Source organism: Passer montanus, unplaced genomic scaffold (assembly GCF_014805655.1).
Source record: "Passer montanus isolate IOZ18808 unplaced genomic scaffold, ASM1480565v1 scaffold1, whole genome shotgun sequence".
NCBI classification, from domain to species: Eukaryota; Metazoa; Chordata; class Aves; order Passeriformes; family Passeridae; genus Passer; species Passer montanus.
The window spans coordinates 1,340,547-1,610,629 of NW_024356504.1; the positions used below are offsets into that span (position 1 = coordinate 1,340,547).

The 270,083-nt window shown below is 42.1% G+C and overlaps 2 protein-coding genes across 3 annotated transcripts; one reads left to right on the forward strand and one right to left on the reverse strand.

Moving 5' to 3' along the window:
* Window positions 1-59,019: 59,019 nt before the first annotated feature.
* On the reverse strand, window positions 59,020-189,961 carry SATB2 (SATB homeobox 2). 2 transcript variants are annotated; one of them, XM_039698411.1, is made up of 11 exons: window positions 186,072-186,202; window positions 185,374-185,592; window positions 165,705-165,881; window positions 130,300-130,426; window positions 128,129-128,252; window positions 123,298-123,400; window positions 110,453-110,925; window positions 98,551-98,763; window positions 93,873-94,028; window positions 82,021-82,218; window positions 59,020-60,111 (listed from the first exon to the last, which is right to left on the reverse strand). In XM_039698411.1, the coding sequence occupies exons 2-11, from the start codon at window positions 185,540-185,542 to the stop codon at window positions 59,656-59,658; spliced, it is 2,196 nt and encodes a 731-aa protein (XP_039554345.1). In that variant the 5' UTR covers window positions 185,543-185,592; window positions 186,072-186,202; the 3' UTR covers window positions 59,020-59,655. The 2 variants fall into 2 exon arrangements, with proteins under 2 accessions (XP_039554345.1, XP_039554353.1); XM_039698419.1 differs by lacking the exon at window positions 186,072-186,202 and adding an exon at window positions 189,115-189,961 and having other exon boundaries at window positions 59,656-60,111.
* Window positions 187,868-189,973, forward strand: LOC120497218 (RNA-binding protein MEX3D-like). The gene is made up of 2 exons (XM_039698425.1): window positions 187,868-188,538; window positions 188,656-189,973. Exon 1 carries the CDS (start codon window positions 187,900-187,902, stop codon window positions 188,482-188,484), a length of 585 nt encoding a protein of 194 aa, XP_039554359.1. The 5' UTR covers window positions 187,868-187,899; the 3' UTR covers window positions 188,485-188,538; window positions 188,656-189,973.
* The last annotated feature ends 80,110 nt before the right edge of the window (window positions 189,974-270,083 follow it).

The window sequence follows — 270,083 nt, forward strand, 5'->3', positions numbered from 1 at the left end:
GACTGGCTCAAACATTTTATTTTACACCTACACCCCAATTCCAGCTGATATCTTATGTTTGCCCCCACCTTGACTTGTTTATACCTTTCCAAACATGTATCTTCCTCTTGGGATGTGGCGACCCTATGAAGCCAGAACTGTTGCCAATTTCATCCACTCCACATTCAAAGACTTTTCCAGGTTCAAGTCTATCTATTACCGCTATATTTGGTGCTGAATATCCTTCTTCCAGAGTCCCCATCACTTACATTCTAGAGTCTGGGAAGAGCATCACAGGCACTTGGCCAAGAGCAGCAAGCCAGCCTTGCCTCTACCAGGTCTTCCCATATTTAAAGGGCAAATAAATTTTAATATTAAAGCATCCAGGTTTTGTTGAGCCATTTCTTGGTTCTGATAGGGACTTGCAAAAAATAAGCTCATCTACAGTAGTTTGTGGAGGAATTTAAATTACAACTGGCTCTTAGCCAAGTTCTGCCATTAGAGAGCACTACACTTCCTTGTCCTTGTCTGTATGTGTCCAGCAGAGGAAAGCCAGAGGACAGGCACTGCATAGGAACTCCCCGAAGTTGTGTTCTCCTGGTGAGCCTCAAAAGGGTTCCCTCATCCCAGCAGAGCACCTGTCCCAGGCAAATTAGTGCTAGATAGCTTAAAAATAAACAGAATAACACATCCACTTGTCCTATCCAGCACACAAAAAAAGCTTTTTTCTGCTTCACTTGCCTAGAGCACCACGACATAAGAAGCAGGTGTGACCCTCGCAGGGATCAACCAAGATGTCTCATGCACAGCTCCATCTCTTCTGCAGACACACAGAATAATGGCTGTAAGAAGGCAGCAAAAAACCCAGCTTGCATCTACTCTATGCAAAACTCAACCTCCTACTACATTAACCACTTCTATGTACAAATAACTACCTCTGTTTTTTCCTGCAAAAGGACTCCTTTTCACACCACACGTGTAAAGCTGTTATCCTACAGTTTCTCCTCAAATACAGTACAGACTTCCAGGTTATTCTACCTCCTCCAGAGCATAAAGACCCACTACTTCTCCTCTTTTTCCCAAAGAGACACTACCGGCATCCAGGTTATACAATAAATACACAAAAGTACACAAACCAACCGAAATAAAAGACATTTCCAGATTAAGGCAAAAGGTCTTACCTCAGGAAGATAAACATGCATCGCCAGGCCGAGCTCCAAACGTGCCTAACTCCTATCAGGCTCCAGCCAGCTCGTTAGCAGTTAATTTAAAAATTCACAGGTGTTAACAGGATAAGTATCAGAGTATTCTGCCTATTTTGGTGTGTCAAAACCCTACCGCGGGGATATGGTTCACTCCACGCAGAAGTAAAATATTAGTACAACTTAGCACAATTCCTTTCTTATCAAGTTGATTTTTTTTTCTCTAACCCCCTCCCCCCCAAATACATATAGCTCCAGAGCTGCTTATGCAGAGGGCCAGAAAACATTTGCTTTTGCTTCAGGTTGAAACTTATCTTCTGTACTGATTCTAGATGCTGGGAGTAAGAGACAAAAAGCTAATAAAAACATTATTTTCTGTCTTGATTATCTTTGATTGGACAACTTCAACAAAAGAGGAATTTGCTTAAAAAGTTATTCTACCTGCTTTGGTTTCCCAGGCTATTGCCAGGAGTTTGAACTGAAAAGATGTGGGAAGAATATGCTGTATAAAACAAGGCATGATAATGAGGAAAATACACTGCTGAGTTACAAATGCAAGTGGTTTTGACAGTTGATGCTAATAAAGCCTTTCTCAAATCTTCTATTGCCTTGCTCAGGCTGTGTGGGCAGGACAAATGAAGGAAGCACAAAGAGGCTTTTGGCCTTTGACTTCCACCCAGGAGGTGTTGGATTGTGCTACTGAAGGCTTCAGGGTAAGCTGTGTCCCACGGCTTCTCCACAGGATAGGCTGAGAGGAAAAATTATTCAGCAGGACCAATTTTACATGTGGTTTGCATTGTCATTTCCAGGCCAAATCCCTCACCTTTCCTGAGCTCATATTCAGGTTGATAATATCTCTTGTACCTATGACAAGAACACCTAGCAGCCTGTTTTCTGGCCTCTACCTAACTCTCAGAGAGAAGGGGCCGGGTGACAGCCCCCAGCACATCCTCCCCAGCGTCCTGGGAGCATCTCAGAGGTGGAAGGAGAGTCATAACACTGTGCAGTTCACTGAGCAACAGCCAGATTTTATATGGGTTATTACGTCCTCTGCCTGCTCCATCTACCCATAGCGTGAACTCTGGTTTAGTGGCTACATAAGCCCAGACCCGAATGTTTTAGATCACTCATATGGAAATTAGTAATAATGCTAAAAACAAAATAAAAACTAAAAACAAAAACTACTTTGTACTTTTGCACTTACGCAACCATTTTTCACCAGAAGCTCTCAAAATTCAGTGGGTCCCTTTATATGTATTCCATAGAAACAGCCCTTTTGTTATTACCCCAGAAACCATATACATGTGTTTCTTGTGTAGTACAGAATAGTTTCAGCTACACAGTTCACAGCCTAAATACACAGATTAAACAACACAAGCTATGGGAATAGAAAAGAAAGGTAAAACCTCTTGCCCAAGACCAGCGATGCTACAAAACCAGTTCCACTCCACCCACCACCCTTTGCTGGATCACTCTCTCTTGCACTGCTTTAATTGCTCTTGATCTTTTCAATGAAGCCACAATCAACTGGAAAATGATGATTCTTTTAGGCCATTCACATTATCTTAGCAGACCTAGTGGCCTCTTGAAATAGTTTTGTTTGGTTTTTTTTTTTGCTTCTACTACTAGGAGGATAAGTGCTGGAGACTTGGTCCCGCACACTGTTCTACACCTGGGGTGCTAACACATGAATACTTCAGTAGTGGGATAACACCAGTTCCTGCAGAGAGAATGTGGGCAGGGATCCCATAAGTTATGCTTGAAGAAGAGCTGACAAGGAATGCCAAGTTTTGTCCGTGTGTAAATTTACAGTTGGTGGCATTTCCACTGTAAGTGCCATTGTCAAGATTTTAGGATTGGATCGCAAAAAAAAAAAAAAAAAAAGCATTTGACTGAAACTTGCCATTCAACTTCTCATCATCAGAGTAAAATACCATACTGTACCAAGAATGAAAAGAGAGAGAGAGAGAAAACAACAACATTTAGCAGGTTTTAAAATTATGCAGATATTTTTAATGGCTTTGGAGTATTCAGACACTCACTCATATGTCAGAAAACAGATTTGATTTATAGGAATGACATTTGGCAGAGCAATTAATCCATACTATGTTCTAATCATGTTTGGTATAGGGAGAGGAAAAAAAAAGTCAAACTTAGGTTTAAAGCTGATTGTGCCAGGAATTATTTTCAAAGAAGGCTCATAAGGGTTTTCAGTAAGCTCAAGGACAAAATCTGGTCTTTTATTCCTTCCCCACTCCATCACCCAACAGAAGAATGAAGACTACATCCCACTTGCTAGTTGAAACTCAGCAATTAAATCTTCTTGCCTTCACTAGAGGTGAAACAGGAGTACAAACCTCTTTGGCTTTTAAACATAGCCTTTTTTCTCCATGTTATTCTTCAGCCCTAATAAGACTGCCTAACAGAAATCTTGAGAGGGAAACTATGGGTTGTTCATCAAAAAATGATGAGGTTCTATCCAGCAGAAGAGAAAATTGCCTTTGCATGAGCACTCTTTGGTCTACTTTGTCTTTCCCAGAATGAAACTTCAATTGGTTTCCATAAGGTCCATTTGGGAAACACAATTTGAGAGAGGAATTTGCAGCTCCCCACTTGGCACTGCTTAGATCTCCACTGCCAGAGCATTTACACTTGGCTACGGGGGCTCCTGTGCTACAGACAGCAGAGCTGCTGCTCAGGCACCCGCAGCAATTTCCACTGCAGCACAGCACAGGCCAGGGGCAGAGGGGCACCTCCCCATCTGAGGCCCTGGGACCCTGTGTCCCCAAAAAAGGGTGCTCTGCTGAGACCCAACCATGCCTGAGAGGGCACAGCTCCTTTGCCCAGCACCTGTCCTCGCTCCTTGAAGTGTGGCTGCTGACACCTTCTTGTGCTGTGCTGGGTTTGTGTAACCATGAACCTGTGTTTCTTCTGCTCTGTTTGAACCCCTGGTGTTTCACTTCCAGTGTCACAGACCACTAAGGAAAACTTCTCTGACAAATCCATTATGTAATACGAGAGCAAGCACTACATGGTAGTTTCCACTCATCGACTTTGCAAAAGCCGTGAGTTATCTCACACAGTAACTTTATCATGTCTGACACAGTACTCATGCCAGTTTGTTGGAAGAAATCTTTCTTAAAGGCTATTTCTTCTCAAATCTATCAGATTTAAATCTAACAGCTGCTCCACAACATACCAGAGGTTTATCTGTGCCTGAGCATGTACCTCGGACTGCTCTCCACTGGTGGTTGGACATTTACCAACAAACAAACAAACAAAAAACAACGCAACACGTAATTTGATTTTTCTGTTGCTGTTTTTTTAATTATAATTTTTAAAACCAGACCTCCTCCCTTTACTAACCCTACTAACTCTCCTTCACGCCCTATCCCCAGAAACTCCTGCTCAATTTATTCACAGATGAAAATATATTCCTCTATACTTCTTCCAGGCTAGCTTTAAAAATCTGAGGTTACACTTTCAAGACAAATAAATAATTATTTTAGCATAATGGTTTTAACACCTGCTATGAAGATTGCAAAACCATTCACATTCTACCTATAACTCAGTTTTCTGACACCCATAACTCAGAAAATATTTGCCTCTGGGTTTAACAGCTTCCATACTCTTTTCTGTCTGAAGTTGTATTGTTACATATTATTACTACTGGATATATGTTTGGGCAATATCTTCCAGACATATTTGAATTAAAGGGAAAAAGAAGAAACATTCTGACCAGATACACTATTTTTGGAAGATGACTACAGAAAACAGCTGGCCTGAGCTAGCTTCTACTGAAAATTACACCTCTAGGAAAGAGTAAGATAGGAGAGAAAAGTTCAAAAGACCTTCAGGAGTAACTTTTGTGCCTCCTGTAAGAGTTACTGCCTCCTTTTGCAGACAAGCAAGGATTCACCCCTTTGCAGGTTTGTGTCAGCACACACATAAGAGCTTCCTTCCTGCCATGCCTGGGCAACTCATACCTTTTGTCTTGACTAATCTGCCCTCAAAACCCTCCTATGCAGCCTGGGAGAAGGGAAGGCAGCCCTGGGGCAGCTGCTGAGATTTGCTCCTCAGGCTCTCAGGCCACACCAGCTGGGGGCAAGAGCACACACACAAATGCCCCAGGGATGCCATCCTTGGGCCACCAGCCAGCCTGGAGTGGAGCTGCTGCTGTCTCGACAGAGTAGAGACTCATGGTTCTGTCCTGTCTTTCTACTGCCTTTCTGTTGGAAAAGCTCCTACCTGTTCAGATGTTGGTCTCTGTGTGTCAAGGACAGTCCATTCTCTCTTTGCCCCATTCCAGCAGCCAGCTTTGTTCAAGCCCTGGCTTTGATCTCAGCATGATGCCATGAGCTGCTTTCAGTGTAAAGTCAGCTGGAGGATGGGTTACCCAAGGCACGAATTCACAGATGACTTTTAGCGCAAATAGTCTGACACAAAAAACCCCCACAACATAAAATTAAGAAATAATAACCAAATGTGGCATTTCAAGTTCCCTGCCTTTTCCAGAGGAGCATCTCAGGCTGTTATATTCCCACACAAATTACTCAGATAAAATTCAAACAGATAAAGATCTCAAATCAAGCAATATTTCATGTGCAAGCAGGAGGTCTGGTCCAGTGCTCAGCTGAGTCAAAAGACACCTATTTGCCTCTCCAGGCCATAGTAACATGGTGTCTGATTTACATATTTTCATATATAACTTGATATTTTACCATGAAAACTTTCCATTGTACCTGTCTGAAGCTTTATCTCTTAGATTTACTGCTGATCAGTGCTTTTTTCCTGCACTGACAGACAAGCACTGTCTGAGGAGTCATTATTTCTCATACAAGTATACAAAACTGGTGTTTTAGGTTTGATGTTACAACTGCTCACTGTCACCTTGGTATCTGCTGCTGACAGTTATTCCCTCCACAAAAATCTTTGTCAGAATGCTTACGTTTTTGCTGGAAAGCTTTCAAGTTCTCTTTGAGAGCTGAAATCCACATCACACGCAGGCACACAGGCACGCACACACACTGCTTTAAATATCATAACAAATGATGCCATAAGCATTTCCAAAGCATCTAAAAGAGCTCTTCTCTTTCACAGGATAATGTATAGATTTTTCTGAGGATGATTTACACATTGTTTTTTAGTCAGCTCGTTTGGTTGATTTCTCGTCGGTTTGGGGGCGGGAGGTGATTGTTTTGTGCTTGGGTTTTTTGTTGGGTTTTTTGGTGTTTTGGTGGGGGTCTTTTTGTTTTTTGTTGGTTTTTTTAATACTAGGAAATAAGTGTTTCCTCAATGCCTGGATTTTGAAATCTGGAGTGTGGGTTCTTCAGTAGATGTGGCAGCATGTGGGTATTCTCTCCTGTTTTTAGAACTCAAGTTGCTATAACAACCTACGGCATCTGCTCAGCCCACTACCTAAGTGGCCTTTTTTCTTTCTTTCTCTTTTTTTTCTTTTTTTTTTTCCTTTTGGGTCTCCTATTCTTCTGAAGTCAAGTGCTTTGCTTTGATTTTTATTTAAGGAGCTAGCTTATGCTTCAATGTGTATATGCAGAATGAGCTGAAAGAAGCCAAAATCTGTGCTGAAAAGATCACAACTTTTGGAGAGTATCTGGCTGAGTGGGACGAGCTCAGGGCTGGGCCCTGTTCCCACTGAAGTGAAGACACACCAGTTCCTGCTGTGAGCCTGAAATTCACTGCCACGTCTCATGAAAGTGGGGGTTACTCTGTTGAATGACAGACAAATGATGGACACTACCAGGGAGCCATTGACGGAACAAGAGCCAACAGATGGACAATCTTGTATAACTGGCTCCGTATAATTATTATGTTTCCTCCTTATCAACTGCTTTCTTCTCTTCTGGAGAATATTTTGATTTTTTTTTCTTGAAATGGATTTTTTCCAGATTGGTGGAGGGTGGGCAAGGAAGAAAAAATAAGGAAGATTTTTTTTTTTATTCATACCAGAGCAGCAGCACCATATCAGTACTGGGATTTGGAGGATATCCCACCTCCTCCGTGGGTTATCTGCCCATATTTCATGCTTCATCATAGAACTCTGCCTGTGAAAAAGAGGAGCTTATCACTGCTAGAATCCCTGGCTGCAGTTCGTCAGAGACGGTACAGGACAATTACAGTGTCCTAAGCATGTAAAACAATGGGAATGTAGCTACAATTCCCATAAAGAAAACAGACACTGACTCCAATGGGAATATTTCTGGTTTAGGATGAAACATTTTGGCTGTGAATTTTTAAAAATACTTAGGATTTTCTATCCATCTAAAACGCTTTCATTAAAATTTTTCCACAAGAAATAAAAAAGCTTTTCACAAAAGCATTTGCATTTCCTCATCAGTCCAGCTCCAGAATTCCCCGATTGTCAATCAGCAGGTAAGCATACACAGGTCTGCCCAACCCCATAGCCATGGCTTGTCAGGAACCAGGAAAGGAGATGGCATTCTTTAGGGGCTTTAGGGCAAGCCTGTCAAATGTCTTAGGAGCAATGGAGAGTGTTCAGAGCAACCTGCTGAGCAGCCAATTCTCCCATGTATAATTCTGCACACAAGTAACTTGTCAATAAACTGAGGTACAAGTTGCCCTGTCCTGACCCAAATGCACCTTTGGCTTTGTCCCCAAACTAAGGCACTGCCAAGGCATATGCTCAGAGCTGTAGAGAAGGAGACAAGGCTCCTTGTGTGTAGGCTTTGCAGGCTCTTGGCTGCCACAGGAGCTCTGCAGGGAAGCAGCACTAGAAAGACAAGCTCCTCGTCATCTCATGCAGCTGTCCCTGCCTGCAAGGAAACTCTGCAGCAAAAAGAGATCACACAGCTAGTGAAAGGCCAGGTGTGCTAGAGTGATGTATTGTGCCGCTCCAGCCCTGGTCATTCCATGCCACTCTTGCATCACGTATTGAAGGCAAGAGTTCACGGGGACTAGGAGGCTCAGCAGCCAGCAGGGCTGAGCCACACAGGCAGGAGATGGTGGCTCTTGGATCAGAAGAAGCACTTCTGCAGGGCAGGAACTGGCTCAGAGCTATCCCAGGGACTGGGAGCACAGCAAGTTCTCTCAAGACAGTCTTGCCTTTCTCCTGTGCTACCACTAAACCTAATCTCCACTTGTACCTAGATACAGTGCAATATGCACATCTACTAAGGGAAGACATAATCAAGGTATCCTTCACCTCACATAAGGACTTCTAGAGCTAACTGTTAAGTAATTCAGTACCATTGAAACTCCCATGAGGGGCAATGAACCTGGTTTCCCATTTTTCTCAGGAATCATGAAATAATATTCTCTGAAATCACACCTTTCTCCTCCAAAGCTTCTGTGTATATTTGGTAACTTGTACATATGTCATTTCTGTATGACAGCCACAGCTCCCACCTGGAGTTTTGCAACATTGTCCACATGTTACCTTTCCTGGAGGATATAAATGTGTTACTGATACTATTTTTGCACTACAGAGAGAAAATGAGAATAAAGAAAAAAAAGCATAAGGTATGAAGTTGCATTCCAGCTACCAAACTGGGACTCATCTTGCCCAGTAGAAGAAAGACAAAGAGGAGCCACCTCTCCCCTTTACCTTTCAAAGACACAAGATGGTCTCTCTCTGAGCACAGGGATGAACACCACTGATCTTCCAGCAATGCTGTTGCTTGTCAGGGTCCCGATGAGACACATCTGAGCTGCCACACCTCACCCCAGCAGGTAGCACTGGCCTCTGAGAAGCTGCAAGCTGAGGGCACTGCCAAGATGGGAGAATGAAACCCATCAGGGCAGGAGCAGGCAGTGAGAGAGGACCTTCATTCATCAACAGCCAGCAGCAGCCTTGGCCCTAGCAGTGCCTGCTGCTTCTTTCCCATAGCTTGAGGGCAAAAGACCTGTGGGCATCCTCACTGTGATTCCAGCAGGATTTTTGTGGAACTGCTTGGAAAGAAGTGGAAAAGCAAGAAACAATTTTAGATACAGAGATCACATAACTCAAAGTGAAAGTAGGAAGTGTATCCCCAAGAAAGATTTCAGTGTTAGGGCAGGAGCCACATTTAAGAATCTAAACAGTGTGCCAGCTCCAGATCAAGAGCCAAAGAGTGAGTGCAGATGGATTTATCCTGCAAATGCTTCCTAGTGACAGCAAGTTTCACAGTGCAGCACATGGATCCTCACCTTTGGAGACACCCATGCACACAGACTCCAGAGTAGAACAACAAAACTGGGCTAAAAATTGAAGCCATTTCCAATGTGCATATGTTTGGTTCTACTCTATAGGACAATGACTTCCTCTTAATCTTCTTCAGTCTTGCCCAGGGTTGCAGTAAATGAGCATAAATTGGCTTTGCTGTGCTAGTTTACATTAGCTGAGGATGTGGCATTCAGTATAAAGGATGTGTGACAAACCTTTACAATGTTCCCAAAAACTGATTATTGGAAAGGCAGAAATCTCAACATTAGTCTAGTGGAGAACACAATCACACATAAATTTGACTTTCACTCTGAGAAAAGACCAAAAGATAACATCTGAATATTTTAAATTTATTAATTTATTTATATTCTACTTTACCAAGTGTTTGTCTCACTAATTTGGGCAGGAAAGAGAACATGTAGGAATATGTTCATTCATCAACTTTCTCTAAATCCCAGCATTAATAGACTACTACTACTGTGAAGCCTGAGCAGGAGATAATATTGCTAGAGTCTGGCTTTAGTGTAACTTAATGCCCCAGTCACAGAAGCATGACCTGACCAGAGCTTTTACTCCTGGGTGTAGATTATAAACAAATGAAGTAAATATTTCTTTCATTGTAGACATAACAGTTTTGATCACAAATGACTAGAGCTCCTTATGAAAGGTTAAGTAAACAATATTATGGAATCTACCTTTTAAAGCTTTTTTTCAAAATTTAATATTTAATTTTCATCCTTATTCTGCCAGAGTTTGAATCCAGATAAATCAACCAATCTTCTGGTCATATCTCTGCATTGATATTAGAAATCTCAGATATAAAATAATAGATCTCCTTTTTTTTAATATGCTGCACTAAAGTTCTGATGAGAAACATCCTGATCAGTATGGCTGTCCTCTAAATTAGGATCCAGACCTGGGTCTCAATTCCACTGGGTGTCTTTGGAGGTCACACTGGCTGCAGGGGAATGTGATCCACCCTGACGATCAGGCAGAATTACAAATCTCTCTGAATATTTTGAGTATTTGGTTCTTTGGTACCATTTTGATTTCCTTGCAGTTCACTTCAGTGGCATTAAAATGTGGACTCTTCCCTATGTGCTTCCCACTTCAGCACTGACCACTTGTTAAATAATTCTTTTCAACCTAGCAAGATGAACATAAGAGATTGCCTGTGTTCCTTGGGCAAGTTGTGACCAAACACAGACCAAGAGATGTTTAAAAGTATTTTCATTAGGCAGCACTTCCAGCTGCACTACTAACACTGCTCAAAACAGAAAGCAATTCTCTTCCTGGCACTGTTTCAGAAGATTTAAAATGCATCATTCTAATTACTGCCTGACAAATAATCCCTGAATGCTAGCTGGGAAGTTTTCAGAGCAGACAACAGATAAATTATCATCACACTGGTATATTGAACTTTTTATGATGTCTAATATCTCCAGATTATAAATGAGGGAAAGCATCCTTTGCCACTGGCGGAGTACAGCCCTCACACACAAACTGAAGGCTCAAACATTATCGTGACACAGCTAAAAACCCAAGGTCATTTTGTGGTAAAACAGTCTAGAAGAGTTGCCAAATCTGTCTTTGGACCACTCTTGATCATTTTGGACAGTGATTTCATTCAGTCATTCTAGGAATCCATAGAATTCCTTCACATTACCCAAGCTCTTTGCAGTTCTGCTGTTGTTACAGAGTGACTGCCTAATCTCAGGAAGATCAGCGCTTCCTTTATCAAGTCCACAGAGAGACCTGTAGCTCTTTCTAGAAGCAGAGCTCAGTTCAGACCTCATTGAAGGTCTGAATAAGTCATTCTTTTCCCCTCCCCAGGTTTCACTCAGCAACTGGGACTTAGAGGTTTCAAAATACCAACAGGAACTTTGTTCTCCTCTTATGTACAGCATTGCTGTGGCAGTTCAGGAGGTGCAGAAACTTCACTGGGCTGTGCATATGCCTGCTTTGGCTACGTGTTGAGGAAGCTTCCATGCCAACTTTTCTAAGCACTGCCTGTCACCCACGTGAGGTGCACTCAGCACGCAGAGCTGATTTAAAGTGTAAGTGAATCCAAGTGAACAAGTGTGATTCACATGTCAAGAGATCAAAACAAATTTCAAGTGGGAAAAGCAGCCATTAGGAGAGGTAAGAAAGTGAAGAGAGGTTAAAGTCCCCCACGCCCCTGCAATGCCTATACAGTCATGAACCAAACTGAATAATGTAACTGAAAATTTTGCTAGCTGCCATCTGTAAACACCTCTGGCAGTAACTGCTTATCACTCAGGCTAGCAATGTGGACTCATTTAATGACATTCAATTAATTTAAGCTCCCCTTTCTCTCTGCCTTTTTTTTTTCCTTCTCAGAAATAGCTATTTGACATAAACATCTTTGTTTGGCATATCACTAGATCTGCTGCTAATTATAATGCTGAACCCAGATGCTTGGTGGAGGAAATTAATCTACGTCCTGCATAGTTTGTTGGGCTTGTTTTAGTAGGTTTGCCAAATATTTAGTGAAACCCTCATATGACTTTTATTATCTGGAGATAGATATTAAAGGGCCAAGTACTGTTCTTATTCTCACTGGTATAAACCTGGACAGCTCCATGGAGGGAAATAAATAGAGTTACATTACTATGGATTTACATGATGTTAGTCTAGATTTGCAGTACTGTAAATCCTCAGCAGTGGAAGCAGGAAGCTAAACCACAAATACTCCATCATGTAAACCTGGGCTCTTCCCTTAACTGAAAAGCACAGTCTTAATCCTAAGAAAAATGACAGTGCTCATAATGTGTGTTGCTAAATTGGCATACAGAAATCACTCTTTTTTTTTGCAAGTTGGCCTACAGAAAACACCTGTGGAATAATTGGCATCAAAATTCCTCTATTCAGAAAAGCAAAACTGTTCCATTACAAAACAGTTAAAACAGTTCAAGCCATGAGCTGCTTCAGGAGCCAAAGAACTCATTTGCCTGCTTGGCTTACCTGAGTTTCCCATAAAACCCTGTAGCACATCACTAGTGGAGGAAAGCTGCTGGTGGTAGAAGCTGTTTGTGAAGGGACAAGGAACCCAGGGTTTTGGATACATGGACTGAAGACCTGAAGTCCCAAGGGACACCAAGAGATCACTTGGGCCCAAGAAAACGTCATGTTCCCCCAAAGGAAGGTCCAGCAGAAAAAATAGTCCAGCCATAGAGAATACACATTTCAGCTACAGAAAAATTGACTATATCTCTGCAGAAAACACTGAGGTTTGCTAATCTCCCTTTTCCCCATGCATTTTTACTATATAATATATTCCTGGTGAAAAAATGTGAGGCAGGAAACCTACAAAATAACTATTATTTCCCACACAGAAAACAAATATAAACTTTTGGCTCTAAGCTTTAAGGTAACTAAAAATAAACAAAAAATGCCAACAAGCTTTAAACCAAAAACCCCTGAAGTCAACATTTCCCAGACAGAGGCCAGCATATGTAGTGAAAAGTGTATTTTCTATGAGAAACAAAACTAACAGAAAGCTTCCCAGTCTGCTTGCAGAAAATACTGAGTAAGCCAGAGGAGCACTCCTGTATGCTAACTGACATTTGAGGATCAGTATCATTTAGGCAACACAGACCTAAAGACAGGAAATTTCTGAGAGAAAAAAAAATTAAAAACCCTGCTGAGAAATTATAACCTCTGGTACAATGAATGGCTATTAACCCCAGCTGGTCATCGTTTGCAGAAATGCCATAGACCTTAGCTGGGGTGATGATTTTAGAAAGAAAATGCTTGTTTTTAAAGTAATAATATATTTTCTTTAAATTTAAATAGATAATTTGTCTTTGTCTATGGCATTTACAGTGCACAGTTAATTGTAGTTGCACTGTTGGAAAGCCACTTTTCAGAGAAGTACCAGGAGCTATGATTATGAGTGTGAACCAGACTGCTGCTGTCAGAAGGGGCAGCCAGACCCCTGTCAGTAAGGCACGATTGCCCATCTCATGGAACAGGCTGAGGAGCCCAACTCACAAGCTAAGAGATCCTCAGGGATCCATGTAGATCAAAGTGATTTACAGGAGCCTGAGGCTAGAGCTGTACAAACTGAGCAAAGCCCAGTTTTCAGCCCAACAGTAATTGAGTGGGACAGATTTTAGGCAAAACAAATTCCTGCTTTCTGCAGTACTTAGAAGGCCTCCTCACTTTGCTCCTTCACAGGTACAGTAAGCAGCAGCAGAGAAAGTTCCCTCTTGAGCTGGTCCTCTTTCATTGCAGATTTGAAGATAGTAACTTCAAAACATTTATTTTCTCTCTTACATCCTTTTGCTCTGATATTCTCCATTAAGCTGTTTGCCACTCAGGTTTGTTCTGCATTTTGCCCAGACCACACAGGTTTAATTTTCAAATGTCTTCTCCAAGCAAGAAGGGGAAAAGTAATTTGCTACATTAGCAAGAAGTATCTCTCCATGCAGTGGCAAATGCTTACCCTTTTTGATAGATGTGATGGGAGCAATGGAGAGTAAGTTCATCTTTGATGTGGGTTTGGAGAGCTCCACTGCTTTGTGTACTCTTTTGGGCTAAAGCAAACAAGACAATTTGCCTTTCTGCAGCATGGTTTCAACTCAAGCTAGAATTTGGCACAGAAAAACAATGCTAATAAAGCAAGTGTGAAGGAAATCCAGATATTCATGATTTGCATGGCAATAACGTCTACACTCCTTTGAACGTTAGAATAGAAGTGGGACCTTAGAATTGCAATATTCTGCTAGAAGCCCAGCTACACATCACAGCTTCCCCTCAGTACCATCCAGAAACCAGAGTTCAACCTTGCCTTCTAGAGGCAGGCCTACAACTAACACCTCATGCTGCAGCTGCTGACAAGACAAAGCCTTCTCCCTGCTCGGGGATCTGAGGGACAGAGTGTTCCACCAGAACACCTCTGAGGACAGTAGTAAGAGTACAGAAGCCCCAGACTGTTCTGAAGTACGCCCCATATATTCATGAATGGAGTCACAGTATAGAGGGGGCAGTTCACAAACCTGTCCAATAACCAGCCTAAAGGGAAAAAATGAGTTCAAAAAGCAGTCTAGTTATGAGTCTAAAGAGCTGGAAACAGTACTATTTCTCCTTTTTAAACTACAGCAAGGTTTCCAGAAATCCCAGCAGAAATGCGGTTGCCGTACATTTAAGAAACTGACTTCAGGTGGGCAACCTGCTCCAACAGATTTTGCATAGCACACCAAACTGTACTTGCTAACACTTCACATCGAAAAGCAGGTGCACGCGTACATGCGCAAGCAGCAAACCAGGACTCCAAGCCATGATCCAGTTGGAGCTCAATCCAAGGAAGCATGGGACACTGCCAGGGTTCGAACATGAGGCTTGGCTCCAGAAAGGATGGGAACCACTAGACGACACACTCTTTGGCACAGGTGGAGCACAACCCCAGAGATCTGGAAGACAATCAAGCACAGACAAGCCACTGCAGCCAGCACTCAATACAGCTCCACACAAGCGTCCTTCTGTAACCCTCCAGCTTTACAATCATTTGCACGGTGAAATGGCAGCAGCAAACTGCAATATAAAGAGCAGCCATGCTTTCAGAAATCAGTGTGACGTATGGCTCTGTAGAATAATTCTTCATACAGGTAAATGTTGTCCAGTTATTCTTGTAGCAGGCTTTTGACTGTCATTCAATCCATGGTGAATGCTATCAGTGTAGTAAGGTAATAGAATTGAAACCTTAACTAAGATTATTGATAGTGCCCTGTATTTAGTCCTTTATAATCTCTGCATAGAGATTGTGGAGTTCATAATAGCTAGCAATAAAATATTTTTGTTCATAAAGAAGGAAGATAAACAATGCACAGATACACAATGCACTTTGCTTAGAAGTACTCAATGATTTAAAATGTAAAAATATACAGTACTTGTTCCATCTAAAATGGCATTATTGTTTCATAAAAAGTTCACTGTCCTTTTAGTTAGAAATTTTGCTTTTTCAAGGACAATCTAATACAGAGTCATTTAAATTGCTGGCACTTATATCTCTAATAAACTGTAACCTGATAATCAAGGACCATAAAGGATTACTTTCTCCTCTTAAATTATTCTAGAGCAGCTGTAAAAGTACAAAATCCATGGAACCATGTGTACCTAGTCCTAATGATAAACACAAGGTTTCATCCTTCTGGCCTCAGCAAAACCCAATAGACTGGGCCCCTGAAAAGAGTAAAACAGTTGTTCCCCTCAAGTATTTACTCATACTTCCTCCTTTCTCAAAACAGATGCCAAGCCCCTGCTGCCTCTTCATTTTCAAGCATGTTTGCCTCTTTGTTTTACCTCTCCTGGTGCTCTGCAGGAGCAGAAAGGCCTGGTGCAGATTGCACCCACTGTCACATTCGCACCAGGAAGGGACTGGGAGAAGAGTTGCCGCTTCTGTTTTACAAGGGTGCTCTGGGCGTTGGCATGTACATACACAAAGGGGCTGTTTTACTTCCTCACAAAGACAGATTTTATTGACCTATTTATTACGCCTTCATTTTACTCAAGGTGAACAGAAACACCCAGTTTAGATTCACTTTTAAATCCAGTAACAGCAGAACTGTGGCTCCTGGTGCTAATACAATGAGAACCTAAAGACAGCCTCAATGAGTTTACCCTGTGCCCAACCTGGGATCCTTCTCCAAACATTAAATTAAATGCCCTAAATTCTGCATCAGCCAGATACTGATGATTTACTTTGTTCACCTAGTTTCCATTCACTCTGAGTGCTAGCCATCAACACCATGTTCCCCACACCTTTCTCCTCTCTTTCTTGAATGCCCTTTCCCCATTCACCTTTTGTTGCCTGAATTCAAGCTATAGGGTAAATTTATGGTGAGAAGAAAATAATTTGCGGGCTAAAATAAGCCAAGACAGGTCTGACAGTAAACAAGGCCAATCCTTGCCTTGGGCCAGTCACACATGCTTGCTAATATGGGGGGAATGGCATTGCTGGCAGGATATCTGTGGGGAGCACAGGCTGCCCCATGTGCTGCAGAGACAGAGACAGCCTCACTGCTACCAGATTCTCCTGGCCTTTCCTGTTTTAAAAGGACAGGAAAGAGATGCCTGTGTACAAGCAATATAAGTCCAAATAGAGACATAATTAGACTGCTTTTGCAACAATACCAAGAACAGCAAAATCACAAGCCTTTAGTAACAAATGACATTTTTGGTCTTGAACACATTATAAGTGCTATGGAATTGAAAGTCAACATGTTCCTTCCATTCACTAGCTCACATTTCCCTCACAATGGAGCCCCTTTATTAGCTAATCACAGCCACCACATCCAAGGAAAGGAAGAAGCAAACTGGCCTACAAGTCTTCAGCTCTGTGAGGTAGCAGCTGCATGAAAGATTTCAGGGAGGGGTGAACTCAGCAAAGGCACACTGGGGACACCAGGGACAGCTGCAGCCCTGGGTGCTTCTGCTACTAAACACTCACCAGAGTAAAGGGCTCTGAGAGCCACAGCTGTCTATGAAGCCAATAGCTAAATCCTCTCTCACTGCAGTTTTTGTTACTAATGATTTATTTGTTTCCCCACAGCAATGCCAACAAGCATTCATTCTTCCTCCTCTTTGTTTCCTCGGTGCTGGTATCTCTCTTCTCAGTTGCAATTTTCTCTGCCACCCAGAAAAGTGTGCACAGGCTACGTGCAGTCACTCACACCAGTGCACCGCAGATGAAAATTGCTTCAGGATCAGGATGGCATTTGGCACCTTGCTGCACTGCAGGCATCCACCCCCCCTCAGCCAGATGTGGTGCAATGGTGATTCCAGCCTCAGGCCTTTAAAGGCTGCAGCTCTGCTCTGTCCCATTCCCTTGCCAAAGAGCCTGTCTATAAAGTTTTCAGCAAGACACGTTTATTGAAACTCTGAGTAAACCAAAGATTCATTAAATGCCCTATCAGATGTAAAATACATTTTTCATGGTCCTGCAAAGGAAATTTCAGCATTAAGATTAAAAGTAGTCACAGCCAAATATTTCAGAGAACTAATGTTTATAGATTGAGACTGATTCTGTCCTCCCTGCTGGAGCTACAGGCACACAGTCAGTGTCAACCCAAGGAAAACCAGGTTCTGGCTAATTTTAAAGTGCTGCATTGCTGAACCTCTAACTAGGTGGGGCAGGGGGGGTGGAAAAGCTATTGCTAGCAAACAGATAATTTTGGCTACCTGGGAACTAAGAACTCAAGGAAGAGAAGTGGAAGGAAAAAATACATCAGGAACAACCAATCACCTTAAATGGGTCAGCATTTAGGAATGCAGAAGTCTGTCATACCCTTTTAATTATAAGGGTAAGTTTAAGAATAAAAGACACAATTACAGCTGAAAAAACACCTCACTTAAAGACCAAGGGAATAGTTATGCTTCCTGCAACCTTCCAAAAGAAACATTTCAATACATATATACATAAAATACCATCAGAAACTCAGTAACAATTCTTTTATAATTCTGACCCATGCAGGAATCCCTTCCTAGGAATGTATTCTAGGTTTGAAAAGTGACATTGTAAACACATCATGATTTTACAAAGGCTGGGTGTTGGAGTAGAAGTGTTCTCCAGTCAATCAACAGAACACGACCAATCTGTAGAGCTCCCCAGGGACAGTTATCCTGTCCCCAGTCACAGCATCTCTCCATAGACCTTCAGAGATGGACTAAACAACATGGCACAACATTCATCCTCCACTAGTATTAGGCCCATTATTTAGCCTTCACCTTTTCAAGTTCTGGATCCCAGTTCTGCTCACTCTGGTATCAACAGGTACTAATGCAAAACTCCTTCTCCACTACTTTACTCCCTCGTTTTCTAGGTTGCCCAGATGGCCATAATGCACTCAGCTAACATGGGAGTCACAAGCCTGTACAAGCAACTGCAGCTTTGGGTCTTCAGTGAGGTTCTGGAGTTTCCTTTGATTCTCAGAATTTTGTAATTTTAAAGTCCGACCTCAAGGGGGAGATGCCAGAGTTAAGGATCTTCATTGATCAGCATGTGCATATTGCAATAATCCTAAAATTTGGGAAGGCCCAAATTGCATTGCCAAGATAATCCTTCTCCTACAATTTCCCTTAGCCCATGAGCTGTGCATTCAGTGACAACTCATACTGACCTTCTGCCAGCTGGAAGCTGACCACTGCTCCTGAAATACAAATTCACATCAGTGAGTCGATTCCACAAGCCAGTCCTGAAACCCATCCTTGTCAATGGGAGCCCAGAACTGACCCCATTGGCTGGAGCAGATTTATGCATCAAGCATGCACTGATTATAGGAATGCCAAATGTGTTGCAGGATTACACCCTTAGTTTCCATTAATTTGCAGTGCATCTTTCCAGACAGCTAAAGTAGTAATCTTCTGCTAAATTTTCCACAGTTTGAATAAAAACACAGCTATTCAGTATCCTGCTCTCAGCAGCATGGACATCAATCCAAGCCTGGCTCAGTTAAACTGATCTAAACTCTCAGCTTCATCTGATTCCCCATGGCATATTTGGCTTTCTGATCAGGATAAACTTCATGCCATGAACTTCATGTCATCTATGGCACAGGGCAGCATATTTACAGTATTTGCAAACCAGAAAATATTTACCTTATTAATTTGATCGGGGTGCCCACAGACCCCACATCTCTAATGACAGATCATGCACCACCAGGCTGCTTTAAGGAGTCTGAGATAATAGGGAAGAGCCTTGGCTTAAACTGAGGTCAAAAACCTATAATGGTTTTCAGATAGATTCACTAAAGGGGAATACATTAGGTCAGCAATAAATGGAGAATACTACTGCAGGGGATTTTGTTACTGAGTGTGAGAGGGAGTACAGATACTTGCAGTTTCTGGGCTTGCAGGAAGGCAGGCATGTAGGTGATGAGCCAAGGTGGATCAGTGGATTACAAACAAAGGCTTAAATGTATTCAGAAGCTCTGGTCTAAGACACTGTCCCTACATCACAAGAGTACACTCAAAAAACAAGGCAGATACTTGTGGGTGGGTCAGCATCCTGTCTCAAAACTCACAGCACTTAGATAAGATTCAGGGACAGAAAATTCTAACAGTTGAAGCTGAGTTTGGTTCAAGTCTGATCTCATCCTTTATTAGAAGCTGGACTTCATCCTGTTCATTCAGTATGGCAAAAACATGCACCTTGCTTTCAAACTGTGGCCACACAGGAAGACCAGATTTCAAATGTCTTTTGCAAAAGAAAAAAGGGCTCTTCTCAACCATCATAAAGTTATGGGCAAATATACTGTGTCCTCTACATTTCTCTGACATTCCTTTCCCTTAAATGTAAATCTGTGCTGTAACCATGACTCACTCTTACTCAGCTTTTCTCAGATTTCCATAAGCAAACACTTGAATCATTTGCATATTTGTGCACTGAAGATAACCTGACTTGCCTAGGTCTAACATAATATGAAAAGCTCAGTATTTGTATCTAGCTCTGGCATAACACTCAGATTTGCTGAGGAGGAGATTGGCAGGTAAATCAGGGGGTTAATATTCTGGTGCTTTTCCAGCAGTCCCCTGCAGAACAGGCAGGCTTTCTCTAAACAAAACCAGAAGGGAAGCCATCCATGCTGCTGGCAGCAGCACACACTGCTTGAGGTGTCCCCTTCTGCAGACAGAGCTGGTGGGGAGCTGTGTGGGGAGAAGGGAAAGGCCAGCACTGGCAGGAATGTGGCCTCTGCCCAGCTGGTCACACTCTCCTAGGCAGCCCATGCAGTCACACTCTGCATCCATGGCAAACTCTCAGCATCCAGTGCACACAGTGAGGGCTGAGAAAGCAGCCAAGCTAAGGGCAGTCTCAATACTGTATCATTTGTCCATTCAAGTTCTCCACAAATATTAATGGGACAGATGGAAGAAGTGATTGGTCTCTAAGTGATCCAGCTTCTACTGGCTCAAACTAGAGCTTGAAGTTAACGAGTACAGACAATAAACTCTCTAAAGAAGATTTACAAAGCAACAGATAATTTGGTTGAACAAAGCTAAGTTGTAAGACATTTGCAAAGCCCCAAGCTCACCTAAAGGCACAAAGAACTCAAGAAAGTATCAAAAAAGTTATACTAGGAAAGAGAGAGAATAAAATAAATTCCCCTAATGTACCACAAATATCAACCACCACACACTACCTACAAACCATATGTTTTGCCCATCTGTTCTGTTATCTTCAACTAAATTTATAGTATTTGGGCTATCGGAAGAATTGTCAAGCCTGAGCTGGGCAGGATTATAAAACCTAGGTGTTATTACACTTTAAAAGACATTTTCCCCTCCCCCTACCACACCAGGCACAAGATTATACATTTCTCTTGCTGCCTCCTGGCTCTGGTACTACAGAGGATGCTATGTTTGTTCTCAGCTACAGTAAGTAGTAGGGCATCCCAGCCCCCAACAAAAGAATAGTTCCTCTGCCTTTCTGATTTTGCTGTCTTCCCCATCCTTCACTCTAGGCAGGTCTAAGAAAGAGGTGCCAAGGCTGAGGGTGCAAGGTCACTTCCTGTGGTGCTGCAAACCACTGAAGTTCACGTTAAGTCAGGAGCTCCTAGTTCTGCCTCAGCAAGGGTCAGCTCTCTGGGGCAGGGCTCCAGGAACAGCACTTAAATTATCCTGCTGCTGAGCCAGAGTTTCAAATTTGAACCATCAGGGGTTGTAGATCAGGGCTATGATCATAAAATGGCAGTGCAGGCAAAGGATTAGGGCAGGAGAGCAGCCATTTACTACAAAAGCATATGTGCAGTGGATGTCCCTTGGGAAGAAAACAATAAGGCCCCCCAGGTGAACCCTTCCCACCAGTCCAGATGCATCATAAGCTAGATAACACAGTGCTCCTAACACAGAGCCTACTTCCACAGACTGCAAGTTACTGCCACTGAGGAAGCCAGCAGCTTTTAAGCTGGTCTAGGAAAAAGCACTTCTAAACACAGCCTGGAATGGCTCAGTCTACTTCTTAACTGCTAATCCTATACCCAGTCTTTTGGGTAGAGCTCAGCATGCCCGATATTTAAGATTCTTCAAAATAGAGCCCAAATCTTGGGAGCCTGCATTTCTAAGTGCTGTTCTCCACTGCATGCTTCCATCCGTGGTTAGCTCTCTTCTGCATATACAGCAACAGTGCTTTTCAGAGTGTGCACACACAGAGGAAAACTGCTTGGAAAAACTCAACTCTGACTGTCAAGTCAAATAACAGACCTTAATGCTGAACCCTCCCCACCTTGTGCACCAGACTCTGCAGAGAGTGGATTGCTTGCAGCAGCTGTCTACCTCTCAGCACCTCCTTCCAGAACACAAAGTGACTTGCACAGCTCCAAAAGCTTCCTAGGAAGTCCACAAATAAGTACAGCGGGGAAGATTCCAGTTTGCTTTTTCACTTGCAAAGGATTAGGGTAAACGTAACGATTTTCCGCACAGAAGGTCTTTAAAGAGTGTGCAGAATTCCAATAGGTGTCTCATTAATGCCAAGCCGTGGAGCACATGGTGCTGCACTCCCGCTGTCTGCTCCACCTGCCCGGTGCCAAGTGGTTCTCTCCAGTGCTGCCTCAACCTGCCCACTGCCAGGTGATGCTGTCCTGCTGCCCTGGGCCCTGCTGGGCAACCAGTGCTGCCTTCACCACCTTCCCTCGTTTGCTTCAAGAGCTGATTTCTGAAAGGTGCTAAAGCTCAGCATCGACGCCTGGGAGAGTCCAGCTCCCCTTTTGCCCTCAAACAGCATGTACAGAGGACATGCTCGTACAGCATCATCTCCCCTCTGCTTTCCAGGATGGATGGCAGATTGCAATGCAATTTTCCTCCCAGTCCCTCTGTATTCATTATTTCCACCTATTGTAATCAGCAGTCATTTCTGAGCCTGTCACTGTCACAGAAGAGGCAGATGAGTTCAGAAATGAGTGAGAAGTGCTGTTCCATTTTTACAAATATTGCTGCACACAACAGAGTTGTGGATATCCATTCAAACTGCACAAATGTGAGGAGGGGGTTTTATTTTGAATTGGGGGTTTTTGGGTTTTTTTACCGACCTTTTCAGTAAGGGGAAAGACTTGCATTATAGACACCCATGTACTAGAAAGGAAGGCCAGGCTACAGAGTGAGTCCTTACCTTTCTTTTTTATGATGTTCAATCCAGTCCAGGCAGGTAGAGCATCAGACATCTAGAATGCCTTGGAAAGTGGTAATCAGAGCATGGAGGCAATGTGGAACAAATCCCACTTCTAGGCAGTAATTTCCCTATCTTTTACTACAAATAGAGCTGCTTTCAGTGGCTCAGCAGCAATACTAAAAAAACCAAATTTTACGATGAATAGGAAGACTCTTAAGAAGATCTGCTTCTGATGCAACGTTTTCATTTTCAACCCTCTGAGAAAAATCACCTAGGTTTAAGAGAAAAAAAAATCAAAATATTCTATCCTTTTTCTTTAGACAGCAGGAAAAGATACATCCATTTATGAGTTTTTAAGCTTGAATTGCCAGTATAGAAAAAACCTCCATCTCTACTTTGCCCCAAACTGAAATGCTTTGAGAAGTACAGAGCATGTTTTTTTTCATACAGATATAGCTATGGATATAATACAAAATATTTCAACACTTCTAGCCAAAACTATTAATTGAATTTGATCCAAATATCTGTCTTTCATTGCTTCAAAATTGCATTTGTTGAAAATAAAACTGATTAGGTAAAAAGAATCAATTTTTTTAGCCAAGTTGTTTGTCTTTTCATAGGTTTAAATTCAATGTTGTATTACAAATATCCTAAGTTCATAAAAGCTGTTCCATTCTTCAAATCTTCCTAAAATCTTGTTAGCACATCCCCATTAATAGCTCCAAATGGGAGTCCAAACTCCATCCCTCGTAATATCTGTGCAGGGCTGATAAAAGTCAACACCACAGGCAAGAGAAGAGATTTCTCAGAAAGGAATAGATCTGTTCATCTTTATCCAAGGAAGTGGGCAGAGGGTTATGAAACATCTTCACTTTTGTAAAGCTAAGAAATCTGTCCTGGAACTGACAAATGTGAGTCCAGGAGTCCTGCAATGCCATTTGGACAGAATCACTTTGAGAGTGGGGCAGGGCATGGAAACCAGCCACGTTTGAAAGAATCCAAAATTTTATTCCAAAGTTAATCCAGGAGTTCAGAAGTCCTTTTGTATATATGACATGAAAGAGATACTGTACAGGATAAGCAAAGATAAAATCTTGCACAAGGGCAGGAAAGCAGGCCTTGGCACACCAGGATTTAGGAGCAGGGCTGTGCTGCTTTCATTCCCCTACGTGTGCTGCACACCTACAGCTCTGCTCACTCACTCTGTCCACCTGAAACCCTCTTCTTCTCCCAAGAAGTGCTCCAGACTAGCACCCTGTGCCGCCGATGTCGCAAGGCGGGACAGTCAGTCTGTGATCAACCAGCCAGCCAGAAAGAACAACACCACTGGGGATGTACAGCTTTGCCTTTTCCCACATTGAATGGGGCATTAACTTCAAAGTCTATGATCCTTTAAATCTTTAACAATAATTAATAGGAGAAAGATGACTAATATTTGTGTTTGCCCTTAAACCTGCTCTTGGGAGAGAAAATAAAAGCTCAAAGAAAGTGACATTTTGTGCAAGCAAAGTCAACAGTATTAGTTATTCCTGAATTAGTTTGTCTTAACTCTGGTGTTAATGCTTTACTTGGCCTTGTGCTCCCAAGTGGAGTGAAGTGCATTTAGCACTTTAGTTCCTACAGCATGAAATATTTCACTGCATGGATCTCCCAGTGCTAACTAGAGCAACCTCAGGGCTGCAGCAGTGTCTGCCAGTTACCGTGGGCTACTGCAGCCCTAAGAAACTGTCACAGTCCAAGAAAAACCAGCTCACTCTGGCCAGTCCTGGATTCCAAGCCTGGAGTACTGGACCCTTGCTCCAACACACCAAGTGGGCTGATGCTTTCCTAGCCCAGAGGAAGACTCACATTATCATCTCTAGGCATTGGCTTCAACACTGCTCACAGCAAGTCAATATTTCACTTCAGAAGGTTTGTTTTCTTAAGACATAAATAGTCTGATGAGGTTTGGGTTTTTTCATCCATCAAGACCAATGTATCCTAGTGTAGACTGTAAATTTACCAAATGATTTTAAGAGGACTCTGTGTTCATACCATCTCCAAAGTGCCACCTCAGGTAAAACTAAAAAAATCGGAAAGCTGTTCTTCCACAGCAACCAGAGGCCTGATAGGCAAAGCCAGGTTTCTCCCACCCTGTAACAGCCCTACCAAGAGACACATGTGCACATGTAAAGAGTTCAGAGTCCAAACCAATAAAAAAGACAAACTCTCCAGTTTTTCTTGTGCCAGCTTTAAACAGCCCATGGAAAGAGAAGTAGTAAAGTTGTATTTTTTTTCCTAAGCTTTCACTGCAGATGCATACAGGGCCATTTTAAGATGCTGCCATGCTGACCAGATCCTGGCATTGCTTTTTGCATACCAGTATGTTAAGCCAGGTCAGCAAATTCCCTCCACTGCTCACTCCTGAGCCAGGGACAGCAGGCAGTGAGAATTTGTTCAAGTCTCCAGCAAAGATCACGGGGAAGTTGGGATATATAGGAATGTCCTGTGGTAAGGAGATTTTAATACCCAGCTCTGCTGAGTGCTCTGAAAGCACAATCTAAAGACATGCCAAAACAAGTGGAGCCTGGGCCAGAAAGCATGGAGCTAGCAATTGCATTCCATGCTCCCTCTGTCCCCTGCTCAGGAAAGCTTGCTACCACATTCAAGATTAGGATGAGCCCCAGGATCCAGAAAATAACTGGATGAGTAAACTAGCACTGCAATCCAGCCTATGTTTAAAAGATGTCAACTTTCTCTGGAATTTTCAAGCTCACAATCTTTTTGTTGTTGTTATTTTTGTCCTATTTTAGGAATCTCTTTATGCCAGGCTGCCATTTAAAGGCTATGTAAATTACTGTAGGAAAAGAAAATTTATTTTAAATTTTGTCCCATTTCATATTCCTACCAATCAATAATGGAGAAAAACTGAGATGGAAAATGAATGTCCCTTATTTGAGGAGAGCCCACTGCGAGAGCCTGATCCAAAAGTCACTAGGGAGTTAATGGATTACATTCTTAACAAGTTTCAGATGATCAGTCATTTCCATCAGTCATTTGCAGAGATGGGAATGAACTTCAAAGGGTTTGATGTAGAACTGAACTTCCAAGGCTTTCTATCTGAACATCCTGGGACTTATAGGTATGTTTCCAATCATCTGCAGATGCAGCCTGCAATGAAAGGAAACAGAACTCTAAAGGCTCTGTATTTTGCAGACGGAGAGGTCAAAAAATGTTTTGTTTGCAGGAGATGGTCAGTTCATTCTCCCACTGATTCTTATCAGGCACTCACACAAGCCGGCAGTGAACCACAAACAGGAGCCAAACTACTGGAATTTAATGGCTCATTCTCCAAAAACGTATTGGCTTATAAAGATACACTGTGTTCTCATTCAGTGCTAATTTACTTTAACAATAAACTTATTGTGACTTTATTCCCACTTCAAAGAGAGTTTTTATGTGGCAGCTGGGAGGGGCATAAGTGGGAGTTTTCCTCTGTGAATAAAACAAAGATACAGTAAGGTAAAGGAAAAAAAGCTCAGTAATTATCCTCCATAGGGTGTAAGGCTATATTATAGCAATACCTCAAATGATTTGCAGACATGTCCATGTATTTGAGAGAAATAAAAGCTTTCAGAGGATAACACACCTGTGCCATGGGTAATTGCCTTCACTTGCAAACTAGAACTGCCCAACAGATGTTTATTCCACCACACACAGACAGCAGGAGCAGTAGGAAAACCTTGCCTCTTTGAGAAGTGGAAAATTATTAAGCCCACCCAAAACTGGTACAAAGCAACTTTGCCTATACCTCCTCCTCTGGTAGCTGCTTCAGCCAGAGAGCTGCTCATCCCTTGGCAGGATAAACCTGGATACGAGCTATCCCAGAGGCTGCCCGTGGGGTGGGCAGACTCTGAGGGGACAAGAGAGGTTCACCTGCACCTACAGGAAGGTGCCACCAGGCAGGGACGTGCAGGGAGAGCAGCCCTGAAGTGCACAAGGAAGAGGCAGGTGCAGGAGGGCTCCAGCATTCCTACAAGACTCCATCAAGCCCATCACAGAGCCCTGGCAGGAAAGGTGCTCAGTGATTGCTGAGGTATGACCAGCCCACCCCATCAGAACAACTTGGATCCAGCAGCCTGAGCTTAAGGCAAACTGACACTTCAGCATTTTTGAGCCGCTGTCCAGGATTTTCCAGCATGTTTGCAACCTTACTCCAGCATGTCTGGCTGGGCTAGTCCTTCACAGCCATGCAACACATTGAGGGATGGATTTCTAAAGGCACCTGGGGCCTAGTTCCATTGATTTAGCTCCAAAAACACAGTATGAATATCTGTGAATAGTGGGGTCTAGCATCTCCCCTTTCTGTTATTAATATGCGCATAGCAAAAACATTTTGCTCTCCTCTCTCCTCCTGAGCAGTCCCAGACTCCTTTCACAGTATTTGATTCAATTCAAGCACCCCTGGAGCATGCCTCCCCAACCTTATCAAAAACTCTACTCTGGAAGAACAACCCAACAGAAAAGCTCTTTGCAGGATGCTGGAAGGGACAAGGTCAGCCTGACTTCTACCCCATGGTCCACAGCTGCCTGGAAAAACACTGACTAAAACAGTTTTTCTTGAAAAAGATCAATAACATTTTGTTCAAACCAAAATGTTTGGGGAAACATGTCGATTATGATAAAACTGTAATGGGGAAAAGAGTCCAAACATTCCACTGCAATCGTATCATATTGTTAATGCTACAGTAAATATTTACATTGACCCTTTGTAGCCATGCATTCAATATTTAAAATGACTATTATATTTAACATTAAAACGAATAGAACAATTTCTGGGGAAATAATCAACATTTCCCTGAATTTGCTTAACACAAGATGCTGAGGTTCAAAATTTTCACTTCAATTACAAGTGAATTTTAATTTTTAAACACTTAGACTTCCTGCCAGATAGGAACTTTGGCTCCTCACCACCAACAGTCAAGGTCAGAGTAGTTCACTAGAATTGCTGATACACCTCCAGCCTCTTGCTCCTGCAGGAGCCACTGGGAGGTGGTGCACCAAACAGATTGTCCCAGGGCAAAGATGCTGCAGTACAGAGCTGACATGATCAGCACAAGTGAAGAGGCAAAGACACACAACTGGCCAGAGCCTGCTCCTAGAACACTCTCCCCAAGGGTCTGCCAAATGGCCTCTCATCATGAAGAGGCAACTGGAGACACGTATTTGACCACCACAATTTTTTCTTCTCTTGCCCCAGCTTGTCAGTCTGTCCCTGAAGATATTAGTTTTTCCTTCTAACTGCTGAACAGCCAGTGATCTCCATGTTGCATGTGTCACACGCTTTATTAAAAACAGTCTCATTTCACCCAAGTGCACTGGGAGATGCATCGTTCAAAGCACCATGTTAGGTCCCAGCCTCAGCAGCACAGGCCAGGAGCCTGCTGGCAGCCACCACCTCTGAGTGTGTTACACCCACCATGTGTGACAGGCTTCATCTGCTGCTCATTTGTTGTGATTGCTCTGCAGCTGAAGTTCTTGCAAATGGAGCTCCCCAGGTAGGGAGCTTGTTGCTCAGTTGCACAGTTGTACCCATGTGTCATTTGAGAAGTTTGCCTGAAGAAAAGGTCTCAAAGTGTTTTGCTGAGTTCCCACCTACCTTTGTTAAGTACAGGATTCAATTAAGCTTATCTCTAGCTATATAAAGTCTATACAACTGTGTATACCTTTGTCTCCATTGTCATCACTTAACCTAACAAAATATAAAAACCCAGAAGTATGTTTCCTCCCTTAATGGTGGGCATGGAAAGGTGCTTAATCAAAGGCATTTAAAGCATATTTAGAGTAGTCTTTGAAGCCAGCCATATTTTTTTTCCTCCAACCCCATCACCCTTTCTTTCTCTTCCTTGCCTTCTGACAATTTTCTGAAATGCTAAGTGCACTGCCTGGTATAACCAGCCTCATTTTTCATCAGAAATGTTCTAACTGATCCTGCTTTTCACATGGAGCTTGTACCAGATGGTCTCAAGAGGGTCCTTCCAGCATTACCTGCTTTCCTTCACAACAAAAACAAACCAGTGTGGGAGAAGAATCTGAACAATAAAACACTGTAACTTCCAAAGGAAAAAAACTCTGCTCTTCCTGCTTCATTCACAACCTGCTGCTGCTGCAGCCTTTTCCAAAATACCTCCCAATACTTCATACAGTTGAAACCTGATGCATTATCTACCAGCTGGATGCAACTGGGAATCTTGCCAAAATATTTAACAGGTGTCTTGCAATATTTGTCAAGCATCTTACCGCATCAACTGTGAGTCAGGTGAATCTGGGAGAATTTTCACTTGCATTTGTTTAAACCACGCGTTGGAAAGCTGTCCCGCTTACTGGATTGGGTTGTGCATGCTTAAAGCAGAAGGCAAGTGCACCTGAAAAAAAAAAAAAAACCAACAAGAAACTGGGAAGCAGTTGAGGGTCTTTCACTCTAAACTCTCATAAATTTACTATTAGAATAGTAAACTATTCTATTTGGTGTGCCTGAGTTTACCAATAGCTTGAGAATATTGATATTACCAATTGAGAATGGTTTTGAACATTATAATATAAAATAAATAGCTTTGCCTTATAACTGTCATTTTTGTGAATTGCAGGCAGTACACATTATAAAATCTTTCAACTGGATTAGGAAACCTAAGACTCAAAGGAGGCCAAATAAGATGCTGATAATTTCCTGGTATTTGCAGGGTAATTTGAGCAGCTTCTTTTCTCTCTTCTCTTGCTTCACCAAAGGACTGTGACTATGCTGAGATGCCACAAATCTAGTACCCTAGAGGGGATTTCTGACCAAATTGTATATGTATAATTCTAATTCTGCTTTGTCCATCGTGAAGGTTAACAAAATTCAGGTTTTTCTAAATGCTGCTTTGTTTGTCTCTACTGATATTTTATTCAGGGGAGGAATGAAAAGGATACCTTTTGGCTTACCTTTTTTACTCTGCAAATACCTCCATGCCACCTTAGACACTTTTGAAAATGACAATTCTCTTACAGGCATAGATGCCCTCCTTGGCGTCCCTGCTGCTTGTGGGTGCAGTCAGGTTGTCAGTTTATCAAGAGAATTTGTCTGCAACACCCTACACTGCCCATGAAATCATATTGCACATTATTTTCCTTTCCCTCTGCACTTCCCATGAACCACAACAATCTACAAGGAAGCAGGCCTTAATAATTCCAATGCATCTTTGTCTGACAGCTCTGTTACTTGAATACAGTCTGTACTTCCCACCTGGTGCCCTCCAGTCCACTCTCCCTGCTGGCACAGAGCTGCCCACTCTGGTCTGCTCCCTGCCAGCATCCATGGGCAGTCATGGGATGCCAATGGCAGGGATTTGAGGTGCTGGGTTGCCACAGGCAGCAGAAGGAGCACCTCAGACACTGACATGGCTTCACCCAGCACTCATTTGGTGAGTTGAGCTGCACTGTGCTTGGGCTTTTCTTGCTCCTGCTCACCCTGTGAAGCAATGCTTATGTTTTGTTTTCCCTCAGGAAGAGGCATGCCGCTGTATGTGTGGGATGGAGAAAAGCTTTTGCTCCCTGTTCAGGCAGCTCACCCTGGCTGGCCTGACATGGTTATGAACTCCACACTTCTGCTGTTGCTAGTTCTCCACGACCTTGACCTTCCAGTTACTCCTGTGTCATTGGGGTAGCTTGGCCTGAGCAGAGAAACAGAAAGAATTCCTTAACCTGGCAAATGAAAAAGGGAAGACTTAAATGAGGTGCTACTGATTCTTCTGCCAGCTGTGGACTGAAGACAGCAGAGCATGCAATCAAGGGACTCTGCATGGACTTCCTGCTGGGAGCTCCAGTCCAGGGGCACAACTTTCCACAAGGGAGAAGAGACAATTGCTGTATTCAGGTTAACCTGCTCTCTTCTGTGCTCCCATGTGCTACCCCTATGTTAAGGGTCCTAAGAAGCTGCTGATAATGAGAATATTGAGAATAATGAGGATATACAGTACACTCATGCTCCTCCTTCAGCTGCAGCATAGAAATACCCTGAGATGCCCTGTGCCTCAGTTTACCTGTAAACATAGCCTATCTAATAATATTTCCCTATACCTTATTTACAGCTGAAAGGTGCTGAGATAGCAGAACATGGGGGGTGTAGGAGTACAGCAGTGGTGTGTTCTACAGCTTACTCAGGTTCTCCAGGTAAAGGTGTGAACCACCACTGATTGAAAGAAGTACCTTATATCAGACCTATTGCTTTAGACTAAAAAAAAAAAACAAACAAACAAAAAAAACCAAAAACAAACAAAACAAAAAAAAAACAAAAACAAAAAAACAGGAAGAAAAAATAGAAAGGTGTTAATGCTTATAGAACAACACCATCTTCTAAGACATTTTTCACTTCCACAGAAAGTTTTATCCAGCATTAATGTCAGTGATACAGGAAACAGGTGTTCTTTCTAGGAGAGGTCCAGCAGCAAAGGCAATTCGTGTCTCTGCCATTCAAAATGACATGCTGCCTGCAGGAGACGAGATGAGAGCTTTTAGATGAACTTTTATTTGCTGCATTTTTAAACTCTGGCACACTGTATCAGAAGACACCTTAGCCTACCTGGGATTCTGGTGTCAAGTAAGCAGCCTGCCAGTTAATGAGTTACTTAATAGCTCATAAAGTATCCCCTAGACTCCCCTCAAACTACAACAATTCCCATGCAGCAAACCAAGCACTGATCACACACTTACAAGCATTTTCCATATCAAATGTCAGAAAGCAGAAGAAAGTGCTAAGATCCATTAAATCCTTGATATTTTTTGCTGCGGGGTGGGAAGACTGGCATCCTGTCCGCATGCTGAGGGACAGACCCTTCCAGGCTGCCATTTCATTTGGTCACTAAAACGTGGAGAGACAACTATACTGTGTAATCATTCCACTCAACACCAGCATTATACCAGGATTCTAACACTGAGCTAAATCAAGACACGGTTTTTGTTTTCCTGGACCATAGGCGCAGCCCTTGGTGGCTCACACAGACTGCAGCAGAAGCAGAGTGTGGCAGAAGCTAAGCCTGGCTTCCTCTGGATCAAAGGGCACTATCCATTGGCACAATAACCCCAGCTAAAGTGTCTGGATGGACTTTGAAATATGGCAGAAAACGTGAAAGTTTGCAAATTAACTTTTATGTTCCACCCCATTCGGCTGGTGTGAAGTGCATTAAATGCTACCATGGAGTGTGCCAGAGAGGGTACTGGATGGAGAACATTTAATATGAACATCTGCACTTACAGGGTCACTGGCAATAGCAGTGGTTATCTAAGTGACTGACAAACCAAGCCTCCAGCTCAAAGGTTGCTATTTAATTTGTATCTGTGCTTACGTCCTACTACAAACACGTGTTTCTTTCCTCATACACAAATCCTCAGTAAGAAACCTATTTAAACTAGAGAATCTGATCAATAGTAGAATATAGTGCAGTCATAAACTATAAAAATATTAATGAGAATTTGAAACTATCCAGCATGTACTCAGAGAGCTATCATGCTGTCCTAAAGGGTTTTATTCCAGGAGAGGCCTGGGCTAAATGAGTATTCCACATGTAGTGGCTTATGGATATGCAATGTATGCCTAAGCTAGTATAGCAAATAATGAATGAAGTCTTAGCAGGAAACATAGGCCATTTAGGGAAGAAGGTTTTTCCAGACAACTGTGATTTCAACATTAGAATTATAAAATACTTCAAAAGTCAACATTTCTTTATAGTCCATGCTTGCTATACTTCACAGATTCAGCACTGCACGCAAAGCACGCATCACAAATGATGCCTGCTCACAAGCAAGTAGCTTATCTGTAAACATACATCTTCTGAACACATGCTCTGTACCTGTGCTGACAGGCACAGTTTGCAGCATTCAATGTTCCTTAACTTCCAGAGAATCTGTGGGCTGTTTTAACAAGAGAATTAAATACCCTTTTCAGTAATAAGCTCTCCTTCCCCAGAGCCTTCTTGAGAATTTTATTGTTGTTTTTTGATTATTTTTGCTGCCAAATGCACACAGAGCTGTATAAGGCAGCTTTTGTCTTCCACAAGAACAAGCTTCATTGACCCAAGAACCTCCAAGGCACTGTCACTTCACTCATGTTAGTATGCATGGCTGTGCTGCTGGAGCTGCAGAAAAGGCCTCCAGAGCTTGGCATTTCAGCATGATGCCAGCAATGACATCATCTCTCAGTGAACCCTTGGAAGAACCTCCTAAGTTTGGACTGGGCTGAGCAGATCTGGACAGGTGCTGGTGTGTGGTCAGGCAGAGCTTTCCAGGAGCAAGGCAGCATATTGTTCCACAGCAGGCTCACGGAGCACAGCGTGGCCCTGGAGCCTCAGTGCACCCACTTGGGCGAGCTCATTCCTCTGCTGCAGCTCCCAGGAGCCCCTTCTTGCTGCCTCTGCCTTGGGCAGAGTGAAAGGGGTAACTGAGCTGGAGGAGGCCTGCAGAACCTCTCTGTGCAGGGGGACATGTGCCAAGGAAAGAAGCAGGTTGACTTTAAAAGTGTGACGATGCATTTAACCAAGCTGACAGAACAGGAAGAAATAACAAAGAAACAAACTCAAGGCAAACTGCATTTGATCTGGAAATTATTAATATTTGAGACAATAAAGGCAGACCCCCTGAATACTGTTTGCATAGAATCCCTCCTCAGAGCCAAACCACACTTTAAAGCACTTCATCTCAAAAGAGCTCTGCCGAATTGAAACTGAACTACTACCATGACTAGAGGGTTTTGGTGCCAAAAGATGTCAGATTGAACACAAAACAGAATTTTCATTCTTTTGTGTTCTCCATAAATATTAACAACTTGACACCCCATAATGAAAGCAAAATGCACTTAAGCACGGGCAGAAAAACAAAACTAGCCAACCATTCTTCTTTTAGGATTACAATTGGAAATTAGCTGTAGAGGTCAGAGTTTTCCAGCATCACTGTAGTTTGGGATTAACTCCACAGCCATTGAGCGCCCAAGACGAGAGTTTGGCCTTGCATGGTGCAAGAGGATTGCAATTCCATTAAATAACCACCCCATCCTTCCAGCCCTTAGCTGGATGGAAGCAGCTGCAAAATCCTTGTCTATGAACTGGCCTCAGCCCACGCTCATGGCCAACAGGCAGAGAGGATGGAAGTGCAGCACAGGGGGACCACAGCACCTCGCTGGCCTGCTCAGGACCCCTCCTGAAGGGACCCAACACTCCCTGTGTCCAAGAGGCAAGAAGTGACAGCAAAAGCACAGCAGCCAGGATTTGCTGCGACACATTGCTTTGAATCACTTTGCTCATCCATTTGACAAAAGCATCTGAGTGTTTTTAGAGGCAAATAAAAATTACCTCAATTTAAAGCAGAAAATAATATTTCTGTATTGGTCTCCATGCCCATCAAAGAAAAGGACACTTCCTCTAGGCAAGAACTTCCACTCTAAGACAGGAAAAAAAATACTAACTGCATTGGGAAAAATAAACACACAGTTCCCTCCTCCCCACCCCCTCCAAAAAAAATGGCAAGAAGGTAAAAGCAAATCAGTCTGGGATAGCTACAAAGCACAGGATGCTCTGAATTCTGTGTTTCTCTTCAAGTATCTCTCAATAAAATTTTTCTAAATAGCCCTTGGAGAGAACAGAGGAAGGCAGGAAACTCCCTCTGTGTAGGAAAAGTATTGGGGAATAAAAATAGGGAAATATTTATTCCAATTATTCCCCCTGCACAGGTAGACAAAAGCTTTTGCACACACTATAAGGGAAGAAACATTTAAAACACTAAGATTCTTTACCAGAGCAGCACAATCCACTAAATATATCTCTGTAGTACCTTGATGTTACTCTTAAAATAATTTAGAAAGCAGAACATTGCTACCACCATATTTACTGGTACCTTCAGATATTTTCTTCCACCAGTTTTAGAGTCATCTTCAGAAAACAAAAAGAGAATTAAAGGGGCACTGGTGCATCAGGTACTAGGAGTACCCCCCAGCCAATCACAAATATTTGAACTGTTTACTCTTCAATCTTTGCAAGTGCCCAGAGAGTCTTTTGAATGCCTGTCCTGTTTACCACAGAGTTTCACTTGCTGTGTCTGCAACAGGAGCAAATGGACCTCACTGAAGGCTCTGAACACCAAGACAAGGAGCAGATTTGCTCAAGGAAAGCTCCTTCTCAATAGAGAGGGCATGCATGAATGCTTTTCCTGCAATGTCCTGCTGCAGGAATCAGGGTCTTCCTGAGCTCCAAGTTATGTTTCCACATTCTCCAGCACCGAAGGAAGGCACTGAGAAGTCTGTTACCTAAACAGTTTCTTTGTGATTAATTACTGCATGGGAAAAGAGTGGCCTTAGGTAAATTTCTGATCCTCAAACTACATGCTAGAAAGATGGTCCCAACATCGAAGAAACACAGAAGACAAGAATCCTGTTGTTTCTAGCATGAAATTAAGTCAGTTTAAAGTCTAGGGAACCCAGCAAACAGCTCTGCAAGGGAGATATTTCTGCAGCAAGTCCCTAAAATTATCTGTGGTACCAGTTACTGCCATTGTCCTGGCTCCTTCTTTAGCACAACCTTGGAAATGCTGACTTCGCCCATGAAACACCTTCCGTAGAAATCCAGACCCTCCTGAAGGGAAGCCAGCCCTGCCTGGAAAGTCCTGCTGTCTCCTACTGAAATAAATTTTATTTTCATGCTCCAGTAAATACAAACTGTGGGTATACCCCCTTCAAGGAAGGGTTAGAGCTCTTCAATGTTCCTAATCTCGAAATTGTTTAGGTAATTTAATTTGACTTTGCTAATAGATCAGGAATGTATTTTGCAGAATCATTTACTGATTGCCCATTTAATTCCTTTTGAAGTTTCTGGAAAGGACAGGGACATTTTTTAATATTGTCTTTCCTCCACTTGCACAATTATGACATTTGTTCTTAGGTGTTGGAATATCCTCTCCAAGTGAAAGACAATGTTCACTCTCTGGCTCTTCCTGCCACCACTGCCTTTACTGCTCCCTGGCAGCTGCTTTGGGAGGATGTGCAGGAGCAGCCACTGTAGAAGTGTCAGGGGAGCCATGACCTCTGGCAGAGGTAGCTCACACCAATGCTTCTACAAGGGGCCACAAGCCACCTCTTACACCATCACCCATTTAAAACTCCTGCCACAAACTGCTCTGAGTTCCCCTAATTGCCTGTACAACACAGCCTCCAGTGTTCGACCAATCCCAAAAAATGTTTCACCAGGTCAACCTACATTTATTTAAGAGCATTTTGACGAGGTTGTGCAGGTACTTTAGTGCACAGTCAGCAACTGTTCAGGTGAGGAGCTTTTACTCTAACCCCAGCGACCGGATCCCTGTCCTATCCAGCAGATGCTACTACCCTTCCCAGGTTTATTTGATCCAGGCTCAGGTTTATTTGATCCAGCTTTTATGCAAAAGCACATAAAAACAATATAAACACATTTATATAAGAGACAAATGTGTGTGTTTAAATTAGCTCATTCCACAAACACAGGCTATTGAACAGCCCCATCTGCACACGGGGAAGGCAGCAACGGCCAGGTGCACGCGTAGGAGAAAGGAAGGATGAAGCAAGCAGGAAAAAAACAGGAACAAGAGCTAAGTGCACCATGAGGATGTACAGAGAAGGAAAGAAGATAGACCCTCTTGTGTCTTAGCCACAGATGGGGCTGACCTGTGTCACTACTGCTAAAGCTGAAGTGGAAAGGCAATTCCAGGGCTGTGGGTGGGGATCCTGCAATCCCACCACCATAAGGCTTCACTCCTCAAGGGCTTTCTGCAAGATTCTGGGCCTTGGCAAACCCGACATTCACCTGAGTGCATCTGGCAGCCCGGTGGGCTTCCTATGCTGTGATGGCCATAGCATTTCACTGGGAATGAAGAGGGGTCTGAAAGAGTGGAAAAAGAAGGAAACTATCAAAAAAACCTATCCAAAAATCCTGGTGCACCTCCCTGCCATCTGCTGACATGGAAGTGGCCTGTCCCGAGAAAGATTTATAGTAGCCCTGAGAGTGGCCAGACGCCCAACTTCTCTGGGAACACCAGCTGGGGCAGAGTGCCCGGCATTACTTCCCGAGTTTGACTTAGATATGTCATTTCAGTTTGAAAGAGGTTTTTTGAAACATGCTAAAACTGAAGTTGAAAGTTAGAACTTCCAAGGTGGCACCTTCAGCTCTGACCAGGAGCCAAGATTATAGGTGCTCAAGGGCAGCAGGGCTACGCCCTGCTGAAAAAAACCCTTCTCTTGAAAAGAAAAGCTGCACTGAGACAGAATCCATAAATACTCGATGCCTGGAGTCTGCTCTGGATGAAAACCACAGCAAATGCCCCCAGGACTTAGTGTAACACTCCATACTTTAATGATACATATCTGTGCGTTGTTAAATCTGCTCTTTGCTTAGGTACAGACCCTAAGGTGCGGACCAGCTGAGCACTCCCTTGGAAAACCTGTGGCATTACATACCCAAATATTTGAAATTTAATGGACATTGGTCCCTTAAGTCCCACAGGACTTGGCTCAAGAGCTTATTCTCAATTTCTATGCATCTCCACCTTTATTTGTATAGTTAAAATTCTCCCAGTGAATATCGCTGGATCATATTATGAGTATCACTGAAACTGACATATTAACCATGCTTGTCCTGAACTGGCCTTAGACAATCCTAGCTATTTACCAGAGAAAATTTCAGTAAGTCACTTTTTTTTTTTAAAGAAAAGCCTTTAAAATATACATATATAATTTATTCTGTTAAACCTTTTGATATGAATTAAAGCCACCATATTTAAAAAAAAAATCACAATGTTGCTAATTTAATTTAAACCAGCCGTGAAAACAAAGGATTTAACTACAGTGCAGTTAATGATTCCAATAAAAAACCCCCAAAAAACTAGCTGTTTACATGTTTTACACAAAGACTTTTCCTGGCCCCTTTTAGCTGTCCATACAATACATTGTTAAGTTAACACTTAATAACATCAGCTTAATATATAACAGAGGGAAAGTGCACTGCAGCCTCATTTGCTCTATTTAGCAAGTCCTATTAAATTCTGGTTTTCTCCCTCAGAAGATTGTAAATATACCAATGTTCACCTTTGAGAATGAAAGTCCAAAGTGCAACATAATATGGGCAAATTGCTTGACAAGTAATTTGTGACCCTCAATTTGAAACCACATTAAAAGTACCCATTCTGCTAAATAGGAGATCCAAGGCCAACTGGAGCATGAAGCAGAAGAAGGAATAAGTTGCCATTTCCCCTCTCTCCCGAAGCCTGAGAGCCAGGCTGACTGACACTGAGTGCAAGCCTTGGCTTCCAGAGGAATATCACTGTGCAGGCTGGCACAAGCCAAATCCCCAAAGTGTAGGAGGAAAAAACACATTCTGGCTAGGACTTCAGCAGAGACACTGTTCTCTTGTCAATGGTTGGTGAAACACCTTCAAATATATGAAAGAACTATAAACAAAGCTACAAATACGTCTGCGTTTGAGCAGCAACAAAAACCAGAGCTCCTGCTAGTGCATTCCTGACAGCACTGACTGACACTCAATGTGGGTTTTGGGTGGTTTTGAGAGTTGGTGGTGTGTATTAGCTCCTTTGCTGGAGTCCAAATTCTTTAAAAGGATATTTTACTGCAAAACACTTAGTGCCTCAAAGCCTTGCCTGAATTGCCAGACAACACAAGCACCATCAGACAGGAAGTTCCAGGTCCAGCTCTAACATGCATACATTTCTTCCAGTTGTTCAAGGTATAATGCAATTAATTATAACAATTCAGCAGCAATTGAGCATGCATTTTACACAATATTATAATATACACAAATGAAGAGATAATTTCTCGACACATCTTTTCTTCCTAAACCCCAAACTTTTTTTTGTGATTTGTTCTAAATGAGGCATATTGATGCAGCTGCAACATTACCAGGGCCCTCCTGCCTCATACTGAGGTTTGGCTGGCAGAACCTGCAAATTCCCTTTGTTAGGAGAGCAGAGAAAGCCTCTATGCTCTTTACTTCCAGGTGGCTATATTGTAAATGCAAAGCAGAATATACAGCTACCCCAAACAGAGAAATTTTGAGCTTTGATTCTCCATGCCAAGCTGCACTTGGCACAGGTGGTGAATGTCTGAATCATGCAATTCAGTTCAGGACAGACACCCAAGATCACTGGGGACCTCAAGTCCAGCAGGGTGCTCTGCCCAGGCTAATTATTTGGTCTGCAAAGGACTAAGGCAGCTCAGCTGCTGTCCCACTCCTACCTTGCTCCCACAAGCTGCTCTGTGCATCTGTTCAAACCCCAGCCAGCCTGCAGGTCAGCTGGACTGTAACTACAGCATGCACAAAGCAAAACACAGAGGCAACAACTGCAAGTTCTCCCTTCAGAAAGCTGTACTGGGTTTGGCTGGGATAGGGTTAATTTCCTCCATCACAGCTTTATCATGCTATGTTTTTGATTTGTGTTGAAAATGGTGTTTCCATTCCACCCCTGACATCCCTGGTTATTCACTCTTACTAAACACGGGCCTGCTGCACAAGAGCTGTTCCAGCTAGAGCATCTCAAAAGGACTTCTTTGCCTGAGAGATTCCCTGGTGTCCCCTTGTGAGGATTAACCCCTTTTGTAGATGGTACCAGTAAAAGTCACCTGCACTTACACTGTGATCCAGCTCTCTAGAAACTGTTACACACAGCTTGTAGGGATGCTGTGGATCTCATAAGATGCTGATTATACACAGCTGCAGAAGACATACAACTATAATATTGATACAGGGTGGATCACAGGGCTGAAAACTTGCAGAGACATTCCATAATCAATTGTCATCCAACACTACAACTTGCTGGCCTTTAGAATCTCTGTCAAATGCATAATTGGGTGTTTTAATTAAAAGACTACCCACAGCTTTGTAAAGAGCTAAAGATAAAGAGCCTGCAAAAACTGAAGAGAGATTAGGTTTGTTGTGGTCTTTTTACCCTCAGATATGCTACGAGTGGCAGTCCTGCACTAATTACAGGTCTCTTACAATGGCACACTAGGCAGTTTTCCAGACTGCTATCTCCACTGCAAACAGAGCTGAACTGCGCTTATCAGACTCTGTTCACTTTGTCCCAGCTGGAGATGTTTTGACACCTCAGCTTTAGTTCTGGAGAACTATAATATTTTAAACTTCAGGCATTTAAGTTCTATAATGGATAAACTGATGAATTTATTGCTCCTTCTGGATGCTCACCAGAGCAAAACTTATCTTGAAGAGGCTAAATGAGCAACAGAGCCCACATCAGTAATGCCAATACAGCAGAGGTGATCATGCAGTTCAGAGTGCCTGCATTTAGGGCAAGGGGGGCTGAAACCCTGGTGAGCCATCACCCAGCTGCAGGGGCATCCAGACAATTTGCAGCTGCCCACTTTTGGTATGGAAAAGATTTGTGGAGAAGCATTGATAAGGCAAAAGAAGCCAGAACAGCTGCAGAGACTGGTGAATGGATCATTCCCTCATATAGGTGGAAAACATAAGAGTTGCTTCTTTAGGCCTGAGCTCTGTCCCCTTCCTGCTTGGTAGTCCCATGAAAGAACTCACTGCCAACTGCAGCATGAGCTGCTTGAAACACACACCTTGCATGCATGTTATTTCACCAAACTAGTTTGCTCTTCTGCAACTATTTACAGCACCATTACCTAGGCATCCAGTAGAAAAGGAAGGTAGAGATTTTCCCTATAAGACTTCAGTGGATTTTTCCCTTTCTCTCTCCTGTTTTCCCTATAAGACTTCAGTGGAATTTTCCCTTTCTCTCTCCTGATTCTTCTCCCTACATTTTCCCAAGACTGGAAATATGGTGTTATGCCTAAGCTCTGTTCCTGAGCTGCTGTTCAGTCAGCTTTCCTGTACAATCCCTGCCAATTAATTACCAGTCAGTCACACTGCAGGATGGATGACAAGGGATTCTCATGGCTGGGCTGGAGAAAGCACGGGCTGCAGTAGAGCACTTACTGGTAGGCAGCACAAAAAATACCTGAGAGCAGCACAAGTACATTGGACAAGGCACACTATCTGAGCTGAGTCCAGTTTGGTAAAAAACAAAACATGTTTCATGCCATGACATCTTCAGCTTGGTGGACAGCTGCAACAGCCCTGATTGTGTTTGCCTTTCCTCAGTTCTATGGTGGCAGCACCAGAGAAAAGGTCTTTCTGTGAGAATAGAAATCTTGCTGCATTTTGTAAGCTAGCCTGATGTCACACAAGGGAATGCACAGGAGTCTTTTCTAATGGCTGTTGAGCCTCCAGAATTTACACAAAGTGTGGTTTTCTCTCTACACCCTAAAACATGTTCACCTTTTGGTAACAGTGATGCTTAGAGAGGTGTTGACAGCTGATTGTATCATTTCATATAAACTTCAGGTGCTATTTGCAGTGGACTCCCAAGGTGTCTCTGAAAACAATTTTGTCCAGTTGCCTTTCCAGATAGCAGAAATTCTGAATTCTCTGCATTTTGCACTGCATAATCTGTCAGAAACTGAATCCTAACACACCAAAAAATGACTATACATTCATTTACATATGAAAATTACATATTAACAGCCATTAATGTACAAATATAACTAAATTGCTAATTCTAAAGCTTATCTCTGTTTTCTTGGTTCACTTTGGTCCACTAAACCCTATGCATTTGTGAGCTGCTCAGTAAGGATTCACAAAATGTTCTCTCAGAAAAGCAGTGTCAAATTTCAGTCAGGATTCAGAGCTCTCCAGAGAAAGGAGAAAAGCCACTGCTTGACATTAATAAAGAGGAGAGCTGAATCTGTGTAATCAGGCTCATATCACATACTGCCATGTATGCTTAACCTACTGTCTATAGATGTATCAAGAGCCCATAGTTCTGGCCACTGCATGTTTGGCAATATATAGGTTTAGATTTTAAGCATTTATAGAACAAAACTAATTCCACTTTGGAGCTAAAAAACTATTATAGGCAAGAGTCTTTCATATCAGAAATCCTTCACATTTTTGTTATTACGTGATTCCTCCAGAATATATTCTAGCAGAAATACTTGGCACTGTTAGAAAGCTCCAGTGTACTTGCTCAGTTTAAAAAAAACCCAACTAGTTAAGATTGCAAGGCTAGAGATGCAGTCATATCCCTGAATATAACCTGAGATGCAGACAAACCAGTAGTGGGAGGACCATTTATACTTAGTTACTAGGTTGTCAGCGTGAAAACCACAAGTGGGTTGTAAGTGTAGGGTTGGCTGTATTTAGCTTTTTTGTATTTGCTGATTCAGCTCTGACAATCAAGGGATGCTGTTGCTCAATCTGACTAAGCAGACAATTTTGTTTGCCTTATCTCAACCTATTTGGCTGATAACTAGGCCTGACAAGAAGCACCAGCATTTTCTTTAAAGACCACCTTCTTCAAACCTGATCTTGCTTGTCTTCACCACCCTTGAAACCAGACACATGCAAAAAAGATTCCAACTGTATCCTCTTTATACAAAACCAGAACTAAAGACACTTGGTCCACAGGAAGGATTTGTATGCTAGTGTCAGTTGTGAAATGCACTCCCAAACAGATCAATAATTTGGGTTTTTTTCTGTTTCAGAAGTGTTTTTTAAAGTGTTCATTAAATGCCAAAACACTTCACACCATGTTTTGCTTCAAGCCTGTCTGTATGACACATGTTGACCTTGCCCACAGTTACTGGTCACTATTAATCAGAAACAGCTCCTCCTTTTCCCCTTCATTCAGGAAACCTTGCTCTCAAGCAGTTTTGGTGCCATTTTCAGAGAGGCAGTTCAAAAAACTAAGGACTAGAATTTTTTTTTTTTGAGGTCTAGTGCTATTTTGAAAGTTTATAAACAGTCAGAAGTGACATCACTTTTCTAACATATGTTCTTAAGCATAAGTGGTGGGAATTTCAAAGCCCATTCAGCACTGTTTTGTTGGTTTTTTTTCCAACTGAATCAACAGCCAAAGTTCTACTGACCCTAATGGGCAGCAAATACTGTAATATTTGCTGCCCATTAGGGTCAGTAAAATAATAAAATAAAATAATGCAGGGTCAGTAAAATAATAAATAAAATAATCTTCTACTGACCCTAATGGCAACTAAATGCAGCAAATACTGTAAAAGCCTCACTCAAAGTAAAGCAGTTGAGGAGTTTGATAAAACCTGCAGCCCTGGGTTTCGGGATTAAAGGCAGCATAGGACTCTTCGTGTTGTTCCTGTTGCCCATTCACGGCCAGCACCACCTGGGCTCCTCAGACAGCGTGTGCCTCCGCGCAGCCAAGGAACACGCGCGGTCAGGGGCTGCTGAAGTTGGGGAGCCTGCCTGAGCCCTCCTGCCTTCACAAGGCTCTCTCACCTTCCTACACAGGATGAAAAAAATAATAAGGCACTGTTTTGATAGAGACAAAATGGTTGTTCAAATACTTCTGCTAATTTCACAAAGATGCATGATAATGTTTCACATATGGCTCTGCGCCTTTTAATAACAGAAATTGAACACACATTTCAAGACACAAGTTTTGTTGATATGCTGCTGATAGTCCAGAGTAACTGTTTGCCTTGTGGTTTTAATTATTCTAAAGACAGCCCAGGGATCATTTACCCAGAGCTAATGGGTTTACGGGCTCTTTAAGAAGCATGATAAGCCCACAGATGTGGCAGGGAATGGCACGGGGGTCAGAGCCACCGTGGGGGCCTACACTCTGGAGGATGAGGAGGTCACAGGGAAGGGTTTATCCAGCAGCCTCCAGCCTCTAATTATCACATGGCCGTTAGGATAGCTGTGTTCTGTGTAAACATCCCTGTTTTCTCTGGAGGGGACTCTGATCTGCAGAGCACAGTCCACAGCCTCCAGAGGCGCTTCCCGGCTTTGCGGCAGCGCACCCAGGGATAGCGCGGGAGCGGGGAGAGCCCTGAGGGCCCGGAGCCCCGATCCCTCCCGGAGCCCCGATCCTGCCCGGAGCCCCGATCCTGCCCGGAGCCCCGGCATTTATCCCGGCATTTACCCCCACCTGTGCCGGCCGGTCCCCCACACCGCCCCAGTGCCTCAGGAGGCCGCGGTGCTCTGCTCTCCTCACACGAGTGCCCGCCTTGCCCGTGCCCCATGCCAGCCCTGGCCCGTTTGGGCCGGGATGGAAGCTGGGCAGCTAGGACAGGACCGGCTGCAGCTGCTTGTGCCAGCTGAAATGACAACACTTTGGCTACATAAAGAGCTTTGGAGTGTCCTCACGAGGAACTAGGCAGTGTTGTCACTTATCCTGATCATCAGCTGCACAGCTCACAGGGAACATACCTGGGCATCTCCAGAGCCAGGACAACCTCTCCCACGGCTGCAGCTTCCTAGCTGCAGTGCTTTTATCTGCATACAAGCTTGAGGGTTTGAAACTGCATCAGGATGTTTTAGGCCCAACCCTCAGTACACAGATCTAGCACAAAGTCATGTCTGCGATTCCTAGATCACACCAGAAAAAGGTGGGTAGGAATCTGGCTTCTTCCATAGACTGTGTTACACCATGTTAAGCACAGCTTCTTTTAGAACACTACTTGTTAATTGTTCTAGATAATTACTTGCATTTTAGGGATTAAACATAATGAATTTGTTGTATAAACTCTGGAAACATTTTGCAGGCAAAAGATTATTTAGAACATGAAAAGTACAGGTATAGAATGGATGAAACCCTAGCAGGTAGGCACCAACAATATTTAGGATTCAAGTTAAAAACAGATTTAAATCACCTGAAAATGCAACAGGTCAATTCCCCTGGCACTGGGAGTAAGTAGGAGGTCAGCAGCTTCACAGACAGCAACATGGTCATCCTCTTGTCAGGAGCAGAAGAGCAATCAGAGTTGCCAGCTGCAAAGAAATCTTTGCAGTTCATGTGGATCTTAAGAAAGGGATCAGGCCTGCCACATTATAAGTTTCTCCTTCTTTGCGAGAGACCCTATCAATTTTGCAGAGGTTTTCAGCCCATTATCACATTACAGGTAGACAGTTGTCATAAAGCATTAGATCTAAGCAAGGCTGACAGCATAACTGCAGGCTAGCTCCAGGCTTGGCAGTCTGTGCAGCACCTGCAGGCGCAGGACAGAGTGTGCTCCATCAAGAGACAGGCTGGTGTAATCTGCTGTGAATCACTTTGAATCGCTGCCCTTAATTGACAGTGCACTCAAGACCTGGCCCGCTGTGTAGACAAAACTCTAAGTAGGAGTACACACACACACTCTTGCCAGAAACCTGCTTGCCCTTGTGAGAGCAATGGCTACAGAGCCACCTTTTTCACTAGAGAAAGAGCTCTGTATTTTGCTCTGCTCCTTCATTATTGCAGGCTCTTCAGCACCACAAGAATAAGCAAGAACAATGTCTCTCCTAAAAATTGTCAGAGGTTTATGCAGGAAGAGGAGGGTAGGGATTGAGCAGTCAATGTGCTACTGTACTGGGGAAAAGGAGGCACAAACACACTTCAAACAGGATCAGAAAGCCCAGACCCTGGAGAAGTGCACAGCCAGTATCAAAGTGCTGTAGGACAAGACCCTTGGAGTGAGATGACAACCCCCTCTCTCTCTGGGGGTATCAGCATCCCAATTCAGGTTTCTCAGCATCTTCTCTTATGGAGTACACAGGGAAACACACATCCAGGTGATACAGACAGCAGAGGACAGAAGGCATAATTGTCATGCTTGCACTCCACCATGAGCCTAATATTGCTCCCTCCAGATCATCAAGCATTTGCTAGAGATTTAAATAGTCAGGTGCTGAAACTTCCTTAGCCAGGTGAAGAGGATTCCTCTTATTACTGCTGCCTCAAAAGCAGTAAAAACAAACTCTCACCTGCTTATGTCCCAGCCTAGATTGTAAGCAGGATGCTTCCTTTGGCTTCAGAATTTGTTGTCATCATTGATATCAGAATTTTTATGGTCTTTTAGATCCAAATTCTTACTTGTGCTCTCCTGGAAGCATCAAAAAATTGAAACTGAAAGTGCTTAAACGCCTGCCTCCCTGCTTCCAATAGCTTAAGAGTCTCAGTTCTTAAAGTGAAGTTCCAAAAATGTTTGCTGAAAAGATTAGGAGGAAACACAGAGCATGCTGGGTGGGACATTCTGGTTGTTGAGCCAAGTCCCTTCTCTGCCACAGATGCAGTTTCTGGCTTCCTGGGGAGAAGCCAGCTGAAAGAAAAGCCATAAAGAGATTGCATGGCTGAAGGAGCAGTTTCCATGACCAACCAAACCCTTCTCCTTATTCTCTCAAAGTCTGCAGGGCCCAGACTACCGTACCTGACCAGTCTGGCAGCAGCTTGCTCAGAGCCACATGATCTACCCAGGGCTGCCTGCTGCATCCTGCATAGGCTCTGCCTCCCCCAGCACCACAGGGATCCCTCAGCATCCAGTCCCATCTCCTTGGCATTTGTTTAACCCCACATGTTCATTTCAAGGGCCAATTTGTATGAGGGACCACCAGCAACAAATGTCAGATCTGGGTTAAGACTTGGTTTGAAGGCATTTAGATAGAAGAAAAATCACACAGGGATGTGGTTTACTCTGGAGAAATAGAGGCTGTGTTTAAATGTCTGAAATTCCTGGTGACTCTAATAATTGTAACCTCCACCTCAATAAAATGCACAAATGATGTTATTGAAACATTTCCAATCAAAAGGTATTATTTTTGGTTTAAAACATATGCAGTAGCCAGTATTTAAAAGCAAGACGTCTGGGCGGGCTTACCTCTTTCAGGGGAAGAGAAAACTTCTGGAACGCTGCTCTAGTCTCTCTTTCTCTGTTTTTATAGCCTTCTTATTACAACATTATAACCTTCCTACAGTTCCTCTGCTGCTTTTTCTTACCAACCAGAAAGTAGCTCTACAGTCATCTACTGGAGATGTTTTTACATTAAGGTGTGTTTCAGAGCTTGACCTGAGAAGACATCACATCCCCAGAGAAACACTGTCCCTGCCATAGCTGAGCATCCTCAGTACCACAAAACCCAGTGGGCACCAGCAGTGCTCCAAGCCTGGTTATCGTGCCAGTCTAGCAGGCACCAAACAAATTCAGAAACCTGAGATCCCCTTGCCAATTTTGACTTGGCAGATCACAGGGCTAAGTAACAGTGGCTTGTAGGATGAGGATTTTATTTTCAGTGGCATCTTGAAGCTTTATGACATCTACAAGGAAGTCTCAGAAGGTATAAGATGGTAAAGTGGCCACCTGCAGCTTTAAGTGCTTAAATATCAAGTGCATGTATTTCTTCTGAAAAGAGACCTCAGGATCCCCAGCACTCTTGGAATTTTGCCTTGAGCTCTCTGCTGACCTGCATTGCTCACATGAACAAAGTCAGATGCATCTCACAGAAGCTGGCAGAAGTTGGGCTGGTGTTTCATGATTCACATGCCTATAGGATTAGTTATAATTAGTGTCTCCAAGTAAGACAATAACCATATCATGCTATTGCACTCTGTGGATGCAGTATCAGCACATATGGAAGACATTTATTGCTATAAATATTAGGGCACTTGATAGTTATCCAAAAATATAAAATCAGGTTAATCATTCTATCCTACAATCCATGGCAAGAGATTTGAACTCAGGTTTTTCTGGCTCAGCCTAAAGTTTCACATATATGATCACTTCTGCCAGCTGGCAGCACTAAAGTCTCAGGCTAAAGTTGTTCTCCAGGAGCCAAACCTCTCTGCACAGTAACATTACAGAGCTTAGCTTTTTCTGTGCCATATACTACCTAAAGGTATCTTGCTGTTGCACGGAACTGTGAAAGTTTATGTAGGCCAGATAGAAGAATTACTTTTCTTTTCAGAGTTAATCATTAACATCTCTCAGGGAAATAAACAACTGAGGTTATTGTCTTATTTCCAAAGGTTGCCCTGGGGCTAATGAAATAATTAATTTACCACATAATACATGGGTAGCTATGCTGTTTCCACATTCACACATGTAAAATTGTTTCCAAAAACAGAAAAAGAATAGATAAAATGGAAGACAAAATTTCTGAAAATGTATAGCTACCCATTGGAGCAAAGGCATGGGAGAATAAACTAACAAACTTCCCTTTTAAAAAGTCACCCAGCAACAGGAGCATCAGTGGTTATTTGACTTCCAGTAACACAGCACGCCATCCTTGGACTCATCAAGTCTCCCATAAATGCAATAAAATTCAATGGCCATTTTACAATCTATTAGGTGTCATAAAAGCTACAAGACCCATGTATTCCTCTCCGGTGCTGCTCTTCAAGGGAAGCTGCTGGGGTTTCAGTGCACTCAGCTCATGATTTGTGAAGTTACAGCAAATGCAGGTCCACCCTCAGCTCCTGGACCTGCCTCAGCCCACCTGCAGCATCGCCCACTTGTATGAAATAAAATCACTTCTCAGATACCAAATATTCAGAGGCCGGGCCGTAGCTCATGAGCCCAGTCCCAGCACTACAGAACACACAGGTCTGGGGCCAGGACAGCCACTTTCACAGGACACAGAGCCAAAAACAAAAAAAAAAAGGCACTGAAGGATGAGTGCCAGCCCAGCATGGAGGCGCCCCTGCAGGGAGCTTCTTGAAGTGGGAGGCGGGCGCAGAACCAGCAGGACCCACACACAGCTAAAGCCTCCAGCAGGAGCCAAGCTGGCTCTTTACAGAGGGTCTGGGACACATCTGTGCCCCATCCTTCCGTGCATCCCAGAGTGGATGTACTACCTAGGTTACTGCATCAGCCATCAGCTTATGGACAGTGGACAGAAACCAGAAAAGGTGGTGGAACCTCATTGCAGATAAAAATAAAAAGGGAACAGCAACTGACAGCTGGACACAGTGATGCTGGTGTTTCTCTGGGTGGGGATTCCCCCCAGTCACAGATAGCTGCTCAAGTGTTTGCTTTTGAAACTTTTTTTTTTAATGACTTGTGTCAACCTGACATCCCTGAATACCAAAACTTTCCTGTATCATCAGAATAACAAGGTGCTAAGTAGATAAACACCCCCCTTTAGCCACATGCAAACAGGCTGAAGCAAGTGAACACATACAAAGTCTTGCACTACATAACATAGCACCTCATGTTCTCTCCATTCATTGAGAAACCTCAAGTAACTCAAATAACCTGTCCAAGGAGGTTTAAGTTTCCCTCTTCCAGCCTTCATCTATTTTACAGCTTAGAGACTCATCCCCACCATCTCACACCCGTGCTCAGAAGGCATCCAGGCTCCTCCTCTTTATCCTGTTTGCTTTCAGGATGAACCCGCCAGCATTCTCACCTTGGGTAGTCCTTCCTGCTCCTCCATCAAAGTGCTGTAGGTAGCCCAGTGTCCCCTGCTTGGGGTGGCAGGTCAGCACATAGCCACAGGCTGCAGAGATCCCAGGAGACCACCTCTTTCTCCTGCCTGCCACTCTCTGAGCCCTTCACCACCTGCTAAGTAAAAGAGCTGCCTGGAGCCCCGGCAGCAGGCAGTGGGCTGAGCTAGCCAAGCCTCCTCACAAACACACCTTGAGGCATTTGAGTGGCCCCATCCCACACACCCACCTGGGTCTGGTCCTGGGGCTGAGTGAAGCCCTCCCTGGGCTGGGCTGCTGCTTTGAAACACCTCACAGTTCAAGCAAGGGACCTCTCCCTGCACACTGCTGTTCTTTGGGATGGGGACAAAATAGCTGGGGCACCACACTGCAAATTCTGTAGCTGAGTTGGGAAGGCTGGGTCAGCAGCTGAATATTGTAGTGGTTGATGTGTTCCTTTACATGCAGTATATGCTGCATTTTACCACATACATGTATTTGCAAGACAGTATGTTCTTTTTATCCATAGAGCCTTAACTAACATTGATCATGGATCATAAAAAAAGAATGATTTGCAGAGGGTAAATGCCTGTTAATCATAAGCTAAAGGGGAAAGGAAAAATTTTAAGTGATATATAAAGGGAGGAAGTGACTCAGTGGGTGGGAGGGAGGGGACAAGCATTCCAGACAGATGGGACATGAATAACTTTTCCCTCTCCCTCTCTTCTCTTTGCAGGAGCTGCTGTGTTGAAATAGTCAGTCATTAACTATTTGATGAGGTTTTAAAATCTGAACTGAATTCTCTGGATGTAACCAACTATTATTACAGGGTCTGCATCATAGCAATGCAAGTGCTGGAGCCCTTTGGCAAGCCATAGCACTGAGGGCAGGATGGAGCACTCGGGAGGAAAAGCCACTAAATGGCCTCAGCTGTAGCTCTGCACAGCCCTGGAAATGCTGAAGGAGTCAGAGCAGCAGTGATTGGTGAGTTGCAGACCCACTGTGTCCAAGCAACAGGGCATCCACCCGCACAGCCGGGACAGCGCTGACCCGCTGGCACTGCTCATCCCGCGGGAGAGACACCCTGGGCAAAGGTCACCCTGGAGGAAACTGCTGTGCTCCTCCCAAAGCCCTCTGCCTTTTGCTGTCCTCCTGCAGGGCACTCCCTCGGGCAGTGTCTCCCATGTAACAGCATCCACCTTTTCAGAGGGCTGGGGTACAGCAAAAATACCCTTTTGGTGCCAGTTCAAGAGCAGGATTCAGACCGCGGGGAACCTGTCCTGCTCAGTCCACCTTATGCTACACAAACAGTGTCTGAGAAAACCTGAACGAAGCCTTTCCCTTTGTGGATGCCAAAGGCTAATTGACCAGCACGAGACCTGCTGAACTTGGTGGAACCAGGGTGGATATAATCACTCAAGAGAGCCAATAACCAATTAACTGAATGGCTCCAGCAGTTTTGAGGTCTGCCTTTTTATTCAAGAGCAAATCAAAGATCAATTTCCTAATAAGCTTTGTAATATCTGCTATTCCTTCTCATTATTATTATTAGCTTTGCAGCAGTGTTTTGTGCATATAATGAAAGAGTGAGATGAGTTGGAGTGACCTCAGTGGTAGGAAAGGAGTGGGTGAAGTCTCAAGCCAAAAAAACATATACACATCTACACACACATATATAAACCAGGAATGCTGTACAAGCCCTTCATAGCACAGGCCAGGTCATGAGGGAATTCCAACCACAAAATAAGAATCTACCCCTGCTGATAACTTTTGCCAGTTCATCAGGTTTTGCACAAGGAAAAGCAAAAACCTTGATTACATTAATCAAGTGTTGCAGTGTCATGGTTTAGCCTGGCCCTCCCAGCGCTGCTGCATTGTCCCATGGGCTTGGTCCGTTGCTGCCAGCAGGCAGAAATCAGTGGGAGCCAGTTGGGAATTGCATGGCAGCCCCAGAGTCCAGCTGCTCCTGGCCCTGTGGCACTGACAGAGCACAGCAGGCAGGGCACAGGGACATGTTCCCTTCTGCCACAGGCCTCTGACAGAGGGCTGGGGCAGGTAATACCTTCCTCTGTTTCCATGACATCCACCAGAGCCCCAAGAAATGTGCTCCTCAAATCCCATCATTGCATTGCCCTGTAGTTCCCCTATGTGTTTTGCTTTTGAAACTGCAGGTTCCGGTTCTCTCTGCAGCTCTCACCAGCTCAAATCATGCTCCCTTTGTCAGAAAGTCTCCAGCACTCAATATAGTCTTCTCTCTTGCAGTAAGGCAAGAAAAAGTAGCCCAATGTACAAATTCCTCCCCTGTCTCCCATTCCTTCCTACTTTCCTCCAGTGAAATCAGGGATTCTTGGAGATAATTATCTCACCTACAAAGATACAAACAGCATCATTACATTTTTCAGCATCTCCAACATATGCCATTGTGTGTTTTCAGGCAGCCTTCTAGTGACAATGCAGGTTTCCCTTTTGGATAAAGGGCTTTGCATGGCCCTGGGAAAGTCCCCTCTACAACAGCAGAGCAAGACTGCTTTCATTTCTCTCACATGCATTTTAGCTGAGAGTGTTTTACTAGACTGCACAAGAAGAAAAACATTGCAAAATAAGTCTCTGAAGGAGAAACTGAGAACTTGGGAGGAAGGGAATGAGGCTGGAGCCCATTTTTAGAGGAGCTGTAGCTGGATAATTGTCCAAGATAGACTGGCTTGTTGACTTTCTCACAGCAAAAGGCACAAGGCTGTTTAATTGATTTTAGCCTGTAACTAAACATATACTTCTTTCAATATAATGAACAACAATGCTACAATACTGCTCTCCTAATGTAAATTGATCCATTACAGATGAGTGTTTAGATCAATGTGTGATGTCCTGATTGAAAATAAAACTGTTTGCTCAAGATCGCTATAAAGACAATGGGCACTGATAGATGATATTTATGTGACAAGGAATGGCTCTGCAAAAGGAGATTGCCAAGACCATGTCCATCAATTATGAAACCAGCATTCACCCGGCTGCCATGCAAGTATTTTGAAAGATGAGAAGAAAGAGGAAAAGATCCCAATTATTTCTCTCAGCCCCACAGTCCTGCTCACTCTCCAGCATGGAAACTCCTTAGCTCCAGGCTCACTGGTGTGGGAGCCACAACCGCCTGGGCAGGGCACCCAGCAGCCGAGGCCATGTAGGGCTGAGTGATGCTGTTCATCTGCCTGCATTACTCTGGGGCTCATTTCCTCCCAGAGCAGCTGGCTTCCACTGGGGAACCGTGCCCTGCTCTGTGTCCTGAATGCTCATAGCCCGTGTTTTGTCATCTCCCTGCATTTAGAGAGAAGCTCATGGCTCCCAGTCCGTAGTGACCAATCCATGTGCCTCTCTTGGTGGTAGCTACTCACTGTGGTCTTTCATTACCTCCCTTGCACGGGGCACTTCTGGTTTTTCCCTTGTGTACTGAGGGGTTTGCTGGAATACGGGCTTGCCTGGACCGTGTCCCAGCCATTCATTACCGGGGCAGCTGCAAGCACTTCTCTTTCTCCCGGGGCTGAGCATCTCCTCGTCAGGGCTCTCGTCTCGGTGGGACGGGGCAGCCTCCTGCCCGCGGGCAGCCCCGGGGCAGCGCTGGGACGGCAGCCGTGCCTGTCACTGCGGACCCGGGCAGCCACAGAGGGCCGTGCTGGGACAGGGCTGGGCTGGCTGGAGCAGGGACACCCAGCTTGCAGGGGGTGCAGTTGCTGTCTATGAATATATTGGGTGGTGGGTGGCCAGAGGTCAGGAAGGGACGCTGGGTGGGGGAAATTAAATGAAAGGACAATGTTGACACAGAACAAATGATGCTAAATGGCTTGTGAAAATAGATCCATTAAGGGAATGATATTCTGCAACAGCCTTTAAATACAAATAGGAGAGACAAATGGCCTTTAAATACAAACAGAGGAGACTTGGTGGGTTTGAGAAACCAAAGGCTGAACCCTGTGGTGAAGGACTGCATTTGCTGGTCATGTCCTGCTCCACTTCCCTTGCAAGAGTCTCCTTCATGTCAATGAGACCAATCTGCTGCATGTTTTCCTCTCAACGGCTAACACATTCCAAGCACTTCTCTGGTCATCTCTGATCATAAATAGCTGAGTCTGTGATGAGTGTAGCATGAGTGCATCATATGGTAAAGGGGGACCAAGGCTGGACAAGCAGGGAACAGTCTGCTAAGGCATGGAAGAGTGCTCTCTCTCTCCTCTGAAAGCCAAGGGAATGTGGTCCCACTGACCTGGTCAAATTTGAGCCATGGAGGGGTCACCTCCTAAGTGTACTTGTTAGGAAGCTGTTAGGGGACATCATGGTGGTTGTTGGTGCTCAGGCACCACGGGTGATGCTGAGGCTACTCGATTATTTCATCCCAGGAGCAGATGTCCCGAGGCCATGACAGAGGAGCTCTGTTGCTCTCAGCATGCTTCCAGCTCATGCAAGCTTCTCGTGGGTCCTTCCACTTTTCCCACTGCCATCCTTGTAAAGAAGAGCACAGCATCAAAGTAGGACAGAGGGACTGCCATCTCCCTGTGACTGTGGACAAAATGACTCAGCTGACTTTTGGGTGTCTGAGGAAGGTGCAGCATCACCTTCCTCTGTGTCCTGCTACCTCAACAGCTCTGCAGTGCACAGAAGTGTGACAGGAAACAAGTGAACACTGCAACAGAAAACAGCTTTTGTGTGAGTGGTTGTGCTTTGGGGCAATGCCAGCAGTTCACTTTGTACTTGCAGTCCTATCATGGCATGGAGCACATCCATTAAACACGAGGTCACAGAGCTGCAGCACAAGGGTTAAGAAACAGGCAGGCACTGGCCTGCTGACAGCACCTCAAACAGGGCTCAGACTGGTGTCAGCCTCTGCAGGGTCCACAGAGGGGACATTAACTTCGTGTCTCAGAAGGATTGTGGTCCATGCACGTGCACTTAGTTTCTATTTGGCTGGCCCTTCCCACCCTGAAGGAAGTCAGCTCCCCAGAAAGTCCCAGGCTGAAAGTTGTGCCCAGAGTCACTCAGTGAGGAGACATTGGCTGGTGGCACGTTTAGTCTGGTGCTGAAACAGGAGTGAACACCAACTGCATTTCTGCTCTTGCAAATCCAAACTGTTAAGATTGGTCATAAAAATAAAGTCTCTTTTCTGAGAACATTTCGTTGGAGATCTTCACCCCATGCCAAGGAATGTCATTCCTCATGGCTATAAGATGAAAATCTACAATTATGTAGCATTTATGCAGAATAGAACTATGGATAGCTTAGATGTGACAGATACTATCTGTGTGCATTCCAGGCTCACTAGCAGCAAATAGCCTTTTTTTTTCCTAAAGCTTTTCTTTCTGTCATTATCTGGATGGACTCTCAAAAGGAGTACAAGGGGGAATTCCCTCGCTAGCCAAAGCAAATTTTTCCTTGAAACAGACTAGCTGAACAATAAGGCCTCAGTTCAGGAAAATTCATTTGATCAGCACAGCTACTTCTGAGGGGAAAAAAAATCCTTCATTACCAGGAACTTTGACCCAGAAGAGAAAAGCCTGACAAAAGACAAAACCAGGAAGGGAAAGCCAAATTCCCCTTAGAATATGGTAAAGATTTAGTAGGGAGAGAAACCACCATTCAAACAAACTACTGAGGGCAACAGTGATTTTCCAGCTCCTGAGGTCTTCAAATCAAGACCAGATCCCTTCTGAAGGGTAAATTACACCACTCCTCTTGGGAGGAACCAGCTGCAGCTCCTGAAGCTGTACCAGGGACACAGGGATGACTCTGTCCTTGAGCGCGCAGGGCTGGAGCCTTGCAGGGCTGGAGCGTGGTGTGCCTGCTGTGTGTCCCTGACCCTGAGAGGGGAGTGCTCAGGGAGCCTTCCCAAGACACACCGGCCAGGGAGCAGCAGCCACAGCTCACAGCTCAGCAGGTGAGCTTCACTTGGCCTCCCACCACCTTCCTTCCCCCTGGCTCCAGTGAGCCACCCTCCCAGTCAAGCAGGACCAGCGTTCCCCAAAAACAACCAAAAATTTTGGAAGGAGGGGAAAGCCTGCAGAAATGTGCACTTGCACTGCTGCGGTCTTTCCCTCACCCGAATCCTCTCTTTGCCTGAGGTAGGGCTGACTCACCCGAGCATGCTCTGCTGTTGGCAAGCTCCCCACCGCCTGCACTGCCACCAAGGGGGGAGCACACGGGTTCCTGCCATCCCAGACATGGGGCTCTCACACTCCTGCACTGTCTGTATGCGAGCAACGAGGGGGTCTTGGCAGGGATGCCAGAGCCATCTCTTTCCATCCTTGTTTCTGTGAACTTTCCCAAAGGTTTCAAGGGTGTGGCCTGCATTTGCTGTTCCCTGTTGGCTTTGTCACGTTGCCCGCTCCCCAAGTCTCAGGCTGCCAGTGTCTCTCCCCTGGATGACTTGGCTTCTGTTATTTTGTGTTAAAACCAGTATGTTTTTTTAATGGCTATAAATAAGTTAAAACTGCATCTTTAATTAATCACTGCACTTTATATTGTAAGTGGAGATTTTTTGTAATGATTCGTTTATGATTTTAAGATGCCATTTGCTCACTGTCAGATGTATCCAGCTTTTATCCCTCTGTGTTTAACAGGTTCAGGATAGAAACAAAATTTCATCATTGAGGGATTTTAATCCATTTAGTCCAGAGCAAATAATTGGTAATTAAGTAAGTGGAGATTGAGTGGATATTTTTATCTAAGCAACAATGAACTTGAGACACTAGTCAGTATGTTCATCATCTTAAAACATTTTAAACTAATCTTAATATGTTTATTTTTCACTGACACAGGTTTGAAATTGGAAATACATATGTCTGGATGACTAAAACACGAACAACAAATAGGAGCAGCAGCATGTAAAGTATAGAGAAGTAGAAGCATTAATAGAAATATTTCTGCTATAGCAGCTATTAAATGTTATTTTTTTTTACGGTTTGGAAGAAGAACCCATATGTTTATAAGAATTTTCCCCCCAATTAAAATATTTGTGTATGAGTGTGTCTTTCTCTAAATATTATTTAGCTACACATACACACAGGGCTGATGTATAAAATTCTCTCCCAGTGAAGTGAGAGCTGCTTCTCCTTTAGTTTCTTGTCCTAACGCCAGGCAGAAAGGACAGACACCCAGTCCAACACCACCAGCACCTCCACAGCACCTGCAGGAGCAGTTTTCAAGGCCAGTTTGTGCCCTCTGTCACCTCCCATGCCCATAAGGGCCAGCGGAGCCCCAGCCCTGTGCCACCTTCCAGGCAAAGACTGCCCAGAGCTCAGAGCAGAGGCAGCAGAGCGGGGCACCAGTGTGGCTGTGCCAGCCCAGCGCTCCCGTGGGAAGGGCACAGGCAGCCCAGGAGCCCTCAGAGTCTCCTCCTCCCTCAGAGTGCAGGGACAGCAGCTGTGCACCCCGGCGAACAGCACTCCACAAAGGCTGCTGTGCACAGCTTCAGGTGCCTGGACACTCCCCCAGCACACAGAAAGATGCTGGGTTTTACCTGGCCTCAGATTAAATACAAGTGGCACGCAGGTGGCTGGGTACACAAAGATGTGGTTATTCTCAAACTCCCCCTTATTTTTTCCTCAAGAGAGCACATAGATATTTTATATAGAATAGAAATAAGGCACCAAAAAGGGAAGAACTATTGTATTGGAACTATAGAAAAAATAAAAAATGCCTTTAAAAATTGCTCTACCTCAATTCCTAGACAACTCAAGTCTGACGTGCAGTATATGATTTGTCTGCTAGGATTGAATCCAGATACTTACCACTTTGTTAGCTTAAGAATTTTGAGCAATTTTTTCCATTTATCTGTATTCTTCCCAAAAACATTTCACACATTTCTCAGATACATCAATCCTTCCGGCATTCCTCTACGCACTCAGTAGGATGCCCTGCTATAAATATAATAAAGCCTTTTATTATGTCCATTAACCATGGACATGTGTGCTCCAAAAGTTTCCTGACACGCAGTCATTTGTGGCTTTTTAATTATAAACAGAAAAAAAATCTACCAGTGAAAGAAGACAGCAGACTGGAATGGATCTTTATGCGTGTGTTTTGAGTATGTTCTCTGACAGGCTGAAGGCACCCCCACCCTCCTTCTGACCCCACCAGGAACACCCTGGGCAGGCACCTACGAGTACTCAGAACTACCACAACAGGTTAGTCCTGGTCGTACACATTTGTCACCTGTGCCAGCTCCAGGGGACTTCTGCAGGTTTTCAAGACCCAATAATGCTGATCAAACCTTTTTTCAACAGGCAAAAATACGCCCCCTCCATCTTGCAGACCTTGTTCCACTTTAACTCAGGAGAAAAGAAAAAAGGCCCAGTAAATTACTTGACAAATTAAGTCATATTTATTGAATGCGTTTTATTTCAACAACCAAAAAATTCTAACAGCCTAACAATGCACATAAGTTAAAAATTAATTATCACTTAGTGATAACGAAGATAAAGTTGATTTACATGGAAAAATGAACATTTACAATATGTTAATCCTTATTCACATTGTTGATACCGCAATAAAACACAATTTGTTTTTTTTATTTTTTATTTCACAAAAAAGGCGGAAAATTGTGCTTTGTTAAGAGGCACTACAAGAAAAGTTTCTTTCTCCAAATAGATATTATATGATGGATATTGAATAAATAGACATATATGCATTGTAATTCGCAAAGTTCTGGCAAGACCACAGGCTAAAATGCCCACAGATTCACTTAGAACCACTGCAAAATTGGCAGTGAAATTAAAAATAAAAAGGCAAGACTCAGCATTGAAAAAATACCTAATAAAATTTTTGGTTGAATTGTAAAAGATACCAAATGTCGATGCCATCATCAGATGAACAACTTACATAGCTTGGCAAAATTCAGTTTCCTTTCAAATGTATGGAATGATTTCAGCTACAGGATAAGAAGACAGTTTTGAAAGCATAGCTCTGAGAGAAACATAAAGCAGCAACCATCGAAATTCTGATTAAAGCTGCAGCATACTACAGAACTAAAGGATGAAGAGCAAAAGGGGCATAAGTAAGCAACCCACCATAATTTTGCAAAGGTATATGAAATTTATGCAGAGATACTCGTGTTTCAAACATTAGCTCTGAAAAAATCTCATAAAAACTCCAGAGGTTACTGAGCAGCTAGAATTAGCTTGTATTGCAACGTCTTCTCCCTGTATATTGTCTGTTCTGAGTAAATATCTACACGTAGAGGTTTGTTTTTCGTTTTTAACTCCTACCTTTTATACCTTTCAAATATATAAATAGTATTAACAGTTATATTACATTGCCTGGTGTAGTAAACAGAAAGTAACTTTCAAAGTGATATTGCATGAGGTCTTTGTCAAGATTACATGAAAAGCCCATGTGAAAAAAGGAAGAAAAAAGCCAGAAGCCTTGTTGGTACCGTTATGGCTGCAGTTTACAGGCGTCTGAAATCAATCCAGCTGCAAGGTGAGGTCTTTGTCTCGGAAATCATTGCACGGAAGTGGAAAGTAAATGCTACTTGGCGTCTCTCTCGACAGGGTGCCTCAGAGCGGGTGGATGCTATGGCAGATCGCAGCTCTGCGCTCAGGCCATCCAAGAGTCACTGGGGACGGGCTCTGCTCTGGAGCTGCTACCTGGTGCTGCGGAGCCCGGGCGGGCTGCGAGTGCAGGGCCTGGCAGGGCGAGCAGGGACGGGGCCCTGCGGCTGAAAACACTTCATGGCACTGGCACGGAACCGGGCACGCTGCGGGGAGGGCGAGCGCACGGCAGCAACGCGAACCCTCGGCTGTCAGCAAGTTACCTGGCCAGGATTCTCGGGATTGTGGCATTCTGTGTCGCAATGTAACTTTACACGTGTGTGTGTGTGTGTGTGTGTGTGTGTTTCACTTCAGTATAAACAAAAAGCAACAACAAGAAGGAAGCTTACAAATTTTAAGATCTGAAACAGAGAACAGGTAAATAAAATCCACAGTAAAATGTGGTTGATAGTATGAATTCCATACATCAAATCTCAACACATTTATCTTTTTTTCTCTTTCTATAAAGACCTCGTTTATGGACAAGTCTTCTATGCACTGCATTTCAGCTTTAGTCATTCTGAATCCCAAGAAAACTCATCTGTTCACTACAGAAAGGACTATCTGGAGAGTGGAACATGCTGTATCCTTTTTAGTGTGCACTGTGTTCAAAGTACTTTTAACTTACTAGTTTTCTTTTTAAGGTGCCCTGATTTGTTTTTCTATTTTCTCTCTTTTTTTCCTCTTTTCTTTTTTTGGCAGTGTTGATTTACGTCTTTAAATACCTCAAAAATTACCCATCAAGATGCCAGATAGGAAGCCATATAATAATGAAAAAAAAAAAAATCAGGGATAAACATAGAAAATAAATAGGAATTCAAAAATAGTCACCACACCCTGAGAGCAGGCGGCAGTTTATCAAAAAGCCAAAGCAACTCATTGTGAAGTGGTTTTAAAACATAAACAAGTTTCATCTTTAAAGAACTCATTTCACAGTCTATACTTTCAGGTTGTAAAGTTCCGTCCCATGCAATTTAATATATATATATATATATTATGTAAATATATATATACACACACAAAGTTGTAAATTTCCCTTCACTGATTTCATAGGACTTTTTCTTCCCATTTACTTGCTAGCTGTCCCTTTCATAAGTGCAAGATTGATGAAGGCATAATCCTATGTGACTACAACGATTGCTTCAGTCAGATGTAGAAAGTGTAACACTCGAGTGTCTGATCGGGCAATGCTGAATTCATTCGGTCTGCACATGGATCATGCGCAACGGAAACAAACAAACAAAAAGTAAAACGAGGAAAAAAAATCAAAAATAAAACCAGAAAATCCTTGGATCAATGTATTGCTTTCTGCACTCCTATCTCACATTATCTCTGGTCGATGTCTGCTGGAGCCGCCTTGCTTTTGTCGGGATTCTCCTCCTCAGCCTCCACTTTGTACATTTCCTCAGAGCCTTCCTCACTGTCGTTCTCCTCCGACTCCGTCAGCAGCTCCTCATCCTTGTACTCTGCCACGTCAACCACCGTTCCCAGGTGCTCTTTTAGCTTCCCGTGGTGCTTTACGTGGTAACGCTGGTTCTGGAAGAATTTGATGATGGTGTGCTTGGGGAGATCCAGCTGAGCAGAGAGGGTGTGGATGGCTTCCTGATCGGGATAGAGACCCACGTCGTGAATAAAGCTTTGAAGGATACCTAGAGCTTCCAAGGAGATCTTGGTACGGGATCTTGGCTTTTTGGCACAACTGTCCTCAGCAGGTGGAGGAGGAGCCTCTTCTCTAGGTGGGGAATTCTCCTTGGCAGGCTGGGACTGCTGTCTGTGCAGCACCTATAAGATCAAACAGACACACACTTCACATGCTGACCCCCTCGGTGCTCGACATAAGGGCACTGGTACAGGTCTGTACACAGGACCTACTTTGTATTGGTCAAGAAAAGTACAATTAATATGCATTTCCACTGCCCTTCTCACCTGTAAGACAGCTACACCTGTCTGTACAACTACAGACTGAAAGGAGGAAGTGATATAAAAGGCAAACAATATAAAATAAGAACCCAGAAAATGAGTAAGAAATACAAAATGTAAGTAATAAAAAGAAATCTAAAATAGCCAAAATAAAAATTAGGTCAAAAGGTCTCATTGTCATGATGTCCCATCTCAGAAAAGTCATTCTGCTTGGTTCCTCTTCTCCCCATCCTTATTTCCTCTCATCTTTTCAGGCTAGACATTTTGACCATTTCTTCAAGATTTCAAGTACCACAAACGCCTAAACACATGTGGGATTATCAGGTGCTACTTTATGAATAATGATTTTTGCATTAAAATCCATCACAGCTACTTTATGCTTCAAGTACCACAAAGGCCTAAACACATGTGGGATTATCAGATGCTACTTTATGAATAATGATTTTGCATTAAAATCCATCACAGCTACTTTATGGAAGCAAAAAAAAAAGTAGAAGTGCAGAGATTTGTTAAGATTTCCCTTCTCGCAAGAGAGGCAGCACAGTCAGTTCAGTTGCTTGACACAGGTGGCTTTAATGTGTCTCCTGAACAGATTTCTCTGTATTACCTTCTCTATAGTAATTTCACTAGTTGAGGAGTTCTGAGTTCAAATAATAATAGCCCTCCATTCTGAAACACCCCCTGGGCAAACACACTTTGCAGTCTTGTAACAGATTTTCACCCACAGTATCTCCTTTTCGGCAAGTTTAAAGAAAGCATATGCAGCTCTTAATCTTCCTAACAGCCACTTAAAATCACTAAGAAAGGGCCTCGTGCAGCCCTTATTCCAGGGGAAAAAATACCTGCTCTGAATTGTTCAAAACACAGAGGAGCTCCATACGCTTTCTTTAAAACCAAATCTATACAAGGGAGATTAACAGAAAAAATCCCCTACAGGATTGAGGGCTGTATTTGCCCAGAGGTTTCTTCAGATGCAGGGAAATAATTATTAGAGCTTAACACACAAAGCTAACAAAATCAATATGGATAACTGTTTTCTTCCACAGGTAAGAGGGAATTCTGGCTCTTTATCCAAGAAGAAAATGTCTTTGTTGCAAACTGCAACATCCAGAGAATCAACCCTCCATTAAAGCTCTCTAAACAAAAAATAAAACAAAACCAAAGATAAATAGTGGAAATGTGCTGAGAACTTGCACTAAAATTTTACACACATACTGAGCCCCCAGTAAAACACTACACTAGTCAAGTTATTACCGCAAGAGGGAAGTCCACTGTGGAATATCCGCCTGTTATGCAAATAAATGAAAAGGCTCTGTGCCGAAGAGCCCTTTACTCCCTTCCTCCATCAGACGTTCCTGCCATAACCATTTGTAACATCAGCCATCTCCAGTCACAGCTTTTGGGGAGCGGATGGCAGTGCCCAGGCGCAGAGCTGAGCCTGCCAGGGATGCTGTGCCGGGCCCGGGCTCTGCTCCCCGGGCACGGAGCGGGACCGGCGTGGCAGTGCCCAGGTGCAGAGCTGAGCCTGGGGGATGCTGTGCCGGGCCCGGGCTCTGCTCCCCGGGCACGGAGCGGGACCGGCACCACATCCCGGTGCCCGGCGAGCAGCGGGCGTGAGCAGGGCTGGCGGAGCAGGGACACAGCTGCACATCCTGCCCGCTGTCCCCATGGGCACAGCCGTGCCAGGACAGTGGCAGCACACCCCAGCAACGAGCAGCTCCACACGGACAGCCAAGAGCAGGTGCCAGCACAGGACTTGCCATCCCCGGGCGAGAGCTGAGGCGGGGCAGAAACACCACAAACTTGTTTCCGTGCCAGCATGTACATTCTCCTCCCAAGCACGTAAATACTGAGGGTGCCATAGAAATGGCTAACCAAGGAGCGGGGGAAAAGGGGGAGCTCAAATGGAAATGACAGATAATCTGGTTTATGTTTTATTACATCTCTTGCAATAAAAGAGCATAATGTTCCAATGAATGGAATCGCTCAGCTGCTCTTTGAGGATTTCTTTTTTGTCCATGGATTGCTTTCAAAGAGAAAGGCTGACGTTTCCAAACAGAGGGTTGCAGATGAGGGTGGGATCCGTACCTACGTCAGCAGGGAGCACTGAAAGCAGCAGAGCCAGGATCGCTGGCTCTAGCCAGGGACCAAGGCCCATAATTTTGTCACACAGACCCTACCTAGTCTCCCCTGTTGTGGCTTCTGGTCCTGTCCCCTGACAAAGTAAGGCCCAGAGCAGCCAAAATCCAAAGGATTTAACACCACAAACAAACTGCCAGGGAACTTACAGACAGCGTCACACAGAAAGCTGCAAGTAGCACTGCTAATCAGAAGCTGGATTCAAGTAGCATCTAACAGAGATAGAAACACATCCAGAAAGGGTGCGAATTACTCAGTTCATTCTTGTTGGAGTTGGAAGGGGGCTTTTTTTTCCCTTTTCAGTTGACAAATAGCATGAGAAATGATCCAGCTTGAAAAATGTTACAAGACTTCCAATCAAATATAATGATGAAAAAAATCCAACTATACGGGATCAGCAGCAGTAAAATGTTTAATTTGAAGGAGATGAAGAGATGCCTACAGCATCTATAAAGCAATCAACCAAAGAGAGGGTTGAGTGCGGGAAGGAAGAATAATTTCAATTAACCCTTCCTTTTCCAGAGTGACCTCTCCACCTTCTCCAAAAGGGAAAATGCAAAACCTGGGGGTTATCAGTGTAAAATACTAGAAAAAGGCTGTATTTTATTTCACCTCTGGTTATCTTAGGTAATGAAAAAAAAACTAAATCTGCTCTTATAACAGATAAATTTCATTATTTTACTAACTTCTGGGGGTCTCCTCTGGATTGCCAGTAGCATTAACAAAGGATTTCAGCCACACTATATGTTTTAGCAATAGAACTTTAGCCATATACAGAGAGATGGATAAATGCACAGGATGTCCTTCAGATCTGGGCTGTGGTCAGTTTTGCAATTCCTTCTGACAGGACAGGCTGTTTAGCACAAAAGAGAACACTCTTCTATGCAAACCAGATCAACTGCTGAGCACACTGAGAATGAGAATATGAAGTCTAAATTACCTTTATGTTAAATATTTGCTTTAAACTACACTTGATTGATGAGCATGCTGGCCAGTTTGAGTGACTGGCTTACTTCATGTCTGGCTCTGCATGCCACAGCCTCACAGAGGAAACGAAATGGGCCATTCCGGGAGTTCCACATTTTCACATCTTGGGGTCGTTATTAGGCTCCTACATCTGCAGGTAAAATTTCCAGCAGCTTCACACACTGCTGTGCACACCCTGCCACATCTCTTTGGGTTTCGGGTCAGTGCTGCTCTGCCTCTGCAGAAGAAGGAAACATCCCTGATCCTCCGTGTACAGGGTGCATTTCCCAGTGCAGGTGACCCCTCAGTGGTGGCTGGACCTACACAAAGCACCATGCACATGATGGGCTTCTGAGATAAGGGATAACAACAATGGCCCCAGGAAAGCTGCTGTTGTGCTCAGAGGGGTGCACTTTGTGGCATAGATGTCCCACACCCCCCTTCCCCACTCCCATTTCCATCCCACATGCCCTTCCCCGCTGCTCCCAGCCACAGGTGGGGCAGCCTCCTCCTCCTCCACAGCCAGCACCATCTGGAGCTGACTTCCCTTCCCCTTCCTGATTTCTCATCTACTTTCAAATCAAATGTGAAGATACAGATTTCCTTCCATGCCCAGAGGACTTATTCTTTTCATTCCTTCAGGACATTTAATTCTTAAACTCTATAGATAGGCATGGCTGCCTTTCAACATTTCAGAACAAAGTATCTCTGGCAGATGCTGCTTCATAAAGGTTCATTCAGGTAGACTTCCTCCTCACAGAGAAACTTATCTTTCTGAAACAAATTCACCAGTCAAGAAAATGACTCTGATGGAAGTTGACTTTAAATGATAAAGTGACTGGTCTTAGATCGCACTGTACTGAAATATGATTTGAAGGCCACAATGAAAAGCAGCTGGAAGCCATGTGTAAAATATAATAGTACATGCCTACAGGGAAGGAAGTGAGATATTGAATGATTAAATTTAGGAGAGTATATAATGTAGTGTATCATTACGGGAGTGATCAGGATTATTTGTAATAAGCTAAGGGTTTGTGGTCTATCTAAAATCCAAAGCCAAGAATTATTGGGGGGAAGGGACTGTTGCACTATTTCACATGTATCCACTCCCCATGTCTCCACATGCTCCCACAGGAGAAACCTGACTTTGGCATTCCCATAGAAAAGAGAGGTGAGCAAACCCAACTGTAAGATGAACGTCAAGTAACTGCAGTCTATGTCTGTACTGTATTTAATTTTGGCTGGATTCACTATGCCACTGATGTTTGTTTCCATTTCCACCCACTTTCTAGCTGGAGCTACACATGTGACATTGGTGAGAGGCTAAGGGAGCCAAGCAGGAACACACACACACCCGGGCACCACCAGCAGTGAGGCACCAGCTGAAAACACTGGGACATGTTTCTGGGACATGTCACCCTCCATTGCCTGGACAGCCTTTTGAGCACACTGGAATCAAGAACTGCATTTCTATGTGAAAACCCCAAGCTCTTTTGTTTCCTAGTGCTGTTCTGTCCTTCCCTTTGCAGAGAGGATTAGTCATGTGAGCTCCCTTCCACTGGGATTTGCTGAGACGAAGAAGGTGCCCCTTGCTAAGAGAAACACCAAAAATGTTACACGCTTGAAAGATTGTGCATTTGCAACAGAACTGCCCTTGCTGAACAGACACCACCTGCCTCTGTGCACACCCAGCGTGAGCACTGACAGGTACCTCGATGGCAGGTGGTAGTCAGTGTCAATTTTGATAACCCGAGCCCACAAGGAGCAAAGTTGAACGGACTGGCCTCTTTACCAGAGAAGGTTTAGACTGGATATTACTGAAAGGGTTGTAAAGTACTGGAACAAGCTACCCAGGGAAGTGGTGGAGGCACCATCCCTAGAGGTACTTAAAATATGTGTAGATGTGGCACTTGGAGACATGGCTTAATGGTGGACTTGGCATTGGTGGATTAATGTTTGGACTCAATAATCTTACAGGTCTTTTTCCAAACCAAATAATTCTACCCATCTATTCTCAGTAGGGGGTAGGGGCCTCACCTTTCAGCTTTTCTTCACCTTGACATTGTTCCCATAGCCAGCCATAACACTGTATCACATCAAGGACTTCTATGCCAAAGACAGCAAGATTTTAGCCTGCTTAAGGACTCCAAAATAAAGGCAGAGAGAACACACACATACTACAAAACCTAGGTCCAGAACCTTCATTCCGTGCACCTAACACCAGTGATCTATTACTGCCCTTGCAAGCGTTCACGGCTCATCAGCACGAGTTGGCACCAGCCTGACTCCATGCAAAAACAATTCACCACACCCCTCCTGTCAGCAAGCCACTGGAAAAGCTCCTTCCCCACGGCCAGCTGAACTCAAAGGCAGGGCGGAAGACAGACCTAAACAAGGTCTTCGGCTGCATTTTACTGAGCAATACCTCACCTCTGTAAGCTGAGAGCCCCCGGGCAGTGCCCAGCTAGCCTGGTAAGAGTTTACTGAAGAGACAAACTCCTTTTTGTTGCAACAAAATCTCACACCGAGAAGGAGATGCTGTTCCTCCTACCAGAGTTCACAGGAATAATCTCCAGGATATTATCTATTCAAATAAACAGCCTTACACTCCCTAGCCCTGGTCTCCCTTCACACGCAGAAATGTGCAAGAAGAGAAGAGAGGCAGCAGCTGCCATAGCCAGGCCTCCACCCTGACAGCCTCCCAGGCTGGGCTCGCAGGGGTAAGAACATTAATTACACAGCCAAGACTCTTTACAGGTTTCTAGGAATGTCTGTACAAGAAACTGTAGCAGAAGTACAATTTGCACCTGTGTTCATTTCTTTCCTATTAAAAATGTGGTTCTTAAGACTACTCTTTTTTCTTCCCTTGCAAAAATACATTCATTTGGGTAAACACTGCAGCACTAGTCGCAGCACCAAAGGAAGTATTTTCTTTGGGCTCATTCACAGAGTGATTTCACACCTTGACACCATAAAGCTGTGTTAAAGACTGTGGTTTAGTTTCCTTGCTTTTCTTGGATTATACGGTATCCTAAGGTCAAAACTCAGGGAAATCCAAAACTGTTATTAAAAAAGAAAAAGTATCTATGAAGTGATGACAAATTGCAGACTACAGGTGTTAGATTACATTTTGACTCCAGGCAGGTTTAATATACTTTAGTTTCCTTTTACAATTGCCCTTAGCAGGTACTGTTATCGGTAAGGGATTTAAAAAAATATATGGTACTCAATAAAAGAAGACCGTGTCAAAAGAAATCAATATGAGCGTGCAAAATGGTAGGAAGTCTGACATGGATAAATATGTTCACTTTCATCTAACTTCAGTCTGAGCTTCTTTTAATTTTGTAGCTCAAATGCTGGCTGCACATCCTGTGCATTTTCCAGTGCAGCTTAGTAATTGCTTCACGAGAGTAAACACCCTTATTAGAGATAATTATAACACTTGTCTGCGATGTGATGTGCCCCATCTCATGAACACCAGACCAAATCAGCCCACGGGAACTGGTGGCTGCACACCACCTTGTAAGCCAGCAGCCCTGGGTGTCATTCATTTTGTCTGCAAAGACAAAGCAGTCACACACTAAAAAAACCCCAAATATTCAAGCCTTTTCTATCACTCTTCATCTGTTCCTGACCACCAGTGGAGCCAGAATATTGGATCAGACAAACTGTATCCTGAAACTATCGGCTCCGAGGTACAAGTCACGCCGAGCTACACAAAAAGGGACTTGGAGAGGACTCCTGAGGAGAGAAATGAGTTCCACAGGGAACCCAAAGTCAAAGGCAAGTTTGGTTTCCAGGCTGGAATGTAAGCTGGTTGAAGTGATTCATTCCAACATCTTTGGAGCACACTCACCACATGCTTCCCTTTGCTTTATGGCGGCTGCCTTGCTCAAGGGCAGGAAATAGGCAGGGATTTGAAAGCATGGCAAGACACTGAACACTCAGCTCTGAAACAGCAGCCCCATTCTGCAATTCTCCAGGACCAAACTATCCAAAATGGTCAAAAAGCTGACAAAAAAGGCAACAGGAATTGAAAAAAGAAAAAAAAACCAAGAAATTTTTAATTGCACATTGCTTTCGGCATCCCACACAGTGATAAGCATAAGCAAAACATAATTAATCTTGACTTGAAGGCACAGGGAAGGTGTCTCTCCCCCTCCCCAGCACACACTGCTCCCATTAATGCTAACAGGAGCTTACCATGCATCAAAGAGCAAATCCACCACAAAACATTTTTAAGTGCTATCATCACTGAAGATAAAATATAAATTACAGCCTGATTACACTGAGCTGCTAAGAGGCCACATGTGCATCATAGCTTTCAATAACAACTTCAGATGACCAGATAACTTGGGACAGGTCTAAGGGGTTACTGTAAAACATCTGTGCAGAGGAATCTTTCCTTGTCTTTGCTTTCCTTTCAAGAAGCTGTGGCACTGCTGTCTGCACAGTTGTTTGAAGAATGTTTACAAATCAGCTTGACAAAGAGAAAAAAAACTTCTGCCACCACTTGACCACAATCATGATCTTATTCTTCAGTAATGCGTGGTTTATTTCCCTTTCCTGATCTCTGTTAATAGACAGCACGTGCCTACACAATAGCCACTATTTTGTCTGTATAATGTTAAAAAAATAAATCAGAAAACTCTGACAATGCAGAACAGTGTCCCGGTGTTTCCTGGGGTAACTGCTCTCCCTCGAATGCTAACTCAACTCTTCCCACAAAAGCACAGGCACAACTTTCATTGCTGTGCAAGTGCCTGAGAACTGGCTGATTTTATGGGGCAGCATAAATGAGCTCATGCTGATGAACATTCATGCGTTAGCTCTGAATTTCCCATCTTGGGCTGGTTCAAGCCAGATCCTTAGGTTCACTGCAGAGGAACTGCAACTAGCACTGGATACCTCTTTGTCTAATACCTGGCTGCAGCCTGGGAGAGCTGCCAGCAGCTCCTGCCCAGCCCTCAGGTGGAGCTGGCACGTCCCTCCTGTGCCCATATGACCGGCCAGCTCCGTTCCGGCTGCTGCTGGCACAAACCAGGGCGCTGGTGACAGAGCGGCCGATGCGGTCAGGAAGTGTTGCACAACCTCGCTGCAGACTCTCTCCTGAAGGCATCGGTGATGGATGGCTCCATTGTCTGGGGATGGGGCACAGCCAGCACAGCTGGCACAGGGGCCAGTTTGCTGCACCCCTGGCAGGCAGGCAGGACTCTGCCGGCCCTGGAGAAGCCACGCCAGTCTCTCTTGCCTGTAACCTGTGGTAGCGAGGCAACCTCATCCACAAGGGAAAAAGCAACAGCAAGAGCCCCAGAAACACTGCCCTTCATCATGGTGATGCTAAGGGGAGTCTCCTCAAGTGGGACTTTTCACATCTGTGTGCACCTTGAAGGCACAAACCTTCCAGTCAACACTCACCTTCTCCAAAACAAGGCCATAAGCTTTGTGGGCCTCTGACTTGCCTCTTCTGTGCTTTCTCTCACAGCCCTAGCAAGGCTCTCTGGGTGCTACGCTGTGCAGAGATCTGCTTAGAACTTTCCACATAGAGCCTGAGCTTAGTTATGGCTAAAGGGAGGGTCTGCCAAAGATTTCAATTCTACATTTCCCCATCCCAGCCCTGATAAACCTAATGAGGAGCTGGCAGAATGCCACAGGAGCTAAGGAGGCAACAAAAGGGTTTTCGGTTTGGTTTTCTGCAGACAAAACACTTCGGGTGTCCTCTATGCTTTCTTGTTTAATTAACACTACACATGTTCTTCTTTTCTTCTGAAAATCAGAAGAGTATTTGTGGGCAGTGTGAGCAAGATCTTCCCTGACAAGCCCCAACCTGGAGCCATGCTTAAGGTCAAGCCCTAAACCCCTAACTATGGTGGCATGAATGGCGCCACTATAATCATGTTGTTTTCCAGTTACTCAGACCAGGAGTAGGCACTGCATTATTTCAGGAAGGATATGTTTGGATTAGACACTGGATTCTGGTGGGGGGGTAATTATTTGTCCCATCAAACTGTTTTAGGTCCTTACAGATGGCTATTTGGGGTTTCAAGAATACCCAACTGTACTGCTAATTTTTACAATGGGAGCAGTTAGAAGTCAGGAGAACCTGACTGTTATGGTTAGTGAAAATAGCAGATTTGTGCTGATAAAACACTACTCAGCATGTTTTTTGGCTTTTGAGATGTAACCACCAATGCACTTAATAACAGGACTTGTGCAAACTATACTGTGTGAATCAAACACATAAAAGTATAAATATTCCTTTTTTTAGAAAGCAAGTCTTAAAAAGTGCATTATAATCAACTACCATGGTAAAAGCAAAATATCCAGTACTACCACACATGCAACTGGCATAATGTGCTTTATTATACCCTTAGCTTGAAACTGGATAAATAAAAATCAAATGACCAAAGTACAGTCTCCTGCACAGATTAGGTCATTGAAGACAGGATGCCTAGAGAATTAGATCTGAAATCCTTTGTCTTCCTGGTTAAGCTCTAGAAAAGGTGGGCATGTGCAGAAAATAGAGGAAGCTACCCTGGCATCTCACTCCCATGCTGTTGAGCTCCATGTCTCACTACTCTGACCTGTACCTATGTCACAGACTCTGGATGCTGGTAGAAAATGATTATATAAAGTCAACAGCACAGGCAGTTTATATTCACAGTTTTTTAGTTAGTTTTAATGTAAGGCCAGAGGGGCAGTATTAGGACAAAGCAGAAGATGACATTGTTATGGCCCTGGGATCCAACCAGCTTTGCTGCTGGCTGCTGTGGGGAACTCCATGGACTGCTCTGTCCGTGGCTGGCTGCACACACATAATCACAGGGGTAAAGCTCACACTTAACACAAGCCTGCAGCTACTGCAGGTCTGTGTGCAAGGAGCCACAGGCTTTTGCTAAAAATGCAAAACACTATTCTTTGCTTCAATAAGGTTGGGATTGTGTGGCATTTTTCAGTCAAAATTTTTTTGGTCAAAAACGTTGACTGAGTGACATCAAAGTATGGACTAAGTAAAGTCTACTTTGCCAAACTGTTTGCCTGGGGCAGCAGAGGGGTGAATATTCCAACAAAGTTCAAGCAGTTGTTTAGGCATTTTTCACAAAACAGCATATTCTGGTTGCTTTTATTCAGAACAACTTCTGCTCTTCAAATTCTTCCTATTTTCCTTCAAAGCATTATGTTGCTTGTTGCTCTAAACTGCCACAAACCTTTTTTTTTTATTTGAACTGAAAATAATAATTTAGAAAGGACCAACATATTTTTTTCTTCCAGCATTTCAGAAATGTCAGCAACCTCTTTAACTCAGCTCAAGCAGTTCTATAGCTCTAGGCTGTACCACCCAAGAAAGAGCAGCTCAGCCATCTATCTACCCACCTACCTCCTTCACCATTGTATTTACTAAGGCTTGTACTGATGGGAGCTCTGAAAGAACACAATGTAATGCAGTTTATAAAAGGAGATGGATGTGAATCTTTTCTATCTCAAAATCCAATAAAGCTTACGATTTTTATTGCATGTGGGAGTCCTTTGGTCAATGTAACACTGATTAGCAGCTTGGCCAGTAAGACTGATAAAACCAGAAAGTACTTCCGAATATATTCTGGCCAGAGACACCTGGGAGCAAAGTGTGAGTGTTGCAGCTGATGGCCCCAGGGTCACACATGTACCTTGGGATTTCTTCACTTGTTCTGTTCTGTCTGGCCATAGTTTTGTTCCATTCTCTCCAGAAATAACTATTCCAAACCTCTCATATCCTTTAATCTTCCTAAAAAGGGAGCATCATCTCAAAACTATTCCCCTCACCTTTCCAACATACATGAATGAAGACAAAAGATTTACAGCCTGCTTCAGGCAGGGGTCCAGACTGGACTTTAATGGATCCCAAACATAGCAATGCAGCATTCTTACTCCTCATCTCATTTAAACAAGGGAACACCAGGAATAACATTACTGCAAGTCAGCAGTGCTTCCCTGGTGCTAATCAGGCCATTAAAAAGGCATAAGCAGTTTGTGTGACACAGAGGGACAAAGAGAACCACAGAAATGAATCAAAACCAGGGAAAAATTAGAGATTAGAAGTAATAATACTCCTTCCAGCAAACCACAGTCTGAATGCATGATAAGTGGCTAAAAGATACAATCACTGCAGATCTAGAGACAAAAACATGTCTCCTGACTGCACAAAGTGTAAATTAAAGTTGCTCTGATGCAGAAGCATTTCTTTCACATGGCAGCTACTCACTGCCATCGGAAATCCAGACCCCCTCGCTGCAAACAGAGCTGCCACAGCTGACCCTCCCTGATCTTGCCTGCGGAAAACACACGCTCCAAGTCAACAGTTGGAGGGAAAGGAAGAAAAACCCAAATGCGGCAGACTTGCTAGAAGAGATTTCCATGGAGGTTTCCTCCCCAAATAAGCAGATGGTTTCCAGTTAGTCAGGGTCAGGGACTGCCCGTGTGGTTTCCTGCCTGCTTGCCTTTGTAGCTTATCTGGGCCTCATCAAGATATACAGTCCGAAAAAATTAGAATGGCTAAGTACAGGAATTAGGGAAACTAAATACAAACGAGCTCTGGTCTGCACTTGTGCAGAAGAGCGGGGCAATCCGTGCTCGCGGGTGGGATGGGGGCAGCGGGGCCGATCCCTGTGCCGGGGCAGCCAGGCCGGGCTGCAGCACCGCACATCTGCCGGGCCGGGCGGGTCTCGTCAGCGCCGCCGTGCCTCCCAGGCACCGGAGCGGGCCTGACTCCATCCCAAACACCCTCGGCAGCAGCCCAGCTGCTTTCAAAGCACCCCTGACGTCAGTTTACAGCCCTGCCTGCTTTCACCGCCGTGCCGCTGCCCGGCGGCAGCCCCGCTCCACGGCGAGCTCCCGGCCCCGCTCCACGGCGCGTTCCCGGCCCCGCTCCACGGCGCATTTCCCCAGCCCCGCTCCACGGCGCGTTGCCAGCCCCGCTCTATGGTGTATCCCCAGCCCCGCTCCACGGTGCATTCCCAGCCCCGCTCCACGGCGCATTCCCAACCCTGCTCCACGGTGCATTCCCAGCCCCGCTCCACGCTGCATTCCCAGCCCAGCGCACGGCCAGGAGATTTGCAAAGCTCCGGACGCACTCTGGCTCTCGTAACGCTGTGCATGGGAGCAAAGCAAAACTCCACCAGGAATGTATGCACAAGCTGCCATATGGAAAGGGCATTCTCAAATTAAACCCTGAAACCCAGATGAGATCTGAGCGAAGGACAGTTTCACTTAAAGGAAATGTCTGAGGTCAACCAGCAATTAACTGAAAGGTTCTGATTGAATACGCTATTGACTGCGCTCACATCAGACAGCTTCCTGTTTATTATACCTTATGGGCTGTCTAGGTGCCAAGACATTAAGCTGTCAATAATCTATTAATACTAAACAGCTCCTCCCTCCTTACTCCCCCCCTGCAAATCCTCTTAGGCTAAGAAACTGCACTAAAAAGATGGAAATTTTTGAAGTGAGATGGAAATTAGCTTTTTAGGGTATTTCTTTGCTTGGTTCCAGCTGAAAGTACAGCAACATTCATAAACAATATAACATGCAGTCTATAACTACATGGAAAAAACTGTGTTAAAAAAAATCAGCCATGATTGAGACCATATCCTGAAATCTGGCTTTCTTTTCCAAGCCATCTTTAAACAGTCTAAGTTAAATTTAATTAACAATTTACAACAAGGAGAGAGAAGTTATTTAAAGACAGGCCTACAGGTCCTTAACATTCAGTGTCTGGGAAACAGTTGTATATAAAAAAAAAGTTTTAATGAATTTAATAGAGAAAAGCACTTTAATTAAATGCTGTCAAAGAGGATTGTATTAATGACTGCACACAAAGGAATTTAAAGCAAGCCAAGTATATTTAGCAAATAGGAAGTAGGCTTTCAGAGGCTGCAACTATTTATGTTTCTGCCATTGCAATGCATCTAGGAGATCGTGTTGCCAATTGAAAGCAGTTATGTTATTAGATATGATTTTATTTATTATGGATTATTAAAATTTCAAATGCTGCAGGGAATACATTTATTTCACTTCTCAAATGAAAGAACAAAGATATTTCCTCCTTGTTCAGTAAGAGGAAAAATAGGAGAGGAAATAAATAATAAATAATAATAATAACTTAGCACTCAACTAGTAATGTGCTGTCCAGACAGATCTTTTTATGGGGCTTGTTGAGTCCTGAAATTTTAGTGTGTCTCTTTCTTTCTGCTACAACTGGATGGATTCGCAGTTGCTACCACAGCTTCCCTCAACACAGCACAGAAAGAGGAGACAGCTCTTCCCTCTTGTGGGTACGAGGGCCTTCTGTGATACCCTGCTTGGTTCAACTCTAAGAACTACCAAAACCCCGACCAAAGAAATCCTGGCTGTGAAGCTTTTGCAAGCAAGACTGAGAACGCCAAGGTTTTCCAGATCTAACCATGCGACTTAGCCACACAGTACTCATAAAAAGCCAGAACAATTATGGCTCTGCATTAAGACTTTGTGCACAATGTGCTCACCTTCCTCAACATCCACGTGATGGAACTTGTAGCAGGAAAGAAGGGGCTCTTCACAGCTCTCTGCGCCCAAGTGCCTTGGATTCAAGTGTGGCACATCAAATGGGCATGGCCTAATAATCTGAGGAAAAGCAGCTACAAAATTCAAGGGTGTCAACACTATTTTGGACTATAATGGCACCATAGTGTAAAACTAAATTTAGCCTCAACTGGAAACAGAAGAATGTTTTAAACACAAATTTAATGGATGGCTGGGTCTGCAATATCCAGGATGTGTTCTGTGATTTACCACATCCTTTTTGCCATATGTAATGGTAAAAGGTTAATAATGATTTTAGATGATCCAAACTTCCAAATGTTCTGCCAGAGCCACCTTATACATGCTTGTATTCCTTTGTTTCTGAACACCAAATCCTTTTTAAGTTAGGCACCACAATGGGAGTTAGTCCTAAATTACTGGTTTTTAAATGTACTTATTTGTAGTTAAGATTTTCATATTCTCATTTGCAACGTGAAGAAGTGAGTAGAACTGGGAGAGAAGTCACTGGAAAGGAGACACAAGGGGATACCAACTTCCTTTCACAATGTGAGTAGCATCATAAATGGTGAAGTTTAATTTTCTAAATACATTATCTGATTTTTGTTTAAGACTTTAATAAAAGTCATGTGTGATGTGTGTTGAGAATGTAGCCTTTGTTGTTCCACAGCTAGGGATCTTGCAAACAGCTTCACTTTGTCTGTGCCAAGATATTTTGGAATATTCTTTGAAACACTGTAAGCATAGATGACTGTGAGAAAAAATATGTGCTACTGTACTTCTGGATACTTCATGCGTGAGAATAAGGCATGCACACAAAAACACTTCTCCTTTCAATCTGCAATTCCTATAGAAGTCCATACAAACATGGAACAACATACACAATATACTGACCCTGAAAAAAACTCTTATCTCTGCACACATTACAGTCTCTGGGTATTTCCAACCATTCAGAGGCCAAAAAAAAAAAAAAAAACCACCAAAGAATTTCCAGAAAAAGACTAGCCCTGGGCATGGAGACTGACCATCTATGTCCTGCTCTGTCACAGCCTAACTCCCAGACTCCCAGCACTGCCCAGAAGCTGCACCATTTCCCTGGAGGATGCTGTGCAACACGGAAGGAAGAGTAGCTCCTTGCTCTTTGAGGGTCAAGCAGTGCTAAGTGCTCTGTAGCGCTATTGTCAATAGTTTCCCTCCCCATGTAATTTTTATAATTGCCTATCTGCAGAAAAAGATCAGCTGCAATGATCCAGGCCTCTAACTTTATCCTAAGATTTCTGTAGAGAGCCTGAGAATAAAATGTTGTATACAGCCAATAACCTATAAACATTCACACATCTCTGAAGCCTGACAGTATAATTTATGAACAAGTGTGGGGGACACAGAGTAATTAGGAAGCATTAAAATTAAGTTAAAAAGAGCAATATTTTTAACTGCAAAAATTTTCAAATGTAAATGGAACAGAGGCTCATCTAGTGGCTTTTCAGCCTTCAAGGTTTGCCTGCTGGCAAGCTTCAAAGATCACGTGAATTTCAAGAGCTTTATTTAGTGATCTTGCTCTACATGTTTGCTCATCCTCAACCTACTACGGCTCCTTACAACACTAGCAGCTTAGCATTTACAACGGGGCCAGGACTGTAAGAAATGAGGACTAAATCTGGTCAAATTGTGTGTGAAAGGCAAAAGGGTGAGACAACAGGGGCCAGAGCTACAGTGATGTCATTTGCTAAAACGACAACTTGTCAGAGCAACACCAACACAAACCACCACCCTGCTGCTCACTGCCAAGTCTCAGCAGCGCTAAATCTGCACATTCAGATTTTAGGGGAAGCTTCTGCCTGGAGCATTTTGCCATGGGAGCCAGGGCAACACAAGCAGAGCTGCTCTGGGACAGCCTCACAGAAGACATACCCTCAGAGTCATCTTTATTGGAAGATGCTGCTGAAGAAAAGCACTAGTCATATTCTCAGGGCTCCTTCATGTAGGAGCCCCACCTCATTCCTGCCTTGGACTCAGCTGATCCTGGGCTAATTGAAAGCCATCCAGGAACAGGTGTCACTGAAGTGGCCTCATGGTTTCAGGTTCTGTACAAATGTGAAAAGGATTTACTATTCTGACAAGACTAAACTTGCCACCACAGGAAAACTTGAAACTCTGCAGTTTACTTCATCTCCCATTTCTAGGGTTAAATGGAGCAGTACTAAACCTAAACTAATTTCAGAACAGAGGCAGTTTGGCTTTAATTGCAAATACAGTCCCAGCCATCATTCAAGGGGAATAACAGGCCTAACGTTAATAAAAATCAGCAGCATTTTCAGCCACATTAGATGGCCACACTAAACAGAAACAGCTGACATGGTGCAGTAGGCAGGTTTGGCTGCAGCAGTCACAGCTCAGCGCCGTTCCCTGCAATTGTGGCAACTATCAATCACAAGAAGATCTACTGGATACTTCAGAGTCAAATATAAGGGGGTATTGTCTGATTTGTGCCTCTGTTGCCTTTGTCAAGCTTGCACAAGGCTCCTGAACTACTGTGACCCATCAGGAAGATGGTGTGCACCAGGAGGATGGAGAACCAGAGCGTGCAGCCACAGGTGGTGTTTCAGAATGCACTATCTCTGGCTATAGGGCACAGGTACAGGAGAAGCATGAGAAAGCAGCTCAGAAGTGTAAGATGCCTGAGATTTATTTTTTTTTGCATGTACCACATGCTTTAAAGACAGTTCCTTTACCCTGACCCAAAAGCAGTCACACACACAGTAGAGATAAATGCAGTGTGAGTGGCATTTGCAATAAATATTGCTTCAGCTTTAACACTGCATAGAAACAGAAGTTACATAGTTTGAGACCTTTTTTTCAGTGGTTTTTAATAGTTTAGACTGGAAAGAGATACTGAAATTGACTGTTGTCTGATTTTTATAAGAGAAAGAATGAAACTCCAGGTAACTAACAACTAAAAAAGAGAGATATTCTCAACTCACAAAATTCACAGACTTCGTTCTGACACACATTTCCCTCTGTAGCTCTAAATCTAAAGAAAAAAAATCCAAGTGCAACCCTCCCAAACCAAAGCTCTGAGCATTTTGAGTGTAATGAATAACCTACAATACAAGTTTCTCTTGAAGTCCATCTGGGTTTGCTGAGCACAAGTTATGTCACCAGTCTTGACCACTCCTGTCTGAGCAGACATCACATCCAGCCATGGATTAAAGAACTGGGGAGTCAAAAAGCAGTGGGTATCAATCTATGGTCTGTCTTTTGGGTGCACAGAAATGATCAAAAAGCAAAACTATCACCGTGCAGCCATTAAGAATGAATCACAGGGCACTGCATCCCCGCAAAAAATGTGTATCAAAACAGCAAGGACCAGACTCGGAGAGCTAGCACAGTTTGGGAAAGTAATGTTTGTCCAAGTCTCACAGACAACTCAGTCCTAATTTCCAGTATGCAAAATCCCCTGGTGTAACTCAGACAAACACAGCAAAACCTCACTGTGCACATCATCCTATGGATCATTAAACATACCATGTTCCCCTATGAAATAACAGAGCTTTGCTTCACTCATCATCGAAGATTTCCTAAGTATTATAAATTAATAGTATTTTTTAAGAAATTTCAAGTCTCACTGGTTTTTCCATCTGTGTGCTATGCATTATGTGACCCATGAACTCCAAGACATTATTTAGAATCAGACGTTTCATTAGGAAGCACTATTGTGGTGTTCATCCCCCTCTTTATTACTTCTAGAAAGAGAATATGAAATTAGTTTCATTGGATTGCCATCGCCACTTGCCTTGACCCATTTTTAGAAGGGCTCCATGTTCTGCTCTTTTGTATTTCATTGTCATGTCTAAAATACTCGTTCCCTTCTCTCACAAAATTATAAAATTAGTATTTTGTTTACTTCTGTGCTGTGTTATTTTCTGCATATTTAAAGAGAGATTACAATGTTTGCAGTGAACACACAATATAGAAGAGCTTTCCTAGAGCTTTTTACTATGTCCTCTTTTATTTACTAATGTTCCTCCACGATTTATGATCTGAACAATTATATATTGCCAGATTTTTCTAAATCAAAGCTTCTGAGAAATAAAAGGGACGGATGTCATTTTTAAAAAGTGACAAAAGTAACAGTGTATCAGAAAGCAACATTTGATTGCTCTTAAATACGTATGTACCTACTAGCTTCAGATCTACTTGTCAACTTAAGAGAAAATGAGAGGCAAGGTTCCCACACTCTCTGAATAGAAGGTCCTTTGCTGCAGTGGTGGCTCATTACTCCAGAGAACCCTCTTACCCACCCGGACACTCCAGAGACAACAGCCTGATTCATGGCCTTCCCAGTGGAATCAGGTTTCTCTGCCCCAGCAATTAACAATGAATTAGCACTATATTAAAGTGCCAGGCAAGATGGTTACTCTCTGGAGTGGTCACCTTGGACACAGCAGACAAACAGTGGGAGAAGGGAGAGAAATTAGATTTACTGTGTCCCAGCATGTCTGTAACAAACACGGAATCCCTGGCTGGCAATGGGAAGCAGCTGTAGGCACTTGTCAGCATTAACACTCCAGAAAGGTCCAGTGCCAGCAAACAGCCAGGGAATGGTGGGATTTAGCAAGGGATGGAAAGTAAGACAGGGAAGCAAGGCTCACCTCTGCAGAACAGGGAGCTAAACACAGAAGCATGAGGACTGCTTGCTGCAAAGGAACTACTCTGCACACTGCTAAGGGCCAGGCCAGGCCAGATCAAAGGACCGGCCAGGGTCCCACTCCTGGTGGTAGTGGAGGGAGAGGATGAGAACACAGCAAAAATGCAATAATGCTTTCCAGGATACCCTCCCACCCTCCAGGAACCTGTGGCACAGGCACTGTGTAATTCAGAGCTGATGTCCTTACGGTACCCCAGCTAGCAACAACCCCACTGCTCTTCTTCCTACCAGCACTTTGCTATTACACCACACTGCATGGAATGCAGGGAGAGCCTCTTAATGAACACCTCATTTTCCTTAAAAACCAAAAGAGAGCCTGTGGCAAGCTCAGCCTGTATGCACAGCAACATGTAGGTGTAGCATGGATTCCCCATAACCAGTGAGTGAAGGAAAATCTACACTCTGACACGTCCATATGGCCACACCCAGAGCTGCCAGAGAACCCAGAGCTGTCACAGAGCTCCACAGGGCTCACATTTTATGACTCTTCAGCACAATAACAAACAAATCAAGTATACAGGGAAGAATTTTTTAAACACTCAGCTTCCACTATAGACATAACTCATTTCAGAAACAGTAAAATAATTAATTAAATGGATTAATATATGGCTGATGGAAAAAATCTAATGGAAGAGAGAAAAATAAACATGTTTGGTTTTAAAACCCTGAACATAAAGCTAAACAGTGAGGTGCAGGCTAGTAATACCAAACCAGTGAGAGCAAGAATCTCTCACAAAGGAAACAACAACCCCTTAAAACATGAAAAACCAACCTACCAGCACAACTGCCCCGCTGAGCATACCCTGCCTTACAGAAGACAGAAAGCATACCCAGCCTTGGGGTAATTGCCTCACTTGAAGTGTCCCCAACCCTGTAAACACCAAGTGAACCACACAAAACACATCACAATGATATCTTTGCCATTTCCAAGAAACCATACCCAACCCTGTAAGCACCAAGTGAACTACACAAAACACATCACAATATCTTTGCCATTTCCAAGAAACCATACTGATGAAAAGGCTGCAATATAGCCACATCTTTTGCCTGGTCATGCCTCTTGTGATGATAGCTAGGATATTCTTTCAAGTCTGACAGGGGGGTGTCCCCAGCCCAGACAGGGTCAGGGTGGCTGGTAAGTCTGGCAGCAGTGTGGGACAGCCTGTTTTTAGGCTGTCCCAGTCTCTCAGCTAATTGAGCAGGAGACGCAAGCATCAGAGAGAAGTTACCATACACACACCTAAGCCATCACAGCAAAGAGAAGGATGGGCTGGGCAGAGAGAGAGAACAGAGGTAAGATCTTGCCTGCTTCTATGTTACAGGTCTGCCCCTGCTGTTATTCACAGCACTGCTGCTTGTATCTTCTTCAAAGGGCTGTCATTTTGCTATCAAGGCTGCAGGTAAGGGCTTGACTTCTCACCAGCAAACCTGCAAAGCTAAGTAGGTCGGTGACTGCAGCTCTTGATGTTTTCACCCCCTGCTAAAATGCAGCCAGGCACTGTGGCAGACATTCTGCACCCGCCACTGCCTTGAGAAGGAAATGAGAGTTGCTTTCCCACTTGACGCTACAGGGGGAATTTCAGATAGGCAGAATGTAATTACTTGGCCTGGAGTTCAGCCAGGAGCAGGGCCCAAGACCCCTACCCTTATGTAAAGTGTCACAAACTCTCCAATGACTGCAAGTGTGAGGACCTCAGCTTTACATCTCTGGTTGCTGTCATTGGTTCTTCATGGCTAATTACCTAATAGTGACCCTAGCAGCAAAGCTAAAAAACAAACCTTGCTTCTTGAAACAATTCAAGTCCCAGAGACTGAAAACTATGCAAAAATTACTTAGTGCTGGGTATCTTTTGACAGTAGGGAGCAGATGGACAGCAGACCTCCTGTGCCTGGCACTGGTAGCGTGTCACTCAGAAACCTACTGGGGTTTTTGGATGGGCAAGCATAGCTTTAAAATGCAGCACCCCCAAAACACAAGCCTACTGTATCAACTGCATACCAGTCTCCAGAGTTTTGTTGTATGAAGTTGCCAGCTGGTTCCATTTATTTTTCTTCATTTTTCATATTTTGACTGTAATAAATAATTAATCCATGGCTTTGTAACTTGCTGACAAATACAAATGCACAGCATTCCAACACAGTGTAACATGTCACTCACAAGAGCCAACCTGCATGATGCAGAAAAGTGATGTGCAGAAGGCTTTGGAAAGTAGGCTAATCATCAAGGTCAATCACAAGATTCCAGGGAAACTTTTCTGTCCCTTAGAGGATATTCCCACTTACTGTGGGAATCAGAACTGGTTTAATACGTTTAAGTCTACAGAGGTCTAGTTGTCTTCTCACATGTTAGCTTGGCCCTTTCTTTACCTGCTTGCAGCTTCTTGCTTCCAAGATCCCATAAACTTTTTGGGATGTGGAATACAAAATTTGCTAAATTAATTACCTAGAATGCTTCCCCTTCTTTACAGTTCTGAGAACCCGAACCCAAGAAAACAGGGGTTTTTTTTCTTTTAGGCAAAGACACAAAGGAAAGCAAGGAGAAAGAAGTTATCAGAGGAGACAAAAGGGACTGAGCTGGGCAATACTTAATCTGAGTGAGACCTACATGTTTCAGATGGGCAGGACAAGACAGAGAAACCTCTTGCCTTTAGAAAAAAGGGGGCGAGATAGCTGGCAGCAGTGGTAGCAGCATAAGAGCAGCAACAAAGAATAGAGGCTGAATGCCAAGGTTCACAGCAAGAGTAGCAAAGCAGTGCAATCCACCATCAAACAATAGGGAGAGTGAAGGTGGGAGGAGGAACTGCAAGATTATCAGAGAAATGCACAGTACAAACAACCCCCAGAGTGGTCACATAATCTAGCACCAAGTGAATGGTACCGAGTGCCAGGGGCTGAACTGGAGGGCTGAAGGGAAGAAGAGCTGCTGTGGAAGGTGTTGCCTCAGCTTTTTACATTGAAGAAATGTCTCCTGAGCCTCTCTTGACCATCTGTAGATGTATGAGTTTGTGACATGCATTACTAGTTATTAGGAATACACATTTTCTGATTTTTTCTTCTGACTGAAGCTGGAACTGCAAAGAAGAGTCTGTAGTATTTTCACTTGATTTTCCATACACATATTTGTACTTATTTCTCATTCTACTAATACCTGAGACAAGAGTAGAACAAGGGTGTACAACCAAAAATTCATACTAGTCAGAAATGTATAGAGGAGTGAAACAATCCCAATGAGGCTGTGAAACGAAGGCCTGTTCCTCACAAAATGCTCAGCATGGTCATTTCAGAAGAACTTTTAAGTTTCAGTCACTACATAAAAAGCCCATCTCTGTGTTGCACTCTTGAAACCCCCTGTGCTACCCCAGCCCTCCCACACAGACACCCTGAGGAGGCAGAAGTGCTCTGACCTGCACGGGCTCGGGCGTGAGCTGCACCACGTGCTGCATTCGCTCGCTGTGGTGGTGTCTGGACTCCTCCTCATAGATCACATCCCTCTCGTGCTGGGGAAGGTTCAGGAAGCGGCGAATGGTGCAGAGGTTCTCCCAGAGGGTGCGGTTTTCTGGGCTTGGGTTTTCTTTCCAGCGCAGCAGTTCACACAGCCAGCCCTGCAATGGTAGAGTCAGCACAGTTAGTTCACGAGGCAACAAGGAACCAGATGTGAGCAGGAGGTCAGCTAGACTTAAAGCTCTGTGCTGGAAGTTTTGCTGGTCTCATCTCACACATAAACACCCATCACCCCAAACTGTCATTTGGTCTCAAATCCATGATATAGTCTATTTCCTGCAAGTCAGAAAAACTGAAACAAGCAGCAGTGCTTAGTGAAAACCAGTGCCTTGTCCTCATCGTATTCACACCATGTTCAAAATGCTCAGATATAAATATTTTTCCTACAGAAAAACAAAGATGAAACAGAGATGCATTTTCACTTCCATTTCAGAGCCCCTTCTTTTTTCATCCAAGCAAAAGGAGACGTAACTCCTGAGACTTGCTAACAATCCTCACTGCAACTTGCAGCCACAGAACCAGAAATTCAACACTACTCCAAATGTCTAGGAGAATATACTATCAAGACTCTTGATTTGCTGACACTATGTTGCACTGACTCCTCCAGCTCTGAACCCCACTGAAATTTTAGATCTTTAAATAATAAAATCTAAGAGAAGATGCAGCCTTACATAAAGGGAACCCTCGAGCATCTAGCACAAAGGCAGAAAGCAGGGTCACACAGAAGTTACTAAAGATACCAAAACACCAGGCAGAGGTAATTCTAAACCCAACTACAGATCGTAGTAAGAACATATTTTATTTGTGCTGTCTTGTATCAAGGTTAGTTTGAAATGCCTTTAAAAGGTTACTGCTATACGGAAGGAGCTGTAGGACCTCTCCACAGGACTGACTGCTCAGAGCTCTGAGGTGAAAGCATCTGCACTCCAGGAAGAGGAGATGACCCTGAACCCCAAGGGCAAGGAGAGCCCAAGGACAGGAGCTGTTGGGGTGAGGACAGTCCCGGGTGAGCAGAACGTGACCGGAGTCCCCAGCAGGTGAGCCAGGGATCGTGGCTGCTGCCGCTCCTCGCGGCGTGGGGACACAGCCAGCCCGTCCCGCCTGCCAGCAGCCGGCCCACTTGGGGCTGGGGACAGTGGCTCCCCTCCTGTGCCAGCACAGGAGACGCAATGCAAATGACAGAAGATGAGAAGATAATGCCGAGGATGCTGTCAACGCGCCTTACTGACTCCTGTCAAAATATTTTACCTAGTAGCTTTATAACCCATCATTTTCAAGCTACAGCTCAGCATTCTGACACCATTTTGACAGGCACCTTACAATACCTAAAAGATAGCTTGATCAATGTTAAAAACGTTTGGTAGAAGAAGTAGCCAAAATTGTGTTTTTCTGAACAGTGACCAGAGCAAGCTGTACAGCCGGGTTCATTACCAGCCCACAGGGGGGCTTTTTGGTATTGCTTTTTTGTGTAACAACTTGTAAGCCATTGACAACTTCTACCGTGCACTCTAAACCCCGTGTATAATATCATAAGCCGTTGTTTGTGTTACTCTCCACTGTGTCTTCTGCCTTCACCCCCCCAAAAAAGGCAAGATTTGATTATCTCCGCTGCATCAGCCAAGACAGCAACACCAGCTGTTCTCATTGTGCAGCCTCTTCCTCACGGCCTACATGTTAATAACCTGATCATTCCATTTTCTCCTTCAACTGCCGGCTGCAGCACAGCGAAGAGACAAAAACCCAGGCCCATCTGCAGCAGCTGTAGGCACTGAACTGTGAAGCCACCAGGGATTTATAAACTAATCTGTAACACAACACTGCCTTGTTTTTACAAGTGAGAGGCCACATTTGTGCAGACCTGATCTTTTCTTGCAATAAACTTGGAGGGCTGGGGGGTGGGGGGGCAAGGATGAAAACAAGATATATAATAATTTACTTAGGGAAAAAAAACCCTCTGTGTTGTATTTTCGAAGTGTTTTGATTGGTATTCGGGCAATCTCTCAGCCAGGTGAAGTCTGCATTTTAATGTGGTTTGGCCACATCCCTTACCCTCAACCGTCCTCCTTCCACTGCTCAGAAATCCCCCAAAACTTTGTTTCTTTTAGAGAAAATATAGGAAGAAAATCTCCCAGCTCTGCAATGTTTTCTCAGGGGTTCCTCCACATCGAGGAAATCATTTTTTCAAACAGAAAATAAACCATCTGTAGGAAAAAATCAATTCCTGTTGTTCCCTGTTTTCAGTGATTTGAATAAGTCTCCAACTGAACTCTTTCAAGATGTTTCAAGCAGGTATGTTTAACACCTGCTGGGGGATGCTGCAGCACGAAGACCCACCATGTAGCAGAAAATACAGAGTAAGCCCTGCACCTGGTGGAGGTGGAGCACATTGCTGGGCAGAGCTGTGGGAGGATGGGGTGCCTGGCTCTGGCAGAAGCCAGGCCCAGCTGGGCAGGGCCAGCTCCCCTTGGCAGGGCTGGACCGGGCAGCCCAACGGTGACTGCGCGCTTTGATTTATCTGTCCCGTTATAATCAGCGCTCATTACAATCACTTAGAGCAACACTACAGGCCTCATTACGGACTAGGCACTCGCTGCCATTAGTCTTTAAGAAGGATAGCGCTCAATTTGCCTGGCAACATGCGAGGTCCTGACCTTGGAGCTATTAGGGAAAAGATTAGACTGCAGTGTGACCATGTGTGCAGACATGAGCAAACCAAATTAATTTCTGGCAAAGGGAGGCACCAGGCAAGGACCCCTCCATCCCGAGGACACCTGAGAACTTCTCCATTTCCCAAAGGAGATAAGCTAATGGCACGTTTAAAGGAGCCTGGTTCTGAAGGTGAAGCACATCCGTGGTATTTAGAGAGATATTAATCCAGTTTCCCCACAAAGTATTTGCTTGGCTGATCAGATTAAGGGATCTAGCCTTCAACAGCACACCCCCACCACAGCAGGCCCCAAGAAATCTGTGATACTTCACAGCCTCAGACATATTGCACCATGTGTACCCAGCTGCTACAATAATTAGCTTATGAATGTATCAGCTGGTTCTGTGATTTTTATAAATAATAACTAACCTACAGAGCAGAAAGATTTCCACGAGCCTAATATTAGCAAGAAATTGCAAGGTGTGCCTAACTGAATTGTCATTGTGCTAAATGCCCTGTCTTCTCTCACGTTGTGCGAGACTGGATCTCCCCCAACGCCATTTATAAATATTTATTTTTGCAATGTATTTGTGTCAGCTTTCTTCACAAGAGCCATTATTCGCTCACCCCCACACATACACACGCACACCCACTGCGTGCATGTGTACACTTATCTGCATCAAGTCTGTCCTTTCACTACTCTTTTTCTATCCTTCCCTGTCTTTATTCAAGCCTTCATTCAAGACCCTCTCTATCCATCTATGGGGCTGTTTATTAGGCAATAGCTTTGACTAATACGTGAGAAAACACAGCGTGCCGCAGCTTACTCACACGTTCTTTATGGCTGCAAGTAACCGCCTTCCCCATGCACAGATGAAAAGTCTGCATCGGCTTTTTTTAATTATTTATTTAAATAATCTTAGCACGCCATCCAAGAAAGTTTTGCAGTACCAGGCAAAAAAAAAAAAAAAAAGTGTAAATGTCAAATAAAACAGTGACAGATGACAGTATTCTCTATTGAATAGCACCGTTTCTTCGTGCATGTTCAATGAGAACTCATGAATTATTAATACACAAAATCTCCTTTTACTGTTAAAAATCTCAACTTGGCGTTTTTTGGTTACAATTTTAAAATTTTGTTTTATTTATTTCTTTGGGGTCTGTGTATGTTACACAGAGCTTTCCAGGAGAATTATTTCATTTAAGAAATGCTAACATACAGAAACTTTTGGAGCTATTCACAGAAAATTTTCATCTATAGCTACATTTATTGGCATGAAGAAGGAAAAGAGGAGACACTATCTCACCACCTTTTCCCCCACTCACCCACGGCATCTGAGCTCACTGCATTACAAGTAAATACAACTTCTGTGAACATATTCTGAAAAATCTAATAACACACCCCTCCCTAGACCTGTAATACGCCGTGCTTCTAGTCCTGCCTCCTCTGCACATCACAGATCTCGCTGCACCACACAAACAACCCCCTTGGCTGCCAGAGTTACCAGAGAGCTTGATACACACCAGTGTCAATATGGGTGGCAGAATCCAGCCCTTAATGTCAGCTTCTAAGGTTCTCAAATGGGAATGTCTTCCATTAAAAATAAGAGGAGGAAAACCAGCACAATTAAAGGATGCTTTTGGCTCTACATTCAGGCACACCCAACGCTTGTGGTTACAAGGAATTCTGCTCAGAACTTCCTTCATTTCACCCCAAAACTTCTAGAGGTATCAAGAATGCAGCCCAATTTAGCTCATTAAAGAGAGCTGCAGAGAAGTGCTGGCCTCTGTTTTTGTTGTTCTCATCAGACAAGATAAGCATTTTCTAAGCATTTTGTTTGATTAAAAAAATAGTATCATATTAATGTCCTATTTTTAACCTCTCTGTCTTCCAATCAAATATATTTCCACATAGCTAAGCAAACAACAACAAAAATCTGCAGAAACCCAGCCATTCCCATTGTGCTTTTATGCTGTTAAAGAAAATCATGCTTAGAACACCAAGGCGTGAGGTTTGGCACCCTCAAACCCCCTCAAGGACAGTGTGCTGGTGCAGTAATCCTGAGCCATATCTTTTGTCATTTATCCCAGAGCCCTGTTTAGCAGCTTGACCCTTTCGCTTTTTCTGGGCTTACCCTGGAGCAGGGCAGCCAGACGTACCAGACTACAGTAAGGTCAGTTTTTCCAGCACTCAGTAGAGGTGTGCACAAACACACTGACCCCCAAAACTGCCTCCTGCAGATCTGCTGCCCTGCAGCCTGCCAAGGACCACATTTCTGACCAAGGACAAAGAAGGCACATGGGAAGAGCTCAGGCTCACAGTCATGCTGGGGTACAGGCCCATGTTTACACTTTGCCAAAAGCCACTGCAGGAGGTGGCAGTTGGGTGTCCACGGTGACTTAGTCACAGGCAGCTGTTCTGCTTTGAGCATGGATAAACCTGCAGCTCAACTGACCTTGTGTTTCCCTGCACTGACATAAAATTAATAACAATAATAACAATAATAACAATACAGTTAGTTGTCTGCACTGACATTTTCTAGGGTCTCCAGTGAAAGCATGAGTAGGCAAATGAAGAGGTTTTTAGTAAGAGTGATTCAGGAATAAATCTCAAAAATAAATGTAAAAGGCCGTTTCCTCACCCACATCATCAGTGCAGAAAATGTCAACATATGTGACAAAAAGAAAAAAAAGCAGCAATGATTGACGCAAGTCTTGAAAGATTAGTTAAGGAAATGCACTCTTCAGAGTGCATTTCCTTCCCACACGAGATCACAGGAGTCCTCTGGACAAACTTCCTCAGCATCTCTTCTGTCTGCTTAGTTTGGGACTCTACACTGCAAAATGAGCTAGGTAATATTCAGCTCTTGTTCCTTAGTCGCCAAACTCTCTTACCATGAATCCAATAAGTGTCTATTAAAATAAATAAACCCCCTAATGATTCAAGATAACCTAATCAAGAAAGCTGAAATGGATAAAAGACTAACTGTAATGGAGAGTTCTGTCATGGCTTCAATGAATTCTTGATGAGGGCCGGGGGAGGGGGACTGAACCTGAGAAGCTTTACTTGGAGAATTTTGATATAGTTCAAGGTTAATCACTCAACAGTCTGGATTTTCTGAAATGCTTGGTACTTTTCCTCCCCAGAAAATGCAAAGCACTTTCATGAGGGCCAGTTTCTCACTAGCCACACAAAGCATGAAATTCTAAAAAAAAAAAAAAATTAAAAAATGAGATACATGAGTCCTGAAGTACCTTAGAGTCATGAGCACACCAAGTCTGCTTAGAGCTCTTGGCCTCAGAGGGAAGGATGTTGTGCACTGAAGAAATTTCCAGCATTCAAAGTTCAAACTAGCTTCTCCCCACACTAGAGAGGAAGTGTGGGCTTGTGGTTAGGGCAAGCAGCCCACCATCAGCTCCTGGGTCTGCCAAGGACTTTGTGAGCAAAGCCCCAGCTCCACAACTGTCCCTTATTCATTCAGCTGCTGGGAGGCCAATGCACTGCTGCAGATGATTCTGCTTCACAGAATAGTTTAGGTTGGAAAGGACCTTTAAAGGTCTCTAGTCCAACCCCCCTCCAATGAGCAGGGATATCTTCAATAGATCAGGCTGGACTCTGAGCAACCGGAATGTTTCAAGGGATGGGGCATCTGCCATTTCTGGGGGCAGCCTGTTCCAGTGTTTCACCACCCTCAGTGTAAAAAGTTCCTTCCTTATCTATCTAGTCTGAATTTACTCTATTTTAGTTTCAAACCATTACCCCTTGACCTGTCACAACAGGCCTGGCTAAATAAGCCCCATTTAAGTACTGAAAGGCGGCAGCAAAGGCTCCCTGGACCCTTCCATGTCCAGGCAGAGCAGCCCCAACTCTCTCTGCCTGACTTCACAAGAGAGGTGCTTCAGCCATTTGATCATTTTTGTGGCCCCCTCTGGACTTGCTCCAACAAGCTGAAGTGCCTCCTGGGCTGGGGACCCCAGAGCTGGATGCAGTGCTCCAGATGGGTCTCACCAGAGCAGAGCAGTGGGTAGAATCACCATCCTCAACCTGCTGGTGACGCTGCTTTGACTGCAGCCCGGGAGAGAGCTGGCCTTTTGGGCTAAGAGTGCACTTCGACAGCTCTTGACCAGCTTTTCACCTACCAGCATCCCCAAGTCTTTCTTGGCAGGGCAGTTCTCAATCCCTTAGCCGGTGCTGATACTGGGGTTGCCCTTCTCACCCTGACCCAGGTGCAGGTCACTCTACTTGGCCTTGTCAAACCCCATGAGGTTCATATGGGCCCACTTCTCTTGTCCTGGATGGGGTCAAACTGGGAGATACAAGTCTGTGAAAAAGAAGCTCTAGTCTAAAGATACATAGAAGAAATTCTAAGTTCAGTCAAGGAGAGAAATGTTTTTCTGCATTTCCTCCCTATGTGACAAGAACATCAAAATATCAGCACAACAGATACGTCCCAGCTGTAGAGATTCAAAGCATCATAAAGAAGGCACTGAGATAAGGCTGTAAGAAGTGTCCTCTATGCACACACTATGTACACTCCACATCTTCACCACCAGGAGCTTTTCCTAGCTGCTGTTCATCATCACTGGAGGCTAATTAGCTTAAGGCCAAAGAAAACACCTGTTATAAGCTAATTGGCAAAGAGAAGGCATCCCATCCTATCAAGTCAATACAAGGGAATGTAAGTTGGGAAGGAAACAGAGGAAGGGATGAAATTAAGGGTTTCTAAAGTTAATCCTTCCTCAAAGTGACACTGCTCATTTCTCTTGCAGTTCCTGTACTTCCTTTTTGGAGGACAAGCAGGAAGGGCAGGCATGGGAAGGTAGCCATGGTGTGGAGTCCCACCTAGCGTGGGTCCGTGGCCAATTTGACACTCAAATTGGCCAGAGAACTGGAAATGAGGCAGGGATCTTGACATGAAAAAGGAAAGTCAGAGGAAAGGCAAGGAACTGTCATAGTGATTTTCATCCATAGGCCTGTTTTTTTTTTTACTACAAGGGCCTCAACTGAAAGGCTTTTCTGCCCCCAAACTCAAACCCTCATCAAGTTTATTGTTTGTTTGCTTACTTTTCAACAGGGTAAAAATACAATACAGAAACTGATCCTTAACATTTTTTTTCAAATGCTGCTCCTAGGGGTCTCTCTTGCTTTACTGTGGTGCAACTGGAATAAACTCCAGTCTCTCGAAAAGAATATCAGTTTCAAGGCTATACTTTTTGTTTTCACTTGACTGGTGAAGGTTCCATTTGCCTTTCCCAGGGCTGATCCCCAGCAACATGCTTCCCCATGCCACCCCAGGATGATTAAGAGTCTCTTGTCCTGGTAGAGCCGTGGGAAGTTTGATCTCCATGTTCATACAAACTCTGCCCTCCCTCAGAATGTCAACAACGGCTCCGGCCAGCAGTGCCCACTATTCATTTTGATAGTCATTGTTTACTACAAACAGAACTACATTCCTAAACCCATTTTACAAAGACTAAGAAAAAATATATCTGCTGAGCACAGCACAGCCTCTGACAGGACTCTCACTAGCAGAGGTCAAAGGGCTGATGCTGCTGCACAGCATTAGAGTCACACAGTCATGGGGAAATGGTTTTCCTGAAGTTGCACTGTAGAGCAGTTGCGGAATTGAATGTAGAAGCCAGTTGTAAAACCAACAATCCAAACACAATCCGAAGTCTCTGCCTGTCCCACTGCCCAGCTCTGCATACACACAGGCCACCCAAACCTCTCTGAAAGAGCACGCCAGAAACCTTCTTGTCTTCTTGTGAATTAAATACAACCAGGGGAGCCTGAAGTGTAGACCAGAAACCAAACCCTGTTGTTTCAGCCACACTCAGAAACATTCCCAATATGCTAATACAGGTCCCAGGTTTAGCCACTAAAAGGGCACTAGCAGGCAGTATCCCCAGACAATCCTGCTGTGTCCATTGGGTACATCCCTAACAGCTGACAACTGAAACAGGAGAGCAGCTTTGGAGGCTGTGTTGTCAGGGCACTGAGCTCTCAGCTCCTGCTGGCTTAAAAAATACAAAGGAAAGCACAGCACTTCACAAAGGCTAAAAGGATCTAAATGTAAGTTGCAAGGAATAAAATGCATATTGAGGTGAATAAGCGACGAAAAAGTCAATGTCTAAAATGAATGGCTTGAAATCTTTATGAAGGTGGATGTCCTTAAAGAATTCTCACCATACTACCTTGGTACTTCCATAAGGCCCTGAAACTTGCATTTATGTTGACTTGTGAGCTCTGTCATTTGCAACCTCTGTTTCTAGAAACTGCCCTTCTCTTCACTTGCTGAGACACTGCCATGACTTAAGAATGAGGATGGTTACTTGTTAAATTAGAGGTCAATTATCTCCACCAGTAGATGATGCCACTTGCAATAACTGTTCTCAGTGGGTACCACTCTTCCTGTTCAGAGACAGAAGAGGAAACGAGGTCTCCGTTGCCTCTGGATGTTCTCTCGGGTACATGACACACAGCCCTGTGTATAAAATGTCAAAACATCCCTGTCGGAGATTCACTGCCTGCTAAAACTGTGAAGATCTCACAGCACCGTGGATTGCTGTTGACAGAACAGCAGCGCCCAACATAACACATGCCTTGTTAGCAAACTGGAAGCCTCTCAGTAGTCTGGGGTGAGGGAATAATAGAGGAAGCCAACACAACACAAGCCAGGCCTGCGGAGAATAGCAAGTGAACGAACCTTGGCGGAGAGTCCAAGCACAGCTTCAGACTAGCTCTTTTTCCCCCGCTTTCAAACTCTCTCTTCTGCAAACATGGGCAGTTTTCAATGAGCGCTTCCCACCATGTAACTCAGCTGCTGAAATAAGCAGCATTTTCACCAGAAATTCCCACAACTGGCACAGCTGGACTGTGCAAAGCACTGAACACCCAACTGCTAGTTTTCAGACAAGCTAGACCTAAGGCTGACCATGCCACCATGGCTCTCCCCCCTGCAGGCAGCTGTGTCCTTGCTTTTGTCACTCCTCCAGGCTACAGTGCTCCCCAGCCAGTGGCAGGACACCACAGGCACACCAAGCCAGGCCAGGGGCAGGCACACAGGTGGGCTCTGAGGCGGGGGGGGGCCCTGTACCACTGTGGTTCTTGGCTGTGGCTTCCTCTGTCCCTGCCTTCCAGTGCCCCCATAAAGCACTTTCATGCTCCAGCAGAGCGCTATGACATCTCAGCATGGTGAATGCTGGGCCATCCCAGGGAGCCAGAACTGCTTTGGCAAGGCTGCGAAACAAAAGAAACATCAGCCTCAGAAACACTTCTTTATTCGCTGCTGCTGAAGAAACAAAACCTTTATGTGCAGTAACTCTGCTTTAAACAATAACATTTGTGGATCCTGTTCTTAACCTTTTGCATCTGGTGTTCAAAATCTGCCCTGCTTTTTTTCCACGTGAAAGACTACAGATCTTATTTTTGTTTTGGCGCTGGTGTGCAATGTTGCTAGAGAAGTGCACTCAAGCTGGCACAGACCAAAGCTGGTGAGCCACCCAAATTATTGTTGGGTGGTTCAGTCCCTCTCTATTTCAAGAAGCCTCTGGGTATAATGACAGGAAGCTTGCAGGCAATTTTAAGCCAAACCTCAGAGAGGCTGGCATTCGGTCTGTGTTAAAACACTCCTTATTAAAAGCTGTCCAGTCCGGATTCTGGGTGGAACTTTGATATCTGCATGGAGCAAAGAATAAGGGGCACGTTTGCAAAATCAATTGTGCAGTTTTTATATTTACTGCACGTTTACCACATATGTCATTTATTACACAGTGGAAAACCGTTAAATGCACAGTAGTTGTGCCAAGTGGCATTATGCTTTTAACAGCTTTATTCGTTTAACAGCTCCAGTTCTCATTATATTTTGCCATGTGGTACATGAGATTTTTATGCATTTAACAGTTTAAGAGGGTTCCATGGTATTTTCCTTTTATGTATTTCATACTGAGCCTGGGATTTGGTTTGGGGGGTAGAGGGACTGTAACCCCTCTACCCTGACAAGAGAAAGCAAAACACAAAAAAAATAAGTGATTACATTAAGAAGGAAAAATTAATCAGATCCCCATGTATCAGGACACAAATACCTGTAAGAAGGACAAGGCTTTCCCATGTGCTTTGATAGCCTTTGATGCTTTCTTTATATGCTTTTCAACTGCTTATTTTACATCTGCTTTAATGACTATAATGTTGTTGCCCTGCACAGAGGGAAGTGTGCATTTTTCAGAGTGCATGCACCTAGATACGTCTATCCCACTCTCTCACTGTCACGTGCACATTTGTGCATTTTTTTGTGCATATTGATGCAGCCCTCTCCTTACTGAACTGAATAATTTCATCCCGGATCAGAAGCAGCTCTTTTAACTGAGTAAACAATTCCTTCCAACAATCTCCAATCCACTTGCTGCCCTTCAAAAAAATCTGTCTGTCCTCCTTTCCACAAAATCCCTTCTGGTGCATTATATTTTTTTAACGAGCTGGATGAAATTTTTAAATTAATGGATTCTCTTCAAGAATTTCACCCCGACCTAGGTTTGCTCACATGTATTTTTTACACCCAAGGTAGAAACTAATCCGTCAGAACTCACTGCAGTGCCTTCTCATGCCTTTTTGTAAAAATGATTGGATCCAATGTGAATTATTCACATGGCAATACCGTATGCGGCACATACAACGTGCTAAAAAGGAAACACCTGCCTAATATGCTGTTTCCCATTGCCTTCCCTCAGTTAACCACTTGAGAAAGAAATTTCATTACCTGCTGAATGAGTAGGATACCACCATTTTCAAAGTTCCTTGTCCTCCTAGCAGAGGTGTAAGTTATATACCACACGTGGGAAAAGACAGACATGTTTGTACAAAAGGGGAGAAAAGGCTTGGTTGTGAACTGACCCTTTCCTCAGCCTCTTTTAAAAGGGAAAAGGAAACCACTTAAGCAGGCAAAAGCCAAACATGACAGGTTCCCCAGAGATGAAAATTATTATTATTGTAAGAACAGATGTAATTTTATTGGTGGGAGAAAGAGATGGATCTAGTCCCAAACCCAGAGACTGCTTTAAAAACAAAACCCCAGAAAGCCCCACAACAATGAAATCCCCTATACCACTCACCTGACTTTTATTGGCAGCCACTTTGGCAAACAGAGCTTGAGATACCTTGGCCCTTTTCATCTCCTGTTGGATCTCATCATAAATGGCAGCTGTGATGTTGACGTTGGCGCTGTCCGCCTTAATGGGGAGGTCTGTTGTTGGTGTCGAGGTTTTGGCCTACCAAGAGACCATGAAAATAATAATTAAAAAAGTGCTGCTTTCAGCCCAGCCATCTGTGCAGAAATTATCAAAGGATTTCAGTCAGCTGATGCCAAACTGCATTAGCTACAGAGGGACACTTCCTGTCCATTATTCTAATCAGGTTAATTGTGATTGGAAATAATTGCAGTGCATTCCTATAGGACATGCAAGGCCCTGTCAAGTCTCCCCCTCTCCCTCTCCCAGCATGTTTATTGAGCAGCTCAACAACAGGATAGGTAGCTGGGGCACCGGGCTGCAGATACACGCTGACATTGGCTTTGCCAGCCAGCCACTGCAGCACAGCCACCAGGCTCTACCTTCTCCCCCGCTCTCTAAAAGTGGCCTACACCTTGGAGGAAGAGCCAATTCTCCCAGAAAAAATGAGTAAATGGGTAGAGGTCTCTAAATAATAAATTATTACTCAATTTAATGCACTCCCTCAAGTCTCCCTCATCCTTTATTAAAACTATACGTATGTCACTTGAGTATGTATGGTTTCCCAGCCTTATCATCATTATGCTAGCCAGACAGTCACCTAATTTCACCTAGGAAATCAGTGGAAATGAAAAAAAAAATCATTTCATAAAGCTGGGCTTTGGCATGCCTTTGATGTGCTGCCCTCATTCTCCTAAACTCATATTGAGATTTTGTGTATTCCACTGCACTCCTTTTAATTGAATGATTTCCCATCAGCTTCTGTGACAAATGAAGGACAATAACGGACGCTGCCAGTGCTTTCCCTGGGCTGGACTACCCCTGCAAGGCTTCTACCAATACAGCTCAGAAGACTGCTACAGGATGCCAGTTGTAAAGCCCCTTGGACTGGTGGTCCCCAGAATGCACTGGCAGGAGAGGGAGTGAGGGCGGTGTGATGCTCACTGAGTGCTCCCAGCACCAGCTGCCCCTTGGAGACAGATCTCATTTACTTTTAAGGGACCTTTTAAGGGAAATGTGAGTTACTGATATAAAACCTGTTTTGAGACGTAAAGGTCTTAGGAAAGAACACAACCTAAATGGCAAAGCTCACAGTTCCCAATAGAACCAAACCACCCATACACCCCAGTGACCCTCATATTTGGCCCAATTGTGAACCTTTTCAGATGTATCCCGTTTTTCTGTCAGAGTTGAAGTCTGCTAGAGTACATCTAATGTTAATTTTTAACTAGGCAGATATGCTCAAATGTTTATTTGTTAATAGGAAGGTTAACTATGCAAAACCAAACCTTCTGAATTTCTGTTTTGTTGTCCTCCAAATCTTCTTCTTCCTGACATCTCTTCTGTATGGAGACCACATTAATAATGGAGCCAAAATCAGTCAAGACAACACACTAGACTGATCATTCTTCCTTACGACTTCCAGATAAAGCCTTAACCAACCTGTGTCTTCTCCCTTTCCAGGCTCAGCAGGCACTGCTCTGGGCTTGCTCCCTGCCTGTCACAGGCAGGACACGCACAGAAAGGGTGTAAGATTTCCCTGTTCCCTGGGGCCAGCCCCATGTGCAGGCAGAGGCAGCTGCACAGCAGCTGGGGCAGAGCATGGCCACCATGGCGCAGGAGGCCAGGGCTAAACCACTGCCATCCACAGGCCATGAGCTGGGTACAGTGCAGCACAGGGACCCACAGGGACACCCTGCTCTGAAATTCAATGTTTACAGATAGATGAGAGTTAGGCAATTGTGGGAAATGTAAGAAAACAACAAAGAGTTCATGGAAAGGAGAAGGACTGTGCAAGTCTGTCAGGACTGATTTAATGGAGATTTGTCAGGTATAAAACAGTCTTCCCAGGCACTCGAGCCTTTGGCTAGCACAGCAGCTGAGGTCACCATGGCCTCAAAGGCTGTTATGGATGTCTGAGATCCTGAGAACAAAAAAATTAGCATGTAAAAGAAAGATTTAAAATATAACTCCATACTGCACGGGTCTCCTACACTTCTAGGTCCACAGCCACATGTCAGGAAAAAGCCTACCCTGCACACCCTGAAAGCTGCACTACTTTTTATTTAATCACCAAAATAGGAAGGGAAAGTACCAACCAAAAGTCACTAAAATAAAGTATTTAATGTTGGAAGTCTAGATTCAAAGCTGGTCTTGATATTAAGAAGGAGCTTGACACTATTGAAACATCTTATTGCCAACAGTGGGGAAAAAAAGAAAATAGTGTTTGCAACCACAGTGCCTTACCACTGCAACCCAGCCCCTTACTGCTGGGGTTCTGTGTGCACACAACAACTCCCAACAGCTCAAAGCATCTCCACAGCAATTGCACCCCATTTTCTGGATCAATCTCTCATTCTCACCTTGAGGCAGGTCCTGAGCCAGGGATATCACAAAAGAGTGGCTTGGGGCTGGCTCAGAGGCAGGGAGAGCTGAGCTGGGTTACTCTGCATGCCCTTACACCTGCCTGCATGCCAGCCCCAGCATCAGCACTTCCACAGGTATCTGCCATTCCTCTCCCACCCAGCACACTCAATCCCAAAAGCCTTGCCGCAGGATATCGGTATCTATGGAAACCGTGTTTCCAATTGCCATTCCATCACCTTCTCTGGCACACTGACACAGTTCCTGCAAGGCTGCTACAGCTCCTACCACTGCTGCCCCAAAGCACCCTGCTCCAGGGGAGGTAAGAGAGCTGCCCGGGGAGCTGGCGCTGCCTGCGAGGCCGGCATTTGTCTCGTCAGAGCTAATAGCAGGCATATGGGGAAGCGCAGTAGCCGTGCTGCCTGCCCGGGAGCTGGGAAGAGCCTCATTTGCAGAGGTGTCCAAGTTGTCAAAACAGCACCTGTGCTGACTGGTGCTGGCCCTCTGAGGGCTGGGGAAATGTTACACAGCGGGCACAAGGCAAGCACTGGGTACACAAACCTTTGTGTGCTGCTTTTGCTGATTAAAAACCTCACAAAATTCTATCGGATTCTTCAAGCTGAAATAAGGCAAATGTGTGCTGGTTCATACTGCTAGACTACGGTTTTCTAGCAACATCTAGCTCTTAAAAAGGCAAGCAAAAAATGTCTTTATGTTAAATCATGCACTGGCTGTGGCTAGAGTATGGGAAAATGGCATATTTCAACACAGGAATGAAATGGGGCAAAAGATCCCATTTTTTTTCTCACCAGATTGCATCTAAATTCTCGATTTCCTTTCAGTGCTTGATTCTAGTACAAAACCTATTGCAATAAATGTAAGCAGGAGTAAGCTAATTTTTAATGAATCAATACGAATGCAGAAAGTGGCTACACTACTTAAATAGCACAATAGTGTACCCACTATTAAAATCCCTATGTATATTTATTTTCACCTAAAGGTAACTAAAAAAGATACGGAGCATACAATGAGTTTCCCATGCAATGAAAATTCAGTGTCAAATATGGGTTGACAGGATAAGCTTACTTTCAGTGAAAACAGTTCTTCACATCACGTATTCAGTGAAGTGCACCTACATGTCTGGTTAAACTGAACAACCTCAACAGTTTCTACAAAATCAACACACCTTCTCTAAGGACGGTCAGTTTGAATATTTAACTTCACTCCCCCCAACAGTGCTTGCTTACTTATTTTAACAGCTGTGACTACAGAATCCAATGAGAAGTGATCACTGATATTATTAGAAGGCTTACACAGGCCCGTTTACTAAACATCACTAAAGTGCTAGAACTGACACATCACGTCTGTACTGTTAGAAAGTTCACACTCAAGTCAGGCAAATGTCCTGACAGGAATTCATCAGCAGCCTTGTGCAAGGACCCTCACTTTGCAGAGTACAGTGTGGGACTGCATCAGCCTGGTACAAGGGGGGGATGACTATTACAGCGTAGTTTGTGGATGCTCTTTCTTAGTGCAAAGAACAACCTACCCAGGGAAGAGTGGGCGGCAACAGCACATTAATAAACACATACAGTTAAGTGAGTAAGAAAACAGCTGCTTGGGAGCTGTAAGCATCATCTTTCTTCCCAGCATGCTGTCCATCTCCACTTTGTGTACCTTAAACATTTACTTATAAAAACCTCTAACGCAGGGACTGTGATTTTCTGTGCAGAATAAGGAGCACAGTATTTTCTAACAACATCTATCTAATGCACTATCAACCTCTGTTCACTAGGCACTTGTATGGCAACATACATGAACCAGAAGTCCAGAAATTCCCTGTGCTCTGAAGAAGGTAATCAACACAGGTAAAAAGCATGCACTGTCTTTCCATAATATATTCTATAATAGCCATTTAATGGAAATATATAAACACAGCCAGTATGTATGCCCACATGCACTCTTCAGGCACTAACATTACATACTCTTTTGCCTTATGGCATTGATTAAAGACAGAATGATCATCACAGTGTCTTGCTGACATCTACTAAATGTCTCTTAACAGCCATTCCAAAACCTTACAAAAGATTTTCCACAACTCATCTGGGCAAGGGGAGCAACAGACAGGGCAAGGGTGGAAAGACATTCCTTTCCTGGAATTATCTGGACAACAAACAGGTAGCAAGGGATTGCATCTTACCTGGGGTGTTCTGGAGGAGCTTGGGCTGCTGGCAGCTGAAGACACCATGCTCACGTTTGGGTTCATACTCCTCTCTCTCTCATCCTGATAGATACGGTCCCGCTCCGCGTCAGGCAGGTTGAGGAAATTCTGCATTGCCCGTAAGTTCACCAGGAGGGACTGGGAAGCTGTCCTAGGGTCTTCTTCTTTACGCAGGATCTCTGACAACAAACCCTGGTTAAAAAAAAAAGAAAAAAAAAAGAAAAAAAAAGCCGGTCATGCGTTGATGGGTTTCTTTGGTTTTTAAAAATTTGTTTAGTGTAACCAGCTGGGTTGCAATACTGAGAATCTACATCAGAATCTCATGGGCTCTCCCTGAGGGGATATTTTGTAGGAAAGTGTTCGTCTTCTGGGGGCTGGAGTTTATTTTGGGACTGTCCTATTCTGGCACAGTAATAAGCTTCTGTGTGTGGAGATGCTGGATAGGAAGGTAGGTGCACTGGTTAGAAGAAATTGCAGTTATCACCAGGTGCTTGCTGCAAATATTTTAGGAGCTGTTAGATCTCTCTCTCTCTTTCTCTTTTTACTTGAAGCTGGGAACGCTTGGCAATCCTGTTCTTCTTTGACAAATCTGCCAAGGTTGGTAAATTTAGTTTCGACATTTAAACAGTGCAGGAGGTTTATAAAGAAAAATGTTTGGCTGGGTTTTCATGTTACAGTCCGCTCATTTCAGTTTGGACAGTCATTTCTGAAAGGAGAAAAATGAAGCAATAATAAAACCTTCGAATCTAGCTTTAGGGATTTAACCCATTCTTTCATGCTTCATTTTAAAATACCACAGGCTTCACATTGCAGCTGTGAATGAACACCATATTAATCTAGTTTTTACCAAAGTCATTACACAGCATTTCTAAAAAATAAAAGAACAGGAGAGATGAAAATGTCATTAAAAGAGGCTTAAATCTAATGATGGGATTAAATTTATGTGTAAGAGTACGCACTTGAACTCAACAGTTCCGTGGATTATCTAAAAGTTAAAGACAAGCACACAAGTCTGGATCAGGGCCAACAAAAACTACCAAGGACACAGCGTGTGCCACCAGCTTCCCCCAGGCACCCCCTCATTTCTGACACTTCACAAACTGGGACTTCATTCCAAAGAGCAGGAACAGCAAATTTCTGAACTATACCTGTTTTAATGTACTGGTGTGCAAGGAAGCAGAGAGGGACCATTTCTGCCCATCAAGGCTACTTACACCTTAACGTAACATATCAAAAAGATATCTTACTGTTAATATTCAATTCGATGTGCTCATTACTTCAAAAGGCTATTCTGCCAGTCGGATTCCCTGAGCCATCTGACACTGTTCCCGCTCCCCTCCTGTCACCTGGAGGCTGCATCGCTGCTCCCAGGAACGCTGGCCACAGAAGCCCTGTGAAATCCCAGTGGGAGCTGGAGGGCTCCCTTGGCCTGCTCTGGGAGAGGAGCGGTCACAGCACAGGGACCCTGCAGGCCCCGGCATGGCCCCGCTGTGGCTGCTGACACCAGTGCTTTGCAGTTACTTCACAGCCAGGACCCAGGCAAGGGTCCAAGGACAGGCAAGGCTTACTCCTTTCCTGTCAGAAAAATGTTACTAGAAAGCAGCCACATACCCCAAGCCCTGTAATATTTAGATTTCATTTATTTTCTTCCATATCAGAGAGCCTCCTTCAAAAAGCCTTGCTAAAAGCACTGCCACTACAGTTGGCCAATAAACCAAATGCCAACATTTTTAGTATATACTGACCTTATTTACCAGTCTTCCTGACAAAACCAACTGACCTGCATTTATCTGCTATTAAACACCTAGACTAAAACACACAGGTGAAACCTCCACTTCAGCAGAGTTTATACCACTAGTCCACACACAACATGAAGGTAGGCTCCATCTTTTCAGCTCCTCACCTACATAATCAAGCTGAGACACTCCCAATTACATTTGTCTGCGATGATCAGTGTGGGCACCAGAAGAACTGGAGCTGGGAATGGAAGCATGGTTAGCACCACTCAGAAGTTAGATGCAAGAGAGAAGCTGGCTGGTGAAAAAGGTCTGCTCTTTGGGAACGAGCAGTGCTGGGCTGTCCTCTGCTATTTTGTGCGACCTCAACACAACTGCATGCTCATACCTGGCTTCTTTTTCAGGGTTTACCACCTCTCAGAGAAGATAAGTACATTTTGAAAAGTTTTCTAAAGTTTGAAAGGCTCATAGGCTGGGGAAGGTTAACCAAAAATGTACATACAGGAGCTTAAAGCTGCAACTTGCATGATTCCAAGACCGATGCAATTCCTTATTAAAATTTCCCATAAAGTCAGTGAAAAATTCTTTAAATGCAGTAAATAAAGGAAATATTGGTTCCACCGATTCTCTAAATTTCTAATTCCCTGTGTCTTTGAAAGGATATGTATGCAAAACTTCTTTTTAAAAGAAAAACTCAACTTCAAAAATTAATGAGTTTAGTATGAAAGAAAGGGACCTGAAAGCTACTGGAGCTGATCTAAGGCAGTTTTTTTTCTCCCTCCCAGTTTTGTGAAACCTCCACATCAGCAGAGTTTATACCACAAGCGCTCTAAGCAAGCTCCACACACAACCTGAAAGCAAGCTCCATCTTTTCAGCTCCTTATCTACATAATCAAGCTGAGACACTCCCAATTACATTTGTCTGCGATGATCAGTGTGGGCACCAGAAGAACTGGAGCTGGGAATGGAAGCATGGTTAGCACCACTCAGAAGTTAGATGCAAGAGAGAAGCTGGCTGGTGAAAAAGGGCTGCTCTTTGGGAACGAGCAGTGCTGGGCTGTCCTCTGCTATTTTGTGCGACCTCAACACAACTGCATGCTCATACCTGGCTTCTTTTTCAGGGTTTACCACCTCTCAGAGAAGATAAGTACATTTTGAAAAGTTTTCTAAAGTTTGAAAGGCTCATAGGCTGGGGAAGGTTAACCAAAAATGTACATACAGGAGCTTAAAGCTGCAACTTGCATGATTCCAAGACCGATGCAATTCCTTATTAAAATTTCCCATAAAGTCAGTGAAAAATTATTTAAATGCAGTAAATAAAGGAAATATTGGTTCCACCGATTCTCTAAATTTCTAATTCCCTGTGTCTTTGAAAGGATATGTATGCAAAACTTCTTTTTAAAAGAAAAACTCAACTTCAAAAATTAATGAGTTTAGTATGAAAGAAAGGGACCTGAAAGCTACTGGAGCTGATCTAAGGCAGTTTTTTTTCTCCCTCCCAGTTTAGCCTCATAAAATTTATGGTCCAATTTCAAAAATGGAGAGCAGAAACATACGTGAAAGCATGCCAGCAATTACTTTTCCATGCAATCATTGACTTTGTATGTAAATCAGAGGCTCACAGGTACGAGTGGCTTGCTCATAGCACGAAGACGTATCTCACTGCCCGAGATACCAACCCTTGTGCTTGCAGGCTCTGATTTATCATGCTGTAGATTTGGTGCCTGCACTCCAGCTCCCGTGAGGGTCCCAGCCTGAGCTGCTCCAGGGACTCAGCGGTGTTTTGCAGCACGCCTGTTCCATCAGCAGGCTGGGAGCCTCTGCTCCAAGGCAGGCACCTGCTCCAGGGGGACTCGCTGCTTCCCCAGCACCGCAACACAGCAGCCGCTGGCAGGGGCGAGCCCTGCTCCCTGTGCCCCTCCAGGCCCACAGGTAGGAAATCTGGCTGCCAGGAGGGTTTTTCTGCAGCTCCTCTAAGTGCTTTGGCAGCTTAGGAGCCATGTAAACAGCAGGAGAGCTAATAAGAAAACTGACTCATGAGGGACAAATCTCGTGTCCTCCTGCAACTGAAGATAAACAACAACAGTGGTAAACAGCAGCAGCAGATAGCTGAGTGATAGGGGAGGATAATAAAATAAAGTGTCTTGAGAGCAATAACGTTGACAATAATATAATTCTGAGCTACTGAAGTATACGCAAACTAACCAGTGAGCAACATTATAAAAAATAAAGTGATATTAAATAATCTGTTCAGCCTTTTTGTCACCTGCAACAAATTAGGCTTTCAATATGCAAAACATCTTCCTTCCAGAAAAACAAATGATCATGATTTCATTTAATTGTAATTTAATGAGGCATAATGTATTTTTTAAAGTGATATACACCAGGTGTGTGGTGAGGAAACTGGCCCAGCCAGACAAACCCTACTGTTTCTATTTTTGAGAAAGCCCTAAAGCCAGCCAGAGACTGTTTTCATTTCTCCAAATTATGTTTCTACTGGAGGGGGTGAGGGAGGGAAACCCACAGCATTCATAGATTTCTTATAAAATTCCATTGGCTAAATTAGCTCATTCCAACTTACTTCCATCTCACATATTAAAAAATAAAAATGAAAAAAATGGCAGTTTGCAGAGTAACCAATTCTGCAAACCTAAAAGATCATCTTCAGGGACTGGAAAGTCTCAGTATAACTTTAAATAGCTAAACAGATCTTCTACATAGAACACAGCTCCCAGGATACATTTTAGGACATGTAGCTTGATAATATCTTTGCTTTTCCACTCCTCTGCATCATTTTTAAACCGGCTGCTGAAGAGGCAACTGATGAAGTATAACGTTCACACAGGCTGTGCTTGCAAACAAGGGGTGTGATCACCCTAAGACAAGGGCTCTGCAGAGCCTGGTTTACCCTTGGAACTTGCACTATTTTTAAAATTACACACTGGATCCATAATTGGCTTTAAGAAAATAATACCTGTGGTGGAGAAAAAAGCACATGTCCAATCAAAACAAAAAAGTCACTGAATCTATTTAAGGCAGGAGTAATTTTGACCGTGTTTTTTCAAACTAGCTGAAATGCAGTCCCCTCAGGCCAGCAAAGTCACTGTCACAGGAGTTTGCTTTGCATTTTTCTATGAAACCCCATTTGTGAACTTCTTTTATTTTTATTAACTACAGCATTTCCAGGACAAACAACCCAAACCTTACTGGCACCTAATCTTTTTTTAAGCAGCTTCTGAGAGATGATGCAGTTCAATGTAGAGCGGATGTTATTCCATGTGGCTCCAACACCCAGTGGACCAACCTGACCAGCCTCTGAGGCAAACACAGGCTTGAGCAAAGCAAAGAGAAGGTGAGCAAAGCCTCTGTGCCCTCTTCCCACAGGGCTGCTGCCCAGGCCTGGAGAGGGTGTCAGTGAGATCTCAGTGGGACAGCAGACTGCACTACCAGTGACCAAAGGCAGGAGAATTTTGCAACAGGAACTTTTGAAAAGCAGTCTGGCTGGGGGCGAGGCGGTGCTGCTGGAGTGCAGCCCAGGCACTCGTGTCCTCGATGTCCAGGGCCATGGGGCAGCAGGAGACTCCCAAGCACTGGACAGGGTCTCACACACATCACGTTTGATGGCTTGGATGGAAGTCGTGCTCTCCCTCTTACCGACCCAAGCCATCTGACTACAAAACCAGGCACTGAAGTTAAAGAGGTTCAGAATAGGCTTTGGACAATCAAAACACTGGCCGAGGCAAAAATTTAAATAAACCCAACTAATGTGCTAAACCTCAGTTTATATGTTCTGCATAAGGAAATTATATATATGAAAGACTGAAAAAGCATAAACACTTTTTCAGACTTTCAGTCTATTTGTGCCTCTCCATACTTCAGCTATGGCCAAGAGCAACAGAGAAAATGCTGAAATACCAGAAAAATATTGCTTCTGCAGTGCTTAGAGTTCCAAGTACTTTTAAGCCCTGCACTTATACTGACAAGTCTCAACAGAAAAGCTGTTCTGCTTTCCATCAAGGATAGATGTGACCCTGATCAGGATGAGAAAACGTAGAGATTTATTCTATTTCAACATCTGGATCTTAGAGGTCAGTGATGTCAACCTGTCCCCTCTTGGCACACAAGGCCTGTTTCCATCATGGAAGGCAGCACCCAGGGAAGCCCTGGTTAGCTACTCATTTCTACCAAACTACACCATAATTGTACCTTGAGCATACAACAACAAACTTGATTTTACCAGGCTGAAATGACCATTTATATTTACAGTTGTCTGCTACTTGCAGTTGCAAGCTGGAGACAGCAGGCCAGTCCAGGAGCTCTGCAGCAGAAGCACTGACTTCTCACAGCCCTTCAAGGAGTAACGCATTTCCACCCGCTGTGTTTTTCTCACATCAAGGCAGGATTTTACCATGACATCTCTCTGCCTCTCTGCATTTACTCCAGGTCTCACCTTCAGTATTGTATTCTGGGCTGAACGAGATACATTCAATAATTCTGAAATACTTCTCTTTGCCTCTAAATATACAGCACTCGCTAAGAACCTCTATATGAAGTACTTGTAGGCTTCTTGGGACTCAAGTACCTTTTCAAATGCTCACTGCTTTGTTTCCATTCCCTTGCATCTCTTCCTAATTCCAGCTAGGATATGAAGCAGAAGTGCTGGAAGTCTATCAGAAATGCTTATCCCGGCAATGTGTTCAGCCCAATTTTGCTGAACAAAATTGTTTTAGATAATCAGTGGAAAATTTTGAGTGGTTAGCCAAACCAAGCACCTTCATATCCATTCTGTCACCATTTCCATCAGGCAAAAGTGGTTTTGTACCCTGTTCCCCGACCAGCTCTTTCTCAATAGTCAAGATGTGTGGTGCTATATTTGTGTCGTTACAAACCTCAGAACTTGACAGACTATGAGACTAACTCTCCATGAATGGGAGACCAACAGATAGTCACCCAGTACACTCCAGTGTACACATCACATCAGTCCCTCATTTAGAAGAAATCTTCTGATCTCCAGATTCAGTGCCTACAGCCAGAGCATAAGCCTTGTTCTTAAACTCATTTAACTAATGCTAAAATACATACATCTCAGGAGAGAGCTCCTTAGGCACAAAGCATTTAGAGAGTGATTTGAATAAAACTTATACAGGGTGCAACAATGACAATTTGATTTTTATTATTAAAAATGAAGTGCTTAAATCCTCAAAGAAAACGGCTTTATTGCATTAGTTTAATAAAGCCTCTTTTTTATTATGGTATCTGTTTTTATGAGGGAAGACAGGATGTGCATGCGGATCTGAATGTGGATGCATGAGGAAAAGGAGGCAGAGAAAGACCGACCACCTGCAGCCACAAAGTGCCACCATTTGTATGACATGTATGTCAGACCTTTATCCTGAAATATGCTGGGAAATGAGCAAAGACACACAGCTTGTGCACACTGTAGATCTGTGCCTTTGCTTCCAAAGCTCAGGACTCCTGTGCATCAGCTGAGCAGGCAGCAGCCACCTCCAACAAGCACTCATTTCTGAAAGCCTGACTCACATGCTACTTAAGATCTTTCATTCAGCCTATTGAATACAATTAAGTTAATTGAAACTGAAATTTTGGGCAGTGCAAAACCCACTGTTGGAACAAATATCCCATGTACCAAAAATCTGCAATTTATTAAAGTAAGCACTTCCCTTACAGACTGCCTTCTTTCCTGTGAGTACAACAGAACACTGCTTGTGCCACATTACACCCAAGAATAAAACAAGCAGGCAGCATGAAAGGGTTTCATGCTATAAGAGAGAGTTTTCTATGAGGGTAAAAACCAACAAAAACTCCCCCCAGAAACCCAAACCAGAAGCCTGGCTAATTGAAAGTCTGTGCACAATGGGGCAGACACCATAGCAATGAATGCAGCATGACTGTCTCACTAGATACCAGACAGAGAATTAAAGCTCCTTGTGTTGCTCTCATTTGAGTTAAAGGGAAAATTATTTGCCAGAGGAATTCTGTCCAGGATTTGGCTCAGAAGCAAACAGAGGTGGAAGAGTCAGTTATTTCAACAAATCATATTTCTGATCTTAATGCCTTGTAGAGGACTCTTTTCTGAACCTACCCCTCTTTGGGGGAATTTTGCCAAATAAAGCAGAATTAAAACAAGGAGTCACAACCCAAAGCCTCACTTCCCTAGCAACCACACTCCTGCTGTCAGAGCTCCCAAACCTTCTTATAGCTGACCTGTGACACCTTTGTATGCCAACAAATGTGTCACTGGTCACCTATAAGAGGGTTTGGAGCACCTACAAGAAGGTTTATAGCACCTATAAGAGATATTTCCTTCTTCCTCACTGTGGAACCCTAGACTTGCCTGCAGTTCCACCAGAAGTTGGGGCAACACCCAGCATCAATCCTGTGTTCCCCTACACCTCAACCCACACCTGCAGCCAAGGTGTGACCAAATTCCTTGACCATGGAGGATCAGCGAGCTTATTTCATCATAAACTTCACTACATCTGAAGCTGGAGGAGTTTCCTCCTCCTCAGGCTGTTACTTCCTTTAATCCAAAGAAATGTGGTTGGCACCATCTACCCAGGCAGGATCTGAGCTGGGTGTGTGCTGCTTCCCCATCTGCAGGCTGGGAAGCCAACACTGCCACATGGAGCTACTCAGGGCAGGAAGGAGGGAGCAGTGCCCTTTGGGAAGAAGGTTACAAGCAGCCTGGACGTGATGGTGTTTTTATCCAGATCTCTTTGTATCTAGTCTCACAATGACTTGATTTAAAAAGCCTCTGATTCAAGAATATTTCCCGTTTCGGAGGCTGTTCAGTTAAACAAGCACTGGCCACTCGCCCAAACATTTTACTAGTTTTGGCTATTTTATCACAACACTGGCAAAAACAAAAAAAAAAAAGATGCTTGAAAAAAGAGAAAGATACAAACCGAAACACTCCTTTAGTCTGTAGGCTTTGCAGTGCACTGGGCACTTCCAAGGAGAGCAGCAGTTCACTGATCAAGTGATTTAAATTGTCTGGACTCTTTATGAAGAGCCCAATAAACTGCCTTGACTACAACTTCAAGAGCCTGCAGCAAAGAGGAATGCTGAGCAAACCAGGAAAAGAATAATATGTTCATTTTCTTTATGCAGAACAGGATTCAAATTACCTATTTTCCAGTTTGTATTTTGAAGAGTGGGATCACTTCAGCCCCTCCAGACATGCTGAAAAGCTTTCCAGCAAAGCATAAGGTGCATTTTCATGCAGTTCCTTTTAAAATAGTCCTCTTAGTCCTACTTTGTCCTGTAACCAGCATCATCTATCAATTTATCAAAACATTACAACCTGCAATAAGCAAGTTCTGGTTATTACAACCTTTTGGTTGCAATCTGAATGCTATATCAGGAGACAATAAACTGAAGGATGGTACAAGGACTCTGCCCCAAAGATGGGCCAAACTCCATGTGTGTATTCTCCTCCAGGAAGAAGTTCATAGCCCTGGCCATCAGGCCCCCTCGTCTTGCCTCCCCTTTCTCAGTATCTCCACTGGCCAACACATGCTTTCAGGGGCCATCATCACCTAGAAGTTATCCTGATGTAAAGACAATGCAGGCTTCAGCCAGGTAGGCATTTTTTGAGAACTCCAGCCTGCACTGGACCAGTACTGCACTGTACTGACAGCCTTTTGACTTCACTGCACTGCTTGAGACCAAGGAGAGACATCAGCTCCCTCTGTGCACTAAAACCTCCTCACCCTCTACAGTATGTAGGGAATGTACAGAACTTGTCACACAGCCTGAAGTGCTTTGTTTTCATGTGTGCAGACAACACGGCCACAGGTATAAGCAAATATTGCTGTCTTTAGTTATGTATTTCCAACTCCAAGAGGTAGATCTGGATGTTTCACAAACCATATAATTTCATCTCTCCATCTTCTGACCCTCCTCACGTTGTCCCTCCCACACATACATACAAGTGTCAGCCACTTGTTCCGATGGATTTAGCCTAGTTTGGATCAAAGCTTCCTCTACTTCATTTAACAGATTTGCTCAGATGGAAGGTCTCAGGGGAGAAATAATGTTAGTAAGAAGGGGCTTTTCAGCACTGAGTATGTAGGTCATTGGACTTTAAAATAAATTAGAGAATAGTTTATCTATTAAACAAGCCTCACAGTACATATTTCATGAAGCTATACTTAATTATAGGCTAATGTGCACCACAGAGCTACCATGAAGAAAGATTAAGCAGTGGCCCATAATGCAGTGATTAATGCCATTATTAGCTGGCTGGCACACAGCATCTATTATTTGGTACCATCAGGAGAAACAGCAGACCTCCAGTTTCCAATGCTGGCACTTCAGTAAAATGCAACAAACTCAAACCTTTCCAGAGAGAAACACACGCCTCTCTGTACCTCAGAGGCAGTAGGGGGGATGCAAGCAGGTGAGAGTAGACCTGGAATTTCCACTCCAAGTGTCTTTTACAGAGTTTGCTTCTCTACCATGGATGTGTGGGAATATCCCACACCTGCTATTATGCAGTGCAATACTGACTGCCTGAGCCCCTCTTCTAAATACCCTGAGCAGTTTCTGATGTGAGGGGAGCTTGATTTAAGCTGGAATTAACAGCTGAGGACATGGAAACCTAAGTGTGTATCTACACTCTTTTGCTCCAGGGATGGCTCCTGGGGACATGATGCACCCTGTGTAAGACCACTGGTCTTCTGTATTAGGGCACTGCTGACTAACAAAACACTGCTGAGAGATAAGCAAATCTTTTATGAATGCTGTAAGGCTTGCCTGTTCTGGAATCAGTATTTACATCATATTATTTGTGATGGAGGGCTGAGAAGCAGGTAATACCTTTCTTGTTGGGGAATGAGCCTTTGATTTAGTAGTAGATTTGGGCACTACCAGCCCAGGTCTCCCAGTGTAGCTAAAGGAGAGCTTCATGCTCCTTGACAGTGACAAAACCCTCACTGGCAATGTTATTGCTGACCTCTTGCTCCAGTTCAGAATATGTCATTCTGTCAATACCATCCACCTTGATTATACCAGGCTTTATATACAACAGGTTATGATCCCAGAGGGATGAAAAGCTTTTCCAAATTAAAAGCAGCATTTTAAAGAGGAAATACTCATACATTCCTATGTAGTTTTCATTTGATATCCTCCAGGCTAACCCCAGAACTCAAGTGGTTTTTTTTCTGAGTGCAGCCATCTTATGAATTTAATGGAAGAAGGGAAGTAATAAAATGTGCTCCATACTTTAATTAGTTCCCTCATAACATGGCATTTCCAAAATGGCAGTGCCAAAGAAAACCATTAATCTAGGAGAACAGATGAAGGCACTGTACGGGGCAAGGGACAGACCTCCTAGAGATATACACTTCCCCTTTTCTTCTCTTGCTGGTGAATCTTACCTCAAATAACAATTCCAGCTACACAAAAGAAATTCATACCAATATTGAATATTAAGCCACTTTCCATTCTTAAGCCTTGCTACAGAGTATCAGAATTGAGAGATCACATGTTGTATCCTGCAGGATAAATGTAAATGGCCTGTCTTTCCCAGCACACATTCACCCTGGGTACTCCACGTGCCAGGCTTAAGCTGATACTACCATGCAATCACTTCAACATCTGCATTTCACTAGGTGAGTGAGAGAACCTGTCAGATGCATGAAAGCAAACAACAATCTGCCACAAAAGACAGATCCTTTTCCCAGCATACCTTCCTTACACATTTCTTGTGGGAGCAGCCTCTGGCAGCAATTGTGGCAGCACAGGAAGGAACTGAGGAAGCATCAGAAGGAATCCCAAAAACACCTCTGACTCTCAGTCTCTTATTACTTCTTCCTGGCAATCAGGCAGTGGCAAATATGGAAGTTTAAAACCACAGAGAGGAGCTCAAGGAAGAACTCCCATGAGCAGAATGACTGCCAGAGAACAAAGCTCAGGTAATGGCACAGGAGTGGCCAAATGCAAACAAACAGCTGTTCCAGGAAGAAACAGCCTTGTTCAAAACTGACAAAGAGACTGGAGAGCAAACTGAGAGTGGTGTGACCTGTTTGTATGGCATGCCCCCTGCCCTGACCCGCAACAACCATACAGCCCCACAAGAGTCACAGCTTTGCCCTTCTTGGTTACAGAACAGAAATGGATACCTGTGTGCGGTTGAATGCTACTCTTGCAAAGACAGCTTGAGACACACTGGCTCTCTTCAGCTCATCTCTGACTTGCTGGTAAATATCTGGAGAGACTTCCACCGATGAATTTGATGGCTCTGGTTTGACAGCTCTAGGGATGGGCGGATGATTCAAGAACTGCTGGTTGATAGCTTGTGGGTGCTGGTGAGCCAACAGTCGGCTGACAGCAATCTGCTGGTTTATCAGATGGGCCATGGCTATCTGCTGCCTCACCAGTTGTGGACTGAGCTGAGGAGACAGGAGCCCAGGGTTTATCATGGTTTGCATCGTTGGCACTTGGTTTCTGATTGGAGTACTGTGGTGAATTTGGCCATGAGGAGACTGTTCATTAGATTTTCCCAAAGTTGCCAGCTGGTTGATATTTGGTAAGTGCATGGGACGTTGACCAAGAACACAATAGTCTGAAAGGTTTTCTCTTTCCACTCTTTCCACTGTTAAAAAAAGAAAAATTAGCTTGCTGTCATTTCAGTTTGCACTTAGGGCAAGGATTATATTGCAGGTGACTGCACACAACAGCACCTGCTTTACTTTGTAAGTCTAAAATTGCATAGATATATCATAGAAACATAGGCAAAAGAAACACAAAGTAAAAGCAACAAGAATAATTCACATTCTTTCAGACTTCCCAGGCTTCATCCACAGCTCACGAAGACTCCTTATAACCAACAGCAAGTATCCTTCCCAGCCTCCTTCCCTGAAAAAAAATGCTTCGACACTTCCATTTATGTTGTTACTAACATTTGAATTTGTCACAGCAGATTGATTAACCTTTAAAAGTGGTCAGTGTTTCAGAATCACTGGAATCTAGGTAAAGGAAAGAAACTCAAACTGGTATCCACTCACACAAACCAAATGGAAACAAGGCCATTCCCTGTGCAGCTCATGGCACTGCTTCTTACTACAAACGTGGCAACTATTATCTTTTCCACATAAACCCTACCTTGCACTGTGTGTGGATAAACCTTTCTGGTACCATCAGCTCACCCAGGTGCACCACAGCAGACTCATGTTGGTTGTGTGAAAGCATTATTACAAAACAGCGGAATTCACACAGGAGAAAAGTTTGAAGCTATGGTTCCTATAGCCAAAGCCTCATTGCCATGAGTTTGTCCAGAAACTTTAATGCACTTTGCGCAAATGCCCACTTGAAAGAAAGTGCCCTCACTCTCCTCAAAAAGACTTGGTGTAGCACAACAGCGGTCTCTAAGTGACATCACATTACTAAAAATTAAACAGTACACACTAAATGCGTATACTCTAGTTTTATATACTGATGTGCATTGTCCCTGTCAAATATCTTATGTTAGTAATATCACAGTATCTTTTCAGTTAATTGCAAAACTAAATGCACACATTACAAAATTAAATTTTCTCTGAAAGTACCCTTTGAAATAGGAAATGAAGTTTAGCAACTGTTAAATATAACTCCTACCTATGTAATTTTAAGCAATCAGAAGTCCTTTTACAGTAGGCTGCACATTCCATAAGCCTTCCTATGTGCAAGTGAATAGGCATTTTCATATTGATCTGATATGTAAGTGTTCAGAAACATGTCATCATAGAAAACCACTACCTCATCCCTGTATTGGTCTCAGCAAGTAACAAGATAAGATTTATTTCAGAAAGGTCATAATACTGTTATAACTTGTGTAATGATTAACAACTGTACGAGGTTTTGAACTCTTTTTAAAAACCTAATCTATATAAAGCTTTGAAGCTTTACACAGTTAATGCTCAGAATGACAGATTAGTGATGACTTGCTCTCTTTTATTCTAAATAGAAAGACAGCTCTTTTCACCTTCCAGAGATAATCTAAGGCAGAGAGGGTCATGCCCTGAACACATGCATACACACACAGTTACTATTTTTAGAACTGTCACTCTGGAACATCACAAGTAGTGAATTTTACAACTAGGTAAATTAATACCCAGAATTTCCTTGTAAGAAATTTTAACTCACTCTTCCCATTCTTTAAAAGGAAAATCCCATAACATCTTTAGCCTTCTATTAAATACTTCCTTAAGAAAATTCAAAATAAAAATTAATTTCTAAGAAAACTATGTATTCCACTTTTCCACAAAACCTAATGCTTCAACCCAACTGAATTCCTAAGTGAGTGTTTACTTGTATTTCAACTATGAAAGGCAATGCAAAATGTGTGATACACAAATATTATTTTCAGCAAATGACCACTTTGCTGTGTTACTCACAGGCTGTCAGATACATAATGCAGTATTTCATTTTGCTGAAAATACTGAAAATCCCTTTTCAAAAGCTGCTCCTCATGATGTCAGAAGGCCTCCCTGAAATGAGGCACAAAAAGCTCTATACCACTTCAGGAACAGACACGAAATCAATGTAAATATGCAACAGGAGTAGTGCTAATTGCAGGGATGGACCCGTCATCAATACAGACGTGCAGGCTGGGCAGTGAGGAGGGGCTGCTTTGTCACAGCCTCAGACCACATTCTAAAACACAGATGATTCAGAGCCACCATGACCATACCGTCGCCTCCTCAGCCTCTCTGCACTAAGCCTGCACCTGAGTAATGCCATTAAATACACACTGTTGCTAGCCAAATGCAATTATTCCAAAGGTACAATAGCTACTTGGCAGGTGTAAGTAGAATAAAGCTGTTGTTCAGGGTAATGAAATACTTGGAGCATCCTGCTACATCACTGACAACCCTAAAAATAAAGAGTCCTTCCGCTAGGAGTTTCAGAAGAGCTGAAGAAGTTCTGAACTATTTGTAGTTTGAGGAGCACACAGAGAATAAGTCACTGAAACCAACAAATTATTACTTGTTAGAACATAAAAACAGTAACCAAGTGTTTTTGAAAACTTGGTGAGAAATAAATATAAATAACATTCACTTTCTGGGCTGAACCACATTTGCCAAGTTTCCACCCACTCTTGACTTCAATGCCAAGCTATAAACCCCTATAAAAATAAAGTTTAAGATGAAAAGGCTGCCAGGCTGTTAATCTCCACAGTGCTACTTGGAAGTACACAGAAACATCACCTGACTTGCTTCCATAGGTATATTTTTCCCTTATTATCACTTTCCTTTTCTGATCACATTAGACTACACAGCCATGCATGCACTCCCTATAAACAAACCAGATTCTAGTCACTTCGACCACTTTAGTAATAAAAGGTTGCCATTAGCAGTTACACTGGATGGAAAAAATGTGCATTACTCAATTCCTCAAGATTCTTTCCTTCTCTAACACAGTGCTATATCTGATTCCCTGTTGCTCTTTGGTAACTATGGATTGGTTACCAAATCTGCAGGGCTGAACAGGAGCAAGACTAAGACAGACTGGAGATGGAGGCTGGCACTGTCCTGAGACACAGGCCAGCTTGCCAGCAATGCTCTAAGAAGAAAGGGATACAGGAGCCACAAAGCTTCTTTGCCACCAGCATTTAGCCTCAGATCTTCCTGGGACAGGGCTTTTACATTTGCATCCTCTGTTTTCCACATTCATACCCAATTACAGTCTTTCCCTTGTTTGCTATTGTTCTACTCAAACTGAGGATACGTTCAGAGCTCTTGTAGTCCTATACTGATTGGAATATAAAGCTGTACTGATTGGACTATAAATATCTGAGGACAGAGGAGCAGGACCTTACTGGGAAGGAAGGGGTTCCATGGATATGTACTGTCTACATTCAAGTACTGCTGATAAACTACTTCTGCCAGCAATGCCTATGGTAGTTAAATAAAAGCTGGTTCAGGAGGCTGTTACCTACCTCCATCTGTGGTGTGACCACAGCAAAAGACATTGCAGTGTTTTCATTTTCTCTCTGCATCACTCACTTGGTATACAATTCTGCAGTTCTTTGCTTGAAGAGCTTATTTAAACCAAGTACAACAGCACTGTCATATTGCAGAGCCACCCACTCTTCTGAAGCCCATCACTAGGTAGGCAGAGACTTGTGTCTGGACAACAGATACTGTGCTAAGCTCAGCAATTAGCCCTGAGAGCACTCTAGAATAGCATCGGCCCTTCATTTTTCTATACCTCCCTACAACGTCACTACCTCTACAAGAGTCAAAATCCAACATAATCCCCAGAATGGGAGCAGCAAGTTACTGTATTTGAATATTCTGTTCTCATCCTATAACGATTACCATGTGTGTCAATGTATTTGAACTCCATACTGAGTTAAAACTTCCTGGATCCAGCACAAAAGGAATTCAGTGCACCCTTCCCCTGTGTGATGCTCTTAACCTCTAGCCCAATCTTCCTTGCACAGTCAAGCAGCTGACGCAGACCACAGCACAATAGCTTGGGGTGGTCTGCATGCAACTTTCCATTTAAAATAAAACCAGCTCAAAAGATTTAAAATAAGATTTATTTCTCCACCTTCCCTTCCCCTCACACTTTATTTGCACTGAGTTGTTAATAGGAACATTCTGACAAACAGCCCGTTGGGCATTTAGGGCTTATGCGTGGCACTGAATTGACTGACAGCACTGGCAACCAAATTCCTGTGCACAATAAGGGATGCAGCAGGGAGAGCAAGAGTGTAACACGTCTCCCAGCACTGCACTGCAAGCGGGGACACAGAGGACCCGCCAGCGTCCATGACCCAGCGTGTCCGGAACTTTTCAGTCCCACAGGCACACAGGCACTTTGCCCCAGAGTAAGAAGAAGCTGGTAAAGAAACGTTTTGTAATAAGTTACTAGCCGGCAGAATTGCCATGCTTCAATTGTGACAGGATGTCACCACCCAGGGCTGTTCTCCAGTGCTTCAGTTTGCTTCTTTGTTTTATTTATTATTTAAAACCTGGTGATCATAAAAGCCATTTCTAGCAGTGGTCATAGCCAAGCTGGGAGAGCTCTGAACTCTGGTATACCCTGCACTAAGCTTAAGACAGAAAAGTTCCCACAATTTCTCCTGGCTTAGAACCATCCTGCTCACTGGAGCAAGACTTGAACTTTGGAGCCATGCTTGGGGGACAAAGCACAGCACCAGCTGCACCTTGGAGAGACAAGGCTGCTGCACTACACCCAAGAGGGTGCCCTCTTGCTTCTGCTGCACAATTATGAACTACCACTTTGTAAATAACAGAACCACTCCAGAGCACAGGAGGTGCTTTTAAAGTGGTAATTTCATATATTTTTCTCTGTAATTGGGATAATTACTTCTTTCTTTTAATCACAGCCCACTTAACCACTTCAGTGCAAAGGGCTGATCTGAGGAGTCTCATTTTCAGTCAGCATCTAATCTTTGTATTTACCCACAGTCATTCACTGACTTCAGTGCCTGATCTCTGCCTAGGCCACTTGTTCCTGCACTCAGAACTGGAGGAAAGGCAGGCTGACCAGAGAGGCAGATGTGACAAGAAGCTGTAACTTTTAAAACCTTTCTCCCTACTCCTGCAGGACAGCAGAGAACCTCAAAATAGCTATAGAGCACATACAGAAATTGTTTGGCCGCTGGCTGTGGGTAGCAAAGGCCTTTATCCAAGCCTAATGGAAAACAGACAGGAAAGGCCATTGTCTGTTCTTTGTTGAGTTGCAAACCATTCAGTTCCCACCAAAGCAGAAATCACTATTATTTTTCACTTAGAATCACCATTAAAAGTGGGCCTTTAACAATCACCAATCTGAGGTAAACTGAGCAGAGTGTACTAACATTGCTGAGCCTCTTTGTGCAACCGATCTTCTCACCCCTTATCCTCAATACTAGCTCTAAGTCATCCCTTGGGACACAGGGATGTTAACATGTCTTCTGCCAGTGTTTAAGCATAGAAAGTCATATTCTTTACATGGGCTTCCCCTGGACTGCACTGCTTCCAAAGCTACCTGTCAGAAGACAAGCATCATCATCTTATTTTTAGGTTTTTGGGTTTGTGTATAGGTTCAAAAGGCATACAGAATTATGAACTCAGTTCTTCATAATCATGTTATCATTGTTTGTCAGAACAACATGCCAGATCCATCTGGCAGAGAAAACCATGATACTGAAGGTATTCTAGTGACCACCTGCTCTAACCCATGAATACTAGTCAGGTGAAATGGAAAAGGAGAAGCAGCAGAATCATTAGTCAGAACAGCCTGACGGAAACACATGTAGTACTGGTTTAGATAGACTGATGTTATAATTTGATATTAAAGTATCTCCCTTCCTGTCAAACTATTGTAAGAATAGACCCAATGTTTTGTGAGAGGTAGAAACGTCCTAGATGATCCAGGCAATTGGATCCTGATTTGTAACATCAGAGATGGCGAAAGGAGGGAGACAGAACACAAACACCATTAACTCAGAGATAGAAACTCATCAGGTATTTCAAGTGAACAGAATGCCATTCTGCTCTTGGAGTTACATATTCTATGAAATCCATGGGATCAGAGAGACACTTTGCAGCTTTTCACATAGGAAAGCTTATGCAGGTACCTAAGCTTCAAGTTATTCTCCTATTTCAAACTAATCTCCACTAATGCTTACTTTGTAAAAATAACTTTTCTTCTGAGCTAACATGTCACTGTTTGGCAGCACACAAATAATTTTTTAAAATATGAAAGAAAATTAGTTTTGAGATTCCAAAGATTAAAACAAAAACATGTTTTCTTTTTAGAAAATGGAGATGACCATTCTTTACTAAAAATTCAAAAGGGCAGAAGTCCCAGCTGCAGCACACAACTGGTCCTCACTGAGGAAAGCAAAGTACTGGAACGGGAGACATTTTTTAAAAAAAAGTTCAGTGACATCATTTGAGCAAGACACAGGACAAGTGGCTGGACAGCTTCTCCACAGAAGGGTTTCCAGTCTTTACTGTGTGGCCTGTGTTGCTTGCAGCAGCACTAGCTGCAGCTCCAGCCACACACAGGCACAGGAGATGCCACTCAGCAAATCTCACGAATCCTCTGCCCCAGCACAGGCACTGTGAGCAGTGAGAGCCACTGCCCCAAAACAGCCACAAGCCATTCTGCAAAGCTGAGATTCATATATGCATTTACCTTAGATAAAAATTACTCTTAATTAAAGAAATAAACCCAAAGGGTGTGTTTTAATCCTCTTTATAGAGCGGAACAGCCAAGAGGGCCAAGACTTGTACACCCCTGGAACACACAGCAGCAGCTAAACTGGCTTTTAACAATACACAGGCACAAATCCCCCAAACTGGCACTTAACATGGACAATGCTGAAATGCAAAATGCTAATGTGGGTGGGAAAACAGCGGTCCAAGGGGTCTATAATTCTTGCTGATTCTTGACATTTTTAACTTATATTTAAAAAGAGAGGCCACTTTTTCCTCATCATTAGTGACAACTGATGAACTACTCTCCTCATAAAACAGCACAGCAGGCCACTGACTAAGAGGATGTCCCCAAGTCAAGAGATGATCTTCAGGTCATGTATGTTAGCTAGATGCTGACAAGTTTGCTATGATTGATATTATTTGCCTTCCTTTTTATTTAAGAAAGTAAGAAAAGTCCTGTTTTTAGTGAAATGAATACGCAGTAAGGAGTGCAAAAGTAAGCAAAGGAGAAGTTCCAGTAATGTCAAGAGCCCCACAGCTGACCCTAGACGCTTTAGAGCCAGAGCCACAATTAATATCCAAATAAGATATGAAATGTGGTCCCTTAAAAAGCTTAGCATTTCTGCAAAAGTCAAGATGTGTGCATATAAATACATTATATATATATAAACGCCCCCTTCTCTACTTACACAGAGAGAGGTAAATACACATGCATGTATCAGAAAAAAGGGTATTTTTAAAAGTCAGAAACATTGTTTGGGAAAGATCTGGTGTGCCTTTTCATGAGGCTTCCACAACATCTGCTTCAGAGGAACAATTAAAAACTCCTCCTCAAAGCACATAATGACAGTTTTCCCTAGGCTCACACTGGCATTATCACTGTGCTGCAATCCTCAGTTCCTTCAGCCTGGAAATAAGAAAGCTGGGAGCCCTTCTGAATCATGTTTCTAACCTCTCTGAACCTACACTGGCCTCTAGGAACACATTAAAAGAAAAACAGATTGCTCAGTCTATCCATGATTGGAAGTAAGCAAACAAACTTTCAAGAATAAAAGACCACATAAACAACAAATCAGTAATATTGGAAAAATCAAAGAGGAGCCAAAGCAGATTCTCAATTTAAGGAAGCTATGAAAGTTTTTTCTTACATTCTTGATCTGTTGAAACAGAGATAATTGAGGCCTCCTCCTTTAAACTGAAAAGCCTCATCATTCCACAAAAACTTTGAGACAGCCACAGTCTCAAAACTCACATCCACAGAAAGCTATATTTTGACAGACACTGATGGCAGGAGCAAAGATGACATGTTCTTCATACACAGACAAAAAAAGTATGTCTTTTTAATTTTAAGTCCACAATGTATTTATTTCTTCCCGCTGCCTTTCTAACTTCCTCCCACTGAGCTAAGTTGTGTCATCAGGCAAAAAGAAAATATTCACACCAGTTAAGATTTTCAGTTGTGAAAGAATTGTGATACAGTGATAGTCCTTCTGATAAAAATAGAAAGCATGACACTTTGAAGTGAAATATCTATTGAGAAAGAGAGCTAAAAAATATTCTAAATGCTATGAACCCAAAACACTGGGACACAAGTAGGTAACTGGTACAAGTTTTATCTCTTGAGAATTACCTGAACTGATTAAATTCTGAAATGCCTCTCCTCCATACGTACATATATACACACACACACACACGTATATAGTTACCTACAAAGTGTTGTTTTTATTCCTGTATCTGTTACTCAAATTTAAAATCAGTGCAAACCTTTAAAGCGATTATTAAAATCCTGCATTTCAACAATGTTAAATGCCTTCTCCCAGCTTCAGCAAGTTCAGCTTCTAGAGAAATCAGACGAGCATTTCTCAGACTGAGAAAAGGATCCCCGTGGGACTGGGCAGGAGAAAGGCAGCTTGAGAACCACTGGAATAAGTCATTAGTCTATAGTTGTCATTTATTAGTATGCATTCTTTAGTAAAAAAGGGGCATCTCTGATTCTTCATTGAGGCAGGTTTAAACATAATTAGGCCTCGTCATGAATGCACAGATTTGTACTGTAAGGTCTTGCATCCCTCAAACAAAAAAAAGAAAAAAGTAAATAAAAAAAGGGAAAAGAGGCTTCACATCGCAATCTTAGATTAATTCATGGTGCATATTTTGAACACAATTACAACACATACTAAATAGCTTAATTACCACCTCAAGTGATTACAGACACCCATGAAGACAAAAAGCCCAGAGTAGAACTGCTAAGCCTTTTGTTTCCCAACCACTGTACACATTCCATTAAAACTGGTTTTAATATAAGATCTGCTTCAAATATATACATATATCCCAGAGAGACTGGAAAGAGTGGACATCCCATTATAATGTCCTTCACATCTTCACACACACCCCAAGTGGCAGACCCAGGGCCAGGAAGAGACAAAAAGCCTCCATCCTCCTACCTGCTAATTCCCAAATCTGGCTGTACACTAACTCTTGTGCTGCTGAGTAAGCTGTGAACATTTTAAAACCTTAAGGGAATGGGGTAGGGTGGGAGAAAAAAAATTAAAGCAGAACTTGATTCTAGCATCAGCTGACACAAGACAAAACTGACATGCTGAGCTGAACTAACTGAAAACTTTTTTAGAATTATGAGCATAAGTAGTTTAGCTGTCTTTTCGGTGAGTTAACAGAATGCACACTGAGAATGTTTACTTGAGATTTGATACAATACCATTTGTGTACAGCTTTTACATCTGTTGCTAATGATATCAAATTATTGATTGTTCACTTTCTTATATTATTTAAACATTAGCTATGCACTCAGCAACCTGATGCTTTTCTTTTTTTTTTTTCCAGAGAACTTTTTATTTTTTGTCTGTCTTTGGTTGTAATTACTTTGATCTTCCAGAGAGTATAATTAATTTACTGTTTATTTATTTCTATGAGAAAGGAAAAAAGTTTGACCTAGTAGATCTATATGTGGCAATTTGTAACAGAATCACATAGCTTATGTTTAGGAAATCATGGTTTTGATTAAGAAGCAACCATTTAGTTCCCACTGTTTTATTAAAACAGACATTAGCAGATAATAGGAAACACATTTAACACTGGGCTGCATTTAGTTTGCAACGTCAATAAAGTTATTTTGAAGCCCCTTCTTATTTTGTATTTACCACAGCTCATGTGAATTGTTTTTTGCTTTTACTTTCTAGTAACCAGCTCTAGAGTTACACAAGGATACGGGTGCTGGTTCCAAGAACTCCAAATCATAGTTTTACCTAATCAATCCAGCTACAGCCCAAAAAACAAATCACTGTATCATCCATTCACCTTCATGGAAGCCCTTTTAAAAATATTATTAAAGGAGTACTCAATGACTGATGCATGTAACTTGAGTCACTGATTTTGCACATTAACTGAGCTGTCCTGCAGGACAATCTGGCTATAGAAAATAAACAACATTAAATGAGAGATGATGAGAAATTGAAACTACCTAACGTGCAGAAGTCTTCTTGTTTGCAGGCAGTGAAGATTACTGCTCTGAAGTTGCTGTTTATTCTCCACGCACCACTGTACCTGCCACAGACTCTTTGTTTTCTCTCCCACTCATATGGTTGATGAATCAACACTACTTGAACTGCTTTATAGCAGCTTGTGTTTACTTCACACATACCTTAACCTTCCTTTTTCTCCTCCTACCAACACACAAACTTCCAAGCAGCAACGACTGGCTGTGTCTCTGAATAGCACAGATACAGAGTTATCTGGCAAACTCTTTGGGTTTGGATCCTTGACCTTTTGATTGAGGTTTCATTTTGCTTTTACTGCACTTAAAAATTTAACTGTGCATTTACTAAGTAAAGAAAAATTAAGAGCATAAGCTCTAAGAGTGGAAGAAAGTAGAAGACAACAGTGTACTAGAAATACTCAGAAGCTGTAGTAGTGTCTCTACAGTTAAGAACACTACAGTTAAGGGCTTCCAGTGCCTCTGCAATTGGCACCCTCGCCCAGTTTTGAAAAAAGAAAAATTAAAAAAAAAAAAAGCCTATTTCTGTTCTCCCAGAACATCAAGTAAAAGCGAATGGTGATGACCTTGAAGCTGTTTGATTCTTTTGATTGCTTTTTAACCAAGAGGATATGTTAAAGCACTTTGAATAAAATTCTGTTATTAAGAGACACCATTTAGAGAAAAGAAACACTTCTGAGTCACACAATGGCAATTTACAGAGAAAATAAAATATCCAGTTTATTTGGCATGGGGGTAACCACATACTAAAATGTCCAATCAACATTTTTACTTCTAAGCCTAAACCATTTTAGTAGGTGAAAAGCAACATTACCATCTCCTTGCCTGCACTGTTACCCCAATCCTGACTGGACAATTTTCCTTCTAGACACAAACAATTTCACCACAGAACATTCTTTCTTTTTCCCCTACTGAAAAATTAATCATTGCAGAGCCCGTGCATGAGTGTCTTACAGGTATGCTCTGCACAAGCCAGATGTGCAAAGAAAAAACAGATGCCTCAGAGCTTGTTCTGATGTTTCATGCAATTTTGTTTCATGTGTTCCTAGCTCAAGCAGCATATTTTTTATGGTATTATTATGCAGATTTCTAGTTTGTCCTAAGGAAACAAAACAAGCAACCTTTCCTGGCTTATGCTTCCCAGCCTTTTATGAGGAAAAGACAGCACACTCTTTTTGAAAGGTGCTAATCCTCACAAAACTGAAAATACAATGGCTTCTCAAGAAGGATATGACATTACCCTATTTCTTCATGATATTTGTGGATTCTCTTATGATTTTCCTGGCTACTGAAAGGATCACAGACAGAAATGACAGTTTATGCCTTCTTTCAGACAGTGAATCTTCTGTTCAGTGGTGTAAGAGACAGAAAAACTATGGAAAAACCCTACCCCAGCATACAGCTAATCTCCAAGAGTGATGGAGATTTGGGGAGAGAGGTCCCAGGTGGAATTATGAAAAAGCTTTTGACTATCCTCTAAGTCCTGAGCATTTAAAGCACATGAGTGTTAAAAAAAACCCAAAAAACAAAAACCTACTAAAACAAATAGTCTAGTGCACACTTAAGTCTCTTGCCAAAGGAAAGGAATAATAATAGAACAAACCACACACAAATGGATGCTTGTCACATTATATTGTGCATCACTGACAAGTGATCAGATAGTTCAGTGGTGAGAATGGGATGAACTTAGAATAATCTTACTGCCTCAGGCACTACAGACCTACTAATACAATTTCATTATAGAAAAAAATACATACAATGGCCTATTTTTCTCATTACTTCAGTGGGTGCAGCACCTTGCTATATGTAAGTGTCTCCCCACAACCAGTATTAAATCCTCTGTATCCAGATTCCACAGAATAAAATACAGCAGGAATGCCAGTACTTTGCAGTATTGAGAACAAAGAACAAGGGCACATGTAACTTTAAAAGTCAGGTTTTTAGCTTTCAGGAACAAAACAAAACTAGAGCAACTTACCCAGTAATTTAACTTTTAAATCCTGAGATACTAGAATGCTTTCTTTCCAAAATGTTTTTGCTTAATTCAAAACACAGTTGATCTTTCAGCACAGTGAAATGGGATATTTTAAGCATGTTTTGTGTCCTGTGTTTTCATGCCAGCCTTGTTTGTAAAGTATCAGATTTAATTTCAAATGCGCTGTGACTGTGTCCTCTTTGTAGACAAATTCACAAATATTATTATTGCTTATTATTACTTTTATTTAAATCAAATAATCTCAAACTGTCAGCAAAATTTCAAGAACTTGGAAAGCAACAACAAAAAAAACCAATTTACCTTTAATCTTCTTGTACTTTTTGTACCATCTCCCAAACTCCTGGCACTTGGTTGCTGACACATTGGCATAGTATGTACTATTTACAATGGATGAAATCATACTCTGGAAGTATAGAAAGAAAAACAAAAAGTGATTTAAAACATCTTCCATGATTAGAAATCTTTTCCAGGGAAGGCAAATGGCACACAAGTGCATAATGATCATCCATGTGTGACTTTAAACCCAAAAGAATCATCTGATGAGTACAAAATATTGATTTTATTCTCCAGTCTATATGCCCAGGCATGAATAAAATCACAATAACAGTTACTTTGCACAATTATGTATAAAAAATGTAGCACAAACCTACACTGAGACCTGCAGCTCAGGCTGGGGGGGAAGTTCTACTTTGCTTTGTACTTGTGATACTGCAACAGCCAAACTGCAGTTGCATAACAACAGGCAGTGCTGTGCCGAGGAACACATGCTCACTGCACCAAGCACAATTTAGGAACCAGATCCTAAAGGTAAGATTAGATGCTCCAGCATGCATAATCCAAATAATGCTTTTCAGATGTCTCAGTTCTGCTTCCAAATGCAGCAAGACCGCACAGCCAAGAACTGGAGAACATCCGTGCTACTTGGTGCAGAACAACAGTTAGGCAAATAAGTTAAATTAATATAATTTACAGAAACGTGTGATTAGCCCTTGTGTGAAGAATCACCCAGAAGAGAAATTAGCAGTGCCATTCAGAGCACAGGGAACTACACATACTACAACACAGAGCAGTCAAAACCCACAAGAAAGCTCAACAAAACTGAAATATCACTTGCCTAACCAGCATCTCTCCCTACTCTGCAAATTCCCCCTAAGCAACTCCATACAAGCTGAATGAAGAGATGGCTACAGACTGGTTTTCCAGCACCTGATAGCAGTAAAAAGGATATTTTATATATGGGGTGCTTCTGCCCATAGGGTGGCAAACAACTTCATTACTTTTAGTTCTTCCATTCTATTTTTCCCTTCCCTTCCTCCATGCTATGGAGGAGGCATCCCTTTAACAACATTTTGCTGTCCTTTTCCCCTTTCTGAACTCTTCCAGGGTCAAATTGCTCTCAGCACATGTACTGCACTGTCACCAAGGAAATGCAATCTAACAGCACCAACACATGGGAGTCAATGCACCTTCTCCACAGTATTTTATTTTCCTCATGCCCTCCTTCTGCACTTATGTCAGAGCTCAGAGAAAGCTGGGGCACCTTGTGTAACTTTTCTGCACCAAAGGGAGAGAGCAAGGATGATCTCACAGCTCAAACCATGGCTTCAAGCTCTGGTCTATGAGCTCCTGCAGGCTCTTGGACATCTCTGGAAAGCGACAAGGCTTATGCACTGGCTCACTGAATTTAACAATGCTTTAAAAACAAAATCATCCCTGCCCTCTGCCAGAGTCACCCAGCCTCCTGTCCCGTTCACTGCAGTATCACAGGACTCTGTCCCTAACTCCTGAGTTTTAGGAACTTAAAAAACGTGAGCAAAACTGAACAACTTAAGGTAACTGGGTGATACAGATTACTTTTGTCTTCAGTAGGCAATTTCACTTTCACTGAAGAGACCCTTTTGCCTTTTCACTCTGCCTTTTCCACTCAAAGAGTGCTATGGTGCACTGCAGTAGACTTTGCAGGCTATGAATTAAGAGCCTTAAGTAGCAGTTCCAATTTCTAAAACTGAGATTCAATTTTCTAATTAAAATCAATATTTTGAGACATAAACCTAGCATTGTGGCAGTCAGTAGCAATTCCTTGCCCATAAATCTTCCCTTGCTCTACAGCATTTTAACAAGCAATAGAATTCTGAAAGCCTGGCATGGTTATAGCCTCTGTTGAAGAGGGTTTTTGAACAAATTTGAGCAAACCTGAGTTTTTTTCCATCACTCCAGTTAAATTCCCATTCACTAAAGCAAGTTGGGGGTATTGTTGAGCTCCATCTACATATCAATTTGGTTCTCTTAATTTTTTTTTTTTTTGGGGGGGAGGAGGTTCCCTCTCCAAATCATCTAGCTCTACAAGAAATCAACATTACTGAAATCACGAGGCTATTAAATATCACAGAATGTATTAACCCATTAACCTTTATTTGAGAAAGCAAAACTTAAACTAAATAAACAAAGTAAAATCAAACAGTAAATCAACCATTGGTGAAAAAAATCCCAGGACAGATTCTCTTCTGCAGGGGAAAGAACTATAACAATTTTCAGACCACATGTCCTCACTATTATATATAAAGGAACACTAGGGGTATTTCTCTTAGGAATCTTGATAAGTCTGGAGAAAGGAAATATCCATTTAAAAGAGAGTGGGATAAAAAAATCACTCACTAGTTGCAAACTTCTAAATAATGCATAATGTTTCTAGAAAAATCCTTAACGAAGGAATAAAGCAGCAGGTATGTTTGGTATGTGTGTGGCCATGACAGCCATGTTCTATTAGAACTACTTAGAGCAGGAGCTAAGAAATACCCACACAAAGAAAATCTGGTGCAGTAAGTTCAAGGAGAAAAACATGGGACACGCTCATGTCCTAAAAAAGCTTGCTCCAGCAGAGAGACAAAAATGCATGGTCAGTGCTGAAATGAGTGCTACAACACAGTGAAGACAGATCTCTATGAAAAGATGGAAATACTGAAATAATTGGATTTCTTTCTGCCACACACACTCCCCCTACCTACCCTCCTTCCCCCCAGCTTGGTTAACCGGGATTTATTTGTTTGAACAGGAGCCGTAGGCTAAGGGCAGCTAAGCTGCAGACATGTAATACACCTAGCAGAAAAAAACCAGAACAATTTTAAATCAAAGTGAATGATTACATTTCCCATTAGCAGCAATCAGAATCCCCATCTGGGCTGCCTGGAGAGCTCGGGCACTGAGAACCAGAGCCGGAGCACCGTCGCTGGTGGGAGCGGGAGCTCCCCACGCTGCCCCTCTCTGCTTCTGTACTTGAGGCACTGTGAACACATTAATAAACAGCAGCATTTACTCTGCAGTTTCACTCCTAAGAGACCACTCTGCAATTTGCTGCTGTCAATAATATATTAACCACAAGGGGGTTGTAATGACATTTCACATTTGGCACGATATTTTTTTAAAACTGATTTGGGAAAAGGAATTGTATTAGAGGCATATTCAGATGATGGTAATAGACAGCTTCTATACAACCTTCCATTGTATCTTCTGCATTTTGTGAGCTAAACCAAAAGAGACTGAAACTTTTTATGGCAATAATAATAATGATACAAGCTGCATACTGCAGTCTCAGTTCAAGAGTTAGTCACTACCCAAGGTCATTTATACCTGTGCTTAATAGTAAGCAAGTTCAATTTCCTACAGAAGGATCTCCTCTTAGCTTTGTCTGCTAAATAAATACTGGGGTAAGGATTTTGGCTGCTACACTTCTGCCATCAGTAATTTTATAAATATATGTCAGACAGAGCCTATAGGAGTAAACCAACTGCAGTGTTTCCACCTGGTAGGCTTTGAAACTCAAGTAGGAGGAAACAGACCCAGACAACAAATGAATTCTGCATATGAAATGATGCATAGTTTAGTTATGCTGGATATTGAAGAAGACTGGGCAGAGACAACCATATGCTGCAATCATCATTAGCTGACCAGATTCTACAGATAATTCTATTTTAAAAAATTACACTTAAATTGTGTGAAAAGGAAAACATTTTTGTATTCACTGCGTATTCCACACTGTGCATATCTACAGTGTCTGTTACTCCTTTACTAAATCAGCAAGTTCCATAGCTTTTCCTTACAAAACCCTTCCAATTCCTGTTAGTTCTGCAGATCCCACATGGCTAAAGAAAGTGAAGAATGTGATTCCTACCAGCTCCATATTTTACCTCTGTGCTTTCCCTGGAGTTGTAATCATAACACAGCGAGGCAAATTTGTGCTGAACAGAGTGAATTCTCTTGGTTCATGGAGGCTTTGGATCATGAATTGCAGGATGAATAGTGCAATGGAAGACAGACAATCACAGGAGAAAAGATACTGGATATGAGCAAGCAAAGTATTGGATTTTTAGGAAGCTGGAATTACTCATGTTTTGACTTTTAAAAGATACAATGGACAGATTAACCTGATTCTAGTACACATTTTAGAAGGCAATATATTTTTCATGCCTAGCAAAGTTACCTGGTCTGGGTGCTAAAGTGTTATTCTGTTTTTTTCTGAGAGGCAAGGAGAAGTAAGTCATAAAAATTTTATGGATGTCTCATTATGACAATCTAAAGTACAAATAGAGCTCGTGACATCTGTAGGAACCTGTGTCTTAGACATGACATCACTGCCATTTAAAAGGCAGTCATGGAGAATGAGGCTGAGTTTTTGTTCTTTTTTTAACATAATTACATATACATTTCTTTGTTGCTGTTTCCTAGAAATTGGGGCACAACTGTTAAAGCTGCATACTTTTTATCATGGTTGCAGGCTGATGAGAGCTATCCATGGGTTAAGGGGGAAGGCAAGCCTCTGCTAGTGGGAAGAAGCCATTTGAATGTTGTGTTTGAGGATCATTACACTTACTGCAATAGGTTCAGCTAAAAATCTAAATAATGGATTTATATCTCTATGAAAACCAATCAATTAATAATTTTTACCTGGCAACCCACTAAGAAAACATGGTGTAAAGATACCATTTAACATATTAATTAGTATTTCTCCTTTCTAAAGTAAACAAGAAATTTATTTGGTACTTATGGAATTGTTTAGCGTAGGACCTTTACAGAACAAATATGAGCCTTGGGTCTTGCAAATCTTTCTTTCCCTAAGCCTGCTGAAAGCACTGACCTGTGAGAGAGGGCATTCTTTGGCTAATGTGCTCTGATTCATCTCTTTGAGCAGTTCCTTTAAGGCATTGCGAACTGTGGCATGGTTCCACTGCTCTGCTGGCAAATCTTCCAACTTTGAACAACTGTTAAAACAGAAAGCAAAAAGCAGATAGAAACATCACCTTCACAGATGCTTACTTTTTGTGTGCAAGTGCTACAGACCTTTAAGCAACAAGCATGACCCTGGAGTTTCCTGCTTGACCAGTCCATCAAGGTGCTTCTCCCCTCTATCCCTCTCCCACCAAGCACGATTACCAGAAGATGTGCAGTTCAACACGCAGCTGCTGATCCTCCTATGGCATATGTGTGCATAACCAGTCCTGCTGGGGCCTGATGGAGAGCAAAGAAACTGCATAAAGCGAGCCCCAGGAATGGCTGAGTAAAGCCATCCTCTCCAGACAAAGATACTCCTGCTGGGGTAGAAAAATAAACATATATGCTGCACTGCCACTAACAAAATCCCTGAACAGTGAGGGCCCTCATTGTGTGGAGGCGAGACTTTGAAAAACTAGTTTAATTTTATACAGGTTCTTATAGTGCCCTTATCACTGAAGTATCCCAGAGCCTTTCAGAAACACTTTAAGCCATATGCCCAACATCTGTCACGTGCAGTTCATTCTCACTTTCATTCCACAAGAATTGCATATGTAGTGAAGCTTTTGTCTTCATGTGACTTGTGCCTCTTTTAATTTAACAAGCTTATGGTTTGTGTCTACATGCATGGGGACAGACCCAAGAAGCACAGCAAAAAGGTGGGAGAAGCTTGTCACTGCCATTTCTGCTGCAGAGCCTTAATGCATGCTCTCCAATGGCCCCAGAAGGTGGTTCTGCCTTCTGCCCTTAGAGCCTGGCTTTTGCCTCAGAGCTGAACCTTCAGTTGTGCTTGTGGAGTTCAAGTACTCAGTGAACATCTTTATGTCAAAGCCATGGACTATCTTTTATTTATGTGACATCCAGGCATTCAGGCAGTTTGAAGATAAAGAATGAAATCTTAACCTTCGGTTCATACCCTTTGCTAACATAGATGTGACAATACACTACATGAACTCCTGGTAGCTCTATAGCAGCTATAGGGTCTAGACACTCTTTTACAGCTACACAGCAGAGATGCAGCCCAGCTGAAAAATTTTAACAGTATACAAAACCAAGGAAAGACCTGTTCATGGAAATAAGAAAACCCAAGCACCATCAGACATTCAACAAGAAAGAAATGTTGCTGTTTGCAAGTTTAATGTCAGTGAGGCATCAACTATTTCCAAATTCTAAATTGCACTGAACAGTTGGAGGGCATGTACCTGCCACCAAAGAACATGCACATATCCTTGTGGGCCCCTCTTCTGTTCAAGCCAAAGCTTCAAAGAATTGTCAGCAAATTATTCCAGATTGTCTGTTACTTTTTACTCTTTCCTCTGTCATGTTCTGGCCACACAGCTACAGGAGGCTGTGCAATGTAGGCTTATCTGCAGCTCTGGCATATGCCATGCACTGCCAGGGACATTACATTTGAGGACTCTTTAGAAGGCCAAGACAGAGAAAGGAGAAGAAAAAAGGAGGGAGGAAAGGAGGGTAAATAAGTGTAAAAATGTTGGGAGCTTTTGCTTTGCTGATCAAAATTAGCCCTGAGGGAAGGAAAACATTTTCAAAAGGCCAAATGGAGCTGCAGCAACACTCTCCTTCCTTGTCTTCTGTTTGCTGGAAAGACCACTGGACAAAAAAAGGAAAGGAAAAAAAGCTCCCCTCCTCCACATCTCAGCAATTGGCTGAAGAAGACCTGGATTTTCATAATGCAGATGCTAGAAAAAGGCAAAGAGTTTATTATTTGATAAAATTAGAACTTAAGAATCCATTAAATCATGGACTGTGGAAAGGTCTGCCTCTAAAAGCCCCATATTTTTACTTGATTGAGTTTCTGCCCTTCACCCACCACAATGCTGCTTCAGAAAGCATACAGTATCAGCTGGACCATGCACCAAAAACCTGCCAGGTGAACCACCCTTCTCTCCATTTTCTTTTCATTTCATCAGAAGCCCAGAAATTAATGAAGACAGGATGTGCTAATCTCTGTAGTAACGCTGTAACCAACAGAGCAGCTCAGAGAATAGGGAAGGACAGATGTTCAGAAACACCCACCTTTGTAATTGGATTTTCAATGTCACAACATGATAGACATCTTGTAGCATGTCGGCTACTGTCGCATCTGGTGCATCAGTCACATAACTGAGAGGGAGGGGATTCCACCTCCCAAGCTTGATTATTCCTGAAAAGACAACAAAAAATCCATACTTTATATTTTATCAGCCATTTATGAAAGCCTTCAGCAAGGTTGATTGCTCCCAAGATTCAAGATCTGCCTTGAGGTTTATTGCAGTCCTGCCCAGGAAGATGTATTCTACTGACTCCTGAGAAAACAGTGGAGAAGAGCAGGAACAGATTCAAAATTTTTAGGAGAGAGTTGCTGACATGTTCCTGACTCTTAAATTACTGTAAGGAAACACAGGAGACTTCCTTCACATCTTTCATCATAGCTCTAAAGCCTAGTTCTTTAAGTTAGAATAAGCTTTAAGTACTTTCTAGTCCTGATTTTGCAGTCTACAAAAACTCTTCAGTAAATAAATGCATTACTTTGACTTGAACAGGAAAATTCCTATGCGTGGGCTTTCAGCACTGTTACAATCTAAACATGGTACGATTCCCAGTGTGGATGGAAACCCACCAAGCAGGAAGAGTTCACTCCCAGATACAAGTTGCACTATGCAGACAGTTTTGGGTTTTTTTTCCCCACAAAGAAAATCAAGAACCAAACAACTGCAAGCTGCTGACCACAGATCCAAAATAGCTTTTTGGAGGCGGGGGAGAATGCTGTATGTTCTATTTCTACTTCTGTTCATTCTTTCATAGGGATCATCACCTCTTCTGGATGAGCTTGTCAGAAAGCCTGCGAACTTGGATGGTAAACCATTTGGTGCAGAGGTATTATTTTTGTTTAGACAATTACAGAGGGCCCACCCACACCAAAAACAATGACTAATCCCAGGAATGACTTCCAGGAAGACACCAAACAAAGAAAGCCACAGTGCCATCTTACATGACAGCAAAGCAGTTCAGTCTTGTTCTGCACTATTGCCACTACTGCTTTTATTCCCTCCTTTATTGTATTCCCACTGCCCCACTGTTCTGCTCACTTAACTCTCCTCAGCTCAGCCCTACAAGACACCATTCTTCCATTCAAACTGATGCCTTCTGAGGTTTCTTTATATACTGTGTGATCTTTGAAAAGACATCCATAAACTCAACTGCCAGAAAAAAAGTAGTACACTAATACACAAGAAGACTACTTCTTCTGAGATAACAGACACGCCAAGAACTCCTCTTGGGTATCTAGAAGGATGTTGTGGTGCCAAGAAACTTCAACTGTCTCCTCCTCACTTTCTACTCCCAGCTCTGGAACTAACTGAACTGCAGTAAATTACAAAAACCTCTTATTCTGATCTCCCAAAAATAATCATAAGATAAACACTACACTGAAACAGTGAAACAAAGCTTCTCACAGAGACAATAACAGAATACAAAGAGGCCATGAAGTACCTGCTATGGAGTATTTTTCCCCATTCCTACACAGATTGAAGAGGAAATAATTTTAGTACAACTCCTTTTCTGTAGCACTTAAGTCTTTGCATTTACCACTGACAAGCTTTGCAAGGCATTCTGTCAGCACACACTGAAAGAAGCTGGAAGTGACCTAGTTCATCCTCAGTGGCACAAAGTTTCACTGGAACACACTGGTACAGACAGGCTAATACTTCAAGAGCAGTGAAGCTTAAGAAGCTTTTGGCAAAGAGATATATTGTCCAAATGAAACAAAAAGTTACTAAGTGTTGCTTGATATCCAATGCTTTAAAATGGGACATAAACAGAACAAAAACATTTCAATGATGCACTGTTTCAGTATTAAGATTTAACAATCTGGTGCTGAATATGCTGCAGTATAAATAGTGCCTGGACTCAGATCCAGTAGAGTAACACACAGCACTCATTCACAGCACCGTATGTCTCCAGTGCTGGCTCCTTGAGTCATATTCCACTTGCCAAGAAAAGCTGTTTTTCTTAAGGGGATAGTTTACTTAATGTTATCTCTGGTGACAACAAGAAATGCATATAGTACAGCATATATTAGTCATGAAATGAGCATCAAGGGTCCACTGCGTAAAATACATGCTGGAAAAACACAGTTTAGCTGCTGACTTCCTTCACCTCCTCCTGCTATATAATAATTTAAAGCAAAATCACCTAGAAATCCAGAAATCTATACAGGCTTCACAGAACACTTGGCTTCCCATGTTTAACCCCGCCAAGTTTTCATGTTATTGAAAAAATAAGCATCATATGTGCCCCATAAGTCACATCTAAATTGGTAATATTTTACAAGAGGCTTTATTTTTCATTCAATTAAGAAAGCACTCAGAGAGCACACCATCTGCAACTGCTCAGGCCTGGCAATGCTGGCAAAGGACAAAGAGATGGCTGGGAAGCACTGAAGTTACTAAAGGTGTCCCCACACTAAAAGGTTTTTTAAAAAAAACCAACCCAGCGCAGCCAGAATGCACCATGGGAAATACTATGCAAATTGTTTCACAGGAATGTCTGCTACTACTGGAAGTTAGGGAGATTTTTTTTTTTTTTAATCCTCCTCTACAACTGGAGAGGAAATTGTTTTGGCTGGATTTAAACAAACACAGGTGTTACCACAATGCTCAGTGCCTCTGCACGTTAACACCTGCTGAGTCCTTTACTCTGTGTTACAGCGCTGCTGATGCACGCTATTTTTTCAGCCGGTGTGATGTGACGTGTGAAATATTTTTTTCCAGAGCACATTAAGCTGGTCCAAACGATAGCCAGAAGCCATGGTTTCCATTCAGCTCCTCAGCAGACTTCACAGGTGTGTATTTCATGGCACCAACACTGTACTTAAGGCAACTCTTGGGCTGTGTTTGGGAAGATGATGCCAGCTTGTTGAGCAAATGTGTTCTCTGCATACTAAGACATCTCTGAATGACTACTCAATAAAAACTGAGCAGGCCAATATTTTCCCCCTAAAAAGGTCCCTTCTTACCCAGACTGGGTGTTTCTAACATAACAGCAACCCCGAGACGAAAACAGCCTGGCAGCAAGGGGTCACTTCCACATACACATTTTTTATTGTTCCTCTCATTGACTTCAAATCCTACCACAACCAACACTTGGGATGGGAGACAGGAATGAGGAAGGTACAGCTCAGGCCTTTAAAGAAATCATTTTAACTGGCCCGGCTAACCTTTTATCCTCCCACAACTGACACTTGGGATGGGAGACAGGAATGAGGAAAGAGTCACTGTGTTTTAATGAACATACTACTTCTCTGGTAGTATCACTTCCCTGTCAGCTCCAGACCTTCTCAAAATTACGTGTGGATAATGCACAGCAGATCAGAGAGCTCAGGAAACACAAATATACATCTTCCTTGAGTTCCCAAAACTCTTCTGTTAACATATCTGCCTCTCTTGCCAATATCTATTGGGTCTTTTTTCCTGTGAAAGATTTTTGAATGGTGAGCTAACAGATTTCAATGCTTGCACACATTCAAGAAATGGTTATAGACTAGAACAGCTCTCAGTTCACCAAGAAATGACCGAATGCAACCCAGGCTAGTTAGGCAATTAAAGACAATAAAGACATCAGTTTTCTCAAAAGATTTTTTTTCAAAACCTATGCTAGAAGAGATTCTCTATCCACACAGGTTGTTGGTTCTTGAATGGCATGTACTTCTACAGTCAGGTCTTTTATTAACTTTAAGCCTCAGCTTCATCAAAATGCAGACAGAGAAAAAAGAGAGTATCTTTGTGTAAAATGTGTCTAACTCCCTTTACCCACAAGAATGGCAGAACACACCAGTGGCAAACTTCTGTAAGCTCAAGTGTCAGGTTTGTACATAACAACCACTGAACTCACTGCTGTCACTCCACTCAGGCCAATGATGTGCCACCCTGCCAGCATGTTTCCACCTCAATTTCATTCAAAAAGCAGCTCTTTTGGAGAAGGAAAGTGATAACTACACAAGTGAGAGCAGAACACTACACTGAACAGAAGCCTTGCCCTGCTATATCACAGCTGACCCATTCTATATCCAGCAGAACTCATGACAGGATCCTCATGAGCTTTATTTTATTACCTGAAAAAATGATGCACCTAAAGTACTGGCATTATTCCTAGGACATCACCCTACTGAGATGTGAACTGAATGGATGCAAGGCTGGGGCTAAAGCAGACTTCCAGAAAAACTACTTTGATCAGGAGTATAAAATGACAAAAAGCAGGAAGCTGCTTTCTAGAAAAATACAGCTAAGCTGGCAAACCCTTTCCATTGTGTAATTCACATGAAAATGTCAAGTGCCATGAAAATTATTTATCTATATAGGCTAGAGACCTCATTTGTCAATGCAAATGGAAAGACAGCCACACAGCACAGTCATTCTAAGAATGCCACATCTGGGCTTTAGAACACACATACCATAGTCTAGCTATGACTATGGAATAAGGTCCTGAATGGAATGAAGGGCAGGTGCTGCATCTCCCACTCACCTGCACAGTAACCTTTAATCTGGATAGCCCCAAAACAATTACTGGAGCACCTCAGGTACCTTCCAACACATCGCTGCCGTAAAATTAAACTCTTCAAATGGGGCATTCTCCAAATTCCTTTTTGTGGCTAAACAGAGCAAACAACTAGAACATGCTTCACCCTGTCACTGGCTCCCTTCAAACCATCCCCTGCTCCCATCATGGCAATACTCTTGATTTCACTTTCACAAATTATGAGCATACCTGAATTACACCTTAAATGGATATTCGTACTATTAATGCAAATGCATATGCAGAAATAATGTTACTCATTTTAAATGCTAATCTGCCAGGGTTAAAATCTAGTCATGTGTCCCAGAATTTGTTTCCTTGCATCTCAGGGATCCCAGGACCAAAGCCTGAGAGTTGTGGACTGCAAACACAAGGCTGGTTGAAGAACACGACCAACATCTGCTGCTGCCTTGTGAATTCAATCAAGTAGTTTTGATCAAATATTGTGCTTTTAACAGCAGCTCTTACCAAAACAACAGACACTCAGGAGAAATTGCAGGTTAGCATTAAAACCCAAGAATTTCTGATTTCTTTTACAGCTCCAAATAAAAGATCTCAAAGAGATACCAAACAAAAGCCCCACTTCTGGGACCACCAAGCCATTTCTCTATCACCCACTATTGCAGGACTTCTTCCAAAATGGGTATGCTCCTGAGACAGTGACTGCATCTGTTTGTCCCTTTCAAAGGCATCTTATCCCTATGCTTTAGCATGAAATTTTCCTTTGTTGAGCTGTGTTTTGTTACAGAAATTGAAAGCTGCCTGTCCCATGTAATAAATACAAAGAATTACTTACTCATAAATCAGTTTGGAGAAAATCACTACCCTGCAGTACATAACAACTCAACCTATGTTTCTTACCTCTATACTGCCTGTAGTATATCATCACACTGTAACAACATAAAGCCATAATTTGTAGTTATTACTGTTAATCCAGCAAAGTGAACAACTTTTCAGGGAGAAAGGATGAAAAAGCAACAGGAAAAAATACCAGAAAATAAACTGATTATATTAATTTTTTTATTATATTATTAAGCTAGCTTTTTGGAAAATCTAAGAAAATACTACACTGCCTTTGCCCATTGTTATAAGTGTGCCAATATTATTCTACTGGATTTCAGTCAATGACACATTGGGGTAATAGATGGGAAAAAACAATCAGCAGAATACTCCCCCCATACTTCTAAAGCATCTTTCATCAGAAGGTCCCAGTGCACTTTAAAAACATTAATTAATTGAACTTTGCAACATCCTAATATGTGAGGTAGACTGTATTCTGCCAATTGCCATATTGGTGATGCAGTGATTGAAAGCACAAAATGAACATAATCCTATGCTTATGCCAATACAAAAGAATCCCCCTCCTTCCTCGTTTCAGCCCATAATAAATAATTCAGTGAGAGAACAGGAATAAACTATGTGATTACACTGTGATGTACACATCCACAAATCAACAGGAACACCCACAATCCCCGAATGACGAATGCTCCACCCCAGCTCATGAGACTTGTGCAACTTCAGGGCTCTGCACAAAAGGGTGACCTTCACCCAAGGGGAAAACACAGCCCAGCCACACAAAGCTCTGGAAGCACAAAGCCCCTTGAACTGCTGCTGCTGCTGAAGTCTTTGCTCTTGCTGTTTAAAAATGCTCTCATAAACTCTGAGTACCGGTGATGGTTTAGAGCACAAAACAACACAACTATGAGCCAGTCAATTTAAACACTTTCTGGCTTGCACATCTGTATCAGTACAGAGACTTTAATATAAACTAAGCAATTACATGATTACATATGATATTTATATGATTATATATTAAACATTTTATGGAATTATGGGTGTAACTATCAATAGAAAGACTGTTAGTGTTACAAGATTTAATGCCAAACTTCAGAGTACTTTCATAGATGAAAATCATTTTGATACATGAAGCTTGGTTTTTATGTTTTTCATTTTTTGAATGCTAGCATTGCCCCTTCCTTTCCTCCAGCATGACTCTATTGAAGTATTTGACTTAAATAACATACACTAAACAGTTTAATGGCTTGTAATTCCACATATCGGGTTTACATTTTACAGTAAAAAGATTGTGTCTCGTGTAATAGATGCTGCTTCACATTTGGGAAACGTTATGTGAGGACCCTGACTTTTATTAGATTAATTTAATATAGGCACTAAGTTACTAGACTAAATTAATAAAGATCTTCTTAAAAAAGGAAAAAAAATGAGGTGAGGGGAGAGAGAGAGTGAACAGAATGAACCCACAAATTAAATAAAATTTTCTGGAGCTTGTTATTTTGGAAGTCTTTATTTAATTTTCCAACCTCTATTCAGTTTGAAAAAACAGTCAATAATTGGTAAGGAAACAGGAAAAAAAAACCTTGATGTTATTTACTTCAGGGGATTATTTTTAAAACTGTTATATGATAGAACAGGAATACCACAAATAAATAGAAGGGCAAGGAAGCAAAGGAAGTACTATTAAAAAAACAAGACAACAGGCTATTCACTTAAGTTTCCAGAGTGGATTCAATGATCCTTGTGAGTCTCTTCCAACGCAGAATATTCTGTGATTCTGAAGTATTTTTTACATTTCCTGTATTACTTATAAAACTACCACCTCCACTGAGGAAAACCACATTCAGTCCTGCATAATATCTGTCTTTTGTCATTTTTGGGCTGAGTGTGCACTTGCCTTGGACAGCAAGAATATGCGTAAAGAGAGAGAAGTCCGCTTCTCTCATCTGAGACAGAGAACCACTTCTCTAAGTAGAGAGAGCTGAACCAGAGCATCAAACAAAGTCTTTGAAATCATGACAACTCATGACAGAAAGGCTACTGCGCCCAGGTGTCCTCCGTAACCCTGCCAGCCTGGAGTCCAGCTTCACCCTCCACCAGGCTGCCCTTCCTCAGAGGCACCCTCACAGCAGGGCAGCCTCAGTGGTATTATTGAGTAGACCCAATGCCCATAGGATTGCAGCACCCGCTCTATGTCACTAACATCATCCCCACATAATGCCCAGAGCAGGACACTCCACCCAGTTCTGCAAGAAATTACTGCCTTTTGGGCAATCTGTGCTCTTATGACAAGATTGTTCCCAGCTTAGCCCTGGGACACCAGGAGCACAGGCTGTGCCTCCTCCCAGGGAGCAGTGCCTGCTGAACACCCTTGAAATCCAGAGTGTCACAACTCAGCTTATTCCTTGATCAAAGAGCTTCTTTAGCTGCTGCCATGAGTAGAGGTTTGCTTTGCCATCTTAAAAACACAGCTGTGATTTGGACATCATAACTTTGGACATCAGCCATCTCTCCTTGAGTTCCAGGGTCCCTGGAAAAATGTGCTGCTTCACTGCCATCCCAGCATGACACCAGGACCTGTTTCTAATTTAGGACCTCCCAGAGGGCCAACATAAGCAGATACAGCTAGTGGGGACCTGCAGTGGGCTTCCAGCTCAGCCTCACAGACTGAGAACTGGGGCTTTAGTGCAGTTGCCTCAGTTGCTAAGAAACACAAAGGCAAGTGCCCTGAACAGCCATAAACAATGCCGGGATCATCTCACCACAGATTTTGGACCTGGTGACCATACACTCACCTCACTACCTATACAGGGCTACACATAAGTAACAGGACCAGAGCTTTACACAAACATTTGCTGTCCAACCTTTTTGTCATCTTTCTGCTAGGCCATTGCCACCAACACAAACTGCCTCATGACACGTTCAGCAAAAACAGAGTATCTGGGCAGACAGCCTTTGGTCCCTACCTCCCTGAAGCCTTTCTTGAATTTTATATGGTATTTCCCAACGGAGAAGAGGAGAGATAGGAGACATTTTCCCTCTCTGGGGAAAACCCTGCTTCTTTTTTTAAAAAATGCCAATGCCCCAAACTCCTGCAATTCACCCAGCTTCAATGCTTGCCTATAAGCTTCACACGGAAAGTCAGTCTACTGAGCAGAAGAAACAGCACAATAACATGGCATTGCAGCTGAATACATAAAACACGTTTTAAAGGTTATAAAAGAGCATTGCTAACAGGACATTGTAGAGGATAATAAGCTTAGAATTAAGCCTACAGACATTGTCTGGCCTTGTATGAATCTGAATATCCTGCCCACTCACAGCAATAGCTACAGAGAGCACAGAAAGTCTGGCTCACACTGCAAACATACAGTAGCCAACTATCTTTGTGTTGAGTCAACTACAAGTAGATTTGAAAATTCATGGGTCTCAAGTCCAAAATAAAATAAGGGCATACAGCATGCTGTGCTGCACAAACAAACCCCTAAACTAATGCAGTTTCGTATTCTGGCCTATGTAGTTTAACAGCTTAATCTCTTTAGTCTAAGGTTTGTGTCTTGGGGTTTTCCCTACGCTGTATAAAGACTGGCAGAATGTTTTTTTCACTAAATTACTACTTTTGGTTTGCTTTCTGTCTTTTCTTTCTTCCCACCAGACATTCAGCTCTTGACTTCCATAAGAAAAAAACAACATGAACAACTGAAAAACTAGTAGGACAGCATCTAACTATTCAGGACAGAAAAGCAAGTATTGCTGAGGAAATAGAGGGATCGAGGACTTTAGCGATAATCTCAAATAACTGCTTCCACTAATTCAACATTAATGCAATAAGTGAAGACACAGTTGCTGTAATTTTTGCCATTCAACTCTGAAGCCCTCTGCTCTTTGTAGCGGCCTTACTTTAAGAGTACAGCCAGATCCATACAGGATCAAAAAATATTCACAAGCTTGATCGCAGTATCTCTAATGACATTCTGTTAAGAACTAATTCCACCACAAAGCAGTTAACAAAGAAGGCAGTAATACTTGTATTTTAGCATTTTTATATTAAAAATTTTTATGGAAGCAGAAGTATCCATGAAAATCTGCATGCACATGTATATTTAAGAACAGGCAAGAGATCTAAGACTGTTGATACTCAGGCTCAGGTCTCACCCATAGTACAAATAGGTAGAAGGTAAGGGAATAAGCCTCCCCTTTGTCTTACAAATTGATCAACTAGAAGAGACAGAGAATAGTATCTTTAAGGTTATAATATTTCTTTTCAAAATACATTTTAATAACCCTACTTCTCAATTTGCACAGCATTGCAAATTCAGATGAATTTCATTAAATTAAGTAATACATTTTCCTTTACTGACACTTATTTCAGTTGATAATCTGATCTCAAGTTCCCCATCTCTCTCTTTTATTCCCAGGAAGAGCAAAAAATTCTGCATTTCTGACAAGTCTAAATAAAGCTTTGCTGGTTACTGAACTATGCCACATTTCCTATCAACAGAAAACAAAAGCGGAAAAAAAAAGACTAGTTCACCACTAGAGGAGATGACTCAGAGCAAGCAGGAACTGTTACCAGACTCAGAAAAAACAGTTTTCTCTTGTACTGTTGATGAGCCCACATTAATGCTGAGATGAACCTAGATTTGTTTTCTTAGCCCACATCTTCCTAGAACTGAACCTATTTTCTTACAAAGCCACCAGATCCTTTTTGGATCCTGTTAGCATTTTAACTTCATGTTAGTCATTTTGTGAAGAAGAGACAAAAAACAGAAAGACATAAATAACTATTTTTTTAAATTTAACTGATAAATTTCTCTGCACATGGTAAAGACTGGAAAGAGTTATTAACATTTTGGATCTGGAAGTTTGCAGCACACACACATCATGCTCAGCAGCATTTCCAGCTCCCCACTTCTTTAGCAGCAGCTAAGATTGTCACGTAATCACCACATATAGAAATTGTGGAACTGCTATGAAGAAAAGTAACTCTATCCCAGCCAAAACCAGAGTGTTTAATGGACAGACTCTCCAAGTCTCAAGCATTGCTGGCACCATGAACACCCTTGTGAGATGGGGTAGAGCTCCAGTACCTCCTCTCACCATTTCTTTCTCTTTCCTAAACTCTATCTCATGTTCAAATCAAAGAGATAAAAAATGCTGCAGAGTGATAATTCAAGAGAAAAGGGAGGAAAGACTGTCATTTCTAATCATCTCCCAAAGCCCCAGGTGTCTTGGGCCCACGTATGCACAGCTTCTATGTGCGAAAGCAGAAAAGGAATCTAGAGGCCCATTCCCAGTTCGGGGGAATATAATTAAAGAAAGATACAGTGGGATGATGCCTTATTCAGAACATGGCACCAACACTGGAAAATCCCTGGAATCTACCAGAGATACCATTTCACCATAAGGCACAACCTATACTGCTGCCAGCATTCTCCTCTGTACCACAAATACGGAGTATCTCACTAGGGATTTCAACTAATAATATCATGCTTCAGCAAAAAACAAGATATAAATAACTACTTCACAAAGTCTTATGTAGGAAGATGAAGACACTGCATACATCTTCTCAAAGAATAGGCTGAACAGCCTTCATATAATCCAGATATATTCTCTTCTCCTTACTGGCACAGAGAACCAGAGCAGACCTCAGCAGTGAGGGAGCATTACTAGCCCAACACACCAAGGCAGCTCTGGGAAGTCTATGGTTTTCACAATCTGATTGATTTCAAAGGTCACCCTGGAGGAAAAGCCTCAATCTGGTTCCTGCCGACACAGCCATTTCCCACAGCCAGTATCTATTCTCTGCTCTTGGCACTCACTCAGGTGGTGGGACGTGGGTTGCACTGTGGGTATCTGCATCTTAATGAAAGTCTATTTCACTCCCCCAAAGCCTATTGTTCATTTGGAGCCATGGAGTGCTACTGGTTGTTTCATATTGGAGGTCTTAAGACAGGTATGCACACCAAAGAAAAAAAGACTTTCTGAGTAAGAAAAAACTTTGGAACTATAGAATTATCCTAAAAATCTGAGCTGCCTAAAATACTATAGCAATTGAGACTTAAAACTATTTGTAATTCCTTCTAATCAGCAAAAAAATACCCTCCTTTCTTCATTTGACATCTGAGTTCATGGTGGATGAAAATCCAATCAGAGGAGCCTATCAGCACTAAAACAGCTCCCATTTTCCCCACGTGAGGACCCCAGTTTACAGTTTATCACAGATTAACTCATTTGAAAAGCTCATGCAGTAAGAGTCCCAATCAGTGTGACCAACCATCACTGTAGTGTAGATGGAAAAGATCACAGCCACACCATTAGAACTGCAATCTAGGAGAATAAAATTAAATATTAAACCAAACTGATAAATTAGAGATTAATCTATAGGATTTTGTGAGAAATTACCTAGTCTAGGTAGACTGCTCTAGACTAAACATGTTGCACTGATGAAATTCAAAAGGTTGTCCAGTCAAGCCATACTGAAAATTAAGGTCTACCCACTCTCCATAACCAGGAATAATTTTATTGCTGGAGGCCCCAAACAGCGGCCTTCTTGTTACTTCCTTTACCTACTTCTCAGGTGAAATGTTTTTCGTCACATGTTCAAAGAAGTGAACTGAAGATACAGAGATCTATATCGATCTCATCTGGAGATGGCTAAAGAACACTGTTCATTTAGAAAAAGTAAGATAAGAGTTTGAAATCTAAATACTCTGTGTTAAGGCTAAGCTAACAAGCTCTTTACAAATGAAATGGGGGCATTTAGGGAGGCACTTAAGCCAGCTTTTAACCAGGTGTGTAATATACAAAAAGCCTCATATTCCATTAACTGTGGTGAGTACCTCCAAATGCCATACAAAGACAAAAGGAATGTCATACCCAAAGCATCTTTTGAGTAATTTTTACTTGAAAAATTTTGAGCAATTTTATCTTGAAAGAAATTTTATCTTGAAAGAAAATATTAGCCAATGTATTGAAAATATTAGCTACCTTACAACCTAAACTTTTGAGCAATCTTGGCAGAACTGCAAAATTATGCTATTACTATGGCTGAGGAGTTTTCTGCCAGTAGAGGAAAGGGAATTTGCTGTGTTTCACAAAACACAGGTTGATAGGCAAGAACAATGCACACTCTCCCTCAGCCTCAGTGAAACAGCAGAACCCTCCACCAGCAACTGCCCCTGGCCAGAAAATGGTCTCAACCTTGTCAACAGCCTTTTAGGCGCTTCTTGGGTACAAAAAAAAAAAATTTCAATTTTGAGCTTGCAAAGCAATGAACAGGTTTTCTTTCCTGCGAAAACAGACCTCAAATTTGTCATAGTGAGTAAGATGAAACAACCCTGTCTGAGAATTCCTCATAGCAAGCAGCTCTGCTGGTCAGTGCCTGCTCACCCATCCACCCAGGACCACATCACTGTCACCTTCCTCCTCCTGCCCACGCCTCGCTGCTCCCGTCTCTGAATGACGGCCAGCACCTCCCAGCTCTACAGGAATAAATCTCCAGACCACAAACCCCTAATATCCCTTCCTCCTCCCCCAAGGCAACCAGTTACCAATGTCTGGCTTGAGTCATGACTTTTCTTCCCATCTTCTTCCCATGTATTTTACTCAAATTTATAAACAGTGGAAGCAAGCACTAGAGGTGCCCTAAGAGGGATGAGCCAGGGATGCCTGCTCCACAAGAGCCATGCCCAAGGGTGCTTGCTCAGAGTGGGGCAGCCCACAGAACACCAAGGTGCTGTTCCCAGAGCAGGGAAAGCTGCAGTGCTGGACGAGGAAGGAGCACGGCAGGCAGGCACGGTGATGGCTGCCAGTCAATTCACACCTCGGCATTAACCCTCTTCCCTGTGCACACATGGGCTGCACAGCCAGCTGCACACACCCCTCCCTCACTGCAGCCAAGGAGAGCAAAACATTCCATCTTTCCACTAAAATGACCCATTTTACTGCCACAACAACTCATTTTTGATAGACACGCTCTGGATCTGCTGTCATGTATGCGTTATTAGATAAGTATTTCTAAATAGCAGGTGTGATATATTTTAAGTGAATGCAAATATTATGTGCATAGCCACAGTAAAGGAAGAGAACACAGCAGCCAGTTTAAATCCTACTTCCTTTACTGATCTTCGCAGTAGAAGCAGTAAAGGATTTGTAGGGAGCTGATATAGTATAGCACAAAGTGAATTAATATTAAAAGGAAAAAAAACAACTTACTTCAGGGACTAACACTTTTCCCCCTTCCTGCACATAAAGACGTGTAGCTGTGTTAACTCTGGATGCTACAAGTTAGATATGTATGTTGTAAAATTAGACACAAGTACACAGCTTGTTGTTGTAACTCAGAAATAAAGCACATAAGTAAAAAAAACCCTGAAAATCAAACAGGTTTTTTTCAGCTGTTTCTCCAAGAAATGCCAGAAAATTCTTTGTATTTCATCTTGGGGTATGGACATTAGTAGTCATTCTCTGACAATATTTATATGAGAAGTTTTCAAACTGTACAAAGTTGCTAAACTCATTATCCTTATTGCACAAAATTATGTTCAATCCTTTTTTTTTCCAAACCACCACCAAAAGATGACATTATTTAGAATATTCCCTGTGTAACGCAGAGCAGCAGATTGTGGAAGTAACAGATATCTTGCTTTGGTGGATAAAAATCAGGGGAGAAAAAGAGAATCAGTTCATAAAACCACAACTTGCGTAACTGGTTTTGCTTAAATGAAAAACAAATCAACTGATCATTTCCTGGCAGATGAAGCATTACATTCAAACAGAATTTAAGAATTTTATTCTTTAATTATTTAGCCATAGTCTTACTCTCTTTCACTCTATTCCCTTTTTATTTAACAACTTTTTTTTAAAGCAGGTAAATTTTGAAGGAGGAACTCTGTCTCAAACTACAAAAGTTTGAAAAGGAAAACATCAAAACCAAATCATCTCGAAACAACGTATTTTTAAAACTTATGTCCATGCTTCCTCTGCTGTTTAACTTTCTCTCTTGGCAAAAATATTCTAAGAATTTCATAAGACTACTAATATATTTGTTTAATCCCCAGTCCCAGCCCTCCAGAGATGGCTTTTAGGTGGGTTTGTTAATAAATTGTTAATACTTTGTTAATAAGCAGTGGCGCAGCCGTGGTGGGGGAGTTTCCCAGGTGAGAGCTCAGCCCTCCTGGATCCAAGTTCATCACTCGCCACATTGCTAATGAGACAAGTGCAGCCCAACACGAGGTTAATTGTCAGAAGCAATAATCTAAATTAAACTGGCCAACATTCAAGTAAAAGGTACCATTTAAAATATCCTTTTCCAATGAAAGCAATCTCAGGAGTTTATTTGCCTACTCAATATAGGATTCCAGGTTTTAAAAAAAACCCTTCTCCTTCCCCTCTAAGGAACCGAAGTAATTATTTTTAATACAGTGACATATGTTAGACAAAAGTATTAAGGAGGGGGCTTCATTCCACTCCAAGTCTCAATGGAATTTTCCCTTATGTGATCACACATCTGAGCTCAGATTTTACCCTAACCAATGAAGATTTTTTGTTGTACAATTGCTATTAGCTGATGAGAAATCTTCTCACAAATAATCCCAAAACATGGAAGATCTAGTGTGATGTTCCCAGCACTGAGAAATATAATTAAAACAACATGGGGAAATAGAAAAAAAAAAAAGAAAAAAGTGAGAGTTCACAAAAACATTTGAGAAACAGCTCAAGTCAACTCCAAGCTCACTTGGTTTTGGCTGGGACTGCGGGCTCACAGCAGCTTCAGCCTGCCAAAACAAATACAGCCACCCGTTTGTTCCCGATGCTTTCACCCAGGGAGGGACCTGCTCCTTTGCTTTCCCCTGCTACGATGACATGTCTGCTAGGATTTAACTGGGGTTCATATCCCTGCCCACCTCTGAAACAAATATTATTCTGTTAATTGTGAGAAGAAAAGGACTTAAGTGCCTCCTCGGACTGACATAATAACCAATATCTTCCAGATAATTATTATGTGCTGTAATTAAAACAATACACATCATTCAGGCAAAAAGTTTAAAAATACCTTGGGAGGAAGTAGTTGGGGATATAATTCCACACAGGGAATCTGTTTAATTGTGGTTGCAAACATAGAGGAAAAATATTGCATTTAAGATAAATATTATTCATTCACAGTGCAGAGTTAATATAAAAAAGCATCTAATAAACATGAATGTTTGGCTGTAGCTACAATATTTTATGCATATGTTTACCAGTAAGAAATTACTGCAACACATATGAAAAAGTAGTTGTCAATTAACCTTTTTTGTACTTTTAAAATTATTTAGTTGTCATTTTTAGGAAAAGCTGGTAAGTGGATACAAAACTCCTTTTCAAAGCACGCAGTCACCTATACCTAATCTCTGCACTAGTGACCATTAGAATATCCAGATTTTCAGAACTCCTTAATTTTAGCCTTGAAAATGATATCATTTTAAGGTAGGTAATGCAGTGAAAATTCTCTCAATTGAATAACAACAAATGCAACAAGAAAGGAAAATGCTTTACAAAATATTAGGAAAGACAGTGGATTTAAGTAAGTAATATTTTAAAAAAATTGGCTCAGCTTTTAATGATATTGCACAAGTGCCTTTCTTTTTCTAACACAAAGTTGAACTCTTGAATCACTACAGATGCCTTAGTCTAAGAGGTAGCTGGCAAACACAATGGCATGAAAAGCATCTTGCATTAGACACGGCCAGTTCCAGATTAAGATGCTGACATGAACTAGTTAGAAACATTTTTACATTTCTCTTTTTTTTAAATTCCCATTTGGGAACTTGCTGGTCCCTCTTCCAAACATATAAAATTCAATCCACAACACAGAAGCTTTGTCACATTCCATTCCTTGGATGCATTGGCCAGTCTACTGCCTACTCAGGAACCAAAGGGACCAAGGCGTTCCAAGGGGAACGTACAAAATTACACTCTCAGGGTACTAAAATGAACTCTGGAAGTTTGAAAGAAGCACATATTTACCTCTGTTAACTGGAGAACCACCTGCAGCAAGCTGTGCTGGTAGTACAGCTAAAGATGACTTTTTAAAGACAAATAGGCAGTGGCAAAACTGAGAAGATTCTAGAGTTCCTGAACTTTGATGTAGCTACTAATCCTAGGCTACTGCCAGTGCTCTTCCTGCCCGATTCTTAAGTGCATACAAAAGCAAACAGCAGATGGCCAATTCATAAGACTGGCAATATTGGCATAATCAACACAGAGCCACCGGCCCGTGCCCGCATTCAGCCAAGCAGAGGCTGATTAATCAACTGAGATAACAGAGTGAAGACCAGAGATGCCTGGAGAACACCTACAGAAAGGACTTCACTCACCAGGACACCCTGAGTAAGGTTCTTCATGGTCCAAAGTAACACATTTACAAAACACATTGTTAGTTTCTTTTTCTATATAATGGTTTGTTTTCCTTCTCCTTTTAAATGTCAATCTCCTACGTCAGATGTGGGAAACAAGCATTTTAATCTTAATTTCTCCCCAAATGTTATTAAAGGACAATAACACAGACCCATTAAAAATATAAGGAAATAATTTAGTGAGTAACTGTTATAGACATAAGGAGACAAAACTGTTTTTTCAGAATTTAAAGCAAAAAAAAAAAAAGTCCAAGCAGCTTTTCTAACTGCACTAAAAAGACACTAGGCAGCATCCATTTTTTGTTTCTGACACTTATTCTTCATCATTTCATTGCTGATTTGAGGAAGGGCACAATTACAGTAAGGTCAGATCTGTTAAGTACTCAGGACACGGCAGGCTGAATAAGACAAGCAACAAAAAAGTGCCTTATTTTTTCTCCTTTTTCTCCCAAATGAAGTAATGTACCATAGAAGTCCCATTCTTGCCTGACACTTTGCACCTCCAGCAGCCAAGGGGCAAAAGGCACTGTAGGACTTCTATCTGGAAGAAACATAACATTTCCTATCCAAATCCAAACACAATGATCCCAAACCAGCAAACTATCCAGCAGCAGTGTAGGTCAGATTGGCGAGGTTATAGTTAGCTATTTCTGCCAGTTTAAAGCCCAAACTGCAAATGTTTACTCAGTCCTCTTACAGATTTAACAACTCAAGCACACTGGACGATGACCACCTCTGCAAGGCTAAGCTGCTATTTATCATTAGTTAGAATTAAATAAAAGCACAAAGACAGATTTTGAAAACCTAGAGCACATACAAAAAATTACACTCTGCTCCAAGACCTAACACAGTAATAGACTCTCACAGGAATAGCTATTTCGCTGGCAAGATAGTGCAATAATGCAATTACTGCCATTTAATTAATTTATATTCTCAAAATCTGTCTTCTTACAATTTCTGAGTATTTCACTTTAACATCAAGACAGGATTTTCTGCCCTGGTTTGCCATAGCAACCCTTGCAACAAATGGCAGTTGTCTATAAAAAGGGGGGACTCTTTGAGTATGCATGCATGGTTTAGTATGGTTTGTTTTAAAGCAGGTCAGAGCACAATGGACCTTTTCTACCGTGTGGGATTGAACACCAACAAATCTCACTTCAAGGGCTGCCACGCTCCTTTGCAAAATGAAATGACACTGCTGCTAAGTCTGGATGTAATTACAGATATGAAAGGATGGCTATGAAAGTTGCTTGTATCTTCCTCTCCCTCCTCTACTCTAGATGTATTTGCCATACAGCTGTTAACATCCTGAACAAGTAACATGCAGCAGACTTAACATTTCCTTTCATTTTAAGTATTAGTATACAGTGGTGGCTATTAAAGCACATTTACCACTAAAGAATGAGACCTTTGTCTGTCTATGGCAAGCAGAGCTCTGCCCTGCCTGCCTGTGCAGCCCAGGGCAAAAGCTATACTGGGAAGCCTTGACCTCCGGCCCAACAAGGACACTCAGTAGGGCTAAGGGTAATCCCAACCTCTCCTTGCTCATTCAGCTTCTCAAGCTGTTTGAAGTAATCATTACCAACACAGCTACATTTTGCGGTCATATTATAAAATGAATCATTGTTCAACAGTCCAAGATTGCTAAACTTGTTTTATGTGTGGTTTAGAGTAGAGTCACTGGTTGCTCAGACCCCTCAGAGCTGTACTCCCCCCAGTCCAGTTGCAGCAGGGAAAGCACTCGTCTTTGGCACTACTCCAAACATAGGATGGTGTAAGCGAGCAGCATATGGCCTCTAGTGTTCCTTCTCACCAGTTCCCTACAAGATAGCCGAGATTTTCTTCAGCCACTTCCATATGAAGAACCTTTACCTCGAAGAATCTCTTCTAAAGTTTTAACACAACAACTTCTGGGAATTAAAATATCTACCACTCTTTTTGAGGTACTCTGATTATACCCTCTGAAACATTACTTCTCAGTACATGTCCCTACAGGCACAATTTCTGTTTTAAGAGAGCCTGTGGAATATTTGATGTTGGGATTTGGTAGGAGTGAATGAATGCTCCATTATTCAGCCTGGTGGTACAGCAGTGGTTGCTCTGAAGTTTTACAATGCAGCGTATGGCTGTATGACATCATATGACATCATAAATCTCCCACAATTTCTAAAGCTTCTGATGAATGTGTATCCATAAGGACCTTGTTAATTTTTTTTTTTTAAAGAGTTAATAAAATAAAAATCTTTTGCACTTGTATATTATTTAGAAGTCTACAGACAAGTATTAACCACCTTGAGCTTTAAAACCAAAACTCTTTTACCTTAAGCTTCATAGAAAAGAAGGCACCATCTTGATTTATAGATGCAGTCAGACAGGGCACCCTGCTTTCCATCCTATGTGAAAAACTCACAAAATACATGAATCTTAGTTTGAATTAATATTTCTAAAAAGTTCTCTGGAAACAAAAAGATACTGTATTTCTTTTTATTACAACCAAGTGTTCATGTTTCAACCAAAACCAGCCCAAATTAACAACTATTTTCCCCTTCTTTTAAAACCTTCCTACATACACATACATATTAGTCAAGTTAAAGACCAACTTCTCAGTCCTTGCCAAAACAGTGGATATTTGCTATCCCCACCTTCAATCAAACACAGACATACACATACAACTAAAGCAACACCTTACCCTACTTTACAGCTCTTAACCCCAGGCTTCATGGGTCTCCCTACCCTCTGCAGCTTTTTCCTTCCTCCAATTTAAAGGAAAGTACTTGAAACCAAGTCAAATTTTACATATATTAAGACACACATGGCTCCTTACTTTCAGTCTTAAGAGTTCCCACACTTCTGGTCTCTGAGGACACAGGCTTTCTCCATGACTCTGAAGTGGTAAGAGATTCCTACAGGCAATCCCTATTTTGTTATCCCAGTCTTAGTCACTGTGTCTGAGATATTCACATAAGCAAGCAAGAACCCAAACTTTGATGATGTATTAGAAACAACGAACCAATTACTTTGAACATAATTAAACAGAATGTATCCTGCAAAAGGATGGCTTTCATATAAGGAAAAATATTCTGTAGTAAAATGGCTTTGGCCTGTATCTTCTGTAGCTAAGTAACTTACTCAAGAATGGCTGCATTGAGTTTGGTTTTCCATATCAGGAGACAGATGAAAAATTACATGGATGGAACATCTCAAACAAGATCTTTGCAAACAATTGAGTATAGGATCAGTAACCACATACTAATATACATAAAATTACATGAACCTGGGTTGCCTATGATCCCAACCCACCTTACAACACATTATTTACTTCTTCATATAAAACAAGTTTGAAATATATCTGGAAACAAAAATCATATTTCAACCTCTGCCCTCAATTGCACCAGTGGAAATCAAAAACTCCACTGACTTCAGAAGCATTTGACTTTATTTGCAGTTCTGTAACTGAAAACATGGCTTAATTTTCCAGTAAAGAATCCCTTATTGAAGCTACAGCATCAACAACCATGAACACTAATAGCAACGTGTGAGCTGATTTTGGGCCCTACATCACAGTACTGGATGTCCATTTAATTTGTCTATTTCACTTAGTCTTCACACCAAGTCAAAACTTTCTAGTTTCATTTTCAGCCTGATTTCAGTTTCCACCATTGCAAGGAATATTTTTCTCTGAGATATGCACCTCATGCTAATGTTTTAAGAGGCCAGGACATTACCTCTGCTACTACCAGCTTTTTCACTCCTGTTCTTAACTCTCCCTACTAAGGATGCAAAGTTCCAAATGACATTGCCAGCCTGGACTCCTCTTGGCTGAAAAAGTCATGTTTGCGATGAGTGGTTCCCGCTTTGGCACTGCTGATCCTTTCCCATCTCTCCTCACAATCTGCTGGAGAGCACTGCTTTTCCATAACCTTCCCCCTTCAACTCCATTAGCTCCCTTAAGTCACCTCCAGCCCCAGTTTCTGTCAATCCCTGTGCTGTTCTCCCAGAACATCTGTAAGATGCTAAATGGTATGTATAGTTTTAGGGAAGTATCTAATCTGCTATTTTTGAAAGTTCAAATTGCTTTGCTGCCAACAGTTAGGAATACGACAACAAGGTATTACTTAGTACTGACATCCTCTTTTTTTCTGGGAAGAATTAGAAAATGTATGAACTGTCCTACAATATTCAGTGGTTAGCTGAGCATAACTATGGTCCAGCCACATGCCATAGTGTATATATAGCCTTACAAGTTTATAACATACTGAGGTTTCTGCTTAATTTAAATCTGCTACTGAATTCTAATATCCATTTCTCTCGTTTCCCCATCTCCACACATCCCCCACCAGCACTCAGTGCCAAAGGCTGAGAAATAACAAAAGGGCCACAGGAGGCCCCAGGCATGCTTGAAACCAACCAAGCCCCATGTAGGATCACACTGTCACATGCCTGCACACCCGCAAAGTAATGTGCTTCAGAGAGCAAGACTGCATCCCAAAGCTACCAACCAGCTTCTTTTTGTTCCCAGCAAATTAAAATGCTTGGATTCTTTTCCATTCCATGTTCTCATGCCAAAGACAGGATCATGCTAACAAGCTTCTGATGGAATCCTCTAAGAATTTTTTTATCTTTACAAATTAAATTTTTACAGAGAAGATGAAGCTCCCCTCATCAAGAGCCCCAGAAGTATGAGAAACAAAATGTCAAGAATTAACAATGCCAAATATTACACTCCCACACGGGGTTAATTTTTTTTTTTCAAACAGCACACAGAAATCTGTCCCACCCATCAGATGAGCTACTATACTTCTATTAGCGTTCTGGCACCTCCTTCTGTACAAACATAGCCCTTTTGCTATAAAACATGTTATATAAAAGACTTAATCCATCAAGCACAGAAGTAAGGGATTTTTTTTTTGCTTCCAGACATGAACTGATCAGTCCTCATATAAAATAGCATCTTCTTCCCCCCAAATACTACATCACACAACTAGCTGGATGTAAAAAGACATTCAGTAGGTGTATGAGATAGGGAAAACCAGGACCAGCTCCCCTTTATATAGAGAAATTCCTACGACACAAGGGCCCATGCTCCATGACAAAATTATAACATGTTCCATCTTTCTCCCTGTTAAGTGACAAACTGCACCTCCCAACTGTTCTGGGAAAAAAACTGCAGGTTTTAGTAAAAGACAAACGCTATGCCAATATAAGAAGTTATTTTGTCATAAACCAATTAGGTTTTGTATCCAAAAATATGTGGACAAGGGGCTGCCTATCTACTACAGGATACGCACGCCACGGCGACATTGCTGCAAATGCACATTTAGATACACATCCTGCCATACTGCACATGCAAGGGTTTTAATAGTCCTAAAGACAGTTCAATTAACAGCAGCTTGCATCCATACCCAGTTCCTGGATACGTGACCAGATAAAATCTAGAGAAAATGCTAAGCACTCAAAGGAAAACAAAGTACACGCTGTCTATTAATTGCACTGGAGTTAACACTGCCATCATGTAATCCTTGGTGAAAACATGACTTTTTTAATGTATTTTTTTAATTTCTTGTGAGCTATTAAAAGACATTCTATTTAAACAGCATTGCACAATTTCTAGACAACTGAATCTGTGAAAAAAGCCTTATGGCTTTGTGTCAGGTCTTGCCATATTATTATGGTGCAAAGGTTGCATAAATTTATCTCCTTCTAATTTTGGATTCTTTTAAAATATGAAGACACTGGAGGCTTTTTTTTCCCCCCCCATCTGCAGCTAAGATTTCTCCATCTCCTTCACATTTACATGCAAAATGTGAATTTGTGCACCAGAGACCCAGATAAAAAAAGATAAGGATTCAGGAGAAGCCTTGAAGATGTATGATGACAATTTTGTTCTGTAACAGCCCCTCCTTCCACAAAATTGACGTTGCAACCCTGCGGCATCACAGTGCCATGCCAGTGCTACAGCTGTACCTGCAACTGCATCCCAACTTTGGTCAGCAAGGAGAAGAGTGGGACAGGGATTTGCTGGACCTCAGTGACCTGGTGCTGGTGCTTACTACACTACCAAAAATCACACTGCTGTCCCTCACAAAGTCATGACGTCGCTATTACACACAGTACAGAAAAATTTCTCCGTCTTTTGCTTTCTCTCTCTCCACTTTCCTGTACTGATACACACTCAAGACTGTGAAGCATAGGAAGTTCTTGCAAAATGAAGTTTTAACACAAAGCTACAGAAAGCTAAAAGGAAAAAAAAGCTCATGTTTGTATGATTACAAAAGTGTTACTTAACCTTGTTATTGAAATCACTTTGGATTATAAGGCATAATTTTTTTTAAAGGGTAATCCACACTTGACCATAAATGCTGAATTTTTTGTCTCATACCACTCAAACGAGACCACAGAAGCTCTCTAGCTAAATTTATAACATCTCTTTCCTATTCATCCTTATGAAGTGACATAAGGGGCTTTTTGGCCCCCTTCTAGAAAAATTCACAAACCCATCCATACATTGGGATTTAGACAATTTGGCATTGATTTTTTAGTATCTAGTAATAACAATCAGCTTAACAGAAGCAGTTTTGTATTAGTAAACTTCATCATAAAAGTACTCCTGGATAGATAAAGAACATCTCTATTATGCAATTTCAAACTAATCCTTGTGATAAATCTATACTGACCTTTGGAGGGTTAAATTAATAAATTAATTTGTTCTTTGCACTAAATAATGTATTAGGGTTTAATTTAAACAGAAGTTCAGCAACATTCAAACAGCCTTGGCAAATACTGACACAGGGCAGCAAAAAATAGTAAAATGTACTATAAAATATTTTAAACTTTCAATGCCAGAATACAACTCTGTAAGAAGCTACAAAAGACAAATCTTTAATAAACGCCAGTTTATACTGAATTCTGCCATAATGCTAATATTCCTTTCTCAGATTACGATGTCACTTGGGACTGTTTGACACCCTGTAGCTTCCAAAGGACAACTTTGTGTGTTTTCAAGGCAGGAGGGCAGAGTTGTTCAGGATTCCACCACAAGTGCCCAGGAGGGAGGGACATCCTAATTGCGCAGCAGAATGGCATCCCCTCAGATTGTGTGCCACCAATGGAGCCAGGACAGGACCTACATTTCCCTTCACATCAGGGAAATGCCCCACATGCAGTAAACTCTTCTACACATCATGCCCAAGAGAAACCAGACATTAAATCCTTCACCTGTGTGCTCCAGTCTACACTGCAGCACCTCTTGCCTAGCTGGAAATCATTTCACATGCAGCAAGTCACCTTTTCGCTGAGCTAAAGCACGCTTTTGGAATCAACAGGTCTTTCCTCTGGGAACAAAAGAAGAGTTGTAGGTTTGATCCAAGAAGCAGAACCCACTTCTATAAATGCACATAAAATGTATTTCCCTTGGAACAGATTTATCTCGTTCTGCATAGGGTTTTATTTTATGGGTGGGCCTGGGTTTTGTTGATTTGGGTTTCTTCATGGCAATTAGTTGAAAAACACCATAAGATGCATTGCTAGAATGACTGCTCGACAAATAGCACTTTGCATCTTATTGTAAAATATTCATACACTCAGCCCAAACAAATGTTGTCTGTAATAAAAATACTGCCATATATCTTCATTTGTACTAGAACAAATCCATTTTATTTGTTCATTCTGTGTTTTAGTGTCACAGGTCTCTTAGAAAAGATAATTTATAATTCCTTATGCAATTAGATATGAAATTAAGTTGTCTTACTCTGCAGAAGAATTTATAATGAAGAGACCAGGTTCAACCAGTTCCACAGAAAATATTTTGATAGCATCAAAAAAGAAAGCATAAAGATCTTTAGTGTTTTAACAAATTAACACATGCCTTTTGGGTAAATTACTGTACATGCTGTTAATCTTTTAATTAGGTTCTCAATTTCACATACACATTTATGGTAGGGAGGATTTTTAGTGATCAGAAAATGCAAATATATGGTGTTGCTCTGCTCTTTTAATAGATATATCAAAAAAGTAAACAACCCCACCCCCTCAAAGAACCCTAGTAGGTGTAGTCCTTTATTTGAAAGCACCACAATAAAATATTAACAATACTCTATTAATAATCACTAACAAAATACCACTCTTCATTTTATTACTCAAAAAAATACAGCTTTCAGATTGAGAGAGGTAAGACTTGTTCTCCACGGTTATGCCACAGAAAAGGAAACTTTTATGTTTGTCATGCATGCAGCTTTTAGACGCACCACCAACACTTAAAAGTACGTAACTGATCTTATCTATATACATGGATATATAAATCCATGTATATAAATCCATAAATAGTGATGTTTGAAGCACATTCTGTGGTAGCATTTCACGAAATGCCAATTTTCTCATGCTGACTGCTACATATTACTGCCTAAGCATCTCCTTCCAGGATCTTGAAAAAATACAGTATTATCTAAAGCTCATTATTTGATAGAATTTTTTCCTCAAGCATTTGGTCCATCCTCAGTTTCAACACAAAATAAACACATTTTTCCCTCACAGATTATTTCATAGATTCTATAGCTGGTACTGAAGAAAAACATACTCAGAAAGGCAGACAAATTGCCATCAGTTAACGATCCCTATGCCAAGGGACATTTTTAGCATGGTGTTGTCTCTGTAAAAGTAGGAATTATCTACTAGCTACACCACATAATGATTTCTGTTAGAAAAAAGGAAAAAGGCCAAAATGTGGCTAAGCAGTAAATATATTATAAAAACAAAGTATGAAAGCAATTTAGCTGCGAATCCTGACTGGCACATGCATCCTCCTCCTAGCTTACTTGCTTGAATTTAACTCTTTGCTGGTAACTTGGAAACAGCCAGGTGAAGACAAAGGTGCTATACATACAAAACAGTATAGGAAGTAAAAACAGAATAAAATACAGACCCCAGATCCCAGGGCTATTCTAGCTTTATTGACAGTTACTTCATTCTAGAAGAATTATTTTTCATTTGGAATAAGGTTGAAAGTAAAATTGCCCATAAATACAGAGTGAAAAATTCCCCAACCTCATCTCATCCAACCTCATGCAATGCTTTTTTTTTAATCACACCTGTATAAACATATATTATTTTAAATTGTCTGGATAAATCAAAGGTATTTATTTACTGGCCAAAAGATAGAGTGAGTATGAGCAATCCTCCACAAGCCCTCCACCAGTAAAGAAAGAGACATGTAGCCTGAACAATCAGGTAGCTCAGTGGATGGGAGGAGGGTACACACACCCACTTCTCTCAGACATAGCTTGCATTTGAACCTTCATGGATACTCTCTGAGTGGGTTTCCAGAGAGCTGCATAGTAGGTAGAAGGAGGTCACTAATAGCATTGTCTTTTGCTCATCCTTTCCCATTCCATTTCATTAAATGTAGCCATTTAATCTGCTGCAGACCCCTGATGACAAACAATGCAGGAGGGCAGGTTGCCCTTGTAAAATTCAACCGGTATGAAAGGACCCAAACGTCAACCACAGCTGCTGACTGACAGCTTCATTTATATTCCAGTAGGGACCAGGAGGGTTAAAGCCAGGTCCTTTCCACAATGCTCACATACAGCTGTGGGAAACTGTCTGAACTGAACCTTTGCTGTCACTGCCAGGAGGATCTCTCCTGGTACAGCTGTGGGAAACTGTCCCTTTGCTGTCACTGCCAGGAGGATCTCTCCTGAAGAGACAGAAGACACCAAACAGGGGGTCAGTGTGTTGGCCTCTCTTTTGCCATTTTAAACCAGGAAACACTTTTTGTTTAGGCCCCTCAGATTTTCTACACCTACTTTGTTAGGTTTTCAGTTTAAAAACAAAACGGTTTTCATACTTAGTTTGTCTACACAGTTAAAGGGGACTGAGAAGTATTGCTTTACACTACAAGCTTCCCTGGAGCCAAGCACCTTTGCTCTCCACATGCTCAAACCAATTCCCCCAAACACAAGCAGCAAGATTCAGAACAGGGCATTGATGATAAACGGACTTCAGACAGAGCAGCCAGCAGAAAGAGCTCTGCTTTCTCTCCAGCAGCACAGCCAAATGCTGCACAGGGAAGGAAAGGCAAACCAGGGATTCTGAAAGGTGGGATTTACTCCTAAAAAAGCAGAAGCCGATCTGGGGGGTGGGCCCTACCTCTATTAGGTTAAAGAAAGAAGCAGCTGGGGGTGGGCTCGGCTTTGTGCACCTGTAGGGAAGGCAGATGGGGCAGGGCAATCTGCAACTGGAACAAAAAAACCCAAGCTCTTCATGCCGCTGGATTAAAATGCTGCTCCCCTTATCTAGAGGAGACAATGGAAAAAAAATCAGCAGATAAGAATATTTTTAAAAATCAAAAAATTAAAGAGAAAACAAGGTAGGAAGGGGAAAAAAAGAGCTACCCTAACACGTTAACCACACCAAGATTTGCTTGTCCTACTGCATGTTCAAATATTCAGCTTGTTAGCTAACAGGCTGTCAACTGCACCTTATGTCCTCTCCGGACAGGGGAAGACCTAGCCTAACCTAATTTATTCCCACTTTTAAACAGAGCACTGCTTCATTATCAGATTCATGAAGAAGAAAAAAAATTAGACAAAAAAATATTTTTAATTAAAACCAATAAATACCATTTCTCAGTTTTACTCAAAACCACCAGTGTTTCTCAGACTAGAAGAGGATGGGTTTAGCTAAGAGGTTGTGAAGAGAAACAAGAAAAATCTAAATTTATTATATACTGGTCTAAGTTTTTAATCAACGCCTTTCAGAGTGAACTTGATTTTCATTTCTCCCCAAACTACTGTAATGGTTGCTGTGACACAAAAGAGCCCGTGGCTCCATTTCCCCAGCATTTCTTCACTGGTTTATAACACTGGTAGTGTACAGGCAAATTTTTCCCTGAAGAGCACAAAGCTTCAATAAACCTCTGTCCTGCAGTGTTACCTTTCTGTACACAGCACACAATATAAAGTGAATGGAAAGCATTGAAGAACGTGGCCCTCGCTGAACCAAAGCACTGATCCACTGTTATAGCCTGAGCAACATTGCTCAGAAACAAAGGAGACAAGCGCAAAAGGTTTAATGATTTCTTCCCAGAGCACAGTCCGAGTCTGATCCATTGTCACCATGGAACAAATGACACACACACCACTGCAACAGGTTCACTGGAACCTGCGGAGCTGTCACCAAAACATGCTGTGCTCCAAAGCACTCAAGTCCCTTTGCAGGTATGTGGGGTCTCACAGAGAGAAGGATGGAAGGGAGTCTCACTGGAGCAGCCAAAGCCCATTGTGTCCACTCTGCTCCCTCCTTTCCCCCCTGCCCCCTCTCCTGCTTACGAGCCTGCTGTGCTCAGTCACAGACCGCAAATGAGATGGAAAGCAGCGTCACAAGTGCTGAGCTGTTCAGGACTACCTTTACTTACCCTCCTTTAAGCTGTTCAAACACTAATAAATTACCCATTTACTTATACTACCCAGATGTTTGCCATCTAGAAAAATAGATTATTATTTGTAGAAGGTTTTGTTCCATCACAAGAATCCTGTAAATAATATATTGGGATCAGAATGCCAATATCACATGCTAACTTTTATATGCCAGTTTGGGAGGGGTGGCAGGGAAGAGAAGGAAAGACAGACACTTCCTGACCACTAGTCAGAAGTTATGAACTTTCAAAGACAGCTTATCAAAAACTCAAGTATTCACTGGAGATCATGCTGTTGGGGTAATGATGTTATTTAAAATAACAGCTCAAATGGACAATAAGGATGACAAGTAATCTGAGATTAATTCATTAATTTAATTCTGAGCTTTTGCTTCCACATATATATTATACTTTTATATAAATATATGAGTGCATGTATAAGTATAAAATGTGTGTATACTAAATTATAAATATATCATATAAGTGTTTATATATATAAACCAAAGTAAAACTTAAAATATATTCCATTTATGTATCTATAAATATGACATTCTAACATTTCTTTATATGTCACATTTTCCTTAAAAAATGCAACACTAATTTTAGTAAAGCTTACAAGGAGCCTCAATCTTTGTTGCTTTTTTATTTTTTAAGATTTCTTAAGAGTTCTGAGGAACTCTCAAAGAGAATTCTAGGGCTTTAATTGAAATGGCATGAGATGCTGAATCGTTAACAACAGTGTCTTTCAACCCCTGTGTCCATTATGCACAGAAATGCCTATCAAAACCCACAAAGAATGAAGAGGTTTTCAATATTCTCATTAAAATGTGACTTTGTCTCATAGTTCCAGCTAATTGAATTTCACTTACAGTTGTCATGAAGTTTTGTAGGATAGACAAAACAGTGATTTGCTGGTAAATGATGTATATAGGGAGAGAAATAAATATTTGAGAAGTTCTTAGCCCTCTTTTTTCAATCATCAGGGGAAAAGACAAAGAATACAACTCAAGCAATGAACAGTTCAAGAAGGAGCAGCTTTTACAAAGAAAACTTTGATCTGGATGGCTGAGTATCACTGCAAGAAATCCAGTCTGCTTAGCAATCTCAGACAAGTTGTCATGGAATTGCACAGCAGTTTACTGCAAGATGTCAGTACCAGCCGTATCCCTGTTACCCCTGTAACACGTACTACTGTTAAATTATTTCATTTGGGCCTTTTATAACGCCACCTGCAAAACTGGAGAGAAGAAAGAAGAGTTTACCCGTTATAAATATCCCCAGTAGAGGCAAGGGGGACAAAGGCAATTACTAAAGGTAAGGAGCTGTTAATTAGAGATGGTGTAAAACTGAACTGATGAAAAGAGGTGTGAAGAGGGTTGGGTAGGTTTCTTTCATTTATTTTGGGGTATTTTGTTTTAAATTTTGGTTTAGCAGGGTGAGAATAGAGTTTGTGTCAAATATAGTCTGTGTCAAAAGAGTTTGAGCTCAGAGAAATACAACGGCTTTCCATAGACTGACAGTTCTGTTAGGTGAGATCAACAGGCTGTCACTATTAAAATGAAAAAGTAAAGAGTGGCAGTAAGGAGTGCCAGTCAGGAAGTGACCCAATATTTAGCTGGTTGATCATTGTACCATCTTGTTTTTTAAGGTATTGTATCACCAATACCTTTCCTATTTATTAAACTCTTCTCACTAAAAAATCTTTGATCACATGAATAGGGAGTCGTGACACACACACACACGAGTGATCGTGCGCTGAGGGGTCAGAAGATCTCAGATTATAGCAGCCTTGTAATTTATTGCACATTACTCACATAAGAAACCTGAACTCGGGTTTGCTCTCATTCCTTCCCGTACTGCTACCTTGCACTTGTGTAGAATACAGCATATTTGGTCCTCCCAGCTACAGCAAACTTGGCTGTATTCATCAAGCACAGTTCAGCAGGGTTTCGCCACACTTTTACTGTACCTTTCTTGATACAGAAATATAAACCAGCTTGTGCGTGTGTGTTCAATACAGTCCCCAGCTGGTATGTTCTCCCTTTACCTGACATTCAGTTGGAAGCTATTGTGGTTCTGGAGACAGCACAGATGGGAATATTTCACAGGATCTTTCCCTACTAATCATCTGCTCAGGTCCTTCCAACTGCCTCAGAGCCCTACCCTCTTGTACCAGCTTAGGCAAATCCATTCTCTCATCGGTATTTACACCCTTCAAATATTTGTACACATGGTTATAATCCCATAAGGGGCAAGATGGTCATGCTGCTCTCACAAAGGCTAATCTGAGTGAAGGAGCACAGCACTCTGGCTGCCACATTCTTACACACAGCAGCCTGGGGCTTGGAATGATTGGCTGAACAACGCCGTGTCACACAGATCTGGTCTGTGCTTTGAAGCAATACTAAAAAGCAAGCCACAAGTGCAAGGGGCCTCCAATTAACAGCAGAGAGCAGGGCTGAGCAGATGCATTTAAATCCTTGAAGGAAACAAGCACACTTGCAGCCTGGGTTATTTCTTGCCCCAGCCAAGAGCACTATCAATCCAGAGGAGAGTTCTCAACATGTCTGTGCCTTGCTTTCCTTCCTACACAGTCAGGAGAGCCACCTTTCTCTCCTACTGCAGCTGACTGCAAAGACGGCTCCATCAGTGCTCCAGAACACACTTCACTGTAGAAGCACCAAAGCTCAAGCTGCCTGTGGCTGCAAGCAATGTCAGAGCTTCACAGTCAGGCAGCTGGAGTAGGACTGGAGTAGGTCCTGAGGTACCTCTCGATGTCAGCAACTCTGGCCAGGCACTGACTGGCCCAACACAATTCTCTTTTCCACTCCAGTGATGCAAGGCAGACAGGGCTGAGATGTCCAATCTTTGCTCACAAACCCACAATCCCCAGAGAGCATCACTCACCTCTGAGTCCAGCTATTGCAATTCCACATGGCAAGAAAAGACACTTAAACCTTTTTCCTTTCTTGTTCTTATACTACACCTTCCCCACTGACCACTGCCAACCTCTCCTTCCAGCCTTCCACTCCAACCACCCACGCACAGCTCTATGCAAGCACAAGCCTTCCCCCCTCTCCAGTCTACAGACAGCATTAGAAGAAACTGGTCACAACAAGAGAGGTCTCTGAGGCATAAATGCAAGGCACTGCCTCTTGCAATGGCTCTACTCAAGGCAATGCACTGCTTATGAACCAGAGCTTGAAAATCTCTACAGTGATAGGGATGGGAAAGATCTTTTGCCCTGTGTTAACTTCGCTGTTTTCTCACTCCTCCTCCTGTTCAACTTGACATCTAAGCACCATTTCACTCTTCTGTACACCCCTTTCCTTGCCATGGCCACACACAGCAACTAAACCAAGCAACCATCCTGCCAGTGCCTGGCTAAAGCTGCCCCCAGACAGCAGTCAGGGCAGGCACTCCACACTGCCCTGCCAACACACAGAGCTCAAGTACCAGAAAGGCAAACTCCATTTCAATGGCCCATTCAGCTCTGCTAACTTCTGGAGACAATCCACATCAACTCCAATTACACACTCACAACAGCTAACAAGGAACTGGTCAAAAGAAAAAAACATATATCCACAGGAAAGCACACTGTTTTCTTTTTCACATGGATTCTAAGAAAGTAGACACTAAAAGCATCAAGCTAACACTGTTCTTCTTCCACCCCACAGAGGGAATCAGCTTTCACAGCAGGTCCCAAAGCCACAGGAGAGCATGCAGGGCACACCAGATTGCAGCTACTTTCATACTACTTTGGTCCCAGCACTCAGCACTGTGTATTCTATGTACCTCCTACCAGTTCCATTCTCTTGCACAGCCCTGTTATAGCCCTTCACACACAAGAAAAAGTTTTCAGCAGGGCACGTAAACTTTATTAAACTACATATAGAACAGGTGTCCCTTTAAAGCATTACTCTTTTCCTCTCTAAAAGGCACATGTAGCAGGTTCCTTACTGTCAGGTATAGACTGAAGTGATGAAAGTAAAACACATAAATGTTTATTAAACCTTTGTTGCCATTTACACCACCAACTTTCACACCCCAGTGCCAAGCTGTTAACGAATTCCCATGCTGTTCCAGAAGACATTTCACAGCTCCTGTCAGAAAAGGGAAGTTTCACGAGGGCAGCACTCGCTGGAAAAGTCTCTGCTCCCACACCATCAACAAAAAATCACAATCAGCTGTTTGTGGAATAAATCTGTTCTGCCCAAACCATGTGGGAATAGAGAGCTTCTTCCAGGGGGGCATGGGACCACCTTCACATATACCTCCTGATACATTTTTGTCCCAACACTGTTTGTGCTAAGACTTATCAATTTACCGACCAGCCAGGAATAAAAATAATCCGTAATAAGCCAAGTGACCACAAGCCAGTACATGAGGCTCAGGCCAGGTTACCATGGTGTGTGTGTTACAGCTCAAATGCTCAGACACAGCATCACTCCTCAGGGAGCTCTGCAGCTCCAGGCTGCTGCCCAGCACAGGACTCCTGAGGGAGGCACATACCATCTACCACTCTGTGCCATGTTTCCTGTCTGCCAGCCAGGCTCTGCTGTGCTGCTGTACAGCTGGGAAGCTCGAGGCAGAGCCCTGCACACAAGGCACACACCAACTCCAGCCTCGGCAGCTCTGCAGGCTGCCATGGGGAACTGCAGCAAAGGCAGAGTGAAATCCTACAGCAATTCTCTCCTCTGCCACAGCTCTTCTTTTCTCTCCAACTAGCTCTTCAATCTGCCACAGAAGACCCTGTTCTAAAAAGAACAGGCAAAGGCAAGATGCTTCTTGCAGGATGAAGTGAAACTGCCATTCCCCTCAGCATCATGGGGCCGAAATAAAACACTTTCCCAACTCAAAAGGTGACAATTGTTACATACTAAGTTACAGCTTAGACAGCTTTTACAATACCAAAGCTTTGACAAACTCGTTTACTTTGTCCTTGAAGGATATGGGGACACCTCCTCATGTCACTGTTTTGCAGAGCATGATGCTCAGAGCATTTTGAAAAATGCACCTGAAGACCTTCAACCTCTCACACAGATCCTGTAATTCAGCTGATCATAAAAAAAGAACTAAGTGACCTTTTATTAATATGTTTTGCTAATGGAAATAAATTCCAAGCCTAGAACAGAAACAGACTTGTCCTACAACCATAATGAATAAAGTAAATAGCTTTATTTTCCCCACCTTTTTAATGTCAGAAAGTTGTGTTCCCAAATAAATTGTTGTAATACCAATTTAGTAGCACGATTCTGTCAACTCCAGTTAACAAATTAGGGCCCTGTATTTATAAATTGTCACATTAAACAAAACAATCTCAGAAATCTATTGGCTGTCCTCGCCTGTACCTCACCCCTCAGCTTACAGACAGTTAGAACAGAGGCAAGATACTGCAGAACATGCTGCATACTTCAGCTTCATATCTCAAGATCAGCATGGCCTGCAATATTTGTTGAAGATGTCTAAAAGATATTGGTGGACTGGCCCTTCAGTGCGAAGGCAAATAACCTGATCAAGACATTTGTTAGCTGATGGATGTTTAAGGTATTTTCTGTCATTTGCAGTATTATACCATGAGATGTTAGAGAAATGTAATAGCTGCATTAAAGATGAAAATACCTTAGTCTTTTCTTTTAGACTAATTGTAATAATTAGAGATTCAACTTCTATTTTCTAGTGAAGTTACTGGAGCAGCACATCAAGCGACAGATCAGTATCTGAACCTGCTCACTGTTAAAGCTCAAAAATGCAGTGGCCATTTCCTCCCTGCACAGTGACTAATTTCCTTCATGAGTCAATCTGTCTCCTTCCCTCTATTCTCACAACAGAGCGATGCCACAAAAGCAAGGCTCCCCCAAGTGAGATGCTCAGCCTGTGTGGGTCACTGCACTGGATGACATGCCCCCTTGGAGCAGGTTTTCTGCAAAGCCCATTCCCCTTTGGAAGTGCCAAGAATCAAATCTTGGCCATCTAATGCAGCATGTTCCACATGTTTGCTCGCAACACGTTGAGCAACTGTGTTAACTGAGATGGATAGTGCTGTCAAACAGAAAGCTGGCTCACCAGGATGGAAACAGTGTGATATGCTGACCTTCCACATTCAGGAAAAAAGAGTCCCTAAGATGACACAAAGCATTTCGTATTAAAAACCAAAACAACTGTCTTCTTGCAAGACTTTTACTACCATATTGTGTAAATAAACACATGTACATAAACTCTGACTATATGAAGAAAATGAGCCTCTCTCACAGAGCAGAATCTGACAGAGGAAATGAATCATTATCACCCTGCTTGGACAGAAGGAGCCCAGGCAATTAACCACTGCCTAGAACTCCTGGATTCAACACTACCATTGCTCCTTCTGTTCCCATGTTCAAATACCTAACTATACAAAGCAACTCAAATCAAAAGACAAAATTCAAATCCCCAGGCAAATTGCTTTTAAACTATTCTAAATGTGCACAGGTTTTATTTGTGATATGGAGAGAAAACAAATTTACAGGCTTCTCATACTAAAGAATAAGTGCTGAAATAACTTGTTTAGTATTAAAAATCCTCTTGAAATTTGAAGTTCATTCTGGAAAGATTTTTCCCAACCCACCACCTCCTGCCCATCTCCCTCAACATTACGATTTTAGGTTTGGGTTTTTTAAAGCTTATATTTTGGGTAGAGAGAGGAAAGCTTTATTTTGAGATTTTGCTGCTAACAGAGAATAATCTCTGCGTGGAAGGGACTATAGTGCTTTACAAAGGGTTTTGCAGCAATATAGTAGGTAAGTGAAAACAGCAATCATCTGCACATTTAGTCCTTCAACTATTTGCCATAAAGACAGCATGCATATATATGAAACCATTATCTACAATGCATAATTTAAAAAATGCAAGACTACAATATGCTGTTCAAAACTGCCCTGATACAAAGAAAAATACTGGATACCATCTGGCTGTGCACCTAAAGGTTATATCTTCTGTGCTGACTTCCTCGAAGCAGCGACCTGACTCATGGTGCAGAACAAGTGTGTCATGAATATCCTGACTGATCATTATCAACAGATTTCACACTTCAGCAAGATCTAGCTAATGCTTTCTAGACAGGCTAAAAACGTAGGGCTTGTTATACCCCTAGTTTAGGATTAAGCAATTAGCACAACTGATATAAACCCTCAAGTTTTGCTACCGATTTTCTTACTTTTTCCTTACATCAAACAACCTCAGGTGCTGTCTTCTGCAGTGCAAAGAAGTGGGAAAAAACTATTGAATACCTTGTGCCTGAGCTGCAGAACTGTGGGAATACCCCAGAGCCAGGAGCGCTGTCTCCACCAGCTGGCTAAAGAGCACATCTTTGCGAACCAGAACGAACTCAGCATGCTCTTCTCGATTATCGTATTCAAGAGAGGCGTCTGACTGCTCCACCACACAAAAGACTGGAATCATCAAACCTACATGGAAAAAAACACCAAAAAAAAACCAACAAAGCATCAATAAGAGGAACATGAACTGTGTCATACATGTCTAATTAAACTTGTACATTAACACACCTCCTAGAAGACTTGTCGTAAGTGGAAATCTGCCTTTCTTCCTTGTGGGATAACTTTTGTTTTCTTTCCAAGGAAAATACTAAAGTCTCATCACTTGACTCATTTAAAAACCACACTAAAAGCTCTAGAGAATACAGTTCAGGAACAGAATCATAGCCAGCACGAAGATGAACAAGACTTCCTAATAAGACTTTTTCAACATTGCAGAAGTCTTCTACAGTTCTATGAATGTTCCTATTTCTTTCAAGTAATTTCTCCACATTCAACCATATGAAAGCCTGACCCAAAAATGCCATTTCTGCTTCTCTCTACAGAGTGAATGTATGGAGAAATCAGCAGAGGCTGGTCCCCCTGGGACCTGGGGGGACCCTGGGATATTTGTGCATTTTCAGACCATGGCCAGGCTTCTCACTGTACAAAGAAAATACTTTTGAATTGATTTTGTTGAAAATTATAATCTTGTGTTAGCAGCTGATGGTCACTCAGATACAGAGAGACCAATGTCTGTCTTCCCACTGCATCCATAAGGAGTGAGAGAACAACTGTTTTGGAAAAAGAATCAAGGATGAGGAGGAACCACAGAAGTGAAAAACTCAGGGGGTGGTCTGGATTCAATTTTGTTGTGTTTTATTGCAAATCTACTTTTGTGGTTACAGGATCAAGTTATCTATGGCATTAGATAAATTGTGAGGCATGAACTTTAAGGGATTCTGTACTACATGCAGTAGAGAAAGGTGCCAATTTTCAGGAAGCAGCCCCACAGTGCATCCCCAGAAGGAAGAGGGAACAGACTGAAAACCTACAGAACTGCATGACCATTTCCACCACCTGCTACAGGCCAGTCTACCTCCAGTCACAGACACTTTTTAACTGGTTACATATCACCTGTTAGTCCCTAGGTAAACTAGAAAATATTGGTGCAGAGAACAATCTCAGCCTAAAGCCATTTTCCAAATGTGCCATCTAAGGCTCATAACGTCACCAGCAAGTTCACCTCTAAATCCTCTTCTTCAGAATGAAATATAATCACTTTCAGCAGACAATAACTACAAAAAATATCTGAGTGCATTTATGAATTTCAGACACAAATCACTGTATTCCTGGACCATACACTTCTTTAAGAGAAAAAGAAGAAAAGCAACATTTCAGTTGTCCTTCACGAAGTCTATTAAATATTTTTGAGCTACTGTCAGTAGCTTCAAAACCTCATATCTACAAACCAATAGCTATGTATCCCTTCGGAGGAGTCACCCTCCCCTGAAATAAACAGAGTTTATTGACAAAGAGTCATATCAGTATCTGCTAAGGAACTTAAACACTCCGTGTCTTGAATTTCGAGAAACTAGATCTACTCTAAAATATATTTTAGATACACAATTCTCAGTGACTTATCTAGCACAGAGTGGCTCTCAATTTGACATCCTAACTGCAGAAGCTACACACTACAATATGCACTTGATGTGTTTCAGTTCTTTGTTTTAAAACACACCTCAAAATAACATGAAAGAAGGTTACAGCATCACATTGATACTGCTCCCTCTTCACTGCTTGATTCTGGGTTAAACTGATGCATTTTGCAAGTTCAAGCAGCCAAATTATAACACATAGTGCTTAAAAAAACTCAGTGAAAAAAAAATCTCTAGGTGCTTTCCTGAAGAGACAGCACATGGGTGATCATGTTCCTCAGAAATAAGTGACAAGATTTCTTTTCCTATCAAAGGTTAAAATTTGAATTCTATTTGTCCATACACCATTTAACTAGTTAAAACAAAAATAAGTCTCTTTAAGTGACAAACTTCCAGTCCTGTCGAACATACAGGCTGTCACAGCACTTTTGATGGGGCTATTAATGTCTTAGCAAAAGATTAAGATAATTGGCCAAATGCTGAGGCTGTAATATCAGTCGTGTAAATTACATTTTGGCAAGACAGAAAAGGTGGTGAAGCAAACTGATGAGAGGGATGTCACACTGTCTTTTATGCTCCTGCTGGATGCTTTCCTTGTCATACAACAGTCTCTCCTTTTCAGCACAGGAGTAGCACCTATTCTCTGCACTCATTCTTTACTGTCTGAGTACAAACACGACATTTCAAATGCAAGAATGGATGCCATACATTATATCACTTTATGGACAGTACAAAGGACCCCACACAGCTCCTGCCCATGATGACATTCCTGCCCCTTCCTGCTGCCCATGTTTGCAGGAATCCTGCTAAAGAAACAGCTTTTGGAAAAACATATCTGCACTCAGTGACTCAGAGTAGCTGATAAGCCGCTATTAGTACCTTAAAAACAGAGAGCAAAGGGCAGGTTACCACATTTGTCTGATGTGATCTGATACTGACCTATTCTCATGCCTCTCACTATAGCACCTGGAATCTTAATACTGATTTAAAAAAATAAAATAAAAAGCAACAGTAATCAAACTTATTTCCAAGTCAACCTCACTCCAAGGAAGTTTCAACTGCTTTGCTCTCTATTTCACATGGGAGAGTTAAACTGTTGTATCTCGAACGAACTTATTGCCTCGAACTTCTCTGTTTCTTAATGTTACCTGAAAATAAATATGCTTTCAATACATTAGAATCAAAAGAAAAAACTTCTGCAGATGCCAGCATGATCCTTACACGCTGATATACACCATGGTTTGCTCCTACATGCATGTATTACACCTCCAGCTCGCTACAGGGCCCTTAGAGAGAGCAATACAAGTTAGTCACTACTCACTGTCATTCCAGTTGAAGAACTTGGAGCAGTACTCAGAAAGCTGGAGACCAAGCATCCATAATAGTCTCAAATGCAGTGCTACTGCAGTGCAAGCCAGCCTTACTCATAAACCCTGGAACTCCTCAGCCCCTTCCCTAAGGAGGGATCAGCCAGAATGCCTGTGCACATGCACCGAGCGGGCTGAGGCCCCAGCACTGAAGCCTGTGCACCCGCTCTCCCAGCTCCAGAGAGGCTGCGGGCAGCGATGCTGCACGCTCATGGTACATGACACACAGCACTGCTTTTCACACAGGGAGAAAACAAGGAGCTTTCCGAGGGCTAAAAAGGGAAGAGTTTGTTTCCTTAAAAGACAAACACAACACTAGTATGTGCACAAAACATTACCAGCAATCGCAAATCACACTACAGGCTTTCGCTCTTTGATTTTGATTAACGTAACTGACTCATGAACAGCTCTTTCACGCTTCCCGCAGAGCTTTGACCCCATAGAGATGGCATCTCCATAAAATGTCAGGGGAGCACAAACCAAGATCTACAGAAAGGCTTTTATAAGGACATCCATACACAGCAAGAATTCCATCTACCCAATGAAAGAGAGCAGTGAAAAACTGTTCCCACCATTATCCATAAGAGCAGAATGATTAGCAGCAACCAATACCTCTGTATAACATACACATTTAAAGCAAATCAGAGATGAGATTTAAGCTCTGCTGTTGCTTTCATGGAAAACCTGCAATGTACAGAGAGTCTCTGTAAACATATTTGCACTTTTTGCCAACATTCTTCTAAAGGCCAGAGAAATTAAGAAGAAATTAAATATGTATCAAAGAGACCAAATCACATTTTCTCCTCCTTGCCCATTTTAATCTATAATTTCACTGAGCATTAATTAATTCTTTTAAAATTAAGATAGATATTTCATTAAAGTGAAAATCTGAGATAATATGCTGCATACGGCATTCATTTTTACAAAAAAGGACTTAGAGCCAGTTAAAAGTATTATCAACCTGCAACCAGCTCCCTGGAAAACATTTTCAGCTGTAAGACTTCCAAGTCAAAGTTGCAGATTTCTAATGACAAACTAGAAGGAAGAAAAGAAAGCAGGTATTAAAAAGTCCTGCACTGTTTCTTTTGCTTATTTACAAATAATACTTGGTCCATCACAGGCCTTTTTAAATAACAGATGTGATATTACTGGCACTTCTTTGCACGGTCTGCTTGCACAGAAGCATCACGGGCAGAGTGGAAAGCTGAGAGCTCTTATTGCCACCCACCTCTCCAGCCATTAAGTAGGGAGCTTGTGCATCCTAATAAGTACAAAATGAAGATCAACTAGAAAGAAAAAGCACCAATAAAATTCATGTCTTTTTAGATTAAAATCTCTTTCCATCAGGACAAGTTTTGAGTCCCATCTAGGTGTTATTTAATTTTATCTAATTTGAACAATTTCCAAACATCAAGTTGATTAATTTCAACAGTATGGCGTTATGGAAAGACTTACTGTACAGGGGTTGTCTAGCAGGGAATTAATAAAAAAGCCAGCTCTTTGCCCTGAGTAACATGAGGTTTTAAGACTTCCCAGATTTCTAGTGGGAATACTTCACAGCACAAGCATGTTTTCTTCTGGGAGTGAAACCCACCAAAATTATTAAAAACTGAGATCAAATGGTGGTGTCAAACCCAAAGGAAATAATTCTACAGTGGAGAGATTTTTATCAAGTGAAGAAAGTGGAAAATAAAGTTTTTGTTGTTGCTGTTATGTTTTGGGGTTTTAGTTTTTGTTTGTTGGCTGTTTTTTTGTTTTGTTTTAAACAGAACAGACACACATGCAGAGTAATCTCCCTCAAAGACAAAGCAAATTTCTATGGTTTGAGTTCAGAAATCAGGACATCTACTTGAAAATTCATAAACTACTGAAAATTCTTCATTACTTTATATAGAAAACATTTTGCCTAGCAGAGACTGTAACATGGGCCACTCTAAGCTGGCCTTTCCATCACACAGAAAAAAAAATGTAGGTAATAGCAAGAGCAGAATCCATAAATGATTATTTCCACACACACCTAAAAACCACTGAAGTATAACCAACTCTGGTCAAACTTCTAAAATGAGACCTTACTCTACAACAGAAACTAAGAAGCCCAATTAGCAAAGCATGGATTGTCTTGAGAAAATTATCTAGATGAAGATTCCGTATAGTTAACAATAAAGCATGTTTCCACAACTGGCAGTAACCACAGGAAGCAATCAAACTACAAACATTTCCTAAAACTAATCTGCTTCTGTTTTTTTCTTTAGAGAGAGACCTCTATCCAGCAAAGGCAGTCATGGGGAAAGCAGTCCATTTATTTATTTCTCTCTGAACTCAAGTAGAGCTGACCTTACATATACAGATTTGGTATTTTAACTGTCTTTCCCTTTCTTCTAAACAAATTTGAAAAAGAACCTAAACTGAGAAAAATGCTTTAAAAGGCAGAAATCGGCACGAGAGAGGTTTGCCAGTTCTCCTTTTCACATCCTGCTGCTCTAATTGAAAAGGCAGAAGCCAATTCAGTTTGACAGCTTTCATTACACAGAAATACCTGAATTTCTGCAGCAAAGATGCCATCCTGCATCCTGAAGTGTAACACAAATCCATAGTTTCCTTTTTGAAAAACTTAACCCCACCACTAAGTTCATCTAAAAAAAGGAAAATAAAAAGGGAAGCTTTAAAGCCTTAGCGTGCCACTTCTTTAAAACAGTGTAAACTGCAAATCCTGAAGTGATCAGAAATGAAAACCTAGTTAATATGTTAATAAATCAGGAGATTTCTACTGAAGACTTGACTAGCTGAAGAAACATAAAATCAGAGAATCATTTTGGTTGGAAAAGATCAAATATAACAATAGAAGATAAATTCATAATTAGAAAAATTAACTGCACTCCAAAATGTGGGGTATTTTGTCCAGTTGGCTGGAGCCTTTTCAAGAGAAAAGACACCAAATAGTACTTGGAAAAAAAGGGTTTTTTTAATCTCAACAATACGTCTGTTTAGATCACAGCATAGTTGTAGCTGATGGTGATGTGAGATCTTCTCCAGAAAATCCTGCAGAGTCCAGCCGAGGGCTGCAGATGCAGGAGATACAAGGACAGGCTAAACAAGCACAATGACACCGTTTCCACAGGGTCCCACGTACACCACTGTTCACGCTCAAGAAGGATCTGGCTTGAAGCAGATCCCACGTTCAGCCCATGGCAGTGCAATTCCGTGATAAGGTGGAAGAGACAGAGCTCCCTCATTTCAGCAAGCATTAGGCATGTCCATTAAGGCTTACTTTCAAGTTACACCATAAATTATGAATACAATTAAATTGGACAGAATATAAGTTGCCGGCACTTAACTTATTTACAATAAATGCTTGGTTTGGGTAAATGGACTGTTTTCAGCTTTTTACTTACCAAGCACCAGCTTATAACAGTCTTCTTATGAAGCTGAGAATTCTTTCACTGTAAATCTTTTTTAATAGGGACTGAAGGAATGACTTTGCAGTTGTTTGTCACTAACCACTCGGAACCATGTGAAGAAAGCTGTGTGCACACACTGACGGGCGGCCAGCGGGAAACCACTGTGTCAAATACAGGAGACTGTACCAAGACCTTTGCGACTGTACAATCCTACGCGGCATCAAGCACCTCATTACAGCAAAAGGTTTTGTTTAAAACCAAGCACCCTACTTTCTGCTAATCCTCTGCTCTCCAGTGTGTTCTAGACAAAATGCAAGATATCTGATTTTGCATATAAGCAGTAATGTGATGCTGTTAAACTCCTACTCTTCATGGGTTTATAAGCCCGCTGCAAATAATTTGTTCCAGGATGCAATTTACTAAAGAAGAGCTCAGTCCACAGATGATTTTAATACAGTGTTTGCCAAAGAAACAAAATCATGTTAAATAACATTACATTGTACAATTTTTCTTCTTAGGAGGGCCAGAGGAAGTAAAACTAAGGACAATATCTTTCTACTCCTCCTCGGCTATTTTTTCTGGCTTTACATATTCAATAAATCTGTAGGCAGGAAATGCATTTCTACATTTTATATTTTAGCCAATGGCGAATGCAAACCACAAGGTATTATTTACATCTTTCTTCAGCTTCCAGTGCTTTCTGTGGCTTCAGTCTCCCAGCCATCGCAGCTATCCCAGATCTCAGGAAGTCTTATTTATAAGTCACTACCATCTCTGCAGATGTCCTTTGCTTCTTACAGCTTAACTACCAAAAGAATCCTTCTCCTAGCTGAAATAACAGCCTTGCTGTTTAACACAAAGTATTTCAGGCCACTATCCCACCACAGAAACATATTATGAAACTCAAAACTTGATTCGATAATGCTTGAATTTCTAAAAAAATGGTAAAAAAGAAAAGCCACATTTAGACTATGTGCTGTGACAAACAAGAAATGAGAAATAGAAAAACATCAAGCATTTACCTCTGGCACAGCCTCTCCTGCGGCAGATCTGGGACAGAAGTGCTGCTCGCAGGAGATGAGACCGTTTCTCAGTCAAAATGAATCAGCTGTTTCTGGTTAGAAATCCGCTTTGCTAAACCAGCTGCAGTAACTCAAGCCCAAGTTTGAATCTGCCACACCTGTTGAGTTCACGGAGTGGGAACAGGAGCAGCCCCGCTGGGGCTTTGTGCCACCCCGCTAGCCCCTGACAGCCCAGGGCAGCCAGGAGGCAAGAGCACTTAAACAGGAGAATAAAGCACTTCCACCTTTTCAATTAAACAAGCAAAACGGAAAGCAATGATGACCCAGAGCTCAAAATACTGCTCTGAAGGAGCCCGAGTAAGAAGGCAGCACAAACAGCTGCCTAGGCTCCTCCAGCAGCAAGCTCAGCCCCAGTGTGCAGCAGCACCCCCGGCATGCAGGAATCCTGGGGAGTACCAGCACCATGCTGCCCACCAGAATCACACACCAGCCTTCCAATCCATGGAACAGAATCATAGAATCAGTTAGGTTGGAAAAGAACACTTAAAATAATTAAGTCCAACTATTCCCATTGAAAGGAGAAAGGTGAAGACACAACGGCTACATTTTTTCTAAATAAAAGAGCTCAGCTGTTTCAACTTGTTTCCCAGTTACAAAACAAGAAAAAATACACCACAGCCATACTTTGTAATATTAATTAAATGGACAATATACTCCTTTCAGTCAAAATCAGTGGAATGAACACTTCAAAAATCAGATAACTTTTTGTTAAAAAATCATCTTAAGCCATTAATTTCCTGTAAGTTTTAGGTTTTGGTTTCTTTAACTTAAAAACAAGTATAGAGTTTGTAAGGGGTTTTTAGTTTGGGGAACTGCTTTCTGTTTCTTTTCTCTCGAAAACGTAACAGAACTTGCCTAAGGGGTTAAGACTCTCTATGCCAAGTTCCACCCAAAATTATTTTTAATGACCAACATTTTTAAACCCTGAAAACTGGAACCACTAATAAGCCCTTAAATTCAGTGGTGCTAGCAGATGCCACCATATTATGTAATTTTTGAAGCAAAAAAACATCTAGCAAAAGCATTTTAATGAAGGTTCTATTAACTAGTCTCCTGGTACCAGGATAAGTCCCATGGAATGCAACAGAAAAGCCTTCATAGCTGGTTTGAGGTTTTATTTCTGGAGAAGTGCTGTAGACCACACTCGGGCCTATTTTGGGGTCTCCACTGGGACCCACCAGCAAGTTCTTTTCTCCATCGTGTCCATTCCTCTGTGAACCACTCCCTGGCAAGCACAAGAAGAAATCTCATCACCCTTTCCCCGTGTTACAAGATAAATATCTGCCAGCCTACATCTCTGCCTTCGAACCCACTTGCACGCTCCAACAGTGAGACAGACTGAATTATCTGCAACCTCCGTAACCACTGCCTCCTTCCTTGTATCTTATAGATACTGGCAGCACTAGAAAACCTAATTTCTAAGTGACAGTATCAACAGATATGGCAGAAGTGGCTATGGGCAAAAGTTACAAGTACACATGCAAGAGGACGAGCCACATCAAACTCTCTCTGAATAAATGGTGTCAAACTCAACAGTAATGGATGAAGCTCTTCATCCTGCTTCACCTTCACCAAGGGTAAGGCTGTTGCTACAGCAATATCATTACTAGATGGTATTTTTCTGGTAGAAGAAGACCACAGAACTCTTCATCAAATCTTCAGCGGGAAAATAAGTGAAGGAGAGAATCACAAATGAGAAAATGCAGAAGCCATTCTGTCCTCCAGAAGGCAGCCAGCTTCCCCCTCTGCCTCCCTTTTCACCAGTCACTACAGAGTCTTCAGACAGTCTGCACCTACAGCCCATTATGGGTCAGCAACTGGCCTCTGGGGCTTGGCCTTGACTTCCAACTCCAGTCTTTCACACCCTTGTGGACAGAGGGCAACTTCTGAGCAGCCTTCTCTTGTACTATCTTACCACAGAGTTGTGGGGGAACCACTCTACAAACATAAGATCACATATTCAACAGCTATCAGTTTGAACATTAGTCCTTTAGGAATTATTTACATTTATCTGCCAGCAGGTCACATGCATCTAATGGATTTAATCACTATCAGATCTTTATCAAACAAGTCATGAGGTCAAGGAACAAAAGTTAGATACATTCTCTTTCTCAGATATGCACAGTACACTTCATCCAGCTAGGAATATTTTGGGGCAAGGGTAGAAAAGACCTACCTATAGTCTGACCTTCTGTGTGTGGATTCACTTGTGATGAGTCAGCAATGCTTCTGGGGCTCAGCAAGATGAATTGCTACATTATTATGTACACAGAACTACACCAAAGAATTAGATACTTCTGCTAGTGCAAATGCATGTGCTCACTGAGAGGTGTTAGCCAAAGAAAGCAGATTACATCTGTGTTCCAAAGGCCGAACTGGCTCCCACTTCACTTTCAGATGCCATTCCAAATGTTGATTTATAAAGCTGTATGATACAGGACTAGAGCCAAGGCTACTGTAGCAAGGCTCTCCCCATGTATGGTACAGCAGAAAGGACACTTCTGCTTACAGCTCTAGGAGTCAGGGGAAATGGAGAACCAGGATCCCTCAACCTCAGGTCTTCAACTACAGTTTGGTTCCTTTGCAAGAGGCACACAGATGCACGGCCCCTCGGCACAGGCCTTTTCTGCCTTTTGGGTTTTAATCTGAACCCTGAGATGGCGAGGAAGCTGAAGGGCCACAGGAGAGTCCGTCCCAGGCAGCAATGGCTTAAGAGACCAAGTACTCCTATTTGCTTTCATGTCCACAGACTGGAGGAAGGCACAAAAAACCAAAATACTCCCCCTACATAAAGTAGCACAGCTTTTCATTTTGAAAGAGAAGCAAGTCATTTTTACTACCTTCTACCTGTCCATGGCATTCTCAAAGCTCATGTAGCTGGCAGGTAAATACGACACTGTGATCATATTAATGTCATCACAAAGGCTCAATACATTAATTATTATGCCAGGCCCAGACACTCAGGTAATGCCTAACTTGAGCATTACTCTCAAGCAATACACCTACTTACTGCATACTTGCTCACAGGAACTCATATCAAGTCTACTATCCAGATTTCTATCTTGAGAAACAAACTTTAAAAAAAAGGAAAATTAAAAAAAAACCTCACCCTCACACTTCTGTTACTCTGCATTTTCTCTAAGTCTAAAAATTGGTACCATGTATGACAGGTCCACCTCATTTTTCTTAATGATGTTTTTATTATTCTTTCACTCAATTAAAACAGAAATGGATATTGCATCTTCTGACTGTATAATTGTTATTGTAATCTGTTTTCGATCACTGCTTGGGAAATGGGTCCAAAACAACATAAACTATCCACAGCCTCAGAATACAAGTCATTTTCTTTTACTACGACACTTAAAGAGACATCTATCATGTTGCTCCGCTAACATGTTTGTATTATGGCAAAGAAGTTATTTGTAAGTTGTGAAAAGACATTATGAAAATCACCTTTAACTCTGAAGTACTGTATAACTCATAATTTATAACTACACTTCTTAATAACCATTCAAAATAATAAGGCTGGAAATTGTGCACATCTAATTTTAATATATAAATAATGGAAATGCACATAAACCAAAATATGCTCAAAATATGAATTTATATTACTCTCAAAAAACTAGGCTGGTTATAGTTTTGAAAATAACATGCTTCATTTCCAATATACGCCTGTCAGTTAAATTTATGGCAAAACATTCTCCCTGAGTTTAGATTACCAAGATGGTAAATACTTCTTTGTAAGTTTCCTCACTTATCTGAAGCTTCCGTCCAAATGCTGACAAAAGTCAGCAACTTCTCAACAGTGAAGTGTTGGTGATACCCAAGTAAAGACAGACTAATCCAGCCCCTTCTCAACATTTCAAATAGAATGGAACAGCTGAGAGAGAGACAAAGTAACCTTGTGGCTGTATGCAGCCATACAAATCATGCTTTTGATATAAGAAACTCCCCTCCCGACATTTCATGCCAGGTTTAGTACCTTTGAAAAGATCTGCTGTCAATAGTGCATCTTTTCATCTCACTGTGTGTCTTTGGGGAACAAACAAGGGAGCTTGTTTAAGTGGAAGATATTTCTACTGCATTCTGAAAAAGCAGAGGGTAAATATTATCTCAAGAGATGCTGCAGCTTCATATAAAATAGTGTCTGACAGGTATTAAGATTTTTCTGACCTTCTTTACCTTGTTCACATTGCTACTAACAAGGTACAGTTGTGCTTAAATTATTTAATATTGCATGTCCATCTGATACAAGGACATCAGTTAGAGCACAATGACTAAACATTTCTAGCCAGATAATTAGCCAGATAATTTTCCATTTAGAAAACAAGTCATATGCTTAGACTCTTATCTAGAGCTACCTGTCCTTTTTCTTCATGTTCTTTCCGTTCCCTTCATACAGCTTCTACAAATAATGACAATCTTCTTTTTACAAACATCACTGCATGAAACACCAATAATCATTCAGCATTTGACAAGAAATTGAAAATATATCTTGAGTTCATACACAGTATTCCTGCCCTAGCGTCCAGTTTACCATAACATCGATGCAGGGCTCACACTTCATTTTTTAAACAATCTGTAAATTATCTGCGTAGTTTTATTCTAAGCAGAAGTGCCTCCTGGAACAGGTTTTACATAAGTCCTCAGATACTAGCAACATTGACATTCACACCTTTAAAAATCAGAGTAAGAATTACACTTAAAAAACCCAAAGCAAAACATAGCACTAACCAACGAATAAAACAAACAAACAAAACCTTTCAAACATCTTTTGTAAGAATATTTAAATGTCAGCAGCCCTAAACTGCTAATAGACAAATGCCAAAATCTTGTATATTTGTAAATCTTCAGGGGACACTCACTAAGCTAGCAAATAGATTTAAAAATTAAAAAAACCAAACAACTAAAAATACTGCTTTATGGTTTTTCTAAAGTTCCTTGAAAGAGAAGAAATAACACTGGAAATATAAAATTTTTTTTTTCTTTACCAATATTCAAATCAATGCAAATGAAGACTGGGACAAAATATACTCAATACATGCAGTACGTACTTTCATAGAAGTTCCTTGAAATAGAAGAAATAACACTGGAAATATTTTATATTTTTTCCTTTACCAATATTCAAATCAATGTAAATGAAGACTGGGACAAAATATACTCAATAGATGCAGTACGTACTTTCATACAAAGCGCAGGGACTCTGGATAAAAAAAATCCCCAACTACAGAATAGTGACAATATGGACATATAACACATTAAAGCATATCACACATTAAAGCAGTCAACACTTGGGAATGGCCATGAGAACCTCAACTAGGTGAGCTAACAACTGCCCCCAAATGAAATGGCAGAGTATTTTCTGTCTTTCATAGCACTAATCAATGTAAACTCATTTGTCTGTAGCCCTGCAGCAGAGACGCTGCTGATGAGCATTCTGCAACAAGTACAAAGCTTCTTGGAGGGCAATTTTTTTTAGTATCGCTAGAGGCTAGAAAACATTTCTCAAAAGCCCTCAAATACTCAGCTGCCTTTTGTCTGCTGTGACTATTTCTTACATCTGCATTAGTGACACATGCCACCGTGGGGACTGATGCAGCTGACCCCGGACATTTGGTACAGTAGGAACCAATTACCACACGGCGATTTTTTCAGAGCTAGAAAGGGCTCTGGCTCCTTGTTCAACACAGCGGGCTGGTTTCAAAGCCACTGCGAGCTTCAAAAGGACAGCACGCTCCTTTGGTAGTTACAGAGTATGAATCAGGCACAGGTTATCTCCAACAAACCCCCGTACTATCAATTCAAAGGGACTTGGTAATACTTTATACCTTGAAAAACTGAGCCTTTAATCTGAAAAACACAGCAGTAGTTACTAATTTAACTAAATTATGAGGGGCAGTAATTAAAGGCCTAACTTAGCTATGCCTTGCAATTTGGGACTCAAAAGAAAATCTTCCCAAGTTTTACAGATTTTCAGCTATTTTGAAAAGTTTAAAAATAAGATTTAAAAGCAGGTTAAGGACTGCTCAATCACAAAAATAAGAATTTTCCTAAACAGGTCACACAGATGTTTGGATAAATACATGACTGCAATAAAACTCTCCATTTTACAGCACCATAGTTGTCATGTTGTATTACCATGTTCTGTGTCAATGCGAGTGACAAAAATCTTACTGGTTCAAGTATTTTACTTAAGCTCCAGACCACCGCTGTGGCCCTTTTGCTCCCCATTCCACACAGACAGCTCTAAAGAAAACATCAATAATAGAAAGTAACTGCAAAAATAAATATTCGGGAGGCTAGCCTCTCCATGAATACTAAACTCAAATACTTTTAAAGGAATCCTAAAGTAAGTGATACCATCTGAAAGTCTGTGCTACAAACTAGAAAGTTTCAATATGACATAGCTGTCTATTGAAATGATGACTTGATTACAGTTATATTATGCCAGGTTTTTTCTATTTTTAAATAAAGATAAAATTTTCAGCATCACAATTGTATTTAAATAGAATATAATGAATCCACAAAATTAGATATTTGGGAAAGGAATCCTCAAACTTCACTTCTAAGTGTTTATTTATAACACTAAAAGGTTAATACTGCTTGTTGGTTTTGCTTTGATGTCCGAACTCTTCATCTAAATTCGGAGTGGAAAACAAGTCACTATTTAATTTCTTGAAAATACGTTACCTCATTGGCATCTTTATAGTTTTTAGTATGATTTTGCCGTCTTCTTTAGGCACAAAAAACAGCTCTGGGGAGTCACTGAAACCTTCTGTTAAGGTGAGTTTGTCTAAGAATTGCCCTATAAATAATTGACAATAAATATACTATGCTCCATCCCAGTGAGCTCAAGAAAAGGCAGGATCCAAGTTAAAAAGGGAAGAGTAAAGAGAGAATTAATATAGCTTATTTCAATTATGTTGGTTGCTTTTTCTTTCCTTTGGTTTATGATAAGAATAACAGCATGCAGTTAACTAACATGGCCATGGGTGTGGAAAAGAAACAGGGAGATGACTTGAAACACTTAGGAACTGTTGCAGGGGAAAGAAAAAAATCTTACTACCACTAATCTTAAATCTTGAATTCAAAATTGTTGGTGTCTTTCTGCAGATGCAACTTAAGGGTTCCAAAATTACCCTAAACATCAAATTATGTCTAGGTCATTGAATGGGTGGATACCCTATATTCTGTTTAATGCATATGTTCAATTGTACACGCACTTCAACCAACTGTGTCTTTATTTTAATAACAGACCAAGTACTGAAAACACATAAAGAAAGACTATTTTTCTACCTCAGCAAAAATATGGCTGATACACTGCATGACCCTTCAGGAATGACTGCTCTGTTTGTTCTATTTACATGATATAGCCTTATTGGAAAAGGGAGAAAGGGGTGAAAATCAGCAAAAATTCCAGAAACTCGTTTTTAACAATCAGTCCCAAAAAAAACTGTCTTGCTTTTCTTACTGTTCCTGTTACAGGTTTCTCCCTCATTATACATCAGAAACACGTAAAATGCAAGATTTTACATTTCTTCCAAATCCCTACTGAATCATATAAAATTAAATGCAACATTTTCCAACTATGCAGCCACAGACAAAATATAAAATATAAACATAAAACATAAAAACACATCTATGCTGGTTCCTGAAACTAACAAGGATTTGCGGCTTTCACGCTTGTGTATTTCAGCGCACTTAATTCTTTCCAACAGCTCCATATTTCTTTCAGGCAGCAGAGAGGTATTCTTCATCTAATGCAGGAATCTAAAACTTAATCTTTCGCTTTGCTCAATTCCTAAGGACAAGTGAAACACACTTCCTTACTGCTTTCAGGACGCCATGTTAACTAACCACTTCGAACAGAGGAGCAAATTTGATCAGGCTGTATTCTTCCATCTGCATAAAAGTGAATTTTTGCTCCAGTCAAGCGCTTTAAATCCTTGTAAAAACATAAAAGGTAGTACAAAGCCTACTGTATTTTTACAAAAATATGTAGAATGGACTTGGACAAACAGCTCTTTAACCATCAGCCTGTGTTTCTGCCACCCCAGAGGTATATTAAAACTGATTTCTAACTACACTTAAGCAGACATGGCCACAATGCACTGAACTTTAGGGGGCTCACAGCAATCAGCAGCAGCACTTCGAAGAGTCACTGCATCCACATTTCTGTTACATCTGACTTCGTACAAGCTCCGTAACTACAGCTACTGATTAACATCCTGATCATACACTTTTGTTTGAATTCCCCGAAAGCTTTTCCTTCCATTAGCATTTTGTAAATTGAATCACGGTTTTTAACAGTTAAATTAATATGAACATATCAGACTGCATCAAACTAATCTAAACAAAAAATATTTTGCCATCATTTCCTGTTTTAAATTTGAACTTGTTCCCTTAGATATCATTTGATTCTATGCTTCTTTTTCAACAAAATCAAACTTCAGAACAGCTCATTCGGCATCCTGGCATTTTAAGCTGCTTTCAGAAGCTTTTGACGCTTATTTTCTACGCTCTTCAAATCAACACACACATATATATGCACATCCACTCTTACACAAACAGGTTCACAAACTGCAATCAACAATTCTGTAAATATAAGTTTCCTAGTCATTAATCATCCCCCTTTTTTTTAATCCTTATGGAGTGAATTACTAACTGAGAGGAGACGCCAATTCTAGTAAGTGAATGTTACCCAACAGGGATATAAAGCTGTCAACACCATAGTGCTCTTGCTTGCTCTAAACTCTCTCCCAGGCTTCATATGTTTTTTAAAGCGATATTAGTCTTTTTTTCCAAGGAACCTTACTCTCCTTAAAATCTGAGCACTTGTGTTTTATTACATACAGGTTTTAAAACAGACTGGTCAGATAACAGTTGAAATATTTCAGAAGCACTGGGTTAGTCAGGCAAACCAAAACTGGACTCTAATACATTGGACTGGCGCTAACAACATTGTAAACAGTACCAAAACTTTTTAATCCCCTATTAAACACAACCTTTAAGACCTCGTTTATCTTTTTAGTGACCTTCACTAGATTATTATAGCTGCTGTAATGGCCCTCTGAATTAAGGACATTCACGTTAGGAATAAAAAACCAGGAAAGTCATAGCGCAAAATTTCTCATGAGAACAATTGATTTTCTGTCTGCATTACATAAGCTAATTTTAAAACACTTTTTCACTCACAAAACTAGAGAGAAAGCTAGAAACACCGATAGCATTATATTTCTCTATTTCTCAGGGAAGTCACTAGAAAAATAATTGCAGCAAACAGTACGATTATAAAACTGGTTACCAAAGGTCATCACACTCATCATAGCTGCAGATAGTTGAGAGCTTATTGCTCTGCTCTCACGAGTTAACTTCAGAAACTGATATTATTACAACAAAAAGCCACTTGACAAATAGGAAGGAATTTCAGAATTTACATATCTAAGGCCCAAAATGAGATGAGAAAAAGAATTGCTAACATTTGGCATTGCTTTCAAAATCTTTATGTACACATTATGGAATTAAAAATAAAACAAAAAAAACTTAAATGGTCTCTAGTTTTCGGTAGAGTATTTCCATTTTTGTCCTAAATACAATTCACATTCAGTAAGTATTAGCACTTGTTAAAGCCCAAGAAATAAGAATAAACACAAACGCTGGCAACTGAAGCCTTGCATGTCACTTCACTATGACTTTCAATAGTTTCCTTTTTGTCAGACTCTAGGCACAATAGTAGGAGAGTCTCTATCAGTATTTACTTCAAATAATTTTTATACTAATTTACCAGCAAATTTAAAGTAAGCCCATCCACAAATGTCTACTGATTCATTCCACAACTCCAGTGAAAAAATTACTAACACCACAGTAATCACTGCAAAGACACAGACTTCCAAAAACACCTGAAACAGGTGTGATCTGCATTCAGGAAAAGATCACTTGATCATAACAGATTCTTAAAGATCAAACTTGAAAAAGAGCAGAAGGAAAATATCTGGAAATTAGTTATGTTGATTTATTGTAAGAGTATTTCCAGGAGAAAAAAAAAAATCAATTTTAAACAGCACCATTATCTTATTAAAAAAAAAGTCTGCCTTAACTAATTTAGTATTGAGTATTATAGAACCTAGGTAAGTATTCAGAAAGGAGTAATTTTTTTCTTGCTTTCACTATCAATAAGGAGTAATGAATAACCTTTATTATGAACAGCCTAAACCCAAAGAGACTGAGACTGTTTAAAGAACAGCAGCTAAGGAAAAAGAAAAAAAATTACTCCTGCATTTCTTATTTCCCCACACTTCTACACTCCAGTCTACAACACCTTTATACATGAGCTGAAAAGTAATGAATGAAAACTCAAGCTCTTAAAAGTTTGCTTTCAGAAATCAAAGTCTTTTTCTTAAGTGGAAGTGATCTTCCACAGCTTAATAGGCCAGATTCAGGCTGAACCACCAGTATAACTATAAAAGCTGCTGAATTTCTCTTGGATAATACAGCTGCAACTAGAAAGCAAGCATATATTCCAAAACATTTAAAAGAGTTCTGTTAAAGGATATTTCTATAAATGCCCCAAGGAAAAATATTTCAGCTCTAATTCTAACATTCCTTTAAAAATCAAGCAGCTTTAATGCCCAAGTCTTGAAAAAGGCATGTAAAACTATATACGTTACTTTTTACATGATTAACTAGTTCCTTTTTACAATTATTCAACAAATTATTTCTTCAGCAATTTCTAAGTGGAATAGTATTACAAGTCTGTCACTGCAAAGCTGTTTCTTCTTCTATACACTGGAGGAACACAGAGAACAGGATTAAAAACTAGATATATAGAAACATAAAAAACTAGTGAGCTCTCTTACCCTTCATTAGGTATATAAATGAATCCTACGCTTTTAAAATAAAATCTGCAGCTCCTTAGCAAACTTCAGCAATTAGGAAGCCTATTGAGCCAAAGAGGTCTAAAACAAGCATCTAATGGTAAAATCGCTAAATAAACCTCACGTAATAGGGAGTCATGTGACGACCATTTCAATGTATCTCTCGAAATGCCAGTTACACAAACTCCTTGTGTACAAACAACTACAATTATGTGTTACTGCTCTGCTCATTTTAAAACACAAATGCAGAGGTTTTTTAAGGTAAAGTTATTGGTGGCCTTTCCTGCAGTATTCTGTTCACAAAAGCTGGTTAATTTCAAGATTTTTAAATATATTTTTTCTAACACGAGGCTGCACTGTCTCAAACACGACAGCATCAGAGTTAAGAGGAAAAAAGAAGGCATTTAAGAGAAGTAACTGGAAAGTTTATCTGCTTGGAACAAAAGGAGGGGAAAAAAGCAACCATGCACTTAATATCCTCTTAACACAAAACTGACCAGCAACTTGATAACAAAGTAAGAAAGATTAAGTATTCTAAAGAACCGCAGGAAAACTGCAAAACTAAAGCTCAATATATCTGCTGAAAGAGCTGAACCTTACACATGCCCTATCCTCTTTTACAACAACTGCTACAAAATGCTACTTACCGAAAGAAAAATAAAATCCCAAAATGCAACCATAAACGCTACCATTTTTCCCACCCTGGTGACCCTATTCTTAAAGCCGTGACGGCGGGTGCTACCGCAGCTAAACTGGTGTCACCTGCATCCGCGAAGGCAGCCCGCCCGCCCGCCCGCAGCCCGGAGGCGCAGCCCAGGCACGCCGCCCGGCCGCGGCCGTGCCCTGCGGGAGCGCGGCGGGCAGGGGATGCCCGTGGGCTGCCCCAGGGCAATCCGCACCAACAAAGCGCCGAGCGCAGGACATGCTCTCACCCCGTTACCCTCCCGCAGGATCAGCGCTCGCCTTTTGAGAGCTGCCCGGCCAGAGCCCGGCCCGGGGTGGCCTCTTTCGGCAGGCGGCCTTCTAACACCGGAGGGCTGCGCGCCGCATGCCCGGTCCAAGTCTTCCCGCAGATCCCCATCACCGCAGCGGTGCCGAGCAGCCAAATGCTTGCCCAGGAAAGCGGGCAGCAGCCCTCCAGCTGCCGCTCGGACTTGCCGGGCCCTCCGCGCACGGTGCCGACCCGCCCGCCACACGCTCCCCCCGGGCCCGCCGCCCTGCGCGCCCCGGGCGTCGGAGCCGCCGCGAGCGCGGCCGCACGGTTACCTCCCACGGGCTTGGTGACGGCGCCGTTGGGCCTCCCGCGGGTGCCCATGGGGCTGCCGTTCTGCTCCAGCCTGGCCACCTTCCCGGGGGGGGGCCCTTTGACATCGGGGCTGCCGCTGCCTCTGTCGGGGCTGTCCCGCAGACAGGGGCTCTCGCTCCTCCGCTCCATGCTCGGGGACGCTGCTCCCGCTGGCAGGTCGCAGTAGAAGGAGCACGGACCTAGGGCGAGAGAAACAAGGGGCGCTTCAGTGGCCGCTGGCCAGTACCGGGCCCCGCTCACCCGGCCGGGCCCCCGATGCGCGTCTCCAGAGCGCTTCAGCTCCGTGAAGCCGGGCGAGTAGCGGCCGGGTGCGACGCCGCACCGCTCCCGCCGCCGGAGCCGGCCCCGCTGGAAGCGAGCGGTTCCCCTCACCCGCCCGGCGCCAACCTGCCGCGGGCGGGGGCAGGCAGTGCTGCGCCCCGGCTCCCATCGCGCTCGGCAGGCAAGCAGCCCGGCCGCCTGCCGCAGCCAGGTGCTGCGCCCCGGGTCCGGCCACAATCCCGGCCCACCCCCGGGGGCCGCGGGGAAGAGGCTGCCAGTCCAGACGGCCCCGCTGGCACGGCCCCCCCGCGCCGGCCAGCTGTGCAGCCACGGAGTAGCCGGCTGCTGGCGAGGAAGCCTCTAGCGAGCGGCTCCCGCGAACTGCCGCTGTACTTACTGCTTATAGCCTGTCTGTAAGTTGGCTGAGTTGGGCTCTGTCCATGGATCAGAAGTAGAGAATCCAGGGTGGAAAGTTTTCCTGTTTCCTTCTCCCACGCCGCGTTCTTCGCTTCTACTCCTTCCCCCCACCCCCAGCCCCTTCCTCGCCCTCCTCCGGGGGTGCTGAGGCGGCGGGGCCGGGGCGGTTTCCCGCGGGGCGGCAAGGGTAGAGCCCCGTCCCGGAGGGTCCCGGGTGGCGAGCGGAGCGGAGAGGTCGGGACGAGGGGGCGGGGAGGCGTGGGGCCGTCGGCTGCGGCGCAGAAGAGAAGGGAGAGGGAGCCGACTTCTCACACCTTCAGCGGAGAAAATCAATACCGGGGGAAACAGGGGGAGGAGAAGAGGAGGGAGCGCCGCTCTCCCGGGCTCCGCGGCGGCGGCGAGTGCCTGGCAGCGCGGAGAAGTGGCGGCGGCGGCCCCCCGTGTGTCACTTTCAATCGCTCCCTCCTCTGCCAACGACAGCAGCGGCAGGAGGGACTCGCCACAGAGAGCAGAGAAACGGTTATTAGTTGCGTTGAGTCATCGAGGCAAAGTGAGTCCTTTTTGGGGTTGTCCTTGCTTTCGGGTTTGGTGTATGTGCACGCCTGTGTGTGTGTGTCTGCCTGTCTGTCTGCGCGGCGTTCCCGTCCCAGGGCTGTGCATCCCAAACATCGCCACCCCTCCTCGCCTTGACACCCCTCCCCCTCCCCGCCCCCCCGCAAAAATCAAGTCTCGCTGCTACCTCGGAATCGGGCACAGACGGGCACGCAGCAGCCCACCTCCTCCCGGCCCGGCCCGCCCCGCCGAGCCCCGGCCCCGCTGCGCGCACGGGTGGGAGGCAGAAACCCACCTGGCAGGAAATTAAAGACCAATAAATAAATAATACATCTCGCACGCGAAAAAGGAGCGCAGTGCCGCGCGAAGGGAGGGCAGGCTGGGTGGGGAAGGGGAAGCGTGGCAGGACGACGCGGTGGTGACAGGAGAGCCCCAGGGCAGAAAGGCGCAAGGGCAGGGGCAGCCGGGCTGGGGGAGGGCTGAGAGGGAAGGAGAGGAGGAGGAGCCGGGAGAAGGGGAAGGGCGGGGGGGCGGATGGCGGGGAAGTGGGAGTTGGGGGACACCGGGCCGACCGAGGAGGAGCAAAGCTGCCACCGGCATTCAGTCTACACGCCCGGCTTGGTCCGATGCAACCCGTGCGACCTCGCCGCGTCCTGCCACCCGCCCCTCACCCCCGTCCCCCTGGGAACCGACCGACGGCGGGGATCCTCCCGCAACCTCTCTCCGCCGGGGCGAGGCCACCGTAACTTTTCGCGGTGCGGTGGGGGCTGCCGCCCCGAGGGCCGGTCGCGCTTCCTCCAGGCCTCCGAGAGCCAGCGACCGGCCCCAGGTAGGGCCCCGCCGTCGCCCTGTTCTCCGCGCCCGGCTCCAGGCAGTTACCGGGGTGGTCCTGAATAATTGATGGCGGGGGCCACGAGAAGGTGACAAGCGGGCAGGGAAGCGCTACTGCTGCCGCCGCTAAATTATTTAATAGCGGAGCTCCGGGTAGAGCAATGACAGCGCTACCGAAGTGCAGCCAGTGGTGCGAGCAAAGCTCCGGCCGGGAAGTCGCAGCGGGGCGGGATCGAGCCCCTCACCAGTCCCAGGGCGGCGAGCGGTCACCCGGCAGGCAGGCAGTCCCCTCTCTCTGATGCAAGGTGCACCGCGCCGCTCCCCGGGGCCGGCGGCGGCGTGGGAGCGTCTCCCGGCGGGGCCATGCCCCGCGGGCGCCCCGAGGACCCGCAGCGCCCCCTGCCCGGCCCGGGGGGCGCGGGGGAATGAGCCGGCGGCCCCGCGCCGCCGAGCCCTCGCCGCCCGCCCGGCGGCGGAACGAGACCCACGTTAAGGTGGACCGAGGGAATCCCTTCAGGCGGAGGGGCGCGGGCGGCGGACGGGCGGCGGGGAATGAGCCGGCGGCGGTGGGTACCCAAAGTGCCCCGACGCCCCCCTCCTCCACCTCCCCCGCCGCCCGTCCGCGGCTGGCTCCCTGCGCGGCGCCGCCCTCCCTGCCGTGCTCCCTTAAGAGCTCTGTCTTTTACGGTGGCGCCGGAGGGTCAAAAAAAAGGGGGGTTAGTGGGGAGCGGAGCCCCCCGTCCGGGCACGGCGATACTGGGGACCTGCGGGAGCATCACGGCCACCGGGCAGGCCTGGTGACAAATCTGCGTTCTTCCCGTAAGCGCCTGGGGACAGCAGGGCGGGCAGCCGTGGTTGCCCCGAGCCCACATGCAGCCGTCCCAGTGCTGCCTCGGGGTTTGGAGGAGGGTCAGGTCCCCACAGGCGATCGGCTGCCGCCGGTACCGCTGCGCCCTCCTTCCCTCCGAGCAGCAGTGACAGCCCACCCGAGCGCTCGGGTGTCCCGGTGAGCTCCGGGCCGCCCATGAAAATAGTGCCAGGAGAAGCAGCGGATCTCGGGCAGGGTAAGAGAAATCAGCCCTTCGTTCCACATCCGACCTCCGGGCCGGCCCCGAAAAGCAGTGCCAAGTGCGGCTTTCCCCGCCTCGGCCGAAGCACTCGTGTCTCTCCCGCCTCGGCAGGGGCAGGGGGACCCGCCGCCGAAGTCTGGACGCGGTGCCAGCCTTGCCCCGGGACAGCAAGCCCGGGTGGGAGCCGTGTCCCATCGCCGGCTGAAGTCGGGGGGAGCCGGAGAAGATACGGGGAGCAGCGGAAGGCCGAGGGCGGGGGGCCGGGATACCGCCAGGGCCGGGGCTCCGGGAGCGGTCGGAGAAGCGAGCGGCGGTGCCGGGAACGCGCAGGCTGCGGACGAGAGAGCGCGGCGGCTGCCCCAACCAGGTCTCCTGCTTTCCCTCTCGGAAACGAGCCTCAAAGTTTGGAGAACTCTCTGTTTTCTTTTTAAATAACGCGATCTAACTTTTGTCCCTTGCCCCCCACCCTCCCAATTTTAAAAAGCTCAGCAGTATAGAAGTTAACGTTCTTACATGGAAGTTAACGTTTTCTACCAGCTATTGAATAATTGAATAATGTTTTGTTCTTACCTTTGATGTTGAACTACGAATGCCCGCGGATCAATGGCCAGAAAGTTAGAAGAATTGGTGATTTAGGACTTCAGTACTTCTGGAAAAAAAAATGCCAATGGTTTAGCCAGGATCTTCCCTGTCTGATTCGTTACTATTATTATATCTGATGATGTGGATGGATGGAGAGACTCAATCCAAGCCCATTAATGAGGTATTTTATAAACACCACCGTCTGAAGATCTTCATTTACATTTTGTCAGTGATCCTTTCCTTAACAGCGGAGACGTGTGGCGACAGCGCGATTACAGGACTTTAGTAAAGCTCCTATAAGAGTACAACTGGCTTGTTAATCGATTAATATTTTATTAAGTGTAAATATTTTATAAAGTTTTTAGGAAAACTATCGATTCTAAATTATTAAACTAGTCAGAAGGGCATTTGAATAATGCATACAATTAAATACATTTAAATATATATGTAGCGATTGCTTCATTTGCAATGAATCCCCTGCACCTTTCTCTTGCTTTCGTTTTTTTCTCCACGGGCAGCTGGTTTCTCATTTCCGCGTTCACTGGAATATCACGATTACCAAATATGTGTTTGGTCCGTATTTATAAACTGAATGTTTACATAAAATACTCCGAGAAAATAACTTTGAAATCGGAAGCCGTAATGATTTGAAAATTTTGACGCGGAAGCAAAGGGGCTTGTTAGTGAAACCGAGGGAAACGTAACCGAGTTCGTATAAATGTTGTTGGGTAACTTCTGTTTTGTAAACATCACTTAATTTATGAAATATGATGATTTTATGAAGTATGATGCTTATTTTTCTTTTACATATTTTTTCCCAATAAAAGACTTTTCTCTCTGTTTCGAATTACAAACGCTTTTTTTCCCCAACTGCATGATTTTCACATGTCCCTATTTCCACTGGAAAGAAAAGATTATTATTTCCCATTGCTTTCCTCACATGTCTTCAATGTCGCAATTTAAAAACCACTGTTTTTTAAAAATAATAATAATATTAATAACCTATTTTTCTTTTTCTAACATGAACTCCGGTACGAGAATTTTCTGCTCTCTCATTCTGACGGGAGCAGGAGTGGATGCGCTCCGCGTGCCCAGCGCTCCTTGTTACTGAAGTTTGTGGAGCCCTTCAGTCGTTGATTACCAAAAAATTTTGAACAAAAACACCTCCTTGGAAAGGTTTGGTTTTCATTAACTACCGCTTTTAAAGCCAAAACGCATGGAAGCGATCTCTGTGCCCACACAGGCTTCAGAGGCGGGCGGCTGCAGCCGGGGCTGCCGCGACCTCCCGGGCCTCGGCTGCCCGCGATGCCGCCCCCCGGGCCGGGCAGCTCTCGTCCTACGGAGCCGGGCCGAGAGCCGGCCCGCGTGGCTCTCCCCGAGGCAGGATCCGCCGGGCGTTCTCCTCGTCTGCTGCTTTCTCCCCCTTCCACCCGGTATTTCCCAGGGGCTGCGGCTCCCGCGGGACGACAGCCTCCCCGCGGGGCTCGGCCGGGGCTGAGCGCTGTGGCCCGGGCCGAGGCGAGCTCCCCGGCGCCGCACGCTGGGGTCCCGGGGACACTGACCCACCGCCCGCGGGCACCGTCTCCAAGCGCAGAGGACCCGGGCTGCCACAAGGGCACAGTGGCCGGCGGGCTGGGAGCGACATGGCCCCCAGCACCGGCGAGGCAGCTCTGGGTCCCTTCGGGTTGGCGGCTGTAGTCCGCACTGCCAGCACGCCGGGTCAGGAGGAGAGAGGAGAGGGGAGAGCGGATCCCACAGGCGAGGGCTCCGGTCTCTGCGCTTGGCTCGGGCTCCATCGCGGCGGGACCCGAGCCCGCGGATGCTCCTGCGGGCCGCGGCCGGGACCACCCGCCCGACCCGTCCCGGCGCCTTCGCCTTTGCACAGCGCCATCGCGCGGGCACTGGCGCCGGCGCAGCCCGAGGCGGCCGCTGCTNNCGGCGCGGAAACGGCGCAGCACCTGCCGCGGGCCGAGCGGGCCCCTCCCGCCGCCCTCCGCTGCGCCCTCGGCCCTTGCAGCGCCGCTCCGCCCTGCCACCTTGCCCGCCGCGCCATATGCCCTCGAGGCTCCGACACCCTCTCCCGTCCCGCGGCCCGGCCCGGGCAGAGCGGCGGCCCAGACAAACCGGCGATGGGCAGCGCGTAAGGACCGACCTCCTGCCCAGCCGCGCCTTATTGGCGCTCCCCTCGCGGCCCGGGAAAGGCGCTGGGCAGCCGAGGAGCCAGGCCGCCGCTGCGGGGTGGCCCCGCCATCGAGCGCTCGCTGTCGGGGACGAGCCATCTAACCCTGCCGCCGTAGGAGGGGTTCTCGTCCCTCCGCATTACCGCGATCCCTCTTTCCCTCTTTCGGCGGCAGGTTCACGAGGGGAAGCCGAAATGAAACGAAAATGTCCTTGAGCCCAACAGCGGGAGGAGCCCGGCTCTGCCCGCATCACTTCGAGGGGAAAGCTCTGGCTCCAGCCGACAGTGCCGGCGGGAGCACGGCACCGGCCACCGTCCTTTCCCGGCCACAAGCCGCTGCTTTCCCCCTACAACTCAAGCCTAAAACGGCGGCTGTCCGGAGGGGGAGCGCGGCGGCTGCTGGGGCCGCCTGGCAAGTCCCCCAGCTCCGCGGCATAACGCCTCGGCCCCGCGGGAGCTGGCTCTGCATCCCCTCAACACCGCCGGCTGCCTCCAGCCCCTTCGGGATCCACGCGGCTCGTTCGTGCTGCGCCAATGGAATAACAAAAATAATTTTTAAAAAACCAAACCCAAAGCGTCTTCACGTCGTCCGAGCTCCGACCAAAGGGTTTCGGGACAGCAGTATCTCTGCAGACCTACCCGCGCTTCCATCCTTCCCCCCAGTGGTTTTATTAATGAGCTGTTAACGCTGGTTTATACGGAGAAGGAGCTGCGGACAGCAGAGAAGCAATCGCTACAGCCAGATGTACACAGGGAAGGGAACGACTCGGCCGGATCCGAGTAGCACGTAATAAACGATTAGACCGTATTTCGGTGCCCAGGAGGCAGCCCAGCCCCGGCCGAGCAGGCGCAGGGAGCGGGGCTCACCGGCAGGCCGGGCCGGCTGGACGCCCGGTGCGGAGCTGAGCTGGCCGCTGCCGGAGTCCTGCTAGGTCTCTCCTGCCCTCCGGCTCCCTACTACCTTCTGCCGCTTCCCCGTGTTCCTCATACACGTCTCCAGATCTTGGCTTTCCCCCTTGGCCCTGGGCTTGCGTTTTCCCGCAATCACACGCTGCAATGCTAACCGCAAGGGAATTCCTCCGTGAGATATCAAGCTCATCAACCCACCTCACCTTAACAGACTTCGAGATTCTTCAGTATTGCATGGCTTCTTTAAAATAGTTCTGTTTAGATTTGTAAACTGTCAGGAGCAGAGAGCACAGACCGAAGCGCGTTTGTGCCCTGTGGCTCTTTTCCTTCAAATAGCAGCTTATAGCTGGAAATGAAGGAAGAGTTTTGCCACCTTCGTTGCAATTAAGGAAAGTTCCCTAGATCCGAGAGAGAAGTAACTAACAAGCCCCTCCACCCGAGCACCAACTGCGGCTGCTCGTTCGCCGCAGCCTGAGGCCACTCCGGTGCCGCTTGCCCCAGGCCGGGCGGTGTCCCCCGCTTCACCCCGAGGTGGCCGCTCCGAGCGGCGCCAGCACGGCAAACGAGCGTTCCGCCTGCCGCGCACTGCCCGAGCTGCGGCGTGAACGAATGCGGGAAGGGGCTGCAGCACAGAGCCGCCACCCTCGGCACGGGAGCCAGCCCAGCCCCTGCCTTTACACCCCTAATGTGCCTAAGGGACGCGGAGTTCCGGGGAAACGCGCTCTTCCCTTCCAACCCCGCTCTCGCCCGGGGTGAGAACGAGTGACGGCGGGGCTCTGCAGGACTTGCCGAGCGTGCAGGGCTGAGGACTCGTACCCCGAGGCACGAACCATTTTATTACAACGATTTACGTAAATTAGCAAGATAGCATCCTTGCTGTCCCGCCAGGCTCCGACATAGAAGCAAAATATCACCCGCCCAGGTTGGACACCATTGCCTCACAAGGGCTCAAGCGCTCTCCGAGTTCCTACGGCCGGAGGAGACCACATGAGAGGACAGACCTCAACAGAACCAGGAGGACAGAGCTGACTCCGAGCTCCCTCCCCATGAGCTTCCCAACGGGCTGAGCTCAGCCCTAGCCCCGCCGCTCAGGACGCGGTGCTCATTAGCGACTGTCCTTTGGACAGAGCAGGGTGCTGTTTTCCTCCCAGATCCAAACTTTGTCTCTCAACAGATACTCTCATCTGCGTACGCCCGTTTTAATTAAAACTTCAGAAAATGCGTAGGGAGAAGCCGCTGCTCTGCGGCACAAGGCAGCAGTTCCCGCCGGCTCCTACCACGCGAAATGGTGCTCAGGGAGCAGACCCGTGGTGGGACCGCACGGGGCCCGGTGCCGGCCCCCAGCTCCCCCCTCGCTCCCCGCCGTCAGGCTGAAGCCAAAGGCAGGGCAGCCTGTGACAAAACAGCCCGGCCGGCAGCTGGGGTGCCCGGCTGAAGGCTTAGAGTTTTCTGTGCGAGTAACTGAAGGCTGCGGATCTGCTTAGAAAAAAAGGGGCAGACAGTGGAGGGGATTTCGAGTGAAGATAAACAACAGGGGTTTATTGAACTATAAAGGCTGCAAACGCCTTTGAACAAATCAAGGAAACGCATCCTAATACACACGAGCCGCAAATATCCCGTAGCCTGCTGGCTCCTGCAAGAAGGTAGATCAGATCCTCCCGGCTGCACCACGAACCTGGCATGTCCCTGGCGGAATCACCGCAAATGGAAAGCTGACAGGGAAATTCTCAGTCTGTTTAGGCTTTCGCAAGCCCTGTACTGCTACCTACGGGGCTCAGCAAGGCATTCTCTGCAGAGGAGTCACACATGGGGCCCAAGGGCAGGAAAGGGCCAAATCCTGTCGCTTTTCCTCCTGCAAACAATCCTATCGTCTTTCCCTGCGACTTCAAAACTTTGCCAGGCAATATGCGCCAACACTTAAAAAGATTTTCAGGGCTTGAGTTCGTACTTGGCCCGTGAAAGGGCCCCTTCGGGGTTCGGGGCTGTCTGCCCGCTCCCAGCACCTTAAAGGGTGGCCAAAAATTGTCCCGCAGCCCGAGGCAGCCCCGGTAGCCTTGCCGAGGCGGCGTCCTTCAACCTCGATGCTGCGGAACGAGGCAGATAGCGGGGCAGCTGGGAACTGGGGGACGCTACCCTGAGCCTGCCCGCCTTGAACCGCCGGGCTCCGCGGAGCTGATCCCCTCTAATTCCACAGTCTCTGACGAGGCTGTCTCCATGCCACCCCTGCCCCGCTCCTGAGGAGCAAGCAAGGCGCGGAAGGGGCCGGAAGCAAGTGCTCGGCGGCCGGCGGGGGCTGCCACCTCCCAGCCCCGCAGTACGGCCTCAGCCGCCGTGGCCTCGGTAGCTGCGCGGCCACCGTGCCCAGGCAAGGCACCGCTGTCAAGGGGCGAGAGCAATCCCACCTAAAGTCTCCTCTTCCTCCAGCCCTTGCGTTCCCCCGGCCGCCCTGCCCCCTCTCCCCCCCGCCCCCCGCCGCCGGAGGGGCCGCCGGCCTGCGCGCAGCCAGCGCGCTCCCGTGACAAATTTCAGGTTTGTAAAAGGACGGGTGAGAGTTATCCACCGTTTGAAATCCCATTATAAAACCAGAGCAGACGCAGTGCTCGTGTGCTCCCCGTCACGGAATCGCTCCAACTAAATCAGCATCTAACAAGAGAGTTTGTCCCCAGTGGGGACAGCAGCTCTCACTTACTCTGTTCCGTGAACCGCTGCACTTCTGCCCCAGGAAGAGCCCTTCAGCCACACCGTCTCTGCGGGAAGACACTGTTATTTCCTCCTTGCCAGCGTTTCGCTGGGATCCAGAAGCCCCCCGGCTCCCCGGCCGGCCGAACGGGCCCGCGCCGCTGCCCCTCGCAGGGGTCCCAAGCCCCCGCAACCTCCCACCCCCGAAAGACGAAACGCTCCAAGATCTCTGCGCTTTGTCAACGCAACGAAGTATTTGACAGTCACAATTACCTGTAAATATTCTGATCGTTTTGTATACGGGACACTTTTTGCCTTAAGCCTGGCAAGCCTCACACTAGCGGAACTGCAACACTACCGCAACTTCACCGCGGCAGACGGCAGAATTCCGCGCTCCGCTCTCGGCACTGAGTGCGATCTTTCTCGGTACCGCAGAATCCAGGAGCGAGAGAGAGATCTACCGCTTCCCTCTCTCCACACCCTGAAGCGCAACAGCTAAACAGTCAATTTAAAACGCTAACATTTAGGCGAGAATTCAAATCAGTCACAGGAAAAAAAAAAAAAAGGATGCCTGTTATCAAATCATGCTTTCGGACAGAATAAACGGGTTCACTCGCTGGCAGATAAGGTTTTCTAATATATTGGCATCCGCAGTTTAAGAAAAAAATAATCATAAGGTCTGAGATGGTCACTACTAGCTAAACTGCGAGATTTCATAATCGGTCTTCCCATTGTCCACTACAACCTCTCCCTTCCCTACCCATCACACCACAATGATTAGCAGCGCGGAATTACCTGTCTGCTTCTTTGTGTCTCCTTCAGTAAAGAAGGTAAAAGTCACTTTACCTATTAGCTTGTATAAGTAATAAAGAGGTGGTAACTTGGAGCTACCACATTTTGAAGATTGTGTCACATGCTTTAGCATAAATAAGGGTGTTATAGCCCTAGCGATTACTGGATCAATTCACTTGTGCGACAACCCATGGCGCCTTTGGTCCTTAGCAGGTATTTGTTCTGTCCCTGGGGATAGTTCTGCACATCCCTCCTCGCTAAGACGGACATAAACAACGGCAGCCTCCCTATTCCGAGGCGTCTTTGCGCGCGTTTACCGGGGAAAGCCTGTTCGTTAGCGTCTTCACTTTGTATCAACCTATTTTGAACGAGATACGGCGGGATTTCTCGGGCTGCAGCATCTCCCTCCGCAGCCAGGACAAGGCGGAGTTGCAGCGGCTCCCGTGCGTGCTCTCACTCAAGAGGGGGCCATGGCGTGCGGCTTTTTAGTCTCCCCTCACACAAAAGGGATGAATTTGCCTAACTTTCTCAAAATTTCTCAGCCCTGTGCTTTTCCTAAGTCGCTTTCAAGAGAGCCCGGGCTCCCTGACGGTCAGCCCCGAGGAATTTCACAGAACTGACTCGATCCGACTGAGGGACCGCAAGTGGGCGCCGAGACGCGAGCGGAGCGCACGCCTCGGAGGGGCGACCTGACGGCACCCCGCGCCCCGGCGGCTCCAGCTCTGCTTGATCCACTCCCAGAGCTCCAGGCACCCAGCGGGCCAGTCTCGAGCCGAGCCGAGTCCTCGACAGCCGGGCGGTGAGACGGGCAGCGATCCCTTCCCAGGCAGTCACTGCTGCTCCCACTGGCGGGAGCCCACAGCCCTGCCGGCTCGCCGCAACGAGAAAGGAGGGGACGCTGAGCTTCGTCAGGCAGCGGACTGACGGGGAAGCCGCCACACAGGTGGAGCCGGGATTCGACTGCTACGATATGGGGAGAGGATGGACCTGCTCCTGGCCACCCCAGGAGGGAAATGTTAGCAGCATCCCGATTTTGATACTTTTGGCCTCGGCGACTCTCGGCGGCACCGGCGCGACACGAGTGCCCGCGGGAGGCGGCCCAGGGCCGGGCGGCAGGTGCCGCGGAATGTGGCGCGGCCAGAGGCCAGCACGGCGATACACACGGCTGGAGGCGACTCCGGTCCTTTCGGTGCCGCGGTGACCCTCCGCCCCGCTCGCACTTGGCGTCACCTCTCAGGCAGGAGGAGAGGGTCGGGAGGGGCCCAAGGGCGTGGGCCGGGGCGCGAACATGGCCCGCTGAGAGCCGCTTGCTCTCCCCGTCATTTCCCCTGGACTGGCCGGGCCTGCCGCATCCTTCCCTCGCAGGGCCACGGGACAGGCCCCATCCCCAGCCCTGCAGATAGGTACGCACCTGCACCTGTGTATGGCCGAAGGGCTGAACCCGGGCACCGAGCAGCCTCCCCAGGCACTCCGCAAATCACCGAGCACCATCAGGCCCGACCCTGTCAAGTGCCCGGGGCACGGGGCCTTCCCACTCTCCCCGTGTAACTCCCTCTCCCTCGTGTGGACTCTTCCCGGCCTCCCCAAACGTTGTCTCCACTATCATAGCGTGTCGACTCTCCCTGCGAACGCTGATCCTTGTAACTGGATGGGAGAGTGTGAGCAGCGTTGCTAATTCAGACAATTGCCCTCGGCCTCCTCAGCCTGCTTCTAACAGGCTATGTCAGCATCTCTACACCAAAAAGTGGAAGCAGTTTTCCCGGGTTTTCACCGGGTGTTTTCCTCCAATCTGCAGGATATGCAGCTATATCAGCTGAAGAACGGGGTCAGGGGTGCAGGGGCATCGCACTGCCACTCTGTCTTCAAGAAAGATGGAGGCATGGGTGTCTCTGCTACTCAACCCGCCCGGACCCACCGTTTGTCGCCCGTTTGTCCTCTCCCTGCCCATGCCAGAGGTCGTCGGGCCCTGGCCCGCGCCTGTGTCAGCGAGCTGTCAGCAGCCATGGCCCCTCCAGCAGGAGGGCGGTCCAGCCCTGCACCCTCACAGTCCCGAGGCGGAGAGACAGGAGCCCTGCGGCTTGCAGGCTTCCCAAGATCGCCAAAGGCTGGGAAGCGAGCGCCCTGGGAGCACCTCCCGGCGCATTTGCCTGTGGGGCGCCCACAGACAAACAAGTATTTGCGTACTTCGAAGCGTACGAACCAAACCAGACTCCGGCGGGCCCCAAACAGCGGGAGGAGCCCGGCTTGCTCCGGGTGTCCCGGCCGAGCCCGCAGCGGCACGGAGGCTCCCGCTCCCGGCTCCTGCAGCGCTCAACCCCGCTGCGGCCGTGAGGGGCCGAGCGCAGGCCGGCCCGCCGGGACGGGGCGTTCTCCTCCTCACTGACGAGGACGAGAACCAAATAAATCACTTTCTCAATTTTCACCTTGATTATATGGTCCTGCTTTTATAGGCCTGCCCGGCAGCTTGTGCACACACATTTACACCACTTTAGAAAGCTTCGACAGTAAAATCCCAACGAACTCCCAGCGCCTGTCCACTCCCACAAAGCAAACAGGGGAGTGCAGCACTGGGCCGGGCCAGCCCGACCCCGCGGGCTGCACCCTTGATGCCATAAATTTTACCTGTCATATTATCCAGATTCTGTACTGCATCAGTATACAACTCTGAACTTCATATAAAGTGTTAGCAAGTTCTCCTCACAGTTTAGTCAGACAAAACAAACCTTTTCCAGCCCAAGAACCAAGGACGCTGTTGCAGCTTCAGGCTCAAAAAGTACAAACAAAAGCAAACTGAGGAGAGCAATTTGAGAGGATGGGACTTCATACCTGAAGCTCTAATTGGACAATTAACTCCAATATGTAATTGAACCAAAACTTAGAAAAGTGTGAAAATGTGTAATCCGTCGTCCTGTAGCCTCGGCCAGGCTCTTGTACTGGCCAAGATTTATTCTTTTTTAGATCTTTTTAATAAATACCTACTTTATTCCTTTAACACTGTCTAGTCTCTGTTCCAGGTAACCTCTCAAGGCATCACCCTGAGCCCTGCCACCTCCCCTCTGTTGCCCAACAGCCCTCGGCATCATTGAGACTGTGGGTGGCTTTCAGCTTGGAAAGAGAGAGGAGAGGAAGTCTGAAGTCTATTTATATTAATATATTTTCAATTAAGTCAATGTACAATGCCTGCACAATGTAGCAGACCCTTCCTTTTAACTTTTGCCTCATTTCTGCCAAGACAATTAATTCTCTCTAGCTAAAACAAGCTTCCTGAAGCCTTTACAAAAATTAGAAACAACAGCTAACAAAGAATCAGAATAGGAGGTAGGTTTCATGGGAAACCAGGCATGTAAAGTAACTGTGCAACTGCTAGGCTGGATTTCTCTTTCATATATTCATGACTGATGAGTAACACACAATTCATTTCCACAAGTTAAAGATTTAGCCCAGGCTGCAGCTGGCCATCTGAGTGGGCATGTATAGCAGGATAAAGCCATCAAGTGGCAGCGGGGTGACTTTTCTCTTGGAGATGGCAGTGGGTGCCCCCAGCAGCTTGCAATTCAGCCCCTGCCTCCCAGCTCTGTATAATCGAGGATTTCCTAGGAAGATGGTAAAGGGTCTGAGGAGATATGTGGCGTGTGCCCACTCAGGGGGAGTAAGACTCCAACATTTTTTTTACTGTCCAAGCACAAAAAGGGTGGTATATACAATAGAAACCCTTTGGTGACTCCCATTGCAACAAAGAAAAACTATGCTAGTGCCCACAAATTAACAAGATTCTTTCTGAGATAATTTCCACCAATACTTGTAAATAGCACAAGTGACTTTTTCTGTCCCCTCAGTTTTCTGCAAATCAAATCTCACACAGTCATGATACATTCACAACTCCCTCTAAAAACTTGTGGGTGATGGTTCAAACAAGCAATCATTTAAAATTTACAAGAAAGACCTGAAGTACAGAGGTGAAAGGAATCAGTAAGTTCCTGCCAGCAGTGAGCAATAAGGAGAAGGGTAGAGGAGGGAAATCCTGTCATTTCTCCCCCAGTGTGACCTGCCATAAGAAAAGCTGCAAGATTAACTGTCTCATTAGATAAGAACCAACTGAGAAGGAAAGCAGATACAAATGGGCCACCTGCAGCAAAAAACCTGTCATGACTCATAGTCCGACACCAGACAAAAGCCATGAGAAACCACGTGTCACTATTCCTGGTGTTCATAAACTTCAGTGTTCAAGATGCCAAAAGTGATCATTAGTGATTGTAAGAGATATCAGGGGATACTTGAGATACCCCAGATTTAACTGTGTTTAGAATCCTGGCTCAACTCTTGACTTATGTCCTCCATAATTCAACACCCAACAAAATTTTAGTTGCAGAAAGAGGTATGTTTTGTGGTTTATGGTTTTTACTTTCCTGCCTTAAGCAACAGCAAAGATAGACAATACTAGGGCAGTTTGCTCCCTTTTCTCTCAGTAGTTCCTGTTCAGCACAAGTTGAAGTTACCACAGTAAATAATTTATCTCTGGGTCAAGGTCATGATCCTGTGTCAGCCTGAACACAGCACTGCCTTTGAAGCCAACAGGAGTCTTACACAGGCACAGTTAAGGGATCATGCTACTAGTTTGTAGTGCAAACTGGAATGTCTTAGAATGAGAAATCATCTAAGATCTGAAGTTATTGTCTTGATACAGCCTATTTGTAAATGGCAAAAAAATTATTGGGACCATGCCTGCTGTTCTCTCTATATTCTCATGAGATCTCTGCTCTAGAAAAAGTGTCTAAAAGTTCTTGGGTAACGGCTGCTTTTAAGCAGTTTCTGTTGTGCTAGAAAAGTAAAATAGTTCAGAGATGCGTTTGGTGTTCCTTATTGCTTTGTAAAAGGTTTTTGTCTGGTTGTTGGGGTTTTTTTAATAAACAATTAAAAATAGCTTGTCCTCTAAAAAACATGCCTTTTCAAAGCACTAGAACAAGCACGGGAAACAGCCTTTGAAAGAAAAATTACTTTGGACAAGTTTCGAATTTCAAACATAGCCTTTGTTTATATTTCACTGACAAAATGCCTCTCAAATATTCTTTGAAAGGTGATTACATTAGGCAGGGGCTATTTTAGCAATTTCACATCTCATAGCACTATTGTATACAGGGATCTGTCCACCCACTTCCTTTGCTGCAGACACAGCTCCTTGAGCCTCTACTCAGCTATCTTTCATCACTTCTAAAGCCATGAAGACTTTCTTTTCTTGCAAATTGAAGTCAACCTTTTCTGTGCCACGAAGTTTTCTCTAGGACTTCTGGTGGGCTTCACAATTTTGGTTTTTTGGTGATGTTCTGTCTGAAGGTTTATTGCAATACTTTGCTTAGAGTTGGGCAGAAAATGCTTTCCTAGTTTAATGAAGTTTTAGGATAAAAAACCCAATTTCCATTTCAAATATCAACAGAAAGTTAGGTTTTGAGTACTTCATAAGTTTAAGGGAAAAAAGTAATTTTCACTGCCAGTCCTTTCGAAATTACATGTCCTTCCTTCCCCATTGAATTTTTCCTGTAATTTAGGAAAAGAGAACAAAGCCCCTCCCACAAAGGCAGTGCACAGCTATGACAAAGCAGCACATCTAGTTATTCCCACCATCAGCTCAGGTGGTGAAAGCTTCAATACCCATTTGAATTCTAGAGTGACAGGAAAGCTTTTAGTGTTTTTACTTTTTGCATTGTCTCGATACCATCATATTCCAATTTTCTGGCTACACTTGTCCATCTCCACTGCAATAAAAATGAAATTTGTTGACATGTTTGACATTTTAAAATATTCTTTAAATACTTTTAAAACATCTTTATCTAGAGAAATTCTGTAGCAGCTTGAGATCCATCAATGTCAGAAATACCTTGCAGGAATGTTCCTAGGCCCCAGAACACAATGGTCTGCACCACCAGACATTGAAACTGATTCTTGTTATGAGTTTGGAGTTGGCCAACAAGCACTGTCTGAAACAGCTCTTGGCCATATCTCCAGAGTTGTCTGAGGCCAGACTGCAACATCAATAGGCAGTTCACCTGAGGCTGTCTTTTTTTGGTGGACAAGACAGTAGAGCAGGGTCATTGGAGGCTGTTGTGGGCAAGGTACAGAACCTCCATGGCAGAACCATTCTGACACACCAGCAGACTGTGCTTCTGCCAGTCCTGCATAAGAAAGGCAGAGTAGCATGAGGCAAGCATCAGTGCTGGTTTTTGAACTCCGGGCTCCTGCACAGCGTTTAAAAATGCACAGCACAGTGTCATGCATATAAACATATAAACTGGCTGAAGATGAACAAAAATATCACCAGAGGTGACAAGACAAAGGCTTCATTGGTCTTCACTGCTCTGTCAATGCTCACACAATTCAGAAATCACTTGCAACCACTTACATAATAAGACCTTTTTCATAAACTGATCCCATACTAAAATTGTCTCAGAGACTTCAGATCTGTTATTTCTCCTATCATACCAGAAGAGACAGACTAATGTGCAAGGCTAAACTTTGCCTTTCAGTGATTTTAAGACCCAATTTACTGAAGGTTTATTGACAATAAATATAGTATTTCCTTTCCTACATTAACAATTGTTACTGTAGAGAGCATTCGAACTTTGAATAAGCATTCAGATTATTCCCTTCTCATTTATTCTGTTTCCAAAATCTGGAATTTTTGCAGATTGATACAAATGAAAACAAACTTGTTGATAAAGTCAACTAGAATTTAGAATAAGGAACACTACCAAAAAGTTTTGCCCAAATTTTCTGTCTTCTGTTGTATTTTGGGCCTCCTTAACTCAATGAGTCATTTCTGTCTAACACAAAAGTACTTTTGCTGTTACTAAATCAAAGGAGTTAATGAGCTGTAGGTATCACCGTTTGCACCCCCTTCTACACAGGGAATAGCAGTAGCCAATATCAAAGAGAAGAGGTTTTAAGCAACATTTGTAGACGCATTGACTGCTGTGTCCATCCTTCCTTCCCTCAGCTCATAAACTACAAAGACACCAAACAAGGATTATCACTGCAAAAGAAAATAAAAAATAAAAATCAGGTAACCCTGACTACATACAAAGTATCGGGGAGGAGGAAAGGGCATCCTCCACACTATGAAGAAACTCCCACTTGTTTCCCAGTCTTTACCTCAAGATGAATAATGTTCAGCTCTGAATGAACTCAGCCTGGAAGAATGGAGCCTGGGATCCAAGACTTCAAAAGGGTGGCTCTTTGGCAGACACATGCAGAGTTTTATTCCCCTGGACTATTCAGGAGGGTAGTAAGTGAAGGCACTCAGCCACCATTCAGAGAGCACTGTCTCACCATGGTACCTGCCTTGAAGATATCATCAATTTTCTTTTCTGTCCCACTGGCCAAGCTCCAAATCTTGGATAAACTCCCCAGCATTTGTAAGTTTCCAGCATGTGTTCACCTTGACTTTAGATGGATACTATTGTTTTGCTGAATTATTCTCTTGCAGATCCTGCTGCCTTAGGTGTTTGAGGTATTCAGTTTAAACAGGTGGCTATAATTAATTATTCAAAATTATTTTTAGGAATTTGGATTCTTTTTCCTGACAGTGCATTAGTTATAGGCATTGTACAAAAATAAGGCAATTGCATGCTGTTTGGGTTATTTGTGATTAAAAAAACATGCTCCAGCTCATTGTAATGTTTCTGTAGGCTGGCATTCTTTGTGAGAAATTTATTTCTTGTAGCTGCTTTGGGTTTATGTCAGTTGTATATTTTAAGAACAACATCCGCTAAAGCAGTTTCATGTAAAAAATGGAAATATACTTACTTCAAGAAAGTATTTATACTCTCATCTTCTTTCCATTCTCAGTGGGTCTTTAACAAATACTTGGTTGCTAGTGGAAAAAGGTCAAGAAGATTATTAAAAAATAATTGGGGAGTCAACAGATGAGCGTGCTGCAAAGAATTGTTGTTACAAGCAACAGTATGAGGAAATAGGAATAATAACAGAAGAAGCTGAAACACACATAGAGAAACCATTATTCAGAATGCATAATACACTGAATTCTTTAACTTGTAAAGAAGTGGGCTGTATTTAGCCTTCAGTTAAAAAAATCTTGAAAAAGAGAAGGCAGTAACCTACAGTGTGCAGGTCAGGAGCCATCAAGCTCCTACACAGCTCCTACACTAGGTGGGAACAATAGGGAAGGTAAAGAGATCTTTCCACTACTGGCCTTTTTCCCATATTCTCCCAGCCAGGTGATGTATTCATAGACAATGCCCTTCTAGAGACCACTGTTTCTTCACAATATATTCTAGGCATCACTTTTCATTCTGATGTGATTTTTTTTCAGTTAAAATGTAACCAAATTAAAATCCAAATTATTTTAATGCGAGGTTAACAGTTACAAACAAAGAAAGAGGAAAAAACCCACCAAACAAACCAAGCCAAAAAACCCCACAAAAATATTTACTCTTTTATTTTGATATACATCTCATTTGTAATTAGGCTAACATTCTCCATAAGTTTTATTCTGTTTCTTTAACCACCACAAAAATCTTTTAATCTGACCTTTTCCTGGGTGGAGTGATTGTTTCCTGAATCACAAAATTTATTATTCTCAAGAAGCAGCCTGAACTAGCAAGGCTGAGCTTAAATAGAGCCCCTGGCCTATGTCTCTGTGTGTTTATGGGCAGGGCATGTAAGGGGAAGCCCTAGGTGAAGCTGATCATGGTCCCTAGACCCTTTTGGCACTCAGGGCCCTGACAATTATTGATCTAGCACTAAACTGAGGAAAAAAGCAGAAAAGTAAAATTGAAAATACATTTTGGTGTCCTGGAAACAATGTGCACTGTTGCATTCATGGGGTGCTTAGCCCAGGTGAGATGTGGAGTGCATGTGCATACTCATGTTGTGCTTGGGTTGAAAGGCACCATCCGATTTATCTTTAGCCTCAGTGTTAATAAATCTACCTGAAGGATTTTCTTTGGTAATGTGAGCACTGGAACTTCATCCCAATAGATAACAATTGTAGATACTATAGAGGCTGAGCCAGGCTTTGGTCAGTGGTGCATGGTGCCCACTGTAATACTGAAAATCTGAGATGAAATCCTGTGTCCCTACACTCATGCAAGATTTGCCACTGCTTTCCATGGAGCCAAGATCTTGCCTCAGGCAAAAGCAAAACTGCAGAGGTTACAATATCTGCTCTTCCACTCCAACTCCCAGAAACAAGACCTGCATGGCAGATGTATTATTATTTATTAATATGCAAACTTGCACAAAACTTATAATCTCAAATTATAATTGAGTGCTTTCCTAGTTGAGAAATCACATTTGAAGAGTTTTTCAAATACAGCTTAAACTTTTTTTCTTTCTGGAGTGGAGTAAATTGGTATGTAAAAGTATCAACTCTAAATAGCAAGAACCATTCTTTTCAGATATATTGAACACACACAAGCTTCTGTTGGCAAAATCTGGTCATTGTTACAAAGCAAACCTTACCTGGAGTTGTATAGTGAGTTTGGACTTTCCACCTCAGAAGATGTCTATATTGATTTGTTTATATGGGAAAACATGATTTCTGAAAGAATTATCTAAAAGAGAATATTAGGAATTTGTTGTGGCACAACAGGAGACAAGTATAGATAACATAAGAACTGTGGGATAATTATAAGAAAAATAAAATACATCAGTAGAAACAGATGTATTCACTGCTGAAACTGCATGTGAAAGGCAATTCTACCTTTTGCTTTTCCTTTCTGAATGATGGAAAATCTACTTGTACATTGCCTTGGCACCTGACAACAGTTTTACCAAGGGAAAGATGAGGCTTTAGTCCTTGTTGAGCACTGGCCAGCCTCAGACATGCATGTGTCATGCAGTGCAGTCAGGACAGTCTTGTCCTGCTGTCCTCAGCCTCGTTTGAACTGATTTGTTTTCCTCCCAGACCTGCTGGTCAATTGTTAATTTTAAGACCGCGATGAAGCCTGACAGTTGTATCTCATGCACTTATATTTTGCAGAAAACAAAAGCGAGCTCTTATAAATGCTCTGGGAAACCAGTATTCCTCTGTTGCAAACAGGAACTGGGGAAACTGAGTCAACTAACACTTTCAAGGAGGAGATGAACGCCCTCATCTCATGGCCACACACCCCCTTCAGTTCAGAGATGTAAATGCCACTGACAGTAACGTCCTCCAGAGGACCAGTACAGCAGAATTAGAAGGTCACTGAAACAGATGACTTTCCCATCATTTTTCACAGTTGCTTTTTTATTTTTTTAACCTGGCATCTGTTCTCCCATGTGTGCATACATATAAAGGCCGCTAACTCTGGCTGTTTCTTTAGGCACATTTCTGGGATGGGGATGGAAAAGATGTTTTCGTTGGAGAAAAGGACATCAAGATTTGAAGCATCAAACCTTCGCTTGCTTTCAAATGCCTTGAACTGTTGCAGTTACATGACACAGCCAGACAAATGGCTTAGCTGGCTCATGACACTCCTTCAAAGGTGAGAAGGTAATGGCTGAAAAGAGAGTATAAAATTCACAACTTGCAAAGCACCTTTGGGTCTTCAATATACTGTGTACATCATTTGTACACATGTTTGTGAGATGGGGGAGGCAGGCCTGGGAGAGATATAGAACAAGTAGGATTATAATTAAACCTAAAAACTAATAAGGTGAAAGATCTATAGGAAGCTAATATCACCTTGTAGTTTCACAAGTTATTTTTAAGGACTGTCTAAAATCAGTGAGAATTTGATTGTGGCATTCACAGCTGTGATACTAATCAGTGGGCTTAGCTACAACACAAACCTGGCCTCAGGTTGATATTGATTGAACATCTATTCAATCAATAAAAAACCATAACCCATTCCTTTATTTCATCTAGTGTCAGAGTCTGCTGTCGCACACATTACATCTGAATAAACTGCAGCTTATGCTGTTTGCAGCAGGAATGACTCAATACACAAAGAATAGTGTGGTTCTACCACCTTTTCCAAACTCGGCTGTGCCCTGGTGCTGCTGTGCTAACCAGCAGGGTCAGATTCTGAATGAAAAATTCTTCTGATAAGAGCTTGACAAAGGACAAACATTTTCCTCCTAGTCAAAACTTGCAACAAAAGGGGGTGGGGGAAATGGGACCAGTAAAGAGTATTTGCATAGCAGCAAGCACTCAGTATCTGTGGCTTTTGGGCAGGAATTTACAACCTGGGCTGCTTTTGGATTGCATGACAAGGCCCTGAATTTGGATTTAGTTCCAGCAGGCTAATTAAGATATGTATGATAATCCAAAGAGGTATGAAAAAAGGTCTTTAATTAGGCAAACAGAGTACTAATTTTTTAAACTTCACTCCAAGTCACTTCAGTGTCCAAAGAGCTTACTCTCTTATAAAACTAACACATAAAAATCAGCAACTTTTACGAAGTATACTTGATCTGAACAAAATTAAGAAAGATACAAAATGAGAGAAGATATAAAAGAGAAACAGAATAAAGGCTGCTATTCCTCCTTCTCTTTTGTGAATATAGCTTATAGTTTTTTATTCATATCAGTTCTGTGCACCTCATGAAATGAAATTAAGTTGGTAGAATACAGAGAATGAAGAACACAACAGCTTCACTTTCCTGTGAAAGTGCAGGCATGTACATACCAGAGTGTCCATTCCCACACACAGGAGCCCTCACAGAGAAAGGGGAGAAGCAAGGGCTGTGAGCAGGACTGTTACTGGGCAGGGGGCATCCTTGTCCTCTCTCTCACCAAAATTCAAGTATTTATTCAAAGCCTGATGCTTTGAGACACCCTTCTTTAATCCTGCAATATAAATCAGAAACTTGAAGTTCTGACACCCAGAGAAAGAACAAGTAGGGAATAAGGGCAGGTTTAAACGGAAAGATTAGGTTCAAGCACCGGCAGGCATGCTCTTTTTTAATTTCCAGGAGTTTTGGCTTTATAGCAAACATTGTAAAGGGCTGTTACTAAAAGCAAGAGAAAAGTACCTTCAATTCTGGAAAACTAAATAGGGCAAACAAGACAATGTTGATTTCCTTTCAGAACTAAGATGCATGGGGTGTCTCCCTGTAGAAACAAACAATGGATAAATATGATGGACAAATATTTTTATGGAAGCACTGCCTATATAGCACTGATGAAGCCCTCCATTTTACATCCCAGTAACAAGGATGTATTCCAGAGGAAGGTATTCTAGAGACTGCTGTTGAGTCTGCCCTGGAATGCCTTTGTGTAGCAAAGCAAATGATTGCCCTGAGGGGATTTTCCCACTGCTCATAAAAAATGTCACAGCCTAGCCTTGTCCCATCTGTACTGTGCTTTCTCAGGGCAACATCAGTGCAACCCATTTAGAGAAGCCTGTGCTGTAAATAGTGATGTTTAAATGTTACACAGAACAGTGGCAATTTTTTTTCCCACTTAAAATGCTAAGAAATGAATATATTAAAAGCAGAGCACAACGTGGTGTTTTACCAATAAAAACATAGCAGGGCCAGATCAGCAAAGATTCAGAGCCTGTCTTCATTTGAAGGGAAAGGTTCAGGAAAACAGGGACTTGACAGGAGAAATGATGAGTGTACTTTGCACATACTCACACAAACCCCACAGCTTCTACTAGAATTGCAGCCAGTAACTCTGCCCTGCCTGGCCCACCTTGTTTCCTTACTGGCTGTAGGGAGATCTGAGGTTTGGCACAAGAAGTACTTCCAGCAAGAGAGGTCTAGGATGTAGTAGGGTCCAGGCACACCTACATGAGTGCTCCATGGTGTCTCTGCCACCAAATCCACTGGATCTAAAGTGTAAGAGCAAAATAAGTTTGGGTCTGTGATGTCTCTTCACTTCCAGCAAACGCTGGAGTGCAGCTTAAGGCTTCCTCTTAGAACAGACTGTAGGATATGGATGCAAATTTAGTATGTCTGAAAAGGAGAATAAACTCAAAGCTGTACAGCACTCCCAGGATGACATGAGAGGCCAAGATCCTCATCAGGCCTCCCTTTTAGACCAAGAGAAACCTTGAAATGGGAAATAGGAAACTGTTTCCTCACAAAACCTTCCAGGTCTATCTCTTGGCTAAAGCATTACTCCTACATATAATCTGCAAGGCAGCATGGTTCCCTCCATCACAGAGTGTCCCAGCCCTGCACTGGACACACAGAAAAACCCCATATGCCCATGCAACTTTCTAATTTGTAGTGGCACTTAACAAGCCAAACATGCCCACAGCTATCAGAGGAGCAGCCTACCAGAGCAAAACCACTATTCTAATATTTACAATTGACTGCTTGCTACAATTGCACAGTGGCTGCCAGGAGGCTTAAGAGGTGGCAAGAACAAGGCAATAGTCATAGGTCAAAATATCAGTAAGGGAGATAATGAGGGATTATTTGTTTTATATCCTTTGACTTAAATCTTTTAATTCCTTCCTTCCCATACAACACAATGCTGTTCATGAATCTCACCACAGTCATCTTAGAGATTTCCACTGAACTTCTACAAACATTTCCTCACAGTGTGTCCATTTAGATACAAAATTGTTTAAGTGAAATGTGACGTACAAAACGGACTTGTGCTTTTGACAAAGTAGAGGTAAGCCCCTACCTTTTGCCCCAATTAATTCAACAAACTTCTTGTTAGTAGGCAAATCAATCTGTACTTGCCAGACTTGGATCTGTGAATCTCCAAGGTAAAACTTTTTGATTTAGGAATCAAAAACCTTGGGGAATACAGAGACTAAAATACATACTCTCTCATTCTTGGGCCCCTTTTTGCCTAGTCTGAAATCCCTGTTTGTCTCTTACTGTCTGCATAAGAGGATGGAAATCCCTGCAGAAAAAGAAAATGGGCAGAACTGGAAACAATGGATGCTGACAAGCACACTATCATTATAGGTATTTATGTGCTGAGCATCAAATTGATAGTACCTTCATTTGTAACTTTTGCTCATCTGTTCACTATTATTAAATGAGCTCAGAAACCAGAGGAGATTTGAGAGCGACAGAGTGTAATTACACACTTTAGAAAAAGATATTTTTCATTGTGGTTTTAGAACATAACAACCTATTTAACAAAAAAAAAAAACAGCAGAAAGAATGTGGGTATTTCAATTCAGCTACATTGCTGTCCTCAGAGAGCAGATGCATTTAAAAATATCTGCTTTTCACTTTGGTTCTAACTAAATGTATAACAATGCAAAGGCTACTAAAAGCTTTTCCTTTGAAATACCAAACTCTGCTTAATGTAGAATTTTGAAAATCCTGTATTTAAATTGTGATTTTTTTGTGTTGATCAACAATCTAATTATTTTTTTATTTTGTTGAGTGATTTATTTGCTTAACATTTATTTTCGTAACATCCATCTATACAGGACGATGTACAGTCTAGCTGTAAAGTAGCTGTGTTTTATTTGTTCTATTTGATCTAGCATCAAAAAGCTAAATATTTTATAACACTGAAGTCAGCAATGGCAAATAGGTATACTGAGGATGAGGATCAGCTACAATGGGTAAGAAGAGATATGAGGGAAAACTAGCAATTCTATCCATATGACTGTGTAAAATTACTAGCTTCAGCTTGAAGAGAATAGTGCCAGAAGTTAATTATTCAGGAAAAATGGGGCATATTGTTATTCTTGGTCCTGTGCAGTGAGGTTCTCCAGTGGCAACTCACCTTTAGTTTGAGGGTTCCATGTCACATGCTGAGCCAGGTTTTACTCCTCATGGAGATCTTGTTGTTCCATACTGCCACAGAGACCCAGAGTCATCTGGCTATTGCTTTTTCATACAGAGATCATTTGGCTGTTCCTCCACACACCATGCCTGCAGTCTATCCAAAAGTCACAGAAAAATATGGCATTGTGCCTGAAGAAAGCACAGAAGTCCCTGGCCAAGGGAAATTTCACTTTGTGTATTTTCCACCCTTATCAAAAGTTTATTGTGCTTGTCTCAGTGTAGGACATGTCTGCAAAAGCAAAGTATTACAGAACTACTTGAAAAATACCAATATTTGCCTCACACCTCGGAAAAAAAAAAAAGCAGCCTCAAGAAACATAGACTTTCTAAAGTGATTCAGCCAGCACATCAGCAACATAAAATGATTGTTATTTAAGAACCCTCCAGTTACCACACACAGTCTCTTCTCTGCAACCTCCAGTGCCTCCATTTCATATCGTGTTGCTGAGGCTCTGCCGTAAGCAGAAGCCTTGAATGGTAGCAGTGACCACAAGAAGATATTGTCCGTTTGCCTGGCAAAGGCATGTAGCACCTGTCATTTGAATACTTTCTCATTTTGTGCAGGGTCTAATGAGCTAATGTAATGATTTGAATTCAAGGAATAATCAGAACCATTATTTCAGATAATATTTTTTTAAGCTACAAAACCTTTCTCCCCATTTCTGAAGAATACATCAAAATTTGAATATTTCCAAAGGGAAGGAACTTCTGGGAGGGCTTGTATTCAGTGTGTATGGATACTTCTACACAAGTATGGCCCCATTTCAAAGTGAAGCCAAAAGAAAGAAGTTTTTGATCTTTTCCTGGTTATTGCTAATCCACTGCAAATGGAATAGTTCATCTTTTCCCATCTCCTGTCCTTTAGAACTCTCCAACCCAATCTGATACTGGTGGCAAACTAACTTAATAAGATGTTGTATATATATTTGTGGATCAAAATAAAGTAAAGCATTAAAAGCATTTATTGTGTTGAAATTTTCTATGCCAATTTTCTGGTAAGAAGCAGAGATTCAAAAGGTCAGGGCTCTTGCAGTACAGAGTTAGTGGTATATTAGTTACAGTAATTCACCCTGAAAATTCCAGGAGAAACAAACACAATGGAATGCCCTGAATTATAGGAGGCGACCACAGCTTTAATCAGCTCTTGGGAAAAGAGAAGCATGCATTTGGTTATTGACAGTTGATAAACTCTATTATGAGGTTTGAAGAAACAAGGAGTTCTAGGGTTTTTTCTTTTAGTAAATGAGCTTTTGTTTTCTTGCTTTCCTCGCGTCCCTGATTACAGAGCCTTTTTTTCCCCTTTACTAGACTAACACACTTTTAAAACTGTTACAATTGTTCCTGGCATTCAGGATTTTCAGACCCTCACTGGACTGTAAAGTCTGGGATGAGTATGTCTCTAAGCAATCTCTTGAAATAAAGTCCAGAAAGCAGAAGAAATCCTGAGATGATTGATTCTGTACAATGGAACTGTACTGATTACACCAAGGTCTTAAAATCCAAGGTCTGACCAAAGCCTTTGAAAGACAATTCAGTCAAGACTTCTAAGTCAGCTTAACGTGCTTGCTTTCAGGAAACACCTATTGCCACAATTCCATCACTGAGGAAGTTATCACTCAATTTTTCTCTCTGTAAAAAGCTCTGCTTCAAAATGCAAGTCATTATTAAAAAACAAAGAGAGAGGAAGAAAGGGCATGCGCTGTCATGGCTTTCTCAACAGCATCATTATCATCAATATATTAAGCCAATACAAAATGATCACCAAAAACAGAAGCAGTTCTTTAAGGTAGTGTTTGAGTTTGCATAGAGCCTGAAACACAAGCTTGGAGACGTAGAAATGCCCCATTCATTTCCAATGTTTGATTACTCCACAATTTTTAAGTTAGCATGTTGATGTTACATTAAATTGCTAATTGTATCAGAGAATTTCAGAAGTTTGAACAACCTCCTATGAAGTTGTTCCTCCACTGTCCAGAGTGAAAAATAAGATGTCTAAAGCAAGCAAACCCAACTTTATTCATAGGTGTGGAGGTTTAAAATTTCAATATTTTCAAGCCAATGGAGTGATATTTCTTCCCTTTGCAATTGACTAGCATTTCCAAAAGTTTAATCAACATTTTCTGCCTTGTCCAGAAGCATTAGAAATTCATACACAATACCAGAAAAGTGTGAATGCCAGAAAATGAAACAAATAAGGAATTACCAAATCAAGGAACATCACAAAGCCACAAAAGGAGGAAACCAAGGCAGTTTGACCATCTTTTTTTTTTTATATTATCCTCTGGCAATTAATTCCAAAGGACAGGCTATTTAAAAAAAAATAATATTTCATTACATTGCCTTGCCAAATACCAGTGTATACCAGCTGTCAGATTTTCTCCTCTTTAAGCAATGTTGCCACAATTTCCTATCAAGTAATTGCCCTCACAAGCAGGTACTGGAATAATATGGGACAAAGAGTTTTGTTGTGTTCCTTTGAAAGACATTTGAGTCAGAGGTTAAAGAAATCACTGCTCCAGAGGCTCTTAAACATGTCATTGTCATAATATAAAAACTGACTTACTAACTTAGATTATTTGGAGAGTTAAGTGCTTGTGTTATTGCAAATTAAACTAATTAGTATCGTTTCCTGACAGCTGCAGTGAGCGATAGCAATTCCATGATTTTTTCTTCAGCCGCTCATGTGGGATGAAGAGAAGAGTGGAGACAGCTTTGTGATTTAATGGAATGGGATCAGTTTATCATCATAAGGGCACATCGTTCCATTCTTAGCACAACTCTGCTGTTTCCTCTGCTCCCTCTCCGTTCATCAGCTATTATTGCACTATTAACTTACTACATGGAAGCCAGGGGAGACAGATGGAAGTTGCTGGGAACTTCACAAATAACCAGACAAAAAACTACACTGGAATTTGCTTGAAGTATTTCCTGTTTTTGGAACTGCTATAGATTATATTCGCCATCCTTTTAACCAAGACTATTGTTGCCAGTAGAAGATACAAGAACCCATTTCAATACCATAACTGGTTTAATTGTTATAAAGGCAGAATCGTGAACTAGTGATGATTGAAATCTCTAGCTTATATGAATAATTGAGTCAAAAGGGAAAGTTACAGTATTTAATTGGCAGGCATTTAGCAAATCACTTGCATTTATCATGTGTGGAAAATGTGTACCAATCATGGTGGTAAAACCATTGTGCTTACTGCTGCCCAGAATTTCCATAAGATTACGTGAGGAACAATAGCAGACAATCCCAACAAACTCTAATAAAATGTCACAGAGAAAACTTAAAGTAATCTGATCAGTAAGGAAACGTCTAAGATTTCTTTAGAAGAGCCAGAATGAAATAAAACTCTTGTCCATCTCCCACTTCACAGAAGCCCACACAAATGGATAAAATTACTCTGAATTCAATTATTCTGGAATTCTAACTTTCTAGAGACCATTGGGTCGTGCTTGAACTTTTCATTAGATCGCTTTGGTCAGATTTATGGTCTACTTATATTACTAAACTGGCTCCAAAGATTTGCTATATCTTGGAGCCATTGGAATAGACTGTAGCTTTGTGGTTCACAGACTGGATTAATGTTTTCAGCTACTAATTAATTGCTGATCACCAGCATGGAAATTGAATTATCTATAATCATATTAAAATATGGGGTTTTGTTCCTCTCCTCCATGAATCACTTGGCTTAGAAAGTCTTGATGGAAAGAAATGCATATTTTTGAGACACCACAATACTTAAGCAAAACACTAAAAGGATTAGAGAAATAAATCCTCTTCATCATTGCTGAGCAGAAATTTATGCATAATGCCAGCTGTCTACTGTCCTAGTATGGTCACTGTTTGCACAGGGTCTGAGTACCTTCCACTTTTCATGCATTTATTTTCAGAACACTCCACAAAATAGGGAATTTTTATGGTTTCTAGTGACCCTTTGTCAAGGAAAGAAATAAAAAACAAGTGAGAATTCTTTAAGGCAGCACTGGAACTATGTGAGGCAAGAGGGAGTTAAAGCTGCTTCCTCCATGTGCCAGATTTGTATCTGTAACCACATAATTTTTCATATCTATAATCAAGATGGCAATGACAAAGTCCATCAAGGGAGAAGTGGCTGTGGATCCAGTTTCCATTCACTGGTTTCAAGGACCGTACACATTCTGAACCAGGAAGAATCTTCCATGGCCACTTAGGAAACACTGCTTTCCCAGCATCTTAACACTTCCAGTCATTATTTTTCCATTAGGATTGATTCCCATCAGTTATCATTTTCCTTATGTTTTACCAGTGTAAAGGACTACAGTAAAGCTGTGCCATTCTAGTTGCTCTGCATCACAGAAAAGGAAAGATACTGTTCATCCTACACCCACCAGGTCACTTTCTGCCACTGCTCCTGGCCACACAGACTCTTCTCCCCTGGCCAAGGACCCTTTGGTGAACTCCCTGGTGAGCTAATTCACCTTGCTGACTCAGCACAAAACTATTAGTCTATTTTTTTTTTCCTTTCACAAAATGCATTCCCAAACATTGTCAACCAATCCAACCCCTCACTTGAGATGCTGTGTTCATTGCCATGAGATCTGTTGGCTTACATTCCCACAAAAAAAAGTTGAATTCATCCTGGCAGGAAATTTCCTTTGAAAGACAAGAAGCTTGTGCTGTTACACCAGATCTTAATAGATGATACTGCTAAAATTTTATTGGGCAACAGAAACCTTTTTGTCACCTCAATGATAAGCTGATTAAAAAAAACCACAGTTATTTTCAAGTAAAGACCTTAATTAGGAATAAAGTAAATAATGAGCAGTAACAGCGATTTTTTTCCAAGATAGTATAGTTCTTCTCTCGGCAGAAATTGTCATAGGATAGCATGAAAAAATGCCTGTTTCTTTTCTTCATGAATTGATGGATTGGTTCAATTAAAGCAAAATAATTTTTGATAAAATAGCTACTCCTACATGGAAGCCTTCAGAATGAATTCAAAAATGGAAGGACTTCAAAATGTCCCTCAGTACTGCCCTGATGTTATTCCATAATCTGTGTTGCATTATAAAACCCATTTGGTCAAAGGCACAAGAAAGGTGTAAGTGAATAAAAAGGAGATATTGTTACTGGGATCAATATGTACACCTTTCAGGTACAACAAATGAGATAGGTTACACACTTTCAAATTTATAATTGTTTAACTGAGTGGTCCAGCTATGAACAGTCTAGAATTAACCAGAACATTCTAGACTTAATTATTTTAACTGAATATTTATGGTCTTTAGACAACTCTTAAGATAAACAGTATGTCTCAAAAAGATGCAGTGTTAAAATGCATTCTATATTGTCATCTAGTAAAGCTGTTTCTTTGTGAAGCTCTTGCTCAATTTGTCAGCCAGGACACAAACCAGGAACACACTCAGCCTTGGACCAACCAGAGCTTTAATATTAGAGATGGGTGAACCTCTAAGTTTGTGATTTTGGGAAATTCTTATGAATCATTTCCATGGCTGACCCAACTACATGGCAGTGGGATTTCCTTTTCCTGTGTTTTAAAAGACAGGCACTGTGGGTTTTCTTCTATGTAAAACCACATTTAAAAACTTTCCCTCAGTTAGAGGCACCATGAAATCAGAGATGAGAATAGCTTACATCCTCTAGGACAATATCCTTTAGGTAAAAGGTAAAATCAAAGGTACATAATAACAAATCAGTTTTACAATCAGCCATGTAGAAGCAAGTCTGGATTCTATTTGAAAGAATTTGCCTTCATTGTTTCCAGCAACAGGGTTCTACTTCAACTTCTCTGTCATCAGACTTTACCTAAGTTCCAGTGGTACATCCCTGCAGAAATTAAGGCACTGTCAGTAACAGGGACTTTGCCCCATGAGCTCCTCATGACTGAAACACTGACAACAGCTGTGAAGTTTGACCAAATGCTACTGCTGTATGCAAAGCCTACCCAAGTCTGCTTTCTGTTTCTGTCTCCTCACAGGTCTTCAGAACTGTGCCTGTGTGTGCAACTTGGTTTAGAAATCTACTAACTTGTTGGTAGATTTCTATTTGGGACAATCAAGGTGTTTTTTAGTGAGTAGTAAACACACCTCAGCGTTTCCAGACAGCAGATAGGAAGCTAACATCAAAATCAGCTGAGAGTTTTGCTCATAGAAATTCAGTATAATGTTTTTAAAATGTCAGAAGCAAAAGTAGTCTGATTTTAATTTAAACTCAATTTTTAAATATTACATTTTTATGAACTATTGGCTCATATAATTCTAGATGTCTTAAATTATTATAAGCTTTAGGAAGTAATGTTTCAACAAGATACATAATGGAAAAGCACCCACTGAGGGTCTCTAGCTTTCAAAACTGGCTAGTCATTTTGAGTATCTGATAGGAGACTGATTGTATTATCTTTTAGTATCCATTATCAGAGAGGCAAACTTGTTTAAGACATCTCAAGACAGTGTTTTGCAATCTGATTTCCAAAAGTTCTTGAACATTAGTGAATTGATATCCTAGATGGAGACCGTCACTAAAAACATACAATAATTACTTTGAGATTCCGTGAACATTTAGGCAGAGCAACCTTTCATAAAAATTTTGAGGGACATAATCTCAAGACTGTAGTCTCAAAATTACTGAAGTGAGATCTGGTGAACACAATGTTTCTTTATGGACTGGAAGAAATAAACAGAATTGGGTTTCTTTACCAGAAGCACATTGCCATTTCTTCATTATAAGATAAATTAAAACAAAAAAGTCAGCTATTGACTTCTTAGGTTACAAGGGTTACCACAATAACAAAACAAAGCTCACACTGCTGATCTATTCCAGGGGTTATGGCCAGTCCTGTCTGGAACAATAGCCACAGCAGAACCCACACAGTGCAGCAAGGATGTGCTACTTGAAAAAATATAGCTTTGCAGAACTTGTCGTGTTTCAGTGGCAGACATTCCTGAGACATATAGTTCCCTCATGACAAATATTGTCTATTACTCAATTAACACATCTTTAAACTGAGAAGACAGGCTCTTGGCAAGAGGCACTTGCATTGTGTAGTTAAACAGATAAAATAGTTGCTTGTCTCGTTATAGAAAAATTCTCAGCAGAGGCAGTGTGCACCCCTCCCGGCTGACAGCATCTCTACACCAGGCTGCTACTCCAGCAGCTACAGCTCCCCACCAGTACAGAACATGCCTTGCAGTGGCCTGACACCACTGTGGATGAGTTTGCAGTGGTGCAGCCGTGCACTCCAGGAGCCATAGAGCCCCAATGCCTCTCAGCTGTAGTGAATGCCATCCACTCTCCATCCGCTTTCCTACCAGCAGCCAACACTGCACCTCCAGAGAGTTATACAAGGCTTTGCCACAGACTCTTCCTCTGATCTGAGTCAGGAGCACGTGTCAAAAGCTCATCCAACACAGCTGGCTTGGCACACCTTGCTTTTTCTTCCAGGATCAGAAAGTACTTCACGTGATCTCAACACTTAAAGCAGCATGCTAGCACACTGTAATGTTAAGAGAGTTAGTGAAAGTGGTGAGAAGGGCAGGTATTCAGGGCTGTCATCTTCATTAGCCATCTCTTGGCTTTCATGTTTGTTACATTCTGCTTACTAGATTTGCTATTTTAATGATTTAAATAAGAATAAATGCTTTGAGAAGAGGAAGGAACTGAAAAGATAATTGTAGGGGTATTCTCTGATCCTATTCCTACTTGGTCACATAGGATTCATTAACCATTTGTTCTCATAGTGTCTCCAGACATCAGAAGTGGCAGCTAATACAGGAGAAACACGACTTACTCTGGAAGCGTACCCCACTAATGTTCAAACAGCAATAATAATAACTATTCAGAACTGCAGCCGTGCAAACTGATTAAAACAATGCTAGTGCTGAATTAGTGAGATTTGACTCTGGTAAGAGCACGTTTTGCTGTGGCAGAAAGAGCTCCTTTTTGTGTGTTGCTGCTTCAGTACAGCGCTGTGCCTCGGCAGACACAGTCCAGGGCAGCAAGGAGGGATTGCTGCTGCAGGACTCTGCTCTCCGGGCAGCATGATGCATTGTAAGGCAGATTACTGTGATTTGCCACCCTGCAATCCACAGATATGATTGCATCTCATTTCAGAACTAAGTGGAACCGTCTGCCCCTTTGTGTTCAACCAAAAGCCACGCACTGACTCTCAAATTACATCTGCATTTACCACCTAAAACATGAAAGGGAGCTTGTTTTTTTCCAGCAGTATCTCCACTCTTTGTGCACCAAATTCAGTAACCCACCTGCTCTGGTATGCACAGCAGTTACCTTCTTCTTCCACAGACAAGATGATGGGATTTATTTCAATTCAAGAATCTATTTTCCCTTTTTCCCTTTTGAGCAGTTCCAGGTTCTCAGGCTCTGGCCAGTTTTGTAAATATATAGGTTTCTGAATTGTGTAATAAATCCCCTGCCAGTGTGAAAAGCCTTGGGGTCAGTATGTACCTTTTTCCTTTAAAGCTAAGCTTATATAATAGGACAGCTGTATTTCACAGGTACCATTATTAGCTGTGTAACAAAGAAGGACAGCTGTAAGGCTCAGCTGAAATGAGTTCTCTCCTAAAGAATACCTCGTATCCCCGTAGGGTGAGGCAAATACCTGCTGTCAAACCTCATACATGATAACTTAAATAAAGAGAGCTTTATCACTGTATCTTTTTAGATAGGAACAGAGATTAAAGAATGTGTTCAGGTCACCTAGGAATTCTGCAGTGGAACAAAATGGACACAGATTTTCTGAATTCTACCTCAGCAACTTAACTACAAAGCTTTTCTTCTGTTTAAGCAATCAGAAGCAGTTTAACCAGTATGATTTTTTATCCTTTTACAAACTAACTAAAGTGCTTATATAGACCATATATTTTCTGGTGGATGAAATACCATTTCTGGGGACCTCTCTGCCGTGTTGTTTTGTACAGTTTTAATCAGTTTGATGCCAGCAGTGATAAGATTTACCCCTACCCAGAACAACACAGAGCTCAACCCCAGAAGCCATGGATCTGTGACTGACATTTGAAAGACTGTAGACAGTATTTTTTATTCCTAGCATCATCAAGCAGAGCCCTGCAGGAGACTGTGGCTTCCTTGGATTGACAGCTGATTGCTGCCAAGGGGAACAAATGTTGGGTATAGATTTTCCTATTTCCTCATACAAGTCTTTCACCAAAAGAAGGCTCCTTAGGAGGTGGGAGGGAGGGGAGAGAGGGTGATGCAGAAGATAAAAACAGCAGCACAATCCCACTAATCATATGTCTGAAGATAGCATTGTTTGAAACAATGAAACAGACAGGATAACACCCACATCTACTCATTTCCTTTTCCCAGAACATCTTCCCCTTGGAATACATGAGTCACCTGGAGTAAGTGTCAGGTCTGATTGCTGTTACAGGTAGTGTTGGAACACATACCATAGTAGAATCAGAGTTGGAAGGGACCTTGAAGATGATCTAGTTTCAACTCCCCTGCCTTGGGCAGGGACACTTTCAACTAGACCAGGTTGCCCAAAGCCTCACCTAGTTTGGCCTTGAGCACTTTCAGGGACAGCCCTGTGGGGCATCCACAACTTCTCTGGACAGCCTGTGCCAGTGCCCCACCACCTTCACAATAAAAAATTGCCTCCCAATATCTAATATAAACCTATAGTCTTTCAGTTAGAAGCCATTTCCCCTTGTCCAGTCACTACAGGCCTGTATAAAAAGTCCCTCTCCAGCTCTCCTGTAGGCTCCCTTCAGGTACTGGAAGGCTGCAGTTAGGTCACCCCAAAGCCTTCTCTTATCCAGACTGAACAAAAGCAATTCTTTTGCCTTTCCTCAAAAGGAGACCACCTAACATCTTGGTGGTCTCCTTTGGACTCACTCCAACAGTTTGATGTCCTTCCTGTGATGCAGGAATCCAGGTAGCATCTCATGAGCAGCTGCTATGATAGACAATTCCGTAACAGTTTACAACTTTAAAAAGCACTCATTTTAAAATTGAACAAAGCAGGCCAAAATTTCCAAAACCAGAGTTTCTTTTGCCATTGCCAGACTATTTCCAGCCTTACATGTCAGTCACTAGGAGTCCTCATGGCTTAGCATACTGAAAAACACCTCATGGCTGCTTACTAAAAACCTACAGCCTAGGCAATCTAATCAAGGAACTGATTAGCATGCCCTTCAGTAGTGCCAGCTTCCACCCTCCAGTGGTCAGCTGTGCAGACATGGAACGTGTGAGTCAGGGCACATACAATAACAAGCAATGTTCAAAGCAGCACATGCTGCTTTGTGAATTGTATATATCTGAGACCTCCATCCCGGCACACTGATTGCTACAGCTTTCATTCCTTTTTGTTCATCATCATGAAGCAACAACCTCTAGTGTTTCAGCCCAAGAAATAGTGCAGTCTCCTCCCCACATCAAAGAGACCTCTAATATTAGTGCCTTGCAAAACAGGACTTCAACTGCTATCCAGAACTACTTAAAAACAAACTGAAAACAAAAGCCAAAGCCTCCTCATCATTATACAACTGCAAATGTTTTGGTCCTCCATGTCAAACAAGCTTAGTTTTGACATAGACTTCTAAAGTTTCCACTGGCTTGGCAATCAACACCCTGTCTCACAAGCTTCTTAATATCCTAAAATTCCACAGCTGAACAGCAAGAAATGATGTGATGAGGAACGATGGATTAATTATTCTCACATATCTGTTTAAGGAAATGACAGGAATGAAATAATTTAAAGCTAAAAGTCTTTGCATGTCTTTCTTCTGAAAGACTCTTTGTATCAAATGCTATGAATTCATGTTACTCTGCCACCAGAGGCTTTTGCCATGTAGCAGTGGCAGCAAATAACCTATAATAACCTGTGGTGAACTGTCAAGAACAGTTAATTTGATACTAAACACATTTCCAACAAGTAATTGACAGAGATATTTTCTAGGTGCTAAAATATTTTTGAGTCACTGAATTGGTATCACAAACTTCTCATGTCCTCCAGCAGGAAGAAGTATCTGCAACCAAGGGGATTTTTTAAATCATGGTTTTGGCTCTTTCTAGAGGCCTCCTATTCAGCTAATGGCTCTAGCACAAGTTTACAAGCACAGAGGCAGGCTGGATGCTAGGACAACATTGCCATTCCTCCCGGGGAGCAATTGGAGTTCTGTCAGAGCAGCTAGGGGCAATGCAGAAAACTTTCCAGGAAGCCACAGACGTTTTTATTTCTCTCTAGCCTTTTAGCTGTCTGGCAAGCATTAAAAACTCCTGCTTGCATCAGCTCTAAAGAGGACTGCCCATGCTACCATTCCATAAAGCAGGCTCTGGAGTCTCAAGACCACAACATCACATGCAGGCCATGTGCCCTGGTGGCAGCTGTCTCCAGTCCACGCGGATATTTTAATTTGCCACTTTCAAAGCAGCGGCGCCAGTATGAGCAAGCTTGGAGGGGCCCACACTCACCCTGAGGAACCAGCTGCAGAAGGAATTTGATGAGCAAACTCATGCTTCTGCTATTACAGCTGAGAACATGGCAGGGGTGCTTTCTCACCTCCCTACAGTGGCTGTGATCATTGTTTAGGCAGTCACACAGTCCTGCTCCTGTTTGGCTTCATGATGGATTAGAAATGCAAGGGGTTTGATGTAACATAGTGAGGAAGCCACACACCAAGGCTCCACATCAAAGCATTTGAGAATCACGTTCATTACATATTGTATAAAGAGATGAACAATGCTCTTCTGAAATGCTGGTTTCCATCTACAGCAACACTAATAGAATACTTATTATAAGAGCAGCTCTTACAAACTTTGGAAAAAGGGCAGAGAACAAGCAAAGTGCTGTGTATTTGCATTCATACTGAGATCCTTGGGTATTAAAACTGCTATAACCTTTTTTTCCAAGTATCATCTGTTGCATTCTTGAATACAGTCAACCTTGTCCAGGGACTTGGGCAGAAACAAAGCAAGCGTTTGGTATGTCCCACAGAAATTTATATTTTTATTTTGTGCAGAATCATGCAATTAAAAAGAATATTTACCATACTTTCACATGTGTATCTGTGCCTCAATTAATCTATGCAAAGTCAGAGGGTAGATGGGAGTCTGATGGAACTATCCCTATACAGGGAGGACTCATGACCACAGAGAATACACTGCATTGTTCTAGGAAAGAGAGAAGATCAAGAAATGCATCTTATTTTAGCATCACAACCTGCTTGAATTGCTTAAAGGTGCCTACCTAAATATATGAAAAGCAGGAATTTTCAATTGATATTGATGCAGTGATCAACATAGATACATTCACAGGACACCCCTCCTCTCCACAATCTGTACTCCTGGGAAGGGATCAGCACTATGGATCCTAGGAAGGATCTCATTACTGATGGGACACACATAAGGAAGAACATTTAGATATGTATAATTCTCAACATATCTGTGTTTCGGGCTCACTTCTCATGAAGTGCTCTCTTCAGCTGTCCCTGTTTCAACCATGATTATCCTGAGCCACAGGAGATTATAATTGGAATGTGCCCTTTGCCTGTCAAAACTCCACTTTTATCTTTTCATTCCAAGTGGACTTTCCAAAGCAAGGCATAATAGATCAAGGCAAAGTTTTATATGGAAAGTGTATGAAGTGAATTTAGTGTTTCAGTTTTGTGGTGGCCAATCTGAAACATTTTAAATTTCATCAGATTAGGCATAAATGTTGTGACACACAGAATCACACCATGTGCATCACACTGTGAACCCACCTATTTCAGATATCTAAAATCCAACTTGGTTAAAACAAGAAAATTATTTCAAATATTCCAAAATTAAAGAACAATGCTCATACTAACATACCAAGCTGAAGAGTCAGTCATAGAAGCTAATCTGTGAGAGAATAGTAGGAAAACCCTAACATGACTATATCCAGACATCTTAAACACAGGTTTGGCTGGCAGTCTGGAAAATACTAAGTTTAAATGCCAGTATTTGCACTTGATAGTACACTAAATGCATAAATCCTTTAACATGATACTTTGCTTGAGTCAGAATTCTATGCCTATAAAGCTATTAACACTAAACCACAAATGTACCAGCAGTTTAAGAGGTGGAAACTGAGCTACTGACATGTTATTGGGGTTTTATGGAAGCAGGTACATTACGGAAAACTATTGGGAAAGAATTAATTTTTAAAATAATGTTTTGTTAATGACATATCATCCAGATATAAAAACTATAATTTGCTTTTAAGGCACTTGGGTTATCATACATTTGGCTGTTGACGATTTTTATGATGAAATAAAGACTTGCTCTCCACACAGAGTAATAGGAAAAGTTCAAATATGGAAAATATTTTTCATGTTACTGGACGAATTAGTTTTCTCAGGATTTTCACTTCTATATTTTAGTGGAAATCAAAGTATCCAGTTTGTCTTTTTTATTTATTTCATTTTTTCCCCTGAAAAGGTTTTGACATTCTGTACTCGCTTGTTTTAGAAAAAACATTTCAGCAATAATTTCTGCCTCAAGTTGAGCATTCAGAAGCGAGAGATTGTTTTGATGCTTCTGTTATGCTGTTCCTCTTTGCATCCCAAGAGCAATGCACAAGAGGAGCTATGGAATAAAGAGATAAGCCTATTTACCTGATGAAATGATGATGGTTCTTAACAAGAGCAGATTTTGAATTCCTCTTTAGAAAGAGGATGAATTCTTTTCCAACGAAAGGCAGTGACACATCCTGTTGAACTGATTACTGCATCTGACACATTAGTTCATGTAACAAAGAAATGGCCATTATATTAGTCAGTCCACCTTTTGAGTACAGAGCCTGATATTTGGCTCCAACCTCAGACATTGGAGAGCTTTGCTCCTCTCTCCTGGACCACGACTCCAAGGGCAATGCACTGGCTTTCAGGGACCTGCACTAATTGTGCACTGCCCATTAAAAGACACCTTGGAAGAGGCTGCACCTCTGCACTGCACCCCTGAGGAAACAAAATCCTAACTACACAAGAGGTGAGAGTTAACTTCTTAACGTGCATCTTGGTGTGTGTGACTTATTGTGTGTGCTGGTGCATCTCCATGGAGGGAATGGAGGGTAAATCAGTTCCACTGCAGCTGGATTACAGCAACTAATGGCATATTCAGGCAGACCATCATTTTCCTCAGTAAGCACACAACAGGACAGGCTCCAGCAAATAATCTGTGAAAAAACCATCCTTTTCCCCACAGCATTTTGTCATGTTACTCAGGTTCTACTCCCAAATTTAGATAATTTTCTTTTTTCTATACCTCATTTTCATATTCAGATCACTTACTTCATTCTAGTGCTGAATCAGTGTTGTTTTTCTTCTTTTGGAACTGAAAAAGCAATATTCTTATTGTGGCCAACTGATTCCACCTTCCCTCTGAACAAGAAGAGTTCAGTCCATGCAAATCAAAACAAGCTTACTGGATAAGGGGCATATGGTATAGAAAAAATTGTCAGTCTATTATTTTTGTGTATTTCCACTACACCATGATTCTGTGCCAAACTGTGTCTCTTTCTCCCTAAAACTAAATTAAAGTATCCTTGCTGGATGGCATGATTTCTTGGTGGTTTTTATAGCAGCCACAGGAAAATTAAGTTACGTGAATTTTAGTCAGAAAGTCTTGTTTCAGGTTCAACAAAACTGGGAAGTGATTAATCCTCTTCTAAAGTATTCCAGATGAGACCTGATGCGTAAAAAACCCCAGTTCCAAAGTGGTTACTCTCCAGCAGGGCAATTCCTTGTCTAATGGCTGAAACTGTACATGCAGCAGTGATTAAAGCAGCTAGATTTTTCAGTTCCAATAGAACAGTACATTAATAAAAGATTTCACCTTATGTGTTTCCTAAAGATATGACAGTAGAAGACACTGAAATCATCATATTTTACTGAACTTTTCAGTGACCTTAAGAGGTAATGAAACACCCAGGCCAATTCCTAGAGGCCAGGTAACACAAAAGTAACCATGAGGAACATAGGCCATGCATCCAGAGAATCCTCTTCTTGAACACTATATCATATAACCTCACTGAAGATCTCCTTTCAGTGTATGCCCAGCATTTGGGTTTACCTTTCGTGTGGAAAGAACACAGGAGTATATCTGCCATTGTCTCTGGTTGCAAACATCAAAGTAAATTGTAGTGCAGGACAACAGAGCAGCAGGAGGGAGGGAGGTCATGGCTACACAGAGTGCCCACTCTGCCCCCCTCTAGCTGCCTTGCCACCAGCCTGCATTCCTGAGCTCTCCCTGCTGCACAGCACCAGGGGTATATTTGCAGCTCACAAGGCCGTATTTCTGGTCCTCAGAGCTGACCTGCTATAGCTACACAAGGCTGCACTGTGTCATGTAGACATAACTCACATTTCTGGTAATGCAGCCTCAGTCCTAGATGGAGTTATGATGATTACGTTTCAGCAATCATTCTGCTCACAACAATCTAATTATGAAGAAGAAACCTGACAAGGCCAAAAAATCGCAGACTGAAACACACGTCAGATATACAGTTGTAATCCCTGTTCTCAGTCAGCTACCATTGCTTCAGCACTGTGCATTAGCACGCTTTCAAGCGTGATCCAGTCACTACTGATCAGTAAGAAAGTTCAGCCAGGCCAGTCAGGCAAAATGGAATTAGAAAGCAGACTGCCATCTGTATGCTGAAAATATTCCTCACCTTTCCAAAGGTCTCATATATGCATTCTGAAGGAAAGAACAGATCTTTTGGAAAGATCTCATTGAAAGAAATCCTTGGCATGTTCATTTTCATGTGTAGAAGATATTGTTTTGTAATCTGAATCTGTTAAAAATGCATAATTGAAACAAATCTCTCATTTTTTTCCAAAGGAAGGAAGGACGAAAGAAAACACTAATAGTTTGCTTTCAAAGCTTTGACATTGACTTGGCATTCTGCTGTACTTAATGATAGCTCTACAAAGAAACAAGTTACTGTCTTATGTGGGAAAGCATATTTGTGGCTGAGAAAGTGCTGCAAAAATTGCAGAGAGCTTTGATAATTTTATGCCACATTTTCACCCCTGTTTTTACAGCCAATTCATTTAGTCAAAAGTCATGTTTTCTGCTGCTTATTTTTTCATTTCATATCTCCCAATTTAATGTTTTAGTTCTGGGTTGAATATAATTTTGTGTGATAAAAGGTACTAAGACACAACTAAGGCTGTAACACTTTGTGAAATTTAATTCCTTCAGTTCATTCCATGAGAGGGGTCTTGAATCAAAACACAGGTTACATTGCATTGCTTTTATATCCTCAGCTCTCTCCTAACCCAGTCAAGCCTCTTCCACTATGTAAATACCTTTATCACAGCCACACTTTCTAACAAATCAGTTTTGCACCAGCACATCAAAGTTCCCTTGGGATCCAAGAGGGGGTGTCTGGCTGAGGTTCAGACACAGCTTGTTCTTGTGTTTCATTCCACTTCACTGCAGACTTTTTCCTAGCAGGAGCTAAGGAAAAGACAAGACTCCAGCTTCTATGTTTTGGGAAGAAAGACTCCAAGTGATTTTGCACCTGATTCAAGCCTCTGCAGTTTCTCTGAATTTTTTCTCTTGATTTCAGACAGTTTTCTGAGTTTCTAGAAAAAACCAATAGATTATATTGTCCTCCATTGCTCCAGTGTTTGAGACATAATAGAAAACAGATAGCAAAGGCCAAACCCTTAAACCATACAAACCTTTTGAGAGGAGCAGCTGAAAGTTGGTCATAAGCTTCTTGACTTTTGTTGTGTTTCAAATGTCATTGCATTGTTGCTATGGCTGTTGTGTTTCCTATCAGAATGACTTTTAGTTTTGAACATGTTTAATTCATATTTCCTAGGATTCCTTATTTCTCTGAATTTCCTCAGAACATATAAAATGAAAGCTTTTACAGCTTAGCTCAACAGATAATCATTCTCCACTCTCTAACAAGGGCTTCTTTTCTCCACTGTGTTAGCTACTAAAGCTAAATAAATATTAAAAAAACCCCCAAGCAAAACATTTAAAGGGCTCTTTCTTTTTTCCTCTTAGATTATATGTAATTATTTTATTCATTTCACAATTATAGCCTTGCCTTCAGGCTGGGTAAGAGCTTTTTTTTTTTTTCTTAAATATAAGGAACAAAACCACAACTTTTTGCTTTCTTTACTTTAAAATCATGCCTTTTCACAGGCCAAGCCTCCTATAAAGGAGAATAAATATTGCTTGAACTAAGGGGATGGGGAAACTGTACCTTGCTTTCTCTTCTGTAGCAACCATCTAAAAGTTATTTTTAAATTTTGAACTTGTCCCCTAAGCACATTTCTTGCCTCAGTTTAGTAGACACTGACAAGAGAAATCCAGTTGAAAAAGTTCATCATAACAATTCAGTTGTGCATCCCCCTTCCTGTGCTAGTGTGAAGGATTTGACTCCCAGCAAGGTCCAGCAAGGGGAACTACAAGCTTAGCACTGAGCACTGCTGCTGTTCACTGATCCTGTCTTTTTTGGGTAACAGTAATCAGAGCCCCCACCCTCTTTCTTTATCATCAGGAGTTGCTACTGAGGTCCAGACTTTCAAACATAAAGAACTGGTGCAGGAATTCCCTCTCTCTCATGGGGTTAGCCCTGCATCAGTTCTGTGCAGCCTCCAAACTACGGAACCCACAAACTGTTGGTGCTCTTTCAGGTAATCTGTCAGACAGGAAAGAACTCCACATCCATGCTTTCCTAAGCAAAGCCCACATCATCCTGCATTCACTCTTCATGTCTCCAGGAGATTACATGCAGAAGCTGGGCTTATGACATATTTTAACACAGCATCACTGTGGTATGATCCCCAATATGATTAGCACAGCTCAGCCTTAGTTGGGATAGATTATTCCTATTAGTTTCCAACTGATCTTGGAACACAAGTATTACATCTGATTTTAATGTAACACAAAACTTTGTTGTTTCCAGTCAGCTAATGAAACACTTGAACCTTCTCATGTCTTGCTGTAATTATACCAAAGGCTGTGCATTATCATGAGCAATGGAACCCCTTTACAAGATGTAAAGTTAATCCTCCAGTACTTGTGTATTAATATGTTTGGAATTGTAAACTGAGGAGTAAAAAGAAATCAGTGCTACCCTGGTGAAATGTGAACATACCTGGCACAGAATCTTTCACACAATACGTTGTGGCAGACTCTTAGTTACATGTAATTTTATGTTAATAGGAAAAGTCACTTTAAAATATGTTTTGTTCATGAAAGCCTCAAGCACGTACACAAGTTAATCACATTTTAGAAGATCATGTTAGAGTATGTGAAAAAACCAGAAGCGCATTATGCAGAAAAAATTCAAGGTGGAGCATTACCAAGGAATTTCTTGCTTTTGACAGCTTTTTCAAAGACTCTGGCAAGATGCTGTACTTTCAAAACTAAAAGCCATTTCCATTGGGTGGCTTGTTTTGCTTGTAAAACAGCTTGGTGGTCCTGACACAGCTCTTACTGGACTAATGTTCTTCACACAAAAGCCACGACTCTAATTGGCATTAACTATAATTGGCATTAACTGTTCCCTGCTTTGGCAGCCTCATCTGAGAAACCAAAAGTCAAATCCACAATGTAGATCGAATTGCCCTTAATGGCCCCTCCACACCAGGGTTGAGGGCATGCTGAGGGTAAGGAAATGCTTTTGTTTGTTGAGGCAGGCAGAGAACAGCAGTTTCTTCACGTGTCCAGTATGAAGAGAGATTAAGGATCTACTGAGCGATCAATCAAAAGACAGACCACCAAGAGATTCTCTTTGGAAAAATGGGGCATTTTAGTGGCAAGCATTAGGAAACCTCTCTGCCACTGAGTTGTAAGGTAGTCTTCAACATATCAATCTCTGTGCCTTCTGGCATACATACACCTGTTTTAAAATATCATCTCTCTGGCAGTGTATGCACAGATGGAAAGGGCTGTTTAAATACCAGCAAACTCTAGCACATGGTTTCTCAAAATGTAGAAATCTTATAACCCTTGGGGCAGGGGTGTGGGAATAGCAAGCACCATCCTGCGTAAAGTTACCCTGTTCCTGGTTACAAGTGATGCAAATTGGAATGGGTTCACTCTTTGTCTCTCTTTTCCCATTTTTTTTTTTTTTTTGCTTGCGGGCAAAGGTATCTGTGCAGGCCTTTTTCATATATATAAAGACCACCCCCTGCACCAAGGGTCTACAGATCAAAGGCTGATAAGCATAAGCCCAGACCTGCAATAACCCCCTTACTGACAGAAAGAGGAGTGAGTGAGGCTGAACTGGGTGCATTCTGGCCAAAGACTGCAGCTACACCTTTTGTAGCTGCTCTGGTGGCTGATAGCCACTGCTACCAATGGCTCACTTCATACAGTAAGAAAACTTTAACTGTGGAAAGTATTTTAAAACCACAGTGACTTTCTCCTTCCTGCTAGGTTGAGTTAGGGAGGAACTACATAGGTTCTGTGACGCCAAGGAAGCAGTGCAAAACCATTCTGCCAAAAAACATGACCTCCATATTAGCCTAAGTCCACTGACTGCACATAGGCCCAAGGGCATAAAATGTTGACCCTGGATTTTGGAGGGTTTCCAGTGAGAACAAACAGCCTGTACTCCCAGTTCTCCTTCCATCTAGATAAACAGTTCTATACTAGCATTTAGTAAGATTTTAACCACAGCCTCAACTATATCCTTTCCTTTAAAAAACCCTACATTTTTCAACAACAGCACAGTTAAGAACTACTCCTTCAAATCAGTTAAGAGCATTAGCAGATGGAAAATCCAAATGCTGTTACATACAAAAGATAGAGGCAAGGTTCATGCATCCTTGCATCAGAAATTTGATTATGTGGCTTTGCTCAGTCTTCTTATGCCTTCATACCAAATAGAATTCAAAAATGCTTGTAAATGCAGTATGAACAGCTGTCCATCTTGCCTGCCCTGTACTTTCACACAGACAAACACATATACTAACTCCCCAGCCACTAAGTCTAACTACTAATTCTAGATGCAAGCAAACCAGCTGTTGTCAACTATTCATTTGGATGGCCGTGTCACCAAGGATCTCAAAGTATGAGATCACTGTTGTGTTAGGTCTTGAACTGGTACAGAAGAAAACAACCTGCTTCAAGGAGTTTCAAGGATGTAGCTATTCACACTTTTAAAACTTCACAACCTCTCAGGCTCACAACAAAAAACCAATTATTGATAAGCTAACAGTAATAACCAGTATTTAAGGTAGAAACCATAAGCTTCCATAGATGTAACCTTGTGGCTATTTTTTAACCAGCTCCTCCAGGCTCACAACAAAAAGCCAATTACTGATAAGCTAACAGTAACCAGTATTTAAGGCAGAAACCATAAGCTTCCATAGATGTAACCTTGTGGCTATTTTTTAACCAGCTCCTATTTAAATCAAAATCACCAGCACAATTCTATAGGCCAAACTGGATACCCTTTCACTGCTGCTGTCTGTCTCCTGCTGTGTCATCCCATTTGGAAGTAATAAGGGAAACTTGGTCTGGAATAGATCATGTCCCTCTACTGTTAGCGTTTGGGGGTAAATAGATAATTATGAAGGAATTAGGTTCATAATATTACAGGGATCAGAGGACTACAGACAGAAGTAAACTTGTAAATATTGTTGATTTATCAGCACTTAGGATTGCCCTCCTCACCATTAAGTTCATAATTTCCCTTCCCCATAATTGAGGACATTATGTTTCTGTAAATTACTTGAAGTACTCTAGTAATTTCTGTCTTATATTCATGATATTGAATATATTTATACTCATTCTCTCTCCACAAATGTGGTGGAAGTATTTTTTTTTGCAATTTTTCCATAGTCACATTTGTGCTGAGTTCTGCTGTGGAAGAACACAAAATTTTCAAAGTAGAATTCTCTGGAACTTTGAAGTCCCTAAAAAACATCCCCACACAAATAACTAGCTTATGACCTAGACTTTCTTAAACTATAATTATTTCCTTTTGGGATTAGGAGCCCTTCCTTTTCCTCCTCCTATTTTACGGTACTTACTTTGCTGTTTTCTGATAAATACACTGTAGAAATAAAAGCACAGATTTATAATAAAAGGACATACATTTAGTTTATAAAACTAGTACCAAAATGGGAAGCCTCTCATGACACCCTTCAGACACTGGTATACATAAAGATGGGTATTTAGATGGAGCTTTCTGTGGTAGCAAAGCACAAAAGCTGCCATCTCACTGCTGCTACACAGCTTCTAACACACAAGGCATCATAGTAATAATGGCTGAAACTCCTTGTCAGCAGTGGCAGACAAGGGTTTCTGGTTTTGACTTCTAGTGCTCCTGTGGCTGTGAAGTTCAGCCTTTGCAGGGGTTATCTTCCTATAGAGGAAACAAAGCAACATAAGATTGCTGTTCCTTGGGGTTCACTTTTCTCTAGCCAGCTTGATATAGGCCACTTCAAGTTTAATTAAATCTCAGAAGAATTTCTGGCACTTTGTACTATAAGCTAAATAAAACTATCTTAAGAAACCTTGCACCAGAAAACTGGTAAATTAATGAGAGAAAGAATAGCAGCATTTCTATGTGAGGAAAGGTTTCCAGTTGCATTATCTGGTAGTCTTGAGGGCTGCCTGCAGTAAAATGTTCTCTTTGACTGCGTTTCTCAAAAGCCTGATTCAAAGTTCTTTTTCTTGCTGGTCAGCCCTACTCCCTGGTAAGGAGTGACAGAATGGGTGAGATTGGAAGGCATCTCAGGATATCACCTAATCCAACACTGTGTCTCAAAGCAGGGCCAACAGAGCAGGTTGCCCAGGATCTTTTCCTGAGGCAGAAATCCTGCCTCTTTTTCTGCCTCAGGATTCCAACAAGACAGGAAGAAAGACTTTGTAAGCCTTAACCTAAGCTCTCTTTATGAATTTGTGTGTCCTTTTCCACTCATTCTGCTGCAGGTCAATACTTTGGTGTCCACTCCAAACACAGCAAGCACTACCGATAACACAAACTGTGTCAAAGCTGTTAGCAAGAAATCAATAAACCCCCTTATGCTTAAGGCCATGAGAGACACAGAAGTCAAGTGGATAAAGCTGAGCACTCAGAAGCCTGTTGATTAGCGTTCTGTTCCCAGTTCATATCAAGTTACTTTAAAAAAATGTGCTGCACTGTAGAGTGTTTTGAGATCCTGTGAATGAAACAGGCCTCAGTCCCATTCAGACACACAGGAATTCACAGCAGGTCATGAAGTGCTGTTAAAACTACTTGCACCCCTGAAATCATGATTCACGTGCCAATTTTGTAAACTGTGCTTATTATCAGATTATACAAAATTACACGCAGAGAAAATTACAATTCATTATTTAATTCCGCATAGATGATGTTGAACTGCTCAGGCAGAGAATTCATAAAGAATGCTATGGTTGTTATGGTCCAAAAAGCCAATCCAGCTCATCTTCAGCAAGCATTAGAATAAACCTAGAAAAGTTCTCTTTTCATGAATGTGGATACTTTTTACATCCAATTTATTTGCTTGTACCTTATTTATTAGGCTGTTTCCCCAAAGACACATTATAGTGTCAAAGTACCAAAATTTAATGATCCCTAAGAGAATCATAACTGACTGGTGATACCTCATGCAGCATCTCCTGATAGATGATCTACTTGAAAAGAAATGCTGTAGCCAGAAATCTCATACCAACAACTATAAACATAGAAGTGACATTAACAAGACAAACACTTCAGGAAACTAGCAACAAGGGGAGACACTTGTAACAGTTATCCTGACTTTCCATCAAACAATACAGGCTTTCTAAGACAATTTGTAAGGAAGCCCTATTCATCACATTTTCATTAAACTAGATTTTACACAGCTAAACTGTGCGCTAAGCAAGCAGTTGTGAGAAGGGTATGGTTAGGTCAAAGTAGGCTAGCTAGATTTTTTTTCTCCCTCTGTTTTTTAGTTATTTCCTTGAGTACTAAAGAAAATACAGCAGCTACTCTTGAAAGAAAACTCAGAGGCCTTTTGTCTGTAAGCGGATTTTCAAAAGACAGAGAAGTTTGACTTTTTTAGGGACAAAAAAATGAAGAGGCTTATTTTAGAATTCAAGACAGCAGCCTACAGAAACATGCATGATAGGTACTGAACAGTAAACTGATTACATTTCATAAGCTGGAAAGTGCCTCCATGTGAATTCCTCCTGCTTTGTTGTGAATGGGAGAAATGGAAAGATACTTCCACATTTCATCTAACCTATCAGTTGTTCTAAACATACTTATGCACAGACTCAGAGTGGAGCTTACAAAGCAGTTTTGAAAATTATTAACTCCCTGGCTGCTAAGAAATGTAGCTGAGCAACAAGCAGGCAATTTTCCGAAGACACTACTTTAACTGAGAATGGTCAATTTAAAAAACAGAATAATAAAAGTTACTTCAGAGTCATTTCTTCTGACACACACATCCAAATTGTGATACCAGTATAACCTTTATGTGAGAGAAAACAGGAGGTTATAATATTGCATGTTTTTCAGCAAAGCAAAGGATTAAATCTTTTCCTATGCTATGTGTAAGTTTTAAATATAAATATGCCAGTTGTGAAACAAGAGTACATGAGGCAAGTTTGCAGGGTTCTCTGATGGATAAGGAACTCATCTAAGTTGAAATTAAAGCAGATGATCCTTTTTTCACTTTTTGTGTAGATTCATTCACATGGTACTAGCCTTCACTATACCATTCACTAGGCATACTAGCAATGATCAGCACATCTTCCCATGAGAAAATATTTTGAAAATAGAAAATTTTATTTGTAAAATAAATCATCCATAAAGGTATGAAAAAACATCTTATAGCCTGCTTGCTCCTTTGCTTTAGAAGATTATTTTTTTCTGATTAGGGATAATTTTCAGTGTCAAATGATGAGTAACCTTGTTGGATAATCACAGAATTGCCTTTATAGCAGTTAATTGTATTATAACATACTCAAAAAAGCTTAAGCTAGTTATCAGTTTTAGCCAAGAAACAGTAATGTTCTTTTAATAGGTAACTTCATCAGGTTAAGAGAGTCTGTTGTGAAGTGATTATATCATCTCCAGGGTTCATCACACGAGTTCCACACGCTGGAAAGTGTTTTGATACCCACATTTAACAAATAATCACCATGGCTCATCATGAAGTTCAGTTGGGAGGTGGCTACAATAGGTCAGGATACACTGGCTTAAGGATCTTAACTAATTGTGGACAAAAATGGGGTTATTTAATTAAAAATTTGAATGAGGAATTTCAGGTGACTAAGGTCTGATCCTGAAATAAAGTTTGTATTGGCACAGTGCATACCATTTCTTCAAGATGACACATATTTTCCAGGGACTGCAGCACAGAAGAAACACAGTAGGAATGAAATGAGTGGACTAAAAAGAAGCCATTACTATCCTCTGAGCAAGACAGCTTATTGCACTTTAATAATAACATAAATAGTGTGTTTGAATATTTTGTAATTGATTACTGACATTGTATTATTGAATTGTATAGCTGCAAAGGGTTGGTGTGAATTACTGCTTAAAAAAGTGTAATGAGCAAAAGATGGAACGACGACATTGCAGCCACAGGGACATCACATTTTGAAGGCCAACAGACCCTCACTATTGTAAAGGATGTCCCTTACAACAGTTAGTATAATACCCGATGCCAAGCAGTCACAGGATTAAGTTAGGTACAGTCAACGGAAGGACAATAAAAAGGAGTGCAAAAAAGTGCTGAAAAGTGGCATGCCACTCATAAAATCCCACTCTTGCAAAAGCTTCTCTTAGCATAGGCAATTTTCTCCACTTCAAAGGGAGAGCAAAAAACCCACTTGTGGCAACCATAAGACCATACAAAAACAGCAAGAATTCCTGAATGAGTTAGGCAGCCAAGTGTTATCCCAGCAGTATATGGGAAGAGGAACAAATTACTTATCTTACCAGATCTTCTCAAAGCAAGGTAAACCAAATGGCTGTGACAAGAAGACCTCCTCAGAGCTTTTGATCAAGTGCCCCTGTAGGATCAGAAGAGTTCAGGACTAACAGAACAGCAGGTAGGATGCTAAAACAGAGAGGTGGTTTTTGCTCAAACCGTGTGAAGAGGAGAGGGAGAAAGAGAAATGGTGTGTGCACATTCCTGCAACCTGAAGCGCCAGGCATCAGTGTCTAAACCAATGGAGTAAATTCTGAGCCAGGAAATACCTTGAGTAGCCTACCTAATAGAAATTTGCTGCTAACTACTCCTTTTTGTTTACAGCAAGTAGTGATACATGTTAGGAGATTTCAATCACAGCACAATGAATGCCTCAAACAGTGGTTGCAGGTTCATCCATCACCACCCTCCTGCACTGTCTTTTGTTGCATACCATCAGGAAAGTGCTCCTATAAGGACAAGCCAAGGGCTGATGTTTAGAATTTAATTCATAGTTTAAACTGCTGCTTTCTGATATTATTTTTTCCATCTCCTTTCTCATAGTACCTTTAAAAGATTTGCAGACTTGTCTCCCCAACACACTTAATTGTTGCCTAGGAAGTTTATTACATAGTTGTTAACTTTCAATGCTTCTAGTAGTCAGTTGGAATTTAATTATAGCAACTATCCAAATAAATCTGATTCTGTAGATTAAATAACAGCTACTCTTAAGTAAATAACATTTGAATATCCTCCCCCTTTCTCTGTCATACATAGGCATTACTTGGAATACTAAAAACCTTGCAAAACATGCCATTTCCTAGCTGTTTGGTCTCACTAGATACTGCTCCAGCAGTTTTATTAGAACCCCAGGTTCATTTGGGTTGGAAAGGACTTGAGGAGGTTTCTACTCCAACCTCCTGCTCAAAGCAGGCCTAGATATGATGAAATCAGATCTAGCTGGGATAGATTCACAGTCACCCATTTTTTAAATCATGATGCCTGGAGCCTTGACACGGGGCAGGAGCAGGGTGATTAATGGCTGATGGCAGTGAGCATTGTGCCTTTAAGCAGAGTGGGTGTTCTAATTCTGACCAGCATGGACTGAGGAAACGGGTGTTATAGAACGATCATTTGGGGTTAACGTATGATATTTGGAACATCTGAAACCTGTTATTTTTCCTAGCTGAGGTTTATCCTGAAGCTTCATAAACTTTCCATTTTAAATTACAGAGCTTCCTTTTTTAACTATAATAAACTTTTATCTTAAAATGGTGTGTGCCTTTTAATCATTCCAAAGTATTTACTTTAATTAGGTTTTAAAAACCCTGCAGAAGACAGCACTGTTCTTAATTTTGGCTGTGAGAGTTTGTTCTGCATTCAGCTAGCAGCAGTTCCTAATACCCCTGCTGAACTTCAGCCAAACAGAGCATTTGAGGCAAAGCAAGATGGCGTGAATTCAAATAAGAATAGTTGTTTTCAGGAAAACATTGGTCCAGTTTCATGGCATTAGCCATAATCTACTGGTGTAGTAGAAGAAAAGAGTTTTCATCTTTCTCTACAGACATGCAGCATGTGGCATTCTTAGAGTGTCAATGTTTTCCTTGGTTTTCCCATGCATCATTAAAGATTTGAAGCTCAGAAATCCTGAGCATCCCCAACCTAGCTAAAATGCCTGGGAGCTGCAAACACCCCTTAGCAAATTTGTTCAAATGATATGTCTAACCAGAAAAAAAAAAAAAAAAAAAAAAAAAAAAAACCCAACAACAACCAAAAAAACAACTTAGGGTTGGGAAATAAAAAAGGTTGTTATCCGGAGTTGCTGGAACTTCCTGCCTGAGGCTATAATAGCTTCCTACCTGAGACTACAACCGCAGCAAAAACAAGACAACTAGGATTTAAACTGAGGTTATCAGTTAAACTACAGCTAATTGAGCAGCTCAAAGCAAGCACTGTCCCAAGGTAAAAACCAAGATGCCTTCTTTCTCCGGCATTTTAAATCAAGGTAGTTAACCTGGCTGAGTGAGTCTGAGTTTGCATAGGCTACACCAGATTTTACAAGTGTTAGACTTTTCTACCCAAGCACTCACAATAGTCCTGTCCCTTTTCTGCTGTGGAGTCTTGCAAACAAAGCCTGAGATAAGAGAGAGACTATGGGCTGAGTTAATTTCTGCATCACTTTCTTACCAAACCTGAGGTTCTCATACTGGACTAACTGCCACAATCAGAGGTACAGAGATGAGCATGAAGAGGTGTGGGACTAAAGTTCTCCTCTTCATTCTGCAGAGACATTCTAGCAAAGAAAAACTACTACTGCTTTTTCTTTAGGATACTTTTCAGTGGGCCAGAATAACTGAAAAACATTAACTCCTGCAGAGCCATTTTGTAAGGATTTTTTATTACTCCAGCTGTACGAGCAGAAAGTCTCACCATTTGCAGATACTCTTTGATATAAACAAAAGAGAATGTTGCTTCCTCCAGCTCTTTTTGGCAATATTGTAAGAAGGGATATCACACAGTGAGGGCTATTGGCTCTTAGCCTTCTCCCACTCAATGCATCTGAAACTTCACAGGCTGCAAAAACAGATTTCTTGTACACTGGACCGGGAAACAGGATTGTCAGTGTTCAAGCACGTAGGTGAGGGAGTGCTTGCTTTGGCTGGATTATAGACCTTGGCCCTCAAAAGGAGAAAATGGGAATCAAAATACCTTAATTTAAGGACCAGCTTCATGTAAGGGTCACAGAGTAATTGTGTTTCCCTGGAATGCTACTGCTTGAAAAATAAAGATGCTTGTAACGTAGATTCCTGGGTTTTAGATTGCCTTATATTAAATGATATATAAGATTTCTGCATTAGCATTGGTCTCTTTTTCAGTTAGTCTTTGTTCTTGTCTGTGCTTTTAGATGTCAGTTCTGCACAGGAATAATGAGGCTAATAAACCTCACAGATGTATGCTTGCCTAGTGACATTTAGAAATTCCAGAAAGTGAAACATATTATTTATTAATCTGGCCTCTAGTCCTAATTTAGTCTCAGAACAATAGACACTAGTCTCCCACCTAAAAAGAGCTAACGTAGCCCTTAGATGATATGACTTAAAGTAGACTTGTAACTGAAGGGTAAGAAACTTCCAAATGAACCACAGGCTCTGAAAATGCCAACCTGACTTTTTCTTCCAAATTTTGCTGAGTTGGGGCTAAACATGCTCTCACTTCCACTACTGCAAAGCCTCAGTTTGCACTAGCCTAAGCAATATAAGGACACATTGAATTTTATACACAGCATTTACTTCAGCATGTCAGCATGGAACTACTGAAATACATAACACTTGCTATGTGCTTAAGCATCTTAAGCCTGGCTTAAGCCAGTGCAAGACCCAAAATAAAGCTGCATGCCACTAAATTCATTGCAGGCTTTTAAACAGATTCAACCTGATAAGCTGCAAAATCAATTAATGGGTTCTGATTACTTTTTCTGCTCTGTGGATATGCTTCTCTTAAAGTGCAAATATCTGAAACTAAATACCTTACCAATAACAATTTATAATAACTCCTTTACAAACTGGTGCAGCACATCACTTTGGTCCACGTGGAAAGCACAGATGAGAAAGACTTTTTTGCCAATGACTAGTACCTTCAAACTAACTTAATTCACATGAACCACGCAAAGCTTGAGAAAATCATTGAAAAAATACTGCCATCATGTTTTCTTTTGTTTTTTTTTTAAATTCAAATTTAAAGCACCACTGAGTTACTCAACAGAAAGGAAACAAAGAAGATGCTGACAACACTGAGAGGAGAGTACCTTAGTTTTGTTCTATGTTTCTGAGAATTATCAACAGAAGATTCTCAGCTGTAGAAATTAATTTCTTTTTCATATTTATTAAGTAATCTCAGATTGAGCTTCAAAATACACTTTCAGGTATTTTTTTCCTATTGATCTTTCCTGGAGGAGGCAACTGAAATCAGAATTGGGTCTACTCTACAAAAAGAATTTACAGAATTTTTCATAACAAAAGTGATGATTTAGTGGCATTACAGTATCTTTCACTTCCTTGCGGACATTTATAGGAGTAAAACTGTGTTCACAAGAACATTGCTAGAAAGCAACAGGACTAGGAATGCTCAAGTCACTCCAGGGTTCAGCAGGTAAATGGTCAGGAAGAGGGAATCATACCACATGACAAGTGAAGAGGTACACCAGAAATTTCAACTGCTTTTAACAGTAGGCATCCCAGGAAATTAACAAGTGATTCACAGGCTGAAATATATTTCAAAAAAATCAGGGAAGTTCAAGTAATTAAAATAGTAAAGTCTGCTCTTGGAAACTTCAAGCTGAAGTTAAAGCAACAGCTCCAACTGAAGTAGAAAAATTCAAAGGGTGAAATGCCATTTGCAGAGTCTTTTTGTACGATCCATAACAACTAGAAAATGTTCATAATCCCAGTAACTTCAGGGAACTTCTAGGCTTATCTTAACTTCCACTGAACCACACAGATTCAGACCAGCTAATCACCTGATCTTACACAGCACTTGATTCACTGCCAATTTTTACTGTGCTTTTATGAATAATATATAAGCACCTTGAGTTACAAATAGGCACTATTTGTTACACTGAACTAAATAGAAATAATAAGAGCAATTTGGCACTTTTTTTACTATGAAGTAGTATATAATTATAAGTCATTGGGAAATTCAAAGAGAAGCAATTTGGAACAAATGTTGCTTAAACTAATGTTTAATATTTAGACTGCTGGGTCAACAGAGAGAGTTAGAAAAGTCATTTATGGTAGTTAATTGAAGCCTATGAAAAATATATTTATACTCAGTGGTGCTCCCCTTTTTCATCTAATGGGCTTACTGATCTATAGGTTCAGTATTTGATCAGTGAATCTGGCTCCACAGGCTTCATGGTTTGCAAGCCACAACCTACTAATAAGCACCCTGCTGCCTGTTTGCTAAACAGATCAGTGCTGGCAGGCACCCAAAACTCTAGCCTTTGAAACTTGGAGCTTTTTTGACTTGCCCAACCTATTGTGTGGCAAGAAAGACAATAAACTATGAACCTCATAAATGCTGAGCAATTAAACATAAGTTAGTAATACAGTTGTGGTAACAGAGACTGCTTACCTCAATCCAATATATGCCTCATTTGTTCTTTGTGTCATTCCTGCTAAAAGCCAACCATGCTCAAAACCTAATGGCTGGAATTTCCTTGTAAACAAGATGGTGGCCACCTAAGGGAGTTCCACCATCCAAGTAGCAATAGGTTTTTCTTCTGAACATGAAAGCAAAATATCATTCACTCAAGCTTCCAACCCTCCTGTTTTAGCACACTGAGAGAACTTCCATTGCTGATGGAAGTTCAACTCCATGAGCTGAACACCTCCCTTTTCTTCTCTAGAGAAGAAGTGATTTACTTATGGAAACAAGTTTTCAGAAGCAGCAGCTTTCCTTACAACTGATGAGCATCAAATCAGCTTGGTTAATGACTCTTTCCAGTTTGAGAACACATAATACAAGAACAAGACTCTGGTTTGACAACTATGCACTGCTCTAAGCACCCAGGAGTGAAATCTTCATTTCTACCTGAGTCAGATCTGCCTTGGTCAGACCACTGAACAGCCTAGTAAAAAAGTAATGCAAAAAGTTATCCTCAGATGCTCCAGGGACCGAAAAACTGTTTAGGGAAAAGCACTCATAGAAAAAGTTAGTTTATCCTCCATACTTATCAAGATTCTCAGCTCAGTAATAATTGTGAATTAAATTCAGCTTAGGTATTTTGGATGTACTTCTAGAGGACAGAAAAAGGTAGGAAAATCTTCCCGAACTGCTATCCTTCTAAATATGCTTTGTGCTTGATAAAAAGAAAAATGGAAGAACAAAATACAGGAGAGAGGGATGTCTCCTATATGTAACAGCTCAACTTCTAAGCAGTTGAAGTTATTAGTTTTCAGCTGGATATTTGGTCAGATACTTTTCAGATATTTATGAACTATATTTGGTGCCCAGGGAACACCTTTGGAAGGAGAAGGGACCAGCACTGTGTGCTAGCCTTACTATTTTAAACAAAATCAGTTGAAAAATCTGCTTTCTTCAGACAGGACCAATATGACATGCTCTTTGTAAAAAAGAATTTTTCATTTAGTCCAAAGTTTTCCTCTGGAGCCAAACAACTACATTTTAAAAATACAAAGGCAATCTAAATTCTTATTCATAAACAGAAGACCCACTAGGTTGATTTCTCTAACTAAATTACTAAAATATTTTCAGTATCGGTTTATTGAGTGTGGTCGAAGAAGAGATCTCTATCACAGCAGACCTTTATTTATTATATTTGTTCTCTGTCCTGGGCTTTTAGGCTTCTGTGTACAACAGTGCACATATCAAACGTGTCGCTCCAGGATGAGAGGCTGTTTTGTTTCCCCAAGGTCTCTCTATGGTAAAGTAAGGGGTATAAAGGTTAGAGCACAGGTACTTTCTCCTGGCTTATACTGCAAATCCTATTAGCTGAAAAGTCAAAATGAGCTGCTCATTTATATCCATCCCCAAAGTACTCATCATCTGGGGAGCTCTTGGACTAGAATAGAAGATGATTATGTCTGTGTGCGTTGGCAGAAAAACAGTTTATCACATAAGCTTACAGCTCCATAGAGATCATTCATTCTGCCATTGTATTTCAAATGCTAACCCAGAGAGGCCCCTGCAGGGATGGGGAGGGTGGTGCACATCCCGGATCACTCCATTTCAATGCCTCCTTTAAAAAGGTCAACTTTAAAAAGTGCCATTTACAGGGGAGATTTTAGGGGAATACACATTACTGCTAAAAAGAGGACAGAAGCTATCCAACTATAAGTTCTAGCTAGTACTAATCTAGGTTGGATAAAAACCCGTAATATACAGGGGAAATAATACCATGCAATACCAACCCCCCAGAGACCTTGGACCGTCCCTGAAATCTCTGAGTTTGGATGTTGCTGATCTAAGTTATCTTCACAGTACCAGTATCCTTATTTTGATAGAAAGCAAAATTATCTGTAATGCCTTCATGTCTCACATGAAGCAATCTATCCATAATGTTAATTGCTTGGATTTTACTCTGCCAGCAGTCCAGTCACTGGAGAAAAACAAGTAATCAATTTCCTTATTTGAAAGCCAGAAGCATATAATGTTTATTAATAGAGAGCATGGTTTACATAGATTTTACTGTTATTGACCATAAAATGTTGTATACTATAAGCAAGGGTAAAATTTCTAACTAATTAGCCTGTGAAGATCATATTTAATGGAGTATATAAACTTAGGCTCTTTACAAATCTTTAGGGTCTTATTCATTAAGCATATGCACACATAGACTTTATGCTGAAACAGGATTTTGATACAATACAAGGTTAAATAATCCACCTTGAGATTCAAAAAATAGAAGAACTTACATGTTCCAGTTATTTTAGCCTGCAAGAAAGGAATCAAATTAAATATGATGCATCTTCCTTAGCCAAGGAACTCTAAATACATCCAAGGAAAAAAGCTGCAATCACCCAGATACTTTAAAAATGTTGTCAGAAGATAAAAAAATAGTGTTTGCAATATCCACTTTTATCTCCTGGTGCCCTGATTCAGAATACAATTTGTTAACTCTTACAAGAAAAGCCCCGGCACATGTTTTGCCTGGGTCCCCTATTGCCACTCTGCAGAGTGACAGCCTGCCTGTACTAATGCCTTAATGATTTGGACTTCCTGTTGCAGTTCTCCTCTCAGCAAAACAAGCCAGCATTCACAGAAGCATCACTGACATCAGGGGCACTTGTGCATAAATTTGCAAGCATTTTGTTTAAGCAAAATCATGCAGTAAAGAGGCTATATCTGACATGGGCCCATTCCATTGGGACAGAACTTAGGGGAAGCGAGGTGAGGAATAGCTAACCTAATAACTGCACCCAGTGCAGTCCTTAGTCAGCCAAAACTTCAAAGAAATTCCCTTAAGCCTTAGGCCATAATGTAATTACACAAGTATTTGCCCATTTTAGTCCAAATCTTGCATCTGACTTAGTCCTATATCCAAAGCCAAACTGACATCCTATTAGATCCTCAGGACCAGTGTGCCGTCACCTCTTTCAATACCCAGTTTGTATAAGCTATGAGTAGCATTTCGGTCACAAAATGCTCAGAGTTCTGATCCTTTTTTTCATTTCGTTCCATTTTTATTTCAAAATACCTGTAAGCAGAAGGCTGCAGGTGTCATAATAACGAAGGTGTTGTAATCAATATTCTGAGAAATGTGTTACTGTTGGAAGACAACAAATATATTATTGCAGAGACACTATCATGCTCATATAATTCTGAATTAAGGATCTGATTTGTTATAATATCAGAATATAAACGAAATTCTGCTTTTAAACTTAGCAACTGTATTTGTGTCACCTTTTGGAGCTTCTCCCGTTTATATTGAAATCCTTAAATTAGATGTGTTCCCACTTGTTTAGGTTGATGCTGCCCTCTTCTGAACATAGCAGATCATGACATTCACTACGCAGAAACTTCAGGACACAGAAAGAAGGTGATTAGTTAAACAGCAATCTCCAAATAAGAAAAAAAAAAAAAACTTTTCCTTTTTAATCTTACATACTTTTTAATGTCACATAATTTTAATCAAAATTTATTAGAAAGGACTAGGCTAAGAAACTATTTTTAGTCCAATTTGCAGTTGGAATGTCAACCTTTGAAGCATCCAAAATCTGAGTTTCTCATTCACCCAGTACAAAAATTTAAACTGAAGCAGACTTGTATGAATGTGAATCAATTTGATGTGTCTCACTCAAATTTGTAGAGCATTCTTTCCTGACCCCATATTGACACTATTCCTTCCTTAGCAGTCCTTTGACCATTCCAAGCACATAGCTGCATTTTTAGAAGTAATTGTTAATGTCTCATTCTTCTCTAAAAAGTACTGTGAAAGTTTGTTGGATTTTTGGTTTTGTTTTTGTGTTCACACTCTCCAAGGTTTGCTTTGGGTTTCATATGCAAACAAACTGATAATATGCCAAAATCACCACGATTCTTATGCCCTGGGCTATATAGTCATGGGAGCTTTTCATAAGGCACACAAATGTTTTTATTTTGGTGGACTCAGCCTCACCAATCCCACATTAAGTCAATGCTTCCTGATCTCTTTGGAGCAGTTTCTTCACAGCAAGCACTTGGAGAAGCAGACCTCTACAGTGCCAACAATAGAATATTGTATTTTTAGGGCAGTAAAACAGCAAAGTGCAGTTCATGTGACTAAATGCCTGTGCAGAGCAGTAAAGATAAAAAGGAAATAGTCTTGCTTAAAAATGCTCTTATTTTAAAGCTGAGCTACTCAGTGCTGAGATACTATCATGTTAAATGTGTTAATATCCTGTTGCCCCACATCACAAAATTGGTTCTTAAACAATGCAGTCGAGTATGTCAGCACTTTCTGTTCTGCATTAATTAAAAAATGAACCTTATTTATAATTTTGTTAACTGTTTTTCTTAATTAAATATTATTTTAGGATGAAGCATTATCTGCTTCCTTCAGGATATAAAGTCATCATGATATATGTAGTAATAATTAATAGAAATTCTTGAAGTCCACTCCAATGCTAAGAGGCACTAAAACAAAACATTGCTAAGTTGCTTTTGGGGATTAAATAAAAAGAGAATAAAGACAGAATAATTACAATTATTTGATGCTAACAACAGGACTGTGTGCATTCAAATAGTTAACAATCTGCAGCCAGAAATTTGTTAAAATACTGCAGAAGGGAATTGCTTACCAAAAGAAATGGAGCAGAAATCTGAAATTGTTCAGCTATCTGATATGAGAAATAAATGAAGGTGAGAGTGGTTTCTCTCCTTCCTTACCCATGGAGTTAAACATGGGACCACACAGACTGCCATAATAGAAGCCACCTGATAACCTGGCCTAAGGCACTGATTATTAATATATTAAATCTCCTTGCCCAAGCAGTAACTTTGTAATAAAGACAGTACATCACTGGAAGTCAAAAGGCTGACCCATTAGGCAGAGTATGTGGGTTGCAGAGCCTGCAGTTTTGCACATGTGGTCTGGCATAGCCTGTCTTAACAAAGATGCCAGACTTGGGTCAGAGCCCACTTATTTCCTTTATAATACCTCCTATTATAAGTCTTAATAGGACTGAAAGATCACTGTTAATATTCAAGACTCTGATTTGTAAGCCACTTACAATGTTTGGTACCCAGTTTCTTTTCATCTCAATGGGATTTGAATTCAGAAATACTTTAATTAGCATTGGAAATCTCAGCCCAAATCCTCATTTTGGGCCCATTTGAAACTTGCTTCCTCTCCAAAGAGACCTTGGTTGGGATTTATAATTAATCCTAATACATGGGTCAAATTACACTGGCAATTTCTCAGCCAATTCCCTATAGTTCCTCAGGTTCATCAAATCAGGTCTTTAAACTGATGGTGAGTTATTTAACCACCACACCAGAGCTAGCATATCACAGGGAGTTCAATAGCTTCTATTTGTATTCTGAATATGCCCATACAGCAGCTGTTAAAGTGTGAATGATGATTTCCATAGAGACCTTCTTTGCCTTCCTGTACTCAGCAAAGACTGGAGCAATGCAAACAAACTGGGTGTTCTATGATTTGCACATCTCAGCCTTAAGAGAGATAACATTGGAAGAATTGCTTCACCAGGGAATGCCATGATCTTCCAAGTCCCTGTGAGGAGCCATACTGAGCACCTGAAAAGCAGTCAGGTCAAAGTGACCACTTTGGCACACTGCATGAACAGGATTTTCAATGAAAAGAGCAATGTCAGTCAACATTTTCAAAATATGCTTTTGCCCATCATGTTTCAGTATCATTAAAATTATTTGATGTAGAATTGCTATTTTTTCCATATATTACGTGAAAACAGAATAAATTTGGTCCAAAAATATTAATTCAGTGCTAACTGAACTCAAAAACTCAAATTTAGTCAAAACTACTTTGCAAATAAGCTTTAAAAGCCTACTGTAGTTAAGGAATAGTATATAAAATTAAGAAACTTTAAAGTAATAAAAACACAGTGAGAACAGTGCAAAATTTTAGCAAACATATATTTGAAGTTGGGAAGTCAACTCTGAAATACTTTAAAAACCAGAACATGTTAAAAACTTGGATTCATTTTTGCAACGTAGTCTGTTGTAGTCTGAGGAAAATAGTAAGTAACCTGGAGCAGTTTTAGAATTCACGGATTCGGATTAATGGTCTGTTTGGCAAAACCTCCCAGTGCAAGCAATGTAACATCTTCAACCTACTGATTGCAAAGAATGTTGCCAGCAAAACTCACTTCGTGGGAACTACATAAATATTGCTCCATTTTGCATGTGCTGCAGGCAGCCATTAAACAAGTTGATAAAAGGTTCAAACACTAAAGGTGACGCTTTGGCTCTACAGAGATGAAGGGCCAGTTTCATCAACGACTGCAACGAAGGTAGACTTCCTCAAATTGATGTATAAATCTCATAATCATCACTGCTCCTATTGCCATACAGACCTAGACCCAAAAATGAGTGAAAAACACATCCTTTGTCCTCACCACACCACTCATGAAAATAACTTTATAAAAGTCATTTTACAAAGTCATAAAAAGGAAGCCCCCTGAGGCTCCCAAAGCTATTCCCCACTCCACCAGTGTCAGTCCTTCTCCCTGCCTCCTTGTTTTTATGAAAGCAGACCGGCAGTAGGAGTCAGAGGGAATTTACCACTTCCTTTCATGGAAATAAAGTTCTGTCTCCAGTCCCCTCATTGCCTGTCAAGTTTTCAAAGAAGTGTTGCTAGAGGGAGGAATACTTTAAAAAAGCCCAACAGATTTCTAAAGTCAGCTTTAAAAGTGTCCTTTAAGAGCTTCCCTGAGGTGTTTATGGCTTATATTACTCAATTAGCTATTTTATATTGCAGTTTTTTCTTCTAAAGCAATCTTTGACTAATTGTAAATTCTTAGAAATAAGCTACAGATTTTAAAAGTCCTATTTTTACAGCTGCAATAAAGTCCTTTAGGGCACATATTAAAGGCCATAATGGCACATGACAGGACTTCACTACTCACCCTATCATCATGATGGGTGTCTCCAACTAATTAGCTGTACCTAGTAACAAGCTGATATTAGCACCTGTTCTTACAAAATGGATTTTAACAGAAATGGGGCCAAGATGAATGCCTCTGGGGAAGTTCAGTTCCGAGGGCTGCCCGAGTCCCTCATAAACATGGGAAGATTTTGTAAAATCTCAGTGTGCACAGATCCCAGGGTTTAGTAGTTTTGTCACTTCAGTTAACAAACTACTTGAATGACCTGCCCAAAGTACATTTCATTCTCCATATGCACTGGACAGGTAAGCACAAATGCCTTAATACTGGAGGTAGCTGAAGTTCCCAGTCTTTAAAGGCAGTCAGCTGCAGCACCTATCTCTTGGGATAAATGCTTCCAAGCTGAGTTCAGTTTTAAAAGAATTCTACATTAAATTCTGTTTATTTTCTATATGATGCTTTTACTTGACTATAATAGAATATTACTATAATAGAAGAACTAAAATTTTATAATATCTCAATTAGAAAGTAACATTCTCCCTATAGTCACTTGTGTTAGCACAATAGGCAAATATAATACATATTGCAGGAGACTTATGTTCATCTGAAACAGCCTAATTTAGCTTGCATAAAGAAAACTTTTCTACCTTCCTTTTTTCTGCTCACATAAATAAACATTACAGTTATGTTTATAGAGAGTTAATGAAAGATTTGCCTTGACTGAAATGATTTCTTAATACTCCCATATTGCACTATTTGGAGTATCAACAGATCACTTCTGCTTATGCCTGTTGGTTTCCATTTTGATATGCATGTTTTGTATTACCCAGACTATACTTCATGTGCTCTCCTCACTGAGCTTACACAAATGAGAAGTCAACATCCTTCAGCCTGAGCTGCATGGCAGAACTGGGGCTCCCACTCAGTACAGCAGGCAAACACACCCTGGATTTTAAAGCCAAGGGCACTCACACTGACACAGCTCAACTATTCCCAGTTTCCCCTTGATCTGTGTATTGGTAAAGTCAGATTTGTTCTACACCTCTGCATATGAACTGACACTGAATAAACACCTGAGCTCTCTGAGTGACATCTGCTATCAGAGCAAAATAAAATATTTAATTAATTCAACTATAAACATTCAGGACACAACTCTAGCTATAAGAGGTCTATTAAAATTAATAAACCCAGATTCATTATACAGCAAATTTCTCAGATAAGACCAAAAATTATTTGATTAATAGTTCTGCAGCACAGTAAAGCATTTACATGATGAAATATTAATACTCTTCTAAATAAAAAAAAAAATATATAAATGAGGCAAGCCATGAACATGCAGTAAAGATCTGTGTTTAGGATTAGTCTAGGATTCAGGATAGCTCCCATAACCCGTGTATGAAAAGCCAGAGCACTGCAACTGAGAGATGAACACAATCTGAAATGTCCAGAGCTTTATGCTAGCCTATCCTAATTCCCTTCATAAAATCCCCCTTTTCATGAAGTGAGTGACATGAAGAAAAATTGTGAATCACTCACTAATAACATACCAATTTCCCAGAAGCCAGACTTTTAAAAAAGTTTAGTGCTGAAGAGGCTAGTTATGAAATTCACAGTTAAGTGTATCTATTTATGCAAGCCTCCCTACTAATGCTCAATGATGCTTTTTCTGTAGCAGAGAAGACCAATTCCCATCAGACCACGCACTGTGGTCTGGAAGAAGGCAAAATAAGTAATCAAGACCCTTGCTCCTCCTGCTCTTGAAGACTCCAAAGTGATGTGCTAGGGGTGCTGAACCACACAAACAGGGCAGCCCAATCCCCCAAACACACACACCCCAAGAGAACAAAGTAATGCTTTGCTTCTCAGCTTTTGTTGACTTGCAGAGACCTAATACAGTAGAAAAAGTTGACATTGATTTTTGCCAGCTGAAAACTGCTCTGAACCTTAAAACAGCTTGAGAACAGGGCTGAATATTGGATGCCTTCAATTTACAGTACCTACCATTGTCCAGCTAAGCTCTTTATTAGACAGCTCTACTCCTTGACTAACTGAATTCTGTTTTATAAAACTGATATAGAGTGGTTGTCCAAAGCATGAGCTTTGTGTTTGGAGAGATCTGAACATATTAGCCAACTTAATATCAATGGTCAAAAAGCATGGACTCTCCCTGAAGGTAAAGAACACCTTCTTAATGAAAAAAACTTGCAATAATCTTAGATCCATCTTCAATTTAGACCTTGTATTTTCCCCTGTTGTCAGAGTTTCAATCGCCTTTGCTATGAGCTCTGGGTTTCAATTTACAGAGCATTAGCCCCAGGCTCCTCATCAGCATCTTCAGGTCTACTGGGACATGCATTCCAAAATACTGAGCAGTTGGAAGAACAAGTCAAAATTAACAAATCCTGAGTGACAAACAAAGCAGACCAGTTGGTCAAGGAAATAGGGGCTTTCCTCAAAATTTAAGAGTGCCATGTAGATCCAAAACCACAGAGGCCAAAACACTCTGAAGATGTTGGCAAGAAACTGTCCCCAAGAGAGAATGTCTACCAGTTAATTCAGATAAGCAGCCTACAAGTCAGGGAAGAATAAAAAAACTGAAAAACAAAAGCATCCAGATGTAGGCATCAAAATCATAGGTATGCAGAGATTCTATGCATTTTTGTAGCTGCTATCATTACAACACGCCACACAAAGTGCAGATAATGCATTACAGTAGGAAACAAGTAAACAAGAATCACTAAGGCAAATGCAAACAAAGGTGATTAGGTCTCAGCTGGCTTCTCTCTGCAAGCAGCATTTCTAAAACAAAGGTGAACGCCCATACATAAAGCCTTGCTTTCCTGGTTTTGATGTCTCACTCCTTGTTAACCTGTTTTCCAGCCCAGCATAGCAGTCCAAGCACTCAAAGGAGAATTTGAAGTGTGCTCCTTCTTGGCACTGACTGCACATGGCAGCTGCAAAGCTTGTAGTCAGTGAATTTTGCAGCTGGTCTGGTAGCAGTTGGCAAAAGCCTAGTGTCCAGATGGACACTAAATTTGCATTATTTATAATGCTTCAAAAGTGAATAAACCTATATGAAAGTGACTTACAAGGACGTTTATTTAGGGATTTCTTTCTGCCAGTTCTGAAGCCACTTTCATCCAAGCAACACTTAGATGCTGAAATCTTTACTGGGCCTTAGGAAAGAAGTTCTACAGCTCTTGATCACTGTTAACCCTTATATAACACACATGTGGAAGAACAGGTAAATCCTGTACTATTCACAGATTATAACCTACAAGTGAAGAGACCCATTTACAACTATAGTGCTTGTTCTCAACTGCATATATTGTACAAGCATCTGGCCTGCTGAAGTTTTCCTACTTGCAGTGTGAAAGAATGGAGTAAAAGCAGGCTACAATTTGTAGTTTTCAAATTAAAAAGTGAACAGTCCCTTGAAGGGCAAGCCACTAGGACAGGCATCCTGATTTGGGCTGCAAGAGAGTTAATTTTCTTCTTAGCTGGCGCAGAGCTGTGTTTGGAACTCAATATGAAAATAACACAGCACACTGATGTTTTGGTTGTTGCTAGGTAGTGCTTCCCCAAATCAAGGACACTTCAGTTCCCCATGCTCTGCCTACAAGGAGATGTGCAAGAAGCTGGGAGGGAGCATGGCTGAGACAGCTGACTGGCCAGTGGGATATTCCATATCATAGAAACTCTGGAGGTTGGCCAAGGGGGTCTGATCCCTGCTCAGGGATGGGCTGGGCATCAGCCAGCAGATGGTAAGCAATTGTGTTTGGCACCACTTGTTTCTTTTGGGTTTTTTTCTTCTCTCTCTCCTTTCCATTGCAATTATTATTATCTTTAGAATAGTTTTGTTTCATTTCAGGCATTAAACTTCATGTAACCCACAAGTGATACATTTTTCCTGATTCACCTGCCCATGGTGGGTGGCCACTGCTTGCACAGTACTTAGTTGCCAGCTGAGGTTAAACTACCAGAGGACAGTGCCTGATGGACTGGGCAACAGGAAGAGCTACATTGCACCAGACTACACAAATGAAGTGTAGTCCCATAGTGTTCCCATCTCCCAGCCAACTTTGAAAATTACCCTTCATCACATAGATGGTAAGATCCACAATGTCCTTTGTTCTTCAGAATTTATAGAAAACAGTAATTCTTTATGTTGAAAGTCCATCAGCTGTTTAAACTGGGCCAAAATATGGTAGTGCAGAATGTCCTTTTTCTGAACAACTTGAATGGAGAAATAATACCTTTTGTTTTGAAACCGAATGTCTTTAAAAAGAAGGCAATATTCATTTCTATCTTCAGTTCTCAGCATTTCAGGACTGTCATTATAAAATCTATTTTACTAATATAGGATTTCAAAAATCTGAACTAAAACTCTCTGAAAACAGGTCACTGAGAAATCACTTTTGTTGCTCCAGAATGACAAATCAGGATTTATTTTGGCCCAAGCAGTAGAAAGACCAAGCACATTATCTCTTTCTGAAGCTACTTCAGATCAGGCCATTGATACTGCTTCAGTCCCTTCTCAATACCAGCTATGAGTACATCATCATTTGTATAATTTTTATTCTCTCCTCACTCTGCTGTGGAGATAAAGCTTACTAATAAGACTTTCAAGCATGTGAATGAGCCATGTAAAGTATACCACCACAAAACTCCCTAGTACTTTGATAGCATAAGCAGCCCATGATATTTTAGCAATCCAAGCTTGTTTGCCTTACAAATTACTCATTCCTATGTTCCACATCATTAAACACCTGATTCTGTTCACTGAAAAGAGTACAAGCTTCACTGGGAGAAAAATTATTAAATCGGCCATGACAGCTTTGCTATAGACTTGCTTATTCCGTATAAATAGAGTGCCAGTCACAAGTCCAACAGGATATAGTTGAACAACACATCTCAAGTAATGGCTGTTAATCACAGTTAAATAGCTGTTTGATGGAGATGACAGTTACAGTCTAACAATAAGGCACTTCAGAGGCACATGGTGCTGGAGGCACTGCTGTCTGAAGCATATCACCACAGATTCTACAGCCAGCAACAACTATTTCTATCTTCAATTACTGAATTGTGCAGTAACACAGAAAAAACTTGAAAATGCTTAATAACTATGGTATTGTGCATTGAAGGATGCAACACTGGTTTGCTCATAAGCTTTCATTTGGAAAAATAATGCTATAAATACAAAATGTGTACTGAAAAGCACAACTTACAGTAGCACAAAGGAAGGACCAAAGAGATATTAATCTGTTAAAACCAGACATCCCCAATTAAGAATTTGCACCAAGTGTCACCCTTCCAAGACATTAAAGTGCATGACCCAAAGCCTTCTGCAGACAAGTGTTACTTCTTCAAGCTACGTGGCTTTGGATCACCCCTTAAATCATGGACTTCAGCAGGCTCTCCCTTAAAACAAAGCTTTGGCTTCACACACAGAAGGGCATTGCAGTCTAAAGTGAGTCAAGGCAAACCCCTCAAAACCACCAAGTCTCCCATTCTACTGTCACAGCACTACTGACAAATTCCTGCAAAAATACGTTGCTATTGTGAGAGATGTGCAACAGTGAAGTTATGACTGCTGTTCTCATGCTATGAAACTGCAATGTTTCTTTATATTTGAGTTGAAATGTAATTTCTTTGCATTTTACTTTGAAAACTGTTTTCAAACTTTAGTGTATGGTACCATATTGTGCAAGAGCAACTGAAAAATTTATCCAAAATTTAAATTGTGAATAAAAGTGTGGGACAAGCAAAGCATGAAAAATGAGGAAAAGAAAGAGCCCTAGAGACAAGTGTAGTCTCAATAACCACTAGCTTCATGATTCTGAAGGGGAAGAAGTTTTCTGAGGTGGCAGCTGAAAGTAGGTTTGTTTAGCTCAAGGAAGCTACTTCCTGTTGTTTGCCTACTCCTGTGCTCTGAAAAGCAGGACTTGCTCTTACCTCTGAAAGGATATTGTAGCAATAGGATTTTTTTTGCTTGGGGTTTTTTTTCATTTTCCAAATTATTTTGTCTCTGTCCTATTAAATGAAGAATGATTTGGAAATTATTCAGTATTTGCCACTTGCAATGTGCTGACTATTGAAGTTCTCTCTACAGTGCAGACAATCTGTATCATTTGAATACAAATAAAACAACGTAAGCTCACGAGTAGTTCTGAATGCTCCTTTAGTTATTCAAAAGTTAATACATAAGATTATTATATGAGACATTTCTTGGAGCTTGCATCTCTGCACAAGAGTTATTTTGTAAGCAACAACCCAAGCATCAAACTGAAGACAAGGTCTTCAGCCAGTATAATGTGTCTCATCTCCATCAGCTTTGTGCTACAGTATCAGCTGCCCTTTGACAGTCTGTATAAATAGAGGAGTACATGATTTCTCATTTGGATTAAGAAAATTATACTGGATGACTGCAGAGACATTGTCTTATATTTCAAAATTAAACTGTAAGCAGAGTTTACGCATAAGAATGTCCTTACTGTAAATGCATCAATTGTCACTCTCCTAACACATGGTTTACATTTGGCACAGCAACAATATAAAAGTGTTTACAAAATGGATTGGAGCCAACAGATGGCTCCTCCAAACCATCAGTATCAGAATCATACTCAGTTCCCACTCCTTCCCAGAAAAAGTCTGGGAAAACAGATTGGGATGATGCCTAAGTACATACACATGGTGATTTATATCTGGTTTTGCACGTATGTGCATATATAGGCACACATGTAAGTCTATGTATAACCATGCACACATGAGCAATATACAGTGCTCAGGTATCTGGGCTCTTCAGTTGTCTAGGACCTGCCCAAACCCAAGCTCTATGCAAAGAATTTTTCTCTGTTCAGTAGAGATGTTTTGTTAAAAGACAATGTTATTTTGATGTCTTGAAACTACATGTTCTGGTTTCTGTTGTTAGGGTATTCCACTTTTACAGACCAGTTCTGCTGTTTCATGTCTTGGCTGAAGGCCCTGCCAGGGCAGGGACTGCAACACCAGCTCTGCTTAGGCTGAGCTGAGGGAAGCTGCTAAGCCATTTTCAGAAAGAGGTCAGGAAGAGGCACTTCTGAGCTGCGCGGCAAAAGCAGAGGCACATGATGGAAGCACAATTTTGAGCTGGTGACTGCCACTTCCCATGCTTCAGAAAATAATTTCTCTCTGGCATTCCCATGAGGAAATTTCTTCATTCTGACAGAAAAGAGTAGTTTTATTCTTAAAAAAAAAATCAGTAGTTGAATTGCCCCTTTTTTTTGGTGCTGATCATCACTCTTTATGCTAGAAAAGAAGCATGTGCCTCATTTGTAAACCAAATATTGTCAGACATGACTTGTTGAGATGACTACTCACATGCTTCCAGCTGGAGCCCATTTCACTCCTGAATGCCATCAATAAAAACAGGACCCATTCTATACATGTGATTCTTGCTAGAGTAATGTACATATGGTTCTCTTGAAATTGTTCCTTGCTTGTTTATTTTTATATCACCGATATTTACAACACTACACATCTGTACCATCAGCCTCCAGAAAGGCACTGAGTGTGCACTGCAGATAAATTTTACAGATAAAACGCCTATTAACTCCAAAAAGCCCAACAAAAAGCAAGTCTAGAAAACGGCAAGTGTGCAGGTTTCCATTTCAGACCTTAAAAAGTTTCTATTTTTAACCTTACAAAGGTCAACCACACCACACCAACACACTTTTGCTTCTTTAGCTTAGTCTCCAAGATTCCCACCTGCAGCTGAAAACCTTGCAAGAAAGCCCTCTGAAAGGCAAAACACTGTGCCTTTCCCTACCTGTTTTCTCAGGCAGGTGGGCAGGGGCCATGTGATACTCTCCTGCTTAGAATTTGAGGTTTGTACAAGTTATTCTTCCTCCTAAAGTCATCATTCAAGAAAAACACATCTTTCCTACTCCACTGCCCAATTGACATGACTGATCAGCAAAGGCCCATACCTGGAAATATTTGAGCCAGAAACCACAAAAGCCCCTCACTCATGTCAAGCTCCTGAGTGTCAAAACAGAAGGAAAAAAAAAAAAAAGGAAATTTTTGCCTGGCTCAGGAAAAGAGCAAAGTGTAAAAGCCCCTCATTCATGTCAAGCTCCTGAATGTCAAAACAGAAGAAAAAAAAAAAAAAAAAGTAATTTCTGCCTGGCTCAGGAAAAGAGCAAAGTGCAATCATTTTTCTACAGCCAAAAAAGAGGTCCACAGATATGCCAGAATACACAGGCCATTTTCAGTGACTAAGGAAACCAGAGGAACTTCCATCTGACCCATTCCAAAAAGAGATGTAGGTCAGAGATATGACAAAGAGGCCTCTTCTCCAGAGAGGCTCTCACTTCAATGGGAAGAAAAATTTCTACATCAAAATCCAAAATTAAGTACTTTCTATTTTCCTGAAGACATCAGGCTATGACCAACACAGAGCAGCTTATTAGAAAACAAGATTAGAGCTCTGTTATCTATAAAGATACAATCTCTCAACCAAAAACCTATGGGATGAGAAATTGAACAATCCATTCATGTTTTGCGGAGCACATAGGCAACTGGTAAATAGGACTGAATACAAAGTAAATTACTGAAAAAAACCCTAATATTGCTTTCCTACCACACAAGATTAGAAAGATTTTCTATTAAACACACTTTCTAACAAAGGTCATCACTAATCACCCTAGGAATAGAGAGAGAAGCAGCTATTTTCTCTCTTCTGGTTTGGAATTTTTCTTGCCAGTAAGGCAAGGACCCCAAAAAGGTTTTCTTTCAGTTCTCAACCATGACAGAAATTTCTTGAATGACCTTTAGGAAAAGGTCTAATTACAACTGGGAATTAATTATAACTAGAAATTTTCTCATTGAATGGATTTTCATTGGAGAATATGATTCATAAAAACAATTTCCTCAAACATGTTGTATGTTCAACAAAGCTCTGCTGTAACACTGGCAACTCTCCTACCAGCTCACCTGGCAAGAATGGGATCTTCAGAATCAGTTTTGCTATGAGGATCTGTTTATGCAAGGAGATTTCACAAGATGTCTCACAGGAGTTAAGGACAGCTGTCTGCTTCACTTCAGTAACAAGAAAAAAATGTATTTTCAGGGCTTTCAAGAACATTCATTTTCTAGAATTCCCTTTCTGTGCAAAGCTTTATAATTTCTTTTTTTCCCCCTCCCAAACAGCATAACTTCCTGCAGCTTCCTGAAACCCTTGGGGATTTTTCCACAGAACAAAAAGCCTGAATTCCCACTAACTCTCCTTTCAGTCTCTTTGAGCCATGCTCAGTTGTAGCTTGGGTCCCATTCACACTGCAGTGACTGTCCACATAACACAGGGCTCCATGTCTCCACGAACAAGGATACATCACTCAGGATAGGAGATAGCTTGAACTAAGAAAGCCTTTTCCCCCCTTGGTCACTGCAGCAGAAGAACAGAATACAGACACTATCACTTTCCCTTCTCCATCCCGCAGTCTCTCAGATGATTTTAAAACATTCCAGAAGACAGGTTATCATTTATTCTGTGCTAATTTTTAGCTTCTGGGAAAATATGCAGTAAGTAAAGATCTAAGCAGAGCCTTGTTAGTAAATTGTTCCCAGGTTCATAATCATTAGGACCAAGAGTAAAGCAGGGGAAAAGGCCTGCCAATTATTATTTTTAATTAGAAATACAGCTCAGAAATACTGCCAAATGAAGCCATACTGAGGGACAATGTGAAAAGTACAGGAACAGATCCCCAAGATGTTATAGATCTTTGGAAATCATCGGCCCTGCCCTGTGCTGTCCAACAATCTAAGCAGACAGAAAGAATCCAAACTACAAGCAAATTGAAAAGTTGCTATATCTTGGAAATGGAAATGACAGTTCTGTCATTTGATTGGTGTTACACCAGTTTTAATTACTTTAAAGGATATTGGAAAAATACAGCCAATGAAAGTGCACATATGTTTGTTTTCATCCCACCTTCAAGAAATACAAAGAAAAAAACAAAACTTCTATTTGCCTTTATGCTTTTCGGGGGTCAAGAAAAATTTAATTTTGCTAGTGAGGAGTAATTAGATTATTAAGGTGACAGAGCATAACACATGCCTTCAGTGGGCTCTGACCTGCTATATCAAAATGAAATACTTGCAGCATTAAACTGAACTCTCAGTTATTTATGCATTTACTGAAAACTCATTTTGAGGTGATTTGTCTAAAAAGTGTCTCCTTAAGAGCAGCACAAACTGTTTTATCATACCATCTTCTCAGGGCATTGTTGATTACACAAATGACTCAAAAATTGGCCATGTCACTGTTTTCACATGATGAAACCAACTCCTCATTCATGCTACAAGCTTTAAATTCTCCAGCTCCTTTTATACCAGGATCAGCCAGTTCACTCTTTCTAAAGATAGTAAATCAGTTCAGAGAGAACTACGTGCATAAACCGTTGGTTAGAAATAGAGCAAGGGAGAGGAAAAATGATTGGAATGATCAGATGGTTGGAATGAGAGTATAATTACCTCTGAGCAGCAGCATTGCTTCTTGTCAGCTTAAGCACTTTGTGGAATTACAAAGTTACTTTGCAGGCTGAAGATGTTTTTAGTACTTTGAGAAGCCACCAAAAGCCTTGTTCAAACAAATGCAACAGATTAACAGCATGGCTATATACTTTGGAAGAATGAATGTCCTTCTGGCAGTAATTGTTTGTAATTAGAAAACCTGTCTATCTGATAATTGTTATCCAGTTATCTGATCTTGGACATAATTATACAAAGCCAATGTCCAGGTTTCAGCACACAACTGGGGATTCCAACTCATATACTTAGACTGATTAACTGGCATGAATCCCATCAGCCCCACTGCCAAGGTTAGCTCAGTGAAACCCACTTCATCATGAGCGGTTCACTGTCTTCCATCCAATAACTCAAATTATATCAGCATCTTCTTAGTCAGAAACCAAACATTAAAAATTGAAAACCTCTCAGGTCTACAATTTAAATGGCCACCTTATTTGAAGTGTCATGGGCTTTGAACCCTCAATGACTGCAAAATGTGCATGATCTGAAAAATAACACTAATGCAAACCTAATGTTGCCCTTGCACAGTTCCTTGAGGAATTCAATGTGAAATAGTCCAAGAGTAAAGAAACTTACATTTAAATTTCATTAAAAATTAAGCATCATAACAGAACCAACAGCAAAACAGCATTAACTAAAGGCAGCATTTCTGAGCATATGATGAAATAATAGTTTTCACTGAAGGAGGTCTGCTTGAATATTTGCATGCATACCCATATGCTTTGTATTTATGCATACATATAAACTCAAAAGTTCTACTTATATTGCACCATACATTTCATTATATCACAAATTTCAAAGAATGCAGCCTTGCTTATGGGAAAGTGTTGAGATGCTGCATCGTGTTTATTTTTACATTGCATCAGATCAGTATATATTTACTACTGGGAGTCACTAACAAATACACTATAACTGCCTTGGTTACAGCATTCTTAGGGAAGCAATAAGGCTTGTGTTAGTAATGTAGTATAGCAAATAGATTATTAAAAATAATATTGCTTATTTCCCTGTATCAACAGCAGTTAAAATGATGTGAAAATAGAATAATGTAATTTTAAAAAAAACAAAAGTACAAAATATTACAAACATTAAATTTTTAATGTCATGAGATGCTGGAACAGTTATTCTACACTTACAAAATTTCTTCCAACTGTGTGAAGGAATCAATTCAGTACTACACTATAAAGAACTGAAGGTGAATTGAAGGCTGCATTTATAAGTAGTTTAGAAATAGTTGTGAGTATTAAAGGATTATGTTGTTTGCTATTAAAAAAAACCACTTCCAAACTCAGCATACAGTATCCAACAGACAACATGGTTGTCTGTTTCAATTCACAGACACTCTTTTAATGCTTTTCAACATATGGCAACATTAAAAAAATTCACATAAAAGATTTCATGTGCCCACTTTACTGCACAGCATTGAAGTTGTTCAATGCAAACTTCATATTTACTTTAAGGCATGCAAATTGCACAAAGCCATAACGTTTACTCTTTATTTCAGCAAATAGACTCACCCCTCCAACATAGAACACAAAATCATTTTAAACTGATATTGAGAAAAGAGGTAGAAAAGCTTTTCTGTCAAGCTGAAGGCATAACAGCTTTGAATCCCTCTGGAAATGCTTGTGGATTTTGAATTCGGGGTTTTACTTTGAGACAAAGTGCCTAGTTGGGAAAGAGGTAGGACTCGGTCCACGGTACCCAACGTAAGCAGGAGAGAGGCTTTCCCTAAAATCAGAAGTCTGATTTCCACATGCTGCAGGCTTCCACCTTTTGCCAGCAGGTGGCAAGGAGACAGGGAGAGGCAGGATTGCCAAACCCAGGCGACTCGCACATGAGGAGCCAGCTGCCGCCTTCTGATGTAACGAAAGGAGAGGCAGCTCCGTAAACGCTGAGACCCCAGAATAATGACATTTTCTAGATTTACTAAGTGCCGAGAAGCTGAAAGAAATTACAGTTTCACATCGCTCTGCAAACCAATTTATCAAATGACTGACGAAGCAAGCAAGGGTACTTTCGTACTGCAGTCTGCGTTGCTACTCATCTTCCCACATACCTCGTTAGGTTCTCAGTGATACTCAGCTCCAGAAAAGACACAACGAACCAGCAAAATGAGAAGGAGCAAACCCTAATTTTTAGGATCTTAATCAAGCCTAACATATGCAAAAATGTTTAAAGTCTGTCCCAATAGTCATTTACAAAGATATAAATGAAGAGGCATTGAAGTCGATTCAACCACGGAAGTGGAACAAGAACAGGTAAATAAGAACACAGGTGACAAAACAGAAGCCAAAGTTCAAGTTAAAGGAAAAAATTACCAAAGAATCCTTGCTGAACTTGTCTAAATGCTTACTCCTAGAATGTGGAATTTTATATGAAACCCATGTCCATGGGCTCCTATTTTAAGTAAAACATAAGAAAGGATTAATTTTCATTATATGGAGAGTATCTGTTCTAAAAGAAAAACAAAACAAAACCCCTCTTGCTACTGAAAAATTTAAGATATTTCTTACTAATATTTGGGTAAATTATTTCAATAAAAAATTCTAAAATACAAATGTTTCTGGTCTAGAGGGCTATCTCCTCATCTACTCTTCCACTTCCCAGAACCACAGTGTACTGTACCAAAAAACCAACTCCAAGACCCCTGCTATCAGCATTGTTCTGTAAGGTACAACTAATCGAGGTCACAAACCCCAAAAAAAAGCCTTTACAAAAAGTAATTTATATTGGGTTTCAGATGCTTTTGTCAAAGCTTACCTGCAAATAGAATGGAAGAACAAAGAGAGGGCAAACTGATGAACCTCCCTCCAAATAGATGCTAAAGAGCTACTTGCAGTATCTTATTCTATACTGAATAAGTCAGGCAGCACAGTAAGAAACAACACTTTGAGTAGTGACCCAGGTCTGATCTCACTGCACAAACCTGTAAAGCAGAAATCATTCAAGTTGCACTACTGTAACATTGGAAACGGCTCTACAATGCCATTATGCATAACAACATGCAACATATGGATGAGACTTAAATATCTACAAAAGAAAAGAAAGATTCAGCAGAGAAAATCTGAAGGACCTGCAAACTGAATAACAATAAAAGGAGTGCCTATACACAAGATTTATTATAAGCCTCTTATAGCAATTCCATGTTTAAAAAATGTTTAAGCTGGCATATATTCTTCCACTTCTTCCTCTTAGAAAAACGTTTAATTCTTGAAGTTCAAGCTAGATGCACTACCCTCACAGGCCATAGTATTCAAAGTAACCAGTGTATAGAATACAAACATGACTGGTATTCCTCTTGTTCCTTAAACCTTTATTTCTTCCATAAAGCTCGAGCATTGTTTGCCATGCAATGTGGTAAACAATTTGCTGCAACAACGGCAAATAGAGCCATGTTTAATTCAGACATTGTCATTACATTTCCTTTAACCTCTGCAAAACTGCCATAATTCTTAGTCTAATCCAAATGAAATATTCTAATGATTTCATAAAGTACAGGGCTGTGCCCAGTGCTTTTCATCTCTTTGTTCCTTACTCCACAAACCTCAAAATTAGTAATCAGAATAATAGGTAGAATTGCAAAGCTGGGTGCATCTGATCCTATGCTGATAAGATACAAATAAGAAAAAAAACCCTTTCCTGAAGGAGAAAATATGCTGTGTTAGATGGAATGCATAGTGATCCTTTCTACCACAGTTTTCTGCTTTAAGACATGTTAACCCTGCAAGTACTACTACAAACAGAGTTCAATATCAAAATACAGTAAAATTTCAACCAAAACCAAATACCATATGAAAAAAAGCGCTTGCTTGCTTTCATCCATATATGGTAGAAAATAAGTTTGCAGCAGTTTGCAATGTTCTCAGACAACAAAGGGTCAAGGTAATTGCTTGTATGACCAGATTTCACTGGGAAGGTCATCATAAGATGGAGAGTGCATTCTCTCCTGCTTGGACATACATGACAAAATGTCCCCATCAATGACAGAATAAAATTGAAACATTAGTCTAATTTGGTTTTTAAACATTTACTAAATAGTGCAAAATGCTTTCTGCAAGACAGGTGAGATAATTCTTTCTTACAATTCATCCTTTGGACAAGAACTTCTGAAATTTAAATTTCTGGGAAAAGTTTTGCTTTCTTTTTCCAGTAACACTTCCTGACTTTGTCTTAGAGAAATCTTAGAGAAAGAAATAAGAACATCAAGTTCTTTCTCTTTTAAAGAAAGTAGGAGACCAGATTTAAGCCCTTTAACAAATTGTATTAGAAGTTCAGGAGCTGTACATCAACTATAAAAAACAAAAACTCCTCTGCTCTTCCCTCACACTTTAATTTCCTCTGAGAGCCCAACTATCTTGCATGTTACTTCTGGAATAAGAATTTCTGACACAAAATGCATCCAGCCCTTAAAGTTAGGGTGATATAACTCTTGAGATCAGCCGAGTGGTAACAGCTATGACAATACTCAAAGTCTCCCTGTAAGCTGTTCATATGAATTATGCTGCTTTTCACTCACTTCATCCCAAGTTGTCAAAAAGCACACATCAGCCTTTGTTCATCTGTGTTAGCTTGTTAACTATTAAACACATGGAGATGAAAACCATGAAGTACATGAAGCTGCATAATATTGTTCAAGGCTGTGCTTTTCTAAAAAGCATGATTTCACTAAGAGGTTGATTTGTCCTGAGAAGATTATATTTGCGTCAATGAATTTTGAACTCTGAAGTAAAACTTTGATTCCATTACTTAGATCCATACAACCCTAGCTTTCCAATTTTTCTTGTGCTTTTTCACAGATCAGTTTTAGAGCAAACATATAATGCTGCATGAGAAGTGCCTGAGTAAGCAGACAGAGTAATATTTGGAAATCCAGCTCCTCAATTAATTCTAGTTAAGCACTCAAGATGACTCCTGAGCTTTAAAATTCTTGGTCTACAATTTTGTCATGAAACCCACACTTTCTGTGGCTTGTTCCACAGTGGCTATGCAAGTTAACAGGGAAAAATATGAGTAATGGCTACATTTAAACAGAATGAACTTCAGGAAAAAAATTTGTGTCAGATCTGACAAAACAAAAGCAAACTGCAAGCCAAAATCAGGTTATTAAACATGTCTCTTATTTTAGCCTTTATTTGGTTCTTATTCCAAACACCCAGACAAGTAAAAAAGAAGAATTGAGTTAGTACCTGTGGCACAGAAACAATACTGAAGTAGGTAAGACCATCTGTTGTGAAATGGTAAGGAATTGGAATACCCCACATGAGGTACAGCATCAGAGAGATCAGCATGAGTGGGATCAATGAATTCTGTGCCTGTGCTGTGGCATGTCCTAACTTTGCCAGACACCAAGGTGTGCTGGGAGCTTTGCTACACGGCTGTTACAAGGACTAGCTCCACTTGCTGTTTATTTGTCTGCTGAATGCTTGCTAAAAAGTAGCTGCAAAGGGATGTGTTTAACATCAAAATACACATAAGTACACAAAAATAGGTTAAACATTCACAACCAAAAGAAACTAAAGTGATCGATAGCAGGAGTACTAAAAAGCATAACAGGTACTCAAAGGAAAAAGTCAGCAGAACTCCCAGCCATGCTGCAAATTGTATTGTTGTACTACTGGAATTGGTACCTACAAATTCAATGAGTATGAAGTTTGCTGTACAGATGAAAACAGTATTAACAGTATTTCAATAGAAAATGTAATTTGGGTCATTGCATCCTTGCTAATACAGCATCCAGTTCACCTGACTTACTGTAATCCCTCTCTGGCTTAGAGGACTACAAAACACAGGATTATTTATGACAATTTTTTTATCAGCAGTACATTCAAGAACATCTCCTGCAATAGCTAAATGACAGCAACACAGCTGAGTCTCTAAAGCAAAAACATATTCTTTCATGTAATTTTAGGCAAATAAGATCTTTTGAAAGAACTTCAAGTCATACGGGGCCTACTGTCACAGATATTCATCCAGATTTCAAATCTTAATTTTTAGACAGCAACTTGAATTTGCTGTGCAAAGAATTCAGCACTGCTACATAACCTATAACTAAAAACATCTCCAAAAAGCATGGATTTAAGGCACAGGCTGAGAATCTTACATCCCACAAAGTAAATCATCAATGGACATTATTTGAAGAAGGTGTAACATATGGTCCCCTGCTTTAGACACCTAGAAGAATTATTACATTTATTACAAATCTTTTATAAGAACTCTTCTGGGCCACTGACCCCAATTCCAAGACATGAAGCCAATTATGATTAGTCAAGGCATTCTATTCCTGGCAAGAACAACAACAAAAAAAATTCCTTTTAATCTATATGCATTTTCCTTTTGTAACTTGCAGTGGTATTCCTTTCCTTCTGAAATATCAATAAGAAATGGAAACAAATTCTTTCAGATTTAAGTTGCCTCCCTTTTTATCTACCCCAATCCTCTTCCTCTCAGAAAAAAATCAAACCAGAAAACTCTAAGGAGGTAGATTACTTACATGAAGAAAGCTCATTGTAGGAAAAAATATATACCCACTAATTCAGTTCTGTTGACTGCCTCAGGCACTGGTGAAAGCGCCATTCTGCAGACTGATCTGGAAAGAATGATTTAAAAAGAGGGACACAGTCAGGAATTTAAATGCTCTTGACTACTGACACACTTTGCTAATCTATCTTGAGAAGGTCAGTTAACTTCATTGTGTGAATTTCCAAAAGGATGTATTAATTTTATCCATCTTTAAATAAGATTTTCATCTCATCTTCAAAGCCGTTCCAAAAAGGACTATGCTTCCATTTGTTACTAAAGCCAAAAGATTGTCAGATGGGGGCAGGTAAATTGTGATATTCTATGGCAATATGTGACACCATTCCCTAATTAAACCATTGGAATAAAACACAGTAATTAACATGAAATTATTCTGGATTCATACTGTTCATTTGTGCTTCCACGAACACAGCAATTTAGGACTATTTATGTTCATATACTTCACAATTCAATAAAGGAAAGCTTTCAATGCCAAGATTTAAAATCCATATGTTTAAGATATATGATTACACATACATGCATCTTATAAAGTGGGATGAAAATTGCTCTCCCTTTTGCAAAATTACCTAGTGCCTCTCATTAAGGCACACAAAGCTTACAGTCCTTCAGAGTGACTCCAACTGGAGCCATCCAAGCAGTCTTCTTTCCATGGTCAGGGACCAATTCCTCAAAGTACACCTCTGCTGACTGAGGACAGACACATGGGAGGTATTTTGAAGAACACATTATTAAAAATACTCAGTCTTCATGCAAAGTCAGTATAAGTTCCTTGTCTCCAAGTGACTTCTTAATCAAAAATATCCCATATGTACACACTTAATTGTCTGCTTAATTGCTACCTTTTCTGTTCCTTTACTGCAGTGTGTTAAAAATGAAGGCCTTTTACAAATATAAAGGTCTTTATTGAAAACAGACAAGATGTACTTCATTAGTGCTCTTTTATCCACCCACATCAGATTCATTGTCCATGTTAAAGTAACACCTAAATAATAATTCATGTTCCAAAGATGGGCCTCTTGGCCTTCCTGTAGAGTGTTCTGCATGAAAGAGCAAGAAAAATGAGCTGATTTCAGAAAGCCTAAACTTTCCACTACTCAAAAATGGAGCCTAAGAGATAACTACACAAATTCCTTTCAGCAGCAAGTAATGACTGGCATATACTTTTCTTCAGGCAAGAACAATAAAATTAATGTATCATTGTGTATTAGAATGATCAAAACTGAATCCATGCTCAAGATTCTAGCTCCAAAACATTGAAATACAATTAATGAGCCCTTCACATTCCAAGTCACCAATGCCTGTTGCTCAAGAATAAGATGTTAAAGTTCAGTATGCTGGACTCAACTTCACACTGCAGAAAAAAGAGCAACTATTCTCATGGCTTTGGGACAACAGCACATTTAACAAAACTTTCCTAGCTGCACACAAAATGAAAACATCTTGCTTGTAACATTCCTTTTAGCAAGCACTTTAACAAGAGTCTCCAGATTATAATCAAGCTTCTAACCGAAAGAATAAATGTTGACTCCTATTTATATAAAAAATGGGATAAGTCAACCAATTCTAAATGTTCTGCTGTTCACTGCCAGCTAGATCAAATTCATATTCTTAGTTAACTATATTTTACAAAAAGAAAATATTTTCAACTGTTTACATATCAATCCAAACCAAAATACTGGTACATTAGAAGACTAGATTTTAAAGTGAGAGACAAAGAAAGTGGTGTTATATAGACCCAAAAGTATACAGTGAAGTTTGTTCAGTGGTACAATTTGCATATCCTTGGGACCTCAGGTGACAGCATTCCTGATTTATTTGCCACAATTCTATTGATAAAGGCCTATAGTCCTGTATGGCAGGCAATCCTTCCTAGGTTTAGCTGATATTTCTTTTGTTCTGAGCAGGGGTTTGATCACAGGTCCTTGTTGGAGGTTCTTTAAGCACTCCCTGGCACTTAACTCTTACTAGGCCCAATTCTATTCTTTTCCTACAAATGACTTCTGGCTGAGATCTACAGTAGAAACTTTGGTGTAACTTTTCTTATTTTTTTCAGCATATAAACATTTTGTGTTTCTATTGCTTTGCAAAGAATAAATGTCCTTGTAAGAGAGTTTGCTTATGCTGACATTCAGCACCTCCCATACCTCACAAATGGAAGAAGGAATGGTTATCTGATTCTAGTGACCCATCAAAGACTGATGAATCACAATAATGGTTTTAATAACTGACCAGCAATCCAAAGCCTGAATGACTAATGTACACTTTTCAAGTTTTAAAGCTTATCACTAGAAATGTGCCTAAAAATGCCAGGAGGAGAGTCCTATTGTGACAGACAAACTTAATCCATGCTGCAAAGGGCTGATGATCCACTCATCATTTGTCTGTTCATGAAAAACACATGATGTTGCACTGCAGATTGACACAATTCTGATCTCCACTCTAATACTTGGCCTTCTCACTCCTAATAAATCCCACAGAGAAAACCAAAAACTGTTTGAAAACAGTCTGCAAATAAATGGAACTATTTTAGTTAGTCATTCAGTAATAAAGTCCTACTAATTTCCTTATGGATAAAGTAAACACAGAACTTCAAGTTTCCCTGGCAATCCTGACATTTAAAAACAGGCAAAAAAAAATAGGACAAATCCCCCCACCACTGCAAAGCATCCAGCTGGTGATCCTGATAGCTACAGACTACAGTTAACTGATAGTGATGTAAACTCCTTATGCCAGCTTGCTTAAGCACAGAAGCACAAATGCACATAATTAAGATCTGATGTTTGCTTTTTCCTCCAAACACAAATGCAGTATTTGTGTTTGAGCACTGGCAGTAACAACTGTGAACTATGCTATTAATGTCTGATTTTAAAATGCTTGTGGCAGAATCCTGTCTAGAGGAACAAAAATAAAATGTATTCAGACAAAGCAACAGTGAAAAGTGCATTAAGAAAATTAAAAGCGGTGATTACAGAAGAAAATCATGTATTCTCCTCTCAGAAAGTTATTTATGTATAACATTTCTTAAAATGGATTCAAACACTGCCATTCTCAATACAAACTAAATTTCTGAAAAGATATATTTTTAAAGTATATGGGAATCCTTGTTTTATTAAAAGGGAGAAATATAGTTCAGTACCCTTCTTGCTTATTTTCCTCAAGCATTTTTCAGGTTAAATAAATTGGTACTAATTGGTCCAGGAACCTAGATGCATTTATGGCTTCAATTATTAATTTGGGTTTAAGAATCCATATCTTTAAAAAAATACATAATAGAACTGAGGCTTCTTAACTTCAGTAAGGGACACAATTAAAACTGTCTGCAGCTTAAAGAAGCATTTCACACTAAACTAAGGCATCCATTTACTAGACAGTCTCCCAAAATGATCTCTGGCTCTAAAGCAGGATCTGAAGTTGCATCCTTCCACTGAGGATCCATGGATTTCAGCTGTCTGTTGCAAGAGGCTACAGTAGGACTATATGAAATTGTCCTCTTGCCTGTTCCTGTTGAAGTGCTCTGCAGTGTTTGCTAATGCTGTATCAAGCCATCCTATAGCTTTGGTTTTTTTTGTGAGACATGCACATAAAAATATTCTGGTAATTATTGTTCTGAACTTTTCAGGCCATACAAGGCTGAACACAGTCAAAGTAGAGGAAAACCACTATCCAGGTAGGCAGAAAACATCCACCCTGTCATCATCTCACTGTGTGGGAGTTTTCAGCAGCCACTTCTGCCAAAGAAGCCTGCCAAAATTTGTCAATTCATATTGCTATCAGTCACATTGCTTCCACTGGTAGATTTAACAAAAACAAGTTTTCCCAAGGTAGTACTAAATAAATCTTGATAATCAGTTAAGGAGAGTATTTTTGTTTGGTGACATGGGATTTTTTTAACGTTTGATTTGTGGTTTTAGTTGGTTCTTTTTCCTCAGAAAAACACAAAAGGTCAAACCGATATCAGTTAGAAACACTGAATGTCACTGGGTATTCTGAAGATGGACTTTTATTCCAAATGCAGCTGAGTGAAGTCTGGATAGGAACCTCCTAACAGAACAAAACATCATTCTGCATGTACATCACAAGGCCTTAGAACAACAAGTAAGAAGATTAGAGAAGTTTTGTATCACAGTAAATTTAGCTTCAGGTCAACATGATCTGCAATATTCTTTTCAGTCTTAGGTGTCACATGTGCTTCCTTGAGATGAATTAGAGAATTACAGAATGGCTGAAGCTGGAAGGGGCATCCTGAGACATCTTGACCAAGGTACCTTCGGATAGCAGGCAGAGCTTGGGCAGATCAGGACATCTGAATATCTCCAAGCGTGGAGACCTGGCCCAGTGTTTCATCACCCTTACAGGAAAGAAGTATTTTCTTATATTTAAATATAGCTTCCTGTACATCAGATAAGTGGGAAATAAGCCTCACCTTCTAATCACAGAAATGCCTTTTAGGGCAAGAGTTAAAAACTCCTTAGGAACATTTGAAAAATAGACACATTCTTAACAAATTCAAAGAAGCTGCTTTAATTAAAACAGATTGTTATAGGCATCATCTGGAGAGGTACTTACCACTGCTACTTGACTAGTTTTGTGCTCTAGAGAAAGATAAAAATTTGAGATTTCTAGTATGCAGTAAATAGCAAAAACTTCACCATATTGCACAAGCATATACAGAATATTCTGCCTGCATTTACAAACAAGTCTTTTGATAAAGCTGAACAGAAGCAGGTGCTTAAATACTTTGATAATAGTTTAAGTTAGAGATATTTTACTTACAGCCTTACATGTATTACACGTGCTAAAATCTTCCAAGTCTATGTACAAATAAAAGGGATAGTCCTCATCCACATGAAGCACTGACTTCAGGATTATTTGCATTAAGAGCAACGAAGAATTGCCTGATACTGTAAAGTAACAAACATTGCCTGTTTATCCAACATTCCATTGTCATTACACATGACAGAATATAACTGGAAGTTGAAGAGTCTGTATCCACTGGATATCGAATGGCTAAGCCTGTCCCTTCCTTCATATAAACACATTCTACTTGAATAATATTTTTTTTTTAGATTAGCATCCCATAAAAAAAATGAGCTATCACAGAGTCCTGAGCTTATGCAGTACTCTTCCTAAGAAATATTTTTCTCTGACAAACAAGTAACTTCAAGTTCAGGACCTACTTGCCTGCTATTTGTGTACCATGCAAGCAGCATCTAAAACCATTTTTGGAAGGAAAAACTAGAGTGGATGCAGTATAACCAGAAACCCATGGTGCAAGGATACTGTCTTTGGCCAAATTCTGACCTTATTTCTGTGCATGTGGCAATCCAAGTTAAAAACAGGATTGGCAGAAGTTAGTCTCATGTTGAATACATTGCAATACACCCATCTACAAAGCCAGAATATTTAAGAAAAAGAAGAAAGAAGGGAAATTGGGATACAAGCACACACAAGCCAAAATTTCAAACTTTCACTGCCAAACCTCAGACTGCAGAAATGATTAGGGGACTGAGCTTTGTCCAAAGCTTTAAACAAAAAAATCCCCTTTTATTACACTCCTTGGGCCACTGTGCATTCTTTTAAATCCCAAACAGATTTCCTAA

Coding starts and splice junctions, on each gene's coding strand:
- SATB2 (XM_039698411.1), bottom strand. CDS start 185,542: ATGGAGCGGAGGAGCGAGAGCCCCTGTCTGCGGGACAGCCCCGACAGA. Junction 165,882..185,373: donor CGTCACCAAGCCCGTGGGAG/GTAACCGTGCGG, acceptor TTTTCCATGTAG/GTTTGATGATTCCAGTCTTT. Junction 110,926..123,297: donor AAAGTACAAGAAGATTAAAG/GTAAATTGGTTT, acceptor TTTTTTTAACAG/TGGAAAGAGTGGAAAGAGAA.
- LOC120497218 (XM_039698425.1), top strand. CDS start 187,900: ATGAGCCGGCGGCCCCGCGCCGCCGAGCCCTCGCCGCCCGCCCGGCGG.